The sequence below is a fragment of the Anabrus simplex genome, chromosome 12 (assembly GCF_040414725.1).
Source record: "Anabrus simplex isolate iqAnaSimp1 chromosome 12, ASM4041472v1, whole genome shotgun sequence".
Lineage (NCBI taxonomy): Eukaryota > Metazoa > Arthropoda > Insecta > Orthoptera > Tettigoniidae > Anabrus > Anabrus simplex.
Genome location: NC_090276.1, coordinates 75909815 through 76197500, shown reverse-complemented (window position 1 = coordinate 76197500; position 287686 = coordinate 75909815). Strand labels below are relative to the sequence as shown.

General features: G+C 38.7%; 4 protein-coding genes and 1 long non-coding RNA gene across 8 annotated transcripts in view; 4 read left to right on the top strand and 1 right to left on the bottom strand.

Annotated features, from left to right (window-relative positions):
* LOC136884483 (uncharacterized) overlaps positions 1–23393 on the top strand; it is a 41402-nt gene extending 18009 nt beyond the window's left edge. The window contains exon 3 of the mRNA XM_067156683.2: positions 20213–23393. Coding sequence (XP_067012784.2) covers positions 20213–21406 — 1194 coding nt within the window. The 3' untranslated portion in view covers positions 21407–23393. The remainder of the gene's footprint in view (positions 1–20212) is intronic.
* A 13204-nt stretch (positions 23394–36597) lies between these two features.
* LOC136884048 (uncharacterized) lies at positions 36598–38349 on the top strand. Its single transcript, XR_010861296.2, has 3 exons — positions 36598–36993; positions 37148–37290; positions 37383–38349. It is a non-coding gene; the product is annotated as an uncharacterized lncRNA (long non-coding RNA).
* A 46182-nt stretch (positions 38350–84531) lies between these two features.
* Positions 84532–208784, top strand: LOC136884534 (uncharacterized). Of its 4 annotated transcripts, XM_067156780.2 has the most exons (11): positions 84532–84606; positions 98372–99343; positions 110005–110697; positions 128024–128104; positions 138740–138855; positions 141254–141341; positions 149372–149550; positions 154558–154668; positions 183289–183438; positions 201520–201876; positions 208702–208784. In XM_067156780.2, exons 2-11 carry the CDS (start codon positions 98393–98395, stop codon positions 208745–208747), a joined length of 2772 nt encoding a protein of 923 aa, XP_067012881.2. In that variant the 5' UTR covers positions 84532–84606; positions 98372–98392; the 3' UTR covers positions 208748–208784. The 4 variants fall into 4 exon arrangements, with proteins under 4 accessions (XP_067012881.2, XP_067012877.2, XP_067012878.2 ...); XM_067156776.2 differs by lacking the exon at positions 208702–208784 and having other exon boundaries at positions 201520–204827; XM_067156777.2 differs by lacking the exons at positions 84532–84606; positions 208702–208784 and adding an exon at positions 84630–84689 and having other exon boundaries at positions 201520–204827.
* A 43983-nt stretch (positions 208785–252767) lies between these two features.
* LOC136884083 (uncharacterized) lies at positions 252768–259119 on the top strand. The gene is made up of 2 exons (XM_067156106.2): positions 252768–253131; positions 256557–259119. Exons 1-2 carry the CDS (start codon positions 253024–253026, stop codon positions 257574–257576), a joined length of 1128 nt encoding a protein of 375 aa, XP_067012207.2. The 5' UTR covers positions 252768–253023; the 3' UTR covers positions 257577–259119.
* Positions 259120–282876: 23757 nt separating this feature from the next.
* Positions 282877–283565, bottom strand: blp (mitochondrial import inner membrane translocase subunit Tim16). Its single transcript, XM_067156096.2, has one exon. It carries the CDS (start codon positions 283427–283429, stop codon positions 283064–283066), a length of 366 nt encoding a protein of 121 aa, XP_067012197.2. The 5' UTR covers positions 283430–283565; the 3' UTR covers positions 282877–283063.
* Positions 283566–287686: the final 4121 nt, after the last annotated feature.

Here is a 287686-nt window from a genome sequence, read left to right as displayed (position 1 = left end):
ACTTGAAACACTAGGCAGATTTTTGTTACAGCAAGTTTGAGAGAACGTGTGAGATCCTTACATCAAATGTTCCACCTTTACAATACTATAAATTTTAAGTGATAAGACTGCATTAAATATATTAATGAGACATGTTTTGTACTGCTTTCAAGACATCTTCAGTCACAAACCAAAACCATTAAAAATATAGTCAGAACACAATAAAACCATTACATAAAAAGTCAATGCATCTTGTTGCAATGCAAAGTGTTGGCGTCCTGTTAAATAAAATCCTGGTAATATGTTGAATGAGTCTTAAAACTGACATGAACATGAATATTACGTGAATCCCAACTTTCAACATCACTGTGTCCGTGGAATGCACAGATTTAATGTAACATTATTGGCTTTATAAAATGAACTGATTGTGCTGATAACACAACATTGTACAAATATTGCACACATTATTGATTGTAAACATAGACTGTGCAAGATTAATGCCACATTTAAATTAGCTTCATGCAGTGAATCAAAGAAAGACTTATGTTGAAGTTGATCATAGCTGACGTTGTTGACAACATGGGCTTAGAAAAAGAAAAAAGGAAATGAATGAAATCTATATATATATAAAATAAGAGTTTTGTCTGTACATTGCTCAAAAATGGAAAAGAATGGCATTTCTGTATCGGTCATGTCCACAGTAACAAGAAAATGCATTTTTTACTTTTCTGTAATTTCTGTCTGTCTGTCTGTCTGTCTGTACACGCATCACGTGAAAACGGCTGAGGAGAATTTAATGAAAATTGGAATGTAAAGTCGGGTGATGAACCGCTAAAATCTAGGCTATAAATTATTTTAATCACGCTGAGTGAAAAAGTAGTTTAGGGGAAGGCCTGAAATTTAATTCTCAAACATTTATGGTATTAGTTGTCGTGTCTTAATGAAAATCGGTAGACAAAGATGGAAAACAAGTCGCTACAATATAGGTTATACACGCCAAGAAAAATGGTAGTTTAGGGGAAGGCCTAAAATGTAATTGTGAAATATTTATTATATTAGTGGTCGTATCTTCACGAAAATTGGTATGCAAAGTCGGGGAATAAGTCGCTATAATCTAGGCTATCAATAATGTTATTCACACTGAATGAAATGGTAGTTTAGGGGATGGCCTAACATTATTTTTCAAATATTTATATTATTAGTGGTCATATCGATAAATACTACATAACTAAAGTTATATAGAATTAAATTTCCGATCATTTACGTCTTATGTATTTTTACTGTACAGGCTATGATAACACAGTTATTCATGAATTTGGATTTTTGTTGCTAAGTTTTTTTTACATACATACATTTTTATTCACAATCAGTATCTTACATATACATACAAAGGTAGTATAAGATACAATGTGAATCCCACATAAGGTAAACTTGTGTGTGGGCTTCAAAAATACAATAGCTAGATTATGTACATCATGGCATCTAGTGAATATCATTTACTCCATTAACATTTTTGGTGATATTTAATTAGAGTAATTTTATGAACTGTTTTTCTGTATTTGGTGTAATAGGCCTAAACAAGAAGCTGGAAAGGAGGGGCATGGGTTAAGGAGAAGGTTGGTTTCTTAGTAGAGAGGAATAGTGTGCTCGTTGATTTAAATATTATAATGGAAATTTATAAGTTGATCTACTTTGTAATAATTGTTAATGAGCCATGTGAATAGCCTTTTCTTCAATGTATTCTGATTGCCACTGATCACGTCCACAGGTAATGCATTGTATATCCGTGGTCCTAGACAACTTAGATTTCTTTGTCCAAGTAAAGTGTTCCGGCGTGGTATACTTACTCCAGTTCTGTCTTGCAGCCTAGTGCAAATTTTTGGCTTGTGTTCTTTGCAGAAGAGCTTTAAATTTTTATGCATGTATAGGGTCACTGACTGAACAAATAGCTGCCGTATGTTAAGTACCATGCTTTGCTGGAACAGTTCGTATGTTGGAAACATCACTGGCTTTTTGTACATGACTTTCAGTATGTAGTTCTGGCATGTATTTACCTGAGCCAAGTGTGAATCAAGTATTCCACCCCAACTGTTAATTCCATATTGCAGTTGTGACTGAACTAAGGCAAAGTATACGGACTTCAAGGCTTTTGTTGAAATAACATTTCTAATTCTGTAAAATATATAAATAAGTTTCTGAAGTTTAATGATCAAATTTGATGCATGAAAATTCCATTTCAGATAACTATTATAATTATCCCTAGGTATGAAACATGTATTGATTTCTGTAAAGTATAACAGTTGCAGCTTTCAGTATTTTTGCAAGTTGGTATGTGGAGTTTCAGTGTTAGATTGTCTGAGGGTTGCCTTGTTTTATTATGCGAGAAGCAGAGGAATTTTGTTTTATTTTCATTTAAAGTAAGTAGGTGGTTGTTTAGCCATTTCTGAACTATGACTAGGGTTTCTTGAGCTCTGTTGAAGGTGTCCTCCCAAGTTTCACCCGTGACTGTGACTACCGTGTCATCAGCATATGAGTTAATTTTTGCATTACAGTTTAGCTCACACAGATCATTGATATATAACAGAAAAAGAATTGGTCCTAATACTGTTCCTTGGGGTACTCCGATTTTTACTTGAGCACTTTTACTTAGAGTATCCTTGATTCTTACCTTTTGTATTCTGTTAGCAAGAAAGCTTTTAATTAGATTTTGAGGAATTCCACGAATGCCTACTTTTTCAAGTTTTCTAAGGAGTATATTGTGATCTACGGTATCAAATGCCTTTGTTAAATCCAAAAATATAGAAATAGTCCTTTTGGAGTTATCAATGGTTTTATACAAATAATCAGTTAAGGAGAATATTGCATCTTGAGCACTAATTTTTGGTCTAAAACCAAACTGATTTGGAGACAATATGTTATACTTATTCAGGTAATTAAGTAATCTGGTTTTAATGCATTTCTCTGTCTCTAGTATGTTTGTGAAGAAGTTAGTAAGCCATTTAGCAGCAGCTGGTCCAAGATGAAGAAGGAACTCTGGATATATACCATCAGCGCCTGCCGCTTTGCCAGGTTTTAGACTTTCTAAGGCCTGCTTAGTTTCTTGTAGTTGAAATGGGGCAGAGAATTCAGAGGATCGTTGAGCCGAATGTTTCTTTTCCTTCAGGAGGTGCTTTACGTGCCTTCTATGATGCTTTTCAACTGAGACCTTTGAGGTACAGATCATATGCTTGGCTGATATATAACAGGATTTTTGCGACAATAAACCAGCATATTCCAGTCGAGCAAGCTGGATTTAGACCTGGACGAGGATGTGAAGAACAGGTTTTAGCACTAGTTACCCATATTGAAAATGGATTTGAGAACAAAATGGTAAGCACGGCCGTCTTCTTAGATCTGACAGCTGCATATGACACCGTGTGGCAAGATAAGCTCCTTCTCAAATTTATCAGCATCATCCCTTGTCTGAAACTCTCCACATTACTCAGTAACATGCTGAGTAATAGGTACTTCCAGATTTTTTCCGAAGACTCCAGAAGTAAAGTACATAAGATAAATGGCGGACTCCCTCAGGGCTCTGTATTGGCCCCTCTTCTATTCAACCTGTACACACATGACCTTCCTGTAACTAAATCCAGAAAATTCATCTACGCAGATGACATCGCATTGGTTGCCCAACATCAACGCTTCGATGAGTCTGAGTCGACGCTTACATCAGACTTAAAGATTCTAGACAGTTACTTTTATCACAACAACCTTAGACCAAACCCCAAGAAAACTGTTGTGTCTACCTTCCATTTGCGGAATAGAAGTGCTGGGTACAAACCAACCATACCATTCAAAGGAGAGAATCTACAGTATTGTAGTAACCCAAAATACCTGGGAGTCACCCTGGACAGGTCCTTGACCTACAAGAATCACCTCTATAATGTGTCAGCCAAGATCAAGACCAGAAATAACATCCTCCAAAAGCTGGCAGGTACATCCTGGGGTGCTAATGCCCAAGTCCTGAGATCCACTGCTCTTGCACTCTCTTATTCCGTCGCTGAATATTGCTGCTCTACCTGGCTTAACAGTGCTCACACTGGATTAGTAGACACCCAGCTGAACCAAGCAATGCGTATCATTACAGGATGCATCCGACCAACTAACACACACTGGCTTCCCACCCTAAGCCACATACCACCTCCATCCCTAAGAAGATCACAGTCACTGCTTAACTTGTGGAAGAAAATTGAAAACAATCCTCACCTTCCTATTCATTCTGACATAGCAGCTTCCCCAGCTAAACGACTGAAATCCAGACACCCTTCTTGGCGTACTGCAATGAATTTACAGGACACCTCCTTTAATGTATCGGACGCCTGGAAAGAACAATGGCAACAGCAATCCGCATTACCACATCACCACATCATTGAGAACCCATGCAAGTGACCAGATGGTTTTTCTCTTCCCAGACGGCAGTGGAGGATGCTAAATCGAATTAGGATCGGCCAAGGTAGATGTGGAGCCACTCTCTTCAAATGGGGATGGAAGACATCACCGCAATGTGACTGCGGACAAGGGGAACAGACAGTGGAACACCTTGCATTTGAGTGTCCTTTGCGTAGTTACAGAGGCTCTATTGAGGACTTAAACTGTGTCTCAAACGAAGCTCTTCTCTGGCTATTAAATTTTGACATGGAACTTTAGTTACGAGCTTGAGATGGTAGTTGTATATATTGTAAATAATATTGTATTCATCATACGCTAAATAAATAATGCATTTCTCTAGTAATTTTGAAATGTGGGTTGTGAGAGAGATTGGGCGATAATTGTTTAATTCTCTCTTATCGCCTGATTTATGGATTGGGACTATGATAGCAATTTTGAATGGGTCTGGAAATTGTCCTTTCATTAGTGAAATATTAAAAATATATTGCAGAGGGTGTAGAATATGTGAACTAATTGTTTTAAGTGTTTTACTTGAGATATTGTCATAGCCATTGGCTGAGTCATCTTTTAGTGCAGCTATGTAATTCATTAATTCTGTTTCTGTTATGGGAAGAAAAAACATTGATTGTGGTTGAGGTATTGCATGAATATTATATGTACATGTGTCATTAGGTTCTTCGCTGCTATTCATTATTTTGTCAGCAAGTTCTAAACCTATACCACTGAAATAATCTACAAATTTGTCTGCAATGATAGTTGGTTGGGTTGTTTCTTGTGAGTCTGTAAGATTTATGCTGTCTATATCTGAATTTCTTTTCTCCTTTCTACATGTTATATCATTTATGTTTTTCCATAGGATTTTAGTATTGTTTGAGCTTGACATAATTTTATTAGAATAGTACTTCTGTTTTGCTACTTTAATGAGCCTGTTTATCCAGTTTCGGTATGTTTTATGTTTCTTAATAGTGTTTGTGATCTCGACATTATTAGAGGACCTCATCTTTTGCTTTACAATTGTCTGGTGTAATTTGTCCCTTATTCTAATGGAAGTTAGGATTCCAGTTGTGATCCATGGTGTTATCTTTCTGAATTTTGATCTTACATGTCTTGTGTTAGTAGAGTGTTCAGAGATATGTTGAGTTAATAGCTGCATAAAACTACTGGTCGCTTTGTTGACATCATGTTCATTCAGGACAGATTCCCAATTTTCCTTTTTTAAGGCTTTATTTAAAGCTTCATAATCTATTCTGGCATTGTTCATTATTTTTCCTTCCTTTTGTGGTATTTGATGTTTCTGGGTTTGTTTATGTATCAGAAAAATAGGACTGTGATCTGTGATACTAGTATGTAGAACATATGACTCAACATTGTTATTTCTATGCAATTTAACATATATATGTGATCTATACATGTTCTAGATTTTGGGGTTATCCTTGTTGCAGAGTTGATATATGAAATGAAACCATTAGCACTTAAGGTGTTTATGTATTCATTTTTAATTTTTTGAGCATACTGACCAGTTGGGTTTAAAATGTCTATGTTAATATCTCCTATTATTATATAATGTGTGGCTGCAGGTAGCTGCTGAAGTGTATTTCCTAGTTCTTCTATGAATATCTTTGGGCTTGTGGAGGGTGATCTGTATATAGCAAGTATCAAATAGCTTTCTTTATTATATTGTAAGTTGAGTAGGCTACCATTGGCTGCTTTTAGGGTTTTCACTGCAGATATTGCAACATTTTGTATGGTTACATGTGTGTATATTTTTAGACTGTCATGTGTAGAATTTTGTGTGGGTATAAAGTACTCATTATATATCCATATCAACGCCGAGCACCGAGAAAATGGGTACACAGAATTTAATGAAAATCGGTATATAGAGCCAGGGAATAAGAAACTACATTTTAAACTATAAACAATGTTATTCACCTTGGTTGAAATGGTAGATTAGGGGAGGGCACCTAAAATTTAATTTTTAAATACCTATGTTCTTGGTCCTGTGGAAACGTACTATATAACAAAAGTTATAGGGAATACAATTTCCGATCATTTATGTTTTATTCAGTTTTACCGTACCGACTATGATTAGAGTGGTATTTCAGGACCGGAAGACAATTAATAATGTGAAGGCCTACAATATCGAAAGCGCGTAACATCGATCAACAATAACATTACACTGACCGCTGTTTGTTGCAATGTTCTTTGTCTCTTATGCTGACATTCAACGCCAATAGATGGGATTACTGCTGGACACCGAGTATAACAGCCTAACTGAATATTGGCGGGAAATAGCCGAGGAGTTAGATAACTTTCTTCTTTAGCATGCCATTCCTTTGGTTCATACATTTTCTGATACTGCTGGTACGAAACACACTGGTTCATCATAATATTCCAGCTATTCGATACCTACTGTGACGCGCTGTTTTGATGAGAAGTGTGCGCCCTTGAGTCAGACGCTCAGTTAGTAGTAGTAGTAATAGTAGCAGTAGTAGGAGTAGTAGTATAAACTGGTCTAGAATTACAATTTAGACTATTCCAAATTATAGTACCACAATTCAATAAATAACTCAAAAATAAACCCCGAAAAGAGCCATTTTTAAGAAAAGCTTCTTCCTCTTCACTTTTATTAAATCTACATTCATTTTATTCCAAATTAGCAGCGGAGATGTGGTTTCTTCTCTGGCTTGGAAGAAAAATTGCCTCCACGTCAGATAGTTCTTTCCCCCGCCAGTGTAGTGAATTGAGATTTTCCGACTCATCGGGTACTCCCAGGAAACAGATAAGTAAACGGGCGTAGTTTTTGCCCTGAGACTATCAACTATTCGACTCCCCCCTACCCCCCAATGAAAAAAAGGATGAAGATTGTTCACGGATCATGGATGTCTGCGACTTGGTTATTCCAGCTCTATAGCTTTGGACTGTTAGTTCGGCAGCGTAGTACTGTTCGTTAAAAGTGAGAAAATGTGTGGTTTTTCATTTGATCGAGTATTTCATATGAAAGCATTGCTTTTAATCGCGCCATTCCCACTGAAGACATTGTAATGACCTATGTTCATTTCAGGCAGGCGGAGAGTGAGTGTCTGCCATTATAATGAAAACTCCCAACCTGATTGTGACTGACGGTAGGCAAGCTGGCCTACCATTACAATGAAAATTCCCTAACCCAGTCTTCATATGAGAACAGACGTTGGTGACTTCACCGTCGTGTTTCTAGGGCAACGTTAAGAGCTATGCAACTTAATACAATCTTGCTCACAACGTTTACACTACCTAACCTAGAATTCTGTATACAATTTAGAATTCCGTAGCGAAGCACGGGTACATCAGCTAGTGAATAAATAAAATGTGAAGCATTAAGTGTGTGCTCCTCACATTGAGTGTTGAAGCTAACTGAGGGCTATACTAGAAAGTCATTGAGAATTGACTTGGAGGGGAGGTGCGGGGTTGTAATGTTTTACTTTGGCCCTTTGTACATAGTAAAGAATTTATTCGTTATCTCTTCCTCCGAGATTTCATTCAGATTAAGGGCCGGGTTACATTTTTGATCAATATTTATAAAAATATATTCCAAAATATTCCGTAAATTTCTTTTGTTGGAGAATTCGAAGGTCCTGTTTTATATGTGTAAATGTATGATTACTATCTACCATATGAGCTTCCATAGCCATGAATCTGCTGTATTTCGACACATTAACATGTTGCAAGTGATAAAAATCATTGTTGTCCGTATTGAAGATACTGAATGTAGGATGCTAAATGGTTTATTTTGTCACATATTCAATACATATAAATTTTACATTTAAATTTATTAGCAATTCCGCTTGAGACATGTTTCGCCCTTCATTGAGGGCATCATCAGTCAAATTACCTCCTCAAGGCAAAAATCAGGTACCTGATTAGTATTTAACATGCACAAATTAATACACATTACAATGGGAAAATTAACTGCGAGAAACTCTTGTACAATGGTGATGGTTGAACAATAAAAGTTTAAAGAATAAGGAGTCGGCACCAATGCTTAAAATTACTGGGTAATTATAGCAGAGTTCGGCATTGGTGCTCTGAAAAATAATTGATGCACTCACAGGAAATTATAAAGTTTATAAAATTATTTACAGTATAACAGTCGGGGGGAAAGGGTATAGTGCTCAGCGTCAATGTTTTTAACAAAAATTACTGCCAATGGTTGGTAACTATACAGTAAATTTACATTAACCAATTGAACAGTTGAGAATTCACAGTTTATATACATATTTACAAGTGAGCAGCTTGGTGAGCAAGGATATAAAAAAGTATATTACCAAGTGCGTCCCGTTGCTTTAATCGTTGGAAGATGATTGTAGCATTGCCATATCAGAAATATGCAGACTGGTTTAATCTTAGTTAATAATCACAAGGGGCAGGGAAAATATTCCATAGCCAAATGAGGTTCTATAGGCATCAACCAGAAAGATGTCTGTTTGAAGCACCGGGTTCGGTACGGTGAACTGGTCGGCGTGGACGGAGACTCAATGGGTGTCATTGGGTAAACAGTGCATTTGAATGGCAACAATAATGGCAGTTATTTGTAGGTAAATGTATTACTGGGAATATGTTGCAGGTTGAATTCTTCGCTTTTTCTTAGTTGACTTCTTGTAGCTTGGAATGATGTGTGAAAACATCGGTGTGAGATGCCGGTGAGACTTAAATTGATATTATTTCGTGAATGAATGTATGAAGGACCTCGGGACGAAGTAACAGTTTTTTGTTGCTGGTCTAGTGAAATAGAATGGAGTTGCGTATGCTCTGAACTGCAGTGGAGAGATTAGAATGTATACGGTAACTATAGAGTCAGAGCGATGAAGCTGGGATGAGGCATCTCTTCATTTTGTCTGCGAAGAGGAGCCGTAGTGGCTCGCCATATTCATGCCGATGTGCGCTGGAATACTAGCGTGTTGTTGGAGGTTGTGTTGTATGAAGTGGAAGTTATCTGTAATCGAGATGTTAATAGTATTAGTTGGCGTGTAAGAAAAGATCATGGTAAGTAATGAAGAGTAAATATTGTGTTACTACCTGATGTGTCGTTGAGAGGCGATTTGTTGATGGATGTTGGTTGACTATGAAGGCGGTACAGTCGGTAATACGCACATGTGGTTGGCAATGGCGGCGGGAGGGGGTGGGGAGCTTTTGCAGGGAGGAGCATGGGCGGAGTTCATGCGCAGAGCTGAGCTGTCGGAATGGAGGAAGGTAGAGTGGAGGGGTGAGCTTGTTATGTGTTGGAATGCTGGTTGATGAAGTGTTGGTTTGTAAAAAGAGGGAGGGGGTGTACGGACTCGAAAAATTACATGGATAGTATTGATGTCTTTTTATTAATGCGGTTGAATGTTATTCGCTTGTGTTGGGTGTTGTAGTGTTTTTGTTGGTCTAGTGGCTTTTATTTTTCGTGTTGTATCTATGGGGTCATAGTGGAGGGGGAAGTGCTTGGGTGGGAGGAGGTATGGGCTTGCTGTCATTGCATGTGCGGGGATTGGTGGGGGGGAGGGGTGTAACTGTCGACGTGCTGGGTGAGTTAGTTAATGTGGTATTAAAGATTTTAGATAAGTTGTTGCCTTGAAAATTCATTTTTTGTAGTAAGGTGGGAATTTGTTCATGAAAGGGTTTTTTATATCTATTATCTCGTTGAGGTTTTTGTCTTTATTGAAGTGTTGGTCTAGAAATATGTATAGGTTCTCAAACTCAGTCATTAATTTACCTTTCTCAACTCTTTTTAGGATTTTTAGGTCTTGTTCTATTGTGGTGAAGTGGTGGCCAGTGTCCCTCATGTGGGTGCTCATTGTGGAAAATTTATTATGTTTTTGGGCATTGTAGTGTTCTAAATAAAGGGTTTGGAAGCTTCGGCCAGTTTGTCCGATGTACGAGACATTGCATTGTGAACATGTGAGTCTGTAAATACCTGAGCCCGCGTAGTGATATTTCTTTGGTTGACAGAGTTCTGGTTGTAAAATATGTTCTGGTTCGTGTTCTGCGTTTTGAAAGCAATGTTCACTTCGTGCTTTTTTAGGGGGTTGGCTATCTGGTGGATGACTGGATTAGTGTATGTGAAAGTTGCGTATTTGGGTTTATTGGGTTTTATTGGGGAAAGTCGTGTTGTTAATTTTAATTTTACTTTGTTTTTGGTCTTGTTGATCATGTTGGTGTTGAAGCCGTTGAACTTGGCAATTATGTAATCAAGTTCTTTTTTAGATTGGTAGGTGCAAGGGGAATTTTTAAAGCTCTATATATTAAACTGTAGTATGAGGCTTGTTTATGAGAGTTGGGGTGTAAAGAATTATTGTTTATTGTTAGCGGAGTGAAGGAGGGTTTTCTGTGTATCCGAAATTCAAAAGCATTGTCCATTCATGTGATGTTGATGTCTAAGAAATTGATAGAGCCGTTGTTCTCATCCTCCTTTGTTGTCCTGTGTTGTTGTCTAAAGTGTTTAGGAATGTGAGGATGTTGTCGCTGCTATTGCACTGTTTATCGATGATGACTAATGTGTCGTCGACATAGCGGAGCCAAAGATGAATACCATTGATGAAATAGGGTCTCCCATAGCTAAGCCCTTTTGGTGGTATATCTTGTCGTTGAACGTGAAGATATTATTATTTAATACAAGGTTAATACTTTAATAAACTCTTCAATTTCTATTTTGCTTAGTCCACTGTGTTTGGAGAGGTTGTTTCTTATGGTGCTGATGGTTTCGAGAACTGGGATGTTCGGATACATGTTAGTGATGTCAAAGGAACATAGAATGTGGTTTGGTAGCAGTGTAAATTTATTTAAGGTTTGACATAGGTCAATTGAGTTCTTAATGGGGTTTTTGTTGTTGAATTTGTAATGTTTTTTGAGAAAGTAGTGTAGAAATCTTGAAGTTTTGTATGTTGGACGCCCTCTACTGTTGATAATTGGTCGGATGGGGATGTCCTTTTTGTGGGTTTTGGGTAAGTACTTGACTGTGGGTAAAGTTGCATTCATGTTGACTAGTTGAAAGATTTCTTGGTCATTTAGGAGAAAGTTGAATTTTTGAGAAGGGTTTTCAAATTGCGTTGTACTTTTGTTGTAGGATCCTTGTTGATGATGGTGTAGGTTGTGCCGGAAAATAATTCTTCAGTTTTATTGACGTAGTCCTGTTTGTTCATGAGTACAGTTGTGTTACCTTTGTCGGCTTTTGTTACTATAACCTTATTGGTGTTTATTTTGGTCTTTAAAGCATGGATTTGTTTTGAAAGGGTAGTGTTTTTGCTGGTTTTTAACTCATTAACTAGGGAGGGCAGTTTCTTTTTTTATTTCGTGTCTGACGTCATTTTGTTTTTCTGTGGTGATCTGTTTACTAATGTTGGATTCTACTTATGAAATAGTGGTGGTTAGGTCATCTATAGTACTGGGATTAGGCCAATTGTGTTTTAAGCCTCTGTTTAGGAGGTTCATTTCATTGTCAGAGAAGGTGGTATCAGAGAAATTAATGGTGGCAGGGGTGTTGTTTGAAATAATGGATGTAGTGTTGCTGTTCTTATTGTGGTGTGATGTGCTTGGTTTAATTCCCTTCAGATGGGCTAGTTTGAGGTTTAATGTTTCTTTTCTAGTACACTACTCTGCTATAATTACCCAGTAATTTTAAGCATTGGTGCCGACTTCTTATTCTTTAATCTTATATGGCTAATTGCAGAAACGATGACTAGTTTTAAGCCTTAGACATCGTCTACTTAATCAACGTCTAAATCATTCACGATCTTCCATTGCATAAACAATGTTCAGTCGATGTTTAACTAGACATCCCTTAAACTTTCAATTCTGGTTTAAAAGTGGAGACAGAAGTATCTTTGATGTAACTCTCTGCTTGTCGCAACCAATGAAATTCGTCGGTGCGCGCGCCGAACGCCAGTCAGCTGTTTGTCGTCCTACACATTACTCAAATATGGCTGAGCATGACTTGCCCACAGATAAGAGTATCGCTTTCGGTGGAAATTAAATCTCATAATATTATCGACAATAAAGTGACAAGCCACCGTATGGAGAAGTGTAGCTTTCCTTATAGCGTTGTTACAGTGAGTGTAATCTACTCATAAATTACGGTAACTTCAACGAAGGGAAGATGAAGGAATAGTAATTTGTAACCGAAAATGTGCTGTACGGGCCGTATAGATGTAGCTTGCATTCTGGAGATCGTAGGTTCGAAACGCATCATCGGCAGCCGTGAAGATTGTTTTCAGTAGTTTCCCTATTGTTACACCAGGCAAATACTAGGGATGTTATTATGGCCACAGATTTTCTTCCCCAGTCCTCTTTAAACGATAATCACCACCACTTGTCTTTTCCTATCTGACAGTTGCCGAAAACTTATACGATTATATATATATAAGTCCCATACAATCTACTTTTTAGTTTTCACTACTATGTGTATTTACTTGGCCGTAAATATAAGTGAATCCCTCCCGGTTGATGTATGTGACAGCCCTCAGACGATCGGGACACATAATTTTGATATGTCTGTAGTCGAAGTGACCTATAATTCCATGGAAATTACCCCATGAATATAATGAAATATATCGGTTGCCAAGAATTGTATTCAAGTTGACAGTTGCCGGACTGTCACTTTGTCAGTCTCAAGAAACAAGTCCCTCGTAAAGTGAAGCCTTATTTTATGATTATCTCCCCGTGCATGTCAAACGAATTGCTGCGATTTAGTAGCGGGCGACCCACAGAAAGGCCGTCGCACTAACCTTTCTTCCCGGAATCGTCTCAACATGTTAATACAAATTACATATTTCATGGTACATAACTTCCGATTGTGCTTCACTCCTCTCATTTGAGGTTAAACTGTGCTCTCGGCAGTGTTTAAACATGACCAGTTGAACATCGGTTTTAGACAGTGTCTAAGTGATAAATAACGTCTCTGCAATGCGGCAGCCATACTTAGGCATTGTTTAGCCGTAGACATCGACTAAATACCGTTTTTGCAATCGGCCCTATTGTTCAACCATCACCATTGAACAAGAGTTTCTCGTACTTAATTTTCCCATTGTAATGTGTATTAATTTGTGCATGTTAAATACTAATCAGGTACCTAATTTTTGCCTTGAGAGGGTAATTTGACTGATGATGCCCTCAATGAAGAGCGAAACATGTCTCAAGCGGAATTAATATTAAATTTCTAAATGTAAAATTTATATGTATTGAATAGGTGACAAAATATACCATTTAGTATCCTGCATTAACATGTTCCGTATATCTTATATCTGATGGAATATGAAATTTATCACGTGTAATTTGAGAGAATGGTTGAACCGATTGACATTGTAAAGCATTCTGGATGAAGCCTCTTGGCCTGTACATTTTCAGTGTGTCTTTAAAAACATAAAAAAATATTTCTGTATATTTTTAAATTTTTAAAGAAAAATATAGCAATCTGATTGGCCAAAATGCTCGCCAGTACTTCAAACCCACCTCGACTGTCGGAGTGCTGCGGTGAGATGCCTGATGCGATGCGAGAGGGGAGGGGGAAGGGGGAAGCACGCATGCGAAATCAGATGTTATCCTGGTCAGCTGTTGCTGTCTGTGTTGTGTTGCAGAAAGTCACTTAGTCGAGAAGAAGCTGTTCAGTGCAATGTGACTGTCTCTTTGTAGCTATCTCTACATTTGCTAGCTTGAAGTGATTCTGGAAAAATTTAAAGGTCCTTTTCTCCATATTGTAATTTTAACACTAAGGCTGTAAACTTCTTTCACCCCGGTAGTTCCTTCGCATCATAATTTACTGTCATGGAAACCGGAAGGATTGTACGTTTACTACGAACGAACTGCTAATGTGCCAATTTTCAATTATGTTTTGGCTGACACAGTGCTCGTGACAAACCATGAGCAACTTTCAGTTATATTAATAAAATCCTTGATGTGCCCCAACAGAAGAACACAAATTCAGGAATGCATTTTTGATTGACGGTCCTGTGCACACTGGTAAAACATAGATATACTGATGATTAATACAAAAGTGGTTAAATTTATTGCTTTGTGTTATATTAGTATCGTGGACAGGAATAGCCACCATTTTGCTTCCCAATGGTAGCTCAGTGCACTGTACCTTCAGAATAGGCAGAGAGCTATAATCTCTTGAGATGATTTAACTCCATCATATAAAACACTTCCATTTTCTCCTAAGTGGCACCAATTCGCTTTCCATTTTGTATTACTATCAATAAAACTCAAAGGGAACGTGCAGCTTTCAGTTTACTTCACCCATGGCATATGCAAACATGTGACGTCCTTAAATTTGCAATACTGCCAAAAATTATTTGTACAAAGAATGTCGTATATAAGGAAATCCTTTACTAAATATTTTTCATCACGGTGCTCGCCTGCCTTTATATTTGTCCTCTTCTTTTTTCTCTCGATATTGATTTTTTTTAAATATTAATTCATTCATTTATTTCAATTAATTCCAACGAGCCTGCAGGCTCATACATAGGAATTGTACAGGACATTACATACTGGCGGGCACTTACATATCAAAATATAGTTTGTGTATATAAGATAATTAGTAAATGGTTGAACATATAAACACATACAATATATAAAATACGTACATCATCAATATGAGGATTACAGAGAATTATTTCTGACTGTATTTACATTTACGTAACATGAAAGTTGCAAAAGTACAAGAATGGATTATGGAATATTTTCATTTACATAAGAGTTGCTGAAGTACAAGAATAGATTTCAGATTATTTACAATTACATAACACAAAAGTTGCAGACGTACAGGAATTGATTACAGAGTATTTATAGTATATATACATAACACAGAGTTGCAGAGGTACAAGAACAGATTACAGAGTATTTACATTTACATAACATAAAAGTTGTAGAGGTACAAGAATAGTTCCGGACAGTTTGCAAGATTGTTTGGGAGAATGCCTTAAATGACATCTGATATTTTGATTTAAACAGCACTGTACCTTTCCCAAAAATAATGCTTGACTCTTTGTTTGAATTTTGCCAAAGTTGGTGCTGTTTTTATCTCCACAGGGATGTTATTAAATAACTGGATCGCAGAGAACTTCAAGCTGTTTATACCATATTTATAAGAGCAAACATTGTATAAGGCAAAGTCATTTGCATGCCTAGTACTATATGGATGGTTGTCAGAATTCAGAGTATATGTAGTGTTGTGTTGTATAAATTTATGTTTTATTTTATACATGATACAGCTGTATTGAATTCTGCACTCATGCTTAGGGGTGGTATTTTAGCACTTAGGTATAGATATTTTATTGGTGTTAAGTAGGGAAGATTAAGTATATTTCTAACAGCTCTATTTTGTACTACCATTAGCTCATTCAAGTCGGACTTCTTACAGCGCATCCAGATTATATTCAAATATTGTAGGTGACTATGAATTAAAGAGTAGTAGATGTGTTTTAGAAGATGTTGTGGGACAAGATAACTAAGTTTCTTTAAAATTCCTGCAACAGGTGTGATCTTTTTAGTAATGTATTCAACATGGTCTGTCCAGTTCAAGTTCCTATCAATCACCAACCCAAGATATTTGACAGTTCTAACTAGTTTTATTTCAGTATTCTGCATATATATTTTACTGTGTGGGATTTCATTCTGACCTTGTTTTGTCATTATCATATAATTAGTCTTTTGCACATTAATAGTTAATTTATTTGCTTGAAACCAAAAGCACAGTTTATTGAGGTCTTCCTGCATATCCTTAACAATGGAGTCTATATTACTACCAGTATAGAACAAGTTGGTGTCGTCGGCATACAGTGTGATACGTCCTTTCAAGCGGCAAGTTGCAATATCATTGATGTAGACTAGGAAGAGAATCGGCCCTAATACTGACCCCTGTGGAACGCCATGGGTTACCCTAATTGCTGAGCTCCTACAGTTATTCAGCACTACATACTGTTTTCTATCGGACAGATAATTATCAAACCACTTCAATGCAACACCACGAACTCCTGCTCTCTCTAATTTAGCTAACAGTCTTTCATGGTCTACTGTATCAAAGGCCTTCTTTAGATCTATAAACAACCCACCAGCAAAACTATTAAAATCTATTGACTCTTGCAGCATATTTATGAGATCTACGGTTGCTATTTCAGTGTTAGAGTTCTCACGAAAGCCATATTGTGCATTGTAAAAGAAATTATTTTTCTTTAAAAAGTGAGAAGTCTCTTTTTAACAATAGTTTCTAATATTTTGGAGATTATGGAAAGAATACAGATAGGCCTGTAGTTACTAGGATTCCTCCCGTCCCCACCCTTGAAGACAGGAACTACTTTAGCTACTTTTAGCTCACTAGATAATGTACCAGATGCCAAGGATTCGTTAATGATATCTGTTAGCATCCCACTTAAAGAATCCTGGAATTCTTTTAGAAAGTTGGCAGTTATACCATCCTGCCCACAGCTACTCTTGCTTTTTAGATTTGATATTATAGATCTTACTTCTGTTTCATCAGTTGGATATAGGTAAAATGAGTTCAAGTAACTAGGAACTGCAAGTGTTTCAGTGCTCTGGGGAGGGATTGCTGTAGCCAGGGTTTTAGCAATATTTGTAAAATATAAATTTAATGATTCACATATTTCCTGACTGTCTGTAATTATTTTGTTATCTATTTCTAGAGATGTACAATTATCGCCTTTTGTTGTTTTTCTGTTATGTATGATTTCATTGATTATTTTCCACGTTTCCTTTGGGTTCTTGTTATGAATTCTAAATTTTTCAGAGTAATAGTTGTTTTTAAGCTCCTTTTTAGATTTGTCACATTATTTCTACACCTGCGATATTCTTGATTGAGATTGATGTTATTCTTTAGGGTGGGATTTTTAAGTTTTGCATGTAAAATGTCACGTCGCTTAATAAGGCTGAGAAGTTCAGAAGATATCCATGGCAAGCTACCAGTTCTTTGTGTTTGATGACTTTGTGCTTTCTGTTTTTGTGTACCAAGCAGTAGCTGGTCAATAAAGGAATTATACATTATGTCAATTCTACTAGTAGTGTTGTTTATGACTTTTGTGTTATGTTCAGTGATATTACTACTTTCAGGTCTATCATTATTTTGGTCTACATTAGTTGCTTTCAGCCTTTTCAGTTCAAGCGATTGTGATGGAGATTTAGAATTTGGCAAAAGAATATCAAATATTAATATATTATGGTCACTTATATAGCTACCAACATTTGATAAATAATAATATATTCCAGAATTATTTATAGACACATGATCTATTAAAGTGCTTGTGGTATCACATATTCGTGTTGGATATACATTATTGCATTGCTTGAAATCATAGCAAGAAAGCAGGTTCATGTATTTTCTTTTTAGTTGGTCACTAGTTAAGATATCAATATTCGTGTCACCCAAAAATAGGCATAAATTGTTTGTTGTTTTACTTAGAAAATTTTCGAGGGATGCTAGAAATGGTATGGCATTATTCCTATTTGGGTTATATCCTGCAATTAAATCAATACTTTTATATTTACTACTACTAAATTTATCCCTATAAATTTCAACCCATATCAAGCTATGATCAAGTTCACAATTCATTTTCACATTTGCTTTCCAACAGTGCGAAATGTAAATACTTAAGCCACCTCCAGCTTTGCCGTCTCTGTGTGAAAAGATGCTTCTATAATTTGGTATATTATAGTATTTCGCCTCCTCACTTTTTACCCAAGTTTCTGTCACAACCAATATATCTACCTGGCCTAAAATGTGCAACAGAATTTCTATTTCCTCAAGTTTGTTTCGGATACTCCTGCTGTTTAGGTACAAGCACCTAACCGCACTGTAAGATTTTGACGGGCCAGTAGAGCAGTTTCCGTCCAGGTGAGAAGCAACTGTATATGAACTGATGTTCTGTAAAACAAAATTATTTATGGAATCGTATTGTATTTCATAACAGCCTAATGGAAAAATGGAATATTTGTTGTAACACTTAGGTACTGCCATTAACGAGTGTTGGTATGATATCTTGGCTGTGCCGTTACACTTGTGTCTTCGCTCTGCAACTTTTTAATATCATCAATGCTCCTAATTCGCACTGATCGATGGTTTTCAGTCCTTCTTACGTAGATTTTGCAGTCCCTTGTCCAAATATATTTATATCCATGTTGCCGTAGATCCCTGGCCATCTTGTGGAGATATTTATTCCCCGATGTCAGATGTTCGTTGATGTATACAGCTCGGTTAGCTGCTTGGATACCTAAATCTTTTGAGCTTAGTGTTGATTTATTCTTCCTTGCTGCGAGCAGCTGATCCTTTTTTAACCGGCTGCAAAATTTTACAAGGAGAGGAGGAGGGAGTTCCTGCTTCTTTTGGGGTAGACGATGACACGCATCAATATCACTGTCGGTCACTTCGACACCGAGCGCATTGCCAAGTGCTTTCACAACTGCGACTGGATTCTCGTCACCAAGCTGAGGCAGTCCATGAATTTCTACGTTGTTCCTCCGGACGTACTGTTGGAGGTCTTGATTTTCCTCTCTAAGCTTAGAGACTTCTTCGTCTGCTATTGTCTATTCCCTTTCGAGGACAGCAACCTTAGACTTCAATGCCGCTGCTTCTGCCATAGCGTTTTTAAAGTCATCAGTTATTTTGTGCAGCTGACGCTTAATATCGTCAAAACTCTCAGCACATAAGGTCACCGACTTTCTAATTTCCGCTTGTTCAGCTTCGATTCCTTCTAGTTTACACAACCTTTTGTGGATGTCCCTAACTACAGATTCCATATCCCCAAGCTTATGGTCACTCGGCCCTACAGCCAGATCACCATTCACACTATCACACTTGCCGCAGTACCACTTCTTTGATTTGTCCTCAATTAGTGTCTTGAATTCCCGTTTATTTAATTTAACACACGCTCTGTGATGTTTTCTATGACACTTACCGTCACAGATGATGTAGTCGTCCTCGGCAGTAATTGATTTTATGCACGAACCACACACAGCTAGTTGCTTATTGCCCACTCAAGCCCACCAAAAATTGGCCGTCACAGAATATGACTTTCTTGTTTGAACGTACTGCACAGGTTTACCAACATCCTCACATTTCTTTGGTGACCGATTTTAATTTTGAAAACATTTCTTCGCAGACAAAGTAGGGGTTGCCACACTACGAAAAAGTAGAATTAAGCAATTTCCTCAATTGTGCCGAAAGTTGAACGGCTAAAGAGCCCAGAAAGATTTTAAATCGTGCGTCTTGGACAGCCTATGAAACTAAAGAGACAAATTTTGAAAATCACTTCTGGCCTAAGTGCAATTCCGAAAAAACAGCCTAAAATTGCTTGTTTCTCTACTCATTTTCTTTTTTATTTAAATCCTAGCCAAATTAACTTATTTACATAATTCTTTCTGTAATGTGTTCCTTGGTTCAATACCCTCAGGCTTTTTTTTATTTTTTGAAAAGTGTCCACACCGAATGTAGTGAAACTCTGTTCTGACTCACATCAGCGCTCGTAGTGGTAGAAAAATGCAAACTGCTAATTTAATCGACCGGATAATGACGATTAAGAAAAGAATTGTAAATTTTAGGAATAAATAAAGAATATATTCTCATACTTTATTATATTTTATTTACCTCAGATTCATAGCTCAATCCCTAGGATGTTTTCAACATTGAGAACTAGAACTTTGGATTTTTGTGTGGTTGAGTGTACTTACTCTGGCTCCATACCTCGGGCTTGTCCTTCCAACAGCAATTCCTTCATTTTATAACTGAAAATATGTTTTTAGATTCTTTTGTTTTTAAAAATGGTTTTTTGTTTAATTTCAATAGGACCGTACTCACCATGCACCTCGCCGTACGCATTCTTTCGACTCGTACGACAACCTGGACCGGCTGGAACAACTACGTCGACGACGGAACGAGTTCTTGGCCAACCGAACGAAGTTCGATCCACAACCGCTCGTGACCGCCGGTGCCCCTCCCGTTCCGTTACGATCATCGTCGCGACCTGTCTCCCCGACCAGCAGCCTTATACAAGGATTTACCGACAAGCTGAAGGAGATTTCCTCTGCTACAGACTCTTCAGCTCTGCCCAAGAGAGGTACATTTCAGGTTCTCAGTCTAGAAAGTCCTAGGAAAGTCACCTACAAGACAACTTGTCACGTATTCCCAACTTTCAAAGCCCCAACTGCTGATGTAGAAAATCCTAAAGACTTGACTAATGAAAGTACTGAAGAAGGCACCCCCTTGAAAAGAGGATATTCTGCACAAAGGCAGAGAAGCTTTAATTCTATTGACGATTTACTATCACGTTTGGCATCGAGACGAAACTCCTTCACTGCAGGAAACCACTCCAGCAATTCAGTGATAAAACAGACGCGCATTCAGTCGGAAATGGCGAAACCCTTCCGCGTGCCGACTTATGAGAAACGGACAGATAACATTTCAAGAGCTCCTGAGAACAAGCCACAGAGAGTGCCCGTCGAGGAAGCCCCTTGTGTGAAGCAACATGTAAGGCACGATGGCTACTACAGCTACGCTACTCCCTTCCAAGACACAGTTCTTGTTACCGACCTCAGCCCAGAAAGACAGCAGTTTGAAAAATTCAGTCTAGAAAACTCAGAATCTATTCGAGAAAGTCCCATCCCATTTCCTCGAGCAAGGAACCAGGTAACTCCAGTAATTACATCCTCCGTACCTCAGTCTTATCCTTCCTACAAGAGGCAGCAGTCGAACAAGGGGTGGAGGCCAGTGGATGCTCCTTTTGTTCGGACGTCGCCAGCGTACAGTTCTCTACCGACACGCGAAAGGCAGGCGGATCGCTCCAGATACCTGGAATCGACGTTGCATCAAGCAGATTTGTCACCGCTGTCTCCTTCAGACAGATCAAACCTCTCACCTATCGAGACAACAGCTCGTATCGCTAGACGAGTAAGTGCTGGATCAGCAACAGAACTGAAAATGAGATCAAAAACTTCCCATATACCAGTAAAAGATTTGATTCAGAAATTTTCAAAGGAATGAACAGTAATTATAAAATCTCCCTATATCAGCGAGCATTGACATGTAAACGGATGCTATAAACAGAGTACAGTCAAATGTTGCTGTAAGCAGATATTTAAGACATTTTTGTTTTGTTGGTTAATTAATGATTTTACCTACAGAGAGCAAAAAATGTCACGTTCCCCTCCCATGGTACTACAGCCCTGATGAAGCAAATACTGCTCAGCTCGAAGACTAATCCTCTGGGCCGTTTTTCTTGACTTTCTATCCAGGCCGTAATATCGCCATCAAATACCTGCTCAGTTGTTGAGTGAACCTTGAATAAGCCCTGATATCCAGGTAAAAATACCTCACCTCAACAGAATCGAACCGATGGCTTCTGATTAAGAAGCAGGCTTGCTATCCTTAGACTGCGGGAAAATGGCACAGTCCTACCTAATTCACGAACAGCGTATTACGTATAGGGAATACTCGTGGAAAAGCAGAATCCATTTCTAAATGAGATATTAAAACAAGAGCAATGAATTATAATTTTAAAAACATATTTATAGCCGTACAATTAGACAGTAAGAGCACAATCTCGTTCTGTTAGTGGACCATGCACTTAACATACCTTTCACAGAAGGTGTATCTTTCACTCTGAGAAAAAAATGTGGATTAAGAAAAAGTGAACATCCTACAGTGATTCTTCTAGATAATTTCTTAAATCACTTCCACCTTCTGTACAAGGAATTCTAGTCGACAAAAGACATTTTAGGAGGAAAGTTGAGAAAAAAGGTGCCGTCTACAATGTGATGAGTAGGGCTCGGAAGTTGAAGACCTATAATTGCTTGAAAAGACCTAAAAACTGGCAAAAAAGGAAGCAAAAATGCCATCCCAATTCTTTCATAATTTTTGTTTTTATTACATATTTAATGAAGGAATACGCTGTTTTAAAATACAAAATTCTGGTGGTATGCAAAATACAGTACAAAAATATATGAGTTAAATACTTCAGATGTTATATATTTTTATATTAACACAATTTAAAGAAAGGAATTCTGTGTTTGTTACAAAAAAGTACTTGAAGAATTTACAATAAAATGTTTTTCCTACCTAGAATGTATTCAGCAATCCTGCATGGACATCCTGGAGAAGGAAACTGAAATCAGTATGACTGGAATCATATTAGTATTACAGAAATTAGAATTTGGTAACCTTACTTCAGAGCCATCCCCGTGTAAAGGATCGTCAGACAGCACTCCGCGAAACATCGAGAAACTTCTCTCCACGGGGTCATACTTGAAGCAAGTGAGATCTTCCTCTTCAAAAACACTCACATCAAAATTGTCTCCTTTCAATATTTCACATATCTTACTCATAATTTAATATCCCTGGTTTTATCAAGAACTACTCATTTTCTCTTTTTTCAGATGTGTGTATTTATTAGAGTAAAGAGGTGATGGATGAACTAATGAAGTCGAAAATAAGTGACGTTGCCGTTAAAGACCTAAAAAAGGCCAGTACGCCAAAAATTTCTGGAAAAGGCAACAAAGGACAAATATACCCACAATTTTCTGTTCTAAATGACCCATATATTTTGTTGGGCCTCGCCTTTGGATATTTGAAAAAAAAAAAGCATTTTTCCTCAGCCTCCGAGCCCTAGTGATGAGAAAACCACTCAGTGAAAAAAGACCAACTTACTGGGGTAGAGAAAGGACACAAAATTGATTTTCATAAACGGGAGATTCTTTATCCTTGTTGTAGTGAGCTTCTTGTAATACTGTCATTCGTTCAATTTAAATAATTTAATGGACAGTCTTATGCAGGAAAGGGAGGGAAATGCAATGATTATTGTTCAAGTGAAATGTTTATTAAAGTGGTTTTTGTTAAAACAATATTTAATAACAGCTTTATTCACAATTCCAAGGGAGTTCTCCTTCTAAGTGTGCACGCATTCTTAGATTATAGTACATTCAGTATTCAGTGTACAACCTTCTGTAAATAAATGAAGTGCTTCCATACTACTTCTCTAGCACTGTGTTCTCTGTCTGCTATACACCCAGCCTACCAGTTTTCCTTTCTTCATTAGAACGCGGGATCATCTCATGAGGTATCGTAGCCTTTAACTGTTTTCAGTGAGCTCTTGAGAAAAGCTGCCCATTTTCAGTAAAATTCTGTTTTGATTTACTGTTTTTGTCTACCACTACACTGAACTATTCATGTATATAGTAAAATTGTAATTGTTGCATTGATAATACTCGTATATATATTGTTGCGAGGCAATGAAAACCTCGTAATTCTACTCGCGAGAAAACCACATTTCTCCATCTGTCTTGCTGCATTCCCGGAGAAGGGAAAAGAAGACTCCACTGGTCGAATAACTGGGCTATGAAATTGCCAGGAACAGTTCTCCGCTCAGTGCTTGGCTTCTTCTGTAAACATTACTTTGAAAGAATCATGAGGTTTACCCTGTTCAGTGATGATAGGTAGGCTATATACAATCCATTATTGTTATTATTAAGGAATAGAGCTTAGCTGCTCGACTGTCATCCCGGCGACCATGGTTTGATACCTGGTGATGTTGGGGTGGGATTTTCGATTGAACATCCCGAGATGTCGGGAAGGGAAAATGACCTTGTATCCCCGGCCACAACTCTTTCCTGCCCCAATGCGTGTAGGCACCCTGAGCAAGCGGGTTAAACTGTCGAAGATGATCGTGATGATCGCAACCAACAACAATCATTTGTTATTTCTGGTATAATCTTAATATACTCGTTCTTTGGGCGTACGAAGGTAAAACAATCGGATTTTAGGGGGTCTATCTTCTGACTACACTCCCCAGGGCTCAGCGCTTGTTCTTTTCTTGGCCTAATAGTAGGCTATCAAGTTTTCTTAGGTCTGGAAGATCTTTTGTTTCTACAGCTGCTACCGACACCAGTGCAGTGCCACAAGGTTCAACAGCCAACTAGTGATGAGAAGACTTCTTGTTCAACATTCTCAAGACCAGCAGATAAAATCTCGAGTCTCACCAATTGTGTTGCACTCTTTGTGAATAGAAATGTGCCGTAAAAATTTCATTCTCAAAGTACGGGATTCAAGCTGGTCTAAAAGATTATCAATTACCAATTTATTTTAATTAAATTGATGTTTGAATTGTAAGGTGGGACTTCCGTGAACTTCCTTATAAGCTTTACAGTGACAATACAGAAACATTATGAAGTTTATAATACATTTTAAAGGATCACAGTTAGGTTATACTGTCGTAACACAAAGACAACATCTGATTATAAATTCTTGTCTTCAGACCACCATAATATTGGTTTTTCATTGTTAATATTAACATACTGTACTGGTATGTAAGCCTGTCTTGAACACTAAACATTAGTCTGTATAATGTAATTTGAAATGAATTTGCTAATATATCTTAGGAACAAAAGTTACACTTCCCATATTGGTACGTACATGTCAACTGTTTAGAATCGTAACAGGAATTATGAAATTTCCTCGTGAACCATGTTGAGTGCAGTTGTAGATAGGATCTGCCTATAGTTAGTTATCCACGGGTATACGCTGGAGTGGAGAGATTCATTCCACATGCATGCACTGTTGCCTGTGACAGAGAAGGCTAAATTTAGAGAAAATTGCCTCCGCTTAAGAATCAACGGTACCGGTATGTCAACGTTTCCAAATCTATCCTTGGCATAACACACATTCTTCCTGAAGCTGAGTCCGTCACAATTACTGCATGAAAAATATTTTTATCTAGCTTTACCACAGTCAAACTGTGTTTGCCATTTAGACGAACGTTTCCAATTTCTTCTCTAATCCATACTTTCATTTTTGTTGAAACTCTTTTCAACATTTCAATAAACTCAAATAATTATACTGAATCCTTGTATTTACTTTAAGTAAATAACAGTCAATAACAGACAGCAACCGGTCTGTATTGTAGGCCAAACTCGTGTACGTTGGCTTCAATTCAGGCTGTACATTGGTGAGGTGCTCTAACGAAGCGGCCTTAACAGGACGGCTGCAATTGACGCAACAACTTTTCTTTCTTTCTTTCTTTCTTTCTTTCTTTCTTTCTTTCTTTCTTTCTTTCTTTCTTTCTTGAGGAGATTGGTTGGGATTGAATGTTCTGTCTCCCAGTCACAAGCCGTTATTAATACATACATACATACATACATTATCATTATAGACTGTTATGCCTTTCAGCGTTCAGTCTGCAAGCCTCTGAGAATTTACTAAACGTCACCACAATCCTCGATTTGCAACTAGTGTTGTTGCCTCATTTAGTTCTATACCTCTTATCTTTAAATCGTTAGAAACCGAGTCTAACAATCGTCGTCTTGGTCTCCCTCTACTTCTCTTACCCTCCATAACAGAGTCCATTATTCTCCTAGGTAACCTATCCTCCTCCATTCGCCTCATATGACCCCACCACCGAAGCCGGTTTATGCGTACAGCTTCATCCATCGAGTTCATTCCTAAATTAGCCTTTATGTCCTCATTCCGAGTACCCTCCTGCCATTGTTCCCACCTGTTTGTACCAACAATCATTCTTGCTTCTTTCATGTCTGTTACTTCTAACTTATGAATAAGATATCCTGAGTCCACCCAGCTTTCACTCCCGTAAAGCAAAGTTGGTCTGAAAACAGACTTATATAAAGATAGTTTCGTCTGAGAGGTGACTTCCTTCTTACAGAATACTGCTGATCGCAATTGTGAGCTCACTGCATTAGCTTTACTATACCTTGATTCAATCTCACTTACTATATTACCATCCTGGGAGAACACACAACCTAAATACTTGAAATTATCGACCTGTTCTAGCTTTGTATCACCAATCTGACATTCAATTCTGTTGAATTTCTTACCTACTGACATCAATTTAGTCTTCGAGAGGCTAATTTTCATACCATACTCATTGCATCTATTTTCAAGTTCCAAGATATTAGACTGCAGGCTTTCAGCACAGTCTGCCATTAAGACCAAGTTGTTAGCATAGGCCAAACTGCTTACTACATTTCCACCTAACTGAATCCCTCCCTGCCATTTTATACCTTTCAGCAGATGATCCATGTAAACTACGAACAGCAAAGGTGAAAGATTACAGCCTTGTCTAACTCCTGTAAGTACCCTGAACAAAGAACTAATTCTACCATCAATTCTCACTGAAGCCCAATTGTCAACATAAATGCCTTTGATTGATTTTAATAATCTACATTTAATTCCATAGTCCCCCAGTATGGCGAACATCTTTTCCCTCGGTACCCTATCATATGCTTTCTCCAGATCTACGAAACATAAACACAACTGCCTATTCCTCTCATAGCATTTTTCAATTACCTGGCGCATACTGAAAATCTGATCCTGGCAGCCTCTCTGTGGTCTGAAACCACACTGGTATTCATCCAACTTCCTCTCAATGACTGATCGCACCCTCCCTTCCAAGATGCCAGTGAATACTTTGCCTGGTATACTAATCAATGAGATACCTCGATAGTTGTTGCAATCCTCTCTGTTCCCTTGCTTATAGATAGGTGCAATTACTGCTTTTGTCCAATCTGAAGGTACCTTACCAACACTCCACGCTAATTTTACTACTCTATGAAGCCATTTCATCCCTGCCTTCCCACTATACTTCACAATTTCAGGCCTAATTTAATCTATTCCTGCTGCCTTATGACAATGGAGTTTATTTACTATCCTTTCCACTTCCTCAAGCATAATTTCACCAACATCATTTTCCTCCTCCCCATGAGCTTGGCTGTTCACAACACCACCAGGATGATTCCCTTTTACATTGAGATGATGTTCAAAATATTCCCTCCACCTCTCCAGTGATTCCCTGGGATCTATTATGCGTTCACCTGAATTACTCAAAACACTGTTCATTTCCTTTTTCCCTCCCTTCCTAAGATTCTTTATTACTGTCCAGAAAGGTTTCCCTGCTGCTTGACCTAGCCTTTCCAGGTTATTACCAAAATCTTCCCATGACTTCTTTTTGGATTCAACAACTATTTGTTTCGCTCTGTTTCTTTCATCTAGTACCAATCCCTGTCTGCCTCGGTCCTTGTTTGGAGCCATTTCTGATAAGCCTTCTTTTTACGTTTACAAGCTGCTCTCACTTTATCATTCCACCAAGATGTTCGCCTTTTCCCATCTTTACACACAGTTGTTCCTAGGCATTCCCTTGCTGTTTCTACTACAGCATCCCTGTATGCCACCCATTCACTTTCTATATCCTGAACCTGCTTACTGTCTACTGTTCGAAACTTCTCACTAATCATATCCATGTACTTCTAATTTCCTCGTCCTGGAAATTTTCTACCCTTATTCGTTTGCAGACAGATTTCACTTTCTCTACCCTAGGCCTAGAGATACTTAGTTCACTACAGATCAGATAGTGGTCTGTATCATCGAAAAATCCGCGAAAAACTTGCACATTCCTAACAGATTTCCTGAATTCAAAGTCTGTTAAGATATAGTCTATTATGGATCTGGTACCCCTAGCCTCCCATGTGTAGCAGTGAATAGCCTTATGCTTGACGAATGTATTCGTAACAGATAAACCCATACTAGCACAGAAGTCCAGCAAACGCTTTCCATTCCCATTAGCTTGCATGTCTTCTCCACATTTACCAATCATCCTTTCGTATCCTTCAGTTCTATTCCCAACTCTCGCATTGAAATCGCCCATTAGCACTATTCTATCCTTGCTGTTGACCCTGACCACGATGTCACTCAATGCTTCATAAAACTTCTCAACTTCATCCTCATCTGCTCCCTCACATGGTGAATACACGGACACAATTCTTGTCCTAATTCCTCCCACTGACAAATCTACCCACATCATTCGCTCATTTACGTGCCTAACAGAAACTATGTTGCGTGCAATGGTATTCCTGATAAAGAGCCCTACCCCAGACTCTGCCCTTCCCTTTCTAACACCCGTCAAGTACACTTTATAATCTCCCACCTCTTCCTCATTATCTCCTCTTACCCGAATATCACTTACTCCTAGCACATCCAGATGCATCCTCTTTGCTGACTCAGCCAGTTCTACCTTCTTTCTTCCATAAGCCCCATTAATATTGATAGCTCCCCATCGAATTCCATTTCGTTCGCCAAGTTGTTTCCATGGAGTCCCTCGCCTGTTAAATGGGAGTGGGACTCCATTACTCCCATAGGTCCGAGGCTTGCTTAAAGTGTTCTGAGCTCGGTAAATTCATAAGCAGGATGCTGCCCTACTTGCGCATAGTCCAAGTGAGGATCTCTTCTCTAACGGGTTATGGACCACCGGTGAATTTTATAGTCCTAGCCGCCTGAGCACAAGGAGGGCCACGACTCAGAATATGTCCGAGATGCCCACTCTCATTCCATAGCAACTGGTATCCCGACTCTCAGGACCACTTACTAGGCCACTCAGCCGTTGCCCATGGTTCACGAACTAGGACGTGACTACAGTAACCCACAAACATGAACCATGCCGTTATTAATATTGCACTTAATTCAATTTTAGGTTACATACGCATCACTAATAGTATTTAGAACCACTAAATTATGTAATAGCATGTAATAGAAGAAAACGCCATATGACCTACAAAAAGGGGATGTGACATGTGAGGAATGCACTGGCAACTTATAGATGTGTCACTTCCAGGTAGTCGTGAAACAACTGAATGATTATAGCGTAATTACAACCTTATTTGAGTGGAATCAAGATAATCGTTAAGAATACTGATGATTTGTGGTGAAGTTTGGAATAACAAGACTGAAACTCGCGTGGGCAAAGGTACGTAAAATCTGATTAATTTCCTCATTAACAGTATCTGTTGAGGCGCATATTGGGGACACTGAAAAATTAAATGATCACTGTCTCCATTATTATATCCACAAGAACGAGATGGGCTATTGGCTATGTTAAACCGATGTTGATAAACAGGGGTGAGCGATTGATTAAAGCGTAATCTTATAATATTAATAATATGGCGTCGCGTGTGCGTACCATTCACAAACCATGGTTGTTTCGGAATTGTGGGCTGCAGTTTATAATAGTGTTGTCCCTTCGTACCGGCAGAAAGTCTCCATAGTGTATTCCATGCTTGATGAGCATCCCTTTTAATACGTGAGAAGAAATGGGATACCGGAATTTGAATTTGCAATAAATGTACGATATCAGTACTTGCCTCTTTGGCTGCTAAATCGGCTGTATCATTACCTACGTGGTTACTATGTCCTTTTATCCAAAGTAACGTAATAGAAAAACCAGACTTCTCGAGTTGAAAAAGAAGGTATTTAACCTCGTATACATACATATTGTAACTTTGTGAAAAAGATTCTAGAGCCTGAAGCACACTTTGGGAATCGCTAAAATATTTATTTTTCGGGAATTCAATTGTTGAACATATAAAAGTGCTTGGTATATGTCATAGAGTTGCGCTGTAAATATATTTAGGCTATTCGGCAACGGATATTTAAAACTTGTGTGGGTTTGGGGATTAAAGAATGCTGCCCCTACGCCAGTAGACGACTTTGCTCCATCGGTAAATATATGATAATCTTGGGAATGTAATAAACCTTTAAATCTCTTATGAGGAAAATTTTGAGAGTTAATTTCACGTGAAGATTGGGTAGGTGGACAAGAAGAATCTATAATTATGGATGGGCGGAATATGATAATGTCATAAATGTATGTATACATGATGAAACGCGGTGTTCGCACAATGGAATCGTGAATATTTTGCATTTCAACGTATGCCGTATATATTGCAGGGTATCAGTGATTCTTTGGAGGACGCTGTTGGTAGTATTCATATAGTAATTTCAATTTAGGAAATATAATAGAGTTCGATCTACTGATGTGCTTGAGCAGAATTTGTTTCGCAATTTTTAACCGGCGAATATGAAGAGGCTCTTCTGTGGCTTCAACTAACAAAGCGTTAGTCGGTGTTGTTTTGAGAGCACCAACACTTATACGTAAAGCGGAAAATTGTATCCGATCTAATGTTAAAAGATTTTGTTGGGAAGCTAAATCTATTATGTGTGCACTGTAATCTAAAGTAGAGCGAACGGTAGCACGGTATAACTGTAACGCTGACAAGGGATCAGCACCCCACGTACGTTTCGTTAGTGTAAACGCGACATCTTGATTGCGTTCACAAAATACTACTCCGAGTAGAGTTAGAGAATCGCGGAGTAACTAGTAAGGTTAACTCTGAGTAACGGTATATCGTGAACGCTTTGGAGTGAATACAGAGTAACAGAATATGGCTGATCAATTCAATGCCCTACACCGTTGGCTGCGCAGTAGCGTGTGACTGGGGAAGAGCTGTCCATGCGCGTATCGCCATGTTGCGGGCACCTCACAGCTCGCCGAGGAGATCGTAGTTTGGAATTCATGCATTAACTTCATTTACGCACGAATGAAAACACCCAACGACAGGTTATTTTTATTCCTGCGATACAGGATGACACGGTAATAAAATATGTTCATGAGATACATCCAAAATAAAATGTTAAAAAGGTGCCGGTTTAGAAAACAGAAGATCCGTACGGAAATGTTGCATTCCAAGCATCAGGGAAACTTAGTAATTCCCAGGTCCTAATTCATTAATAATATATGGCACAGCCTACACCGACTAACGTGAATATACGCAATAAATATACAAGAATCAAGACGGTAATAACACGGAAATGATACTTATGCATACAAACTGAACACATTTGCACTGTTTTTGAACAAATCTCCACAAATCCTTTGGATAGCTGACCTATAAGTATAACAGACGTATAAAACAATAGTAAACTGGATAAGAAGACTTCAAAATACACTAGGAATGATAGTAAATATATACCTACGTAGATAAACACATGTCTTAAATTTAGAGAACAATCTCCAAAAACAGAAAAACTTTGTATACCAGTACATTAAATTAATAATCTTCAAGAAATAATATGTAGCTCACATTAGGCCTACTATAATGACCATTTTTAACTGTTTTGTTTGCATATTCGGAATAGACACATGCAATTAAATCCTATATTCGGCAGTTAAGCTATCATGAAAATACCAAGACATTTTCAAATCACACCAGTTTACAACTTCAGAATGATTTACAGATCATGAGGAGAAAAACAGTCTTTTACATGTGACTTAGGAGACTGGAAAACACCAATAATCCATCAATTCTTTCAATATTTACAGTATTTACAAACAGTTGTATCAAAAGCAAGAATACGTTATATTGGCAAAAACAAAACTTGTGAAATAGAATGTTTTCTATGAAAGTTACATGGTAGATCTTTTCTTTCTGATGAGTAATCACAGCAGGTATTATTCATTACTATGAACTGATTGTTGAAAAGGTACATGACTGCAGAAATCTGTAAAAAGTAAATAAAGCTATGCCCAGTGTTCACCAAAAGTAGCTTTCCTAATTCACATCTGAATGAAATTTTTATTTTTTATTATTCCAGTATATGAAATAGTATATCAGGATGAGTATACCTTCAATTATGATTTCTATATGGTTTGGAAAATAGCTATTTAAATCTACTGAGATATACTGAGATTTTTATATGTTTTGTGGGGCTTTCTGCACTAAAATAATTGTGCTCGGATGGAATGAACTGTGTAACAGCACTGACTGAATTGTTACATGGACTGGCATCTATGGTGTTATTCTGTTGATTTTTCCCTCCAAAATCTAAATTACTTTTTAAAATGCTACGAGGAGCCTTGTCAGTCTGGAAAAATAAAAATATATAGGCCTATTGGGTGTACTATAAGCAAAGCCCTATCATTAATAAAAAATAAAAATAAAGTAATACAATATCTAATCCAAATTACTTGACCTACAAGTATCTTTTTTAGATGATTTGGAAATTCAGTCTTGGCACTGCATCATCTTTCAGATTTTTGTTGCCTTCAGATTGCCAAAAACTTGCTTCTGTGAAGTGAATTGAACACAGTCTATGGGAATAAGTTGGAACAAACTTGTCTCTTTTAACAGCAACAAGCCACTTCGACAGAAGTTCAGGCTTATTCAATGGAATATTGTAGTCAGTATTGTACCGAATACGACCTGTACATAAGTATTTATTGAGCATAAGTTACGTTTCTTTACCACGCGTAATGTTCCGAGCGCGCCTGGTTTGTTTACCAGCAGTGAGGACCAGCTAGCGAGTTTATGACGACTGTGAGCTGTGACGTAGCCACAGGGGCTAGCTAGACCGCCCGCTCGTCTCAACAGGTGTTACCAGCCTTGACTGGTATTTTCTGGATTCCACGTCACTTGTTCTAGAGAGTTCGATGGAGAAAATTTTGAAATTTCTATAATGATGATGCTAGCGAATCGAGCGATATGTCATCTTGTTTGGGATCACCTAAACGTCCCAATGCTCGAGTTTCAAGCAAATCCATCGAGGGATTCGGGAGATATTAAATCAAACCGTATTATGACGTAGACATGTCGGATTGAATAAAAGGAGGACCTACTGTAGCCTATTCACACAGTCTCAGCTGAGTAGTCAGCGGGGACACTCTTGCTGCTACTATCATCGTGGAACTCTGTCATTGTACAAGTGTGGGAAGACGATTCTTCCAAGTACTATAAAGTGGACTCATAAGACTTCGAGTGTTGTAGAATATTTTCTAAGTCTTCATAATTGAACTTAGAATATTTACAAGTGTTAACTAAATGGACTTGTATTATTTACGTGTCTTCGAAGCTGGAATTTTTCTAAGTGTTCGTGAAATGGACTTGTATTATTTACATGGGTTCGAGACCAGAATTCTTCTAAGTGTTAATTAAATGGATTTGTATTATTTACGTGCCTTCGAGACTGAAACTTTTCTAAGTGTTCACTAAATGGACTTGTATTATTTACGCGTCTTCGAAGCTGGAATTTTTCTAAGTGTTCACTGAATGGACTTGTATTATTTTCATGTGTTCGAGACCAGAACTTTTCTACGTGATCATTGAATGGACTTGTATTATTTACGAGTATTCGAGATTGGAATTTTTCTAAGTGTTCGTGAACTGGACTTGTATTATGTACGTGGAATATTTGCGACTGTTGAGGAACTCATCCTTCTAATAGACAGTGATTGATTAACATTGCTAGTGGTGAAGTTTAACTTTCCAACGGCTTTAAACAAAGTTAGGATGTCACTTACATTTACTCAAAGACTTGTACATTTGCCAGTGTTGGTTTAAAAGACTTACAAATTTCGTCAGTGAATTTATTTATGTGGAAGGACTTGTGTTTTCGTCAATGGTCACTCAAAGACTTTATGAATTTCACCAGTGATTAAATATATTCAAACTTCCAAGTGAATGGACTTGTGTTTTCATTCGAGTTTAGGCAAAGACTTGCACCTTCGCCAGTAATGAACTTTGAGTTTAACTTCACAAGCAGGGACTTGTATTTTTCATTGCCAAAAGTTATTCAGGGACGAGGATTTTCCTAGTGATGAACTCTAAATTATTAATACCACTCATATCGTTTTAGGAGTGTTGGAAGTCTTGATGTACAATTATCAAGAACTCTGCTTATAAGTTGATCATCCAAGGTTTTCATGGACTAAGTGCTACTAGTGACCTTGGGAACATCAATCCTCTCAGTCTCATTGGGCTGAGGTTGTACATGACTATCTACAACATCGCCTGGATCACCGGGGTTCAACCCGGGCCTCAGAGTTCGAGACATCTCTACTTGCCGTCAATCCAGACAGTCCAGATGCCTCTGTCTGGAGTATCTGGAGTCCCTGGAATCCCTGGAGTCTTCTGGAACGTGCTTCAACCAGCTTGGTTTGGTGAGCTGGAGAACCTGAGCCATACTATTGGAATACGAGGAAGACAATCCATTTCTACTTAGAGGTGATGTGAAAATTCATGACTTATTTGAATAAACTCTTGTGCAATCAGAGTCAAAGTTTTTCTGTAGATAGGACCCTACCTCCTGTACCGAGCTCTAGCTACAATTAATCCAGTTTTTCGCCCTGAGAACTATAGTCATGCTACTTTAAAATTTAATCTGAGAGTCGGGCTCTTTTACTGGTACAGTATGTCTAAAAATATTAGCCATCTATTCGAAATAAAAAATGTATATATTTCTGTTTTCTCCTTTTTTCTCAACCATTCATGGTACAATGACAGAACATTCTCCCATTGCAATAGAACCAGCTTTTGGGTGGTTAGGCCGTGTGCATTATGCAGAGTTTCGTCCGGACGTGCCATTTGGACTCATCAGCTGGAATGGCACGCCCCTCCAGGACTCTGCTTAGCAGTGGCAGACCAAACTGTTTGGTCTGCCACTGCTAAGCAGAGTCCTGGAGGGGCGTGCCATTCCAGCTGATGAGTCCAAATGGCACGTCCGGACGAAACTCTGCATAATGCACACGGCCTAACCACCCAAAAGCTGGTTCTATTGCTGTGATTATAAGATCTGCGGCCGTGAAAGCCTTTTTTGAAATTCTCCCATTGATTTATCACAAAATATTCTTCTGCTTCATAAATAGAACCTCGTGTGATATATTAGAGAACAGAGTGGTGGAGCCAGCAATCATTTACATTTCACTAAATTATTTTGCATTTTAAAAATATTTTTCCTGTAAAAACTCATTACACTAGTGCTACTCTACCTTATAATTGTAAATGTTTCTAACAATGAAAAGAATACATAACTTAGTTTAAGTTTCTCTGAATTATATATATTTTTACCAGTTTGTTAAATTTAAGAGAGGAAAAATATATCATTTAGGATGCAAAATTCCCTCTCATACTATTCTCATCTTGAATACCAATATTAGCCCTACTGATTTTATCGACTCGAACTGAAAGGAGATTTTCTGAGCACAAATAAAAATTGTAAATGTGTTCTAACTTTTCTATTACAGGAACATTATGATTCACATAAGGAAGAAGATAAAGGAGCTTGAATATTAAGCACATATGAATATAACAGTTAAACAGGTAGATTTATTAGTATTTTCTAGTGCAAAGTGGGAGTCAGCCTAGTCAATCTTCTCTGGAACAGCATATTTAACAACTCTTTTAGTATAAAGGAGATTTGAAAACATGGATAATGGTATGAATAAATAATTTTTCTGATAATTGTTAATAATCTGAAGTCATAATTTGACCTAAAATAGATGGCTTTACCAAGCTTCTGGTACCGACCGTGCAATTGAAAGCTGCACAAAGGTCACCATCGTGATTAGTTCTCCACTCCGCACTTACGGCTTAACTTAGGCCTAAACTCCTTTAATATCGCCGATCAATGTAAGCTCGCACTTATCACAAAATAGTTGTCAATACTATAAATTATCACTCTATTACATAACACAACCACAGATCCGGTAACCGATATGAATCACTATGAAAAACACACAAGAATCTGTAAACATCACCACGTGTTAACCATGGATTCAAAACTAAAGTTTCCGCAACATGGCGATGCGCGAAGATATTCAATTTTCCGCATAGCACCAGTGCGCTCTGTGAGTCTAAATAAGTAATATTAAAGTCTTTGGATCAATTAAGGAACGTTATTTGTTTTACCATAACCTCGTTTGCGAGGAATTAATGAATAATTTTCAGGTGTGTTTATTAACAGCAGTGTGCTGTACGAGTTGTTACTACTTTCCTCACCGAAAAGTGGCCTAAAACAGTATCCGTTATTCTTTATCATGCAGGAAGAATCTAATGATAATGACGACGAATACCAATATATCTGCTCTACATTAGTGAACGATAAGCCAATTAGATTAACTGGATATGTAGAATATGTTGTCAACAGCTACGATGAAATCGAATTTAAACAACATTTTCGATTGCCGAGATCAGCATTCGAACATCTTCTGAGGGCCGATTGTATAAACATCACTGACTGGAGATCAGTTTTGATCTAAGGTCGGAAAATGATCTATGATCAGACCGGTGTCGTGTTGTATAACACAGACCTAAGATCAACTAGTCGAAGTTCAATTCTGATCCCAGTTCATATGTGATCGCTTGGCAACATCGCAGAAACAGCTGAAAATCGCTGGTCGCCGCGCGCATTTTGACACTGTTTTCCTTCTTATTCACGTGTGCTGTGGTGAAAAGAAGAAAGTTATGTCTGAAATTAAGCAGAAAAAGGACCGTTCGCCTAATTTTTCCAAGGAGGATAAGGCTTTCCTAGTAGAAATTGTATTGGATAAATATAAAGACATTATAGAGTCGAAAATGACGGATGCGATAACAACCGCGCAAAAACGGGATGCATGGAAAAATGTTGCTACAGATTTCAATTCTCGTAACATACATCGGCCTAATCGGCCTTGGCAAACATTAAAGTTGTGTTACGAGAATATAAAAAAGAGAACGAAGAAAGCGTTTGCCCATGATAAGGTAAGTTATAAAATATATTATGGAAATGTTATTTTGTTATCAAAAACAACTCTGATATTAACCTAATGCATTTTTTAAGATTCAACTGAACAGGAGGTGGTTATTTTAATAAATCAACCGTGGATGAGACGGGACAAAAATTGATTGCTGCCCTGCAGGCGCAATTTTTTCCTCTTGCCAATCCATATGATGACGATGCCAGTTTTCGTCCTGAGGTTATGTCAGGTGAGTTGCATTTTACTGTGTAGGATGCTATCTTATAGAGACCTAAATATTTGTATCGCCTGCCTTTTAAACCGAAATAATTTTGCTGTTACTTTTCAAAGAAATTTCCTGTTGATGAAGTGTGTCTATATAGTCCTTTGCTGTTTTGTTTCAGAGTTGCACGGCGGTAATGAGTTTATTTCCGTCACTACCTGAGATGAGTCGCAAGCTATTGCAGCGCAGGAGATGGAACATATCATACTGTTGGAAGATATACCAGCCCATACTGAGGTTGTAGAAAGTACCTGTATTGAAGAAGTAAGTGAAGAAAACTTACATTGGTCCATTTAACAGATGTTAAATTTGTTGGCAAGCAATAGGCCTACACATCTTTGTTTCTTCTATTTCAGGTTTCTGATCCCAAATCAATAGGCCTACAAGATGATCTTCACACTGCTCTTGCTTCCACCTCAAAACACCTACTGAAGTCACAAAGTCAAGGTCGCCAAAAAGAAAGAAGGATGGGGACAGTGTACTTGACATGAAGAAAGTGTTTTATGAAAGAAGACTGGAATGTTTAGAAAGTGAGCATAGGATGAAAATGGAATGTATACAAGCTGAACATAGGGTAAAAATGGAGACCTTAAACCCCGATAAAGAATTGAAACAATTAGAAATTTTAGAGATAAAAATAAAATTAGGCCTGGACAAGGAAGACTGAGTTTAAATAGTACACTGACATTAATAGGGCAAGTATTGTAAAATACATATTTTTTAAGCTTTTTATTTAAATTTACTTTTTTGTTATTGTAGATAAAGTATTGCAATTATTAGGATAGTCATACAACTTATTTTATGCACTTTTCACAATAGCTCAACTTTATACTTTCATAAATATTACATTATTAATAATCGCTATCCTCATAGCATTGTTCTCTCTTTCATGAGCGTTGTTTGCAGCATGTACTGGACTTTCTTCATATGCTTTTCTTGCAGCGAACGAAAGGGAAGGAAAATGGATATCCGACTTCCCTCTTCTTCTTCTTTTCTTCATGGGGCCTCTAAATATTAGTTCATAATTAGCGTCGACCTCTTAAGATCTTTTGCTACCATGTTTTTCCTTCATTCCCGCCTAGATATACCTGCTCCCTTCACAAAGCTGCAGGCTGTTCTTATAGGGTTTCTTGGATTCTTTCTCTCTCTTCACCTGGTAGTCCTAGGTGGACAGTCTGATTCTACCCAGCGCCTCATGTTCGAAAAGTATGTGTTCAGCTGATCTGACTACCTCAGCCAGCCAGCCAGCCTTTTTTTTTGCTCTCAGTTTTTTGTTGGAAGTTTGGATAGCTAGCTTCTCCGATTCCCAGGATGGAAAGATGGTTTGACGTAGCTGAGAACAAAATAGCTTTAGCAGTTATATTCATACATCTTGGAGGCAGTGGCGTATCCTGGAATCTCCACTGAGGCATGCAACTAGTAACCATGCAGTTAACACAATGTATTAAGTAAATTTCAATTCTACTCACCCTAATTACATGTAGGTGAACTCGAGCCAAACAGTTTTACTGTAAGTTTCTGGATTGAACGTGCGTACACAATTCTTGTTTTCTCTTTTTAAATTTACGAGGGTCCGCCTCTGTGGTGTAGTAGTTAATGTAATTAGCTGCCACCCCCGGAGACCCGGGTTCGCTTCCCGGCTCTGCCACGAAATTTGAAAAGTGGTACGAGGGCTGGAACGGGGTCCGCTCAGCCTCGGGAGGTCAACTGAGTAGAGGTGGGTTCGATTCCCACCTCAGCCATCCTCGAAGTGGTTTTCCGTGGTTTCCCACTTCTCCTCCAGGCAAATGCCGGGATGGTACCTAACTTCAGGTCACGGCCGCTTCCTTCCCTCTTCCTTGTCTATCCCTTCCAATCTTCCCATCCCCTGCAAGGCCCCTGTTCAGCATAGCAGGTGAGGCAGCCTGGGCGAGGTACTGGTCATCCTCCCCAGTTTTATCCCCCGACCCAGAGTCTGAAGCTCCAGGACACTGCCCTTGAGGCGGTAGAGGATGGATCCCTCGCTGAGTCCGAGGGAAAAGCCAACCCTGGAGGGTAAGCAGATTAAGAAGAAGAAGAAGAAGAAGAAATTTACGAGGGAGGGTAGAGGTCTCGCGGCTTTAACTATTTGCATCTTTTCATCAAACGAACGGCCAGTAAATGGCTTTTCAAACTGATTTACAATTATATCCGTTTTAGACTCATCCATCGTTAATACCACATTACGCAAAATATAATAAAACGACGAATAGCACAGGAACAGCACACACAGAATGAACTCACTAATCAGCAAAACACACAATGAATTAACTCACTAGTTAGCCACAACTTAAGCACTGGAGGTAAGTCACCCCAGTGGCATTGGTCAGTTTCGTCACGTTGGGTTCTCGCTAGGGGGTAATCTGTGTGTCCCGTTCGCTGTAAACATGTCGACTTTCTCCAAGTTGCTAACAGATGGCAGAGGGTAGCACGGGTATGGGGTGACAAATTCTGACCAAGTTTCAATTGCAGCGACATCGTTCGGAGGGTTTCAGAACTACGTCTGCCACTGAATGGAATTTTAAGATTGAATGCCTTACGTCGTTAACTCCTGCATTTGCTGTCTCTTTCTTCCGAGAGTGGAGTAGACGGCGAGACTACACCAGCACCACACGTAATCAAGCAACGGAACTAGTACAGTTGCGCGGACCTTTTGAACTTCTGAGAGATGAAATCGTTAATATTTGACCTGAAACAACCTAAAATCGTAAATCAGACAGTTCTTTGTGTTATCATAACGCATGCAATGAATGCCTTGCATTCAAGGAGAATACGCCCCTGCTTGGAGGTAACTTCCTGGTTGTGTTTCACTTCGGTTTCTTTAATAATCTATATTTAAGGCTGTGCGAGTTATTAGCCCGCAACAACACGAGTTTGGTGGTGGGGCTGCCACCTGAGCCTCCAAGCTTGCTGTTTTCTGTAGTTGTTGTCTCCCTTAGCCGCTGAAGATCCCTTTTCACCACAAGGCAGAGTTTCCCCTTGTTTCTTTAAACACCACGGAATGAGGGCTGCCTCATCTTCCAGCCTTGCCATTCCAAAGGTGTCCTTTTCCGCCGCATCTGCCATTGAGGACTTCACCAGAGCCCTGTTAGCCTTCACTTTTCAGAGTTCCTGTAGGGCCTTCACAGCCACCATAGTGGTCATGGGGCGCACACAGATCCCGCTGTACATCACCCCTACAGGCAATCCCCTACTTCATGCCATCTCCCACCTCCTACAATGTGAATGAGGGGCTGGGCTTAAGAGAGACAGTAATTTCATTAGGTTGGAGCAAACAAAAATAAATGTCCTTGTAATACACATCAGTGGAAGGATAATGAAAGAAAGAGCAGTTAGCAGTATATGAGACAAAACAAGCCTGTCTGAGAAAGTAAGTTACATTCCGTAAATAACTAATTTGATTTTATTTTTAACCACTGTGTAAATGACTGAATACGTAGTAGTATACACATGAGTACTATATTTTAATAATTATTGACCTTATCGCATGTAAGTGCATATTTTATATATGAGAAGCACTGATTCTCCTATAAACATTACTTTTTGTGGCGTAGTTGAAGTCCTTCACAGCTCAGTATCAAACTGTACTGGAACAATTAGGAATGGTTTGTTAACATGTGCATATGTAGAAACAGAGTTTTATGTCACTAGTTTTAACAGGTGCTGTCATCAATGTACAAAACCTGAACAGTTGTACAGAATATATTAGAGATAATATGTAAATAACCCTCAATCCTGCATCTTCCATGTTTCTAACTAAAAGTAAAAATTAGTATTGCCCTCATAGCATGAGAATGTGGTTGACACACCTTAAATCTTGCACCCTCGACAAGTACAAAGTATCTACTATGTCTATGATCTGCTGGACAACCTGTTTTATGTATTAAGAAATACTAATATAACGTAGATATTATGTGCTAGTTACATAACATTAATACATTTTGGAGTCATTTGCACTCCAAATTAAAATGTAAATACTGTAAACCTGTTTATTTAAATGATAAATCATCATTATTGTCAGCATAATTACATTTGGATTAGTGTGGAATCACATGCGAACACACTATTCCACATGACATCACAAACCTGCACGTTACTCCACAGCAATTGAGTGGTACGCTCCGGAGTTAAATGGTTATGAACGAGCAGTAGAACATGAAGTTCAAAATACCTCGCACCGACACAGATAGGTTTATGGAGACGATGGGATAGGAAAGGGCTAGGAATGGGAAGGAAGCGTCCATGGACTTAATTAAGGTACAGCCCCAGCATTTTGCTGGTGTGAAAATGGGAAACTGCAGAAAACCATCTTCAGGGCTGCCGACAGTGGTGTTTGAACCCACTATCTCCCAAATACTGGATACTGGCCGCATTTAAGCGACTGCAGCTATCATGTTTTGAAATGTAATATGCTTATAAAATTTGTTTAATTGCACTAATCTACAGTATTACAAATTATTTCATTGTGAAAATATTATACAAGAGTGCAATGCGAACATACCAACAAATTTGTCATTTCATAGCATTCATTATTATTACTTGATAATAATTCATTACCTTAGTCCTGTCATTCCCTTCTGCCACTTCTCGCTGGATGTGAGGAGAGAAATTAGGTGTCATTCTCAGTCCTGTATTGCTCAAAGGGTCTGCTTTAGTCAGTACCCAACCCTTGTTATACTAAGGAATGACAATACATTTCTAACATGACTTGTGTGCAAAACCCCTTTGTCCTGGTGCTGTCATAGCTAGATGAGTGGTGTATAGTAATTTTCTATGTATCATATAGATGCTGTATGTTATGATGGCAATGTTCACCGACGAAGAATATTTTTTGAACTGTTAAAAACATGAAAAGAAGATTTAGGTACTATAAGATAACTATAACAACTAAAACTCTAGCAAGCTTCCATAAGATGTAGGGAGTGTAGTATTCTTTTTACCAGATACTGTCACGATGTTTAATGAAGCAAACACATAATCTGTAAATATTTGAAGTTAAATTATTTAGGGAGGAAAACATTGCTATACTCGATTGGGGTGGGGAATAGTCAAAAGACTGATCTACAAAAAACAATTTATGTTGTAGTCCTTCATTCAAAATCTCTGTCCCACAAGTTATTTCCTAATGAATGTGCTGATTCAAACAATCCTTCCTCCACGACTCAGATTCTAAATATTACAATCAGTGAAAAAACAGTGTTTGCTTCATCAAACGAAAGCTCTGTTTGTTTCTTGCTGACATAAAAAACATGGATGCAATGTGTGTTCTGTGTGCAATAGTCTAACTGTTCATGTTGTGCGCTCTAGATGATTGGTTTACGTGAATGTAATAAGTTTATATTTTGATGCTGAGTTGTTTTGTAACAAAGTGTAATGTACCCACATATTAAGTATAAATATATCTGCAGCAATTATTTCATACTTCTTTTGACCTTGTACCTGCCTGGTGAATCAAATTATATTTTGTAATGAACTGCTAGAATGAACAAGCAACAAATCAAAATATGTACAGGAGGTCAGAAACAACGTGAAACGCTAACTTCACTCTTATGTCGATATCTCGTGCCATTGTCATTTTATCTGCTGCTCAAGTTAGACAATCAGATCGCTAAGCAGACAAATTCAAATGGGCTATACGAGGCGGTGTTGCTAAATCTGTACCTGGCTTGGTTGGGCTTGAGAGCCATGCTGAAAAATGAGCATCAAACCTTATCACACCGTGGGTTTTAGCCAATGCCACCGTAGTACCGTAGCGTGCTTACTATGGGCCGAGTGGTGGCGATTATTGTTTTAAAGAGGAGGTACAACTAGGCAACCATCCTCTATATAACACTAACCAAAGAGAGAAAAAATGGGAGGGATGCGGCACTTCAAAAAAATGAAGATGTCAGCCAAAGAAAAAAAAGGCCACGAAGGGCGTGAAATGAAAGACTCCCTAGGATTCGCAACCCTAATATCGTTGGGGTTGGAAAAGTACAAGGGTTGACCAAAGGAGGTCGCATGGAATAGATGAAATTGATGAGCCTGACAAAAGTGGAAGCAATGCCAGTACTCAGCTAAGGATCCCGTGTCGTCCACCCACGTTCCCTAAGTTTAGAGCCCCTGGGGCCCCTTTTTACTCACCTCTTGTGACAGGCAGAGGATACCGCGGGTGTTATTCTACCGCCCCCACTCACAGGGGAGAGCCGAGTCTATCAGCAGGGAGGTCTTTGTTCAAGTCCCTCCCCTGGAAAAATGTAATTTCTTCTATTGGTGCTCGCAAGCCGCTCATAAGCCAAGTCCAGATTTAGCATCACTGGCTCGCAAAGCCCATCTGAAACCCACTTGAACATTTAACGAAAACCACTCATGACGATTCCTACAAACTTCTGCGTTATCACCCCCAGGAGATATCATAGGTATGCGGCTAGAAATTAAAAAATGGATATTTTAATGAAAAGGAGAAAGTTCGGCCTGGACAATAAGTAAAACTGGGCTTAATTGCATAGTACAGTGGCGTTATTAGACGCATATAGTTATAAAGTACATTATGTTTTTGGCTATTTTTGTTGCAGATAAATTGTTCGTATAATTTAGTTTGAACCACTTTTCGTAATAGCCAACTGTAAATTTTTTGTAAATATTGTTACCTAAATACATTATTAATAATTGCTGCCCTTATAGCAGTGTTTTCTCTTCCATGAACGTCATTTGCAGCAGGTACTGGAATTTCTTCGAATGCTCTTCTTGCAGCGAACACAGCTTCATCTCTCTCAGGGACCTCATCTACTACATTTACAACGATATTGTGCAAGACGAATGCTGCAACTATGATTACTGGAACACGAGCTAACTTCACTCTTAGCCCCATACTGAGACAAGGGAACCGTCTTTTTACAACCCCAAATGTTCTTTCTATTGCTGACTTGGTTGCTTTATGGGCTCGATTATAAGCTCGCTCTGCAGCTGTTTGGGCATGAAGTACTGGAGTCAGCAGGTAACGACAACACTGATAGCCATTGTCTCCCAGGAGTATGCCTTCTGGAAAGTCGCCTGTTTCGAACTGAGCATGCACTCGTGAATTAATGAAAATATTGCTATCGTGAGCAGATCCTGGCCATCTTGCTACGATATTTAAGGACCTGAGCCTAGCATCACAAATAACTTGAACATTTAATGAAAACAACCCATGACGATACCTATAAACTTCTGCGTTATCGCCCCCAGGAGATATTATAGGTATGTGGGTACAATCTATAGCGCCTATAACACCAGGGAAGTGTTTTGCATCAAAAAAATCACGCATGGTTTTCCTCACGTCAATTTGTTCGGAAGGCATTTTGATGAACTCTTGTTTCAGTGCAGCTATAAGATTAGATACGCGATGAATGGCTCTGCAGACTGTCGCTGCATCTACATGCAGTAAATCACCAACGACTAACCGAAAACTTCCCGTGGCAAAGAATCTCAAAGTTAGTAACAACATGTGCATTGGAGACAAAGGTTTGTTTCTCTTGGTAGGTTTAACTAGATTATCACGCAACCTGAGTTCTAGCTGTTCCACGGTATCTTTTCCGAAGCGATACCGCAGTTTAAATTTCTTGTCACTTAATTCTTCCATTGGATTTCCTCTTTCACAGAAGACACGGGGAGCCCGACGAAATTCATCTTTTTCATCATCGGAAGATATATCTGAGAAATCAGAGTAATCAGACATCTGTAAAATACGAACGAGATAAGATAATAACGTAACCAATTTATCGAGGATATGTTACAAAATTATTACAGTACACTGCAGTAATAAAAGAAGCTTAATATTGGCTATATACGGACAACTATATCTAGCAATGTATGAGGTTAGACTTAGGTGTTTTTTTAATATTTATCTAAAACACAGGTAATATTTTATTAACAATCAGCTGTTCTTGTATCGAGATTATGTTACAGAATTATTACATTACACTGTAATAATAAAAGAAGCGTAAAATTGCCTATATACGGACAACTATAGCTAGCAATGTATGAGGGTAGACTTCAGTGTATTTTTTACCATTTATCGTAAAAAACACAGGTAATATTTTATTAACGATCAGCTGTTCTTGTATCTCAAGCAGAAAACAACTCCATGAACTTCGATCAAAGAATTTGATCGCAGAAATTTCTCCAGCCAAAGTTGATCGTAGTTCAGTGCAATTTGATCTCAGAATAACGTTTATACAATACAAATGTACGAGTTTTGCCTGAACTGGGATCAATTTCTTCTCTGATCTAGGATCAAAAGGTTTATGCAATCGGCCCTGAGAGTCATTGGTCCTAAACTTTCGAAATCCAAAACCGGGGAACGAGGAAGACCATTTCAAGCTCCACGAAAGCAACTTCTGGCTGTAATTTGGATCTTAGCAACGCCTGATTCGTACAGATCTGTTGGGGAAAAGTGTGACATGGCCGTACCCCGTGTTTCAAAGCCACGTTTTGCAACACATTCAACTGACTTCAACCGCCCTTCCTGATATAGTCGCTGTTTTCCCGCTTGCAAAATCCTTACAGCTAGGCCATATTTACAGACTCTTACCCAAACGGAAATTTATACAAAATATAATGATGCACATATGCAATATTCCCTAACTACACATTCTTCTTATAATATGATGATTTTACATTATAAATAAACAAAATTACATGATTTTCATGACTTTAACATTACAAATTATTTTACGAAATTCTTTAACCTAAAATTTGGGGATCGTACTTTCCTTAATTATTCCAACAAAATTGGTCTAAATTATGCACCGTAATAAAATTTTATAAAAATCATGATCAGAACACTTGATTGTACAAAATATATTGTTTATACATTCTTTGTAACTATTTCAGTGAATGTTATTAATCACTGTCCATCTAGATTAATTGTCTGGCTCCATGGCTAAATGGCTGGCTGGCCGCAGGATCCAGGGTACGATTCCCGGCCGGGTCGGGATTTTAACATTCATTGGTTAAATCCGATGGTTTGGGCCGTCTTGAGCATTAGAATTCATGATAGGTAAGGCCCCAGACACGCTGGTCGCCTAACAGGCGACAAATCGAAAGACCTGCACCAGGCCACACGCCATTTATTTAAATGTTTTTTTTCAATGAATTGTATTATCAAGTACTGTACATCTATCTTACATGGACGTAAGCTACATTGTTCTTATTTTAATATATGTTGTTTAATACTATACATAGAGCCTACATCAACGTTTTTCTGTACTGTATGCCGATTTCAACTAATGTTATTAAATACTCTATCGATACAAATAAAGTAACATTAATTGTATCCCACTTATCCTAATCTCCTTCCCAAATAAAATATGTGCACTGATTAAAAAGAATGTATAAACAATATATTTTGTACAATTAAGTGTTCCAAACACATTTTTTATAAAATTTTATTACGGCACATTATTTAGACAAATTTTGTTGTATGAATTAATAAAATATGTGATTGCACGTCTTTCCACGTGAGTTTTATAAATACACGCTAGAAACACCCGTTCAAAGACACGCCCCTTTCTGCCATTACACAGCAGAAGACAAGAAAAGTTCACCGCAAGATGTCGCGTCGCTCGCAGCTATCCTATCCACATCGCTTCGTATTTGCTCTATCGTATCTTATTCTATGCTCTTTGGCAGGGACTCACGATGTTGCTAATATGGCGACGGGTACAAATCTTAGCCTCGTAGAGCGAATGCATGATGTATGAGCCACCTTATTCTGTGTTCATTGGTTATCATCTGCAGCAAAGCTTCAGACACTTAATTTTCTTTAAAAAAGTACCAATTCCTTGTTTTTGGACTTTTATTGTATTTTTCTTGTAAAGGAGAGGCAATAACATATATCTGGTGCAAATTTCAGCTGTTGAAACCGTCTTGTTTTTTAATAATCGCTATGAAAGACAGACAGAATATGTGAATATGTCGTTGATGAATGTGCTCCGCAACATTACAGTCAAGTCTCAGATATCAGGAAAACCGTACGTCTATAAATATATCTTTGCTTGGAAGTGAGTAAGTTCCTCACATTACCCAGATACCGCTTACTTTTCACACACCGTAAATAATTTACGTAAGTCACATATTCGTATTGATAGTCGATAGAAATTCACGGCTACTAAGATCGTAGGATAGGGTACCGCCCTATAAAACACGGGCAACACCGTCTTCTAATTCTGCCATGACCAGGGCGCAAATAAACTGCGGCAAATGCACGAAGATGCTATGAAGGAGAATTGGTTCCATAAGGAATGTCCTGCACTCTCTGTAGGTCCAAGATTCAGACTACGAAAGGTGGATGAAATGTCAGCAATCAGAAGAGAGATGCAGGAATCAAAGATGCAAATCAAGAACCAGCTTGAGGCATTCCAGGAATTGTTGTTAAACAATGTAGAGACTCTATTAAACTCGAAAAGAATGGCATACTTCCGAGCCCGATAGTCATGCGAGACCAGTCACAAAGAAATCTACGGGAACATCCTCAGCCCCCACATCCAATTGTCGAAAGAAGAAACAGAACTTTGCAATAGAATAACTCAATACACTGATTTATAAAACAAGAAAGAAGATAGTGTCATAGAGCCAGAGGTATGGTATACACAAGAACGCAGACAATAGTAGGTAAAAGACAAGAAGAAAATGGGGAATTGAGAACGGCAGAAGGTAAAGACTGGATTTACATAGGAAGACTGCTAAATAGTAGCGCAACAGCTGAAATCATCGTGGAGAAACGGTATTAAAGGAGAGATTGAATGTGAGGAGCTCCAATTGCAAGGAAACAATAAAGCCTTTAGGTTAGGATTGCCGTTCAAATACCACGAGTTTGCCAACCATGAAGAGTTCTGGCCACAGGGACTGAAAATACGACGGAATGTTTTTCGGAGGACTAGGGTTAAACCCAAGGTTGTCGACCTCCGTGACTATTAATCAGACCAAGAAAAATAGTCAGGACCGTTGCTTAAAGCTGCTATTATGGAACATCAAAGGCCTGAAGAACGCTCTCACTTTATTACCTGGAAATATGTTAAACTCCTTTGATATAGTAATTTTAACCGAAATATTCTTAATGATGAACTGGAATGTAGATGGATTCCTAATGACGTTACAGTATTCCTAGCGGGAGATCCAAACTGTTGTATCGACATTGCAGACCACAAATCAGCCACAGTTTTGGACTATTTACAAAATGAGTGATTGTCATTAATTAACGATAGCAAAATGAAGACATACGTTAAGCAATAACGATACCAGATCCATCAATATAGTTTTTACAAATGTCAGGAATATAATACCAACTTCCACGCAAACAATAAGGAATATTGCTAGGAAACACCTACCAGTTGTAACCAACGTTTTTATACGCAGCGTGGAAATCAGATCATTGGATAGAAAAGCAGCAATCTCTAGAAAAATTATTCCAGCGCTGCTAACGATGGATGATCAAATCACAGTAAGGAAAGCCCTAGATGAAAAGAAAATTAACGACGCAGCATCCGCACTAGAAACATTAATAAAAAGCGTTACAGCTACGGTACCCATCGTTCCAAGAAAATCTAAACCATGGTTTAATGGGACACGCTACACAGCTCGGAAAGAAGCGTTAATACATCTGCACCTAGACTTAGCTGCTCCTTCAGATTCAAACCTACAGGAATATGCTAGGACGAGAAGGACAATGCCAAAAGGATCCACCAAGCAAAGGAGGAAATGAAATTAGCGGATGAAGTGGAGAAGAACCCATTCAAGGCATTAAACCCAAGGAAACCGAGATTTTGTAGACACATTTCGATGAACAAATGGGAGAGACATTTCTCAGAAATATTGCAGGCGAGGAATATCTGCCCTGCTGTCATTCCTTGATGGATACAGTACTTTTGCATACATCTCTTGGCACAGGCCAGAGTAAAGTGTAGCTTCCACCGAAGTCCCAGTCAACATCCATGGCTGTGACAATATGGAAGTTGCTGGGGTATGGGTAGTGCTGAGTAATGATATTCAGAACATGACTAGTGCATCTGAGTGTTATGAAAGGTGCTGCTCATAGGGTTAGTCATGCTGCAATAGTACTTTCTGACCCAGTGAGGAAAGCAATGGCAAACTACCTCACGCCTCATCTTGCTTTGTACGCCTCATTTTGGTGCTGCCATTGGATTTGAGGTTTCCTTATAACCGCATAACCTTTGGTGGTGGTATTTGAGGATCCAACCAGCCTCTGGGCTGATGAGCTAACAGACAGACAGAAGGAATTCCTACACAACCTATGACTTGCTTGAACCGGAGGAACTTTTCTTGGAAGAAGAAGTATGGACTGCCACATATAACTGCAAAAATAATAAAGCATGTGGCCCTGACAAGATTTTCAACGAGCATATAAAAGCATTAGCCCCAGTGATAGTGGGATTATTAACAGACCTTTTCAACAAATGCCTGGAAACAGGACACATTCCAAAAATTGGAGAAAATCTACTGTGAAGATGCTCTATAAAGGTAAAAGAGGTGTCGGGGACCCCAACAATTATAGAGGAATCACCCTAGAATGTTCACTTTTTAAAATACTGACTGGACTCATCTTCAGTGGATGATTTTCTTCCAGAAGAACAATTTGGCTTCAGATGGTATAGGTCCACTCTTCAGGCTATTCAGTGTCTTCAGGAAGATATAGAGACAACCCTATCAAGGCCCAAGGGAAAACTACATGCTATCTTCATTGATTTCACAAAAGCATTCAATACTATAAATAGCAATATAATCGTAGAGAAAATGGAAACTTTGGTCGGTGATCAGAATTTTCTATGAAGGAACATTAGTTATATTGTAAATGACAACTTTATTGAAATCAATGACGGTCTTTTTCACTCGAAACCTATAAGACAGATTATTGGAGTCCTGCAAGGTGACCCTTTGAGTACCCTTTTATTCATAATGGCCACAGCGGATGTTATTCAGTCCGTGTTGACGGTTACTCAAGAAAGAACTAAAAACCTTAAGCGCAGCCAGGTCAAAATTTAGCAGTTCGATTTTCTTTATCATAGTCTGAATGTCTATAGTGCCAAAGGCGCTTCTGAAGTCAAGAAGTATAATTATAGTGAGCAGTCGTTTGTCCATAGCGTTTCTAATGTCTTGAGTAACCTTCAAAAGTGCTGCCGCTGTACTGTGACCCTTCTTTTATCCATATCTCAAAGGGTCCAAAAGAGCATTTTGATTTAGGTATTCCAGAACTTGCTCGTATAATAAACGTTCAAAGGCTTTAGAAAGCGCAGGGAGTATAGACATAGGACGATAGTCAGAGGGTGATCGTGGGTTTAAAATCTTAGGTACTGGTATAATATTGGCTGTTTTCCAGACAGTAGGGAAATTTCCGTTTAGTAAACAGTAGTTCAATATGTGCGTCATTAGTATAGGTACCCATAATATTATGTATAAAAGTAAGAGGAATATCATCTACACCTGTAGCCTTTCATTTAATGGAATGCAAAGCCTTTTCAACCTGATTTTTCTGTGACACTGTGAAATGTGAATAGTGGATTGGCTGGAGGGGAGGGCGGGGAGTCGGAGCCGTTAATTGGGGTAGGTTGAATATTTATTCTACTAAAGTAATCGGTCAATTCGTCAAGTGGAATTTCAGAAGTCGCCTGTCTCTATTGACGTTTTCCTATTCCCAGAGCTCTAAGTTGGTTCCATGCGCAATTAGAATTTAAGTTCTTAGCTAAATTCCGAAAATATGTACATTTCTTATTTTTGATTAGCTGCTTTGTGCGATGTTTTAAGATGCGGTAAGTTTCGAAGTCTGTGACATCTAGGGTTTGTTTATAATTTCGAAATAACGAGTTACGGTGGGCCATCATTCTCTTGGCTTCATCATCTAGCCATGGACAAGAAGGGCGAGAAAACTGTATTCGACGTGTGTGGGTGTGGGTGTGTGTGTATTTCTTTACCGCATTATTTGTATAAAATGTCACTTCTTTATTGCTTATCACATGACCATAACATTACCGTATTTATACTAAACCACAATATTGCATGTTTACTCACACTGTTTATTGTGGCATTCATTTCACTTGTACTCGGATATGAAATTCTACAGTTATGTTGGGAGGGGTGTTACAGAGGTAGCCGGTGGGGAGGAAGTTGTCGTCCAATGAGTTCACACACTCCAAGAGTTTTAACGAATCTACTTTTATTTAGCATTTTATATATAACGTATATTAATATTAGCTTCCGGTGTCCGACTCATTGGCTGAATAATCAGTGTTAAGGCCTTCGGTTCAGAGGGTCCCGGGTTCGATTCCGGGCCTGGTCGCGTCTGATTAATTCTTCTGGCTCGGGGACTAGGCGTTTGTCCCAACACGTTCCTCTTTATATTCAGACAACGTACTACACTACAACTACCAAAGAAACACACAACAGTGATTACATCTCTCCATATATGGTTGGCGTGGGGAAGGACTTCCGGCCGTAAAACAGGGCCAAATCCACATGTGCGGCACAGTTCGCACCCGCGACCCCACAGATGAGGAAAAAGAGGGGGATGGAAGAAAAAGAAGATTACTATTAGCTTCCGGAATCCGCACGAATCCACCACTTTTACTTGGATCCAAGGACACTAATTTCCTTTTTAGGAATTCTACACCACCTAAACTCTGGAAGTTTGGACATCTATCAAAATAAAATTCTGGATGATTCCCCCGCAAACTGAAATCCTGGCTACGCTACTATTAACACGTAAGGTTGCCGAACGGTTACTAACAATGGGACTACGGGCACGCACACCTCTAGCCCATCTTCCACTCACGCCAAATCATCGAATTGCACGGATCGATTGGATCACTTGAAAGGTGGAATAGCGGGCCGTAGTCTGTAGCGATGGAAGAAGATTCTGCCTGTACGCAAGTGATGGTCGTTTGCGCGTACGACGTAGACCTGTCGAGCGCTGTCTCTTGGATTGCACTCGACCAAGACATACTGGCCCCAGCCAAGATCTTATGGTTTGGGGTGCGATAAGCTACAACTCTCGTTCACCTTTGGTGTTTGTGGAGTGAACGCTGACCAGCGCTCGGACGTGCAGAATGTTGTAAGTCCCGTTCTTTGGCATTCCTTCAATGGATGGTGTGGTGTTGTCCGAAGAGGATAATGTCGCCCACACCCTGCGCGTGAATCTCAACGTGCTCTGCAAGACGTGCAGCAACTTCCCTCGCCAGCACGATCTCCGAACTTGTCTCTCATCGAGCACGTGTGGGATATGATGGGACGACGACTAACACGTGCGATTCGTTAACCCATAACTGTTGATGAACTACGTAAAGAGGTTGAACAGGCGTGGAATAATGTATCCCAAGGTTTTATTTGCCATCTGTATGGCCAATTGGATGCCAGAATCAGTGCATGCATTGCTGCCCGTGGAGGATACACCACGTACTAGTGTGAGTTTTTCAACATGGATCGACATCTGGTACCTCAGTACCCCTCCAGCTATTGATCTGTAAAAGTGACGCCTAGGCTATTTATGACAGCTGTTGGCGGAGCTGCAGAGGATCAAACCAGCCTTCAGGCTGAATACCCAACATACATGAACGGTAATCATTTCAGGTACTCCATGTGTACTATTTCAACAGTAAATCTTGAGTGAATTGGAAATTTCTAAGAGGGTGTACTAATTTTTTCCAGCAGTGTATTTGTTGAAAAACCTTCGCTGGAGAACAATAATATTGACAAAGGTCTAAAATTTTTCAGCTTTCCACTATCATCAGAACTGAAGATAGGGCATACTCTCTAATCTTCCATAAATTCGGATATATTTGTGTACATATAATTAAATTGCATATTTTACATAAAGGCCTCATAAGTGTTTCAGAACATCCTTTTAATGCAAAAATAGGTATACTAGCAGGTCCACTTGACTTACTCGACTTAATATTTGCAATTGCCTCCCTATACTCACACTCGTTGATACCATATATTGGCAGTTTGTGAGATACTTGCAATTTATCTGTCTCAGTAATGACGTAACATTCTTGCTCTGAATAAGCCTTTTTTTCAAAACTGAGCAAATTTGTCTGCATTCTCCTTACTATTATTTAGTGATGATCCATTGAATATCATTGAACCTGGAAGCATACTGGTCTTCGTTTGAATTTAATTAAGTTCTAAAATGCTTCAGGACCAGTTCTAATGTTTCTCTCAGTTTCGCCAATATATGCTCTATATGCATATTTGATCAGAGATTTACATTCTGTTCTGATCTCATTGTATTTCTTAAAATAGTACTCCAAAAATTAAAATCATTTTCTGTGATATTCCTTCAGCATTAATACAGAAATAATATCATTGGTATACGAACATGGATAAGTTCTCACTTATAAAACCTTTTCTTTGGCCCAGCGTCCTCCTTCGAATAATTCATTATTCTATAGAAACATGTAAGTGTCCAATTCCTTCCACAATTCCTCTCTTAGTTGAACATACAGTTTATAAAAATTGTAACTCTCAAACGCTTGAGGTTTAATGGAATGTAAGCGTAAATAGGATGGTAAGCGTCTTCAGGTATTAAAGGAAGAGCTTCTATGGTTACATTTGAGATACTGGCCAAACTTATTAAAATTAAGTCTAGAGTTTTGTTGTATGAAATCTGGCCGGAATTCACAGATATTATTTTATGTAATTGTAAGAAATTTGAAAGGAGTTATCAAAAATAAGTTTCCTGAAAGGAAACCATAATTCAATTTCATCGATTGCAAAGTTAAAAACATCTAAGATTTTAGCCTTTTTCAACCGTGAAAACACCAGCATTTTGCCCCAGTGTAGCAGTGGGCTCATATGTTGGAATGCTACACCTTTCCAAGACGCTGGGGTCTAGTTCGCCGTTGTGACACCATTGCAAGCCTCTTATGTAGGACGACGCCAGCGTATTGCATAGGTGTAGCTATCCAACTGATAAGCCCACTGCTCCACTGGTGTGAAACGCTGGTACCGGTATAATTTTCCGATCTGAAAATGGCGGATCGGCTAGTAATGTTGTTTTCCTTGCGGCAAAAGGTAAGGAATTGTGAGGAATTCCTTTATTGTGAAGGGGATTTGGACGTAATTTTCACAAGGAATGCACACGAATGTCAAAGAAGTCTTACGAGGTGGTAAGAAGTGATCCGGAAAAGGTGTGGAAATGTAAACGTGAAGATTGTCACTGTCACCTAACCTAAGCGAATGTGACGTAGTTAAGGAGGTTATGGAGAAGATACAATTATCTATTACAGAACAGAAACCTTTATTCATGGTTGAACTCAATGTTATTCTGTCGCTTCCTTAATGAGTTTTCAGTTCAGTCTGCCATCCATAGGTGGGGCGTTGGAAGAATTGTGGTGAAATTCACTAACAGATGGAAGAAAGACGAAATACCTGTAGTGAAAGCGAGAATACAGAAAAGAGTGCTGAACACCCCGGATATTGGACCGAACTCCCCGTCAGGCGAGGTATACAATAATGATCACCTTTCACCCAGGAATGGGAACATTGCGAGAAGCTGCAGGCTACTGAAGCAGAATGGCAAAATATTTACCATGTGGACAAGGAATTGCAAGATCTACGTCCGCGAAGGTAGGGATGGACCAAGCATGCTCATCAGCAATGAGGCAAAGATCGCACACCTCGAGAAAGTAAATTACACTAAGCTAAATTATTTTTCACAAAAATACGTGTTATAAATCTATCTACTGACGTGAACGAACCATACGACCGGCTCTTTGTTTTATTAGTGAGGGACTTAGAGTAGGTAGTTCAAATATTTGGCAATAACCACCACGAAAAGATAGGCCTATACATAAAACATGGGTAACACAAAAATTCCTAGAAGTGGCAAAAATAAATAAATATCCTATACTCAAAACCTAAAGCTAAAAACCCTCCAACTAAAACAATCGAAGAATACACAAGATGTTGCAAGGACGTAATTAAAATGAAAATATTGCTAGATTGCTAAAAAGGTCATATTATAATCATGTAATTAGAAAAGGTAAGGTAAGTGTTGTTCTGTCCGAAGGCAGGTCCGAACATGCGCAGAGGTGTTCCTAAGCCGTGAGAGTGACCAGTTCCTTTCCGCTCCTCCATTCCCTTACCTCCACCAACAGCGCGTAGCAACCCATCCAACTGCAGACCACGCCCAATGTTGCTTAACTTTTGAGATTTCACGGGATCCGGTGTTTCAACACGGCTACGGCCGTTGGCATTAGAAAAGGGGATACTATTAAAGAAATGTGGGAGGCGGTAAACCAGGTATTTGGTAGAACGAATAGTAAACCAAAAGTTATAGAACTTGTGTATGAACATGTTCAACACACTTATGGTCAAGATATTCGTAAAGCTTTTAACATATTTTTCGTTAATATAGTTGAAAACTGGGTTTAAAATCTTGGTCCATGTAACTTATCTCTGCTATCTAATCACACGGTCTGCAACTCTTTGAGCCCCATTCACAATGCATACGTAACGTAAACTTAAAATTAACGTTAACTTAGAAATTACCGGCCAGCTTATCTAATGGAACCATTCACAATGCGCCGACGTAACCTTAACTGCGAGTCCGTAAAAAAAGTGATTGCAAACTCCAAGCTCTTACGGTTAATTTTACGTTAACTTTAAGAACCAGCCAATCAAAGCAGAGGTAAACAGTGTGTGTTGTTCACGATATAATGACTTCTTTCGACGAAACACTTGTACTTCTCTTTCAAAATAATCTTTGTGTGTATGTATGATAGAAGGAAAAAGAATTACAAATAAGCTGTACCGAAAAATATTAGGCGGAAATAAATATATTGTAGCAATGAAATCTGACGGTAAATGGGGGAGACAAGCTCGCAGCGCTGGCGAACGGACGAGACAATCCCTGTCATAAATAAAACAGTGTCCCTGTATATTTCTTAACATTGTGACGGACTACTAGTTTACGAAACATCTCATTGGGGTGTGATAGATAGGATCATAGATGTCGGCAAGGGAGACCTTAAATTTCTTTTTATTAGAAAAGGGGAAGCGAATCGTAAGAAAGGCAAACAGTTCAGGTTTCATCCGCATGTCCAAAACGAACTGATGAGGGTCATTTCTTACAGTAGATTAGCGAAATCGCCCTGAGATAACCTTCTTTGATTCAAGGGATGAACCCATTTTCTGCACCGTTGTTTAGATCGCCTTTTCAGGTACCATAGGTCTACACAGCTCCCAGGAGCAAAGCAATAGATGTTTGAAGTAATATGAATTCCGCTACCACGTTGTTTGATTCCATCAAGGTATTTGAAATATAAAACTGAGAGATAGCCCAAAACCCGACTTCCGTGCTAAATAACATGACAGTGTTTTGATTGGCTGCTGTGTATTCTACGTTAATGTTACGTTCCTCCATTGTGAATACCACAAAGTTTACGTTAATTTTACGGTTATGTTACGTCGTTTGCATTCAGAATGAGGCTATATTTTAGGCCAACAAATGTTAAGGAAGTTACAGAAATCATAGATGCACCAGCCAACAAGAATAACTACACAGATGTCAGAATAAATAACATACACCTCAAGAGGTGTGTAAATCATCTGGCCCCTTGTTCACTGAGATAATTAATTTGTCATTGCAAACAGGAGTAATGCCAGATAAATGTAAAATTGCGAGAGAGGTACCCGTTCTGAAGAAGGCAACACAGTCTGACCCTAGAAATTACAGGCTACTATGTATAGTATCTTCACTTGCAAAAGTACTTGAAGTAGTAATAAAAATACAAGTCCTGAATTTCCTAATAAAGACACATTTCTTCATCCAATTCCAGTATGGGTTCCTACCCGAACATAGTACACTTCCAGTTGCTTTTGACATAGTGTCCCTTATACAGAATGCATTAGATAATAATAAAATAGCAGCTGGACTTTTCATAGATCTTGCAAAGGCATTCGACACAGTTAACCATATCATTCTACTTAATAAACTAGCAAATGCCGGAATTAGAGGAATAGCCTTTGAATGTAAAATGACTTAAGTGACAGGAAGCAATATGTTAATATCAGTGAAACTTAACACTGTTAAGCATGGTGTCCTTCAAGGGTCAGTGCTGGGAGTTTACTGGCAAAATATTACTGTTTGCAGATGATATATTTATATTTAATGACAGCAATTGAGAACAAAATATTATGGATAATATGCAAATGATCTGGACATACTAACATTTTGGCTGAACATATATAATCTAGTAATAAGCACCTCAAAAACAAAATACATGATATTCCATAAACCAACACAAATGATCAATATCTGTAATGTAGTAAAAATTGGCTATGAGCCCATGAAAGAGTAAAGCAGTTTTAATACTTAGGCATGGGTTTAGATAACTTAAGTTGGAATGAGCATATATCAAATGTAAAGAAATAATTATTAGTGTAATTGGAGTACTAAAAAGATAGGACTACGGAATAAAAAAACAAGACTGAAAAAACATAATATATACCTCCCTCGTACACCTTATGTGCATGAATATATTGTGGATAAATTGTACACAGGAAGCTTTAAAGGAACTAGAAATACTCCAAAAGAGAGCTTTAAAAATTATGTATGGATGTGATTTTCTAAAACCATCTGCGGAAGTTTTCAGGAAACAAACATATTACCAGTACAATGCCAGATCAAGTGCTCTAAAGCTGTATTTATGTTCAGGTATAAAAGGAATATGATTTCTGTTAATACATAACTATGACACAGCAAAGATATTCATACTCATAACAAAAGATCAGCAAACCGATTTTACAAAGATTCCACTAACACTCCCAAATATGGTGTTTCTTTCTTTATTCGAATCAGAAGTACAATTGAATAATACTACATTTAAAGGCCGGTCTCCACTGATTAACATTTAACAACAACATGTTAAATTTTAAAAGTGTTAAATGTTAACTGGTGACACCATCAACATGTTAAATGTTAAATGTTGAATACTGTTTCATTTAACATTGTGTCCACACTTAATAAACATGTTAAACTTAACTTTCTTTGTATATGTAGGTAGTTCATCATATCAGTTTGCGGTAATAAATTTAGGTGGTGTCTAGTATTTTCAAACAAGGACAATGGACTCAGATGAAAAAGATTTGGCCTTTGTTATTGCCACTGTTGCTTCTTGTTATGATTTACAAATGCAGTTTTATTAGACACAATTCCTCCCCTCATCCTGCTCATTGCTTCGAAAGCAAAACACTATGAAGTATAAACTTCGTCCGTTCCCGCCCCCCCCCCCCCCCCCGACTTCAGACTTTTTCTGATTTTTTGCAATACTCGACTGTACTGGGAGCGGAGGTACGCTAGGTATTTTTCGATGCACTCGCGGGAATAATTATATAGAGTTCGTGGAAACTGTCGGCTTTCTTCGCTTTATCTCTGTATTCCTTTGATGAGACATCCCACAAACAAGGCCTTCATATTATATCATTAATTAAGTCCAAAGGAATCTTGCTCCACTACATTTCTGACCATAAATTTTACTATAGTGTAGACAGAACGACACGCGTACGCGTACCGGTACTGGTACTGTATTTGTAGCTTATAACAAAGAGAATGAGTGTTGCGGAGTGTTGAAACTATAATCCTACTTCACTAGAAGCACGTCGTTTGCGTCGTTTGGCTATCTGTTGACATGGAAACGGCAAGGAAGTTGCCGAAGCTGTGCCAACATCTCACGAACAACGAATTGACTTGACCTGTTTTCCACTTGGCGCGGAAAACACGCTAACATGTTAAAAGTGTTAACCTCAACATTCTGAGTTAACATGCGAAGTCAATTGGAAGACAGAAACACAATATACATGTCAATTGTAACATGTTAAATTTAACATGTTGGTGTTAAATGTTAATCAGTGGAGACCGGCCTTAAGAGAAACAAACTATATACACAAATATATAGAAGTAAAAGGTCTACAACAATATATGTCATACAGATTCGGCCCAAAATTTGGCCACTTCTAGGGCATTTGGATTAGCAAGCACCAACTCTTCCATTGTGCAGTTTGATGGACACAAGGGACAACATAGCAGGTATTCAGTTGTTTGAAGTTCACCACAGTCACAAGAGGCCGTATCGATGGGGAATTTCCATTTCTGTAGAGTCGCTCTGGTTCTACCCACTCCAGATCTAAGTCTGTATAAGGACCTCCATGTCAACCAGTCCTCGATGTGAACGGGAGGCAACACTTCCCGTGGTTCCATCCATTTCAAAAGGCCAGGGGTCTTTTGTTTGGTGTTCTGAAGATGTTAAAAATGCTTTCCTGGACTTCAATCTTCGTTGGACAGGTTGGTATCCAAAGAGTGGATGTGACGGCATTAAATTTGTTTTAAGCCTTTCGTTGTTAGCAGCAACCTCTCTCCTGACGTCACAAGGAGCAATACCGGCAAGGTAATTGATTTTCTCGAGAGGAGTTGCCTTCAGGACACCAGTAATTATTCTACAGCTTTCATTGAGTGCCACATCAATCTGTTTTGCGTGGGCAGATTTGTACCACGTTGGATAGGCATATTTTTTTTTTCCATTTTAACGGATACATGATGCTTATGCACGTTTTTTTTAAAATAATCATTTATTTCTCACAAATAACAAGATACAGTATCAACATACAAAAGTAACACATCAAGCAAAGCACTGAATCTCTTATTACAGTATAATGTGCACTAGTCACAAGTCCTTCTGTCCTGATTGTTCTAGAGAGTAGTCATTTCAACTGAGAGGAAAAAAAAAACCATTGGCACAAAACACATTGCGTAAAAAGAACACTGCACTATCCACTACACGACCATTCGACTGTTATAATGAAACACTCTCGAGTTCCTGAACATGATGTTTCTCTCTCGATGGCACACGTTTCAGTAATGTTCGTTTGGCATCTTTTAGAAGACGAATGAACGTGTTAAGGGAGCACTGTTCGTTTGTCTGGACAAAATAAAGATACCCCATGACAAGCCAGGTTTGCGCAAATTTCAAGTGCTGCGTACCGAAATCGAGCTCTAAGGCTGCTCTGTAAGCTGCATTAGGATTTGTCGATCCTGTCATCTGTCTTAGCACAGAACAAAACCATTTCCAGATAACTTTGACATTTCCACAGGTAGTAAGGTTATGCCTCTGTGTGTCCACCTCCAGACATTTTTTACAAAGTGGGGATTGGGTGATGTTGTGACGGAATTTTTTATCTTCTGTGGGAATAATTTCGTTTATAGCTTTATATGCGGCTACTTTCCAGTCAGTTGGTATAAGAGGATCTTTGAAATTTCTCCAGATTTCATTCCATTTCCGATTTGGGTACTTCTCCGTGATCTGGGGTTGTGTGTCGTTCTTCTGTAATAGATGATTGTATATTACTCGTGTAGGAGGAACGTTGTTTCCTGTCACTCGTACCGTATCTATCGCTTGCAGCGCTCTTCTAAAATATCGAGTCGGCACTAAATACTTCAGGTTTTGCTGATGTATATTCCAAAAGTAAGTATTATGAGCAGCTCCTACTCCCGTCTTCGCAATCATTATCTCTCGCATTAAAAGCGCTTGGCATTTTTCGCCGACTGCTATGAGACCCAGTCCTCCTTGCGCTACGGGTTTTCTCACTTGTGACCTTGCTACACGAAACATATATCCGCGCCACAAATAATAACTAATACAGAGTTCAACTCGCTGGCTTATTTTTACCGGCATGGGTAGAATTTGTGCCACATACCACAATTTAGACAAGGCATACAAGTTTATATGCCACACCTTTTGGATGATGTTCAGGTTTCGACTCAAACTGATTGACAATGTGGCGCGTACCCTCGAAACTATGGTTGACCAGTTTATGTCAATATTTTGGGACATATTAGGGGTAAACACTAATCCCAAAATCTTAATTCTATCTTTCATTGGTATGGACGCAATTGTCATCTCTTGTGACCAGCTACCAAGCGGTAGTATCTCGGAATTTTGATAACTGACTTGGGCATTAGAGGCTTTCTCGTAAGTTGTTATTATACTCTTCAACTGTGGGGCAACGGTTGGTGTCTGCAGTAATATGGTGACGTCGTCAGCATAGGCTGCAACCGTGAACAGGCTCTGGGGGTTGGGAATCGTGCACAGTACAAAGTGGACTGCCCGAATAAAGGGCTCAATACTTAAAGCAAAAAGAGTCATTGAGAGGGGACATCCTTGTCGTACCGATGTCTTAATGGGAATTGGTCTGGAAAAGAGTCCATTAAGAAGGATTCGAGAATGCGCCGAACTATACAGGTTTCGAATAAGATTGCATATTGCGGTTGGGAGACCCAAGCGTTGCAGCACTGCTAACAAGTACCCATGATGCACTCTGTCGAAAGCTTTTCGGAAGTCCAGGTTTAGAATCGCGCCCATTTCAGTTGGTTCTGCTTCAAAGTGTAACACTGCATTCCTTACTGCCTGTAGGATGTGGGTAATTTTCCTTTCGGGTATAGCACATGTTTGCCCTTCTTTGATGATGTTATTAAGGTAGGGACGTATTCTTTTCGCCAGTATTTTCATGAAGATTTTGTAATCGGTGTTGAGGAGTGTTATCGGGCGGAAATCCGATACAGTTCGTGGTGCGGCGACTTTGGGTATAAGGATTATAATGCCTTCATTAACGCCTGTGCAATCTTGTAGATTGGCGAACAATAGTTGCATTAGTGTTAAAAGGGGTGTTTTCAGGATGTTCCAGTACTTTTTGTAGAAAAGGTAAGTCAGACCATCAGGGCCGGGAGCTGATCTCTTACTGGCCGATCGTAGGGCCTCGAATAGTTCACTTTCTTCAATTGGACGGAGGAGCTGTTGCCTATCATTATCATTGAGTTGTTGATCGACGAAAGACAGAATGTTCGTTTGATCTAGCGGGGAATTATCACAGTCCCGGAACGTTTCACGGAAGTATTTCTCAGTTTCATTTAGACAGTCTTTAGTAGATAAGAGCCGTCTGTTGTCGTCTGTATGAAGAGTAGAAATTACTTTGCTCTTCCCGTTCCTTTTTTCATGGGCTACATGATAAAGCTGAGCTTTTTCTTCTGCTAAGGGTGAATTAGAACACGAACGAACTAAGGAACCCTGTAGGATGTTCTCCTGAAGAGCTGTTATTCTTCGTTTAACTGCGGCTATGTGACTGTTTACGTTGTAGCCTGCCTGTTGACGCTCCAGAAGGTCAGTTAGTATAGTGTAGTAAGAGTGCAGAGTTTTCCGTCTGTTACGTGCTTTTTCTGCTCCATGTTTCTTAAAGAAGGATTGAATCGCCGGTTTAACCTTATGCAACCACTTGTGTACAGTTAAAGGTCCCTGTTGGGTGAGACGACTGAGCATATTTGACCACATCTGTTGAAAGCTCTCTTTCACTTGCTCGTCATCAAGCAACGCATTATTTAGTTTCCAATATCCCTTCCCGATAACAGGTATTCTCCTAGTGGTACGAATCTTCAGTAGGACAGCGTGATGATCACTGAAGGGTAATATTTTAACACTGATGTCATGTACATGCGGTTCTAGGTCTCTGTTAACGTAAAATCTATCAATTCTCGAAGCCGCTGTTCCTCGGAAAAATGTAAATTGTACGAAATTGCCATGTTTACTTTCCCATCCATCACGAAGCTCTAAGGCCTGACATATCCTTTCAAGTGCAGGAGAAGGGTTGAATTCTCCTCTCTGGTCTTTGGCGTGTAAAACACAATTAAAATCCCCACCGAAAATTAAGTCTTTGTAGTTATGTCGTAAATAGAATGGTAAGTGTGTGGTCAGAAATTCCTCTCGCTCGTGACGACGATGTGTTCCAGAGTGCAGGTAGATGTTTATGTACAGTGTGTTATCTTCTGTTAATATCGACGTGATCCTCCCACTAGGATGTGTTTCACAAAGTTTAATGTGTAATCCAGATCGGTATATAATTGCAGTACCTCTCGAGTCTTCCCCAGGATTGGCAATATACTGGTAATTATTCCCCAGGTAAGGCAAAGTAAAGACGTTAACTTCTTGTAGAAAGAGGATATCGATGTCATAATCTCTAATAAATTCTTGTAAGAGGACCTGTTTGCTGCGACTTCTCAGGCAATTTACATTAAGTGATGCTACGGTATGAAGAAGTAGAATGCTAAAGGAAAAGAACACAGCGCCAATCATAATGATGTGTTTGAAGATGGAGACGAGTGCTTAAGTTATTTATTCGGAACATGTTTGATAATTTTAGTGACTTTCTTTTTGCCAGTGTCATCTACCGGCCGCTTTAACCTAGGATCCCGTTGGCTAACTGGAGGTAGTTTTGTTTCCGTAATTTCCATTTCTTCCACCGACGGGGGTCCCTCATGTTCGAAGGTCGGTGATATATTATGCTCTGCCCTACTTTGCATATTACTGTCTTTGACGGATGTTGGCGGTGGCAATACATCTCCGCCCTCTGTTTCCATATCCGGAATTATTGGAGGGGGTAACTGGTTATGAATTGTTTCTTGGGGTAGCTGTGCTGGCCGTACGGCATCTGACTCGAGCGTAGTTAGCCTTTCCGGTTGCGGTATTTGATGACTATTATCAGAATTGTCGTTCTCAGTTATCTGATCCCCCACCTGTTGGCCTAATAACTCTGTCTCCCTGTGCGTCACAGAAGTGGCCGGCATAGTGTTCTGGTGATCATGTTGTGTTTCCTGTGTAGCTTCATGTACGTCACTAGGTGATGAACTGTGTAAGTTGTCTTCAGGAGTCAACTGCGTAGCTTGCAGCGGACTGCGCTGTGTCGGCAGTTTCCCACTGGCCAAGGTCGCCCAGGTAGGACTAGCAGGCTGTTCGCTTAGCTGGACAGGTTGTTTACGTCGTGGGCATTGACCCCGTAAGTGTCCCACTGCATTACAAGACGAACACGTAGTAGGCTGATTTTCGTAACTGATCAGGGCTTTATGCCCACCAATATCTAAGTAAGATGGTATATGTTGCTTTAACATTAGTCGAATTGCTCGTACACCATTAAGAACCTTGTACCGGAAACCTGAGCTCCACGTTTCATCCTGAATCGAAAAAATTGTCCCATATTTACTAATTTGTTCCACAATTATTCTATGAGGTACCTCCATCGGAAGATTAAAGATTCTCACCAACTTTGTACCAAGACCCGCAGAATCAATAGTCACTTTGCTACGGAACCCATTACTGTGCAAGAAGGAGTGCTCACCTGCATAATCCTGTAGCAGTTTTTCAGTTGTTTCCTGCTTCTTGCATTTTATGTACACTTGCCGCGATACACCATTAAGCTGGATCATCTCGATGTCACTTTCTTCTAGGTGCAAGGTGTCAAAAATCCAGTCATGCACTTCGTATGGGGCTGGTCGGGGCGTGTCTCTGTCGGTGAAGTTGATCACAATCGTATTCTTCCTTTCCACTATCATGATGATCTTTTAACTATGAACACATAGATATCTTGAACAACCCTATCTGTCACCACTGTCAAGAGTTTATCAGATAGTCACTTATACACAAGTAAAAACAGACTCGTTAGACCGTACACTCAGTTCGAGAGCTCACTAGCTGCCCTGACTTGCACGCACGCTGGTCCAAGCAGAACTGGATTCACCGGCGGAGAAACATAAGGCTAGTGCAGTAGTTCTAACAGTTTGTGTGTGTGTGCCCCAAGTAGATCCAACAAGTTTTCTAAGTAGTGTGTTCCTGGAAGAGAACTTTTGTTTTACATTCATACAGTGCACCTTGAAGGTGAGACTGCGATCGAGAGTGACGCCCAAGTATTTGGGATGGAAACAGTGGTCTAGCATAGCTCCATTCCATGTCACAACGAGTTTCCTGTTGGCTTGTCGATGACGTAAATGGAATGCACAAACTTGCGTTTTGCTCGGGTTTGGCACAAGTTGGTTTTGATCATAGTAGTTACCGAGTTCTTCGAGGGAAGCTTTCAGGGTGCATTCTATCTCTTCAAAACTATGTGAGTGGACAGCGAGAGCAAGGTCATCAGCATATATAAAACTCTTGGTGTCTTGAGGCTGTGGCTGATCATTTGTGTATATATTAACAAAGGCGCCAGTACACTTCCTTGAGGCAAGCCGTTCTTTTGAGTTCGCCAACAATTCGCCAACCCTGAAATTCAACCAAGAATCGGTGGTTATGAAGAAATGTAGCTACCAGTCGCGTTAAGTCAAGATCTTTAGTATGACTGTGAAATGTTTTTAACAGGAGTCTGTGGTTTACCGTGTCATACGCCGCTGTGAGATTCAACAAAAGCGACGCCTGTGACTTTTTTTTAACTCAAAGCCATCTTCAATGTGCTGAGTTAGTTGCAAAATCTGGGAGGTGCAATTTCTTTTCAGGTCTAAATCCTGCCTGCTGTGGAATAAGAAGTGGGTAAATAACTTCAGTAAGGGGATTCAAAATCATTCGTTCCATGATTTTATACAAGTGGCATAGAAGAGATATTGGTCTATTTTAACTAGATGGCAAATATGGTGTTAAAAGCATTTCTTATTCGTCAAGCATAGCCTTTAACAATCTACCTCCAAAAGTGAAACAAATCAAGTTGTACAGATTTGAAAAAGAAGTGCGCAGGTTCGTCGTTGCACAGTATGTTGGAGAATAAATCAGTAACCACTGTGTACCTATTTTTCCACCTAAATTTAGTTAATTTTGAATATCTTCTTTTTTCCATGTAAAATAATGACATTACGATGTAAATCAATAGTTGTAAAATATTCCTTGGTATTTATATATCTTATCTGTTAACTCTACCTGAAAGTTGCCAACCTGTAATTATAAAGGGCAGTCCCTCCTTGAGTCACTTGCTCTCTGGGACATTCTAAAAACAATAAATAAATAAATAAATAAATAAATAAATAAATAAATAAATAAATAAATAAATAAATAAATAAATAAATAAATAAATAAATAAATAAATAAATAAATAAATAAATAAATAAATAAATAAATAAATAAATAAATAAATAAATAAATAAATAAAATTCACGCTTGAAGGAGTCTAAAGAGCTTAAATGTTTTTAACATTTGCAATCGATTAAATTAAATTATGGTTTCCTTCCAGGAACCTTAATTTTGATAAGACCAAAGACAGGCATTTATACAAGTGGAGGCACATGCTTACCCTAATGCACCGTCACTGCATTTACATAGGAGGCTTATAGTGGTGTCCCAACGGCGCACTAGCCGCCAACGTCTTGGAAAGGTGTGTACTATCCAACTGATGAGCCCACTACTACAGTGTGGAGAAACACAGGTAATTTCAGGGTTGAAAAAGCCTAAAGAGCTTAAATATTTTTAAGATTTGCATTCGATGACGTTTATTAATTTATCAAGGTTTTTGTGACTTACTGTGATATCTTTCGAAACATCAATTGGAACACCACCTCTTCTTTTATTTTTTCGGTCCTTTCGGAAAACATTGTATCTATTGCAAATGACCTCATTACTGAAAACACCACTGTGAAGTCAAGTCTCAGTTAACACCACTATATCAAATTCACTTGCAAGGGAACTCTTATACATTTCGGTAATTTTTGTGTTTAACCCTCTAACGCCCGGCTCCATGGCTAAATGGTTAGCGTGCTGGCCTTTGGTCACAGGGGTCCCGGGTTCGATTCCCGGCAGGGTTTGGAATTTTAACCATAATTGGTTAATTTCGCTGGCACGGGGGCTGCGTGTATGTGCTGTCTTCATCATCATTTCATCCTCATCACGACGCGGAGGCCGCCTACGGGTGTCAAGTCAAAAGACTTGCATCTGGCGAGCCGTCGGACACTCCCGGCACTAAAAGCCATACGCCATTTCATTTTTACCCTCTAACGTCATGATTTTGTATGCATAAAATCTCCTTAATTTCTTTCATTAGAGCGTCTGAACTGTCAGACCCTTTACATCCCCTGCAGTCCTCAATGTGTATACGTGTCTTTCTTTACCAAAATATTCTTTATCATAATCAGAAGAAAATAATGTAATAGAACATCTATGGTCACTCTTAAAGTACAGCAGCACTCTACTAAAATCAAGAATGACTTGAAGATAGCAATTTTAGAAGAATAGTACAAGATTCCTGTGGCTTACTGTGATAAGCTTGTGAAACTAATACTCAGGAAATTGAGGGACGTTATAAACAATAAAGGTTTTCCTACAAAGTATTAATTATTCCGATTCGTATACTATTTGTCACATCTACATACCTTGGCAAAATATAATTTTTGTGTTATCGTAAGAACGTGTACGAGTTTTATTTTGAGACGAAAACTGTTCTATTTAGACAAAATATAATTTTCTGTTGCATTGTTATAAATTGTAAACCGTTCAAAATGTATTGTACGAAGCTTATACTAGTATTACCAAATATTCATTTTGTTAAAGTACTGTATGTTGTACGAGTTTCACTTTCAGAAACTGTAGGTCAATGGAGTGAAGACTAGTACCTTTCTACCTCTGTGATCTCTTTTAACTAATTTATAAACTCCAGACGTCAGGTATTGTAGTTATAACGGAAGGCCTCCTAATTTGCTTCTTGGCTTTGCGTGTGTTTTTCGTGATGTAAGAATCCCGAGCTGATTAGGTCCATTACGATAGTTCAGAAACTGATATAAATGGCCTATAGGATTATTTATTTAGTTTGATTAATGAATTCCAACGAGCCAAAGGCTCATAATCAAGAATTGTACAATAAAATTTGTTTAGCGTCTAAAATTAATATAAATCATATACATTGGCTGCAAAAAATAAAAATGTTATAATGTACGTTACTCTAAATATATCAATGTTGCATTTACGTTACAATAAATAACGTCTTCTAAAAATTTTGAAAGGTGACAGATTGGAAATAATTGATTTCAAAATCTCTTGGAAGATGGTTATGTTATTGAATGTCTGAGAACTTAAAACTACTGTTGTCATATATATATGATTGTTTTTGAAAGAGAGCTATGCCACATGTTTTTCATGTCTTGTTATGAATGTCTGAATTTAGAGTTAGTTACTATCGTGCAGGAGAAAGTTTGGTTTCATTTTGTGAATTAATATTGATGATCAAAAAGCAGTTCACATAGATAATGGGATAATTTGACTATTAGCGTATAGAACTCGAATGGAAGATTATCGGTAATCGGTATTTTTGATTGCTCTATTTTGTATTATCGTAAGTTCATGAAGGACTGTCTTTCTGCAACGAGACCAAATTACGTTTAAATACTGTGACTGTGACTGATTAATGTATTGTGGGTAGAACTTTTTTACGGACTGGTATATTTTAATCTTCTCAATAGCCCAGATAACGGAGCTATATTTTTCGCTATGTGACCAACATGCTCTACCCAGATTAAATGTTTATCTATTATTAGTCTCATTATTTAAAGTGATCGACCTCACCTATTTCTGTGTTATTAATATATATCTTGGAAGGATTAATATTTTTATACTCTGCTTAATTATTATCATATATTTAGTTTTATTGACGTTCATATTTAATACATGAAGAAAAATAGTTCCGTAGGTAAATTATTATGCAATGAACCGCGTCTGACTTCATGAACGGTTCGAGAAGTCTCCGTTCACTCGAGTAGAGTGGTTCGATGTACACTGACTGACAGTGACAATGCAACACCAAGGAGGAGTGGTTCGAAAGGGATGAAAGTTGGGGAAGAAACAGAGACGGCACGGATGAATAATTGATGTTTATTTCAAACCGATATGCAGGTTACACAATGCGCACGGCATCGACTCAGTAGGATGTAGGACCACCGCGAGCGGCGATGCACGCAGAAACACGTCGAGGTACAGAGTCAATAAGAGTGCGGATGGTGTCCTGAGGGATGGTTCTCCATTCTCTGTCAACCATTTGCCACAGTTGGTCGTCCGTACGAGGCTGGGGCAGAGTTTGCAAACGGCGTCCAATGAGATCCTACACGTGTTCGATTGGTGAGGGATCCGGAGAGTACGCTGGCCACGGAAGCATCTGTACACCTCGTAGAGCCTGTTGGGAGATGCGAGCAGTGTGTGGGCGGGCATTATCCTGCTGAAACAGAGCATTGGGCAGCCCCTGAAGGTACGGGAGTGCCACCGGCCGCAGCACATGCTGCACGTAGCGGTGGGCATTTAACGTGCCTTGAATACGCACTAGAGGTGACGTGGAATCATACGCAATAGCGCCCCAAACCATGATGCCGCGTTGTCTAGGGGTAGGGCGCTCCACAGTTACTGCCGGATTTGACCTTTCTCCACGCCGACGCCACACTCGTCTGCGGTGACTATCACTGACAGAACAGAAGCGTGACTCATCGGAGAACACGACGTTCCGCCATTCCCTCATCCAAGTCGCTCTAGCCCGGCACCATGCCAGGCGTGCACGTCTATGCTGTGGAGTCAATGGTAGTCTTCTGAGCGGACGCCGGGAGTGCAGGCCTCCTTCAACCAATCGACGGGAAATTGTTCTGGTCGATATTGGAACAGCCAGGGTGTCTTGCACATGCTGAAGAATGGCGGTTGACGTGGCGTGCGGGGCTGCCACCGCTTGGCGGCGGATGCGCCGATCCTCGCGTGCTGACGTCACTCGGGCTGCGCCTGGACCCCTCGCACGTGCCATATGTCCCTACGCCAACCATCTTCGCCACAGGCGCTGCACCGTGGACACATCCCTATGGGTATCGGCTGCGATTTGACGAAGCGACCAACCTGCCCTTCTCAGCCCGATCACCATACCCCTCGTAAAGTCGTCTGTCTGCTGGAAATGCCTCCGTTGACGGCAGCCTGGCATTCTTAGCTATACACGTGTCCTGTGGCACACGACAACACGTTCTACAATGACTGTCGGCTGAGAAATCACGGTACGAAGTGGGCCATTCGCCAACGCCGTGTCCCATTTATCGCTCGCTACGTGCGCAGCACAGCGGCGCATTTCACATCATGAGTATACCTCAGTGACGTCAGTCTACCCTGCAATTGGCATAAAGTTCTGACCACTCCTTCTTGGTGTTGCATTTGCTCTGTCAGTCAGTGTATCACTAAAAGTTACGCGTAGTTCCGTTCGAACAGTGGTAGCGTGCGGTTCTAAGCTTTGACTGAGTCGTGTGCGACAGGTTAAGTGAAAAATATTGCAAACCTTACGTTAGTAGTATGGCTCTCTTTGATAGTGGGGGGCGGCGGCACGAACCGCTCACCAGACATAGACGTTTCCCGTAACATCAATCATGAAGAAATAGCTCAGTGGGCAAATACTGGTGAAATTATCAACCCAGCTCTCAGTGCTGAACGTCATTCATCCAATATTCAACCTGTTCAGAACGCTATACAAAATGCGCTTTACTACTATCCTGGGCATCGAGGTTCGTACGTAGTCAATGTGGAGTTGGTAGATGATAAAAGTATTGGAAATATACACCCAATGGGGCTTGGTAGGATTTTCTGTGATAATCACATTTCAGGAATAACATCTATCACAAAAAGATGAGCTAAGAAGGCGGAATATTGACAACGTACTCAATAGCAATCGCGAAACCCTGCTCTGTTAGAAGTCTTCCATTTGACATGACAATATCAAAATTGTGTTCAACAAAGTCTTTCCCTTCCACATAATACAATGGCATATGTTATGCATTACAAACCTAATATTATAACGACTCATCACATTTCCTTTAATAACAGCACAATGAACCTTTTCCGATATCCCTAACCCAGCTGTTAAAATAGCAATGCGTAATCTAAACCGTAATCTCACAATATATACAGATGGATCCAAACATAATGAAGGCACATATGCCGCATGTTATATACCGCACCGTGACGTCAGTGAGCAATATATCCTTCTTAAAAATGCGATAGTATTTACTGCCGAGGCTTTCGCAATCCGGCAAGCATTGTTTTACATAAAGCATACCAAATCACAAAGGCGATAATTTTTACAGATCCCGTAAATGTCCTTCATAGCTTAATCCCACACAAATCATATACAAATTGGTACATTTTCAACATATGAAGACTATTTTTGAATTAGAACAACTTGGCGATGATATAAAGGGACATTCAAACAACACCGGTAATGATCAAGCTGATAAAATGGCAAAAAATGCTGCATATGAAACAAGTAAGTTACTGTATCAATGCTTCAATTTCCCTCGCTTTCACAGATTACACACCGATAATTAAACTTACTCTTCAACACAAATGGCAGCACAACTGGACACAATTGGCAAAAATAAAGGGAAAGTATTACTATCGAATTCAAACGAACATTCCTAGTCTCCCATGGTTTTCTAAAACAAAATATTCACGAAGACATTACCACCATTATCAGATTAAAATTTGATCACGCTCTTATCCCGTATTATAAATTCAAATTGAAACTGACGAATTCACCCATATTTTCATGTAATAGCATGGCCGACGTCAATCATTTTTTTCAACGTTCCCATTTCAGCTAACATAGAAGACTTTTACACAATCTGAAATCGCAAAAACTACAAGTTCTAACAACTGTAGCTAATGCAGTTTAAAACCCTACAACATCACTTGTCTTCGCCATTCAAGAATTTTTGGACAACTGTAAAATTATCTATTAATTGGCTTGACTCGTGAGTATTATGAACTCAATCACATCGCATTCTCCTCTACATAACTGTCAAATAAGTCGTCGTAACGTTCTCATCGCGCAAATCTAGTGTTTCTACAAATGTTGAACGCATAAAGAAATTAGAAAAACTTCTAATGGATATTCAGCAGAGCTCAAGAATTTTCTAAAATGGAAAAGAGTGCAGTGGTTCAAGAAGTTACTGGAATGTTCATAAAGAGTAGTACGGTATGTCAATGCTGACAAAGATCATGGTGTTTTGTTCTACAGTGGTTCGATAAGTTACTGTAAAGGCCGGTCTCCATTGATTAACATTTAACACCAACATGTTAAATTTAACATGTTACAATTGACATGTATATTGTGATTGTGTCTTCTATTTGACTTTGCATATTAACTCAGAATGTTGAGGTTAGCACTTTTAACATGTTGGCGGGTTTTCCACTCCAAGTGGAAAGCATATCAAGTCAATTCGTTGTTCGTGAGATGCCGGCACAACTTCGACAACTTCCATGCTGTTTCCATACCAACAGATAGCCGAAACGACGCAAACGACGTGCTTCTCGTGAAGTAGGATTATAGTTACAACACTCGTTCTCCTTGTTATAAGCTACAAATAGAGTACGCGCACATATGCCATTCTCTCTGCACTATACCGGTACTAAAATTTATAGTCAGAAATGGAGTGGAGCAAGGAGATTACTTTGGCCTTAATTAATGATATAACAGAAAAGCCTTCTTTGTGGGATGTCTCATCAAAGGAATACAGAGATAAAGCGTACAAAGCCGACAGTTTCCAGGAACTCGAAATTATCTATGATTGTTCCCGCGAGTGCATCGAAAAAATCTAGCGTCCCTCAGCCCTTAGTACATTCGGGAATTGTAATAAGTTCAGAAAAGTTGGAAGTCGGGGTCGGGAGTGGACGAAGTTTATACTTCAAAGTGGTTTGCTTTTGAAGCAATGAACAGAAGGAGGGCAGGAAATATGCCTAATTAAACTGCATTTCTAAATCGTAACAAGAAGCAACAGTGACAATAACAAAGTCAAAATCCTCTTCATGTTTTTTCTTTTTGCTAGTAGCTTTACGTCGCACCGACACAGATAGGTCTTATGGCGACGATGAGGTAGGAAAGGCCTAGGATTTAGAAGTAAGCGACTGTGGCGTTAATTAATGTACAGCCCCAGTATTTGCCTGGTGTGAAAATTGGAAAACACGGAAAACCATCTACAGGGCTACCGGTAGTGGGATTCGAACTTACTATCTCCAGGATGCAAGCTCACATCCGCGCACCCCTAACCGCACGGCCAACTCGCCCAGTATTCCTCTTCATCTGAGTCCACTGTCCTTATTTGAAAATAGTAGACACTACCTAAATGTATTACCACAAATTGATATAGACAAAGGAATTCAAGTTTAACATGTTCATTAACTGTGGACACAATATTAAATGAAACAGTATTCAACATTTAACATGTTGATGGTGTCACCAGTTAACATTTAACATGTTGTTGTTAAAATGTTAATCAGTGGAGACCGGCCCTAAGGTTCTTGAAGCGTTGTATGTTAGTGCTATGTTTTGCGCTACATTGGTTCGAGAAGTTACGGTAAAGCAAGACCAACTACAATATCTCAGACCTTAACCGACCTATCGAAACTGTCCATAATGGCGGCAGCTGGAGTGCTAGCATGCGTTTGTTTTGATCTGTGTAAGCAGTGTTGTTACCAAATATTTACGGAAATTTGAATATTATTAATCGTACATATTATTTATTTATAGTCTTAAGAAGGTTACAGATCACCTTTCAGTGCCGTAAGAAGCTATTTGTTCTCAAAGAGCTTATTTATTCCAACAATATCGGTGGTGATAAGGTTAATGTTGATTCTCGTGTTCTTCTCTGAAAGTTTTTTCTTCATTTTTAGTTACCTATGCAATATGTTTATAGTTTAATGTGCTGTGTGCCTGGATGAGTAAGAGCTTCAGTGTTCCCATTTCCAGAAGACCTAGTATTAAGACAAAATTGGGTTAAGAGCATTCATAAGGAAAACTTTGAACCGAATCATAGGACTAATAATGTAGTGTGGATTAGTCATTTTATCATTTTTGAAATCAAATGTATTGTCAGGGAAGACATTATATACCCATAGAAGTGGTGATCTAATTCGAGTGCCGCGCAAACTTCCGAAGTTTAAACTAATGATGCCTATCCGAGCATTTGCCTTATCAGCCAACGTACCTTACTACAAAGAACATTAAATCAGTCCCAGAAATCATTACTAAAATTTATGATTTAGAGACTAAATAATTCTTAAACGGTGGTGCAAGAATGATGTAAATAATTTTCAACGTTATACAATGAACATGCGTAAACTAAACCTAACCCCATTTCCGGTGGAGTGAACATGAGGATTATGTTTTATATATAAAAATACAATTATACAATCAATTCTGGTGAGTTTTAAGCTGACAAGTGTGATGTGAAAGAACATGTAATCACCTTTTATAAGGTTTTATTAAACTTAAGACGACCAACTGGAGCATAAACAAATTCAGTGTCAACAGTAACATCTGAGTAGAAAGTGTCAGAGAAAATATACAAATAAGGCAACTTTAAAACTTGATTAAGACATGTCAAAGAGATCACATAAATAAATTATATCATTCACCCCCACCTAGATAATAGTCCTTAAGGTGGGCAGGACAGCGACGGATTCTTGTGCTCCGTCTCGGTAGCTGGTCGGGAGTTTGAGAGGCGGTTGGACCCCTTTCTTCTGACCTTGATGATTCAGGAGATTCCGTCTCCCATGGAGCTGGATCTGAAGATCCAGGTGATGAGACAGGGGTGTTGCAATGTTCTGGGCTTCCATGGGAATGTTGTCCATCTATTTCTCCTCCGGCATCTTCTTCGCCCCTTTCTTCAGAAATGCCTATTGAAGAATGCAATGGTGCCAGGTCTCTAGTCGAAACAGTAGTTTCCCTTCCACCTTGGTGTTGTATATGAGCATACTCGGGATTTGCTTCAAGAAGAGTAACTTCTTCCACGAGTGGTCCGTACTTAGATTGCCTGACATGCTTCCTTAGGAGTATTGGACCTGGAGTCAGAAGCCATGAGGGGATTGAGTGTCCATAACTGGATTTTCTCTGGTGCTTAAACATCCGCTCGTGGGGAGTTTCATTGGTAGTAGTACACAGCAGTGATCTGACGGCATGGAGGGCATCATGTACAACTTCTTCCCACTGTTGGATATGCATTCCCCTTGATTTCAAAGCGAGTTCTATAGTTTTCCACACAACTCCAACATATTTTTCTGCTTGACCGTTGCCTCTTGGATTGTATGGAGTCGTCCTGCTTGTCGCCACACCAACAGCCGTGAAGAATGTCTTCAGTTCTTGGGACATGAATGCTGAGCCTCGATCAGAATGAACATATGAAGGCAATCCAAATATGGAGAAAAGTTGCTTGAGTTTAGAAATAACAGTGGACGAGGTGACATCTGGGCAAGGGAAGGCGAAGGAGAATCTGGAATATTCATCAACTAATACGAGTAGATAACGGTTTCTAGATTTGGATGGTAGAGGTCCCTTAAAGTCCATGTTGATGCGCTCAAAGGGGCGGGTAGCTTTGACGAGATTACCTTCATGCCTGATGAATCTAGGTTTCAATTCAGCACAAATTTTACAAGCTGATATGACCTTCTTTACATCTTCTAGCGAATAAGGCAAGTTCTTCGACTTAATAAAGTGATTAAGCCGTGTTATACCAGGGTGACATAAAGCTTCATGGAGGATTTTCAGTTTAGTTCCGCAACACTCAATAGCCAAACAAACTCTGGAGAAGGCATCTGCAGCTTCGTTATGTTGCCCTGGTCTGTAAACTATTTCATAATCAAAACACGAGAGTTCAAGTCTCCAGCGCAGTATCTTCTCATTCTTCACCTTACCAAGGTGTCTAGTGTCAAACATAAAGGCTACTGACTTCTGGTCAGTGATGAGTCGAAAATGTCTTCCTAGCAGGTAATGTCTCCATTTTTTCACGGATTCAATGATAGCCTGCGCTTCTTTCTCCACGGATGAATGCCGTTGTTCAGATCGGTTTAGTGTGCGAGAGAAGAACGCAATGGGGCGTCCATTTTGTGTTAGTGTTGCTCCAATGGTGTGTTCTGAAGCATCAGTCTCTACAGTGAACGGAGCTTTATCATCTATAGCTGATACTAGTGCATTTTTCACATCATCTTTCAGCACTTTAAATGCTTCAATAGCTTTGTCATTTAATGGAAAACTACCACTTGAAAGGTTATGTATTTTCTGGGAGAATCTTGGGATGAAGTTGGCAAAATGAGCGAACATGCCCATCGCTCTTCGAAGAGAAGCAGTGTCAGTTGGTAATGGGAGCTCTTGTAAAGGTGTCAATCGGTCGGGATCTGGGCGAATTTCATGATTGGAGATGATATAACCTAGTAGCTTTATTGTTTTGACCGAATAAACACTCTTCTTCTCGTTGATCGTGAATTTATACTTTTCCACGGCTTTCAGGAACTTCTTCAAATTGAAGTCATGTTCTTCCTTGTTCTTGCCACCCACAATGATATCGTCTAGGTAAGCAGTATCCCCATAAAGTCTTTCATTTTTGATGATCCTATCTATTGTTCTTTGGAAACAAGGTACTCCATTTGTGGGACCAAATGGAATCCGTTTGTACTGCCAAAGTTTACCGCAAGCTTCGAATGCTGTGTAAGGGCGATCCTCCTCACAGATAGGGATCTGGTGATAGGCGTTTTTCAAATCAATTGAATTGAACACTTCATAATTTGCTACCTTGTTGACTATATCCTCGATACGTGGGAGTGGGTAAGCATCTAGCTCGGTATACTGATTTATTGTTCGTGAATAGTCAACTACCATACGGCGCTTGTGGTTTTCTGATTGGGTAACAAGAACCTGAGCACGCCATGGAAAAAAGCTTTCTTCTATGACATCCTCATTCAAAAGTCGCTGAACTTCTTGCTCAATGAATTTGGTATCACTTGCTGTGTGGCGTCGGGACTTTATGGCGATTGGCTTGCAACCTGGAGGTATATTTCGGAAAAGTCGAACAGGTTCGACCTTCGCGACTGTTAATCCGCAGATTCTCAGAGGTTCTCTGTGACCCCCAAACTTAATCTCTACAGATGAATGACGGCCAAGTATATCATGTTCTAAAATGACGTCAGAGCAAAGGCCTGTCAAAATGTTAAGTTCAACATCTTTGTAAATGTGGCCTTCAATTGTTATATCTACAGAACAGGCTCCTTTCACTAAAGAGCTAAGCGACGTTAAAGCCATAGTAACAGTGAGGCCACTAGCAGAAATAGGTACTTTGAGCTTTTGGACCAGCTTCTCGGAAATAAAACTTGTTGAACTGCCCGTATCAACAAGAGCGTTGGTCTTCATTCCATTCAAACGGATGGGTATTATAGCTTTAGATAAACAACCCATTGGAGAAATAGAAGCTAAAAGTATGGTATGACAATGGCAAGTTTTGTTGGAGCTTGAAGATTTTGAGCTCTTACATACCTTTGCGTAGTGGCCGATTTTTGAGCAGGCACGGCAAATGGCCTCCCTTGCTGGACAAAGTTTCTGTTGTGATAATTAAGTCCACAGAAGTAGCATTTCTTTGTTGTTGCGGCGACAACCTCACCTGATATTTCACTACCCGTCGAGCTACATTCACGTCTTTTGCCGATTGAGTGAGATGAACTAGAGAAAAGATGCTCCTGGACAGTATTGACTAAAGCTGGTCCTTGGTACTGAATAGATTGTTCCAGTGCCGACTCTAAAGCCTTCGCTTTCATCGAAGCCTCCTCGAGAGTAAGATTAGGACTCTCCAATAACCTCTGACGAATGCTTGAGTCGAGAAGGCCTGCAATAAAAGCATCGCGAATACAATCGTCTCTGTTCACTTCTGCCGTCACAGCTTTAAAATTACAATCCTTGCTCAGAAGCCTCAAAGATTGTATATATATCGATACAGTTTCGCCAGATAGCTGTTTCCTAGTTGCCAATTTGTGTCGGGCAAATATCTCGTTCACGGGCTTGGAAAAAATACTAACCAAGATACTAATGGCGTCATTATAAGTTTTGGCTTCATTGATATATTCGTAAACAGTAGGTGAAACATGGTTGATCAATATGCGTAATTTGTCAGCGTCACTTACTTGATACGCCAAAATAAAGTTCTTGAACGTGCTGTACCAATGTTTCCATTCTTGTTGAGCGTTACTGGATTCCGGGTCAATGCTTAAACGTTCCGGACGAAGTAATTTTTCCATTATCTTGCTTTCTTCTTAAGTTTAATAAAACCTTATAAAAGGTGATTACATGTTCTTTCACATCAATGATATAATTTATTTATGTGATCTCTTTGACATGTCTTAATCAAGTTTTAAAGTTGCCTTATTTGTATATTTTCTCTGACACTTTCTAGTCAGATATTACTGTTGACACTGAATTTGTTTATGCTCCAGTTGGTCGTCTTAAGTTTAATAAAACCTTATAAAAGGTGATTACATGTTCTTTCACATCAATTTATAAAACTTAAGACGACCAACTGGAGCATAAACAAATTCAGTGTCAACAGTAACATCTGACTAGAAAGTGTCAGAGAAAATATACAAATAAGGCAACTTTAAAACTTGATTAAGACTTGTCAAAGAGATCACATAAATAAATTATATCAAAGTGCTTTAGACGATCAAGTGTATCATACAAATATCGCTTGTACCTACTCAACAATACAGGTGGATTTTGGAGGGTTGAAATTTTGTTGGAGAAATTTGTTTGCGTGTTTTACATAATGGGCTGTGGTTAATGGTGGTGTTACATAGTATTTCATGTAAAGGCCGGTCTCCACTGATTAACATTTAACACCAACATGTTAAATTTAACATGTTACAATTGACATGTATATTGTGTTTGTGTCTTCCAATTGACTTTGCATGTTAACTCAGAATGTTAAGGTTAACACTTTTAACATGTTGGCGTGTTTTCCGCTCCAAGTGGAAAACATGTCAAGTCAATTCGTTGTTCGTGAGATGTTGGCACAGCTTCGGCAACTTCCTTGCCGTTTCCGTGTCAACAGATAGCCAAACGACGCAAACGACGTGCTTTTCGTGAAGTAGGATTATAGTTTCAACACTCCGCAACACTCATTCTCTTTGTTATAAGCTACAAATACAGTACTAGTACCGGTACGCGTACGCGTGTCGTTCTGTCTACACTATACTAAAATTTATGGTCAGAAATGTAGTGGAGCAAGATTCCTTTGGACTTAATTAATGATATAATAGAAAGGCCTTGTTTGTGGGATATCTCATCAAAGGAATACAGATATAAAGCGAAGAAAGCCGACAGTTTCCACGAACTCTATATAATTATTCCCGCGAGTGCATCGAAAAATACCTAGCGTACCTCCGCTCCCAGTACAGTCGAGTATTGCAAAAAATCAGAAAAAGTCTGAAGTCGGGGGGCGGGAACGGACGAAGTTTATACTTCATAGTGTTTTGCTTTCGAAGCAATGAGCAGGATGAGGGGAGGAAATGTGTCTAATAAAACTGCATTTGTAAATCATAACAAGAAGCAACAGTGGCAATAACAAAGGCCAAATCTTTTTCATCCGAGTCCATTGTCTTTGTTTGAAAATACTAGACACCACCTAAATTTATTACCGCAAACTGATATGATGAACTACCTACATATAAACAAAGAAAGTTAAGTTTAACATGTTTATTAAGTGTGGACACAATGTTAAATGAAACAGTATTCAACATTTAACATTTAACATGTTGATGGTGTCACCAGTTAACATTTAACACTTTTAACATTTAACATGTTGTTGTTAAATGTTAATCAGTGGAGACCGGCCTTAAGGTTAATAATGTTCTTTGTTGACATCTATATATCGTACTTGCTGACCGGAGATTCATATGTGAAATAATTTTATACGCTGTGTCTGTTTCAACCTGACGTTGATACAATAATTCTCCCTTCGTTATTTTCCCCTCTGAAATTTCATTTAGTCTTCCAATACGCTATAACGCTACTTTTGGTCTTTAATTATTCATATTTTGAGTTAGTGAGTTGCATTTCATGACGTTCGACTTGTGATATTTTCTTTAGGTGACTCGAAATAAACATGGATAACCTTTCCCTCAACCTCTCATATCGCACACCGATGTCCGCCATGTTTATTCTGGATTACGGTCTGATGTAATTAACTGTCTGGCCATGCTTGCCATGCTACGGTAACCGAGTAGACCGTACAGCCAGACACTCGACGCCGAGTGTTGGGCGCAGAAAATAACCTGACTCCCCACAAGAGCCAACGGCTTCGGGCGGATGAGCTCTTGTGGGAGGGTAATGGGCCCTCAGCAGAGGAAATGCTGCTGAAATACCATTGAGCTGCAGCGTCTGTTCCCCAGAGGGGCGGCTGCAAAAGGCACTGAGGATGAGAAGGATGAATTTTGGAACAGTCTGGATGCCCTCCTTCGAGCAATTCCCCAGGATGAGTCCATTATTCTTGGAGGAGATTTAAATGGACATGTCGGGTCTCACAAAGAAGGATATATGCGATGCCATGGAGGACATGGGTTTGGTGTGCGAAACGATGACGGATGTCGGACACTCGATTGCGCAGAGGCTCATGATCTGATTGTTACCAACACATATTTTAAAAAGAGGCCAACACATCTGGCTACTTATACAAGCGGTGGTCATTCTACTCAGATTTATTATTGGCTAATCCGTCAACAAGATTTTAAGCTGGTAACGGACACTAAAGTAATTCCGTATGACAGCATTGCCCCTCAACACCGATTGCTTGTCCTCGATATTCGTAGCAATGTTACACAACCCAAACCTAAACCTAAGACTGGGCCTGACCGAATTAAGTGGTGGCGGATGAATGCCCAACGAAACGAGTTGATGACAGCCTTGGGAAACTTCTCCGTGAAGTCCGATCAATCGGTTCAAGACATGTGGAAAGATGCTGTGGAACAAATACATCAGGCGGCGACAAAAACGTTGGGAAAAACCATACCTGGACGAATATATATTGATAAACAAACCTGGTGGTGGACAGACGAAGTCAAGCAAGCAATCAAGGAGAAATGATAGCCTACAAGACTTGGTGGAACTCACGTCTTGATACTGATCTTCAGCAATATCGCGACCTGAAATCTGCAGCAAAAAGAGCTGTAGCTGCAGCAAAGGACCATTATTACCAGTCACTATACGACCAGCTTGATACACCATCAAGAGAAAACAATATATATGTCGTCTTGCTAAGTCCCGTCACCGTTCAACTCAGGACATTGGACACGTAATGCACATCAAGGGAGCCGACGCCAAACTACTACGAGATCAACAATTCATTCTCAAGCGTTGGGCAGATTACTTTAATAACATCAGCAACAAAGAATTTACGCATCCACCAATTTCTAGTCCTGATCCTATCGTAGGCCCTGTTCCCTCAATTACATCCGAGGAAGTAATGCTTGCCATTAGCAAAATGAAAAATGGAAAAGCAACTGGTCCAGATGACTTACCAGCGGAAATCTGAAAAATGCTCGGAAAGCCTGCTTCAGAGTTCCTTGTCTCACTCTTCAACCAAATCATCGCCGAGAAACAGCTTCCACACACATGGACATCTAGCACAACAGTTCCAATCTGGAAGGGAAAAGGAGATGTGAGTGATTGCTCGACCTATCGCCCTATACGACTCCTCTGTCATACTTTCAAGATCTTTGAACGTGTACTTGACAGTAGACTCAGATGTATTGTCTCTGTAACACCAAACCAGTGTGGATTTGTTAAGGGATGCAGTACCATCGATGCAATCCATGCCACACGCCTCTTGATGGAAAAGCACAGAGAGAGACAGAAGAGTGTACACATGGCATTTCTAGACCTAGAAAAGGCTTTTGACCGCATCCCACACGAACTTATTTGGCGAGCTCTTCGCTGTCATGGCGTCCCTGAAGAGTATGTAAGCTGGGTGCAACTTCTGTATCGCAATTCCACTAGTGTTGTCCGGAGTCCTGCTGGAATCTCTCCGCCTTTCGATATCACTGTGGGTGTTCATCAAGGTTCTGCCCTTTCACCATTGCTATTCATCCTCTGCATGGATACGGCAACAGCTGACATACAGACTTCACATCCCTGGACCCTTCTTTATGCCGATGATGTGGTACTTGCACAAGAAACCCGTCCTGAACTCCAGCATCAGGTTCAAACGTGGAAGGAGAGACTGGCTGAAAATGGACTGCACCTCAATATCCAGAAGACAGAATACCTGGAATGTGGCCCCCAAAGCAGAGGTACCATAAGTATCAGTGAAGAAGTCCTGCAGAAGACCATGCAATTTAAGTACTTGGGATCCGTCGTCACCTCAAACTGTGACACCACTCCTGATACTCGGATGAGGGTGAATGCAGCTTGGCTCAAGTGGAGACAGGTCACTGGAGTCCTCTGTGATAAAAAGATGCCTCAATATCTAAAGGCAAAAGTTTATAAGAGTGTGGTACGGCCAGCAGCGATCTATGGGACTGAATGTCGCCCCATGACGAAACAACAGGAGCAAATGTTGACAACCATGGAGATGAAGATGCTTCGATGGTCCATGGGGCTGACCCGATGTGACCACATAAGGAACACGGACGTCCGGCAAAGGTTTGGTGTCGCGCCCATCATAGACAAAGTGAGGGAAGCCCGTCTCCGCTGGTACGGCCACGTCATGAGAAAACAGGACGACTCAGTTGCCAAAACAGCGCTCCACATCAACCCAGATGGAACAAGATCACGAGGAAGACCGGCAAAGAGATGGACTGACAACATCAGGACAGACATGCACAGTGTTGGCTTAACACCAGAAGATGTCAACGACAGACAGAAATGGAGGAGATGTAGCAAAGCAGCAGACCCTGCAAGTCGGGATTAATGCTAAGAAAGAGAGAGACGGTCTGATGTAATTGTAGTTGGTCTTGGGTAAAGGTCAACGAGCCAGAATAACATAGAGGGGCTGTATACCTGACATCAGCGCTCCCTGCTTGAAGCAAGTTGATAAGGGGCAGCCATGTTAACGGTTGTCAAAACAAAGCGAATTGGCTCGAGAGCATATGTTGAGGTGACAGGGAGATCGTGCATGCCAATTTAATTCCCTAAGTTTTAGGAAGTGAAAACATAGATTCTCGCTTTCAAGAATGTCAGCCGTAAGCTCAGCGAATGGTTGTACTAATCGGAGTAATAAAACCAAGGATATATCGTACTTTAAGTAAGTATTACTGAATTATAGCCGAGATTCCTTTTTGTAATTTCTGTTTTGTAATTAAATCCATTTTATTGTTTACTTAGCGAAAGTACGGATAGCCAGGGTAATTATTTGTCGAATTTTGTTTCAGATTTCGTTTAAAGAACAAGGAATTAACCGAACAATGCGTTATGAGGGCGAAAAGAGATAAATGGTATCCCACTCAATTCAGTTGCTTATGCTCTGTACATTTCCAACCCTATTTAATTTTCATTCACATTTACAAATAAAGGAAATGGGGCGCCCACCACCAAGAAAACGTAACCACAAAAAATCACTTATTTCGTTCAAACGTACACCAAGTATGATAAATACAGCATTTTACTGCTATTTTTGAAATGTATACAGCCTTTATTGTAGATGTCTGTTGCCTTGGTTTTTAAAACTATGCCACACTTCATAATGGACAATTTTCAAGCTTACCTTTCAGCTAGTAATCCCAGTATGATATGGTAATGGGAGAAACATGATATCCCCCTATATTATGATAAATAATTACACTAAACGATTATTGTGGTAAAGTATTCATGGGCCGCCTCTGTGGTGCACTGGTTAGCGTGAGCAGCTGCCACCCCTGGAAGCCCGGGTTCGATTCCCAGCTCCGCCACGAAATTTGAAAAGGGGCACGAGGGCGGGCTGTAACGGGATTCTATCAGCCTGGGGAGGTCAACTGAGTAGAAGTGGGTTCGACTCCCACCTCAGCCATCCTCGAGTAATTTTCCGTGGTTTCCCACTTCTCCTCCAGGCAAATGCCGGGATGGTACCTAACTTAAAGCCACGGCCGCTTCCTTCTCTCCCCCACAAGGCCCCTGTTCAGCAGTTGTATCCCCCGACCCAGTGTCTCGCGCTCCAGAACACTGTCCTTGAGGTGGTAGAGGTGGGATCCGTCGCTGAGTCCGTGGGAAAAACCAACCCGGGAGGGTAAACAGATTAAGAAAGGAACACAGTACTCATGAGGATGCAGTAATTTTAAAAATATGAACAGAATGATATTGTAACCTATTGTAGGTTCCTATGATTTTAAGGTTTCCTGTTATAAATATTTATGTCCATCGTTTTTATTCTAATTTATGATTAACCACAACAGCCAAGCAGGGTAACGCTCTTGTTCCGATTTCGAGGCCTATGCGTATGTCACTGTGCGTTGATTTCGAACTACCCTACAATCAACTGATCGTGATGTTGGCCTCGTGCCGCAATATGATGAAGTGGCGGTGTTCGCTTTCATGCTTCAAGCTTTCGGCAACGGTCTTTAATTCTCCCATAGCGATTCTAAAATGCGCATTTTCTACACTTTTCGTCATTTAAAGGCCATGTCCCCTTGCTTGTGTGACCACAGGAAACATGGCGGACGTTCATTCTATTAGGTTCACCCAGACAGCGCTTCCGCCTCTCTATGTTATTCTAGCTCGTTGGTAAAGTTCATGAAGTGTAGTATGTCAGTGCTACCAAAGTTCATGATGTTTTGTCAGAGAACTTCAGCTGCAATTAATCATGCCAACGCCATCTAGGATCTTATGTATCGTTTCTATAATACCTCGTTGATGCATTCTTAACTAGATTATCATTGACGCAGTAGGACATGTGAGTTTAACCGAGATAGTTGGAGGAAGATTTGAAATTTTAATGAGGAGTACTTCATGCCTACGCCAGTGAGTACATTTTAATTCAGGTGTATAGCTGAAACAGTAATGAATTTGTGTGGCTGAAATGTTCATAGACAGTAAATCTAAAGGTGGTAATCTATATAGAATAGTTGAATGTATTGAACGATTCCTTTGACATTGGCATCGTATATGACAGCATGAAATACGATTATGTGTAAAATTGTTCATAGCTCTATTATTATTCCGTGGTCTTTATTACTTTTGACAACGGTTTCTGATTTGCTTTGCGTGTTTTTCGTGTTGCAGATATCCCGAGCTGATATAACTCCATTACGATAGTTCATAAACTGACATGAATGGCCTGTATGATTCATGAAGATAAATAGTTCCGTAGGTAAATTAATATACACAGTTTTACCATAAAATGTGTAGGAAGACGAGTTTTTATCAACTGGACTCTGAAGTGCATGTAATACGAAAAACAATATGTCAAATGTCATTTCATGCGGTTTGAGAAATGATGGAATTCTCTTTCACATTTTTGTGGGGGTCTCCCTTATGAATTTTGTAAGTAATGGTTGCTCCGTTGGTTGATTCTTGCGTGCTTGATGGATACAGTACTTTTGTATCCATCTCTTGGCACAGGCCAGAGTAAAGTGTAGCTTCCACTGAAATCCCACTCTCATCCATGGCTGTGACAATATGGAAGCTGCTGGGGTATGGGTGGTGCTGAGTAATGTCATTCAGAGCACGACTAGTGCATCTGAGTGTTATGAAAGGTGTTGCTCATACGGTCAGTCGTGCTGCAATAGCACTTTCTGACCCAGTGAGGAAAGCAGTGGCAAACTACCTCACTCCTCGTCTTGCCTAGTACGCCTCATTTTGGTGCTGCCATTGATTTTTGTGGTTTCCTTATAACCGCATAACCTTTGGTGGTGCTATTTGAGGATCCAGCCTCTGGGCTGATGACCTAACAGACAGACAGAATAGACTAACATAGCCATGAAGGTTATGTTATGAGTTCTGATGCGAGTGTGCTATGTTGTTTCAGATTGGCATTATTCTTCTGCGATAGCATACTTCAGACTTGTTTTATTCTTGTTTTCCACAAAATTTGACATCAAATGCCAACACATACAATCCTCGGTCTCATTGGAATCCCTAATTTATGTAAAATAAGACCGAGTTTGTTTATATGTAATGGATCTCAGCAACTAACGGTCCTTTTTTGAAATTTCTGCCATTTGAAAAATATTCTGGGTAAGATAGGCTATGTATCATCCCGGAATATCAAAGGTTTCCCCGTGAGGATCATGATTTAAGAAAAAAGTGACAGCAATAATAAATCTGTACCTTTTTTTTGTCGTAAAATTTACTTATGTAGCTCAAATTTGGCAATCTTTAGCAACCTTTAGTTAACACACACAGGCTACTTATTATGCTATCTGTAAGTGCGCTATGTACTGGTAGTAAAAGAAAATGTGAAACAAGACAGAAAAACTTACGCTTCGAATCCTTAAAATTGAATAAGTTCCCTAAACGTTTAGTCCTATCAAACCACGGAGCGCACAAAGTGTACTTGATATTCGATTTTAAAAAAATTGAATCACTAATAGTTTTTGAGAAAAAGTTTTGATGTATTTTGGCACATGCTTTATCCTTTGTGGTTTCTTTCACGTAAAATCTATTTGACGGACCCTGCTCGAATCTGGCAAGTATACAACTTGTAACCTTCGGTTAACATACAGGTCAATTCCTGTTGCGGGCCGATGATGCAGATGCTAGGCCCTTTTAAACAAGCAAGTACTATTACATTGTATCTTAAGGGAGTCCTGCAGGGGAATAAATGGTGAAGCAAGTTATAGGAAAATGTATGTCTGTGAGCCTTAGAAGTGAATACCATGCCTAAATGGTTAGCCTTATTAATTAAATTTATTATTCGGCTATCGCTCGTTAACTAGTATGATTGTCTTCCAAAGGTAAAGTTCAAATCACATGAGTTCTTTGATGTTTGTATAATCCAATTCTGGAACCATGGACTTCCACAATGTTAGCACACAGTGTCTTGGGTAGCCACTGGTCCTTGAGGGTTGATACTTCTGCTGTTCATACGCTCTTTCCTAGCATTGCATTTGCTGGCCAGAAATTTCCTTCGTTCTAGTTCAAAGGATAGCTGCCCTTGGTGGACGAGCCAGCACCATTCTGGATGAGTGGATGTCACAACTTCCCAATTTCAGGGTCAGTTCGACATTTCTTTAGATTCGCTTTCAGAAAAGTCTTTATAGCGTTTATGTTGCCCACCCTGTTTTCTCTCCGACCTTGAACTGACAGTACATGATTTGTTTTGGGGTGACGCGACTCAGGCATGCAAATTACATGACCTGTTCATCAAAGCTGGTGTTTTATTATGAGAACCTCAACGCTGGTTGTTTGCTTGCTTCAAAACACTTATGTTATGTTGCCATTTTATTCCTAGGATTCTCCTAATGCAGCGTTGATGGAATTTTTCCAGGCGTAGTACGTGCTTTCTGTATGTAACCAATTTTACAACTGTAGAGTATAGTTGGAACAACAGCTTGGTATACATACAGCTTGGTTAGAGTACGGTTGTTGCGGTTGTCAAACACCCTAATTCGCATACAACCATAGGCTGCGCTGGCACATTTGAGACTATATTGAATTTCAGCGTCAATATTTGAATTTGCTGAAAGGTGACTGCCCAGATATGGAAAGTGTTCAATATCTTTTAAGCTAGTTCCATTAATCATGATAGCAGGAGCAGCACATTACAGGTTGGTGCAGATTGATATAAAATTTGCGTTTTACTGGTGTTTGTCTAGACTAATGCTCCTATATGTCTCATTAAATGCATCCAGGGTATGCTGAAGATGAAATGAAATGGCGTATGGCTTTTAGTACTGGGAGTGTCCAAGGACATGTTCGGCTCGCCAGGTGCACGTCTTTTAATTTGATGCCCGTAGGCGACCTGCGCGTCATGATGAGGATGGACTGAAGACGACACATACACCCAGCCCCCGTGCCAGCAAAATTAACAACCGATGATGGTTAAAATTTCTGACCCTGCTGGGAATCAAACCCGGGACCCCTGTGGCCAAAGGCCAGCACGCTAACCATTTGTCCATGGAGCTGCTAGACATGCTGAAGATCATCTTCAGAGTTTGCCAATATAACATGGTTTGCATACTGGAGTTCAAGAATAGTAGTAGATTCCTTAGTGTTTGCTCACAGTCTGCTAAGATTGAATAGTCCTCAGTTTTTCTGTATATAATTTCAACCCCCTTTGGAATTTTATCTTTAACCAAATGAAGTATGACACCAATATATATGGAAAACATTGTGGGGGCAATCACACAGCCCTGTTTTACACCCGTTACGATCTTAAATGGTTCTCCAGCTCCACTGCTGTTAAGGACTGCACCATTCATATCGTGCAGTAATCGAAGAATCTGTATGAATTTTGGAGGGCAACCAGTTATGGATAGGATCCTCCAAAGATCATATCAGTTGTGCCTCGATTTGGGCTAAAGCCACATTGAGTTTCAGGCAACATTGTTTCGGGCTGGGCTGAGTGGCTCAGACGGTTAAGGTGCTGGCCTTCTGACCCCAACTTTACAGGTTTGATCCGCTCAGTCCGGTGGTATTTGAAGGTGCTCAAATACGACAGCCTCGTGCCGGTAGATTTACTGGCACGTAAAAGAACTCCTGCGGGACTAAATTCTGGCACCTCGGCGTCTCCGAAGACTGTAAAAGTAGTTAGCGGGACGTAAAGCAAATAACATTATTATTATTACATTGTTTCGGCCAATCGTTTCAGGCGGTTGGTCAGTATTCTGGCGAGAAGTTTGCCAGTAGCAGAAAGCAACAATATCCTTCAGTAGTTGCCACATAGTGTCCTGTCACCCTTTTTTTTTTTAAATATTGTTTGGGCCGACGACCTTAGATGTTAGGCCCGTTTAAACAACAAGCATCATAAATATTGTTACTATCAGGGCATCCCTTAGATCACTAGGAATGGTTCCAGTTTGCCATATCCTGTTACTGAGCTTGTGTATTTGGTGAACTAGTACTGTTCCCTTTCTTAAAGAGTTCAGCAGGAATTCCATCCATGCCTGGTGCCTTATTATTCTTGAGTTGGCTGATGGCAATTTTCACTTCTAATGGACTGGGAGCTTTGTCAAGGTGGTCTTCTGTAGGGCTCTGAGGAATTTGCCTAAAGATGTTGCCATCAGCAGGGCTTACAGAGCTTTTCTCTCTAAGAAATTCAGTATCTTTTGATTTTATTGGATTTATTCCATGGTGAGATGGACCGTATACAGTTTTAGTTGCATTGAAGAAAGCATGGTTGTTTGTGTGAGCCAGATGCTGCATTTCATGGGATTTAGATAGCCACCATTGATTTTTCACGACCAGAGTTTTCCTGTAGACTTTAGCTTTTGCATTTTTATACATTTGCCTTTTGGAGGTAGATTTAGGGTTATTTTGCTAGACATTAAATGCTTTCCTTTTCCTTCCTATGAGACTGAATTTCTAGGCCATTTTCATCAAACCAATCCGCATGTTTCTTTTTGGCGAAACCAGCAGATTCTTCACAGCCTGAGAGCATTGCTGACTTGAACATTTGCCAGTGGTCTTAGACATTCTCTGAATAATTCTCAGGCAGCTTTTCATGAAGGAGTTGGTGTAACTTCGATTAACGCTATCATCTTTGAGATGCTCGGTGTTCACCCTACATCTTATGTGATTTCCCTGTTTCCTGTGCTTCTGATTAACTTGCAGAGCCATAACAGACTGTATCAGTCAGTGATCAGTCCAGCAGTCATCAGCACTTATGAAAGCTTTGTGATTAATTCTTCACATTTGTCTTGGACATGCACAATCACGTAATTGATTAGATGCCGGTGTTTTGATCTGGGGTGTTGTCATGAGGTCTTAAATTTGTTCTTTTGTCGGAAGTGTATGTTCGTGATTACAAGATTATGTTCAGAACATTTGGTTAGGAGAAGAGTTGCTTTTACGGCACCTTCTTTACGAATTACACCAGACCATGCGGAATGCCTGCCAACTTGGCCATTGAAGTCTCCTAGAAGGATAATTTTATCTGACTGTGGTATATTTTTTAGAAGCTCATCAAGTTGGGAATATAAATCTTCCTTCTGGTCATCATCGGATGTGAGTCGGAGCATATGCACTGGTTATTACTGAACTTAAGGCAAAGGGTCATAAGCCATTCATTTATACCACATGGGAGCTCATAAAGATTATCAGAAATGTTATTCTTGATAGCAAAACAAATTCCATGGATATGAGGCTCATTCAAATTCTTGCCTTTCCAAAAGAAGGTATAGCCTCCACCATGTTCCTTCATTTGCAAGCCTTGTTTCACTGAGTGCAGCAATGTCAGTGTTGAACCTTTTCTGTTCACGAGCAACAGTTGCTGTTCGTTTTTGTGGTTTATTACGTGTCGCTGTACGTATGTTCCAAGTAGCAAAATTCATTCTTATTTTGGTTCGACCGCAAGTGGTGTACCCTCTGGATGCGTCTATCGAGTCGTAGCCCCCTACCCATTCAGGGTAAGCAGAGTGGATTCTAAACAGGCCTTCTTAGTCACAAATGCAGCATACAAATTGCTCTACAGCCCATCTTCGAGCAAAGCAGCGGTCATACATTCGCCGCCTACCTGTTGGCTTGTTGCGAGGAGCTCCCAGATAACACAGTCCTTCTCCTGTCACAACTCCCTGATTGCCACAGAGCTTGCAGTTGTGCATGAAGAGATGGTACAATTCTTCGGAAGACGCCAGTGCGCGACATTATTATTGTGGGAATGTTGTTGCACACCAACAGTCACACGATCCTTAAGTTACAGAGCCTTTGCCCAGTGGTATAGTAACTACGACGACTGGAGGTCCCAAAGTGCTGCAACCTTCATCCGCCTTCCCAGCAGTTGAAGCTACATTAGTTGCTCATGTGTCTGGTCTGCCATTGAGGTCTTCTTCTATGCCGTTGACCATTATTGGTTCATCCGCCTTTAGGAGTAGTTTCTCACCTCAGGGGCAATAGAGTGCCCTAAACCTTCATCTGGTCCTCTGCCTTCCAAAGAAGCCATTGACATGTTTGGGGGGGGACACTCGGTTGCCAGTTGTCTTCGTGATTATTGTTGCCTCAATGCCTTTAGCTGCGCTTTGTCGAGAACTGTGTTGGTGGAACCGCTCAAGTTTTTTGATATCACAGCGATGGTGTCCAAGTTTCACAGCCATACAGCAGCGTGGAAATGACAACAGCTTTGTACACCATGAGTTTTGATATGCAGTTTCAGGTCGTTATTCATGAAGACTCTGCATTAACCGTCCGAATGCTGCATGAGCAGCCCCAATTCTTTTATAAATGTCTTGTTTGCAGGTACATAGTTTAGACAAAATGCTTCCGAGATATGAAAAGTGATCAACCTATTTCAGTGTTGTGTCTAAGATGGAGATACTGAACTGAGGAAGAGTTAATCCTGAGGCAGGTTGTGCAAGTACCTTCGTTTCTTTCGCATTAATGGCAAGACCAAAGCGATCACATGCAGTTTTAAAGCAGTCGACTGAATGTAGTTTTGCAGGTGTTAGAGCAGGAGATGCGGTGTCATCGGCATATTGCAGTTCTGTCACCCATGTAACCAGAGTACGTCTGTGAGTGAAGTTTTGCCAGATTGAAAAGGCCTGCATCAAAACAAAATGTAATCTCCGTGCTTAAGTTTGCAGATGATTCATGCAGCATGGCAGCCATGTACAGTGCAAAGAGTGTAGGAGCAAGCATACAGCCTTCTTTCAATCCATGAGTGATTGGGAATGAATCTGATAATGAGTCACCATGAAGAACCTGTCCAGACATGCCATCGTGAAGTGCTTGAACAAATTCCATATAACATTCAGGACATCCAAAATGTCTCGATAATTTCAACATAGCAGGTCTTGTTACTGAATTAAAGGCTTTTTCCAGATCATAAAAAAATAAATACAGAGTCTGCTGTTGCTCTTTGCATTTTCCCTGGAGTTGTGTAGCACAGAAGATCATATCTGTTGTGCCTCTGGAGGTTCAGAAAACACATTGAGACTCGGGCAAAATCCTCTCTGAGATAACTCTGAGCTGGTTTAATAGAATTTTTGTGAGAATTTCACCTGCAATTGACAAGCGATATACCACGGTAGTTCCCACATACACTATGATTGCCTTTCTTGAAGATAGTGATGGTAGCATTCTTCAAGTCGTCAGGTACTTCTTGAGTTTTCCAAATGAGGAGGATGAGTGTAGTCTCCAAGGGTATACAGTACCTCCATTTTGTATCAGTTCAGAGGGATGTTATCAGGACAAGGAGCCTTTCTTTATTTTAGTTGAGTGCTTTGGTGAAGTGTGTGTATGTGTAGGTGGAACTGCCATCCATGGTTGTTGGGGCTGCTGAGGGACGTTATGGAGAAAGTCCTCGGTAGGATTGGAGACACGATTTAGAAGTGCAGAGAAATGTTCCTTTCAAAGCTATAAAATTTCTAGATTATCAGTTAAATGGTGGAGTTGTCAGCAGTCTTCAGTGACCCCGATGAAGATTGAATTGGACCATATATCTCCTTTATGCCAGCATAGAAGTTTCGCAGGTCACGGGCATCAGATAGTCTTTGCAGTTCTTAAGCTTTTTGTTGCCACCAGTTACTCTTGATTTCCTAATTTGTGCCTGACATTTTCCTTTAAGTTCCAAGAAATGATTTCTTCACATTGGAAGACAGATCTTGAAGATAGGATAGATGGGCTTCCTGTTTGGCATTGATCAGACATTTAATTTCTTCATTATTTTCATGAAACCAGTCCTGTCTTTTTTTCCCTCACAAAACCAATCCTTTCCTCAGCTGACTCAGTGATGACCTTCTGAAGCATGGCCCATTCCTGATTTGTACTATTACTGGTGACTGGATGACTAGCCAGTTTGAGATTGCATTTCTTTAATCTGTAGCAATGGATTCAATTTGAGAAGCATCAGATTTCTTTCTGGGCAGGTTGTGGATGGATCTTTCTGGTTTGCAACAGATTGAGATTCTCAACCGCCAAAAAAGGAGCTTAAGATCTGTCCAGCAGTCGACATTTCTTGCGGTCCTTGTAACAAGGACATCTTTTTTATCACATTACTTGGTGATGATATAATCAAGGATGTGCTAGTGCTTTGAGCAAGGGTGCATCCAAGTGGTCTTGTAGCCATTAGGCAGGCGGAACTGAGTATTAGTAATGCTGAGTTCATGTTCAGCACATAAACCAAGGAGCAGTAGACCATTGGTATTACAGTTGCCTAGTCCGTGTTTTCCCATCACATTGCCCCATAATGGGTGATCTTTACCAACTCTGGGATTGAAATCACCAAGTAATAAGAGTTTGTCTCTTGGTGGTACTTTGGTGATGGTAGTGCTCAGCAGGTTGTAGAATTGGTCTCTAGCTTCATCAGCATTCAAGGTAGGAGCATATGCGGAGATGTGTGTCATAGATTTGGCTCCAGAGAGTGGGATTCGGATAGTTATAATTCTTTCCCTGACAGCTGTTGGAGTTAGCTGATAATCATTCACCAATGTGGTCTTCACAGCGAATCCCACACCATGAATGTGGTGTTCTCCCTTATCTTTTCCCTTCCGAAGATTGTGTAGCCTGAGCTGAACTCCATAAGTTTACCTTCGCTAGACAGTCGGGTTTCACTTAAGGCATCAATATGAATGTTCATTTGTCCAAGCTCATGGGTGACAAGCACTGTTCTTCTTTCAGGTCTGTTATTGTCTTTCAAATCAAGTAGGGTTCGAACATTCCAGGTTCCTGTAGTCAAAGTTCTGGTAATCTTCGTTTTTCGACCGCATAAGGGGTAACCCGCTGGGTGCGGCCTCCCACCCGGCTGAGAGTAAGACTACCGATGTTTAGCCCATATTTTCTAGGGCCTTCCCCATTCAGGGTGGGCAGCAGTGATCCTAAATAGGCCTGCCCAAACACAGATGCAGGACTGAATTCCTGAGTAGTCACGGGGTCTCAAAGACGACCATCACACACCTACTGCCAACGTACAGGTCCGAACTAGAGGCTTCTAGTTTCACCCGAAAACCTGCCTCCACCATCCTTATCCCATGGCTGTTGGACTTGAGTTGAATGGGGTTACAGCAGGAAAAAGTGCCACAAGTGGGATTTTGTTTAAGGTGGATCACAGCTTGCAAGGAAGTGACCTACACACTATGATCTCGGAACTATACCCTGCGGCACAAATGAAATGCGACGTGCAGGTTCTAGTACCACGACTGCAACGGACTGCTGCAGACTCTAAATACCATTGAGTTGCGCCTTTACAACCAGTCCATCTGGCATGGCCTCATCTGCCTCCGCGACCAATGAGAACCACAAAAAGGAGGTTCCTCCGTCTGTTTTGCCGTCGGGCCAAAGACACGGATGATGGGTTCCAGTGGCATTTCCTACACTGAGGGGACCATCACTCCACCCAAAGGGGCTCATCCGCCCGAAGTCGTTGGCCCCTATGGGGGTTAGAGTTATTTACCGCATCTCGACACTCGGCGTTAGCTGTTTTTACAGCTGGTTGCCAAGCCAGCTAACCCTCCTCCTTTCCCATTCCAGACTTGGGACCGGACAATGGTGGAGTTATTTCCTTCATTTTAACAGTATTCCAGAAAAGATGCTTTTCTGTGTTTACTATCACACATAACAAGATGGCGCCAACTGCTGCTGTTGTGTGAAACGGCTCTCCAGTAAATTACATGTAATAGCTCTCATTATTGTTCCGTATTGAAGATGACGTTAGGCATAGATATCAAGGATAATTTAATAAAAAACCACCTATTCAATACTTTCCACGTTTAATGTGGTTATTATCTACATGATTTTATGTAGACTTATTTAGGTCAGGTACATGTTTCACCCATTATTTTGGGCATCTTCAGCCTGTATACAACCTTTAGGTCAAGGTTTGGGACCTTTTTAACCAATATAAACATACCAATATATACACTATATACAATATATACATTATATAAAATATATACAAACATTAATGAACCCTTAAGATGGGTAACATAAGTTAATACAGTTAAGTTTTTTGGTCCTAATCTATCTAATATGAAAAATGTCCAAAACTAAAATGGATCTTCTTATTGGTAAAGAGGATTACATATCGGGGTTTATGTGACCCCTATATCATATCATGTTCTTGACGTACCGTGTCTGTTGACAGGATGTGTCGTCAACAATAAGTGGAGATTTGAACTGATTGTTGATTGTAGGTTGGTCAAGATTGAAAATATAAATTTAAATTAAATGTGTTTTAACTTGGCAGTTCTATTCTGGTTAACTTAAAATGTTCAAAATAAAATGAAATGGATCTTCTTTTTTATTATAAGTCTTGAGAAAGGGTGATATTAAAACTGGGGCTCATTTGACCTACGATTTTCATTTTCATGTTCTTGACGTAACTAATATTTAAATGTGTTCTCATGCACAAGTGGAGATTTAAAAAACCAATTGTTGTAGGTAGACTGGTCAAGAACGTTGTGAATGAAACTGTTAGCGTCTTGACTTTGGGTCTCATGTAACGTCAAGGAATTGACAAGAGTACAATATTAAGCTGTTTCATAGTTTTAGGCTGCTGCTTAATTGAGAAGGAACATCCTAGACACTTGATACAGTCTTGTATGAATATTGTTCCCGTTGATGTGTTGCTTGGTCTTTGGGAGGGCTTAAGAATATCTGTAATGAAGTAGAAAAGTAATATTGAATTAAAAATTTAGAGCACACGTTGTGATAAAATGTATTAAATTAACACCTCTTAACTGTAAAATGACTTGCTTGTTCAATTAATACTAGATGGACCTGTCTGTTCTGGCAGCGCCTGTCTTATCAACATTTCTACTCCTGGTGTTGTACTGGTGCGGTAATGGAGGGGCGGGGCATGGAGGGAGAGTGGGGATAGGCTGGTCTATGGGCGTGTGTGCTATTGCTGTAGGGGAGTTTCTAGAAGCGATATGGGGAGGTTTAACTTTTGGCATGGTGGATGAAGCATTTGAGTGTGGAGATTTAAATAATTGAGGGATTTTGTTTTGATCTGAATTCACGATATTAATTAATCTAGGTGTTAAGAATCCTTCGTACGAATTAACACCTAATGCAACGTAAAACAGCTTATGTGTAAAAAAAAAAAAAAAAGTATATTCTCCCAGGATGGTACGACAGGAAGCGATATGAGCTCGCAGTTGTGATTAATGATATTCTATAAGAAAGAAGTAGGCTCTTGGACAATACTGTCTTTACGCACTGGGTGTAGGAAATTCCCTGTATTTGTGGCGAGGTATATATTAGCCAAACGTGCCCGACCATTGGTACTCGTATCAAGGAACAAAAGCCACACAAGTCAGCAATAGCTGAGCTCGTATCCACACGACACACTACAGGGCTAGGATTATATGGGAAATGGTGGGAATATGTAAAAATCCTAATAATTATTATAGGAACACTGGCTGTCGATTAAGCAGTGATTGTCAGCACTTAAAGATTTACGTAGGTAGTTCTCTTCCCTGTCCTTCACTATTATTTCATTTAGTTTTTTTTTTTTTCAATTTCATACTCACCTCTCCTTATCCTGATGGCTCACTCTACACTGTCATGCTTTCATATCCTGTGTACACCTGTTACTGTATTAATTCTCAGTCGTGGTGGTGGTTATTGTTTTAAGAGTAACCATTCCATCCAACGCTAATCAGAGGAGAGAAGTGAAAGAGGTTTGACATGTCAAAAAAGAAAGGTATCAGCTAAAGAGACGAAAGGCATGAAAAGGCTACTCCCTACGCCTAGACAGCTAATACTGTCGAGCTGAGGATGGTCCAGTAGTGGACCGAAATTAGTAATACTTTTAATAAAGTTCTGGTTACTAAAACTGGGAAATCAACACGGAAAATGAAAGTCATACATTATGAATACCATCTGGTGTGGAAAAGAACAAAAGTTGACCAAGCGAGGTTGGATAGCGTATAGTAGATGAAAGTGAGGAGCTTGGCTCAAGTAAATGGAAGCACTGTGATGACTCAGCCAAGGCCCCATGGTTGCCAGCCCATGCTCCCAAGTTAAGAGCCCCTTGAATCCCTTTTAGTTGGCTTCTTCGAAAGTCAAGGGATATGTGTACATTATTCTATTGCCCCCACGCACAGGAATATTCTTCATTCTTTTAACTCTGTTTCTACTACGTCCTTCTTCCCCACCTGCCCAACACACATACGCATTTGCTTATTTTCCTTTTACATGCTTTTCTTTTCATCTTCATCTCTGTTCTGTTCTATCCTTGTCAGTCTTCCATTGCACCTTATTTTTTTTCTACCACATCCCTCCCCATCTTCTTTGATTCATCTGATGACCATGCTGTCTTCCACAACTCGCATACATACTGAACAGGAAACTATTTTATTGGAGCTCAGTTGGCATCATCACTTCCCATTCGGAAGGCTAGCACACAGTGAGCCATCTGGAGACGAAGAGTTCCGCTGGTAAAGTATTCTCAGATTTAAACAGTCACTATTAGGGAAGTCTTCTTCGTGGACAAACGTATTTTATCTCCTGAGGACGTGGAGCGAAGTCTTGACATGGCAAAAGCCCAAAAGCTGCGTAATATGGACTGTAAAAGCGTCAATCAAAATATCTTTACATTGCTTTGTTTTTAGAGTGACTTCACTGTAGAGGAGTGAAAGCTAGGTGAACTAGTGATGTTGTTTGATTTATCAGTCTACAGACTGGTTTGATGCAGCCCTCTATGCCACCCTATACTGTGCTATCCTTTTCATTTCTACGTAACTACTGCATCCTACATCTGCTCGAATCTGCTTATATTCATACCTTGGTCTACCCATACCGTTCTTACCATCTACACTTTCCTCAAAAACTAACTGAACAAGTCCTGGGTGTCTTAAGATGTCTCCTATCATTGTCTCTTCTGGTCAAATTTAGCCAAATTGATCTCTCACCAATTCGATTCAGTATCTCTTCATTCATGGTTCGACCTACCCATCTCACCTTAAGCATTCTTCTGTAATGCCACATTTCAAAAGCTTCTATTCTTTTTCTTTCCAAGCTAGTTATTGTCCACGTTTCACTTCCATACAATGCCACACTCTTGACGAAAGCCTTCAAAAACGTTTTTCTAATTCCTATATAAATGTTCAAAGTGAGCAAATTTCTTTTCTAAAGAAAGCTCTTCCTTGCTTGTGCCAGTCTGAATTTTCTGTCCTTACTTCTACCATCATTAGCTATTTTACTACCCAAGTAACAATATTCATCTACTTCCTTTAAGACTTCATTTTCCAATCTAATATTTTCTGCATCACCTGCCTTCGTTCGACTGCACTCCATTACTTTTGTTTTGGACTTATTTTCATCTTGTACGCCTTACTCAAGACTTCGTCCATACCATTCAGCAATTTTTCCAGATCTTCTGCAGTCTCAGATAAAATAGCAATATCATCGGCAAATCTTAGGATTTGGATTTCCTCTCCTTGAATTGTGGTTCTCTTCCAAAATTCCTCTTTGATTTCCTTTACTGCCTGTTCTATATAAACATTGAAAATGAGGGGGGGGAGGCAGAGCACAAACCTTGCCTCACTCCTTTCTGGATTGCTGTTTCTTTTTGAAGTGAACTAGTGATATCTATCTGATATATGATGAGAATGATTGCTAGTACAAACAGGAGGGTATTCTGGATGAGGAGATAAAGGGGTGTTAATTTGTTTGGTTTGTTCCTTTACAGATAAGCTGAGAGGGCAGCATCATGACAGAACTTTTTGACGATGTCACTACAGTAGTTGATGCCCTGCATGGTGATGTAGATCCAAATTTGGTTTATTCCAAGCTAGAGACTTACCAGAATCTTGCGGATCGGGTCGCTCGTGTGATACAAGAATTGTCTGTTGGTTTTGTTCAGTCCCATCCTCCCTTCATAGACTTGACAGAAAATTCGGACGACGATGATGAAGTTAGTTCAGTGCTACCATGTAGTTCGGGGACATTGCGTGAAGAAAGTGTCTATGCTGATGCTATTGTATCCAATTCCCTTCCCGAGGTAGCTGAAGGCTGCAATGAAGCCGTGCGGGAAACTACAGAAAGAGATGAAACGTGTGTTGACACTGTGATACCACTGTCCTCGAATGAAAAATGCTGTCAAGAATCTCTCCCGTCTACTTTAGAACTCCAGACATTGTCTGCAGTGGAAGTTCAAAATGCCGCAGAACATCTTGCATCAACTTCGGATTCCATCCAGTGTTTTCTCGATCCTTCCCCATCAACCTCAAGGTCTGAAGATCCCTTCTTGAAGCCTCTGCCGTTGGCTTCAAAATCTTCAACAGGACCAAGCTGTTTTACACCTCAAACATCGACCAGCAGCTTGGAGGCAACTATAGATTCCACTACAGACGTAATGGAAGAGCCACTTGACTTAGCTTTATCTTGGATTGATGAAGTACGTGCTAAACAGGAAGCCATGAAACAGGTTTTACTCCATGAAGCTCGATCCCTTTTTGCCATCCTTCATCGACACACTCTGGGAGAGATTTATGCCTTTTTGGAGTACCACATGGATGATGAGAATCGGTTTCAGATCGTACTCGAACACTTCCAACATCAAGATGCTGTGTCAGAGGCTCCTGTACTTGTCGTGGAAGAGGAGGAGCAGCAGCCGCCGCCATTAACTGCTGAAGAGGGAATGGACACGGATAAGTGTAAGGTTAGTCTTTTAATAACATTTTATATAGCTTTCTACAGATGTCATTCCCATCAATAGTTGGTAATTTACAAGATGTGGTCTTGTACATTGACAGTATTCCTGTTCTTCCAGGCCTATCGGCATATTGTATAGATTGAACCCAGTTTTAAGGCTAGATATAATGTGATGTAAGAGCTCGGTAATTGATATCTTCTGAAGTATTGTACCAAGAAGCGTGAACTTTCTAAATGCTAAAACCACAAAAACCTCAAAAATGCAGAACCAGACTTTCTGCGCAGTGGGTCACGCATACGGTAAAACCTATTTACATGAAATTCATGCGACTGGAAAATGAAGAGTTTATGTTAAACAAGATCCCACTCTGCCTAGTTTTCTAGATTGACGTAACTAGCTGAACATATATGCAGCCACCGTGATACCTGCGAAACCTCCAACATAAATCTTTGTTCCCATTTGCACCAGGCACCATCAAAGCATGTTTGATGAAAGTTTCACAGTTCAAGTCCTTGAAACATTTACCCTCAGCATCCCATCCTTTTGCTGTCACAGATTCTGAAGTGGGACATCAACTGGTGCTCAGGTCCAGGAAAGCATCCGCATTAAAAATGAGAACTGCTCCTTTTTCCCATTTTCTTGTCTGTCTCTTCCCCCTCCCTTTCCTCACTCAACATCTACTTGCAAACATTAACTTCTAACATTGTTATTCTATCCCACAGTGACAAAGGCTTTCATTTGTACTGTATCGACGCTGTCATACTGCTCTCCATCTGTTTCTCAGAGTTAGAATATCAATCACTTAGCAGTTCAGAGCGTGACACTACATAAGCAACTGTTCAGGTACTCGCAAGTTATTTCCGGAACAAAAATTCAGGTATGTTTTGCTCTCGCTTACAGGAATGAAAGTGTCTTGTCACTTCACAGCCAACTGTATTTATAGCTTCCCTTAACTTTGGATGTGGCAGCAAAACCGTTGTAAAATATTCAAGTGGCTTAACATTTCCTGGTGGCTGTACATATCCTCTGCTACCTCAAACAAAAACAATTGTGTTCTTTCGTTAAATGTAATGTGCAAGATTATTGAAATGAGTTTGTAAGCTAAGGATACAAGCAATTTCTTGACTTGATGTTCACAATTCTTTTATCTAATTGCACCAACAACCATCAGTGTTCCACTCCAGTCGCCCGGGTGTGGTTAACAAGCCTCCTATACTCCTTTCTGTTCTTCCACTTTTCCTGCTCCATTACTTCCGCCACATCCAGTGCAGCTTCTCTAATGTCCTTCCAAATCTGATCCATCCACTTTCTTCTCAGTCTTCCAACTGGTCTCTTTCCTTTAACTTCTGTTTCCAATTCCCTTCTTGCTACCCATTCCTTTCCCATTCTTTTTACATGACCGAATCATCTGTTTTGATTTCCGTATCTTCTGTACTAATGGTTCTATATTTAGCTCTTCTCTGATTTTAATATTTTGAATTCTATCTCTGTCTTTTTAACCAATGTTCTTAAAAATTTCATTTCTACAGCTTGGATCTTACTATCTTGTCTCTTAGTTACCAGCGTTTATAGTCCGTATGTAACAATTGGTATGAAATGCTGTTTATATAATGCTAATTTCATTCTCTTGGGTACTTTGTCATCCCATGAAAGCTCTCAGACTTGATAAAATGTTGTACCTTTACTTAGTCTGTCATTAATTTCATGGTTGATTTCATTGCTTCCATTAATAATGCTGCCCAGATATGTAAACTGTTCTAGATTCTCTAACCATTCTCCGTCTATGTTCACTTGGCTTCAATTTTTCTCTTTTCCACAGTGCATGACTACAGTTTTCTTTTTACTAATTACCATTCCAAACTCCTTCAGATTTTCATTCCAAATGTCCAGTGTCCTTTGTACTTCCTTTTCTCCCTTTCCCCAAATCACCACATCTGCAAATATCAAAGCATTCACTTGATCACTACTGATACTCTGTTTTTAAGTTTTATGATTTCATCCATCAATATAATAAACAATAATGGCGACAGTGCACTTCCTTGTTTGAGACTTTTTTTTGTAGAAAATGTTTCAGTCACCATTCCTCATTTGTATACCGCTTTTACTCTCATGATACATTTTTATCTTATTAATTAATGATTTTGGTACATTCCTTTTCCGTAAGCATTCTCATACATGTTTTCTCTTTAACTCATTGCGGACCGTGGACGGCGTAAGACGTTTAAGCTTGCTCCTATGGTGTGGGCCGTGGACGGCGTAAGACGTTTAATGTTCCGCGTGAAGCAATGCTGTTTATATTCGTCATCTATGCATTCTTACACCTTAGTCAGCGTTACTGGTTGTAGCAGGAAGTTGGTTGACATTTTTAAGGTAACCCCCGCGTTGAGTGGACTCATGTTTATCTTAGCTGTTTTAGCGGGAATATCTCAGCACTTCCTCGTGTGTCAAGACGGTACTTGAAATTCCAATGGAGTGCGTGTCGTGTGTACTATATAATGGCTTATAAAAGAAAGTTTATTACCGAAGATTATTAGATATTGTTCACAATGATTATTCTGGTGATGAACAGATTCCTGAAATAGACTCAGATAGTGGAAGTGAGAGTGACGAGGAATTTCCGATTCCCGAAACCAATAGGCCTATAAAGGAAAGTGAAGTGCCTGATACATATCATCCTAGTTATTGTCCACCTGTTCCATCGTTTAGAGAAAATTCAGGTATAAACGTTCAAACAGAAAATGAGCAGGATATTTTGAGTTAGGTGAGTATTTTCATGAATGACGAATTTTATCAGTATGTGTGTGAGCAGACCAATCTATCTATAGGCGAGTCAAGTGATAGGCATGGCGCCCCGGCCTTTCACGAAGAATTCGTTCATGCAATCGTGGAAACCGATTATTCCAAAATCCTGATATAAAAATGTACTGGACGGAAGACCTTGTTTTTCATACCCCGATATTTTCTAAAACAATGTTCCGAATACGTTTCCTTCATATTCTTTCCTTTCTTCACTACAGTGACAGTAATCATTATGCCAAAAGTACAGATAGGCTGTATAAAATTAGACGTATTTTGGAACCTGTGACACCAGATATCACACCCTAAATATTTACTAGAGGTTAGCACAAAGTATCATGTTTTTAACATTTATAGTTCAGGAGTAATGGTAAATTTTATTAAGTAATGCACGTAAGGAGGGCTGGGCATGAAAATGGCTGGTCCAGGCATTCAAGTGTCTCGCTCAGAAGCAGGTACTGAACGTGTTAACTGTATCATAAGCTTTTTCCAAATCCAAAAATACGAATATGATTTCCTTGTTCCTTTCCAGATGTATTTCCATTATTGTTCGCACTGTAAATATCAATTCTGTTGTTGATCTATTCGGACTAAAGCCATATGATTTAACAAAAGTTAATTTTCAACTACATGCGTTTCTTGCATTCCTAGCAGAGTGAATAGTGTCTGTGCTTTGCATTCAGATAAAATGACACTGGTACCTGAGAAAGTTTGTAGTTCTTGGTAAATGAAATTCATGTTAACCGAGGAGACCTACGGTAATGCATGGCCATAATTTTGTTCGTTTTAAATTATCTTGGGCAAGTTCATGTTAATGAGTTTTTACTCTAATTCATGTCAAAATGAGTAGGTATGTATAGTAATTGTAAAAACGAATTAAGAATGTTTAAAATTCTGTATTCTTTCATTTTGTTCATCTTTAAAAAAAAAAAAAAAAAAATTGAGTGGTCAAATCCAGTAAGATTGTAATATTTTGTAGCACCACCTTTTGCTTTGATAACACGCTCAGTACACCTTGCTTTGTTTTCACAGTAACCTCATGATTCCTTCTAAAGATGGTCCTTCATTGTATTCCAAACTTCTCCCTCGGTTGTTCCAGGTTCTCTCTGTCTCTCCACCATTTCCCTTCAAATGCACTTTCAGCGTTGCACTTCCACTTTAGCTCCTCGACACCAATTCTTTCTTCTTGTCACTGTCTCATTTGCTTGGATCCTGATCGGTACGTCCTTTTTCCGATATGTCTTGTGCCACGCACTAGCAGAACTTGATGGCTCGTTCATTTCGCGTATTTATCTCTTTGTCCAATTTTCATCCTCCAATGTAATACTTCAGTATTTGAAGCTGTCCACTATGTCCAGAGAAAAGAGTTCACACTTTGCTTGCTTGTTGAAAACTTTGTATAGGAAAAGACGCATCAATTCAACAGGAAACTGCTGCCTTACAAATGTACCAAGGGTCTGCTAAAGGCTAAGGGAGATAACCCTAACATTAGGTCTAACAAGTCAGTTGAAGAGTACTTGCAATCGCTTTCGAAGGTTATGCAAGCCTCGAATGTAAACAGATAATTCTGTGTGGACATCGACCGCAGACCCACTGTGGGTATGACGATTTACAGCCCATTGATAGGCCACGCCTTGCAAGTGTGCAAGAAACTAGATGAAAACGCACATGGACAATTATTGTACTGGGCTTGACTGTGAAGTGTGATGAGGTAGTAGACATAATGGAGAGAAGGAAAATAAAATTTTTTTTTTTTTTTTGCTATTGGCTTTACGTCGCACCGACACAGATGTCTTATGGCGATGATAGGACAGGAAAGAAAGGGCTAGGACTGGGAAGGAAGCAGCCCCAGCATTTGCCTGGTGTGAAATAGGAAACCACGGAAAACCATCTTCAGGGCTGCCGATAGTGGGGTTCGAGCCTACTATCTCCCGAATACTGGATACTGGCCGCAGTTACGTGACTGCAGCTATCGAGCTCGGTAATATCAGTTCTAGGACTGAGTGAAACTAAATGGAAAGTAAAGGGAAGAAGTATACCCTCTACTAGAATGGTAACAACAGAGAGATGGAGTATTTAGATTTTGATCACATCTGTGTTTATTGTAAATCAGAATAATTGTATCAAATAAGATGTTAGGTTTCTCTGAAATCTCGTTAAGATAAGAGTTTGGAAGTATTGCTCTAAATGAATAAAACAATTTTCAGTGATGTTAATCTCAGCACCATTGTCAGTTACCTTAAAAATGTCAATGTCCTGTCCAGTAGATGTGAATTTATGATTAGTCAGACATCCCATGGCAGAAAATCTGTTACGTTTTATTTAATCTATATGTTCTAAATAACGTGTCGTAAAGCTTCTGCCCTTCTGACAGATGTGGCTTTGCATTTGTTACATTTAAGTTTATAAACCCCTGATTTTGAGAACTTATTTTGTTGGTTAACTGAATGTGTGTTATGAAAAGTAACAGCGTTGTCTTAATGAAAATATTGGAAATTTGGTACATCTTGTCACTATTAAATGTAAGAGGGGAAATGGTTTTAGATAAATTATCTCTAGATAGAGTTGAAGAAGGGCAGACGTCATTAAGGTAGATAATAATAATAATAATAATAATAATAATAATAATTGTATGGCCTCAGCTGCCGTGTGCAGATATTTTTAATTTGTCGCCATCTGGCTGTCTGCTTGTCAATTTTGACGTTCAGTTTTACTCTAGGCCTACTAAATGGCACACAGGGTAAACGGAATCTCTCTTGGGTGTCTGTGGCTGAGATGCAATTCATTTTGTTGGGTAAACATGAAAAGTGTCACCAGAGATGTTTTACATGCCGACATCATACGACATAGTGTCAAACGGACTCTCTTCCGCCTTTCAAAAATCAGACTACCTCTGCCGGGTTTGAGCCTGTATCTTGGGATCCAGAGGCCGACATTCTACCACTGATCCACAGAGGCAACTGACAAGGGTGCTCTGCTAAACGTCATTGAAAATTTTTATTCGTATAGAGCAATACTTAAACCTTATCTTAATGAGATTTCAGACAAACCAACATCTTACTTGATACAATAAATACAACCCTAACTTTAAATTTAGCTCTCACCACTCTTCAGTCATCTTCCCACTCCTCCACATCCGTGTGCCTTCTCCTTCCAGCCGTATGTCTCTGTTGAATGAATGTTCAATATTGCGTTTTGGACATAACACACATTCTGCAGTGCAATTAGAGGGGGTGAGTCTCAAACAGTGCTACATATAATTCAATTTCCTTTTAACGTGTTAGGTATATATATATATAATTTTTCCAGACATCATGCACGCCATGTTTTAATTATACATAAAATGAGGCAAAGTATCTGTTAAATACCAAACATGTCATATTTAACTTAATCTTTCAACTAGCTGACTTCAGAATCAACTGCATTAGAATTTTACTAGCCAAGATAATATTTTATTCCGTATATATACATAACAGTTCAGACTTTAATTTTAATGCGTTTATTTTAAATGTATGTGTGTTTATGTATGTATCACATTGTGCCATTTCCATTGTTCTAAGAGCAATTTAGTTTAGTTGAATTGCAAGCGATTACCGCTAGTGAAATTAAACATTGTGTATAAAGTGATAGAATAGTAAGGAAATATGGAGTAGCGCGAAAGAGTAATGGTCATGATCATAGAGGCAGTGCATAAGATAAATTACTGTTTGAATTGTTAACGCCAACACTAATATAAAAAATTACAAATGAATACACATCGATGAAAAGCGGACAAACTTCGGTCAAGAAAGAAGTAACTCGTTAAAGCATTGAAAATGATATAGCAGCAGAAGAAAAGGATATATTGCAATTATATGCAAGAACAACGTTTAATTACAATAGTAATATTAATAAATTCATGCTAAATATGTGAAATACTGCAAGATTCAATCAGCCAAGCGTTAAGAAGGTATAGAATAGGCCTTGGAAGAAAGAATCAACTATAAAACGCCATTTATATAAACTTAAGTAGCAATTACATTCTATATGAAGAAATAAAGCAAAAGCGGACCTATTGAAGGTCTGCATAATATTAGAGAGATAAACGTCCATTTAAACAGGTTCTCGATATCATTGTTATGTTAGAAGGCTTTGCGTATGTCAAGATGTTTCAACTAATCTTTTCTGTGAATTTGTATCTTCAAATTGCGCAAGACAATTATGTCATGGACCTGTAAGAAAAATGTGGGCCGACTGTTCATAGAAAATCCAGCCAATATGACGGGCACGGGAGAGCTGCATTCCCGAGAACATCCCAGTGACTGGTGGCAGAACATCGAGGCTGACCAAGGCTACTGAAGGGTAGCCAGAAATAATCCCAGTGGCCAAAGGAAAAGATAAGTTTCGTAGAGATATGAATTTAATCGCTAGTTTCTGTACATGGTAGATTGCTTGTATTTGATTAATAGATGGTAAATCGTATGTCTTCGAAACAAATCAAATTAAGATATTTTCTCGCGAGTGACCTAATAGTGTCGTTATAATGAAGGAAATAGGTAGTCTTCATAAAAAAATAAGACTATCTCTAGTTAGGGAAGTGACTAAATAGTATGATAGTGTAATGCGTACAATATTGAGTCATAGTGAATCATGCTGTAACATATGTGCAGTATTTGAGAGTAGAATGCTATAGGATTTTAAATGAAATGTAGGATATTATGTTAACGAATATAGGTTATATGTTGTCATAAATGAGTGAGAAGAGGTTAGATATGTATATAAAGATATGACATGTTGATGTTAAATATGAAGATTGATATGCGTCAATGTAGGTTATATACGATAAATGTTGTGAAGTATTGCAAGAGATATGAAGTGAAATATGAGATGTTATGTGAGGATGAAAATGAAAGAATTGAAATATGAATATAATGTTACGAGGATATAATGGAAATGAAAGAGAGAGAATGAAGTATTGATGCAGACGCAGATCGATAGTATTTATTAAGCAATAACAATGTTTCAGTGGTTGGAAATCCATATCGTACCGTAAGATGATAACATGGGGCATTACCTGTGAATGAGATAGGAGTTGATCATCAAAGATAAATCCTAATATGAATCATTATTCATTTAAATGAGTATTTCAGTATGATATTCCTACTGATCATCATCATCTGCAGTTTCCAGCTATTGGCCAGGTCTGCTTGGAACATAAGCCTCTCCATCTCCTCTTGTCTTCCCATCACTTCTCCCTAGTCACTCTTGCCCAGTCCTCACCTCTTCTCTGTACACACTCTTCCACTTCTTTTATCCACCTGTTTCTTGGTCTTCCGTTTGGTCGTTTACCTGTTATCTCCATTTCATGCATTCTCCTTGGTATCCTTTCCTCTGTCATTCTCTTCATGTGTCCATACCATCTAAGTCTAGATGCCTCTATCCTATTCTGTAGTGCTCTTCTTTTACTATATCTTGAACCTTCTCATTTCTCATCTTATCCCATCTTGTCACTCCTATCCTGCTTCTCAGAAATTTCACTTCACTTGCCTGTATGCTATTCATGGCTCTCTGCCTCGTTACCCAAGTCTCAGCTGCGTACATCAGAATAGGTATATAGGTACATCCTGTATATCACCCTTTTGCTTCTGAGGGACATCCTTGCTCCAAACCAGGGTTCTGACACTTTTCAGGAATGCTCCTGCTTGTCTTCCATGCTCTATTATTTCCTTATTTCTACCATACCTTCCTAAGCTGTTCCCCTCCAACTATTATCCCTCTCGTAGGTCTCTCCTTTCTAGTTGTGATCACTATCTTGCTCTTTTGGGAATTAAATTTCATTCCATATTGTTCCACCTCATCTACCCAAGTATCTAACTGTTCCTGGATATCCTCTTCCTTTTCTCCCCAGACTAACAGGTCATCTGCAAACATCATCACTTTCATTTTTCCTTCTCCAATTTCCTTGCCACTTTTGTCAATATCTCGTCCATTGTTACTATGAAGAGCAAAGGTGATAGAGCACTTCCTTGTTTTAATCCACCTTTTTGCTCAAACCAGCCTGTTCTCTCTCCTCCTATTTTCACACAACTGACACTCCCATTGTACATCTCCTTTGCTCTTTCTACGGTCTGTTCCTCGACACCTTTCCTCTGTAAGGCTTCCCATACCTTGTTTCTACACACACGGTCATAAGCTTTATGTATGAACGATTCAAGTTTGTAATGCTGAGCTAATTGATAAATTTTGAATCTTCAATCCATATTTACACATTTTGTCCATCGTATTTTCCTTTTATGAATAAATGATGGTAAGATACTTATGAGATGTCATTCATAGCTACTTAGTATAATATATAATTTTGATTTAAATATTGCATAATTTAATATGTTTGGTCTCTCGACGACTCGTTTGATGGAGATGTCCATCACTGTTTTTGTTAGTCAATGAAATATTTAGTTACTAGTCCGGGTTTTTCTTTTTTGACACACGTTAAAATACTGCGATGACTACCCTGAGATACTCACCGACCCTAGGTGGAGTTTTCTTGTACGCCATCCATCCTGGACGCAGGAACGGCGCAATATAACTTGTTAACTTGTCCGTTTTGGTTATAATGGATGCAGATGACCTTTAGCGGTCAAAACTACAGTAGTCCCATGTTTTAATGTTAATAAATTGAATAGGTGGATCTTTCCTTAATTTTATAATTGTGATGTCATCTGATGGTCTAACAGGCACCAATTTTTTTTTAGAGAAACCAAGTCTCTTGTAGTGCATTGGCACTGCCTGTGGCTCCAAGCAGCCTGTGCAGTGGCCTCCCATGAGTCTTAGTAGGTGTGCTAGTTACCAACTGATGAGCCCAAATTGGCACACTGGCCCACCTTGTAGTTAGTGGGAGCACATTTCTTTTCAAGGGGAGTTGGAGTTTTAGAGTTACTAAGTTCTGTAACCACCTGGTGTAATGTGAACATTGACCTGTCAGTGCTGCTGGTCACCTAACATATCCATGACTGTAGGTTGAGTTTTGCCCCTCTCTCTTGTTTCAAATAGTGAGAAAATGACTAAAGTACAGAGTCAGAATTTGTGGTATGTCATGTTGAAGTCCTCACCTGTTATCAGGTCTTCTGGTTGTATAATAAGCTTACCAGATTTTTTCACAATTATTAGGTAAAATCATCTTTTGTAATTTGCCTTATGTTAGTCATTCGTTTACATAGTTTCATGCTCATGTTAAATTGTGGAACTACTCATTCTGATCACATACTAAAATATTCATTCCACTTAATATTTACTTATTTCATGTTACCATCTTCATGACTCAAGGCACCGTTGTTCATGTTTATTGTCGTGCGTTGGACGGCAGAGATTTTCCAGTCTTTCCAGGCACTAAGTGTTGTTCGATATTAAAAACCTGGCAGCTGATTAATTTACAGCTCAACGATGAAAGGGAACCACTTGAATCACTTGCTGCACACTTCCGTATTTTAGACATTTTCAACCTGTGTAAAATATTCAAAGAAAATTTTATATCCTTGCATGTGTATGCTGTGCTTAAATTGCTGGTTAGTCGCCAAGCAAACCAGGCAAATGCTGGGGCTGTACCTTAATTAAGGCCACGGCCGCTTCTTTCCTACTCCTAGGCCTTTCCTATCCCATCGTCGCCATAAGACCTATCTGTGTCGGTGCGACGTAAAGCCCCTAGAAGAAAAAAAAAAATCTTAAGTAAAGCAAAGGGAAATGCTTGTGTATTTTATGAAAACGATTACTTAATGTCACAATATGTAATAATGGACACTATAAATGGTCGATTTCTAACGACAGATGATTACATTTGAGGACATCTGATAATTTTCATTTTAGGTTGTATATTAATATTTTGTTGTTCCTTCCAGGTTGGGAACAAACCTATACCAGAAAATGAGAAACAAATGCTGCTGGGGATGTTCCCAGACATGGACCCAGAATACCTGGCCGAAATACCGTACGAGGATAGAGCGGACTGGTTGAACGATACCATTAGCCACCTACTGCAGACAGACTACCGCCGCCGCACGGTGACAGTGGAAGAGGACCGGCCCATGTCGCCAGCAAGTCGCGAAACTCAATACCAGTATCTAGTAGCCATCCTCCCCAACGCCGATCCGACGTACCTTCGACAGCAGTGTGAAATGATGGGAGGCAACAGGGAGGCCATGAAAGAGTTTGTTGCCCAGGCTATGGAATATCACAATTATCCCACCTTGAAAGAATACTTGAAACGGAGAGAAATTCAAGAATTGCAGGAAAAATACACAAAGGAATTTAAGGTTGAAGAATTTTTAGAAATATTTCCTAATCCAACAAAATATTTCTTTGAAGAGAAAAAGAACAACAAAGATGTGTATCCGCTCGCCATGTCTTACCTCAAGAAACGTTACCCACGACTTAGACTTACAGACATCCAGACAGTTTACCGGAAAAGTGATTTTAGCCTGACCAGAGCATGCAAAAGTCTGGATTCATTTCCGTACAAAATGAAGACAAAAAGGACACAGATTTATGACAGCCAGGCTCCTACTGTGCCTAACATCCCGTTCATGCAAGAGGTAAGTGCTGTTAGAGTAAGACATCATTCTTGTTATGAATATTGTTGGTCAGACTTACACTGATGTTGGTTCACTGTACTGTTTATAAAAAACTAGTAACACTAATATCATCGTTTGTAACTCATCTATGGTTCAGGGGTAGTGTCGGCCTCTGGATCCCGAGATAGTGGGTTCAAACCCGGCAGAGGTAGTCAGATTTCTGGAGGGCGGAAAAATGTCTATTCAGCACTTTATATTCATTCCATTTAACTGTATTTTTAAAATACCAGTTTTACATGAACCCTGATGTCCATCAGCAAGTTTGTTTTCACTGACCAGTAAAGAGTAATATGAAGTTTTTTAGGTATTAGAACTTGGTTTTACCAAGGGCTGTAACTTTTTCTATAAAGGGTAATTTATTATATTGATTTTCTTCTTCAAACCCCATTAAATTCTGTTAAAGTTCCTCTTTCATTCTTTTCTTGTAGTATTGAACTTCATTTCATTTCTTGTTTTGTATTATGTATGAAATACTTGACCAACAAAAAAAATTAAATATTTAAGATTATTAGTATTCAAGCCTCCGTGGCTCAGGCGGCAGCGCGCTGGCCTCTCACCGCTGGCTTCCGTGGTTCAAATCCCGGTCACTCCATGTGAGATTTGTGCTGGACCAAGCGAAGGTGGGGCAGGTTTTTCTCTGGGTACTCCGGTTTTCAGTCATCTTTCATTTCATCTGTCAGTCGTTAATCATTGCCCCAGAGGAGTGTGACAGGCTTCGGCAGCCAGCACAATTCTTATCGTCACTCCTTGTGGGTGGGGTTAACTTCCAATAAGTAACCAGGGGAACCTGACCCCTACAGAGCGCGTCCCCAGGTGGTGGATAGGGGGCCCTTACAGTATGTAGGGCTGGTTGAAATAACCAATACAACCTGCGGACCAACAGGGAGCCCAATTCCTGGGGGTTTTAAAATACTGGGACACCCTCTCTCCAGGGGTCATAAATATGGAGGGCCCTTGCCCTGGGTTATGGGCGAAGACCTCAACGGCATCTACGGTGGAGAAGATGGACTTTGGTATGGTGGAGATGGCGGAAGAGGCAACCCATCCTTCTGGGGTGTACAGATGGAACCTACTGCCTTGTAGGACGAGGAAGGCATCCTCAAAGGTTAAGGGAGTAAACCCTGAAAGAAAATCCTCTTATGCATTAGGCCTAGCAAGTCAGCAGGAGAGTATAGAGTACAGTCGCTTTCAATAAGAAAAAGAGCCTCAGAAAGAAGATTATAGACCAGACTGATATGTCCTCTCAGACAATTGTAAAGTATGATGACAGTAAGGCTGACGGTATATTGTTCTGAAAGGAAACCCCAAATAAAAGAGACCCAAATATCGAATTGTAACTATGAACATTCTATCATTAACTGGAAAGGTAGAAGAACTCCTAGACATGATGGATAGAAGAAAAATATCAATATTGGGATCGAGACCAAATGGAAAGGGATTGGAAGTAAGACATTTCGTGGAGGATATAAATTATACTGGAGTGGACAGGAGAAGGTAGCGAAAAATGGTGTTGGATTCTTAATTAACGAAGGGACTGATGCTACAGCTGAAGTTATCTGCAAAAGTGATAGAATCATTAAAATGTTCATGAAACTGGAGAACACTAAGTACACAGTCATACAAGTGTATGCCCCACAGACAGGCTGCAGTGAGGAAGACAAAGAGAAATTTTGGCAAGACGTGGAAGACAGTTAATGAGTAAAATATTATTATTATTATTATTATTATTATTATTATTATTATTATTATTATTATTATTATTATTATTATTATTATTATTATTATTATTATTATTATTATTATTATTATTATTGGAGATCTAAATGCGCAAGTTGGGGTAGACAGACTTGGGTACGAGAACATCATTGGTCTACATGGATTTGGACAAAGGAACCCAGAAGGAGAACAACTGTTAGATCTGTGCAGAAGAAATGATCTTATAATCAAAAATACATTCTTCAAAAAAAAGAGACAGTCACAGAATAACAAGGTACAGTTGGGATGGCCAGTATAGAACATTGGTTGACTACGTAATCACGAATAAAGATGGTGGCAGGTACATCACAGATGTAAAGGTGATCCCTAGTGAAAGCATGAACAGTGACCACAGATTGTTGGTAGCAGACTTCAAACATAAGACTAATGAAACGCAGAAAATTATTATGAAAAAACCAAGGGTTAAAACTTGGAAGTTGCAAGAAGTCCAAATAAAGGAAGAATACAAACTAAGGATTCAACAGAGTTTGCCAAAAGGTGAAGTAACCAGCATTAATGAAGAGTGGAAGGCCTTCAAAGACACCTTTGTGGGAGAAGCCAAAAACCTATGTGGAGTTACAAGTTCAATCAAAAGAAAAAAGGAGACACCATGGTGGAATGATAGTGAAAACAGTGGTGAAAGAAAGAAACCAAATAAAGAAGGCACTGGACGAGGAAAAACAAAAACAGGGACAAAAACGAAATGAACAAGAAATACAAAGACTTCAAGGAGCATACAGGAACAAGAAACTTGCTGTAAAGAACATTGTAAGTGAAGAAAAAGAGAAGAAATGGAATGAGTTTGCAGACAAACTGGAAGAGGACAGTAGAGGAAATATGAAATTGCTATAGAGTGGTGAAAAACAAGCGAAGGGATCAAGAGACCATAAAGGCAATAGAACGTGGTGATGGAACTCTGGCACAAGAAGAGGGAGAAATTAAACAAGAACTCAAGATCTATTTCAAAAACCTGCTGAGTGGAGATGCAGGAAACATAACAACAGATAGAGGAGAGCCAAGTCGAGGAACCACAACTGAACCACCAATTACATGGCTTGAGGTTGAAAATGCGTTCAAGAGCATGAAGAAAGGAAAGGCAGTGGGCATAGACGAGCTAAGTGCAGATATGCTGAAAGCAGCAGGAATTCCAGGAATCCAGTGGCTCTACAGACTGCTCAACAAGGTATGGGAGGAAAATACTATTCCTGAGGACTGGAAGATGAGCATCATTGTACCTCTGTTCAAGAAAGGAAGCCGACGAAAATGTACTAATTACCGTGGTATCACACTACTGTCTCACGTCCTGAAAATATTGGAAAAAATAATAGAGACCAGAATCAGAGATATTGTTGAACCAATTTTGGAAGAAGAGCAGTATGGTTTCAGACCAGGAAGGTCAACTACAGACCTTATATTTGCAATTAGGATGCTAATGGAAAAATACTGGGAGAAGAACAAGCCTTTATTTCTAATATTTTTGGACATTGAGAAAGCATACGATAGTGTACCAAGGGAAAGAATTTGGCAATGCATGAAAGAACGTCAAGTGTGAGACAGCCTCATAGACAAAGTGAAAATGTTGTATAGTGGGAACAGAAGCTGTATTCAAGTAGGATGTGGTTTGTCAGACTGATTTGAAACAAAGAGAGGAGTGCAGCAGGGCAGCTCATTGTCACCACTTCTATTTATTATTGTAATGGATGTAGTAATGAAATCTATTAAAAGGAAAAAACATGGAGATATCAAAGCCTTCACATTTGCAGATGATGTTGTGATCTGGAGTGACTCAGAAGAGGAATTGGGAGAGAGAATACAAAGCTGGAATGAGGAGTTTAAGAAATATGGTTTAAACATCAGCAAGACCAAGACTGTGGTGATGAAAGTGTATGGGGAAGGAGCAGAACCAATAGTCATGTTAAATGAAGTTCAACTGGACAGCGTTCCAATTTTTAAATACTTGGGTAGCGTTATATCAAATGACAACCTAGCAAAACATGAGGTGAACAATCGAATCAATAAGGCAACACAATTTTACCACCAGGTAAGACATCTGCTGTGGGATGAGCAAATACTTATGAAAACAAAAATGCCATTGTACAAGTCTATAATACACCAATTCTTACATACAGTCTCGAAACCACAACACTGACCAATAGAGATAATTCCAAACTTCAGGCAGCTGAAATGAAATTCCTATGCACTATGATCCAGAAAACCAGGAAAGACAAGATTAGGAATGAGAAAATTAGAGAAGTAGGAATAGATGATTCTCTCCTCAATAAGATTCAGATATCAAGACTGAAGTGGTTTGGGCACATGAAGAGGATGCCAGTAAACAGAACTGCAAGGAAGGCATTTGACAGAAAAGTAGAAGGAAGATGACCCATGGGAAGGCCACAAAGGAAATGGTTAGATTTAGTTAAGAACGATGTACTGCTGAGAGGTCATGATTGGGACAAGTTGGTGGAGGAAGAATGGTACAAAAACAGGATGAGATGGAGGAGGCTCATTTACCACACTCGGGAAACTGGAGCTGGTTTAGGATGATGATGATGACTAGATGGGGGCTTCATTGATTCCATTCCTGACCCAGTCGAATGACTGGAAACAGGTTGTGGATTTTCATTATTATGACCTGTGTAGAAACCATAATTTAATCTCAAAATCTACATGTTTTAAGAGGAAACCTCAAAAACTCAAAACATGGAAACATCCTGACTACACTAAAGGAGAGTGGCAACTGGATCACATCTGCATGGAGAATACCTCCACAAAGATATCTATAACATCAAAGTCCTCCGAGGAATAGACACAGGTTCAGATCACTACGTAATTAAAATTAAACTCACTCCACAGAGGAGACAACAAAAGCAAGCCCTTAAAACTAAAAGAAGAATAGATCCTACCCAGCTAATCAACAACAAAAATCACCAGAAAGCAACTGAAAAAATATAAATCACAGATAAAGTTGAAGCCTTAGTACACAACCTTAAACAAATTGCAGAGCGTGCGGCTGTGAGCTTGTATCCGGGAGATAGTAGGTTTGAATCCCACTATCGGCAGCCCTGAAGATGGTTTTCCGTGGTTTCCATTTTTACACCAGGCAAATGCTGGGGCTGTACCTTAATTAAAGCCACGGCCGCTTCCTTCCAACTCCTAGGCCTTTTCTATCCCATCGTCAACATAAGACCTATCTGTGTCGGTGCGGCGTAAAGCCCCTAGCAAAAAAAAAAAAAAAAACAAATTGCAGAAGACCTGGCTCCAATTAAACCACGTAAAAAATACCAATGGTGGAACAGTGAATGTGATGAAACAGTGGAGAAAAGACATCAGTCCCAAAAAACAGAAATATCTTATCAAAATCTAGTAAAACAGAGAAAAGAAACTACCCAAGTCTTAAGAAGAATAAAAAGACAACATAAGGACACACTGCAATTAATTGAAGAACGATTCAATAAAACTCAATCAAGGGACTACTACAAAACCTTCAGAAAGCAGCTCCAAAAATATGAACCCCCGACCATACTGATGAAGGATGAAAATGGTAAGCTGGCTCATAACAATAACGACAATGCAGAACTTCTAGCTAAATATTTCAATAAGCTTTTAAATTGTGAGGAACCTACAGAACTCCTTCATTTGGACACCAACACCCTGATAAAAACACCACCAGAGAACATCAATCCCCCCACAATAAAGGAAGTCTACCAAGCTCTGAATAGATTAAAAAACTACAAAGCGCCAGGAGAAGATCAGACCTTTGCGGAAATCTGGAAATATGCAGGCAGATCAGCAAAAGTTGCCCTCCATCAACTTGTCTCTATCTGGATTAAAGAAGAACTACCAGAACACTGGACAACAGCCCTCATTCACCCACTGCACAAAAAGGGAGACAAAACCGACCCTAATAACTACAGGGGAATCTCGCTCCTAGACATAACATACAAAATATTTTCAATAATCATCCTTAATAGGATAAGTTTACAACTTGAGAAATAACTGGGAGAATATCAAGGTGGTTTCAGACCCTGGAGGAGCTGTCCTGATCAGATCAGGAGTCTTAAGTTGATAATGGACTATAACAGAAGAAACACATATGGCGATAATATTTGTAGATTTCAAGAAAGCTTAAGATTGCATCCATAGAGAATCTCTGCTCAAATTTTTAAGACACCTTGGACTACACCCCAAATTAATAAACATGATAAAATTGACTCTCACCAACACCAAATCAAAAGTGAGGTTTAGGGGTGGAACATCAGACATTTGAAATTAAAACTGGACTACAGCCGGGAGATGGGCTCTCACCACTATTATTTAATTGTGCTCTAGAAATGCTAATGAGGGAATGGTTTGGGAAATGTCCTCCCAAAATAAACATTGGCCGAAAAATCAAAACAAATTGCCTGGGTTTTGCTGACGATTTAGCATTACTAGCAGTGGACATAAAAGAAGCGAAAACCCAAATATCAGAACTTCAAAACATTGCAAATAAAATTGGCCTCAAAATATCATTTCAAAAAAACAGAAATTATGCCCCAAAAACCAACACAACTAAAAGAAGTTACCATAAATGGTAATAAAATCAAAATAGTAACTCAATTTCAATATCTTGGAGAAGTAATAACACATAACCTAAATGAAAAAATCTAAATCCAAACTAGAACAAATAGATTAGCTAAAGCACAGAAATTAACATGGGATATCTACGAAAAGAAATGTATCAATAAATACAAAAATAAAACACTACAACACAGAAAACCAGAAGCTACATATGCAGCAGAAACACTTTTTTACCTGAATAAACAATCAGACTGACAGACTTCAGAAAATTGAAAGGAGGATTGGAAGAACCTGCATCAACAATAAATACCAGTGGCGGTTAATACCTAACAAAGTTGTGTACAAAGAGCGAGAACCCATTACAGATACTATGCGTAAGAGGAGACTGGGATTCTTTGGACATATCATGAGGATGCAGGATTCGAGATTTCTGAAACAACTAGTACAACACAATCTCGTCTCAAAAAATATCACAACAGGATGTAAATAGATCAGAGAAGTAAGAGAGGATCTGAAGGAAATAGGCCTTACAACAGAAAACACCACAGATAAGATAAAATTGAATACAAAACTCAAGAATACAAACCTCCGCTTTACCCTTACACAAAACAAACCAACAACACGCATATTTTCAACTGAGGAAAGGGCACGAAGATCGGAGCGTCTGAAGAAGTACTGGGAGGACCGCAAAACCCGAACAATCCCTTCAAAGAGACCTGAACGACGGACTGACTTAAGTGATCCTATGTGGTCATAAAAGAAGTGTAAAACATTAGTATTATTTCTTAACAGTATTCTTATTCCCACTGCACATTGGGACAGATTACAAATCTAGTAGGACAAAAATTGTTCATGAATATACTGTAAAAAGTGTTAAACAATTTGTATATATAGGTTATTGGGATTCCTTATTATATATATATATTGTAACCATAAAAGCTTAATTTGACGACTAGCTCTACATAAGACTCAGCCCAGGTGGTGACCGGTCACTATCTGAATGGTTACAGGTGAGAGGGAAGCAAATAAGTATAATGGAGCAATAACTGTTTAAAAAAAAAAGTTTATTCATGAAAGAAAATCAGGTTTCAACATCACCTCAGCTCTTCAGTTGTGATGGATACCTCTCCCTGGGGTGGAATTGACTCTGATGCATTGTGGGTCAGAAAGTCTACTTATGGTGCCACCATCTTCCGAGCTGGTCTTGAACCTCTGGAAGGACCTGAGTGTCTCGAAGTCCAGATGGTCGAGGAGCAACTGTAGTTTTAGTGGTAATGTGGCATTGGACAGGAAGTAGACCCTAAGTAACGGGCCTGCACAGAGTAGATAATGGTTAGTAGTGGTCTGCACATTTGACTTCACGGTGAGATCCACTAATAAACACAGTTATTGCTGATGAACTGAACTCAAAATTACATCTGTAAGGTCACAACCACGGAAATAAATAAGTCACTTTATCAAACTTAAAGATGAAAATTTCGGTGGAATCGTGACGTAGGAAATACAACATTCCACATAATTCAAGTCCGAATTAGAAACAAATGAAATCAAAGAATTTATTCTGGGAGGAATTTACTCCCGCTCTCGATAAATGAAGAAACACTGTCTTTTCTAGAACCGTCCTGGGTTCGATACGAGAAATATTAACTATATCAGTTTATTTAACCACAGTCTTAAGGCTGGAAATAAATCTTAAGTTCAGTGGCATTGTTAATTTCAACTACCTGTGTCAGTAGCTTGTAAAAAAAACCGTATAGTATCACTGTCACTAAATTCAATCACCTGTACTGAATTACGTCTTACTATCGGCACAGGTTTATCAATAACTATTCTCATTTTGGTTCCGTATTGAAGTTGACGTATGTCTCAAGTATTATTACAATATTATAAGTCCACCTGTTCAATACAATACAATATGATCCACTATTTCATATGGTCAAATATTTTTTTATACATAATACATAAAAGTCAAAGGTACATGTTTCACCCTCCTTACAGGCATCATCAGCCTATATCAATCTTAAAATAATACATATACTTATAAATTATAGGTTAAAATGTTGAAAAATGATTTCGTAAAACATTATACAATAACATCTAAAGCAACGATAATGTACCAAAGTATGTTAAAAGAGAGTGAATTAACAGTTTTGAAGATTAAAACGTGATTAAACATGAAATTTTGAGAGTTTAAAACTAAAATGGATCCATATTTTTATAATATCATTAAGACTGTGATGGCCTTGAGTATAAACACAATCATCAAAGGGGAATGTTTCTTCAATTCCCAAGTTGAATCCAAGGTGGTAAAATCACTATCAGTTATTTAAAACGGAAGTGTGAATGTAATAAACAAGTTAAAATGTATATGTTTGGGATATCTGAAAGTCGAGAAGAAAATGGAACTTCTGTAGAGGCGTTGCTTACGATAAAACGTATGTCGAATGGATCTAAAAGATAGTCAAGTTGATGTTGAAAATGTTTCAACGGAATTATAACATCAACTTGACTATCTTTTAGATCCATTCGACTACCACATAATTTCCGAACTCCGCTAGCTTTGACATACGTTTTATCGTAAACAACGCCTCTACAGAAGTTCCATTTTCTTCTCGACTTTCAGATATCCCAAACATATACATTTTAACTTGTTTATTACATTCACACTTCCGTTTTAAATAACTGATAGTGATTTTACCACCTTGGATTCAACTTGGGAATTGAAGAAACATCCCCCTTTGATGATTGTGTTTATACTCAAGGCCATCACAGTCTTAATGTTATTATAAAAATATGGATCCATTTTAGTTTTAAACTCTCAAAATTTCATGTTTAATCACATTTTAATCTTCAAAACTGTTAATTCACTCTCTTTTAACATACTTTGGTACATTATCGTTGTTTTAGATGTTATTGTATAATGTTTTACGAAATCATTTTTCAACATTTTAACCTATAATTTATAAGTATATGTATTATTTTAAGATTGATATAGGCTGATGATGCCCGTAAGGAGGGTGAAACATGTACCTTTGACTTTTATGTATTATGTATAAAAAAATATTTGACCATATGAAATAGTGGATCATATTGTATTGTATTGAACAGGTGGACTTATAATATTGTAATAATACTTGAGACATACGTCAACTTCAATACGGAACCAAAATGAGAATAGTTATTGATAAACCTGTGCCGATAGTAAGACGTAATTCAGTACAGGTGATTGAATTTAGTGACAGTGATACTATACGGTTTTTTTTACAAGCTACTGACACAGGTAGTTGAAATTAACAATGCCACTGAACTTAAGATTTATTTCCAGCCTTAAGACTGTGGTTAAATAAACTGATATAGTTAATATTTCTCGTATCGAACCCAGGACGGTTCTAGAAAAGACAGTGTTTCTTCATTTATCGAGAGCGGGAGTAAATTCCTCCCAGAATAAATTCTTTGATTTCATTTGTTTCTAATTCGGACTTGAATTATGTGGAATGTTGTATTTCCTACGTCACGATTCCACCGAAATTTTCATCTTTAAGTTTGATAAAGTGACTTATTTATTTCCGTGGTTGTGACCTTACAGATGTAATTTTGAGTTCAGTTCATCAGCAATAACTGTGTTTATTAGTGGATCTCACCGTGAAGTCAAATGTGCAGACCACTACTAACCATTATCTACTCTGTGCAGGCCCGTTACTTAGGGTCTACTTCCTGTCCAATGCCACATTACCACTAAAACTACAGTTGCTCCTCGACCATCTGGACTTCGAGACACTCAGGTCCTTCCAGAGGTTCAAGACCAGCTCGGAAGATGGTGGCACCATAAGTAGACTTTCTGACCCACAATGCATCAGAGTCAATTCCACCCCAGGGAGAGGTATCCATCACAACAGGTTTATCACTCGTTAGGACCAAAGACAAAATTATGTACAGTCGAAGTTTCTCGAACGACAAGGTTCTCTCACCATTAGCAGTCAATGTGAAGTTTAAATACTGTCATTCAATTTTTATCATCACTGGTAATTTAAACTTTAAATTACATTTAAGTATTTGGTAACGTAGTATCGTACTAATTCAAATTGCACTGTTCCTGTAAAGAGTTACACGCCTAAATTGTTCGCGTCTTAACTTGTACACAACTCCTATTACCACACGCAAATCACACTGTAATTTTTCTAAGTCTTGGAGATGCGTTCGTAGAATCAAAGTCCACTCATGCGCGAACTTGAACTCCCATCGGAAAGTCGAACTGGCGACAAGCATCACAGTGACAGCAGGACCAACAGCCGATCGACCGGCCTCTGTGGCACAAGGTACACTGATCTGACGAGCAAAATGCTCGCCTATTTATCCAGTGTTCCCTGGGCGTCGTGAATACCAATATCTGTCGTATCGTTAAACGGATTTCCATAAAATTTAGGGGTTATAACTATAAAAATTAGGCTCTGCAGTGATGTTGTTCATTTTTTTAATACCATTAATCTGTCGGAAAGAAATTAATGATGGAAGGAAATGGAACATTCCACCTGACGTAACACGACTCTGGAACATGTTACTCAGTCGTGACGTTTCACTTCCCCGCTACGCGCAGCTGACATGGCCGCAGGGGAACGAGTTTGGCGGGTAGCATAACTCCGCATTCATCGGGACTTTGAACGAGAACCGTGTTACGGGTATAATATATATATTTTGTCTATTTTATTTAGAACACATCTGAAAATACACGTACAAAGGAGTTCCTGTTGTTAGCTGCATCTGGATAGGATTGGTTCTTTCGGCAGATCCAGAACCTCTCTCGGTAATTTTTCTTCAAGTTTGCATGGAAATGTGTGTGTGTGTGTGTGTGTGTGTGTGTGTGTGTGTGTGTGTGTGTGTGTGTGTGTGTGTGTGTGTGTCTGTGTGTGTGTGTCTGTGTGTGGGGGGGATATCACTGGATCGGAAGACACAAGCAGCAAATGGAAGACATCCTGTTGAATACTTCTGCATGAAAATTTCCTTCCATGAGCTTTTCTGCGTCTTTGTTCCTACACTCATGTGCTTCTTCAGATTACTGTCCAATCTGTATAATACAGGATTCAATTGTCTTCGCTCCTTTTATCGATACTGTTTGGACAGGTGCAGGCGTGTACTCCCAGTCGGTTGTTTCTTGAGTGTACTTCTCAAAAGCAGTTGTGTTAATTATGGACATGATATTCTACAAAGAATTACTGAAAACCTACTAATAAGTTCCTCATTTATACCTGTTATATTCGATGATGACGAAGTGGTGTTTTGGAAATGTGCTGTATTGCCCCATCATTAGACTTGCCTAATCCACTAGCAAGCCCATTTCATTATGAAACTTGTGAAGTATTGATTGTTTTGTCAACCATCATATTTTTTTCTTGAGTATGCGTAACTTGCCATTTAATGTCTAATCTGTATGCAATACGTAGTAGGCGTTCACAAACTCTAATCCAACAGTGAAGTGAACATCATATCCTGCTTTATATGGATTTCTTTGTCATTAAATGAAACTTCTGTTGAATTTACCTCTTTCTGTAGTTCAACTGTTATTCTCTAATTTTATAGCTCTGCAAAATCTTGTAGAAGATGGTCTTGTATTTTGCGAAGGAACTATTGTCTTCATTGACCTCAGGGCGTACTGAATACATCTGAAGAGGAACAAGTTGAGACAGCAGAGAGATCAGAATCACATTCTACGGATTCTTCTGATTGTGTAATAAATTTCTTTTTATATTGACAGCCCACCAGAACCATCACATCCTTGTTTAAATGTTACACGCACAGATTCATTTCCAGAAATTGTTTGTAACAGCACATCCTCTTGCACCTGGACAAGTCTGCAGTTTTATTGTTGCAGAAGTATGTTATGTCCTCTTTTGGCGGATAGCGTATGTCCGCTTTATAATTTGGTAAGAAGTTAAAATATTTGCGTTTTTCTGTTTAAATTGCCTCCTCAATCAATCACTACTGATCTGCATTTAGGACAGTCGCCCAGGTGGCAGATTCCCTATCTGTTGTTTTCCTAGCCTTTTCTTAAATGATTGCAAAGAAATTGGAAATTTATTGAACATCTCCCTTGGTAAGTTATTCCAATCCCTAACTTCCTGTCCTATAAACAAATATTTGCCCCAATTTGTCCTCTTGAATTCCAGCTTTATCTTCATATTATGATCTTTCCTACTTTTAAAGACACCATCCAAACTTATTCGTCTACTGATGTTCTTCCACGCCATCTCTCCACTGACAGCTCGGAACATACCAATTATCATAATCTGTTAGCTTCAAATCAGTCAACAACATAAATCAGTACAACCACTCAGGTGTCTACCGCCTGAAATGTAATGACTGCGAGGCCAGCTACACAGGGCATACCGGGAGAAACTTTCAGATACGATATAACAAACACATAAATGCAGTTAAACGTAGACATTTTTCAGCCATGGGACAACATATTAATGACCAAAAACATAGATTCACAAATATTAACAATGACATGCAAATTCTGAATACCAACCCTAAGAGCCCCTTGCTCAATATATTGGAAGAATTCTACATAAACTTAGACCAATACGTCAACCCAAATTTCAACTTAAAATGAAATCACAGAAAAAAACCAACCTTCTTTTCGATACAGTCATTCCCCTTCTAAAAAATTATTATTTGAAAAGAATTAAGAAACAACAACTCACACATACAAATGAACCACTTAGACTTCCCCTACTCTAGCCCCGCTCCCTCCACAGGTGCTCCACCCATCCCTCCAAACCTCTCCTCCGCAGCCGCGAACTACAGCCCCAGAATAACACGTAACAGATCTCGACGTGCAGCCGTGCAGCGCACACAGTGCCAACACTCAATGTAAGTACTTTAACACACAACTCACTTTTCACAGCCTATCACACGCCGTTTCTTATACAAATTATTTCTACTTACAGATATCATATTCTACAACATAAAAAAAGCCCTCACGCTATCACCAGAACAAATGTACATTGGCTAACATCGATATAATTTAAACCTTACTTCAAGATGTACGGCATATCAAATGAAATTCAGTTCATAATAGGCACTATTTAACTTAATAATGGCACACGCAATTCTTCACAACATCTGTATATCAAGATAACTTCATCACCTGCATACTAGCAGTAGTCGAGGAAAATTGGAATGAATGAAAAACAATTATAAGCCTTAACTTTAGCATATATACACCGTGTACTTACCAATTTACAAGTACAATGCAGCAATAACAAACAGTACAAATTAGAACAAAAAATTGGACCCATTTTGTTTTTACCATTTCATTCATTTTTAACTGGCCTATTACATGGGGTCTAAAACTTTTTATGTATACATATTCTTAAAGATGATAAATGCTGTAAATATGTAACAATTTTACAAACACTAGTGTAAACAAGTGTAAACTTCATTTGATGTTCAATAGATTAGGCACAATGAGGTGATATGCCTCATATAACAAGTACTTTTTAAGCCAAAGAAAAAGATCCATTTACTATTTTAAGAAGCAACTTTTTAATTGGGTCAGTTGTATGAAGGTGTAATGTCTTACATGTGATCCCCAAAGGAAACTTTCACCCGATCAACACAGTAATTAGGACTTTTCCCATTTGTGAAACTCACAACCTGACTTTTATCCCCGTTTATCATCATATCATTGCCTACTGTCCATCTCACAACATTATTGAGGTCATTTTGCAGTTGCTCACAATCTTGTAACTTATTTATTACTCTGTACAGAATAACATCATCTGCGAAAAGCCTCCTCTCTGATTCCACTTCTTTACACATCATTGATATATATAAGAAAACATAAAGATCCAATAATACTGCCTTGTGGAATTCCCCTCTTAATTTTTACAGGGACAGATAAAGCTTCACCTACTCTAATTTTCTGAGTTCTATTTTGTAGAAACAGGGCCACCCGTTCAGTCACTCTTTTGTCAAATCCAGTTGCACTCATTTTTGCCAGTAGTCTCCCATCATCTACCCTATCAAATGCCTTAGACAGGTCAATCGCAATACAGCCCAATTGACCTCCTGAATTCAGGATATCTTGCTGGAATCCTACAAGTTGGGCTTCAGTGGAATAACCTTTTGTAAAGCCAAACTGCCTTCTATCAAACCAGTTATTAATTTTGCAAACATGTCTTATATAATCAGAAAGAATGCTTTCTAAAGCTTACATACAATGCATGTCAAACTGACTGGCCTGTAATTTTCAGCTTTATGTCTATCACCCTTTTCTTTATATATGGGGGCTACTATAGCAACTCTCCATTCATTTGGTAAAGTTCCTTCATGCAAACAGTAATCAAACAAGTACTTCAGATATAGTAATATATCCCAACCCCCTCATTTGAATGTTGTTTTTTGTTAGGTCATGGATTATTGAAAATGATAATGCCTCTTCATATTTGGTGTGGGAGCTGCATAAAGTGATCTAATGGCTTTCTTAATTTTTGTGACTCTTGTTGGCAACTTTTGCTTTTATTCAAGCAATTCTGCTACCTCTCTCCTACCATATTTTCTCAAAGTAACTCAAGCATTATGTACAATTTCTCGCTATCTGTAGTCACTGACAAGAGGTTTAATTTTCCTGCTTTTAGTCCTCTTAATAATCATCATCAGTGTCCCACTCCATTCGCCTGGGTGTGGTTAACAAGCCTTCTCCACTCCTTTCTGTCCTTCCACTTTTCTGCTCCATTACTTCTGCCACATCTAATCCAGCTTCTCTAATGTCCTTCCAATCTGATCCATCCACCTTCTTCTCAGTCTTCCAACTGGTATCTTTCCCTTACCTTCTGTTTCCAATTTCCTTCTTGCTACCCGTTCCTTTCCCATTCTTTTTACATGACCGAACCATCTGTCTTGGTTTCCGTATCTTCTGTACTAATGGTTCTATATTTAGCTCTTCTCTGCTTTTAATATTTTGAATTCTATCTCTTGTCTTTTTAACCGATCTTAAAAATTTCATTTCTGCTGCTTGGATCTTGCTATCTTGTCTCTTATTAGTTACCAGCGTTTCTAGTCCGTATGTTACAATTGGTATGGTATAGTCCTGTTACTGTTGTCATCAAATAGGTAATTGCTTAAGACTTCAAATAGGGAAATAGATGGACCTGACTTACCTGTCGGAAATGTATCTAGTACACTTTATAAAAAGGGTAATTTGTTTGTCTAATCAGTCATAATACTTTACAAGAAATGTCTGTTACACTTGGGAACAATTTTTCCAAAATCACACTTAAAATGCACAATATCATTCTTTAAAGACTTCCTCAGAACAGCCTAGTTCTCTTTGCACCTAATCATACAGAGGGGTAATAATGTTAGAGTTCAACGCATCAAGTAATTGCGTATGCGCGATGTGGTCACGTGCCTCCATCTGAAAAGTAAAATTACCAAGCAATCGGCAGTTTTCAGCAAATAAATTCATTAGTGCTATAAACCGTAAGCATTACTGCATAATGCATTTTAACATAACTATGATTGTGCGGTATTGCGCCGCTTTAAAAGAATCCTATCTCAATTAACAAAATGAAAATTAAAGTTAATTTTGTATATAATTCCAGTAATTGTAATCTGGAAAGATTGTAATAATTGTAATAAGTGCTTAACTGATAGAGCAAACCTGTAGCAAGATATTCCATCTTGAAACTCTACTCACAAAAATCACTCGCTGAACCTGCGTTTGACACTGTCCAGATTTTGACTGCATGTCTCTTTATTCGTATGCAATGGTCAGGGGTGTGTGAAATAACTATCCCTTTATAACATAACAGTAATACTTTCCATTTTTGATAGTGTGAAAAATTGCTTTTGTCCTGCTATCCCACTGTGCATTGCAGGTGCGGACTACAGTCATTTCCACTTACCAGTGGTAGTCTGATCTCTGTTTACTGAGTGGTCACTGCCGTCCACTGTACTGTCCGTCATGACAGAGCGCCGTGGTGCCTCCATGGGCAGCCAGTTTCGCCTTTTCTGATTCGATGCGCGATTCTAGTGGCCCACTGAAAATCCTGGTGGAACAAGGTGGCAGTAGCAGTAGGTCTATGATGTGCTGAAAGCAACATACTGTATCCCTGAGAGTTTTTATGTGGGTGTTCCGTCCATTGGTGATCAGCGTTCATTCGTCTCTGCTCTGATGCACTCCAACACGAGCGACGGCATCCTCTTGTTGCCATCCATCCTGCAGTAATGTTACATTTTGAATACCATCAGTAGTAGTTGTACATCCGATGTTTTTCTGACAGACACAGCAGATGCTCCCTATCAGACAAATATTGAACCTGATATGGGTTTAACATTGGCCTAGAGAGTATACTGTAAAAATGTCTGAAGCACCATGACTTCGTAACGTGCAAAACTATCCCCATACTTAAATACCAAGTTTAGTTGCTTTCTTGTGATGACAAAAATAATTGAACTGAAGGAATTTTTGAATTTTGTGATCCTAATTTGCAGAGTATGAAGTGTGCAGTATACGAACTTAGAGACTGAGACTCATCAGACGTGAGCAGGTCGTGAAGTTGTGTACTGTATTCCAGTTCCTTTATCTGAACACCTTTTCCTTTAAAATTTTTGTGAAGTGCTTATATTCTGGTTGCTTTTTTTTTAAACTCCATGTCTACAAGTAAAATGCTCTGCAGTGATTGAAAGTTTTACCAGATGTCAAAACTAGTTTTTCATTTGTTTCAAGTATGTTGTTCTTCGCCATACTCTGACTTAGAACTGGTCAGTCTCCTCCTGTTTATCCGATATTTGTTATCGGTAATTTCAGTAACTCTGTCCTTGTTTAACAGTCCATTCATTTGTGTAAATTTCTCGTTCTGGAAATATGGAATCTAGTCTCCTTGAAGACTTTAGACTTTGTTCTCATGTCAACTTTATTTCCATGTATTGTGCAGTTCTTTATTCATGGTTCACATTTTATTCACAGGTAGCCTTCATTGAAAACCAATCCCGCATTCAAGAATATCTTACCGAGAAAGCAGCTGCCAAGAAAGCAGCTTTTGAGCAGGTGAGTACTTATGGCTCATTTAGCCGTTAAAATAGAGGTAACGTAAAAGCTCTTCACTCTGTCGGAAACACACTTTATTATACTACAACATGTCTGAAAAAGAACGGATAAAAATACAGACGATCTTTAAATAGATAATCATATATCACTAAAATAAAAATCTCACAAGGACTCTCCAAAAAAAAAAAATCTATGAATATAGTTCCACGAAAGCAGTAAACGTAAATTACACATACCGAGCTTGATAGCTGCAGTCTCTTAAGTGCGGCCAGTATCCAGTATTCGGGAGACAGTGGGTTCGAATCCCACTGTCGGCAGCCCTGAGGATGGTTTCCCATTTTCACACCGGCAAATGCTGGGGCTGTACCTTAATTAATTCCATGGACGCTTCCTTCCCATTCCTAGGCCTTTCCTGTCCCATCATCGCCATAAGACCTATCTGTGTCGGTGCGACGTTAAGCAAATAGCAAAAAAAAAAAAAAAAAAAGTAAATTACACAACGGAAAATTAAAATAAAACTAAAATCCATTTAAAAGCTTGTTAGACTATCCTTTAACCCATTCAAGTCACAAATGGGCACACTGTTGAATGTGGAATCAGATTTAATTTGCCCGCCCGTGCTTTGAGCGTACCCGTCGCACAAAAACACGCATAAAATACTAATGCAGATAATTCACTCAAATTTCACATTCATGCCATTGAAGGTTATGACTGACCCATTCCTCATTCCTTGAGTGACTGCTGACCATGCTACAAATGTTTCATGTGAAAATTTCAAAAAGAGCGCATCTGTGTACTCTAAAGATATAGCAGTTGCAGTTGGTGGGTGGACTATGCATTTTTCGTTAGCATATCAATTGCTCGTCTACATTACTACCAAACCGGTTCTGCTGCATCATCAATACCGATGAAAATAAACTGTTATTCAACAATTCCAGTGTCACACACAAATAGACAGCATTGTTTACCAACAATTCATGCCTCTAGTTCCCTTTTGTGTATTGTTAGAAATTATATTGCAAAGGGAATCTAATATACAAAGATAAGCGAGGCACTGCGTCATTGCGAGCCAAGCTTATCATTTGATTCTCGCGCCAAAACACTTTGGGCAACTATGGCTCGTCCTATGGGTTAATAATAAAAATTATGAATCTAGTTCTATGAAAGCTGTTCACGTAAATGTAGCCTAAATTACAAAACTAAAATTAAAGAAAAACTAACCATTAATAAGATCATTGGACTAGGACAAAATAAATAAAATAAATTTATGGTATATAAAGAAATATGAACGCCGTTCACATAAACGTAAATTACCAGCTAATTAAGAAACCCTTGCATAGTTTACATAAAAAATTGAAATACGAGAGATAACAGGAATAAAACTAATAAACAATGTATCCACGACATTTGAAGGTCAGGGGCATTACGTTACGTGGCGAAAGTAGTTCAGTTCATGCTGCAGTGGAGACAAGGGGAGGATCTTTGTTTCCACAGCAATGGAAATGAGTTTTAAAAGGAAACTTAGTATGACACATAGTATGCCTACATATTTAGAACTGATACAAACCCATGCTATTATGTATAATTAATTATTCAAAATGGCAGTGTATCACTATCGCTATTTTGCAGTTTCCCCGATAATTTCCAAACACATGAATATTTTTCTATTCTTTTTTTATGATAATTAGCAAAGTTCTAGCTACATTCTGTACTAGAATCACTGAAGTCCATAGAGTATAAAAAAATGTTTTCATGAAGTTATTTTCAAGTAGTAAATTTTTTCATTAATTTTCATTTGAAAATATGGATTTTAAATGTAACCAATGAAGTTAGTTTAATAATTCTACTATATCTTTGTCTCTATAAAATATACACGCGTGAAAAATTTCATCTTAATATCTTAAAAACTTTCAGAGGTTTCAGGGAAACGGTTCTGAAGAACCAAAGTTACAAGTAACGAGCAACAAACTTACCGATCAAGGGCTTGCTTCGTATGTTATAGACAAAAAAGTTTCCACCTTTTCAGTACAAGTTTATTTATGTAAAAATTCAATCTACAGTACCGGTTTCGACCTTTTTACATACGGTCATCTTGAGCTGTACACTATTACCTTCACATAAGTCAAGTTTTATTGATTTGCCTTGCCCATTATAAAAGTCATGATGTAGAGTATGTCTTACGTTCTAATTGGGCATACTTAAAGTTAAAACTGCTGTGGGTGAATCTTTTTAGGCCTAAAAATCGTGTAGGTGAATTATTATTAAATATACAGGTACATTATCTTTTTAAAATATGTGGTACATGTTGAATGGCATGTTAAAATATACAGTTCATATTCAAATCTGTTACAATAAATAGGAACACTTTGTTAAATTGAGTTTGGCAACTTGCATTCGTCGAATTTTCTTGTTTTTCCAGTATGAATGGAGAAGGTCCGTATTTCATTCGTGAGTTGTGTTCTTATTTTAGTCCTTCTATAAATTATGCTTATTCATTAATTTGTTTGATGGACTTCTTCAATTGTTGATAACAAGTTTGATGTAAAGCCAGAGGTAGTTATGTGCAGCTATGGTCAAATATTGCCAGAAGTATTGGATCTAGTATATTTTTTGGTAAGTGTCAAATGCAGAGTGGTGGGTCTTTTCTGGTCTAAAGTTGCTAATATGTGTCTGTAAGAAACGAAAGGTAGAATTAAGAATTTATGATCTGAAAAATGGTTGTTTGTGAGTGTTTCCAGTAGAATACTTACTATTGCTGCTGTGGTTGGGATGTGCTAGCTTTGGCTCCCTGGCGTGTACTGTATCGTGTTCTTTTGGTGCTAGTGTCCGCTCCTGCAAGGGGAATGGAGGGGTGGGTGGTGAGAGTTGTTGTTGTCGTAGGAGTAGGGGTGGAGTTGGGCGTATTAATTATCTGCACAATGGCGCATGTTGAACGTTGTTTTTTGATTATTTTAAGATAATAGTTTTTTAAGGCGGGGATGGCTTTGTTGAATATGGTGTTGGTTTTTTCTGTAATTTCGTTTATATTGTAATTAGGATTGGTATATTGATCTAGTGATATGTATAGTTCTTCTGTTATATTGAGTAAGGGGCCTTTGGGGTTTATATTAAGTATTTTCATGTCATTTTCAATGTTCGTAAAATTGTGTTTATATTCGTCAAAGTGTTGGCCTATTGCGGAGAAGTGATTATGTTTTACGGCATTGACGTGTTCATTATATCTGATTGCAAAATTCCTACCGGTACGTCCTATGTAACTTATTTCACAGTTGTTGCATTTAATACGGTATATTCCTGAGTGGTGGTATCTATTAGTATTATTGATTTGTCTTGGTATTATGTAAGATATTAGTGCTATTGTGTAATGTCTTGAAAGCTATTTTTAGGTTGTGTTTTTTGAACATATTAGTTAGTGAATATATATGCGTGTTATTGAAAGTAAATAGTGCGTTGTCTTTTTTAGGTTTGTCTATTTTCGTTAATCTAGTTTTTGGTTGAGATTTGATTTTTTGAATGATAGTGTTGATCATTTCTTTCTTGTAACCATTATTTTTAGCTATCTTGTGGATTAATCGTATTTCTTCATTGAAATCAGTTTTTGATAATGGTATGTTGAAGGCTCTTTGGATCATACTGTAATACGCTGCTTTTTTTATGACTATTGGGGGTGGATGAAGTCTATTTTTGATTGCGTTCATTGTATGTGTAGGTTTCCGGTATATTTTGAATGACAAGTGGTTTTCGTGCTTGGTTATAGTCAGATCAAGGTAATTTAATTTCCGGTTGTTTTCAGTTTCTTTTGTGAATTTTATGTTCGGGTCTATTGTGTTTAATTCTTCCAGTAAGAAGTTTTCGTTAGTATGTCTATTGTTCATGACAAATATGTCGTCGACAAATCTACACCAGAAGAATATGCCGTCTGTTTTGTTAATGAAAGTGTGTTCTAGGTAATCTATGTAGATTTTAGCTAATATACCGGAAGCAGGTGATCCCACTGGAAGGCCTTGTTGTTGGTAAATTGTGTTGTGAAATTTGAAATAGTTATTGTTAGTGGCAAATTCTAGTAATCTGATGAATTCTTCAATTTGTAAGTTGCTTAATTTACTATGATTTTTGAGATTGGATTGAATAATTTCTGTGTTTTTTTTGGTAGGAATGCTAGGGTTCATATTAGTTATGTCAAATGAGGTAATGGTATGGTATTGTTCTATTTGCATTTTTGGTTTTATTGCAAAAATCTATTTAATTTTGTACAGTTTTGTTGGCTTGGAAAAAGTAATGTTTCTTAAGGAATTTTTGGATGAATTGTGAGAGTTTGTATGTTGGGCTTGCTCTGTAATTTATTATAGGTCTCATCGGTATGTTGTCTTTGTGTATTTTCAGATAAGCTTTAGCAGTTGGTAGTTAGAGGTTCATAGTCATGAGTTTCGTGGATTACGTTTCTGTAAGTAAACAAACAAAATCAGTGACAACAACCCAAACAATAACATTGCAAACAAAGCCCATATAAATAAACTTAAAAATAAAATCACACAAAACAACCTTATCATAACGAAAGCAGATAAAGGTAATACTACAGTCATCATAGATAAAGACGAATATATAACAGAAACTAAAGACTGTTTTAAAGACAATACCTTCCGAATCATACGTAAAGACCCAACCAATAGTATACAAAGAAATCTAAAAACTCTACTTAAGAACACACAATTTTTATTTACTGAAACAGAATCTACAAAACTCACGACTATGAACCCCCGACTACCAACTGCTAAAGCTTATCCGAAAATACACAAAGACAACATAGCGATGAGACCTATAATAAATTACAGAGCAAGCCCAACATACAAACTCTCACAATTCATCCAAAAGTTCCTTAAGAAACATTACTTTTCTCAAGCCAACAAAACCGTACAAAATTCAATAGATTTTTGCAATAAAACCAAGGAAATGCAAATAGAACAATACCATACCATTGCCTCATTCGACATAACTAATATGTACCCTAGCATTCCTACCAAAAAAACCATAGAAATTATTCAATCCAATCTCATAAATCATAGTAAATTAAGCAACTTACAAATTGAAGAATTCATCAGATTACTAGAATTTGCCACTAACAATAACTATTTCAAATTTCACAACACAATTTACCAACAACAAGGCCTTCCAGTGGGATCACCTGCTTCCGGTATATTAGCTAAAATCTACATAGATTACCTAGAACACACTTTCATTAACAAAACAGACGGCATATTCTTCTGGTGTAGATTTGTCGACGACATATTTGTCATGAACAATAGACATACTAACGAAAACTTCTTACTGGAAGAATTAAACACAGTAGACCCAAACATAAAATTCACAAAAGAAACTAAAAACAACCGGAAATTAAATTACCTTGATCTGACTATAACCAAGCACGAAAACCACTTGTCATTCAAAATATACGGGAAACCTACACATACAATGAACGCAATCAAAAATAGACTTCATCCACCCCAATAGTCATAAAAAAAGCAGCATATTACAGTATGATCCACAGAGCCTTCAACATACCATTATCAAAAACTGATTTCAATGAAGAATTACGATTAATCCACAAGATAGCTAAACATAATGGTTACAAGAAAGAAATGATCAACACTATCATTCAAAAAATCAAAACTCAACCAAAGCTAGATTAACCAAAATAGACTAACCTAAAAAGACTACGCACTATTTACTTTCAATAACACGCATATATATTCACTAACTAATATGTTCAAAAAACACAACCTAAAAATAGCTTTCAAGACATCACACAATAGCACTAATATCTTACATAATACCAAGACAATCAATAATACTAATAAATACCACCACTCAGGAATATACCGTATTAAATGCAACAACTGTGAAATAAGTTACATAGGACGTACCGGTAGGAATTTTGCAATCAGATATAATGAACACGTCAATGCCGTAAAACATAATCACTTCTCCACAATAGGCCAACACTTTGACGAATATAAACACAATTTTACGAACATTGAAAATGACATGAAAATACTTAATATAAACCCCAAAGGCCCCTTACTCAATATAACAGAAGAACTATACATATCACTAGATCAATATACCAATCCTAATTACAATATAAACGAAATTACAGAAAAAACCAACACAATATTCAACAAAGCCATCCCCGCCTTAAAAAACTATTATCTTAAAATAATCAACAAACAATGTTCAACATGCGCCATTGCGCAGACAATTAATACGCCCAACTCCACCTCTACTCCTACGACAACAACTCTCCCCACCCACCCCTCCATTCCCCTTGCAGGAGCGGACACTAGCACCAAAAGAACACGATACAGTACACGCCAGGGAGCCAAAGCTAGCACATCCCAACCACAGCAGCAATAGTAAGTATTCTACTGGAAACACACTCACAAACAACCATTTTTCAGATCATAAATTCTTAATTCTACCTTTCGTTTCTTACAGACACATATTAGCAACTTTAGACCAGAAAAGACCCACCACTCTGCATTTGACACTTACCAAAAAATATACTAGATCCAATACTTCTGGCAATATTTGACCATAGCTGCACATAACTACCTCTGGCTTTACATCAAACTTGTTATCAACAATTGAAGAAGTCATCAATCAAATTAATGAATAAGCATAATTTATAGAAGGACAAAAATAAGAACACCGCTCACGAATGAAATACGGACCTTCTCCATTCATACTGGAAAAACAAGAAAATTCGACGAATGCAAGTTGCCAAACTCAATTTAACAAAGTGTTCCTATTTATTGTAACAGATTTGAATATGAACTGTATATTTTAACATGCCATTCAACATGTACCACATATTTTAAAAAGATAATGTACCTGTATATTTAATAATAATTCACCTACACAATTTTTAGGCCTAAAAAGATTCACCCACAGCAGTTTTAACTTTAAGTATGCCCAATTAGAACGTAAGACATACTCTACATCATGACTTTTATAATATAATAAAACTTGACTTATGTGAAGGTAATAGTGTACAGCTGAGGATGACCGTATGTAAAAAGGTCGAAACCGGTACTGTAGATTGAATTTTTACATATAAATTTGTATTGAAAAGGTGGAAACTTTCTTGTCTATAACATACGATAATAGGGAACATGCATGATCCGGGGTTTTAATTAAAAATATGATAATCTGATACAAAATTGCATGCAGAATTCAAAAATGTGATCAGAATGTACAAATAATAACTCCAAACATGATAAAAATCTACGAAACTGTCACGTCACGCAAGTACGCGATCTCATTGGCCTGACGTCATCGTACAGGTTGACTGAATTAGCAGACGAAATAACACGTAGTGTGCTGTGAGAAGCAGGATACACTTCGCGTATTTCTACTTTACGTTAGTGTCTAGTATGGTTAAATTCGAGGTCTATACATTGGATAATAATCTCAGTGGTATATTTTAGACTTAAAATGAATCCTGCGCAGACGGTGAGGCAGAAAACTTATAAATGGTGTAGAGTTCCGATGTGCTATTGCACATCCCAAACAAATTGTTTATAAACGTTCCAAAGACGCTAAAACTAGGGAGAAATGGATTTTGGCGAGCTGGAGAAATGCTGGTGATATATCGGAAAAGTCTACAGTTTATTCTTTTGAAGATTTTAACGTAAGATGAATTTGTTTGAATTTTCAAATCACTTTTCCATGTCAGCTGTTCTAGTGGTAAAACTTTAAATTTTAATGTATGATGCTTTATTTAAATGCTTCAATTACATCTTGGAATATGAAAGTAATAAACGGTGCATTAAATAATACTGATTATTAAAGTATTCTCCAAACCTAACCTATGTTTTGGGTGATCCATGTCAAGATAATAAATCAAAGGGGTTATGAACCATTTTGACAGCTCTAATTCTACCAATATATCTTGGCATGGGACAGTTATGTATGTCTTTATTGAAGAGCTTAATTGGTAAAGAAATTTAAGGCTATATCTAAATACCCTATAATGTAACAAAGAATAGGCGTGTACGTCATGAAACGAAACGACGTGAATTTAACAAAAGTATAACTCTACACAAAATCAATGCTTGTCTGTTGGAGTCTTATAAGTTAACAATGCTCAATTATGATAATTATCATAATATTAATGAAATAAATAACATAATTGCATACAGGTGAAAATAGTGATGTAGGTGTTTAAAATATAATCCAACTTAGCCTAAGTTTTAGGTTATACAAGCCAAGTCAATAAACCGAAGGGTAAAAATACCGCGCGAGTTGGCCGTGCGGTTAGGAGCGCGAAGCTGTGAGCTCGCATCCAGGAGATAGTGGGTTTTGAATCCCACTGCCGGCAGCCCTGAAGATGGTTTTCCGTGGTTTCCCATTTTCACACCAGGCAAATGCTGAGGCTGTACCTAAGGCCACGGCCGCTTTGTTCCCATTCCTAGGCCTTTCCTGTCCCATCGTCGCCATAAGACCTATATGTGACGTTGTGACGTAAAGCAAACAACAACAAAATAAAAAAATTAAAGTCACAGCACCCAAAGACATTCCTGTATTGAGCGACTAAAATGTCACCAGGACACTTTTCTTTCCTGATATGCTCAGCTTGTTAAAAGCCAAATGTAATTAATGTTACTGGCTTCACGCCCCGCTAACTACTTCTACGATTTTCGGAGACGCCGATGTGCAGGAATTTAGTCCTGCAGGAGTTATTTTACGTGCCAGTAAATCTACCGACACGAGGCTGACGTATTTGAGCACCTTCAACTACCACCGGACTGAACCAGGATCGAACCTGCCAAGTTGGTGTCAGAAGGCCAGCACCTCAACAGTCTGAACCACTCAGCCCGACTTGTGAAAACTAGATGAAGTCATATTTACCTTTATCATGTTTAACTTTTTCCCTCCACAAAGATATTTAATTATCTTTCATGGGCCCCGGAAGTGGGTAGGCCAGTTGTCCCAACCATAAATATATATATTTTTTGGGAATGATAGATTACAGCCCTATAGTACTATGATTTTTCTTTCTTTCTTTCCTTCTTTCTTTCTTTCTTAATCAGCTTATCCTTCAGGGTTGGTTTTCTCTCGGACTCAGCGAGGGATTTCACCTCTACCACTTCCAGGGCAGTGTCCTGGAACGTGAGACTTTGAGTATGGTGATGAAACTGGCGAGGAGGGCCATTACCTCTCCCAGGAGGCCTCACCTGTTATGCTCAACAGGGGCCTTTGGAGGATGGGAGGATCGGAAGGGATAGACAAGGAAGAGGGAAGGAAACGGCCGTGGCCTTAGGTGCCTGGAGGAGAAGTAGGAAAATACGAAAAACCACTTCGAGGATGGCTGAGGTGGGATTCGAAACCCTTCTACTCAGTTGACCTCCCGAGGCTGAGTAGACCCCGTTCCAGCCCTCGTACTATTTGTTTTCAACTTTCATGGCAGAGCCGGGAATCGAAACCGGGCCTCCGGGAGTGGCACACATTAACCACTACACCACAGAAGCGGACTAGTACTATAATGCTACCTATATGTTTATGTTAGTGCTGAAATCCGATTTCTTACTTTACTAATGCTGAAAGCCCGAAAATGTAATGTTATTCTTTAATAGGGGAATCAGTCTAGAAGGAAATGTTGAAAGTGATGTGATATCTATCCAGGTTCGTTGTTATCCTAATACTATGGGTTACAGTACATTGCACGTATATAAAAGACGCCACTTACAAACTTGCTTTTTATCCGCGAATTTCTGCGGCCACAAAAGTCACTATTTTTCAAGAATGATGACATCTACACATGATAGATTGTCTGATTGTGCTGTTTTGAACCTTTCTTCTGTCATTTTGAAGTTATTCGCGATCATGAATAATAAACAATCGGCTTTTAGCAACGGCTGATGCACAACGGCTGGTAGAGCTCCATGCGGTCCTGGATCGTGACGTCACAGCGCGCCGCTTACGTCAGAGGCCGTTTCACTCGCCTTGCGGAAAGGCACTATTAAATATTTTTTTAATGGTAGAAAACAAGGCAACATACCACAATGTAATACGTTTACATACTATTTCATTGGTGTACTTTTCAAAAAAAATATTTTTGAAAATGATGCATGTTCCCAATTGTCAATACGGAAAATTAAACTGATAAATCAAGACAAGGGCTTGCTTGCATGACAGGTCTTCACATTTTTGGCCATAAATCCAAAAGCATCGGAGATATTAACAAAAATGTTGCACTGTTATAAAGAGAAAAGTTTAGTTTTAAATGAAAAGAATACATGGGAAAATCGCAATTTTGGTTGCTCAAAGGTGTTGGTCCCCCCTTAAGATAAGTTCTAGAAGTTAAGTTCCTAAATATTAAACAGAGATAAACATAAATATTATTTCTAAATATTTGAGTGTGACGTGATAGAATCTGATGATTTTTGTTTAACAGTGTGTAAATTTTACAAGCATGATGTAGTATTGAACTTATGTGTTTGACAGACCAAGGAGCTTTTAAGTTACACTGGAAAATATGGCATAAGAGCTTTTCTTTTATTATCCTTGCTGCACTCAATCTACTGTAACATTACATTACAGTGCCCGCTGTTAAAAACTTGGGTTAATGTTTGTCAGGCTCAAGCTGCTGGTCTACTGATGGAGTGCGGCTGCTGTTTTGCTGGCGACGTTCTCGTGGAGGATATGGCTGCGTGTGAGGCGGGGCATCTCTTTTGCAAGGAGTGTGTCCTCAGGTGTGTTCCTGTTCTGGTGTGTTAAAGCTAGTACACACCTAGCGATAAAGTCGCGGGACATTGTATGGTGACAGTTGCGAGACACTGTCCTTAGACTGTTGCGATACAATGTCCCGCGTCCATATCTATAGAGCCAGTTGCACCACAGGAATGGGCGCGAAATGGCGAAATAAATTGCTTTATGTGCTTTTAATGTTGTGAATCTTTCTCTCCATCACGTGAATGGACATAGTGAACTTTTTAGCCAGAGACTCCTTTGCTTCCGTCCTTTTGTCTCTTTTTTAATACTTGGTAGACATAACATTGGAAAGACAAGGGAGGGTGTGTAAATCCTCAATGATTTTTAGAGTAGTTTCCATCGCAAAACAACAGAACACGAAACAACACCAACATGTTGGGGCTATCTGCACACTGGCATTGGCGTGTCCCGGGACTTTGTCTCGCGACACGTCCAGACTACATCATGTTGTGCAACATTTGTATCATGTATCCCATTACGAATTGGAGACCTGCGACATGCAACTTTTGTATTGCGACAGTCCCAAACACGGAAAAAATGTTGCAGGAAATCCCTGGGACTTGTCGCGATACACGTGTTTCGCAACTTTGTCGCTTGGTGTGTACTAGCCTTTACATTTAAAGGATGGCTGACATTTTGTGAGCATTGTGAATAGACAGTGGTTGGCACGAATCTGAAATAATAACGTACTCTCGAATATTTTGCATGAAGCAAGATCATGCTTGGTTTTGGAGCAGTTCTGTCCAAAAAGAAACTGAACTTTGTCAAAATTTTGTTAATTCATTATATAACTTTGACAAGACATCCCCTTCATAGCACAGTCCTCTCATATATCTTCTGTTCTTGAAATGCATTTGGAAATGCTGTTTGCGGAATGGCTCACACATCCCATAACAAATTTTCTTTCATATTTGTAATCCAAAAACCATATCTGTTCTGGATGTTTTTCAACTTAAATCTCTTCTTGGATCAGTGGATTCAAGTCAAAACAAGTTTAATTCTGTCAGCAGAGACATTGTGGCAATGAAATACTTGCCATTTTACTGTGGAGTAGTTTGAGAGAAGCTTTCTGCGGTCACCTGACTCGTTATTTGCGAGCTCTGTTATGACATTGACAGCACTCCAGCTTTCTAGTCATCTTCAATAGGTGATCTGTGTGATGCCACTTACAAGTTCTTGTCCAGCTTGTGCATTCATATTGCAACACACTGTTTCTGCGAACCTCTTGCCTTGTTTGTAACAGAACTTCACGCAAACAAGTTCCTCTCGAAGGTTCTTCATTTCCCCGCAGGCACTTTCTTAAACACTCTGCAGTGGAAATGAACCAGCAGAGAGAGAGAGAGAGAGAGAGAGAGAAGAAAAATTGACTGCAGGTTGCAGAAGCAATAGGAAGTTTTTTTTCCTAACTGAGTAGCAAGATTTAATGTGGGTTTAGGTTCCTTTCACATGATCCACTTGCTTTCCATGCCACTCCACTCCTTGGACTCTTTTTCCTTCTGTCCACTTCCGGCAACTTGTCAATAACTTCTTGTCTCCACCACATCTGTAGCGTCTCGGTATGACTTTGGACCATGGACGCAAACATTATCCTTGGGATTTATATTCTTATGAAAAGAAATTGAGAAAAAAGAGTACTAGGGTTCAATGGGCCCATCCTTTGAATTCATATCGCCTAGAACGAGGAGCTCATCGTTTTCTTCTAGATGAACGTTCCAGTGATCCAAAAATATTCTTTAATTACTTTCGTATGAGTGGGATCTCGTTTCAATTGCTGTCAATCTTTGAAGCATGTTTACAGCGTCGGGGCACCAACATGAGAAAAAATGTATTCCACCGATATTTTGAGGCCAAAACTTCGAACTTTTGACGCATACAGTGTTGACCGTCTGAACGAACTAACCTGCTTTAGTGAGCTTCTGGTCGCCAAGAGTGGAAGACACTTCAGGCCAGTTGACAGCAGCCTACTATTGACGAGAGTGGAGGGAGGTTGCGCCACACAGTCTCTTGTGTGAATGGTACCGGCCCTTTCTGCACCTCTGGTGGAGTGGAATGGCGTGGAAAGTGGTGGATCGTATGAAAGGAGCCTTATTGTTAGGTAGGAATTGATCCTGAATGGTTTCCTTCTACGTTGGGGATCCCAAGATCATGGGTTTAAACTTAGCTGAGGTAGGCACTCCTTGTCATACAGTGTTGGCAGTCTGTTTACCAGATACAGTTAACTTTAAAACTCGGCCCAAGGAGTTACGGTTTCTCTGACACTTGATAGAGTAAAACTGAACATCGAAATATATGCATAGACAGCCTAAAAAATTTGACAGAATGTCTGCAACACTGTACTGGAGGCCATGTTGTGTATGTGTACTTATTTGTTTCTTGCAGGGGTACAGAGACCCAGATCGGAGATGGCAAGACAACATTTCCGTGCTTCTCTGACTGTACCTCTGAATTTTCCTTGAAGACTCTAAAGGTGAGTAATTTTATAATACTGCTGTATCCTCTTATGTTCAAGATCGTAGGTTTGATTGTCCTCTACTTGTGGGCATGAAAAGACATTAGATGTTCATTCTAGTAGAGTCCCCTTGCTTGTCCGATATTACGTGTTGTCAGGCACTAGTACACTTCGCCTAGTGTGGAGGGTGTGGCCTGATAGTTGGCAGCTCAAGAATAGATGCAGCGAGTGTTTAGTCATTCAGTTTTGTATTGCTTGAGTTTTCGTATCCTGTGTGAGTATGGCAAGTAAGAGGAAGACTGTGGGTGTTTCCCTAGAACACAAGTTGAATGCATTTTTTGAATGCTCTATTGATTAAACTGTAAAAAGTTGCTTTTATTGTGCATGCCTGGGTGTTGGGAATCGGGTTTTATATTAAAGTTTGTGTAGTTTTTCTGAAAATATCATAAGTATCTAGTAATTCTTAGATCAATATGGTTAGTTTCTGACTTCTGATACATAGGTGAATTTGAAGCCTGTAGAGTTACTTCAGTTGTGATTTGTCAGTCCACTATGGCAAAAATATTATCTACAGTATAACATCATGAATTTATTCCATTGAGTCAGAACGGCCATCTAATATATATTATCCGCTTTGTTTGCTAATTATTTTTTGTTTTCTAAATTGTCTAAATTTCTGCTATCAGTAATATTGATGCTAGAGAACCCATTGGTAAACCTTTTTGTTGATAAATGTTATTAAACTGAAATAGTTATTGTCTGCGACAAATTTTAGAATGATTAAGAATTCTTTGTTTCACAGAGTTTGCTGTGTAGTTTTAAATTGTTACTTAGCAAATTATAGTTTGTCATGGGAATGTTGGAATACATGTTTATAATGTCATAAGAATGGATGGTGTAGTTTGCTAGTAAGTTTGTATTTTTAATGTTATTGCAAAACTCTTAGTAATATTTTAATGAAGTTTTGCAATGAATTTGAAGTAACTTTTTAAATCTGTGGATGAATTGGGAAAAGTTTGTATGTGGGACTCTTCCTAGAGTTAATTATGGGTCTGATGAGAATGTCTTATGTATTTTGGGTAAAGATTTTGCTGTGGGAAGTTTTGGGTTTGTGTCTATTAGTTTTGTAGCTTTTTGTTCACTTCGTAAGAAATTCTCTTCTTGAGGATTTGTTGTAATTTCCATTGTTACATTGGTGGGGATCTTCTTTTTATTCTATGAAAAATTGTTCAGTTTTTGTTATATAATCATTTTTCTTAATTTAAATTGTCTGCACTTTTAATTTTCAGTTGCTGCAATTTCTTTAGGCTTTTGTTTCTTGTGAATATTGTGAAGTTTTTTCCTGACTTCATATCTTGTTCCATTCTGTTTGTCTAGTGGGAGTTAAATGGTGTTTTCAGTTTCTGCTGTAGTTGTAAAAAGGAAGTTTTGGTTAGGCAAGTTGTTTCAATTATGCTTGGGTCCTTTGCTTAATGTATTGTTTTCTGTATCATAGTTTTATGTTGGATAGTTTCTCAACAGGTGGGTAAAATGTTGTGTGTTATTTGTAACATGCTCAAGAAGGTGGATTTTTCGTTATACTTTAATCTGGCAATTTTGAAATTCTCCAAGTTTTTTATTTAATATGTTTAGAAAAAAATATTTTGAAGTTTTAAGTTCACATACTGTTGAAAGGAATTCCATTCAAATGCGGTTAAATGTAATGGAGCTTTGAAATGTGCAAATGTTCTGCCACTGCCTTCTAGATTCACACTGTTCATGTGATTTAACGTATTAGCTGTACAACATTTCTCGGGAGAGAAACCTAACAGTTTTAACGTAGTGTTGATGAAACTGGGCCTGAATCTATAACTTTTGGCAGCTTCTGGTGCTATCATTTGGAACTTTTCCCTAATGTTTCTTTAAAGGATGTTATCTACTTTACTGGTCATCTTAACTATACAGATTCTAAGCTGAGGGGCATTTTTTGAACCAAGAAAAATGTTTTTAAGATGATAAATACAGTATTTGTGAATAATCCCACTTAGGACTATGCTATGTACTATTTTGTTGCAGACTTCTTTTCTACGAAAAGTTTTGAATACACCAATTGCTGTTTCATATACATTTTAATGGTTTTTTAAAATACTTTCAAACTTTTTCAGAAAATTGGATATATTGACAATCCATTATGAATTCTCATTACAATGGTTTGCTACTGTGTAAAGATGGCATTAGCAAACCAACCTATCAAGAACTAAGATATGAGCTTTTCACCTGAAAAATAAGGAAGCATCCTGAAAGTTGGACATGAGGTGGATGGGAAAACAGATAATATTGTGAGACAATCTAACATACACCAGCAGCAAGGCAATGCTTTGCTCTGAGGTGCTTGACCAGAAACTGTAACAAATTACAGCCTTAACAAATCTGCTCTTTACAAAACATGCTCACTGATCACAGCTCCCCAACACGTACCGAACGTTATATACTCCCTTACGCCTGACACTTGTCATGAAGTAGAGACCTTTCCTGTGCCTGGACATCATCCAGCATCAACTCATCTTAATTCCAGGAGTACTTTCCTCCACTCAACATTTCTAATTGCAGATCCAAAGAAAACCACAGTCAAAATCTGGAGATGCAAATTTCCAGACCACCTGGAACATGTAACTTTACTTCTGGACTATAAGGAAGCCAATAAACAAGAGTTTTTGCAACAACTGTGGTGAACAGCAGAAGACACGGCCTTCAACCCCATACCAGCGGTCGTATCTTCGTCTGGCACTAGGGAGCACCAACGCCAATGTCTCCAAATTTTGGGCTGAAGTATTTTAAATGTTTTCTTATTCAAGGTACGTTGCTACTGACAAGAATAAATAGAATTAAACCAGAATATATCTGTCAATTTGAAAATCTTTTTTACAGGAAAGCAGACATTGGAAACTCTGAGATAAGGAACTTACATAAGAAAAATTCTAGGCCCAAAACTCACAAGTAAAAATATGGACTAAGAAACCCATTCAAAATCAAACATCACCCAGAGATTCAGTGACAACACAAATAAAAAAATGAACCCTGACAGACTCACAAAATGAAAACCATGAAAGAGCCACTGTGGAAAACATCCAAAACAGTGAGACCTGTACATTCACAGAAACAGCTAGCTGACCAAGAGGAAATTGTGTGATCTACATGATAGTAATATAAGTGAATGCTCACCCGAGTGGGCATGAACACCTGTTGATTCAAATGTTATAATTAGGCATTTTTTTTACTTTGCATGCCACCTTTTTGTATGTAGATATATGAACTGCATATCCACTTTGAACAAAATCAGACAAGTTATTTAGAAGTTACAGCAATGTTTGAGACAGCTGTAGGGTAAAACTTGCCACCGGCTTGAAGGACTAATTATCTGTTCTTGATTGTTTTCAACCCTTTTAGTCTTTGCCACACTTGTCAGGGTTTTCATCCTCCTAACACGTCTAGATCATTGAAGTTTATCAGCCTCCATTCTGTCGTAAAGCTTTTCCACTCAGATGCATTTTATTCTCCTGTCTTTTTGTCATTGTCGAGGTCTCTGCTGCATATGTCACCTCTTTACATTTCAGTTGTACTTCTTGCTCTATATCAGGTTTCTCACACACTGGTAGAATGAATTTCCCTGTTGAATCTTTTTACTAAACTCCATGTCCATTTCTGCATCAATTTACTTCCCAAATACTAGAACTCTCCACAATTTAAAGGTTTTGTACCTTTAGTTTTTCAATTCCCTTCACTTTCCTTTCTTTAGTGAACACCTTTGTCTTATTAATTTCCACACTGGTTTTCATTCCATAATTTTCAAGAATATCCCTCGGTAAGTCAAGTTGTCCTTGTACTTCCTCTCTGTTTGCTCCCCACACCACAATGTAAAGTCACCTGTCCCCGTATTTTAACTTTCTCTTTCACAATATTGTCCATACCAGTGACGACAGCATCCAGTTTCATTTGTAAACCACTTAGTCCTCCACATGTCCAGATACTGCTGCAACAATGTTGTACGTTGTTTGCACATACTCTTATTTGTTTTCCAAATCCTTCTTGTTGCATTACATACCATACCTTTGCTTTAGGGGCAGTATCGTAAGTGTTTTCTAAATCAAGGAATGTCATCGCCATATCTCTTCTGTATTCCCAATATTCTTCCATACTGGCTAAATGGTTAGCGTGTTGGCCTTTGGTCACAGGGGTCCCAGGTTCAATTCCCGGCAGGGTCAGGAATTTTAACCATCATTGGTTAATTTCCCTGGCACATGGGCTGGGTGTATGTGTCATCTTCATTATCATTTCATCCTCATCACAACGCGCAGGTCGCCTACGGGAGTCAACTCAAAAGACCTGCACCTGGCGAGCCGAACATGTACTTGGACACTCCTGGCACTGAAAGCCATACGCCATTTCATTTCCATACTGAAGATGAAGTTTAGTGTTGATCTTCCATTTCTAAAGCCATATTGCCATATGCACATTTCATGTTTTGCTGTCGCAGTATGTTACATAATTTGCAACCGCATGTCTGCAGCTATGGGTTTCTCACAAGTCTTGCACCATGAACCTACTACGCTGGTGTAGCTGGTGGAGAGGTGATACTCCCACATGGAGCGTCTCAGGTGGAGGATAGGGGAATCTAAACGGCTCGCCAACGGACTTGAGGGAAATAAAATAGCTCTCACAGACCAAGCACACAACCCCCTGTGCGTGGTCGACGCAGATGAAAACACCCGCAGTATCCCCTACCTGTCGTAAGAGAAGACTAAAAGGGGCGACCAAGGGATGATCGAATTAAAACCCTGAGACTACTTGTAAGTAGTACCATCACACAGGGAACACCATGGGTCGCCTTTACTTGTGAGTAGTACCACTATGTTAGGAACACAATAGCTTTGTGATTAGTAGCAACAATGTGAATCGGTATGGGTTTTACAATACCAGTGATTAGTCCCACTATGTGCAGCACACCACGGGCTTACGTTGTTTGTGATTAGTACCATTATGTGAGAAACAGCACTGTCTTGGCATTACTTGTGATAAGTACCACTATCTGAGCAACACTGTGGGTCTGCTTTGCCTGTGAGTAGTGCCGACTATGTGAGGAACACCACGGGATAGTAAGAGACCCTGGGATTACTCCACATGTGTGGAAGACCTGTGCGACATACATACTTGTGAGTAGTACCGTAATGTGTGGAACACCGTGAGTCTACGTTACTCACGATTAGTACTGCAACATGACAAATACCATGGTTCTACTTTACTAGCGATAAATACTATTATGAGGGGCCGTTGACCTTCATTTTGGACCCCTTTAGACAACAAGCATCATCAATTCAGGATTGTGCTTTGGAAGCAGCCCCTTGGTCAGTGATACTATTGTTTTAAGTTCTTAATCATGGTTTGTCTCTCTTTTTTTTATTTTTTTTTTTTTTTATTTTTTTTTTTTTTTTTTTTTTTTAACTTCTAGTCAGTGGATTAATTTTGGAATTATTTTTAAATTTCAATATTGAGAGTTGAATCTGCTGATTATTTTAAATTCATTCATCCATTCCTTCATCACGTTTTGAATTCTGGTCAGTGGATGAGTTTTGGACTTTTAAATTGGCATTTCATTTCATACCATCAGGGGCCGATCATCTAGATGTTAGGCCCCTCACCAATCATCATCACAAATGTTTCAACATAAACGTCCCCAAATTGCTGCGGATAACTGTTCAAACTAACTCGCTTCATACTTTTGGGACACATCTTATTTGTTGAAACAAAAAGTATTTAGATTCATTATGTGAGCCTTAGTTACAACTGATTAATAATACTACGAATAGTCCAGATTTTTAAGGCAAACAGGTATAGACTATACTGCACAACTTTAGGGGTGTTGCTACATCATGGAAGAGCGGGCTGGACAACACTAACATCCAGGGTCTAGTTATGAAGCAAACAAAATGAAGTCTGCGTAGTTTGTTGAGCGGAAGACTAATATAAAATATCATATAGAAATTGTGGAATGGCAATATACACAAGAGTATGAAGGGCTGATAAAATAATTATTCCTTTACATGGAATAGTATGTATCATCCACCTGTCCATACTTAACAAGTTATAATTAAATTTTGTAGTACATGTTTAGCTCATTATTGACCTCCTTTGGCTGTGAATGTATTTTTATTTAGTAAATTGTTGTTGTCGTAGAAACACACATGAAGATTCTGGGTAGGCCAAATAATGACCGAAACAAGTACTATTATATATAATTATAAGTTTACCTTGGTTCACGCAATGTTAATGCCCTGCGTCATCGTTTGCGTCGCAAACTTCTAGGCGTTGTATGACTCGTTTAATTTCTCACAGACGATGTGTTCACACAGACTGCCAACCTGGCTACTTAGGAACTAGGGGCAGGGCTATCAGTGAAGACTTTTGGATGCAGCAAAGATAGGTTACAGCAACTAAATGACCTCTTGACGTGCGGACGGTATGCTATAGAAGAAAGTCTGTCGAAGCGAGTTCTCAGGACAGATATTAGTCTGCAGTAGTGAGAAGCTGAATTTAGTATGCCGGATAGTTACATAGCCATTGATGTGGATGTGCCGCTAATGACCAAGTACTAAATTGTTTTCAGTAGGTAGCGCCTCAAGATCTAGACAGCAGTGCATTTCATGTCACAAGTCACTAACAACTACTGTCCTTTGATTCACTACCTCTATTCTAGTGATATGGTGGGCTTTCATTCTGTGTGGGTTGGTAACGGAATGATAATGTCGGCAATGGAGTGTTCTACTCTTTATTAGGTTATTAAAAAAATGTAGTGGACACATCTCTCCTCTAAAACGAATTCCACGTAAGATTTGTATAATTTCTACTTCTTTGTAATGTTATAAAACTTGTGTTTTACCCATGTTAAGTAAAGAAATTTCGAAAATGTGTACTATTTCATTTAAAGGAATAATTAATTATTCAAATTCAGTACGAAAGCAATATACTTGCTTGTGTTATGAAGGACTCGGCCTATCTAGTTCTGAGTCGAGTATTTGCTTAGTCACCAATAGCATTGTTTTAAATTTCAGTCAAGCTTTCTTTTAGACCTGCGGTCTCAAGAAGTCTGATACTTGGAAGAACGAAAGTATCCGCAAAAGAATATCGATGGGTCTGAAGAGAACGAGAGTTGACCAAGGGACGTCAAGGTGACGAGCTTCACACAAGTGACTGCAGTCAGCAGTCCAGAGCCCCTGGTCCCCATGTTCCATGTTGTCAGCATATGAACATAATTGTTTCACAGATTGAGTTGTGGGACTAATTCTTTTGTTGTTTTGTTTTTTCTGGATAATACCTGGTGACTGATTTTTCTCTGCTCTGGCTTGTAGGAGTTTGTTCTGTTTTTCAAGTGTTTGAATGTCGCGAGTTAATTTTCCAGTGTTGTGACCAAATGCTACGCAATCTGTTGTTGTGATGTTGTCTGGCTCCATGTCTAAATGTTTAGCATACTGACCTTTGGTCCAACAGGATCTAACTTTGATTCCTGGCTGCCTCAGGGATTTTAACTTTATTTTTAATTCTTCTGGCTTGGGGGCCGGCTGTTCGTACAGTCTTCATTATTAGAGGTAGGGCTCCGTCCTCGTACGCACGGGTCAGTCTATAAGGCGTCGACTGGAAAGGCCTGCACCAAGCATCTCTGGAGGCCAAAAAAAAAAATTTTGTTATTGTTATTTTCTTGTTATCCTTGTTTCGTATAATTGCATTTCGGGTGAGTTTTGATGTTTGCACATTCTCTAACTCTGTTGTTCCTTCCTCTCCTTTGCCCAGAGGGTACCTGTCTTCCTTCTTGGTGGTTTGCCTTGGAACCACTTTTGTTTAAGCATCCTCCTAGTCTAAGTCTTTCTGTTACTCCCAGTTCCTGATAATATTTGCTTACATCAACCACGGTGACTTTGTCTTCCTCTTTTGCCACTAAACGAGAGTCTGGTTGGTCAACCTGGTTTGTTGTCCTTGTCTATTATTTTTCAGTAAATATGTGTTCTCTCTTTGTACAGGATATCCTTAAGCCATCAGTGTTCTCTCGTTTGCTGCATAGGAAGCAGATTGAGGAAGTCAAGGCAGCTGGCATACCTGGACTTGAAACGTGTCAATTTTGTGATTTTGCTACCATACCAGCTCCTGAAGACAAGGTTTTCCATTGTCTCAACCCTGAGTGTATGAAGAATACCTGCAGGTATTTTGTTTGCGATTATGGTTTTTGAATGTTGATTTGAAAAGCTGAAATGATAACTGTAGATGTATGATTAGGCTTCAGATTATGTACGTTGCATATTTGTAGTAAGTTTTCTCTTAATAGTGAGTGTTTTTAAATACATATATACAGTAAGTTGCCTGCTGCCATTTCTTGATGAATACAGTACTTTTGTATCCATCTCTTGGCACAGGCCAGAGTAAAGTAGCTTCCACCAAAGTCCCAGTCTCATCCATGGCTGTGGCAGTATGGAAGCTGCTTGGGGTATGGGTGGTGCTGAGTAATGACATTCAGAGTACGACTACTGCATCTGACTGTTATGAAAGGTGCTGCTCATAGGGTCAGTCGTGCTGCAATAGCACTTTCTGACCCAGTGAGGAAAGCAATGGCAAACTACCTCACTCCTCGTCTTGCCTAGTACGCCTCATTTTGGTGCTGCCATTGGTTTTTGTGGTTTCCTTACAACCGCATAACCTTTGGTGGTGCTATTTGTTGATCCAACCAGCCTCTGGGCTGATGACCTAACAGACACATATACAGTAAAACCTTGTTAATTCGAAGTCGTTGGGACTCAAAAATCGGACTTCGAATTACGTGATTTTGAATTAACCGCCAATTCACAATTCAGGAGTATCAACCCTTGCCGCATTACAAAATATTCTAAGGTCCGTTACTGCATGCAGTTAACATTGATTCACAGTGTATACCTTTCAAATGCCATGAAAAAAGAACTATTTCCAAAATGTATCCAAGAAGGTGCATTTACAGTATTCAAATAATGCACTTGGATATATCACTGGCAAACATAACTTCACGCAACGAAAGAAAAAAAAAAAGAAGCACGATTCAAAGACGAGGAGAAATCTATGTGCAAGTGCTTTATTCATTGGATTACTATACTGTATACATTTTAGATGCCTTCAGAAAGTACCCGATGCCCTTAAAATCAAATTTTCCTATGACTCTGCCCTTGTACGATTTCCCGCCATGGCACTTCTCTCGTACTTCAGAAATATAAACACTTGCCGCGTCACAAAGTATTCTAAGACCCATTAATACATGCAATCACCTCTATTCACAGTTTAAACGTTTCAAATGCCATGGAAAAAACTATTTCCGAAATGTATCCAACAAGGTGCATTTACAATGTTCAAATAATGCACTTGGATAAATCACTGACAAACATAACCTCACGCAACGAAAGGAAAAAACCACACAATTCGAAGACGATAAATTATGCCGGTTCTCCTGTGCAAATGCATTATTTTTTTTATTTCTGTACTGTTTGCATTTGTAGATGCTTTGTACTGGCATGGAAAGTGCCAGACGTCCTTAAAACATTGTGGCTTATCAAACGTTCCTATGACTAGGGGATAAAGTTTCTCGCTACCATGTGCATTGCAACACACTACGACCCCCATCCCCCACCCTTGTATGATTCCCCGATTGGCATTTTCTCCTTTAAAACCACAAGAACGTTTGGGCTCGCATTAAAATAAAGCAATGCAGTTTCATCGGCAATGACAATATTGTTCAGTGCCTACGAATGTATTATATGAGCCACGTTTTTTCGTCAACTGTCGGCATCGCCAGTGTTCGCGGATTCTGTTTTTCCGCACACTGCCTGTTGCGTGATATTACGGTGTTCCTTAAAAGGTTGAATACAAAAGAATTCAGATTTCATTCAACTTAGCAATCATGAAGCGCAGTGTAGACCCATCGAAGTGAGTGTAAGTGCAGAAAGCTACCCCTCCACGTTCCAGAACACGCGTTCTATTATGACGCGGATAAATTTTGAGTTGAAATTATTCTGTTTTAAAATGTAATGACATTGTATTTCGAATTACAAATTATCCGTATTTCGAATTAAACAATTTGAATAACGTGCAAAACTGTATCTCTCGTTTGCGGGACCGAGAGCTTCTTCGAATTAGGCGGAATTTTGAATTAACCGATTTCGAATTATCTAGGTTCTACTGTTTATATTTCTCGTGTTAAGGCATATTTTGCACCTTGAGTGCAGATATCGGCTACTGCAGGACAGTACTGGAAGATATGGTATGTATTTGAGGTGTTGGCCCGTGCCATATTCATATACTACCTATTGCTTTATATGGTGTTGAATGTCGACCAGCTCAAAAGCCACAAATTATGTACGCTTCATTGATCAATGAGCATTATACTCCATGTCAAATGGGCATCGCGTCAACCGCTAGAAGGCACAGGTATGGTCATGTGCTGTGTGCCGAACCTGGAACAGTCTTACTACGCAAGTCGTGCATTACATTACGTTCTAGAATCTACTTCAAGATATTTTATGGATTCGTCAGCAGATATGCTTTTAATGTCACTTTCACAAGTTGATGGACGGTCTTCAATAAGCTATCTGACCCAACTTGGAGGTTCAATTCTGGCTCAGTCTCATGGAATTGGAAGGTGCTCACATACGGCAGCCTCGTGTCTGTAGATTTACTGGCATGCAAAACTCCTGCGGGACTAAATTCTGGCACATCAGCGTCTCCCCTTGCATACCATTTATGTATTTTTTGTCACTTTAACATAAATTTGACTAATCACATACATAAGAATACACAGAGCAAAGGGAGCGTTTAGCTAGTCTATAATAACAATCAATGTTTTTGTTCGTAAGTATTACTGGTTTCAAGGGAAGCAGATAAATTAGCAAGAAATATAGAGGCATAGGCATTGGTTTCCTTAGTAACGTGATCCCAGAGCTGTGGGGTTAGAAATTCATTCCCTGCGTCCATTTCTTTCGGATTATTTCCCAACCCCCTCCTCACTATAGAGTGAATTTCAGAAACTGGTTTGCATGTTACAGAAACAGGCTTATTGTCAACAAGATCATAATTCCAAGTATCATTTTACTAGAATGTTCACCCGCTCTTGTAGCATTCTGGTTTTGTCATGTAGTTTCAGTTGGCACTATCATCGCGTAACTGAACTCAGAATCACTTTAATCACTGTCAGTTGAAGAAGAAGTATGTTCACTCTCCAGAGAATCATTTCTACTTTCAACATCACTATTTTCAAGCCAGATACGGATAACCTCATCCATGTCGCGCTTGGAGCCTGCCATGATTGTTTACAACGAGCAGCAAACTGAGGTGCTTTTTATTTTCCGTACTTCATCTCAGAGTTACTGTGTATAGCTTCAGGTATCATCTGACATCAATCGGGTAGGCTGAAAAACAAACAGAATAAATCTCTCTGACCAGCTAACCGCGATAATTAATTTATAAATGTTCCGTGCATCAGGATGGAAGTGTCCGTCAAAGTATGTTACTGCCTTATGATCGCAATGGGCGCCGTAATAATTCTTTCTCCTGACGTAAATAACAACATGTATCTTATTTTTAAGAAAAACGCATCGTTTTTAAAAAGATATGTTTATTTCATATAAAATCGAGAGTTTCGCATCTATTTCGCATAAATTGCACAATTTCGCATTTTGAACCAATTTTGCATTTTATCGCTAATTCAAAATCGCTATAAACCACTCGTACGGGTCATATAAGATGAAGGCACATACACTGACAAAGTTTTGACGTATTTCGCATTTATTGCAAATGCTAAAAATCACAAACTCTCATTATCATCTTATCATGTACATTATAAATTTGACACAGAATTAAATGACACGCCTAATGGACATGTTATCATTGAAGTTGCAAAGAAGTTTTTAAAATACTAGGCTTACCCCTACAAAATGAGAATGGGAAGAAGTGTGATAAAGCTATTCAGTCTTAAAATTCATATAACAACCTTCAAGATTGATATCAAGGTGGTGGAAAACTCCTGGACATAATTAAGTAAAATTTAATATAAGTTCAGTCTTAAAATCGAAAGTATTACCAGTAACATTCTCTGTAGCAGAGTCCCTTGGTTGTCACATAGTGTTCACGTTAATATAATTCCATGAATCATTAGCACTACATTCATCAGAATATTATTCTGAACCTCTGCTGGAAAGTTTACTTTTTCCACTGATTTCTAACTGCTCTAGTTTTGCGTTCTTTCAAATCTTGCAATACTTCTGCGCGATAAGTAGACATGAGAACTCTCTGACCAGAATACAATGTTTATAAGCTAGGTCCCTTGCGAAATTGCTGAGAGCTTGCCAAGTCATGGGAATACACCGTGTTTCACGCGACCCTTTGATATTTCTATCAATACACTTCTAATGACCACGTGTGACAAGCGCTTTAGGGCATTGAGCACGGCAGGAGAGTCGTAACACTCAACCACTAGGAATGGCATAGGGTTAAAGTGTACAGTTAATTATTATTTTTTTTTTTGAGATTTGTTTGTTTTCAGTGCATATTTCAAATAATTTTAAGTGCAAAATTTAAAGCCTGTTGATAATGTATGGATCTGGTTCATACCCTGCATTTGTGTGTGTGTGTGTGTGTGTGTGTGTGTGTGTGTGTGTGTGCGCTCTCTTCCATATTAAGAGAAACAAAACAAAAAATCATATTCCATGAAAAAAAAATTCAGATTTCTAAAATGAATGAAAATGTACTCCCATCAGATCAAAGCTGGCGGGCATTTAAATCAACTCCAGCATGTTATGTGAACATTTTTAACCATTTACATAACAACCTGTACAGTTTTCAAGATAATTATCTGGAATTTTGCATGGCTGTCCTTCCTGGTGATTTATATACAGTAGTTAGAATCTGTCTTTAACAGAATGTTTGTTATAAAATATTCAACGTTTAAAAGTTTCTCCTTCTCTTACAATACAGGGATTATTGAGGTTCAGTTGTTAATCTGATTATTAACCTTTGAACAAAATAAAAATCACTTACATTTTTCAAAATGGTCATTTTGTGTAAATTTTACTATGAGAGTTTTGAAAGTTTATCTAAAACTTAACAAAAATAAGATTATAAATATTTCTGTATATAAAAGAGGAAGGCATAAAGTGTGTAATATGGTGGAAGGTGCTGACACTACCGAACTCTACAGGCTTTGCAAGGAACCAGACCACCTTCCGCTGCGCTGTGACGAAGTGGAGCACATAGAAGAAGTACGGATGAGGACCTACATCGAGAATAGGATGACTGAAGCTCTTGTGAGGTAAGAGTTTTATTTGTTGTATATTAGGGAAGTTATAATTGTAGGTAGGTTACATATTGATACTTTTGTTCTATAGAAGTGCACAAGTTTACTAAATTGTCATAAAACAGTGTTGTAGATTTGTATAGCAATTTTCCAAATTTGTTTCATGAAATGTTTGAACTGACAGGTAAGGAAAGCTGTCAAATTTGTCAATCTTAGGCTGTCTGTATTTTTATAGAACAGATATTTGTCATTATATTTGATATATTTAAAAATTTGTAGAATTGTTATTTTAGAAGTGTCAGTGAATATAACTTGGGAGTTTTTCATGAATATTCAGTGATTTAAATCATCTTGTGCATAACAAATGCTAGTAGCAGTAGTGAGAGGAAAGAGGAGTGAGATCATGCTGATTAAATTAACCTTTAATTTCAGTAAATTTCTATTCAAACAGAAATATCACATTCGGAAGACAATTGCTGAAGTTACGATAAATTCAATGGGAGAGCATAAGACTCTGATGGCTTTTGCTTTTTGTGAAATGTCTTTCTAAACATTAACATCCATTCCTGGCCAAGCTTGGAAGAAATCTACCAAAGAACACCTCCGTGTTCTCTCAAATTAAGTTAAAATCATAGTCTTATTGAAATTACTTGGCACTCTGCCAGAGGAATAACATTATGTGGATTGAATTAGTCTTTGTTTTTGTCGGTTATTTCTCATGCAGTAACACTTCATTGTTTCCTGCCTCAAATTGGATTATTGATCTATCTAGAGTATAATACAGTAAACTGGTTTGAAATAAAAATATGAAAGAAGTTCTTTAAGTATGACAATTTAGAATAGTTTGCTTGTTATGTAAGGTAATCTTTTAACATTTATGAAAAATTGTCATAACATTTTGACAAATTTGAGAGGTCTGACATAATTGTCTAATAAATCACCTGTCTAGTTTTATGTAATGACAGACTTTTTCCCAAATCATGGTGTGCGTTACTGTAGTCACCTAGTTCGTGCACCATGGGCAATGGCTGAGTGGCCTAGTAAGTAAGTGGTCCTGAGAGTCAGGATACCAGTTGCAATGGAATGGGAGTGGGAATCTCGGACATATTCTTAGTCGTGGCCCTCCTTGTGCTCAGGCGGCTAGGACTGTACAATCCACCGGTGGTCTATAACGTGTTAGAGGAGAGATCTTCACTTGGACTATCAGTAAGTAGGGTAGCATCCTGCTTCATGTACAGAGCTCAGAACATTTTAACCAAGCCTGGGACCTATGGGAGTTACGGAGTCCCACTCCCATTTGACAGGCAAGGGACTCCTTGGAAACAACTTGGCAAACAAAATAGAATTCGATGGGGAGCTATCAGTATTAATGGGACTTATGGAAGAAAGAAAGGAAAACTGGCTGAGTCAGCTAAGAGGATGCATCTGGATGTGCTAGGAGTAAGTGATAATCGGGTACGGGGAGATGACGAGGAAGAAATAGGAGATTAGAAAGTGTACTTGCCGGGTGTTAGAAACAGAAGGGCAAAGTATGGGGTAGGGCTGTTTATCAGGAATACCACTGCACGCAACATAGTTTCTGTTAGGCACGTAAATGAGCGAATGATGTGGGTAGATTTGTCAGTTGGAGGAATTAGGAGTAGAATTGTGTCCGTGTATTCACCATGTGAGGGTGCAGATGAGGATGAAGTTGACAAGTTTTATGAAGGATTGCGTGACATCATGGTCAGGGTCAACAGCAAGGATAGAATAGTGCTAATGGGCGATTTCAATGCAAGAGTTGGAAGTAGAACTGAAGGATACGAAAGGGTGATTGGTAAATGTGGGGAAGATATGGAAGCTAATGATAGGTTATAAACTTCATGGTTCTGATCCGTATTGAATTTTAAGTACAATATAATTATTAATTTAATGTAGTAATGGTCCCCTTTCAATACTATAATATGCAATATTCTAAATGACATTAATTAATTAATTAATTAGGGACTGGTTTTGGTTGGGGCTGGCCATCTTCAGCCTTAATGTAAAACATCTAATAACTAAACAAATGTACATGCGCACAATTGACATAAAACAAATGAAACAAATATATACTGTACAAACTGACATTAAAAAACTGGGATGAAATTATGATTAAATTTGAAAATAAACTAGGTTCTAACTTTTGAGTATGCTCATCATTGAGAATATTTCAAGTATTAATTTATATACACAGAACATCTAATCATTAATAATTCAATAGTAAATGGGATCCTGTAGTTCATCACCAAATCTATTTGAGTGGTGTTAATCATTTGCAAGCCATTGGACACCACTGTAAATAACCAGTAGCTGACTGAGAACTGTTAGATATTGGTTCATCATCAATCAAGGTAATAAAATGAGATGTTCTCGTGGTGCTTGTTAAATCATGCTGAAATGTTGTTGGACATTGTCAGAACGGCACATGAAGATGTGGTTAACACAGATACATTGTGTCTGATAAAATTTGCAATTCATTGTGGTGCCCATGTTAACCTGAATAAATTTTTTTTCTTTTTTTTTGCTATTTGCTTTACGTCGCACCGACACAGATAGGTCTTATGGCGACGATGGGATAGGAAAGGCCTAGGAATGGGAAGGAAGCGGCCGTGGCCTTAATTAAGGTACAGCCCCAGCATTTGCCTGGTGTGAAAATGGGAAACCACGGAAAACCATCTTCAGGGCTGCCGACAGTGTGGCTCGAACCCACGATCTCCCGATTACTGGATACTGGCCGCACTTAAGCGACTACTACAGCTATCAAGCTCGGTTTAAATAAAATTAAATTAATGAATTGAATGAGAGAATGTGTTAGTTAGATGGGATAGGTTATATGAGACTTACCTCTCAATACAGCGTGAGGTGTGTGGCCTATTGTTGTGTGTGCTTCAGACTAATTCAAATGGAAAGGGACAAGAAAAAGTCTTTTCTTAACCATAGATTATATGAGACTCACCTTGAAACACAAGTTTACTTTCGAATGCTCACTGGAACCTATTTCAAGCCCAAGTTGACAATAGACTATCTATTGAATTATCAAAGAAACAACAAACCCTAGAGAAAAAGCTGTTAATGAACTCTAAACTCGACAACAACCATGCTAAAGAAACCATCAAAAACACTAGGCCTAACATGTCCAACCAGTTTCACCCTCTGATCAGAAATTTGTCCAAAGTACCACTGACTGAAGACAAAAGTTCCATTTTAGCCAGGGGCCCTAAACACATTTGGCCTAATTTTAACACTCTGAACACAGTCATCACTACAACAGTAGAAGCAGAATTAGCCATTAGTAAATTACCAGCAGTTAAACAAGACGAAGTGAGATTTGAAGTAAGAAGAAAATTAAACTCAGTTCTCAACCCAGAAAAGAGTAACTCCCGTAATTCACCCCTTACACATGACAAGAATAGCTACAAAGATTCTATCCTCGCACAAAAGCAGATACGTGCTCTAAAAAAGAAAATCAATGATATCATAATTACAAAAGTAGATAAAGGCAACATTACCGTCATAATGGACAAGAACAAATATGTAAGCAAAACAAATCAATTTTTTAAAGATAGCTCATTTTCTACAATAATGAAAGACTCTACTGCGAGAATCCAACATCACCTTAAGCATACCCTCAAGAATACTTCATATATTTTAACAGATCAAGAAAACACTAAATTAATATGAACCCAGATTTACACACCGCCAAATCCCTCCCCAAAATACACAAAACCGGCGTCCCCATTCGCCTGATCATTAACTATAGACAGAGTCCCTTATACAAAGCATCACAGTTCATTCAAAGATTTTTAAGAAGAAACTATAATTTCTTGTCGAACAAATCCGTCAAAAACACTAAAGAACTGCAACATAAGAATGATACTAAAGCCTCCACCTTATCAATACATTTATTTATATACTATTAATCACAATAATCACAGTACCGGTTTCGATCCCTCTAGGGTCATCCTCAGCTGTCATATACCAATACAGTTATTAAAACATCACATTGGAAGGTGTTGTACATACATGAAAATTGACCCAATTTGACAGGCCGTTTAAAATAAGTTGTATGTTAAAATGGTAAAATAAATCCTCTCTTCTTCAATTATAAAAAGAGTACGTAATGTGAGAGGTGGTGGTGGTGGTGGTGGTGGTGGTGGTGGTGGTGATTATTGTTTTAAGAGGAAGTACGTAATGTGAGAGGCATGTCACTACAATGTTCCTGTTGATTTGGTAAGCGTAAACTGAGATTTGTAATATTGTGTATACACTGATGTTCATAGTACAAATAGTACAATAGTACCTTCTAATTTCCATTTTCAGTAACGTCAAACCAACAAGTCATAATTCAGTTTTTTCATAATATTCACAGCACCTTTCCTCAGCAGCCATCCTTTTTCCCACATCCTTCCACCCCGCCTTAATTCTCCCTTCACCCCACCCAACCCCTTCCCCCACCCCCTTCCCCCACCCCCTTCCCACCACCCCACACCTCCTCTCCCTCTCATTCAGGACCTTCCCCCTCCCCTCTCCTTCCTTTTCATTTGAATCTCACAACAGTTAGTCTGAAGTACACACAACAATAGACCACACATCTCAAGCTGTGTTGAGAGGTAAGTCTCGTATAACCTATGCCATCTGACTAATACATTCTCTCATTCAATTCATTAATTTAATTTTATTTAATTTATTCAGGTTAACATGGGCACCGCAATGAATTGCAAATTTTATACCAGACACAATGTATCTGTGTTAACCACATCTTCATGTGCCGTCCTGACAATGTCCAACAACATTTCAGCATGATTTAACAAGCACCACGAGAACATCTCATTTTATTACCTTGATTGATGATGAAACAATATCTAACAGTTCTCCGTCAGCTACTGGTTATTTGCAGCGGTGTCCAATGGCTTGCATATGACTAACACCACTCAAATAGATTTGGTGATGAACTACAGGATCCCATTTACTATTGAATTATTAATGATTAGATGTTCTGTGTATATAAATTAATACTTGAAATATTCTCAATGATGAGTATACTCAAAAGTTAGATCCTAGTTTATTTTCAAATTTAATCATAATTTCATCCCAGTTTTTTAATGTCAGTTTGTACAGTATATATTTGTTTCATTTGTTTTATGTCAATTGTGTGCATGTACATTTGTTTAGTTATTAGATGTTTTACATTAAGGCTGAAAATGGCCAGCCCCAGCCGAAACTAGTCCCTAATTAATTAATGTAATTTAGAATATTATAGTATTGAAAGGTGGATCATTACTACATTAATTTAATAATTATATGGAAGCTAATGAGAATGGGAAGCGTTTGCTGGACTTCTGTGGTATTATGGGTTTAGCAGTTACAAATACATTCTTCAAGCACAAGGCTATTCACTACTACACATCGGAGGCTACAGGTACCAGATCCATAATAGACTATATCTTAACCGACTTCGAATTCAGGAAATCTGTTACTAATGTAAGAGTTTATTGGGGATTTTTCTGATGAAACGGACCACTATCTGATCTGTAGTGAACTAAATATCTCTAGCCTAGGGTAGAGAAAGTGAAATCTGTCTGCAAACGAATAAGGGTAGAAAATCTCCAGGACGAGGAAATAAGACAGAAGTACATGGATATGATTAGTATGATTAGTGAAGTTTCGAACATTAGATAGTATAAGCAGGTTCAGGTTGGCATACAGTAGTAGCAACAGCAAGGGAATGCCTCAGAACAACTGTGTGTAAAGATGGGAAAAGGCGAACATCTTGGTGGAATGATGAAGTGAGAGCAGCTTTTAAACTTTAAAAGGCTTATCAGAAATGGCTCCAAACAAGGGCCGAGGCAGACAGGGATTTGTATGTAGATGAAAGAAACAGAGCAAAACCAATAGTTGTTGAATCCAAAAAGAAGTCTTGGGAATATTTTGGTAATAACATGGAAAGGCTAGGTTAAGCAGCAGGGAAATCTTTCTGGACAGTAATAAAGAATCTTAGAAAGGGAGGAGAAAAAGGAAATGAACAGTGTTTTGAGTAATTCAGGTGAACTCATAATAGATCCCAGAGAATCACTGGAGAGGTGGAGGGAATATTTTGAACATCATCTCAGCGTAAAAGAAAATATCCTGGTGCTGTTGGTAATGGTTGGTGATGGACGTGAGTGAGTGAGGCTCCACAAGCAGTGAAAGTGACAAAAATTTGCGGAAGTGCAATATTTGTATTTACCAATCAATATACACACACGTTTTGTTGGTATTGATCTTCTTTTCTTCGAAATTCGCATTGTAAAGAAAATGGGTCGCCGAAACAACGGAGTTGGAAGCCCAGCCATTACCAGTGCTGCCAACGTAGACCGCCTCGTGAAGTGCGCGCTGGACGACTTCATTAACTCGGACAGCTTCCTTGAAAAAATTGTGCAGGCCATTTCGACCCGCATAACAGAAGTGGTCATAAAAGAACTTGAAAAAAGTTTAAAATTTAATATCGAAGCGTTGTCAGAGATAACTGAAAAACTTGATAAGAAGGAGGCGGAAATCCGCAAACTGAAGGAGGATATGGACGCTAAGTGTGATTCATTGGAGCAATATAGCAGGAGAAATAATGTAAGAATTTTCGGCATTCCTGAAAGTTCGAACGAAAACTGCGATGAACTAGTGCTCAACGTGTGCAAAGCAGTAGGTGCAGATGTGAGTCTTAATGACATCGATAGGTGTCACAGAGTAGGACCTCGATCTCCAGGAAAAACACGACCTATCCTAGTGAAATTTGTATCTTATCGCTCACGGCAGGACGTTTTCACGAAGAAAAGGAAACTGAAAGGATCATCTACAACAATCCGTGAAGATCTTACGGCTGTCAGAATGTCCATCTTGAAGACAGCAATCCAGCGTTTTGGACTTACAAACACTTGGACTGATTCAGGAGACATCATAATCAAGAAGGCGGACGGGATGAAATTAAGAGTTTGCCAGTTAAAGGAACTTCCTATGGCATAAGTTTCTGTTGCAGTGCTGCTTTATCACTTGACAATGTGAGTCTATTCCCATCCTTTACCGTAAGTCACAGCCGAGAAGCTATCTTTTTATTTAGTTTAAGAAAATATATCTATATATCTATCTATCTATCTATCTATCATCTGTCTATCTATCCATCCATTTACCGTATTAATTGATCTAAATATCGATTAGCTTATCTGTCTTCTAATCCTACCATCTGTCGATTGACTTACTCTTTAATCACTTTCCTAACTGGATCAAATTTAAATCAGGCCCCCGTATTTACGTCTACATAGATCTAACATCTACACTACGTAGAATAAGCTCCTACTCGAGTTATTCTGTACGCGTAATCTACTGTTGCACGTTATTATTATTATTATTATTATTATTATTATTATTATTATTACTATAGACAATTTAGCTATCTAAAATACGTAAATTGCTGATTATTCATTGGATGTATTCGCATGCTGTGTTCTACTTCTAGTTAGTTTTCATTTTAGCAATTGGCAATGCATACCACTAACAGCAGTAATCCCTCTGACCATTGCAATACTTTTCCTTGTCACACTTCCCCTTCCCCGCCCAGCCCTTCAACCTGTCTACCTGCTAGTCCATTGACCCGAACCCCACCCCTTGAAGCTACAACACACATTCTCCAGTCAGCTCTAAATAGACATAAAAGCGCACTTCACATATGTCACCTTAATGCCCAGAGTTTAGTTTCTCAAACTCGTATAGATGAACTAAAAGCGATTTTCATTCCACTGTCCTTTGATATCATCTTATGCAGTGAAAGTTGGTTGAAAGTCAAACATCAAGCTAAGAATCTTGAATTACCTGGCTACTGCCTTCTGAGGAATGACAGACTTGGCAAAGGGGGAGGTGGGGTCTGTGCTTTTGTCTCTTCGCGCTTGAAACCTCAAATTATCTGTCAGTCGCCTCAACAGTACGAGCGTAAACCTGAGTACATGTTCATAGAGATACAGGTCGCTGCTGTTAAATGCTTGGTAGGTGTAGTATACAAACCGCCTAAAGCTCGCCGTCTGAATGACTTAGAGACTGATATTAACAGACTGTTACCTATGTACGAACATTTTATAATGATGGGAGATTTTAATACAAATCTTCTAGATCCAGATTCTTCCGAAGCCACCCATCTATTGAATACGTTCCAGGCATGCAGCATGGCAGTCCTCCCACTTTCTCCCACTCGCCACACTAAAACTTCACACACACTACTGGACCTAATAGTAACGAACAACCCTGACCGAGTATTACATCACGGCCAGACATCTGCTCCCGGACTGTCAGCCCATGACATCATCTTTATGTCTTACGCACTGCAATGCCCTAAACATAAACCTAAGTACGTGACTTACCGAGACTATAGCCGTATTAACAACGAAAAATTATTGGAAGACGCTTTTTCGATGCCGTGGCAGGAGATAACTCATAAAACTAATATTGACGACATGGTTACCACTTTCAATAACATGATACTACAAATTTTTGACAAACATGCCCCTATACGAACAGCACGCGTCTGTAAAAGACTCTCCCCGTGGCTAAATGATGATATTAGAGCAATGATGGCTAAGCGGGATGCAGCTCATAGGAAATATAAACATTACCCGACAGAGGAAAACTTTATCTATTACAAACGACTACGTAATAAAACTACTCAGACAGTAAGAAACGCTCGACTACGGTACGCCCATGACCTTATAAAACCTGACGTAAGACCCGCTACTTTATGGAAGTCAATCCGCCATTTTGGACTAAATAAACCGGACAAGGTAGACGATTTGGAAGTTTCTCTTGATGAATTGAATAATCACTTCGTATCCTCCCATGTACAATTAAACGAAGAAGCAAAAGAAAATCTTTTGTGTGCAAATTACAACACACCACCCGTAGGCAGAGACACATTTTATTTTAGTTATGTCTCACCCCTTCAAGTGAAAGCGGCTATCATGCGAATCAAAACTAAATCCACAGGGGTGGACAATATATGTATTATAATGCTAAAGAAAATTATCGACGCTATTATTCCAGTATTGACATTCATATACAATTTCTCCCTTCAAAATAGTGTATTTCCAACTGTCTGGAAAATGGCCCTGGTGCATCCTTTACCAAAGATAAAATCTCCTAGACTAAACAGTGACTACAGACCTATAAATATACTGTCTATAGTAGCCAAGGGACTCGAACATATAGTGCATAATCAAATCACCAACTATCTCAACGACCACGACATATTAGACCCACACCAGTCAGGTTTCCGACGCAATCACAGTACATGTACTGCCTTACTAAGCGTGACTGACGATATAAGGCAGGCTATTGACGAGCAAAAACTGACTATCCTAGTATTATTAGACTTTAGCAAAGCATTTGACTCAGTAGACCATGATTTGCTCCTATCCAAACTTTATCACCTAGGGTTCTCCTACAGTACTCTGAGATGGTTGGGAGCTTATTTACACGAACGTCAACAGCGTGTCACCAATCAAGGTGCATTTTCTTCGTGGCAATATGTAAAAAGAGGTGTCCCACAAGGGTCAACCCTTGCTCCTTTGCTATTTTCTGTCTATATCAACGACCTAGCTAATCAGCTGACACATTGTAAACGTCACATCTATGCTGACGACGTACAATTGTACATCCATGCAAAACCAACAGACGTTTTGACAGCAATCGAGAAAATTAACATGGATCTAGAGGCCATAAGTAAATGGTCTTACCAGCATGGACTTATTTTGAACCCAAAAAAGTCCCAAACTATAGTAATTGCCCACCCAAGACTTATTTCCGACAATTTACGCATGTCCATCCCCGACGTACAACTTCAAAATCAAGTTTTGCCCTTTTGCAAGAGCGTAAAAAATCTCGGAGTAACCATTGACCAGCACCTCTCGTGGACGGATCAGGTAATATCTGTGAGTAGACGAGTTTTTGCTACGTTGCACACATTAAACAATTTCAAATTTACTTTTCCGTTCAGTTTAAAGAAGAAACTAGTTGAAACCCTCGTTCTTCCAATATTCGATTATTGTGACGTAGTTTACAAAGATGTGAAAACCGAGCTCCGAGATAAACTACAACGTGCACAGAATGCCTGTGTAAGATTTATATGTAATCTGAAATTTTCAGATCATGTTACCCAGTCTTACGTCGACCTCAGATGGCTACGCCTTGAAGACAGACGCAAGCTGCATACCCTGACTTCATTGCACCGAATCCTTACCTTACAATCCCCATCTTACCTGTATGAACGATTTCATAGCCTTTCTGAACACCATGATAAAAACACCAGAGCGCTGAGCTCGACACTGCTCGCTATTCCTAAGCATAAATCCTCAACCTACAACAATTCCTTCACTGTTGTGGCCAGCCGTGAATGGAACTTACTTCCGCAGGAGGTCAGAGGGATATCAAACCACGGAAGATTTAAAAGTATGTGTTCAAAATATCTCTATGAAACGAGCTCGTAGTGCGACAGTCTTCTTCTTCTTCTTCTTCTTCTTCTTCTTCTTCTTCTTCTTCTTCTACTAATGATCATTCTTCTTCTTCTTCTCCTCCTCCTCCTTCTTCTTCTTCTCCCCATGGTCCTTCTTCTTCTTCCTCTTCTTATTATCATTATTATTATTATTATTATTATTATTATTATTATTATTATTATTCATCAGTAGTGTTAGAAAGTACTCAGCTGTGGTTTTCCTGCATAGTTATCCTTATCCCTATCCCCATTTTGCAATGTTTTTCACCCACAGCAAACACATGAAAACTGAACATTCGTCAATGTGATATACTTCTGGAATTGGACAAATTAATTGTAAATATTAGTAGGTTTATCTACATTATTATTATTATTATTATTATTATTATTATTATTATTATTATTATTATTAAAATTGTAATTCGTTCTTTGTTGTATGTTAATTTCTTCGCAGGAAGCAAAATGTTAATTTATATTGTGTATTATAATAGTTATTTTTATGTACAGCAGGATAGCATAGTACCGTAGTAATTTGTTTCAGTCTCTTTTTTCATTTATTCAGTATGTTATAAATTTTTATGTTAATTATGTATTTCACTGGTTAAGTGTAAGATAGGGACACGTGTCCCTAACTTTGCCAGTTAAAATAAATCATGTCTATCTATCTATCTATCTATCTATCTAATAGCCAAGCTCATAGAAAGGAGGAAAATTATGTTGGTGAAATTACGCTCGAGGAAGTGGAAAGGATGGTAAATAAACTCCATTGTCATAAAGCAGCAGAAATAGATGAAATTAGACTTGAAATGGTGAAGTATAGTGAGAAGGCAGGGATGAAATGGCTTCATAGAGAATTAAGATTAGCATGGAGTGTTGGTAAGGTACCTTCAGATTGGACAAAAGCAGTAATTGCACCTAGCCATAAGCAAGGGAACAGGAAGGTTTGCAACAGCTATCGAGGTATCTCATTGATTAGTATATCAGGCAAATTATTCACTGGCATCTTGGAAGGGAGGGTGCGATCAGTAGTTAAAGAGGAAGTTGTATGAAAACCAGTGTGGTTTCAGACCACAGAGGGGCTGTCAGGATCAGATTTTCAGTATGCGCTAGGTAATTAAAAAATGCTACGAGATGAATAGGCAGTTGGGTTTGTTTCTTAGATCTTAGAGAAAGCATATGACAGGGTACTGAGGGAAAATATGTTCGCCATACCATACTATCAATCAAAGCAATTTATGTTGACAGTTGGGCTTCAGTGAGAATTGATGGTAGAATGCGTTCTTGGTTCAGGGTACTTAGAGGGGTTAGACAAGGCTGTAATCTTTCACCCTTGCTGTTCGTAGTTTACATGGATCATCTGCTGAAAGGTATAAAATGGCAGGGAGGGATTCAGTTAGATGAAAATGGAGTAAGCAGTCTGGCCTATGCTGACGACTTGGTCCTAATGGCAGATTGTGCCGAAAGCCTGCGGTCTAATATCTTGGAACTTGAAAATAGGTGCAAGGAGTATGGTATGAAAATTAGCCTTTCGAAGACTAAATTGATGTCAGTAGGTAAGAAATTCATCAGAATTGAATGTCAGATTGGTGATACAAAGCTAGAACAGGTAGAAATTTAATGTATTTAGGTTGTGTTCTCCCAGGATGGTAATATAGTAAGTGAGATTGAATCAAGGTGTCGTAAATCTAATGCAGTAAGCTCGCAGTTGCGATCAACAGTATTCTGTAAGAAGGAAGTTAGCTCCCAGACGAAACTATCTTTACATCGGTCTGTTTTCAGACCAACTTTGCTTTACGGGAGCGAAAGCAACAGACATGAAAGTAGGGAGAATGATTGCTGGTACAAACAGGTGGGAACAATGGCAGGAGGGTACTCGGAATGAAGAGATAAAGGCTAATTTAGGAATGAGCTCGATGGATGAAGCTGTACACACAAACCGGCTTCGGTGGTGGGGTTGTGAGGCGAATAGAGGAGGATAGGTTACCTAGGAGAATTATGGACTCTGTTATGGAGGGTAAGAGAAGTAGAGGGAGGCAAAGACGAAATGGTTAGACTCGGTTTCTAACGATTTAAAGATGAGGTGTAGAACTACATGAGGCCACGGCACTAGTTGCAAATAGAGGATTGTGGCGACGTTTAGTAAATTCAGAGGCTTGCAGACTGAACGCTGAAAGGCATAACGGTCTATAATGATAATGAATGTATGTATGTTAACAGAATAACATTGAATTTTCCCTGGTTCTGTATTACTAATTTGTAATCATTACTAACATGACTAATGAGAGAGAGAGAGAGAGAGAGTGTGTGTGTGTGTGTGTCTCCTCAGATTCGTTTAAAGTAACTGTTTATAGGACAGCTTTAATGTTCAATAGAAGCTAGTTTGCACATTTTGTTTCTTAGGGTGTCTATTATTTGAGGTGTCTGTTATCTATACAAATAAGTTTTTTTCTGTACGCTTAGGATTTGGAATTTTTAAATTCCCAGCATCTCTCGCTCTGTAATCTGGACTATAATTTTATTCACGCTGGGTATAATTATTAGGTTAGGTCTGAAAATTCTCAGATTTCTCTGTAAAAAGCACCCACACATACAAGCAGTATTCAGTTTCGGACCATATTTTAATTACCGTATAATCCTGGATACCACCCAGACTTTTTCCCCATGAAATATTTGTTCTAAATCTTGGGTGCAGGTCGTATTCAAGCTGTTCATTCTCGTAAATATTTAGTATGTTTACTTGGAGATTGAAATAATCCTCCTCTGTGAACCATGTGACCTTGCTGCGGTGGGGAGGCTTGTGTGTCCCAATGATGCAGATAGCCAAGCCGCAGGTGCAACCATATCGGATGGTTATCTGTTGAGAGACCAGACTAACGAATGGTTCATCGAAAGGGGGGTAGCAGCCTTTCGGTTGTTGCAAGGGCGGCAGTCTAGATGATTGACTGATACGGCCTTGTAATAATACTCAACATGGCTTAGCTGTGTTGATACTGCTACACGGCTGAAAGCAACGGGAAACTACAGCCGTAACCACCTCCCGAGGACAAGCAGCTCTCTCTGTATGAAAGATGTACTGATGATGGCTTCCTCCCGGGTAAAATATTCCTGAGGTAAACTAGTCCCCCATTCGGATCTCCGGGTGGGGACTACACGAGAGGGCGCGATCATCAGGAAGATGGATACCGACATTCTGCGAGTCGGAGCGTGGAATGTTAGGAGTTTGAATCGTTGTGGTAGGTTAGAGAATCTGAAAAGGGAGATGGATAGGCTAAAGTTAGATGTAGTTGGTATAAGTGAAGTACGTTGGCAGGAAGAACAGGATTTTTGGTCAGGCGACTACCGAATTATCAACACGAAATCAAACAGGGGTAATGCAGGAGTTGGTTTAATAATGAATAAGAAAATAGGGCAGCGGATAAGCTACTACGACCGGCATAGTGAAAGAATTATTGTCGCCAAGATAGACACCAAACCAATGCCCACCACAATAGTGCAGGTCTATATGCCTACTAGTTCAGCGGATGATGAAGAAATTGAAAGAATATATGAGGAGATAGAAGATTTAATACAATATGTCAAAGGTGACGAGAATCTAATTGTGATGGGAGACTGGAACGCAGTGGTAGGCCAAGGAAGAGAAGGTAGCACAGTAGGAGAATTTGGATTGGGACAAAGGAACGAAAGAGGAAGTCGGCTGGTTGAATTCTGCACTGACCATAATTTAGTCCTTGCCAATACTTGGTTCAAACACCACAAACGACGGCTGTATACGTGGACGAGACCTGGAGACACTGGAAGGTATCAAATAGACTTCATTATGATTAGGCAGAGATTCAGAAACCAGGTGTTGGATTGCAAAACTTTCCCAGGAGCAGACATGGACTCTGACCACAACTTGTTGGTCATGAAATGCCATCTGAAGTTGAAGAAATTGAAGAAAGGAAAGAATGCAAAAAGATGGGATCTAGACAAGTTGAAAGAAAAGAGTGTGATGGATCGTTTCAAGGAACATGTTGCACAAGGACTAAATGAAAAGGCCGAAAGAAACACAGTAGAGGAAGAGTGGAGAGTCATGAAAAATGAAGTCAGTAGGGCTGCTGAAGAAATGTTAGGAAGGAAGAAAAGATCAACTAAGAATCAGTGGATAACTCAGGAGATACTAGACCTGATTGATGAACGACGAAAATACAAGAATGCTAGAAATGAAGAGGGCAGAAAAGAATACAGGCGATTAAAGAATCAAGTGGATAGAAAGTGCAAGGTAGCTAAGGAAGAATGGCTGAAGGAGAAGTGCAAGGATGTCGAAGGCTGTATGGTCCTGGGAAAGGTAGATGCTGCATACAGGAAAATCAAGGAAACCTTTGGAGAAAGGAAATCTAGGTGTATGAATATTAAGAGCTCAGATGGAAAGCCACTTCTAGGGAAAGAAGACAAAGCAGAAAGATGGCAGGAGCATATCCAACAGTTGTATCAAGGTAACGATGTAGATAATTTCGTTCTGGAACATGAAGAGGCTGTTGTTGCTGATGAAATGGGAGACCCAATTTTGAGGTCAGAGTTTGACAGAGCTGTGAGTGACCTAAATAGGAACAAGGCACCTGGAATTGATGATATTCCCTCTGAATTACTGACTGCCTTAGGAGAAACCAGCATGGTAAGGTTATTTCATTTAGTGTGCAAGATGTATGAGACAGGAGAAGTCCCATCCGATTTTTGGCAGAATGTTATACCTATTCCCAAGAAAGCCGGTGCTGACAGGTGTGAAAACTACCGCACTATTAGTTTAGTATCTCATGCCTGCAAAATTTTAACACGTATTATTTACAGAAGAATGGATAAACAAGTTGAAGCTGAGTTGGGGGAAGATCAATTTGGCTTCAGAAGATATGTAGGAACACGTGAAGCAATCCTGACTTTACGTCTGATCTTAGAGGATCGAATCAAGAAGGACAAGCCCACGTACATGGCATTCGTAGATCTAGAAAAGGCATTCGATAATGTTGATTGGACCAGGCTATTTATGATTCTGAAGATGATAGGGATCAGATACCGAGAACGAAGAATTATCTACAACCTGTATAAAAATCAGTCTGCAGTGATAAGAATCGAGGGCTTTGAAAAAGAAACAGCAATCCAGAAAGGAGTGAGGCAAGGCTGCAGTTTGTCCCCTCTCCTTTTCAATGTTTACATAGAACAGGCAGTAAAGGAAATCAAAGAGAAATTTGGAAAGGGAATCACAGTCCAAGGAGAGGAAATCAAAACCTTGAGATTTGCCGATGATATTGTTATTTTATCTGAGACTGCAGAAGATCTCGAAGTTGCTGAATGGTATGGATGAAGTCTTAGGTAAGGAGTACAAGATGAAAATAAATAAGTCCAAAACAAAAGTAATGGAGTGCAGTCGAACGAAGGCAGGTGATATAGGAAATATTAGATTAGGAAACGAAGTCTTAAAGGAAGTAGATGAATATTGTTACTTGGGTAGTAAAATAACCAACGATGGCAGAAGTAAGGAGGACATAAAATGCAGACTAGCACAAGCAAGGAAGAGCTTTCTTAAGAAAAGAAATTTGCTCACTTCAAACATTGATATCGGAATTAGAAAGATGTTTTTGAAGACTTTTGTGTGGAGCGTGGCATTGTATGGAAGTGAAACATGGACGATAACTAGCTCAGAAAGAAAGAGAATAGAAGCTTTTGAAATGTGGTGTTATAGAAGAATGCTGAAGGTGAGATGGATAGATCGAATCACGAATGAAGAGATACTGAATCAAATTGGTGAGAGGAGATCGATTTGGCTAAATTTGACGAGAAGAAGAGATAGAATGATAGGACACATCTTAAGACACCCAGGACTTGTTCAGTTGGTTTTTGAAGGAAGTGTAGGTGGCAAGAACGGTAGGGGTAGACCAAGGTATGAATATGACAAACAGATTAGAGCAGATGTAGGATGCAGTAGTTACGTAGAAATGAAAAGGTTAGCACAGGATAGGGTGGCATGGAGAGCTGCATCAAACCAGTCTATGGACTGATGACTCAAACAACAACACATTGAAATAATTTGAATACGGTTACTGTACTCAGTATACCACATGTAAATGGACATTCAGGTCTTATTATGTTTTAGTTGTGTTCTAGAAAACAAGACCGATTTTTTTCCTCAATGCGGTTACAGTGGCATGTGAAAGCGAAATGTAAGGTAATGAAATACGGTAAATCAGAGAATATGGGTAAATATGCTGTAAATATGAAAGCTGCTGCTGCGGATGCTTGACCGTTCTTTGTTTCACAAGTGTTGCTGGCATGCTGGGTGCGCGACTAGCTGATCTCGCGGGATATTGTACTTTGCAAGAGTCGAGACTGTTGGTTACGGAAGTCTACCTCGCTCGCATTTGAGTTCCGTATCTGTCCCGTGAAAGTGCTGTCTCGATAGTAAGCGATGGATTCAAAACGGTGACTGCGGTCATTTACTGTGCGTGAGAAACTTAAAAGTTGTAAGCGAAGCTGAAATATACGGAAATTCTGCCGTTGGCAGAAGGTGAGATATTGATGAATCGTGTATTCGTGATAGGCGGAAGAAGGAAAAACTTCTAAAAAGTAACAGCGATCGCAGAGCGTTCTGCGGGTGGAGTGCAGTGTTTCCGGAAATTGAAAGACTCCACAAATTTGTGATGGAAAAACGTGAGTTAGCATATGGTGTTTCTAGTGAAATGTGTCAATTGAAAGCACTAGAGATCTCAAAAGAACTCAAAACACAGGGTTTTACTGCAAGTCGCGGATGGATCCGAAACTTTTATCTGTGAAAGGGATTGTGTATTTGGAGACGTGCGTCTATTTCACGTCTTTTCCCTGGGGCGTATGAAGAAAAATTAACAGCCTTTCAGTCACATTATTCATTTGAGGAAGCAAAATTCTTATTTGCTGTCGCAAATTGGGAATGCTGACCAGACACCTGTCTATTTTGAAATGCCGTTGGAAAATGCAGTGGATACGAAAGGTTCTAAAAGTGTAACCATCAGAACAGGTGGTAACGAAAAGCAACAATGCATGGTAATGTTGTGCATATTAGCGGACGAAACCAAACTCCCTCCATATGTGATTCTGAAAAGGAACACACTTCCGATAGGAAACTTGCCGTCGGGTATTATTGTCAGAACACGAGTCTGGCTGGATGGACAGTGCATTTGGCAACGTCACCCGGGAGCTTTGTTACAAAAAAGAAACATGCTTGTGTTGGACAGTTACCAGGACATTCAACCGACACTGTAAAAGATACGATGAGGAAAGGAAAAACCCGGAGGACTCGCTTCTATTCTACGGATCTTGGATGTCTGCGTGAACCAGCTTTTCAAAACTGCACTGAAACATTTGTAAACCAAATGGATGTCTGATGGTGATCCTGCGTTAACAGCAACCGGATGAGTGAAGAGGCCTAAAGTGGAACTAATATGCAGCTGGATGCAGACTGCATGGGCGCACATTCCCAACGATCTAGTGTCCAAAAGCTTTAAGAAATATGGAATTTCAAATTCAGTGGACGGTAGTGAGGACGACTATTTGTGGAAAGATACCAGTGACGAAAGTTCCTTTGGTGAAACTTCAGATGACAACGGTGAATTGTGAATGATCCGAGTATTGGACCGATTTTATTTAAGATTTTTGTGATTTTATTAATTGTAAGCTGTTTGAATTTATATTTGTAGTATATTTGAAAAAAAATTAAATAGGTTTGTAAGTTATTTGATTTTTCCGTATTTTGGCATCTAAAATTTAGGGTGCGGGTGTTATTCTTTGGCGGGTTGTATTCAGGATTATACGGGGGTGGTATTCAGGATTATACGGTACATTGTGGTAAATGGAGCCCCCGCCCAAACACCAGCACGGTATTTCTGAGAGCACAATATTATTGCTGTCGGTAAACAATCTTGGATCACTCTATGGGGGAAGAAGTTTTTCTTCCGACAGTCTCTCTTAATGAAGAGGAAGGTGAAACCTAGTAATTGCTTTGCCTGCACTATATTTGAGTAGTCTGATTCAATATGCCATATACAGTAGAACTCTGGTTTTGCGTGACCTCGATTTAGCATATACCCGCATTTAACGGAAGAAATTTCCAGTCCCAAAAATTATTCCAGAAGAGCGATGCGATTTTATATTCGATTTAACGTAATTCACAATAGGGCAAAACCTGCATTTAGCATTAAGGAAATGTTAAAATTCTCAAATATTTATTTCTATTTGTTTTGGTTATGTGACATTAAGAACCTATAAAAAAAAAAGGCAGAAGAGGAATTTAGAGTGCCGGCAATTCGGGCTAAAGTGAGATGTTGGACTCGGATACACATCTGACTGTAGCTGCTGTTGTAGAAGAGAACCCCATTTTAATGGCAATGTTATTATAACCTTTGAAAATTCCTACATTAATCTCCGCAATATCCTTCGGTTACAATGAGAACGCGTTTACTGATTTATCTGTTATTACGGGTAAATTCGAGCTTGTTAATTTTTATCAGTTATCAATATTCATACACTACTTCAGTGTTTACATGGAATACGATTGATCATCTTCCGTATCGATTCTTCACTACGCGCAAACGAATCGATCTTGAACGAGCCTGAGGTCTTCTCACAACTCCGACCTCTGACTGGTGTAAACAAACATGGGATCATATGTTTTTGCAATAAGTGTAATGCCAGCAGTTGTTAACTCCTTAGAAATGAAGGCTGATTTAAACAATTGCTTAATTTTAATACTATATGCTGAAATAAAATAAGAATGTGATACTTCTCAAGATACAGCGGTGTGCATAACTAATTTCAGAGGTTAGGCTATTTATTTCAGTGCCGGGCTGAGTGGCTCAGCCTTCTCACCCCAACTTGGCAGATGCGATACTGGCTCAGTCCGGTGGTATTTAAAGGTGCTCAAATACGTCCACCCCATGTCTGTAGATTTAGTGGCACTGCGGGACTAAATTCCAACATCTCAGCATCTCTGAAAACCGCAAAAGTAGTTAGTGGGACGTAAAGCCAATAACATTATGTACTGTAATTTTGTGTCTTGTTAAATTTCAGAATGGCTGTTCCCATGTCAATTTATAGTGAAAATGTTATTATTCTACAGGGAGCTTTAATTATGTTTTCATAAAACGTGCGCGGTAAACCTAGGTTAGGTGACACCATTTGAAATAAGAAAATGGAAATGTTTGCCAAAAGACTTGGGGTCTAGTGATGCTATTACAGTTAATAACGAAACTGAATATGCGTGTTCAGACTTTTGGAATTAGAAAATGCGTGCTTATGAGTAAGCCGCTGCTTAGAAAACATCCGCGAAAATGTTTAAACAAACCGATTGCAGTTTCATACCGATTTTAGTGTTTTTGTGATAGTTTGGTATCTCGCCCAACTTTTATGGAAAATCATGTATAACGTTATAAGAACAAGCTTAAACCAAGCGGTTTTGCATTCACAGAAAAAGAATCGGTCAGAATGAAGCACAAAGCATAACTACAGTGCAGTGTGTAGGGTAGATATTGCTGTCACTGTGTAAAGGTATGTTCATACAGGCGAAGATCTCTGGAAAAGGTGTGCTTCCTACAGAAACCTCGATTTTGAGGTTAAAATATCAGGTCCCTGTAAAAAACGTTAAATAGGGGTTCTACTGTGTGTGTAGACAAATTAATAATTGGATAGAGAGTTTTGTAAAGAAAATGTGTGTCATTGGCTATTTATATTATTGTACCAACCAACAACAATTTGCTTAATGTTGCACCAACAGAGATAAATCTTTTGGTGATGGTGGGGCTGGAAGAGACTACGATTGGGAAGGAAATGTCTGTGGCCTTAATCAAGGTACAGCCCCAGCATTTGTCTGATGCCAAAGTGGGGAAACCTCAGAAAAAATATCTTCAGGACTGCCGACAGTGGGGTATGAACCCACGTATCTGCTGTATGCAAGCTGACAGTCGCTCATTCTTCTTCTTCTTCTTCTTCTTCTTCTTCTTCTTCGTTTTGCCTCTTGACTGAGGCGTCGTGACTATCATAATATTCAGCCCTCTAGCCGATGAACCATACTCCACCATTCTTCCCTACCTAAAGCTTTCAGTGTGGTTACTCTGAGAGAAAATTGTAGGGGGCCGTTCACCATGTCAATCCATCGTGTTGGTATTCGTCCTCGTCTAGTTCGCTGGACTTTGCCCTCAACAATCAGCTTTTGAAGACTACCATCTCGACGCATTATATGTCCAAAGTAGCGTACAATCCGCTGAGAGACCTTACACGATAGACGAACTTTTATCTGAAGTTGGTTCAGGATTGATGTGTTCGTGCTATGAGCTGTCCAAAGAATCCTTAACATTTTCCTCCAGCACCACATTTCAAAGCTTTCTATCCGTTCACGATCACGTTTAAGGATGGTCCACGTCTCTGTGCCATACAAGAAGACTAGAGATTCAACGAGCTTCTTTTTTGTCTTAATGTTGATGTTATCTTTCCAGATCTTCTGCAGACTGATCATTGCTACCTTTGCTATTTCAATTCTTCACTTTATTTCATCTTTGGAACCACCAGAATTGGATAGTAAGGAGCCTAGGTATACATACTGATGTACAACTTCACACCCTCCAATCTGTTTGATATGTGGACTGTTGTTGTTCTTACGATCAGCAATCATGACTTTGGTTTTCTGTCGATTTAGGTGTAATCCAATTTCTAGGCTTGCTTCCTCTACTCTCTTGATCAGCTCTTTCAATTCCTCTTCAGATGATGCTATCAAGGTGGTGTCATCAGCAAATCTCAAGTTGTTGATCTTGCATCCCCCAATGGAAAACCCTTTGTCCCAGCCATCGAATGCAGTTCTCATTGCATATTCACCATAGATATTGAAAAGTAACGGTGACAGGATACATCTCTGGCGAACTCCAGCCCTTGTACGAAACTGCTGAGACTGTTTGTTTTGAATCTTCACAGTGGCTGTATTTTCCTTATATAAGGACTTGAGATCAATCAAATGGAGTGGCAAATCCATGTCATCCAAAATTTGGTATCAACAAATTAATCTAAAAAGCCACCTAATCGATACTTTATTTCTTTTGCCTTTGGCAAACTTAAAAATACATTAACAAACACAGTACATGTTTCGACCACTTAGTGGTCATCTTCAGCTGTATATAAAAAAAATCTTAGATGATAACATTTAAAAGCAAGCACATTGGATCTTAAAACTATATCCCATGGGAATCCAAAAACTATTGTACTAAATGCTTTAAATGAAATGGAAGATGGGGGGGGTAAGGAGACTTATGTGAATAATACTTAAATTACAATATCGTTTACAATTGTGTTTAAAAACTTAAATGATGAAAAACATATTTAAAATATTTAAAAGCGTCTATGGTAAAATTCTTTTTGATAACATTAGGTGGCGTGAATAAAAAGTTCGTGTTTGTAATAATCTTCAGGCATTTGTGAGAAAAATAATAACTCAATCAAAATTCACGTCTGTGGTGATGTTAAACACTTTGTTTTTAATAAACATACTTTAAAATATTCTAAAGTGTCTATGGTAAGGCACTTATTCAAAAACACTTGTGCTTGAATGAAAGTTTGTCATATGCACCAGTCTTCATGTATTTATTGTTTATATTTAATAACTTTCTTGAGTGATATTCTTGTGGTTAAAAGGCCGCGTCGACTGTTTAACTTCCGAGAATTGCTCTTCGGAATGTGATAAAAGAAACTGTGTTAGTCGTTTAACTTGCTAAAACTCTGTTGTGGCTTCTGTTATATAAAATGGCGATCTGATTCGGGCAGCTTGCCTCGCGATCTTATCTGGCAAATGTTTAATCCGCGTTGCCTCGTGCACGAAGGCAGTTCTCCGAGGCAACGCGGATTAAACATTTGCCAGATAAGATCGCGAGGCAAGCTGCCCGAATCAGATCGCCATTTTATATAACAGAAGCCACAACAGGGTTTTAGCAAGTTAAACGACTAACACAGATTCTTTTATCACATTCCGAAGAGCAATTCTCGGAAGTTAAACAGTCGACACGGCCTTTTAACCACAAGAATATCACTCAAGGAAGTTATTAAATATAAACAATAAATAAATGAAGACTGGTGCATATGACATAAACTTTCATTCAAGCACAAGTGTTTTTGAATAAGTGCCTTACCATAGACACTTTAGAATATTTTAAAGTATGTTTATTAAAAACAAAGTGTTTAACATCACCACAGGCGCGAATTTTGATTGAGTTATTATTTTTCTCACAAATGCCTGAAGATTATTACAAACACGAACTTTTTATTCACGCCACCTAATGTTATCAAAAAGAATTTTACCATAGACGCTTTTAAATATTTTAAATATGTTTTTCATCATTTAAGTTTTTAAACACAATTGTAAACGATATTGTAATTTAAGTATCATTCACATAAGTCTCCTTACCCCCCCCCATCTTCAATTTCATTTAAAGCATTTAGTACGATAGTTTTTGGATTCCCATGGGATATAGTTTTAAGATCCAATGTGCTTGCTTTTAAATGTTATCATCTAAGATTTTTTTTATATACAGCTGAAGATGACCACTAAGTGGTCGAAACATGTACTGTGTTTGTTAATGTATTTTTAAGTTTGCCAAAGGCAAAAGAAATAAAGTGGCTTTTTAGATTAATTTGTTGATTATACTCATCGATACGGCCATGAAGTGGACAGTTTGCAATAGGCCTTTTGGTAGTCAATAAAGCACAGATATACCGGAACATTGAATTCTCTAGTCTTTTCTATAATTTGTCTTAGGCTTAAGATCTGTTCTCGAGTACCTTTTCCTTTCATAAATCCAGTCTAGACTTCAGGAATTTGATACTCTAGAAATGCCCGGAGTCTCTTGTGCAGGATATGAAGCATAACTTTACTGGCATGTGTAATCAAAGCAATTAAGCGATAATTTCCACATTTTTTCCTCGATCCTTTCTTGTGGATTGGGACAAAGATTGACAGTTGCTCATACCCTGTGTCTATGACAACAGGTTGAGAGAGGATTTCTAAAACTCTTGAAGGATGAAAAACGATGTGATATATATTTACTTCAAAATGAATACTGACAGTTTTGGTGAAATTCTGAGATAAGTCAGAAAATATATCCTTTTTTTCTACTTCACAGAATTATAGATCCTAAAAATCTTCAATATCGACCAGCTGGTTATGAGTGGCTCCAGAATTTTGAGCTAGCATGAGCCATCCTCTCGGTAAACAGCGATGATCGTACCGAACTAAATATCACGTCTGTGTAGCTGCTACATAACAAAAGTTGTAGATCTTACGTGTAGGATGAACATTTTTTATTTTATTTCCTACACTCTACAGTTGCTAACATTCTGATCATTTTTTATCATTTGCAGTCTGTGTATTGTTGTGATGTAACTATCAGTACTTGACTCAGCAGTCGATTGGGCAAGCTCCTCTGTGCTTTGCTTCTTGCAGCATTCGACCATACGGATACCCCAGCCTTCGTCTCAGCAGAATTGTACAGCAGATAAGTCCTTATCATAAAACTCCAGCGAGGAAGTTACATATTGATAGACATTCTTGGAAAAGATGTACGACAACTCCACTTAAAGGAAAAGAAAACCTCAAATCCACAGACTTTCAAAAGAATATTACCTCAGCCCGAAGTGATGAATCTGCTAAGGAAATTGTTCATTTGGGTGAAGATGTTGAAAGAAGTCCCAGTAATTCTCATGATGGAGACTTTGCCTTGTTCAACTTACGGGCAAGAATAATGAGGATATCTGTGGTGTGGAAATAGTCTCCGAGGAAGATATCTCGAGACTTAGTACACAGTAGAATCCCTCTTATCTGGCAGTCAAATAACCGGCATGAAATAAAACACTGCCATTTGACAATTCGCTCTGTTTGCGCAAAATTTCATTAATTTCTGGCTTTAAACATGATGCTGTTTCAGAAAGCAGGTGTCATTTCATTGTATCCCCTCACAAGTTGTGCCCAAATAAGGAGCATGATTGAACTTATTAAGCAGATGAATTTGCTTTTATCTCTTCCTGGAATCTATGCATCCTCTCGCTATGATTTTTCTTTCGTCCATGGAGTGTTGGTTCTCATCTTGGGTATTCTAAATCTAGACCTGTCTCGTATACTTTTGTCTATGTTAATTTCTTGTTCTTGTTCTATTTCTGTTTTTGATTATCCAATTATTCTTGACTTTTATTGGGAAGGCATAATTAAATATCCTTTTAGTAAGTCTGTTCTTTGAATGTTCCATGTAATTGAATTGGCTTTTTGCAATTTATAAATTTTCTCCTTGCTTCATGATAAACCATCTCCTTGTCTCACCCTTGTCTCAATATCAGAAGTTTCAGAAATTTGTCTTAACCCTCGATGTGGTATCGTCTCGCTACGAGATGATTCATAAGAATTGAATTTCGCAGCGAGAATATTCCTAAAATTGATTGTTATATAGATTTTACTGCGAGATGATAGCACTTCAGCTGGGATCCGAATCGTCTCGTAGTGAGACGATAGCACTTCGAGGGTTAAGAACTTTCGAGGTGGTGTCAGTTGGTGTCTGATCAAATTTCTTGTTTTCTTTTATTTATTTATTTTTATTTTATTTTATTTTATTTTCTTATCTATCCAGTACATCAAAAAGTTTGTCTGAGGAATCATATGCTTTATTTGAAAATAATGGTTGTTATTATTATTATTATTATTATTATTATTATTATTATTATTATTATTATTATTATTATTATTATTATTATTATTATTATTATTATCCTGAAGCTGTACGCAAAAGGTTAGCAGGTAGCACTAAACCACAGAACTCCACTCTGGATCAGTGGTAGTGTTGGCCTCCAGATTCCAAGATAGCGAGTTCAGTGACAAACAGCAATTGGAGGGGTAAGTGAAGTTTCTAGAAACACTCTTAACCAGCAACACAACTTCCGATTATTTATAAGATTCCTTTTCTTATTACAGACATACAACAAGATAAACTACCCAACAACTTTTAAATACATGAGAAGTTTAACATTAAGAAAGTAAGCAAGTCAGCTTCAGAGTTTCGTGGTAAATTCAGAATCGTAAAAACAGTTGGAAAGGTATAAAACTCTTTACCAGTCTAGCACTGAAGAAATTAACCTTGTGCTATACGAGTGGTAGGGGTCTGCATTTCAGCACCAGTAGTGCTAGGAAAGGCGAGAGAATTTCATTTTTATTGTTAATCCTTAGAACTTGCACGGCGGGCCATGCCCAACAACAAAATTATCCCGCACAGATCCGGTTTTTTTAGATGTATATCTCCTTTGTCGGGTTACACACTTGTGAATCAGATACAGTAAGCTGCTGCCATTTTTTGACACCAGTATGAATCCCTGTATTGCTATAATCTTTCAACTCGGGCTTTGTGGAGGGTTGTTTGAAGACCATGCAAGTTTGCTTAGCAATATGCCATCATTCGAGGAGCAAAAATGTTGATTTGAGCGATAGTGGGAGCAGTTTTTAATTAAGAGGTAAAGTTATTGTGGAATTAGGTTGTGTCAGTGAATTCAGTGATGACCCCGATAATGATAAAATTATACAAAATGACAATGCTGTTACCACGGAGCCACACCCCCTCCCTTACCAACAATCTACGTCACCATAAAACACACACGTTGGGAGATTCGAGGCGTGGACCGCGACTAGGAAAGGCCAAAGACACAGCCCTCAACTGGAAACGACCCTCATTTCAATGCAGAACAGGAACGAAACTAGGGCTAGTAGCAATAAAATTCAAACTGAATTTAAATGAGGGTTTATTGATATAATAAAATTCAAAAAAGAAACAAGAAATGAAGCCAGCAATTAAAAGAAAGGATATGTACATGTGCAGAGTTCATCCAGTTGGAGTCCTAACATTAATGCCTGAGCACAGCTTTTCAAACACCGAGCTTAAATTATTCATACGACGGGCTAACCGTCTCAATTGCAATCTCGCTACATAATGTGATAATGTGAATACAATCCACACGGATCAACTTGGTCACTCTTTCCGCGAGATTAATAAAATTCTCTACATACGCTTCTATTTAACTTACACATCGTCTCAACAATTACCACAGATGGAGGTTCCCACGCAGCAAGAAGAAAAAAAATCCCAGAGAAGGTAAAATAAAACGTGAAAGATCACAACATAGCACAGAGAGAAACATCTCAGGACCAAAGAAACAATATTCATACCCAAAGAGAAACACAGGCATGCGCATAGCCTGAATATAAGAAAACAAACATGGCGGCCTCGTGGGCAAGCCATGACGGAGACCAAGGCGAAGTAAATATCACCGTACCGGCATCAAGCATTGAGCTGACCGATACGTCATCCTTTCTCTCCTTCCACTCACCAACACACACCCAAACATTCAGACATTGCCGGTATACAATACGAGCAGTTGCTCCAGTTAATAAGTTGAACACCAACTCGTATAGTATGACTCTCATGGTCACAAACAAAGGTCTCACATGTCAGAGATAGCATGCACGGCGCAGACAATTAGCAGGACGATAATAGGGACCCAGTGGTCGTGCACAAACCCATCAGCTTACGCACTTTGTACGACACGAATGGATCTCCGCATCGACACGCAGGGCGTACATTCATTCGATGACAAAATACTTTACAATGTAGTGCACGTAAATAAAATCAGAGGCCCAGCTATGAACATATCACAACCGCGTCAACAGACACAGCCCATTCTCGCTATAGAGCAGAAGGATGCATATCAATCGGTCACCATTAAGAGACGAATGGCAAAACAGAACCGTAGAAATAATATTAATACAAGGATTACCATACCTGTAATATCAATCAAAATAACAAGAGGGATGGTAATATGGGTCAAGTTTAAATCTATTAAAAACCCATTTATGGCATAAAAACGCCACTCCAATCTGCGTGGGATCCATGTTTATATTCCACACACATAACGTTGCAATGATGCGCTCCAAAGAGAGAGAACAACGGTCTCGCCGAAATAATAATCTTCCGTGCTCATGACCGAGGGAGCTGCCCTCTCTGGTACAATCATGGAAACACTTAACTCAATCGAGCTGAGGCCGATACAAGCCCTTTGCAATACGGGAAACATCATTTTTATGAACATGCCATTTTAGCATGGCTCACCACTATTGACAGCTGGAAGGATTGCTGTGACTCGGACTTCAACTTGGCTCAGTATCCAGGAAAACTGAACAGATCTTTGCCTTTCTCCCAGCATTTCTCCATTAACAGACACTGAAGATTTTGTTGTGGACCTGTTAGGCCTGAAGCCATACTGTTCCTCTTCTGTGACTCTTAAGATGACTCTCTCTCAATCTGGTCTCAAAGATCTTCTCGAGACTTAAACCCATGAGGAAGCAGAAAGGTAATTGCAGCATTTTCTGCGATTTCCTTTCTTAAACAGGAGAATGACACCCTTTCTCCAGTCAGGAGGTATCTTGTCATCCCGCCAGACTGCATTGATAGTACAAAATTATTAAAGCCCGATCAATAAACCAAGGCTTTCTGAGCCCAAGGTGGCACGTTCGGTCCAGTCTAGCCTCATGTCAGTATATTTACAGATATTTAAAAACTCATGCGAGACATGATTCTGGCACCTCGGTGTGTGACAACCATAAATGTACTTAGTGGAGTGTAAAATTATTAAGTTAAAGAACCGTGCTAAGTCGAATCTAAAACAGGCACTCAGTACACCCCTGCTGTGCACAACACCATTTAATGCAGGGGCTGATTTATTGGACGTAAAGTTCCCCAGCTGCCTGGAACATGATCAGCTTTAACAAGTGCGACCTATGCTTGAGGAAAACCCAGTTAGTAGAACATCCAAGAGCTACTTGAAGAAATGGTGTTTCCTGTGTGAAGGGCTTTTTTTTTTTTTGCGACTGCAGTGAACATCAGATGACAAGGCACCTGGTGAACCTGCTCCATACCATATAAATATGTAGACCTATCGTAATTTACCATGCTTTTTCCTTTTTCAATTTAAAAAAGGAATTGCTGACACAAGTGAAGAAAGAAACTGTTAACATTTGTTATATTGTTTCTCTGATGTTGCAGAACTTGCTGGAAATGCAAACAACAGTTCATTAAAGAAGATGGTTGTAACAAGATGCGCTGCACCTGTGGAGCACTCATGTGCTATATCTGTCGCCAACCAGTCTCGGACTACTCTCATTTCAATCCAATGGGCGGTACCGAGTTTGACAAGTGAGTATCACTTTTAATTTATACAATAATCAAAAGGATTATGGAATTTTTCGATGATACAGACTACGATCTTATCTGTAATGAATGTAATGAACTCGGTATCTCTAGGCCTTAAGGGCCCCATACACGTGCAGACTTGTGGAATACTTACCTGCGCAGACTTGCCTCCGGGAGGTAAGTCGGAAGTATGCAGTTGCCCACACGCGCTCAGACTAAATTATTATTTACCGAGGAAGTTGAATACGACTCGCTCAGTTGTTTTCTGTTTGAGATTCGCATGGTTGAAAAATGTATACGGATTGAAATTAATTAGTAGGTATGGAAGATGAGTTGTTATTTGGACACAATCAATCAATCAATACTGATCTGCATTTAGGGCAGTCGCCCAGGTGGCAGATTCCCTATCTGTTGCTTTCCTAGCCTTTTCCGAAATGATTTCAAAGAAATTGGAAATTTATTGAACATCTCCCTTGGTAAGTTATTCCGATCCGTAACTCCCCTTCCTATAAATGAATATTTGCCCCAGTTTGTCTTCTTGAATTCCAACTTTATCTTCATATTGTGATCTTTCCTACTTTTATAGACGCCATTCAAACCTATTCGTCTACTAATGTCAATCCACGCCGTCTCTCCGCTGACAGCTCGGAACATACCACTTACATACCCCCGCCGCTAGTACCTCTAATTCAAATACAACCAATAAACCCATAGCCACACCCACCGGAACATCGCTCCCTCCAATAGCCTTACACCGTTACAACACGCGCAGTAATACACTCTCTTCCTTCCCTCCCACCAATAGCAGCCCCCCTCCAATAGTTACGTCAACGCAAACAGATCCCCCTCCAGCACAAAACTTCAGTTATAACACACGTAGCAAGAAGTCTACTGTTGCAAATACTTCTAACTCATAATATTACAATGCTATCTTTGTCACCGTCAAATGGTAAGTGCATACGATTCTACTTCAATATTTTTCAAATATCTTTTCACACAATTAACTCTACGTTTCTTGCTTCCATTTACAGATTCCACTTGTATATGCTTTTTCAAATAGAATATCTACAAACTCACAATTTACAACATTTGAACATCACTTCAAATTTTGAGATGGTCCATAGTGATCCTATTTGAAACTGTTCTTCAACTTCTATTCACCAACTTCATATCCTCAACGTGTTCTACAACTTCACCATATGCATCTGACTTTTGTCTTTTATCTTCAAGATCATGATGAACTTCGGATCTCTCGACTAACTTTGACTTTTATTCTCTCCTCTATACTTTGATTATATATGATTTTTCGCCATCGTCTAATTATAACCGCCATGACTATCAACTTTACTTTTATGCAATCTTACTACTGGTTGTATAACAATCTGTTTTATCCATTGTACTTATTTTAGCAGCCTTCTAATGTTAATTTCGCTAATACTTCCACTATTGTATCTCATCACATTGTATTTTCAAACCATCATTGTTATTTTTAATGTTATCTTACTTCAAATCTCTTAAAGATTTTAAAATTCATTTCATCACTACATGTTATTTAGACGCTTATTTTTAATTTAAGGTTAAGACTATGGCTGATGATGCCTTCAGGGAAGGCGAAACATGTCCCACTATTAGCTAACAAATTTATGTAAATCATCCAAGACGATTTTGTATTGATTAGGTGGTCTAATAAATAACTTAATGTTATTATTTCAACATACCACTTAGTCGAGCAGCTCTTCTTCTTTCTCTCAATTCTTCCCAACCCAAACATTGCAACATTTTTGTAACGCTACTCTTTTGTCGGAAATCACCCAGAACAAAACGAGCTGCTTTTCTTTGGATTTTTTCCAGTTCTTGAATCAGGTAATCCTGGTGAGGGTCCCATACACTGGAACCATACTCTAGTTGGGGTCTTACCAGAGACTTTTATGCACTCTCCTTTACATCCTTACTACAACCACTAAACACCCTCATAACCATGTGCAGAGATCGGTACCCTTTATTTACAATCCCATTTAAGTGATTACCCCAGTGAAGATCTTTCCTTATATTAACACCTAGATACTTACAATGATCCTCAAAAGGAACTTTCACCCCATCAACGCAGTAATTAAAACTGAGAGGACTTTTCCTATTTGTGAAACTCACAACCTGACTTTTAACCCCGTTTATCAACATACCATTGCCTGCTGTCCATCTCACAATATTTTCGAGGTCACGTTGCAGTTGCTCACAATCTTGTAACTTATTTATCACTCTATAGAGAATAACATCATCCGCAAAAAGCCTTAACTCCGATTCCACTCCTTTACTCAAATCATTTATATATATAAGAAAACATAAAGGTCCGATAATACTGTCTTGAGGAATTCCCCTCTTAATTATTACAGGGTCAGGTAAAGCTTCACCTACTCTAATTTTCTGAGATCTATTTTCTAGAAATATAGCAACCCATTCAGTCACTCTTTTGTCTAGTCCAATTGCACTCATTTTTGCCAGTAGTCTCCCATGATCCACCCTATCAAATGCTTTAGACAAGTCAATCGCGATACAGTCCATTTGACCTCCAGAATCCAAGATATCTGCTATATCTTGCTGGAATCCTTCAAGTTGAGCTTCAGTGGAATAACCTTTCCTAAAACCAAACTGCCTTCTATCGAACAGTTATTAATTTCACAAACTTGTCTAATATAATCAGAAAGAATGTCTTCCCAAAGCTTACATACAATGCACGTCAAACATACTGGCCTGTAATTTTCAGCTTTATGTCTATCACTCTTTCCTTTATACACAGGGCTTCCTATAGCAACTCTCCATTCATCTGGTATAGCTCTTCTGACCAAACAATAATCAAATAAATACTTCAGATATGGTACTATATCCCAACCCATTGTCTTTAGTATATCCCCAGAAATCTGATCAATTCCAGCTGCTTTTCTAGTTTTCAACTTTTGTATCTTATTGTAAATGGCATTGTTATCATATGCAAATTTTAATATTTCTTTGACTTTAGTCTCCTCCTCTATCTGGACATCATCCTTGTAACCAACAATCTTTACATACTGCTGACTGAATACTTCTGCCTTTTGAAGTTCCTCACATACATACTCTCCTTGTTCATTAATTCTTCCTGGAATGTCCTTCTTGGAACCTGTTTCTGCCTTAAAATACCTATACATACCCTTCCATTTTTCACTAAAATTTGTATGACTGCCAATTATGCTTGCCATCATGTTATCCTTAGCTGCCTTCTTTGCTAGATTCAATTTTCTAGTAAGTTCCTTCAATTTCTCCTTACTTCCACAGCCATTTCTAACTCTATTTCTTTCCAGTCTGCACCTCCTTCTTAGTCTCTTTATTTCTCTATAATAATAAGGTGGGTCTTTACCATTCCTTACCACCCTTAAAGGTACAAACCTGTATTCGCATTCCTCAACAATTTCCTTAAACCCATCCCAGAGTCTGTTTACATTTGTATTTACCGTTTTCCACCGATCATAGTTACTTTTTAGAAACTGCCTCATACCTGCTTTATCAGCCATATGGTACTGCCTAACAGTCCTACTTTTAAGACCTTCCTTTCTATCACATTTATTTTTAACTACCACAAAAAGAGCTTCATGATCACTAATACCATCTATTACTTCAGTTTCCCTATAGAGCTCATCTGGTTTTATCAGCACCACATCCAAAAATTTTTTCCCTCTGGTTGGTTCCATCACTTTCTGAATCAGCTGTCCTTCCCATATTAACTTATTTGCCATTTGTTGGTCATGCTTCCTGTCGTTCGCATTTCCTTTCCAATTGACATCTGGCAAATTCAGATCTCCCGCTACAATCACATTTCTTTCCATGTCGTTTCCCACATAGCTGACTATCCTATCAAATAATTCCGAATCCGCATCAGTGCTACCCTTTCCCGATCTGTACACTCCAAATGTATCAAGTTGCCTATTATCTTTAGAAATGAGCCTTACACCTAGAATTTCATGTGTCTCATCTTCAACTTTTTCGTAGCTTACAAATTCTTCTTTCACCAGAATGAAAACTCCCCCTCCCACCTTTCCTATCCTATCTCTACGATACACACTCCAGTGCCGTGAGAAAATTTCTGGATCCATTATATCATTTCTCAGCCATGATTCAACTCCTATTACAATATCTGGTAAATATATATCTATTAAATTACTTAATTCTATTCCTTTCTTTACAATACTTCTACAGTTCAACACTAACAATTTTATGTCATCCCTATTTGATTTCCAGTTCCCTGTTCCCTTATCACCGCTCCCTAGGCCATCCCGTTTCCCTGAATGTACCTCCCTATTACCCTTCCAAACAAATTTCCTAACTTATACGTACCACTGCGGTTTAAATGAAGGCCATCCGAGCGCAGATCCCTATCTCCTACCCACCCATTAGGATCTAGAAATTTCACTCCCAGTTTCCCACATACCCACTCCATAGTCTCATTTAAATCCCCAATCACCCTCCAGTCAGTATCCCTCCTACACAGTATTCCACTAATAACAATCTCCGCTTTCTTAAACTTCACCCGTGCTGCATTTACCAGATCCCACACATCTCCAACTATGTTGGTACTTATATCAGCTTGCCTTATGTTGTTGGTACCAACGTGAAACACTACCACCTTCTCCTTCCCCTCCTCCCTCTCTTCTACTTTCCTCAACATCTGCCTTAATCTAATTCCTGGATAACATTCTACCCTGGTTCCCTTTCCTCCACACACTTTCCCCACGTGTCTAACGATGGAATCCCCCATGACCAGAGCCTCAACCCTACCCACCTCATTTGATCCCCTCCCCTCCTGGTCAGTCCTATCTTTCCTGATAGCTGCAGAAGCTACTTCCTCCTCCCTTTTCTCCTTCCCACGACCCTGTTCCACCTGTATTTTCCTATCCTCTACTCTACATTTCCCTTTCCTACCTTTTCCCTTCCTCCTACTTCCACGCATCTCAGCAACAGTTCCCTGTACCTCATCTTCCCTCTGTTGTTCTACCTGGAGTGACTCGTACCGATTTCGCACAGACACCTGTCCTGAATTCTGATCCTGAATAGAGCCCTTGGCCTGCAATCTCCTTCCCCTTAGAACATTAGACCACCTGTCTTCTACAACTCCTCCCTTTCCTTCCCCTCCCTCTTGTACACCTACTGTAACCTGTACATTGTTTGAGGGAGTCCTATCTTCCTTCCTGTCTTCTGTGAGAATCCTAATTATCTCCCTCAAACTTTCCAACTCCTCCCTCATACCCCTCAATGCCTCACCACACCCACAATAAGTACACTCGCGCTCCTTAGCCATTCTTTACGGGGGAAAATTTTTAAATTAAAAAAATAAAATAACTTATTTGCAAAAAAATAAATGAACGGAGGGATATATTGTCTGGGATAGTACACAACAATAAGGTAATTAATATACGATTACACTACAATACTACTTAGTCGTGCTCTATTTTTTTATCCTACAACCCCTAACAGGATAAAAACTGCTGTTAATTACTGAATATCGAAAGTAGTACACAAGAACTACACAATTCCAAACTGCAATTTAGCCTATCCTAATTTCACCAATATTTTAGTAAGAGTTTCTACGGATACCTCTACTACACCAGTACTACACAAATATTTTACAATAATAAAATAAGCACACTAAATTCTAATAGGATATTACTCGTATACTACTGTACAGTACACTACAGTAATTTTTAAACTACTTTCAGACGTATCCTAATTACGAGAACAGAAATGAAATTTGCAAGAACTACTGTACTCAAAGATTACCAACGAAGCTAAATGCTTAGACAAATTATTATTAGTATTACGGTCTAATAGATATACACGAAAGATAACACACGAATATAGCAGGCAAGATACGGCACTATCTAAATGTACTGTATCTATACTACAATGTATCTACACTACACTGCGTTTGGTTAAATGCTTAAGTATCAAAAGGATTGCCGTACACGAAGAAAAACACGAATATAACTGGCAAGATACTATCTAATATATTATACCTTATCTTCACTACAATTCTACTGAAATGTGGTTATGTGATTATTACAGCTGGTGGATTACTATTATTTTCCCTACTCCACGGGACGGAGAAAAAAAAAAAAAGTGTCCTTAATTAGGCCTACTGAAAAATACGAGGTTGTCTACAATAATTTCTCAAATATTTCTATCAAAAGTACTACTACTACTACTATTACTCCAGGGACTTGAACTGCAATTACTGGGATATATGAACTTTATTATTATTAGCTAACCGCTCGTAAATACTGAAAGATCGAGGGAGCGAAATATAAATTTCGAATACTTTAACTACTTACTCAGAAGTACAAATGAATGGAATACAAGGTCAGCTGATTTTTATTTATATTTACTTGACTACACTACACCCTTTGTTCACGACTGTAGCCAACAATGCAATATTTGAATATGAGGAGCGACAATAATCAATAACAATACGACTGTTAACTATTACCGTGTAATTTCTTTAACTTCTTTTTAAATGGCAGTTTACAGGCGTATCGTGTTTTTTAATGTAGTAAATGTAGCACTCTCCACGAAGAAGACGCGCAAAAATAATTTTCAGTTTTCATATTTGTAGGTTACCACATTTACATCTTCTGCCGCAACTCTGATATAGTGCTTTTGTCGCAAAGTCTCCGGCTGAATTCAAGCAGCGCCAGAATGTCAGAGACTTGCCTGCAGACTTTTTGTTGGCAGACTTATCGGCCTTGCACACAGAGACATGTCTGAAGAGACTGGTTTGCGCAGGCTTACCTCCGACTAAGTCTGCGCATGTATGGGGCCCTTAAGAAAGAGAGCGAAATCTGTCTGCAGAAGAAGGGTAGAGAATCTCCAGGTTGAGGAAGTTACATACGTACATGGATATGATTAGTGAAAAGTTCCAAACAGGTTCATGAATGCTGTGGTAGAAATGGTAAGGGAATGCTTAGGAACAACTGTGCATAAAGATGGGAGGTAGGAAAAAGCAAACATCGTGGTGGAATGAAGTGAGGGCAGCTTTTAAATGTACAAAAGGTGTCTGAAATGGCTCCAAACAAGGAGTGATCATGTCAGAAACATACATTATAACTTGCAATAATATCAGGACAATAACAAATCTGGTACTATAACCATTAATCATTTCTGATGATGGCAGGTAACAATGTGATTAAGCTCTACATAAATACAAAGCAGGTTTCCGCCGAGGTTTTGGAACAATCAACCACATACTCACCCTTCGTGAAGTTATCAGCAAAAGTAATGAATATCAAATGGCGCTCTGTCTAGCCTTTGTGGACTTTGAAAAGGCTTTTGACTCGGTGAGCCACGCTGCTGTTATGCAAGCCTTAGCTGAACACGGCGTCGATGCTGCCTACATAAGAGTTCTCCAGCATATCTACGAAACCTGTTCAGCCTTCGTGAACGTCAATGTGCCAACCACGGATTTTCCAATTCAAAGAGGTGTTAAGCAAGGCGACCCCATATCTCCCAAGCTGTTCTCAGCAGTATTAGAAATGGCCATGTCAAAAATCAACTGGCAAAGCACAGGAATCAAAATCAATGGGAAAAGGCTGAACAATTTAAGGTTTGCAGACGACATTACACTTTTGGCCAATGACATCGATGAACTACAAACTCTAATACAAGATCTTGTCTCAGCCTGTCAAAAAGGGGGACTATCCATGAACCTTTCTAAAACCAAAGTAATGCTCAACAAATGGGCCCCAGCAGGAAAGCTGCATGTGGGAAACACCACATTACAACAGGTCAATGAATTTGTCTATCTTGGGTAACTTGTAAACATGAAAGGGGACTTGAGACCGGAAATCTTCCGACGTATCAAACTAGGATGGCAAGCCTACGGAAGAAATTCTTCAATCTTCAAATCCAACATGCCACCCCACCTAAAGAAGATAGTCTTTGACCAGAATGTTCTCCCCGTACTGACTTACGGTTGTGAAACCTGGACATTGAGCGAGTTTGTTAAGCAAAAACTCAGAACAACCCAAAGAGCTATGGAACGGTTCATGCTAGGCTTGACGAAGAAAGATAGGAAGAGAGCAGATTACATCAGGTCAGTCACAAAGGTCAGTGACATTTTAGAAAGGGTGTTTACCCTAAAATGGCAGTGGGCAGGCCATGTTGCTCGGAGAACTGATGGTAGGTGGACAAAGCTTGTGCTGGAATGGTGTCCGAAAGATCATCTCAGACCAAGGGGAAGACCACCGGACGGATGGGATAAAGACATCCGGAAGATTACTGGGATCAATTGGCAGAACATCCCCCAAGACTGTCCCAGATGGAGAGACCTCATAAAAACCTACCTTGCTTCGGACTTAAAGAGGCCACATCGTAAAAACTATTGAATATGGCTGATAGTGATAGTGAAATACAAATTGAATTAAATGTGTTATGACCAATATGCTGCTAATTCACATGCTTCCTTGATAGCATTTAAACATAGGAATTTCATTTTGTCCGTTTTGAACTGAGAAAGGATGTTAGGAAAAACTTAAAACGGTCCACCTTTTCAATACAAAAATGTTATATTTATTTATAACATTCAAGAAGAACACTTTCGCACTGCAAGATATGTGGTTAAGGTTATTTTTAATATGTATAACTTTTGTTTTCTCAATGATTCATTTGTTTCTATATTCGTCCCTGTTTTTATCTCCTTATAAGATGTGTATTGTTTAATGTAACGCCTTGTGTAATATAAATGCCTACATCTTGCCTATTTCCCACATTTTGGCTGATGATGACGCAAACACAGCGTCGAAACTAGTTCCAAGTGCAAATACATGTTATAAATAAATATAACATTTTTGTATTGAAAAGGTGGACCGTTTTAAGTTTTTCCTAACATCCTTCCTTGATAGCGTCGATCACATTCTGGAGAGAGCAAGTAGTTGGACACAAGTCACAAACAAAAGATGGTTCATTGTCTGTTCTTCACCACATTCACATAGTGGAGTCACAGACAAAACCCTGCTTTCTTGGGTTGGTCTTTGTTCTTCCAACTCCTGAACGAAACCCGTTGAGCGTCTTTCATGTTGACCAACTTTCCTCGTGGCCTGAAGGAAGTCTTTCGGAAGGTGTCATCCATCCTGCAAGGTGACTGGATCTGGAATGCCATGAATTCACTCTGAAGTTCGATGCAGACAAGGAATTGTATGCAGATGAAAGAAACATAGTGGAAGAAATAATTGTTGAATCCAGGATGTCATGGAAAGGTTGTGGTAATAACCTGGAAAAGCTTTGGTAAAATGGCAGGGAAGCGATTCTGGACAGTAATAAAGAATTTTAGAGGGGAAAAGGAAATGAGCCATGTTTTGGGAAGATAAGGTGAACTCGGAGTAGATACCAGGGAATCTCTGGACAGGTGGAAGGAATGTTTTGAAAATCTTTTGAACATAGAAGGAAATCTTTCTGGTAATGTCACAAACAACTGAATGCATGGGGAGGACCATGTCAAAGAAATTAAGCTTGAGGAAGTGGAGAACAACTTCATTTTCATAAAGCAGCAGGAATAGATTAAATTAGACCTAAAATGGTGAAATATAATGGAAGACAGGAATGAAACGGTTTCACTGAGTAATAAGATTAGCATGGTAAGGTGCCTCTTTGGCTCAGGCAGCTTCTCACTGCAAAGCCTGGAGCCGTTCTGATTAAACAGGAAGCTAAGATTCATCTAAATGCAATTACTAGTGTCAGTATCTAATAATGCTCCGGTAGGTAAGGTTCATACACAAAGGATTAATAAAGAACTACAAATCCTCAAACAAACGGTAAAAGATTCAACAAACTTTGCAGACCCATTTACTGTAGAAGAGGTAGAAAAAGGTCTTCAACAAATACACAGGAACAAAGATGAAATTCACTCAAAATTTCTTAAGTTCTGTGGTAAGAATACAAAGCAAAGGTTGCAAAGTTTTTTTTAGTAATAATTACTGGAATTCTCCCAAAGAAATTAAAGAAAAACCAAGATTAAAAAAAAAAAAAAACCAGAATAAACCAGGTGACAAACCAGAAAGCTACCATCCAACAGTACTGGATGTAATCCCTCAAGAGCTGGGAGAAGCTATCAAGATCAAATACCACTTACATTGAACTCCATTACCAGCAGCATTCATAGACCTGACACTGTTTGGAGGAAAGGACTTGTAGTACCCTGCAGGAAAGTAGTAAAGATATAGTTTTCTGAGTAACAGATTGTTCACAGTATATCCGAACTGCAAAGCCAGCAGGCAACGGTCTGGCACAGGGATCTGTTTTTGCACCACTCCTTTTCAACATGCTGACGACTGGACCATGACCACACGACTACTGATCTGCCCATACTGGCTGACTATTTCAAAAAATGGAGACTCTACCCTATTATCTGAAGTTACTGCCATCTGAATAACAAGTTCAGATATGGTACTACCGTATATTATATAAGTAATAATAATAATAATGTAAATGTTTCCACCTTTTCAATACAATATATTCACAAAATTACAAAATTATACGGTACTAGTTTCGACCCATCCAGGGGTCATCATCAGCCGTATTGGAGCAAAGATCATTTGTGGTGAAATCCTAAGACTACCGTATATCCCAACCCACTGTCTTTAGTATATCCCCCGAAACCTTATCAATTCCAGCTGCTTTTCTAGTTTTCAACTTTTGTATCTTACTGTAAATGTCATTGCTGTCATAGGTAAATTTTAATACTTCTTTAGTATTAGTCACCTCCTCGATCTGGACATTATCCTTGTAACCAACAATCTTTACATACTGCTGACTGAATACTTCTGCCTTTTGAAGATCCTCGCATACATACTCCCCTTGTTCATTAATTATTCCTGGAATGTCCTTCTTGGAACCTGTTTCTGCCTTAAAGTACCTATACATACTCTTCCATTTTTCACTAAAATTAATGTGGCCACCAATTATGCTTGCCATCATGTTATCCTTAGCTGACTTCTTTGCTAGATTCAATTTCCTAATAAGTTCCTTCAATTTCTCCTTACTTCCACAGCCATTTCTAACTATTTCTTTCCAACCTGCACCTCCTCCTTAGTCTGTTATAATATAGTGGATCTTTACCATTCCTTACCACGTTTAAAGGTACAAACCTATTTTCACATTCTTCAGCAATTGCTTTAAACCCATCCCAGAGTCTGTTTACATTTTTTTTTACCGTTTTCCACCGATCATAGTTGCTTATTAAAAACTCCCTCATGCCTGTTTTATCAGCCATATGGTACTGCCTAACTGTCCTAATTTTAATCTCTTCCTTTCTTTCACATTTATTTTTAATCACCACAAAAACAGCTTCGTGATCACTAATACCATTTATTACTTCGGTTTCTCTATAGAGCTCATCTGGTTTTACCAGCACCACATCCAGGATATTCTTCCCTCTAGTTGGTTCAATCACTTTCTGAATCAGGTGCCCTTCCCATATTAACTTATTTGCCATTTGTTGGTCATGCTTCCTATCGTTCGCATTACCTTCCCAATTAACATTTGGTAAATTGAGATCATTACAAACCATTATTCTCGTCATTATTCCGTATTGAAAAATAGCTGATCACAAAGTTTATACAAGGAGTAATTTGTATTGAATAGGTGGTATTAAAATTACTCCTTGTATAAACTTTGTGATCAAATTGAGATCACCCGCTACGATCACGTTCCTTTCCTTATTGTTTCCCACATAGCTGATTATCTTATCAAATAATTCTGAATCAGCATCTGCGCTACCGTTTCCTGGTCTGTACACTCCAAAGACATCTAGTTGCCTATTATCTTTAGAAATGAGCCTTACCCCTAGAATTTCGTGCTTGTCATCTTTAACTTTTTCGTAGCTTACAAATTCTTCTTTCACGAGAATGAATATTCCCCCTCCTACCTATCCTATCCTATCTCTACGATACACCCTCCATTTTCGTGAGAAAATTTCTGCATCCATTATATCATTTCTCAGCCATGATTCAACTCCTATTACAATATCTGGTAAGTATATATATCTATTAAATTACTTAATTCTATTCCTTTCTTTACAATACTTCTACAGTTGAGCACTAACAGTTTTGTCATCCCTACTTGATTTCCAGTTCCCTGTTCCCTTAACACCGCTGCCTAGCGCACCGTTTCCCTGAATGTACCTCCCTATAACCCTTCTAAACAAATATCCTAACTTATATGTACTACTGCGGTTTAAGTGAAGGCCATCTGAGCGCAGATCCCTATCTCCTACCCATCCATTAGGATCTAGAAATTTCACTCCCAGTTTCCCACATACCCACTCCATAGTCTCATTTAAATCCCCAATCACCTTCCAGTCAGTATCCCTCCTACACGGAATTCCACTGATAACAATCTCCGCTTCCTTAAACTTCATCCGTGCTGCATTTACCAGATCCCACACATCCCCAACTATGTTGGTACTTATACCTGCTTGTCTTACGTTGTTAGTACCAACGTGAAACACGACCACCTTCTCCTTTCCCTCCTCCTTCTCTTCTACTTTCTTCAACATCTGCCTTAACCTAATTCCTGGATAACACTCTACCCTGGTACCCTTTCCTCCACACACTTTCCCCACGTGTCGTAACGATGGAATCCCCCATGACCAGAGCCTCAACCCTACCCACCTCATTTGATCCCCTCCCTTCCTGGTCAGTCCTATCTTTCCTGACAGCTGCAGAAGCTACTTCCTCCTCCCTTTCCTCCATCCCATGACCCTGTTCCACCTGTCTTTTCCTATCCACTACTCCACATTTCCCTTTCCTACCTCTTCCCTTTCTCCTACTTCCAAGCTTCTCGGCGACAGTTCCCTGTTCCTCATCTTCCCTCGGTTGTGACTCATACCGATTTCTCATCGACACCTGCCCTGAATTTTGATCCTGAATGGAGCCCTTAGCCTGCAATCTCCTTCCCCTTAAAACATTAGACCACCTGTCTTCCACAATTCCCCCATTTCCTTCCAATCCCTCTATTACACCTACTGTATCCTATACATTGTTTGGAGGTCTACTTTCCTTCCTGTCCTCTGAGAGTATCCTAATTATCTCCCTCAAGCTCTCCAACTCCTCCCTCATACTCCTTAATGCCTGGCCACACCCACAGTTCCTACACTCGCACTGCTTAGCCATTTTTTACTAAATAATGAAAAGAAAAGGAAAAATAAGATAACTTATTCTGTTTGCAAACAGGAAACCATCTGTTCCCTTTAATGGCGTACAGTTTCACCACAGTAAACGCCCTAAATATCTGGGTATGACACTGGACAGATCCTTGACCTACCAGACTTCAGCTACACATCCTGTGCAATCTGATGGCCACTTCATGGCGCTCAGTACTCCGGACAGTTACACTTTGCCTAGTTTACTCTGTGGCTGAATATTGTGCACCAGCTTCGCTCAACATATCCGCTAATTATACGAATCTCTACTGCAATAAATTCCCATGAAATTTAGAGTGTGCAGTGGAAATTAAATGCCATAATGATCATACCTAAGGTTGGGTTTGGACTGTGACTGGAAATGACCAGTAAACAGGTCGTGAACTGGAGATGGGCCTCCTAGGCCAAAGAAAACAAGCATAAGAGGCTAGTCTACATACAATACAAACCAAGAAATATTTAAAAGGAAGGTTTATTTTCAAAAAGGATAATGACTCGAAATAGAAAAGGGAAAACATATAAATGTGCATACAGTGGAACCTAGATTCTCCGTTTTTGGAGGGACCACGAAAATAAAACATACAGCACGGGAAAACGGAAAATCCAGGAATGAATGAAAACCAACAGTTTGGCTAAACATCACAAAAATGAAATGTGTTTAATTATAATCTTACAACAACTCCTAAACTACAACCCCAATGGGCATTTGCCTGCCAAGCGACCGCTGCTCAGCCCGTGCGAGGTGACGCATGGTCAGTGTGACAAATCCTCTTGGCCGTTATTCCTGGCCATGAGATAGCTCCTCAATTCAAGGTAATCACGTAGGCTGAGTGGACCTCGAACCAGCCCTTATATCCAGGTAAGAATGCCTGACCTGGCTGGGAATCGAACCCGAGCCCTCCAGATGAGAGGCAGGCAAGTTATACCGTGCATCCAGCATTAAACATTAACATAATTACCGGTATGCGAGTTCAAAATCTTGATACTGTATGTTCAGTTTTACAGGGGAAACTTCACAATTTTCCCATGAAAACTTTTCAGTTCAGCAACTTTGATTAGCCAAACTATTCGAAAAATATAATGGCAAGGCAAATGACAATCGACCACAAGTAGTTCTTAATTCTCTCATCTAATAAAGGACTTTAGATACAAAACCGCCCAACATGATGGCGAAATCCCTTCTTTTCTTAATCTTCCATTGGAATTTAATCTATGGTATACTGTTTGTAGTCAGTTTCTGGAAATCTTCTATCGCCTTCCAGGCCTACTTGGACATTTGAAGGTTATGTTGAACTCGAGAACATGGTTTTCAATGTATCGATTCTCGGAAGTTCTCGAATGAATTATATTCAGTTCTGTCCGTCACTAATCCAATCAAATTGGAAAGAGAAAAAGAGTCAAAAAAACTTCAGATATTATGGTTCTTCGTGACCTCGAACTCAGCCACTGCACATGTCTGTATCACGAAAACTTAAAATTTCCAGTCTTATATTAGGACCAACTGTAATAGGCAATCCCAAGACCTCCCATGGCTTTTTGTATGTAAGGTGCAACATCTGTTCTGGTCTCGATAACATAATCGTAAACTATAATATTAAAATACTAGATTTGTGTTAAAAAGGAACAGTTTCGATTCCTGCCTGAAAGCACAATGACTATACAGTGCCCTGAGGAAAGTGCCGAAAACCTGTTCGGCAGTACAATCGAAAAAAAGTAAAAATATAAACATCTGACCCTGGACATAATGTGGATGCTTTAGAAGTGCGAACATTTGACGAAACTTGTTCAGTCTTCAAGTAGAGCTGTCAAAATGCGGTGTCTCCCCTTACTGTTGTGGCCACTCTCTGCTTTATGATTTCAGAGATTCTCTAAACAGTACCACCCAAATGCGATGCTAAGATGGTCACTTATGCAAATTCACCACGATCGCTTTTCCAGTACAGAACTTGCTCTAATTATCACAATGATGGGGCGTTAACGCCAAGATCCATAAATATGCCTTAGCCGGCCTTTCATGAAATAAAGTTTATTGAAAAACGCTCGATCGAGGATTTAGCGTTGATGGGACTGAAATTTCTGGATGGTTGATCCTGGAAATCGTTTCTTCGAGGAACGGATAATGCAGAATTTTTATGTGATTTAATTACAATGCTTGCGGGCCCATGTAATTTGAACGCATAATCCAGGAAAACGTAGTTTCCGGAAACGGGTAATTGAGGTTCCATTGTATATGGCTCTTACTTGTGCCAGGCTGTTTTCTTGTCACCTTTACCAAGACCATGTTCAACTTTACTTACATAGTTGTGTGTTGCTTTCATCTCAATACAGCAGTAACCCACAACTTGGATTATAAATCCTGAAAAGGGAGTAAATCTTTCCAACAGATATTTATCACATATAAAACCCAACTCAAATGTTACCTCACATGCGCAATAATTTTTAAATAATCAATCAAGGATTAGTTAGATAACAATCATCAAAGTCAATCACGGAAATGCAATTAGTGGGTGAAGTAGTAAGCATGCGCAGAGCGCATGAAAATAAGAGAACAAGAATTAAGACAAACATCCTCGCCATCTTTTACTTCAAATATTAAAAAAAAAAAAGGGGGAGGTAGGAGAAAAAATGGTGAATCACGCCAACAATAAGGAGGAAATTAAAATAAATCTAAGGAAATCAAATAGTTGATATATGCCCCATTAAACTACTTGTTTACACACATTCCACTTGCACATATGCCAAAAGAGCCACAACCAAAGGAAAACTGATGGCCACGCACATTCACCTATGGCCTCAAACAAAAGCAATTTACAAGTCAAATGCTCAAATGAGTAGGTTCAAATGGCATACGATATGTGTAAATATCGGATCCCTTCTGAAATAGGAGTAGCAGTCGTATAAGTATCTTCAAACTTCAACCGTGTCTATCCCATGCAATGCTAGTAAAGCCTAGCACTGACATGGATTACGAATGGCAGAGAAAGGGAAAATCCGCACAAGGAACACACATGAACAATAAATGTGTGGACCATTCAGTTGTAGCATTAGACGTCGATTACATATAACCGAGAGGACATATACCAATACATACATAGAATAAAAAAGCTCATATCAAACACAATCCAATAACTCAAAAACAAATCACCCATCGTGAAGGTGATTAAGTTTGCTATCCAGAGATCAAGAAATCTAAAGATAGAAAAGTGAGGATGTCATCTGAAGTCGTGAAGCCACAGAGACCATCATTGAACAACACAGCAGGAGTCATATTCATAGAGTGAAACCATCAGTTATGGCTCACCATGTTAAGAAGATTGACGTCCAATTAAACTACATTGAGGCTGATATCTAGGACCATTAAATCCACCCCACTTTGCTATTGCTCCTCCACATCTTAGGTGAGAAAATGGCTTAATCTGAGAATATAAAAATTGTCCAACCCACAAATCAATGCTGATATTTGAGGTGCTATTTGAGGATCCAACCAGCCTCTGGGCTGATGACCTAACAGACAGAAATGATATTACATCACTGAATAGCTTCAAGAAATCCACCAATATCAGCAGGATTGATTCAGTAAGCAATTTCATGCTACAACAGAAAAGGAATGAGGAATGATCCACCAAGGCACCTCCACAATGACTAGTAAAACGGCATAATGAAAAACTCCCGGGATTCAAGCTACCCTGTCAATATGCGCCCTATCATGGACGCTGTGCTGCCTTGGCCTGCGACTATGGGAATGACAGACAATCTATCACCACATCGCCTTTGAGTTCTTATCAGGTGTTACCCAGGCGAGAGACAAGACACCTGGTGTAGTTAAATGGCTCAAGAACCTGGACTGTAATTTATAAGGGCTGCTGGGAAGTGTCCATCATGAACTTTTCTTTGTTTATTCCCCATTGCGTTGCTTTATTTAAGTCATAAGCTAAATGAATCATTTCTTTAGAGGGGTAACTGGTCAGACAAAAACATGTAGAAGACAAATGCACAAAACGTTTAAACACTTGCTAACACTAGAACAAGGAAAGTACATACATACATACATACATACATACATACATACATACATCATTATTGACTGTTATTCCTTTCAAATTTCAGTCTACAAGTCTCGGTGAATTTATTAAACTCCTCTCTTTGTAACTAGTTCTATGCATCTTATCTTTAAATCATTAGAAACCGAGTCAAACCATCACCTTCCTCTACTTCTCTTGCCCTCCATAAGTCAGTTATCCTCCATTCACCTCACATGACCCCAGCACCAAAGCCACTTTATGCGTACAACTGCATGCATGGAGTTCATTCTTTACTTGGCCTTTTATTTCCGCATTCAGAGTACCTTCCTGCCATTGTTCTCGCCTGTTTGTACCAGCTATCATTCTCGCTACTTTCACGTCTGTTACTTCAAAGATATTCTGAGTCTACCCAGCTTTCACTACCTGTTGGCCTGAAAACAGACTGGTGTAAGGATAGTTTTATCCAGGAGCTTCAGGTAACAATTTTCCACTTTGGAAAATGTAGCCACAAACCTTAATATAAGCCTAGATGTTCTCAGTTGCATTAAGAGGTGGAAATAGAATAATTTCACTGTTGCACACAGGGGGTGGCAGTTGTGGTTTATTTTCCTGCATGAACTGCAACAGTTAACCTTTCCTTATAACTATATAAAAGAAAAACAAATTGCTGATAAATTCAAAAGATTACACTGCATAATAGTTGACAGGGTTTTGAGATCGATATGAACGATGCCTTGGCATTTGTGGACATTGTTTCTGGGAAGTTCTTTAATAGTCACGTTGGTGTGAGTTTCTTAGTATGCTGCATTTTGCCCTTCAATTCATTCTGGAATGTCTTAATGTTTTTAGGTGTCCTCTCTTCTCTACCAATGAGGAGTTGCATGTTACTGCTGTAAAGGAGGAAGCCAAGAAGGCAAAAAAGGAGGTGCTGAACATGAACCCAGGGCGGAAGTTGAAGTCCGATCCCACAACGGTTCTTTCTGAACCGAGCAGGAAACAGGCCAAGTCAACTGCGCGCGATAATCTTCAAAACCTCGTCAGGGTTGCTGCAGCAGCAGCCATGCCACGCCACGGACACCACCGCCACCGTCCGATGAGGGTGCAACGTTTCCACCACATGGCCATGGGGGTCCGTCCGCTGGGCGGGCGTGTTCAGACACCCCCTCGGGCCGTTAACCCCATCGCTCTACAGAGACTTGTCTATGGGTTGGTACCCTTCAGGCCCAACGATCCTGTTAACTTACGTTTTAATGTCCCTCACCACCAGCACCACTGAAGTATTATTGCAAACTGTGATTCCTAGATACTGTAATATGGGAAGCTATTCCTCCCCCCTGCATTTCCTTAATTTTACACTATTAACTTTCTTCTAGTTCTAATATTTTTGTTTGTTTTGTACAGTTTGTGGGTACACGGCACAATTTAAAGGATTGGTTTCATTTTATCTTGTCCTTTGACAATGCTATACCAGAATAAAGAAGACGACCCCCACTTTTTCGTTAAAAAAATTAAATTGAACTTAAAAACTGTTAGTGATATCATAATCATATTTAAAACAAGTACAATACTTTAATTTTTTTATATTTTACACTATTTTTAAACACTGACAATACGGACGGAGACTCTCTTATGCATTGGCGATGTGTAGGGTTTTTTAAAACTAGAAGTTCCTTGGCTAGACCACGTGAAGGGCAATCTACACTTTCTTCATTAATGAGATGAATAAAATCTCTAATAAATTAACTTGTTGTCATACCAATTTTCCACGCCTTTCATCACCCAGAATTAATATTTAATTTAAGAGTCGTTTCAATTTATTCGTAGGTTCTCATGAAAACCTTCATGTATAAAATCAAAAGAATCTTAAATCTTTTGGTTTTTTGTGGCAATCTTTAGATTTTTCTTCGTGTGGGAAATGTTTAAGCAGTCAAGAATGTGCGAAGTTGCAAGATATTTATTGCATTATTTTACACTAAATAAGGAGGTTTTATGGGTTGTAGAGTTGCCTCAGAATGAATGCTTTCGGTGTTTGTCGCCTTTTCCTTCTGTTTGCAGTGTTTTTTCCTTTTCTCCCCTTCCATAATTAAGACCTTTTCTCCCTTAGCACATTGTGAATTTGAAGTCCTGATTCTAAGATCTATATAAAAATACCCCTCGCTGTTCAGTACAATAGCACTTAAGATGTTCTTTGTTATCCCTGATGAACGGAACGTGATTTCAGACAGATAGGAGCCCTCGCCACAGGAGACATTTGGGGAAAGTTGCACGATAACAGGAAAAGGGCCTGGAATTCCTGAACTTTGGAAAACAACCTGCTAGGCTCAGGGAAGTTCAGTTTTACTTGTTGTTTAGCAAATTGTTGAACCTGTTTGTGCTTGTATTTTGCATTTATTGTGTGTTGTACATTGAATGGTAGTGAATCTTATTTTTTCGTGTGATAGCATGCATACAGATTAAAAATATAATCTTGTGAAGCTGAGTGGCGGGGTGGTAACCAAATTATGGATCTGGAAAAGGTTGAGAAATTGCTTTCTAATGAAGATAAAATTTAAATCTTTCAGGTAGCGGAATACGCATCGGCATGTTAAACGTGTAGATGTTGGCGCGAATGTTAAATCTCGCTCCTTCGACTCTTTAATTTGTCTGAACCAGTGCTCGAGTATGGCGACCAGAATCTCTTGCGCGTGGATGAATGTGGTTGAAGAGTGAGACTAGGAAGCGATGTTTAACTCCCATTTGAACATTTAATTTCTCTTGATCTGCAAAACTTCAATGGGCCCTTTTTAATACTCTGCTCTCATCTCTTTCACAACCTAACATGCACGCATTGATAAACTTACTGCACTGGAGGGAAGGTAAAGAATCTGGCACCGGGCTCAGTGGCTTAAGACAGTTGAGGCACTGGCCTTGGCTGGTTCGTTTCTGAAGGTGCACAAATACGGCAGCCTCTTAGATTTACTGGCACTTAAAGAAACTCCTGCTGGACTAAATTCCGGCACTTCTGTGTCTCCGAAAACTGAAATAAGTAGTTAGTGCTACTTGCAGACAATAACATTAAGAATCTGCCTTGCCAATAGTCGAAACCGGTTATGACTCCTAAGGGAACACCCATTGAAGGTCATCATAGGCGATATTTGCATAATGAAATGAAAATCCACAATCTGTTTCCAGTCATTCGACCGGGTCAGGAATGGAATGAAGCCCCATCTAGCGGCGAGGACAGGAATTGTGTCGGCTGCTGAAGCTTGTCACACTCCTCTAGGGTAATGATTTACGAAAGACAGATGAAATGAAATATTGGAGAATGTTTCTGGAATGAAATAGGACAGGGAAAACTGGAGTACCCGGAGAAAAACCTGTCCCGCCTCTGCTTTGTCTAGCACAAATCTCGCATGGAGTGACCGGGATTTGAATCGCGGAACCCAGCAGTGAGAGCCATGGAGGCTCTAAAATCAGTCTTTATTTGTTGTTGCTAAACATCATATCTGTAGGTTTCAGGCTGCTCACTTACCGAATAAAGTTAAAACTACAAAGATCTTCTTCTTCCAAATCTTTGAGTTATACACCCAGTTCCTTCGCGATACTGATGTTTGTTTGCCATTTTCTGATTGACATCTTGTGTGATTTTTCTTCGATATTAAACACTTTCATTTCGTATGCACAGCGATGACTTGCCGTGACTATTTGACAGACTGATTTGAAATCTACAATCTACTGAAAACAACAGTTTGAAAATAAGCTTACATTGTCAGCAATCCCCAAATACGTAACAAACAAAATCAACATTGGACGTTATAGCAGATATATTTCTCTGAAAATGTGATCAAAATAAGTTTTTATACAATAAGTCATAATAAGCGACTTTTTAAATACACTTTTTATTTAAGATTTAGACGGGAATGTTAGATTTCATCGTTATATGCAATATAAGCTATAAATTTCATTTTTATTCCGTATTGAAGTGCAATTATAACAAATAAATTGACAATGCAATATACCGTATTTACCCGAATAATCCCCGCCGTCGAATAATGCCTGCACCCTCATTTTAGAAAGGCTCGTTTTGAAAAAAATGAAATGAACTAAAATTCCTTTCATCGGTAGAGTAACTTAGGCATAAACGAATATTTCGTATCACTCCGCGAGATCCACGTGGTCTTTACGCAAGTATCATTGCTATGAAATATATTTTCCATGAAAATGAGCAAGTAGGTCTACTTACGTGACAGGTATTTAATTAATCTGAACTTGCAATAGGCTCGATTCGCTGTAGATGGGAAGATTCATTGTCTCGTGCATCACTAGAATCCTCTCCTAAATTACTTACAAGTTCATCACACTCCACGTCTAACCCCCGTAGGCAGGTGGAATATCTAATTGAAAGATAAAATCATAGCGACGAGTAATATGATAAAGATTATGCAATTAATAAACGTCCTAGATGGATAAAAGAACGTGCAACATATTTCCAGGACTACGACGACTCTGATTTTCAGACACATTTTAGGTTATCTAAAGCTTCCGAATGTAACCTGGAATTCCCAACACATAGGTAGGCCTAAAATGAATTCTCGATTATAGCTAATATCTTGTACAGTACACGACTGGGTGACTTTTAATGAAGAATGAAGGAATACCGACTTATTTTTTGAGTGACTTACAATGTGTAGGCTATAATTCGTTTTTCTTATTCACTTTGTTAATGCTTTCTGTCACCAAGTTCAATAACAATTCACTCTCTTGGAAAGTCATATTAGGCTTCTTTCTCCGTTTCTGCTCAATAGCGGTCATAATTTATGCAAATTATTTGCAAACCCCGAATGGAATCAAAAACTTGTTTACAATTCGATAGTTGCAGCAGCACGTAGTCATTTGTTTTCTGTACGTTAGTATGAAAAAATGCGGTTCAAACTGAGATTGAAACGAAAACTTAGTTTTGGTAAACCGAGATAATAAATTCTGTGGTAAATACAGAAGTGAGCGTTATCCGAAATAATGACATAATCCGAGTTTTGAAAATCTAAGATAACAGCAAAAGTTACCGATGTTAGTGATTACGGGCCTAAAACACTTCTCACACGTGGTCTCTTTTTACTGGACAGTAACACGACCAATGGTGGATAATTCTTTTCGTGCAATTTTAACACTTGAAATAGACACACCGGCAAAATCTAATGTTAGTTTTGCGATACAGTAAAACCTCATTGATTCGAAGTCTTTGTAATACAGAAATCGGACTTCCAATTATGTGATTTCGAATTAACTGCCATCTTGTAATTCAGAAATGCCACCCCTCACCAGTTTTTGCGGATTCTGCTTTTCCGCGTACTGCCTGCTACGTGATATTGTGGCTTTCCTTAAAACACTGAATACAAAAGAATTACGATTTCACTCTATTTTCAACTGTGAAACACACCGAAGTGAGTGAAAATGCGGAAAGCTACCGCTGTACGTTCCGGAAAACGCATTCTATCATGTCGTGGAGAAATTTTGAATTTAAATTACTCTGTAAAATACGGTACTATTTAAAAAAATGTAAAGTCAGTTTTGAATTAAAAGTCTGAATTGTTTTCTGTTTAAATTTGACATATGGGGACAATTTTCTTCCATCTACGGTTGCACAAAGCAAAACTGTACACTCAGCATCGAAAATTAGGTGAGCCAGGAGCGTGTTGGCAACCTTGACGCAAATAAAACCCGCACCCCAATTTCATGCCTCGAATGTTTTTTAAAAATATGCAGGGATTATTCGTGTAAATACTGTATATGTTATATCCAATACGTCATTAAAAACAATGTCACAATGAACTATTTTGACTGTACTAATGGAAAAACTGTTTAGTATCTGAAGCGTGTAGTTTGAAAACATGGCCAAGTCCGTTGAGCTGTGTTTCTTTTTTTTTTTTTTTTTTTATCAGGAGAAGCAAAAAACTCGTTTCGGATATTAATTCATATATATTCAGACATCTTATTCTTAGCAGATGCTTCTAATTCATTACCATACAATTTTTACAGTCTAAATATATTACATGAATTGAAAAATGTGTTTAAAATTTTTACTTGGCCATCTTTGAAACTTAGATTAGAAGGTTTGGCCTAATATAATGAGAAATGTTGTTTTCAATGTAGCAATCAGCAAAAGCAGTTGAACTTTATTTTTCGTGTTTCTAGTAGCTAATAACCTGTAAGTTTTATGTTCAAAATTAACAGAATTATCATGAATATAGGTCTTACGGCAACCCAGTAGTCCTAAAATCTAATAAATATGAAACAAAACATACAGCAAAGAAACTTCATAACATACACATTTGAAATAATATTTTTACAGCACTGCAAAGAATGTAATTTCGTACACAATAACAATTATTCTTAATGTGAATCCCCTGTAAATGCTCATATGAATGGATTATCTTCTAAACCACCACCACATGATGTGTGTCCTTCCAAATCTTCATGTCCAGTGTTGTTCTCTATCACATGTTTGTACCACTGTAACTTATTCAAATGTTTCCACTCATTGCCAAAATGTATGACAATAATTTGTTCACATCATCAACTTTTTCATGTTTTACCTTAACTCCAATAGACAATTGTTTTGGGTTGACATCCTCAAATGTCCTGTGCTTCTTTGTAATAGCCCTTTGTATTCTGCTATTAAAACGATAGAACATCTCTCCTCCCACAAGAATGTTTCTAGTTTTGTCACTACGATGTGGGTAGTATCTTTTACATTGAGATATCTTGAAATGCAATGATGAAACTGCCTTCACAACACTACTGGCTTCTTCCTTCCAGTCAAAGACTTCGCAGTCATTACCCAGTACTTTCACTGAACCATGCTTTTGAAATACACTATGGTACTCGTTTGGGTCAATGATTTCTTTTTTTCTTCAGTTCCTGTTCAATACGCCCAAACACTCTTTCAGGTGGCAGATATGAATGGCCTACAACCGGAAATATTTCTATAAATTTCACATTTGCAGGTGCATGGAACAGCCATTTAGAACACATAGTAAACAAAGTGACATTCTTATTTTGCCCTGCACAACCGTCTGCCATAAGCCTTATTGTGTCAATGCCTTGCATGTTAGTATTTTGAAGCTCCCTGAACAATGCAGAAAAAATTTCATTGGAAGATTTAGGTCTGTTGTTTTCACACCAGGTGTACACTGAAACTCTGTCACTTGACATTTTAGAACATGAGGACCCCTTCAATATCGTAGAGTTACAGCAATAAAGCTGTCTACTACAATAAGCTGGGTAGTCAGGCACTTTTGGTAGAACAAGATTTTTTGTGACAATCAAGATATTATCATTCCTTCCCATTCTTTCAAAAGATTATAAAATTGGATTGTAACTTGTGTACTCTTATCTCTATCATTCATTTTTCTTTTTTTCATTCCTATGTTTTTAGTTTCTCTGATAATTCCAAATACTTTGAACATGCATCTGTAGAGGGAGCCTTAAAGCTAATGTTGAAGTTTCTGTTGAAAACATTTCTGAAATAAGACTTTAAAATCACTCTCTACTTCTTGTTCATACATTCTCAACATTTTTTAATATTCAAATCACTATTCAGATACATCCGCTCGTTTTTACCACAGCAGTAATGTGACTCAACGACTTTGAATTTCCTAATAAAGGTCTTTACTGCAGCAAATTTTTCTTCAAAAGCCTTAGGTCGTCTATCTCCACCTCTGGTTTCAACAGGAACTCGAAGACCATCCTTTTTGAACGTATTAAAAACTTCTTCAACCCTGTGCTTAGTAATCCCCAAAGTTGAGAGGAAAGTCTGTCGACACACGGGCAGGGAATTTCCTAACTGATTTGAAATACTATATTCAATGGTAATATTTTTAAGACCTTGCATAATTTCTGCTTCGCCGTCTTTTGGGTATGCTTATGCGACAGTACCTTAGAATAAAAGCATCTTGTTTAACTTTAATGGGGTGTGCATAGTATCCACTATGAAAGTCTTTTATATTTTTCATTTTCAGTAGCCTACACTTTTTTGTTCCTCTGTGATTACAGGTTGGGTACCGTGGTAAAGACGTACCTAAGGAAAAAAGAAATCTAGATTAGGCCTAGTGTGTTCATCTGGACTTTTAGAACAAATGACTAAAAATGATTTTATTGAAAAATCTTTAAAGATTATTATTTTAAACATTATGTTTGTGTAATATTACCCAAGATTGTAACCAATGTAGAGGCTAATTAACATTTAAATAGTGTATATTTTGCAAATATGGGGATTCAAATAGTTGCTTCAATGTATATTCTTCATATTATACCTATTCAATACCATCACGCCTTTGAAACACATCACCGAGCCTTGATTGAATCGCCACTAACAACACGTTATTGATTGTACGCACCTCAGCTGCTTTTCCCTCGTGCGCTTCCAGGTGGAAGGATCATGTTGCCGCTTTCTGGAATGGCGTTTATTTATTTCCTTCATTTTATTGCAAGCAAATATGAATACTATTAAAAACAACCAACTAATTATATATATTTATAAAATGTTTATACTTCCTTCAGGCTAGCAACCCGTCGGTAGGACATTTGATTGCTTTCAAGTCTTGCAAAAAGAAAAATGCCGGACCGTAATGGGACACATGGCCCAATACTTGGAAGGAAGATGATGATGATGATGATGATTGAATGTTTATAAAAATACACTCAAACAAAACCACCACATGTGACTCGAACAAACTTCAGGCAGCCATATTACCGGAAGACACCACGCGACTGGATAGCGCAGGGTTATTGGCTCGTGCGGGTTAACAGGGACTTGGCCGGTTTTAACATGAAACCTCATTCTTTGCTGTAATTTTAAATGCGACCTGGCCATATTTGAAACCTACTTTCATTCTCGTATTCATCTTGTAAAGAGGAATCCATGGAAGTCAAAACATTAGAACGTGCAAAAGATGGACTTGGTCGTGTTTGAAACTGTACGCCTCATACATGTTTTGAGAACATATCATTCTCTTCTTCAGTGAAAGTATTTCACAATTTCAGTGACTTGATTAAAATTAAAAAGATGTTCAGTTATTATAACCTAACCCCATGGCACTTCATCTCCAAAGGGCCTTGGCATACAAAGTGACCGCTGCTCAGCCTGAAGGCCTGCAGATTACGAGGTCGTGTGGTCAGCTTGACGAATCCTGTCAGCAGTTATTCTTGGCTTTCTAGACCGGGGCCGCTATCTCACCATCAGATAGCTCCCGAATTCTAATCATGTAGGCTGAGTGGACCTCAAACCAGCCCTCAGATCCAGGTAGAAAATCCCTGACCTGGCCGGGAGTTGAACCCAGCAGGGCCTCCGGGTGAGAGGTAGGCACACTACCTCTACACCACAGGCTGGCTCAGTTATAACATTACTTAAACAATTTAAATATAGCTATTACAGGTTGTAGGTTTTAATTTTATTACATGTCTATTTTTTTTTCATCTTCAGAGATCTTAAACTAATAAAATGGTCCACTCAAACAACATTAAACACTTGTTTTTCTAAGATTGCGAATGCAAATCAGCTGTGGTAACCAGTAAAAGGGATAAAGGTCATAGACTCATTTAATTTTCTTTTAACATATGAGTCTGTGAATTTAAGAGTTTTCCTCTGCCAAAATTTCATTCAAATTTAAGTCTCTATTACCTTTTTGTGACAAGTATATGAACAGTTGCTCAAAGATATTCATGTAATTTCCTTTCGGAACTGTGTACAGTAATTTCCCTTCTTTTTTATATTCGTAAAACTATGATTATGTATATTTTCGCACATAGCTAAATATCTTCTGTGCTTCATGCATTTGTGTATTTTTTATATCGAATTTCTAAACTTCCTGATTGATGTACTGTTTTTGACAGGTCAAGATATCAACACGTGATCTACATTAACTATTCATTTTGTGTAAATTAAGTAAGATTTTATTAATGTTGTTGTTGTTGTTGTTGTTTGTTCTGTAAGCTATTTCAATGTTATGTTTTTTTTTTAAATCTTAGAAAAATCATATGAGTCTTCATTTTTGTTACATTAAAGTTAATCAGGTGTGGCTTAGAAATGAAATTTCTTCATTTTAAAAAGAACCAGTTAAACTATAAATTGTATGACTTGCACCTTACTATTCAGAAGAAAATTTCCATTTTAGAATGGGATCTGGCAAGAAGCAACATAGATCATCCAATGTTCTTGATTCTAAAGGGGAAAAAAAGGCTCTTTAGAAAACATAATAAAGCTGAACACATTTTTTACCCTCCTGTTAAAAATTTAATATAACATTTAAGGAGAAGGGAATGGAAATTCTAGAAAAAGAACCTAAATATAATTGACCAAAAGTAGGTAACAAAGAAATGGTGGAATTGATGGCTGAGACCGAACAAGTTATTTCCAACATACCAGTAACTTCTTAAACTTTCTAATATAATAGTTATAATAATAAACAGTGATATCAAACAGCTTAATGAAAGATTACTGTGGCAAAGGCAGGTAAAGTAACACCATAGATTTAAGGAATAAGCAAGAGTACATTGACTAAACAAGTTAGTTCCTAGCTAATGGCAGTTTTAAATTGATCAAGAAAGATCCCACCAGTATAATACAGGATAAACTTAAGAAAATGTTTAACAGCTTAAGTTTCTTTTTACTTGATTCTAAAGATACTGTTTAATATACATGAACCCAGGTCTACCTGATTTACAAGCATTGCGAAAAATTTATAAGCAAAACTTTTCCATGAGACCTGTAGTAAGTTTCATAAATAGCCCAACATGCAGAACAGCAAAATTTATACAAAGATTTCTAAAAGAGCACTTCAAATTTCATTCTACGACAACACTTAATAATACAATTCGTTTTTGTTACAGGACCAGAGATGTTAACTATAACACAATTCATAGTTTCGATATTAAAGATATGTACTAGAGTATACTTTTTGTAGAACAATAGAAATTATAAGAGAATTTGACACAGCTAAATGATGTAAAAATAGAGGAATTTATTAAAATTTTAACCTTATCATTGGATAACAATGATTTTGTTTTTAGTAATTATAAACAAAGTAAAGGGTTGGCTGTGGTTTCACCGGCTTCTGGTATACTGGCGAAGATGTATGCGGATTCCTTAGAATCGAGAAAAATAATTAACAAGATACAGGGATTGAAAATGTGGTTGAGATATGTTGACGATATATTAGTTATTATCAATAAACTGATAAACTTTCAGTTTTATTAAATGAAGTAGATATGAATATTAAGTTCACAATGGAATCTGAACAGAAAAAAACCTCTAAATTACTTGGACATTACAATAACCGAATATCTTAACAGATTTGAATACCAAATATTTAGAAAACCTCAACAGACTAATGCTATCATTAGAAAAGATTCTAATTACCCTGGTTAACATAAGAAACTTTCTATAGTCTTGTTAATAGAGCACTTAATACCCCATTTAAAAAAGGAGAACTTTGTAGAGAAATGAAAATATTTCATGACATTGCACTGCAAAGTACTGGATATTCTAAATATTATATCAACAGAATAAATTTATGAACAGACCTAAATCTAATCTACTTAAAGATAAAGAAAATATAAATTTTGCTGTGCTTTCATATAAAAATAAACTCTTATGAATTGTCTTAAAAAAATTTTAAACATAACATTGAAGTAGTTTATACAATGAACAATAATAAAATCTTACTTAATTCACACAAAAAATCAGTATCAGATCAGGTGTTGATAGCTTGTGACCTGTCAAGTGTCAAAAACAGTACATTGGACAATCAGGAAGAAGTTTAGAAATTCAATATAAACACACAAATGCAGTGAAGCACAGATGATTTTCAGCTATGTGCAAAAATATGCATAAAAATCATAGTTTTATAAATATAGAAAAGCATATGAAATTACTGTATACAGTTCAGAAAGGGAATCACATGAATATCTTGGAAAACTGTTTATATATTTATCACAAAAAAGTAAGACACTTCAATTTGAATGAAATTTTGGCAGAAGAAAACTAGTTTGAATTAACAAACTTATATGTTAAAAAAAAATATTAGTCTCTGACGTTCATCCCTATCAAGGGTCAGAATGAACACACTTCCAGTAAGAGTTACGAAGTCACAACCCTATTACATCGGTTACCATAGCTGATTTGTATTCAGTCTCAGAACAAGTGTTTAATGTTGTCAGAGTGGACCATTTTATTAGTTTAAGATCTCTGAAGATGAAAAAATAGAAGTTATATAATAGCAATGTTTCAATTATTTGTTTAATGTTAGGATAATAACTGAACATAGTCATTGAAATTGAAATACTTTCGCTGAAGAAGAGAACATGTTCTCGAAACATGTTTAATCGACTTAAATAGCTATTTGCTTTCCTGGTCTCCATCATAGGTAATAAATTTCATATTATTCCATATTGAAGAGCAATAAAATGGTATTGAAATTGAGTATTAAATAGTTGTAAAACTTCAGGTCCTGCGGAAACTTCTTAGCTAGGTTTTCGTGGACAACATGTCTTGCCAGAATCCCTGCTCCACGTGGCTAAGAGCTGTATGCTTACATTGTTGTACAGATGGGAAACACGAGTATATACCAATGAGTTACAGAATTTTTAAAATCATATTTGATTCATGCCTGAAAGAAGAAGCTGGTTAACTAAAATCAGTCATTCAGTTCTGTGAGTAAATTGTCAATATATGTGCTTTTACAGCAGTTCTCCTTTGGCATTGTACTTCTAGGCCTCAGCACTTGAGAAGCTGTTTCTACTGGTGTTTTAAGATAACAAATAATTTTTGTAGGTGATACGAATAATTTTTGCAGGTATTACAATAACGTGTGGGTATTGCCATGGTAGACTACTGGGATTCAGACTGTCAGTACTTAATACAATACTGTATTTATTCTTATAATGGACACCACTGCATAATAGACCCATCCCAGTCTTTCCCTTAAAAAATTTAAACCAAACCAAACCCCATGGCTCAACAACCCCGAAGGACCATGGCGTACCAAGCGACCGCTGCTCAACCCGAAGATCTGGAGATTACAAGGTGTCGTGTGGTCAGCACGACAAATCCTCTCGGCCGTTATTCTTGGCTTTCTAGACCGGGACCGTCATCTTATCATCCGATCGCTCCTCAATTGTAATCACGTAGGCTGAGTGGACCTCGAACAACCCCTCAGGTCCAGGAAAAATTCCCTGACCTGGCCGGGAATCGAACCTGGGGCCTCCGGGTAAGAGGCAGGCACGCTACCCCTACACTGCGGGGCCGGCTCCCTTAAAAATTTGCTGGGGTAAAATACCTGCTTAATGCTTGAAATTCGTTTTCAACAAAAGTTTTTTAGTAATATTTAAAATCTTAAAATTGGATGCTTTGCATTATGCAATAAAGCTAGTGAATGGAGATCAATGGCTGCACCCAGTTATTTCCATAGGATATGCATAAAGGGATGACAGTACACCATGATGATGAGAAATTAAGGAAATGCCTATAACCAAATAAATATAGTATTATAGTAAGTACTTAACAGGCTCATCAGTATTAACTCCAGCAGTACATTCACATTATTGTAATACCTACAAAACTAAAGTTTTTATGCAAAAACATATATATGAAAACTCTAAATTGCAATTGGTTCTTTTTAATGTGAAAGTGAATTAGTGCTGAGGGTGATGCTGAAACTAAGAGCAAATGAGGTCAAGTGTCCGTGTTAAGTTTTAATAAAATATTAGTGTGGTGGAATTTTTTACCAACAATTAGTGCCGTACTTTATTTCCATTTTTAAGTTACGTTTCTCTGTATGCAATCTGTGTTTCATCATGTGAGTTTCTTAGTTTATCCTAGACTTGTTTGTAATGGGACCATCAGCACATTGTTTGTAATTGCTGGTTGTTTACGGCTCATTCATAGTTTTCATGTCCCTTTAGTGTTCTAGTCTAAAAATCTTGCATGTACGTATTTTTCCTCACTGTCTAAAACTGAAATGTCTAATTTAAAAATGTTCATTCTTCTTTTATTCATGGGGCCTCTAAATATTAGTTCGTATTTAGCGTCGACCTCTAAGATCTTTTGCTACCATGTTTTCCCTTCATTCCCACCTAGATATACCTGCTCCCTTCACAAAGCTGTAGGTTGTTCTTATTGGGTCGTCTTAGATTTTTTCTCTCTTCACCTGGTAGTGCCTCACATTCGAAAAGTATGTGTTCAGCTGATTCCTCTGCTTCATTGCATTTCCTACATCTGTTGTCTGTTATTACTCCAATTCCATGTAGGTGTTTTTTCAGATGGCTGTGTCCTGTCAATAGTCCTACTACCCATCTTATATTTTCTCTACTGAATTTCAGCAGTTCTTTAATATGCTTCTTGTTTGGTCCTTTTATCAGTGCCTTTGCAAGCCTGCATCCTGGAGTATTTTTCCAGTTCTGCGTTTCTTTTGTACCCATTTTGCTATGTAGTGTCGGGCTTGTCCATAGGAAATCCTGCATAAAGGTTCTGGGCCTACAAAATGTGTATCAGCCCCTTTTCTGGCCAGTTTATCTGCCTTTTCATTTCCTTCTATACCTCCATGCCCTGGTACGCTTATTATTTTGACACTTGTACTTGGAGAGCTTCAGGAGAAGCAAGTAGCAATACCAGACAATTCTGGATATTATCCGGACTACTTCTAGTGCCTTAATGGCCACTTGACTGTCCGTAAAAATGGAAATATTCTTATTCCTATAGTTCATTTTCAGATATTCTTAAAGACATGTTGTGATAGCTATCATTTCAGCTTAAAAGACTGTAGAGAGAGAGAGAGAGAGTGTGTGTGTGTGTGTGTGTGTGTGTGTGTGTGTGTGTGTGTGTGTGTGTGTGTGTGTGTGTGTGTGTGTGTGTGTGTGTGTGTGTGTGTGTGTGTGTGTGTGTGTGTGCGCGCGCCCAGGCTCATCCGTATTGATCTCTCAGGTCTTTCCCCGTTGATCCCTGCTCCTGTGCCATCCACAGTCTTTGAGTCATCAGTCCACCACACTATATCTTCTTTTTTCAGTATTCCATTTGTTGATATCCCAGTCTTCTTTTTTTATGTGGATCTCAAACGTTTTTTCATAGTTGTACTTTGGTATCATATGATCAGAGGGAATGTGTAGAGCTCCCTCCATTAATTCTACAGTGACTTAGATTGGGTCTTTGTGCATTCCAGCACTCTGATTGTGCCAGTCTATATGAACTCATTCCTGTCCTTTTATGAAATTGCATACTGATGGGAAGTCTAGTAAAGTATTCAAGGCTTCTGTCAGCGTAGTTCTCATAGCCCCAGTTATGGCTATGCATGCCATTCTCTATAGGCTATGCAATCTACTGCCGAGTTTTCCTTGATTTTCTGCCACCACATGATTGCAGCATAGGCCATCAATGGTCTAATGATCATTGTGTATATCCACATTACCATTGATGGCCTTGGGCCCCATGTCTTCCCGACGGCTCTTTTACATGCATACAGCAAGTTCTTGGCCCAGGTTATGTTCCTTTCTATATGTGGATTCCAGGTTAGATTTTCATCTAACACTACACGTAGGTGCAATGGCTGTTCTTCCATATATATCTATATCTTGCCCAAAGAGCTTCAATGATATCTTTCCCTCTAATTTTCTCCTTCTTGTAAAATGGACCAGAGTTATCTTGTTCGGGTTGACTGATAGTTCTTCCCGCTACGAGTTCTCTACAAGGTTGAGTGATCTTTGCATGAGGTCCTGGATAACATTCATCACCTTACCTCATACCACAATCACTAGGTCATCTGCGTATCCTTGTGTATAGAAACCCTGTTCGTTGAGCATAGCTATGATTTTGTCACCACGAGGTTCCACAGCAAAGGCGAAAGAACTCCTCCCTGAGCACAGCCTCGGGTGGCCCTAACCATCAGTTTCTTCAAACAGGGTTGATTTTATCTTCCTTCCGTCTAACATGGATTTAATCCATTTGACGACGGTTTTATTCACCTTACTCTTTTCCAATGCTTTGATCGTAGTCATAGGTTGTATTGCTGAAGGCTCTTTCTATATCTAGAAATGCCATCAGTGCAATTTCTTCACTTCAATTTCAAACCAACTGGTGGAGTGTTACTTCAGTGGATCTGCCAGGTTTATATGCAAACTGATTTTCATGTAACGTTGAGTTCAGTTGCACCGTTCTTCTGTATATTTATCAAGAATTTTCTCCATTGCTTTCAGCATGAAGGAGGTTAAACATAATGGTCTGTATGCCTTGGCTTGGGCATAATTTGCCGTTCCAGGCTTGGGTATGAATACTGCTTTAGCTTCAGACCATGATTTCGGCACTTACCCTAAAGCTAGACTAGCTCTGAAGAGCTCCGTCAGAGCATTGAAGAGTATCTCCTGTCCTTCCTTTATGAGTATCGGAATTATGTCATCTGGCCCCATAGCCTTTTTAGGGTCAAGCGTGTCGATTGCCCATTTTACATTGTTGTGTGTTTTATTCTGTTGGCACAGTTCCAGTCTGCTCTTTGAGCTCCGGTCTCTGTTCCAACAGTTTCTTCTTCTGTCATCTCCTCAGCCTCAGGAAAGTGACACGCCATTAGCATCTCCAGCGTGTCCCTCCCCGCATGAGTAAACGACCCATGTGGTTTCTTTAGTGTCCCCACCTGATTTATATGGGTTGCTTTAAGAACCTTCTGGAGCCTTGCTGTTTCAGTGTGTGATTCCACTTTCTCACAGAACAGTCTCCAAGTTATTTTTTGCTTTTCGTATCTCTAGGTTATACTCTCTGAGTTTCCTATGATATACGTCCCGCATACCATTTCTAGATGATATTCTGTACTACATCCTAACCTCTTTTTTTAATTTTGGCTAGTTTGTTGTTCCACCACCTTACTTTTTTGGTGTTTTTCTTTTCTTTGAGAGGACAGTTGTCATGGAATGAGTCTATAGTGGCCTCTTCTAATAGTTCCACTGCCTCATCCAATTCTTTCTCTCCTCTCATGTTAGTTGGAATTTTTTGTACAGCCTTCCCTAGAACTTCTCTGTATCCCAGTTAGTTCTTTTTGTGTCTCTGTACATCTCAATCCCACATAGTCTCGCATCTATTGCAAATTGGATGTGCTTGTGGTCTGCCAATGATGGTTCCTCCAGCACCTTCCAGTCTTTAATAAAGTTTGCGATATGCATAGTGCTTAGTGTAATGTCTATTACTTCCCTACGATTTAATATAGGCTTGTTGCCTAGGTTTAGTTATCCTCAACTCGGTTCCAATAATAAACTCTAGTAAAGACTCACCTCTTGCATTGCAGTTCGTGCTGCCCCATGCCGTCTGGTGTGAATTTGCATCTGCTCCAAGGACTAGGTGTTCGCCTTTCCTCTTTGCATTGGAAATTAGGTTCTCAACCTCTTCTGATGGGGGCAGATTAGTTGAGTCATATGAGAGGTATACAGAGCCTATGGTTATTTCTCTGGGACCTTCCCAATTTCCAAGGTTTTCTTGGCTGCCACTTAAGTCCTTTGAACTATGTTCGTGCAACAGAAGGCATTTTAGTTTTCTGCTCACAAGTAAACATGTTCTAGGCATATACGATGTAGTATCATACATTAGCATACCTCCAGATTACGCCAGTCCTGCTACTCTGCCCTTAACTTCCCATCGATCTTGTATAAGAGCCACATTGATAGCCTCGGGCTTGAACTTCCTGATGAAATTGCCAACAGCTGAATTTTTTATATTGTAGGTTGGCTTGTAGAACTTTCAGTACCATCCTTGCCAACGCTAGTTTTGTTTTTCCCTTAATTACTTGAAATTTAATCTGCCCAAGTCCAAGCTTGGCCTTAAGGCCTCTCTTCTTGAACTCTTCAAAATCTTTCATTAAGGGCCAAAACAATTGTCCTTCCTGTATCATCAGTAGTTGTTGCATTCAGCACTCTCCACTCTTTTGTCGGAAGTTTGTGTCATGCTGATGAATCCTGACAACCACATCATCAACCTCCATTTTGTCAAATGGAGGAGGAAACTTGATGACCTTTGTAGTATTCAGCACCATCTTGGCTTCTGCCACCTCCAAATTCTCCCCTTTCCAAGGGTTACAATTGGCCACTGTCTGTTTCAGCCAGCTTTTAGTTTCTGGATTTGCACAGATCAGTACCATTGCTCCACTTTCCAGCCTTGGAGACTTGAGGAAGTTAGTCTTTCCAAAAAGGACATGATCGTCTGCTCTTTCTGTTTCTTGGCAGGCGGTTTTGTAGCTGAACTTGATGTACTATCCCCCGACCTTGGCCTTTTGGGCGTTGTCGGAGGGATAGCCTCTCACCAATCCCTGTTCCTTGGCTTCTTCTCCGTCCAAGTTCCAGCCGCTATTTTGTCTTCCTTCCTCGCTCTCTTCCTTTCCTTGTAATATGCACTGTTGCGAGGTGGTCTGTCGATGTGAAATCTGTTGATTTTCGATCCAGACATCTTCAGTTCCGTCTCTACGGACGTTCCTGGTTTGCTTGTAGTAGCAGTCTGCTCTACTGGAGCTTCTGTTGCCATTTCTTGTTTTGAGTCAGCGACAGCCTGTCCAATTGGGACTTGTGTCCATTTTTCATTCTTGGGCTTGCTCCCGGATCTGCTGTACTGGAGCTTCCATGGCTTCTCTTGATGTCGAAGTTTTTGAAATTGGTTCGTTATAAGCATCCATATTTCAATCAATCATAGGGTTTTTGCTCCTTCTAGGGTCCTGAGCGTCGTTCTCACCATCCGTGGTGAGGCATACTGCCAGACATTGTTCTCCCGCAACTCATGCTCTCCGTTGCAAGTGACCACACCCCTCAGTCGTCCATCCAGCGGTCCGCCCCTGACCCGAACCTTGCCAGGTTTGTTCCCCCTTCAGTAGGCCTACTCACGTGGTCTCCAGTTTGCATTATCATGACTGAGTTCACAGCCATGACTTTTCCCCTAGGTTGGGATCGCCCCTTTCCCAACCTGCAGCTCGTCCAGGCTACGTAGAGCAAAGTGATGTGTTGGTTCCAGCACCCCGCAGGGAGCCTTCACCTCAATCACCAGCCCCACTTCACCTGAACCACCGTATCAGCCATGTGGAGGAACCATGGATGCCTCTCTAGCATGTGTGGGCGAGCCCTCCACTTCCAAGTTGTGACTTGGGCTAGTAACAATCACAATGCCTCAAGACGATTCTGGCAATACCTGTTTTTGGTCTGCGAGAGGGTATTTTATTTTCCTCAGACCCTCCAGACAAGTCTGGAGGGCCCCCCTATCCACCACCTGGGACGTGCCCGATAGGGGAACAGGTAACTTTGCTGGAACTTGGACGGAGAAGCAGCCAAGGAACAGGGATCAGCGTGAGGCTATCCCACTGACATTTTTAAAAATGATTTAATGTCAAGAGTTGTGGGAATTGTCAGCCAAATACTGGATATCTTCTGCAGAACCACAAACTCACAAACATTAACAGTAGGGGCTTATCAAAATATGGGATTGTCATTAAATATGATGCAATGTGAAGCAGCATTTTCTCCACCTGGTGGTACAGTTCTAAACCCTGTCTGTTCAATCGCTGTTTAGTTCTAGATTTGGCTCGAAAGTTTTGCCGTCACTTTTGAACTCGAACTCAGCGTGTCGTTTATAGAAAAGTCTCGGAATTGCTCAGTTTTAGTTGTTTGATTAGTTTCATAAATGAACAAGTGTTTTGATGTTATTTATCACAAATTTACTTCAGACTTTTTGATAATCATCTTTTAATTTCACTTCTACCCTACCCGCATTGATTTTTGGCCTCTCCATTTTAAGAAAAGGTGGAAATTTGTGTGTAAATTCAGTACATAGTCGATTGCAGATTATCTGTGTTGAAATGTCAGAGTAGTTTGCTTAGGATGCAGGTGTATCAGCAGGGTAAAGATATACAGGACTCAGGCGTTTCTTAAAATACGTATTCCTTAGTGATGTCTTTAAACTTCCATTTCTAAACTATTTACAAACTGCCACCAAGATTGAGAATGAATGCGGTGGAGGGAGTGATGGAGAGGAATTGCCCTGACCTCATTGAGTTTATTTTTACTTTTTTATTTTATTTATTTAGTAGTAATTGGAAATCCTGACTGGACTTCGACAGGGGGATGGTCTCTCACCAATACTGTTTAACTGTGCATTGGAAAAAGTCATCTGAGAATGGTCTAAAAAATGTCAGCCAAACATCAAGATTGGAAAAAATATCAAACTCAATTGTCTAGCATTTGCAGATGACCTTGCACTACTTGCAAGTGTGGAAGAGACTAAACTCCAAATTGAAGAATTAGAACAAATAGCAGCAAAAACTGGATTACAAATCTCCTTTGAAAAGACGGAAATGATGCCATCCTTCAAAGTGGAAACATCACCTATCACAGTGACTAATAACAAACAAATTAAGGTTGTTAATAAATTTAAATTTCTTGGAGAAATTATAACTTGGAACTTAAAAGAGTTGAAAATAGAATTACCAAATTAAAACAAGCACAACACATTACTTGGCCAACCTACAAGAAGAAATCTCTCTCGATAAATGCAAAATTTAAACACTACAACTCCGTTATTAAGCCTGAAGCAACCTATCCTAGTGAAACCTTATTCAGTTTGAATACGAATTCAACTACAGATAAATTACAGAAAATAGATAGACGAATCATTAGAACAATTCTAAACAAAAAACACCAAGTAGATGGACAATGGCGATTACTACCTAATGAAGTTGTATACCAGGAGACTGAGTCTATAATAGATACAATGCTGAAAAGGAGAGTTGCTCCTTTCTGTCACATATTACGACTACCAGAGACTAGAATACTCAAACATTTATTCAACTACTTTTGGAAAAGTAAAACTAAAAATCACTGGTTCAAAGAAGTCCAAGAAGATTTAAATGAATTAGGCTTGACAATTCAACAAATTGAAAACAGAAGAGAAGAGGATCCTGAGAAATAACAACGTGGGACTTAAACTGAAGACCTATACACGCAAACAGTACAACATAACTGACGAAGAACAGGCAGCCAGATCAGAGAGAATGAAACATTTCTGGGAACAAAAGAAGAAACATCAACCAAATTTGTAACCAATATTCATAAGACTTGACTGTATAGAGATTGATTTCAGTGCTCCAATGTGGGCGTAAAATAAATAATAATAATAATAATAATAATAATAATAATAATAATAATAATAATAATAATAATAATAATTGGATACAGGTACGAAGTACACAGTTTAACATTGACTGCAGAACAATATAAAATATTAACAATAAGAAAACAAATGAGAGAATTTAACAAAGAAGGGACTTCATATTAACAAGATCTAAATAAGATGGGAATAGAAACCTAATAATGTCCATATCAGCAGTAATGTTCTGGCCAGGTTGGCAGCGGAGAATCCAGAGCTTACTTCTTTAGTACACATTTCAGTTTGGTTTTGAAGAGACAATGGGGAACGAAGATGTTAATTTCATGCAGGGCACTTGCTGTTGTGGGAAAGTGATAGAATATGGAGAGTTAGGTGCACAGGAAGAACATTTCGGGTCCTGCATGGATGAACGTGTGGGAAGTGAGGTAACAAAGTTGTGCATTTAAGAGTAGTACCATTAACAGTTCTGTGAAGAAAGCGGAGATCGTGTACTGTAGGTCCAAGATGTTGAAATATATACTGTATCAGGTCGGGGCTACAGGCTTTCACAATGTACGTTTGTAGGGGAGCTGATGACCAGACAGTGGAGCAGAAATCGGTGATAAGTACATGATCTTAAATTATACTTCTGTAAGTCACAAATTTCAGTACATCTGAACAAAAGTCCAAGAGACATCATGACACGGGATTTAACTTGGTCTATATGAAAAGAGAACTTCAGCTTGCTATCGTAAATTATTCCAAGACCTGTGTGACAGTCTTCAGGGGAGTGTTCTTTGTAAGCTTGCATTCATTTAGGCAGATAAACAGTTTCCTTCTGGTTACCTAATTGTAGCATTTTACTCTTGACTGAAGAGTGCAAGTGTAGATCTTGTGCCTTTTTGTTTCTCGCCCTCACGTGTGTTTGTACGCTCCGTCCCCACTTAGCTTTACACTTTTCAGTACACATATTACTACCATGCTGTACATTTTCTCCTATGTTTCAATGAATCAAGATCAATGAATTGAGCTGCTGCAGTGACAGAATCAGGGACTCTTAGGTGACTTTGAAAAAAAAAAAAAAAAATTGTGCGTGTTTCTCACAAAACAACTCTAACTTAATTACACTTTTGTTGAAGATGTAACACACAGATATCCATAAGAATACCTTGCTTTGTTTTTCTCTCCCTTTTCTTTTGTTTATCAGGCTTTCTCCCACCTCGAGGCTGGCCCGCGGAATGACTGTGGACCCATCTTCTCCCCCTGAGAAAACTGTTGTCAGAGAAAGATGGGATTGATGAGCAGAGTGTCGAGTCTACAACGACTGTATTTTATTATGACGTAGTTTTCCATCACCAAGCACTTCTTTTTCAACTTCAGAATAACTAAGTCAGTGGCAACAGTTAGGCCTCCCCCCCCCACTTTGTGGAATTTTTTTTTTCATTTTAGCTGCTGGAAGCTAGGAATTATAAAAAGAAAGCAATTTGTAGAAACCCTGTTGTCTTTTCAGCTAATTCTTTCCTTTAATTAAGAAAAATGCTTAGCAGAAATACACACAAAATGTAATTCGTCGTGGCTAACTGAATTGTACAGTGCCACAGCAAGAAGTGGAGCAACGTGTAGCGTGTTCTGCAACAAGCATAAAAAACTTGCTCTTTTTATCAGTTTTGATGCCTAATCCCCTCCATATTCCTCAGATCTAGGTACTTATTGTCTATAAATGTTTGTGCCCCCTATGTCTAATTCCCAATCGCTACTATTGTATATACTTGAGGCCACAAAACGATCAGCACACTGACTTTGCTCTCATTAATTCTTCTTTCTGTACCTTCCTTTTTCAGTTGTACACCAAACGCACAATCTCTGAAATAAAGAACTTCAGTTTTCTTTGTTACTTATATTACTGCTATGCGCTCGCCGCTTCTTGTTCTTAGGGAGGCACAGTACCAGTCACTGCCCCAGTTCTAATCCTATTATGTGCCATAGTTGAGACACACGAGTTTAGCTTATTCCAGTCCGGAGTGACTGGTAATCAGCGGTATTTGATTCTTGAAATCGAGGAAACGAGCTCTCTAGATTCAAAGCAAAATGCAAGAAAAATAAGATAAATGTTGGAAGTGGGAGGGGGATTATGCGAGTAACATACGTACTGGGCTGGAGATGAGGACATGCCCTCTGTTTATCAATCCCAGGTTTTTCTAGACACGTCCATTTCTTCCCAGCCTCCGATGAATTAGTTTCTGCATCCCAACTGCATTCATTAAGGGCCAACTTGTAGAGATTGTCCTTTTGTGTTCTTGTCTGCTCGCTCTTCTTTCTCTGTGTGGTCTGTTTGTTCCCATTATTCAGTGTTAAATGTTATGATGGGTCAACGAATTGTAAACATTTCCTAATCAATCGCTCAACTCTTGAAACTGGTTGTCTGAAAATTTCTGAATGGAATGTAATGACCTTTTTTATAATATCTTCAGTTCTGTTACTTTCTTCAAAATTAACTGTTATTTGCTTCATGTGGATTTAGTTTGTTCATGACAGGATCATTTTTTTGTCATTAATTTTAATTTACCCATTTCTTGTGGTAAATATCAGGAATTTGTTAAGTTGGTACTTCCTGATGTTTTACTTACTGTTTTCCTCTATTTACCATATGTTGTAAGTAATGTTAACGTTGTTAAGTGAGTGAAGTAGCAGACTTGTCCATGGAAATCTAAGGAGGTGCCCACTACTGCGTGCTCTCCCACATCCGTCCTTCTCCTGTCATCTGGAGATGTGTCCAGTATCAGCTTGCCCTGACAAAGTCCTGTTTCTTTCTCGAGGTAATGGAGCCAGAGACCCACTAAAGCTCTTTGATGTTGCATATAAATGCATATTTTGGTCATTTTAGTGATATTAGTTCATACTGGGTTTGTTCAAGTAAAGGCACACATTATCTGTGTTGTGTTTGAAATAGTGTATTAGATGCTTTATGATCATATGCTGTTCGGACAACAGAGCAAGAACTGCACCTCAGGGCTATGATACTGCATTATTAAGTGTGTGCTGTGTTATCACTTTGACACTTTTAATGTTGGTAATACTCTAAGGTTTCGGCCACAGTGCAGGCGTTGCCGCTATCGAAAAGTTGAAGAGCAGGGAGGAGAGAGCGTCTGTGTGGTCAGTAAGCGGCGCAGCGTTTCACCTGCACGTGGTGATTAGATAATGGCACTTTCTCGTTTGTCTCTGCTTTTAATATTTTTTTTACCTAAACTGAAGAAGTCGACATAGCAATAGGTAAGAATTTCTTGATCATCCACTGCATAAATAACGTGAAATGCATTTATATGGAGAACTGGATTGATTTCCTGATAAGATTATTCAAACTTTTGACTTCATACTAAAACTTAAGGCACAACTACAGAAGCAAGTCACCAACTTCAGAGACCCATGAAAGTCAAATGTAATGCCGAGCACAAGTTTTAATCTCGGCAATATATTACAAAGGATAATAGTATTAATCAAACAGTAATAACATGTACAAGAAGACGAATATGCCTTAAAAACAATATTGTTTATGCCCATAACCGTGATTGATTTTAAACTGAAATTATCTGCTATATTTGAAATTGTTCCAATCTCTTGACAGGTTTCCCTCGTCACTATTAGGTTTTCGTAGTTCCTTAGGAAAATTCTGGTTTGAACTTCAGAAATAAGCACTTTCATCTCTTCTCTTGTTAATGCACTAACAGTCATTGCGAGCGGCGCAGCTGAAATCTCAAACAGGTGTGATTGGCTAGCAACGGGTAACCTTGTCCTTGAACCAACTTCCCCTCCAAAATGACACGCCGCTGACAGTATGGCCACAAGCATTTGGTAACGCAGGTTTGAGTTTCATCTGTGCCGCCACACAACGCTGACCGCTTGCACTGTGGCAACCTGTCCCTAAAATGTTTGTCATATTTAACTAGTTTTTAGGGCATATTTGTACTTCTTTAGGTGATAAACTTCCGAACCCTATTTAGTATCCTGTGCCTTGCATAGTTCAGTGTTGTGAGCTGCCCCCTTCCAGGAAAACTCTACTGTAGGTCCCACTGGAAACTAACTGGAAAAGTTCTGGATGTTCGGGCGCGTAGCTGTGAGCTTGCATCCGGGAGATAGTGGGTTCGATTCTCACTGTCGGCAATCCTGAAGATGATATTCCGTGGTTTCCCATTTTTACACCAGGCAAATGCTGGGGCTGTACCTAAAGGCCACGGCCTCTTCCTTCTCACTCCTAACCCTTTCCTATACCATCATTGCCATAAGACCTATCTGTGTGTCAGTGCGAAGTAAAGCCACTAGCTGTCCTATCACTTTTTTTTTCAAATTTTGCAGAATCATTCTCCCCTCAGTAACTTAATTCGGATCTCTTAATTGTGACTTGATCTCCCATCTCACCTTTAACAATCTTCTATACCACCACATTTCAAAAGGCTTCTGTTCACTTTTTCATGAACTAGTTTCTGCCCCTATTTCATTTTCATACAAAAGTCTTCAAAAGCATCCTCGAAATGAGCACCGTTCTTGCCTGCATTAATCTTCATTGCATGTTCTTCTCACTTCTGCAATCATTAATCTACTTAATATTCATCTACTTACATTTCCTAAATCGCTGTAACATTGCATTACTTTGTTTTGGATTTATTACTTTTATCTTGTACTCCTCCAAGATTTCTCCAGATCAAGTGCTGACTGAGATAAAAAAAATACTATTGGTGAACCTGAATTTTACCTTCCTCTCCTTGAACCGTGATTCCTTTTCCCAAACTCCTCTTGGTATAGAAGCAACAAAGGAGCCCAGTCTTATTGCTTTCTTGATAGTTGCTTCTCGTTTGTAGCCTTAGATTCTTCAATTTAGTAGCAAAATGTTGGAGTAATTACAAATTATTGGAGGGGTGATCAAAGTACATTTTTGAGCAACATCAGTTTAACAATCAAAGAAATATTTAGCCACCTAATCGGATTTATAAAATTGCCAAAGGCAAATAGAAGTATCGATTAGGTGGCTAAATATTTCTTAGATTGTCGTATCGATATGGACATGAAGTGGATAGTTTGTAATAAAACACCAGTTTTATGAACGTGTTGTCAGTACATGGCTTACTACTTCCAGTCTCGATGGACAAGTCAGCTCAACTCTTGTGATATATTTACATGTATTTTTATACACTGTTTTTATGATGTTTATGAACAAAGTACCTGGTGCAGAATTTTATGTAATGACAGTTTATATATTATATATATATTCTCTATTTTATAATAAACTATTTGTGCAGTATATATTTATTTTAACTGTTCCTCCATCCTTACATATATTGCTGGATGAATGTAATAATTTGTTTTACACAAGTACATAAATTAAAAAATTCTTAACTTTTTAATACCAGCTGTTACAGTTTATACAGCTGAATGTCTTCTGGCAGCTGAAGAGCAAGAGCACATCTCTGTATTATCAGGGCACTGTAGGTCACCATGTGATATTAGGGCATCTCCCTTCACAACTCCTCTCATTCTTATTTTGATCCTTATCTTCCTGCGCTGTTTTAAGCCTTACAAAAACAACCATCATCACCATTTGTCTTGTTAGCAAGCCAATTTTTAAAATAATTTGGTGGTAAATAGACTTCGCACTAGATGGCTGAGAAACAGAACAGAATGCAAAACAGAATACAGGCACTGCAAGGTGGAGTGCTCCAAGGTGGTTCAAGAAGAGAAAAAGAAATGCTGGCAAAAATTCACTGAATCTTTGCAAGAAGATACAACTGGAAGCAAGATCATCTTATTCCAGTGGGTAAAAAAGAAGAAAAACCCAGGTGAAGGTGCTAACTTCATTTAAAATGAACAGGAGGAAGTGATGACACAGAATATATTGCAGAGGTGGGGAAAATACTTTCAACAGCTTTACAACATGCAAAATACCTTGGTACAAGGAGAAATCGAAGAACCAGATATAGTGCAGATGGAAGATAAGGAAAACTAGGTGTCCATGGCAGAGATTGAGTGGGGCACTACAAGAATGAAACGAGGCAAGGCAGCTGGAACTGACGAGGTCACCATAGAAATTATAATAGCAGCAGGAGCAGTTGGTGTACACTGGTTGTATAGACTCTTCAGAGTGATAGGGAGAGAAAAGACTGTTCCAAAAAAGTGGACGAAAGGGGTAAATATACCAATTTTCAAGAAAGGAGACAGGAAGCAATGTAAAAATTAGAGGAGTGATACTGATACCTCATACAGCTAAGATCCTTGAAAGAATCTTGGATAAACGAATGAGACAGTAGAGGTAAAACTGGCAGAACACAAGTATGGATTCAGAAGAGGCAGGTCCACATTTGACCCAATATTTACATTGCATCAAATGATGGAAACGTATTGGGAATATGCAAAGGACAGGGTAGTAACATGTCTAGATATTGAAAAGGCATATATATGACAGTGTCCTAAGGAATTTGGTATGGAAAACATTGACAGAGGCACAGACTACAAATGAAACAATGCAGATGGTTATAGCATTGTATCAAAATTGCAAAAGCTGTATTAGAACGAAAGTGGGTCAAACTGAATGGTTCAGAGTTGAGACAGGCTTAAGACATCATGGATAGAATTCTACATAATATCAAGATGATGATGGGCAAGCAAGTAAAGTCTATGCTCTTTGCTGATAACATTGTAATTTGGGGAGATAATAAAGAGAAAGTACAGACACAGGTTGATTTATAGAATGAGGAGATAAGAAATTTTGGAATGAAGATTAGTACTGCAAAAAGTAAGACTTTGATCATGACTAGAGGTAACAGAAAATCCAGAGGGGTGATAAAAATAGGAAATAAACCTCTTGAAGTAGTGAAAAAATTTTAATATTTGGGCAGCATGATGTCAAGATGGAAATTTGGATGGAGAAATTGTTTTAAGGATACAGCAGTCTGCAAGTTTCTATCAGTCTGTGAGAGACATTATATGGAACAAAGATGTGCCAATGAAGTGCAAGAAGGCTTTGTACTCGTATTATAAACTTACACTGACCTATGCTTTAGCAACCTGGACGTTGACTAAGCGGAACCAAAATAAGCCAAATAAGCTACACACAGGTTCAAATTACACCAGCACTCTTTAGGCTGGTCTCCACTGATTAACATTTAACAACAACATATTAATATTAAAAGTGTTAATTGTTAACTGGTGACACTATCAACATGTTAAATGTTGAATACTGTTTCATTTAACATTGTGTCCACACTTAATAACCATGTTAAACTTGACTTTCTTTGTTTATATATAGGTAGTTCATCATATGGATTTGTGGTAATAAATTTAGGTGGTGTCTGGTATTTTCAAACAAGGACAATGGACTCAGATGAAAAGGATTTGGTCTTTGTTATTACCATTGTTGCTTGTTGTTATGACTTAGAAATGCAGTTCTATTAGACACATATCCTCCTGTCATCCTGCTCATTGCTTCAAAAGCAAACCATTTTGAAGTATAAATTTTGTCCGCTCCCGTCCCCGACTTTTCTGATTTTTTGCAATACCGGTACTCGACTGTACTGTGGGCGGAGGGACGCTAGGTTTATTTTTTTCGATGCACTCGCGGGAACAATTATTTAGAGTTCCTGGAAAATGTCTACTTTCTTCGCTTTATCCCTGCATTCCTTTGATGAGACATCCCACAAACAAGGCCTTTCTATTATATCATTAATCTTGCTCCACTCCATTTCTGACTATAAATTTTAGTATAGAGCAGAGAGAACAACACACTTGCGCATATCAGTACCAGTACTGTACTTGTAGCTTATAACAAAAAGAATGAGTGTTGTGGAGTGTTGTAACTATAAACCTACTTCATGAGAAGCACGTCGTTTGCATCGTTTGGCTATCTGTTGACATGGAAACGGAAAGGAAGTTGCTGAAGCTGTGCCAACATCTCTCGAACAATGAATTGACTTGACATGTTTTCCACTTGGAGCGGAAAACACGCTAACATGTTAAAAGTGTTAACCTCAACATTCTGAGTTAACATGCAAAGTCAACTGGAAGACACAATCAGAATATACGTGTCAATTGTAACATGTTAAATTTAACATGTTGGTGTTAAATGTTAATCAGTGGAGACCGGCCTTTAGCAATGAGCACTAGCTGCCTGTGTGGATCAGTGGTAGAGTGTCGGCCTCCGGATCCCAAGATAGCGGGTTCAAACCCGACAGAGGTAGTCGGATTTTTGAAGGGCGGAAAAAAGTCCATTCGACACTCCATGTCGTACGATGTCGGCATGTAAAAGATCTGTGGTGGCACATTTGGTGTTCACCCGACAAAATTCATTAAATCTCAGCCATAGATGCCCAAGAGAGTTTCCGTTTACTTGGTCTGCTATCTGGTGGGCCTAGAGTAGAAAGGAACGTCGAAATTGACGAGCAAACAGCCAGATGGCGTCGAATTGAAATGTCTGCACACGGCAGCTGAGGCCATACAATTATTATTATTATTATTAGCAACTAGCTGATGTACCCGTGCTTCGCTACGGAATTCTACATTGTATATAGAATTCTAGGCTAGGTAGTGTACACGTTGTGAACAAGTTTGTATAAAATTGTATAGCTCTTAACGTTACCCGAGAAACATGACGGGGAAGTCACTAAACGTCTTTTCTCATATGAAGACTGTGTTAGGGAATTTTTATTGTAATGATAGGCCCACTTGCCTACCATCAGTCACCACCAGGTTGGGGAGTTTTCATTATAATGGCCGGCACTCGCTCTCCACCAGCCATTTTACATCCTCAGAAAGACTGTCTTAGTTTTTCCAACTGAAATGAACATAGGTCATTACAATGACGTCAGTAGGAATGGCGCGATTAAAAGCAATACTTTCATATGAAATACTCCATCAAATGAAAGACCACACACTTCTCACTTTTAAAGAACAGTATTATGCTGGAATGACCAAGTCGCAGACAGTTCTGATCCGTGAACACTCTTCGTCTTTTTTTCTGCGGAGGGGGGGGGGCGCGAATAGTGGAAAGTCCCAGGGCAAAAACTATGCCTTTTGACTAATCTGTTTCCGAGGAGTACCCGATGAGTCGGAAAATCTCAATTCACTACAATGGCAACAGAAAAACCTATCTGATTTGGAGGCAATTTTTTCCTCCAAGCCAGAGGAGAAGCCCCCTCTTCACTGCTAATTTGGAATTAAATGAATGTAGAATTTAATAAAAGTGAAGAGGAAGAAGCTTTTCTTAAGAAACTTCTCTTTTCAGGGTTGACTTTAGAGTTATTTAGTGAATTGTGGTGCTATAATTTGAAATAGGCTTAAATAGTAATTCTAGACCAGGTCGTACTACTACTAAGTGAGCCTCTGCCGTAAGTGTGCATACAGCTCGTTCAAAACAGCTGGAATACTATGATGAACCAGTGTGTTACGTACCTGCAGTATCAGAAAATGTATGAACCAGAGGAAAATGAAAACCTACAACCTGTTTTCCAGTCATTGGCCGGGTCAGGGATGTAATAAATGAAGCATATATATATAGACTGTTAGTACAATGGGGTCGCCACTCCCAGTGATACATTATTGACTGATAGATGCTATGAAATGATATTGGAGAGTGTTGCTGGAATGAAAGATGACGGGGAAAACCGGAGTACCCGGAGAAAAACATGTCCCGCCTCCGATTTGTCCAGCACAAATCTCAAATAGAGTGACCGGGATTTGAATCACGGTTACCAGCGGTGAGAGGCCGACGCGCTGCCGTCTGAGCCACGGAGGCTACATGAACCAGAGGAATGGCATGCTAGAGAAGAAAGTTTTCCAACTCCCCAGCAATTTCCCGCCAATGTTCAGTCGGGCTGTTATACTCGGTACGCAGTAGTAATCCCATCTATCGGAGTTGAGCGGGACGATAAGAAACGAAGAACATCACAACAAACAATGGTCAATGTAAAGTTATTGTTGATCAGTGTTATGCGCTTTCGATATTGTAGGCCTTCTGAAATACCACTCTTATCATAGTCGGTACAGTAAAACTGAATGAAACATAAATTATCGGAAATTGTATTGTCTATAACTTTTGTTATGTAGTACTTTTCCATAGCACCAGTAACATAGGTACCGGTATTTACAAATTAAATTTTAGGCGCCTTCCCCTAAACTACCATTTCATCTCGGGCGAATAAAATTATTTACAGCCTAGACTGTAGTTTCTTATTCCCCGACTCTATATAGCGGTTTTCATTAAATTCCGTTAACCCATTTTCTCGTGGCTAGGCGTTGATATGGACTTAGCAACAAAACTACAAATTCATTAATATCTGTGTTATCAGAGCCGGTACGGTAAAAATGTATAAGACATAATTGATTGGAAATTTAATTCTATATAACTTTAGTTATATAGTATTTATCGATAGGACCGCTAATAATATAAATATTCGAGAATTAAATTTAAGGCCTTCCCCTAAACTACCATTTCACTCGGCGTGAATAAAATTTATTTATAGCATAGATCGTAGCGGCTCATCCTCCAACTTTGCATACCGATTTTCATTACATTCTCTTCAGCCGTTTTCTCGTGATACGTGTACATACTTACATACATACATGCATACATACATACAGACAGACAGAAATTACGGAAAAGTAAAAAGTACATTTTCTTGTTACTGTGGACATGACCGATACAGAAATACCATTCTTTTCAAATTCTGAGCAATGTACATACAAAACTCTTATTTTTTATACATAGATGAGCACTGAGCGTGTCTCGTCAAGCAGACTAATGCCAGCTTCTCAGCCGTGTTCGCTCGTTTGCATGTGTGACTGGGGGATTGGGAAGCCGTATTAGCGCAATCATAGTAGAAGGCGATGCTCCGACGGACCAATCGAGCAGAGAAGTGACCGTGGCTCTACGCCTCTTCATTCGGGAGACGGAGAGGGCTGGTCCCCACTGTCGGCTGTCCTGATAATAATTTTCGGTGGGTTTTCCATTCTCCTGCACTAAAGCAAATGGTGGGACAGTTACTAGGGTTCCTAGTAAGTATAGGCCACGGCCGCCGTATTCGCACACCTTCACCGTTACAAATCTCCCGGCCTGAGAGACGGCGTCACCATCGATGGAAATTCTATGACATGGAGTAAGACTTTTTATTCCTTGATCACATGTTCCTCGGAATAAACAACTTGATTTCCTCCATCTTAGTTTACTCCTAGCATTGTGAATTGTGATGAAAATGAAAGTCGTGGGCTACAAACCTAATAGTGTAGTGTCTCAGCACATTTCCTTTACTAACAGAACAATGCAACCTTCCGAAATACCTAAACTCACACTTAAAACGGCGATAAATGATCTCAACGCTACTCTCATAATATTGTAACAGGAACGCCCGTACTTCAGTTTATCGGAGAGCATGAGGAACGACAAGGCGTGTACGGCCCATGCTAAGAGAGTGAGAGAGAAGGGTAGTGAAAAAAAATGCATGATTAAGTGGATCCTTCAGTTTATTCAATAGATATGCAAAGAATTATGTCACCTTTTACAGCTGAATCGTGGAGTTATCCCTGAAGGCGTGGAGAGGACGTCGTCCTGCGGCGGCTGCGTCGTCTTGCGGTCGGCGTCGGTGTTGTCTTCCGTCGTTGGGGTTTTCTCTGTATTAGTGTTGATGACTCGAACCTGAGGCAGGAACGGGGAAATGTGGAGCTTCCACATTGGACGTCATGGGACACTGGTGTGACACTTCTCTAAGGCGAAGCACGCCGAAATAGTTCCCACAGTCAATGATGTTGAACGCACTTTAGCAGCGAGGATAAGATGGAAGGAATTATCGTATTTGGAATAATAAACAAACGAAAACAATCTAGGACCTTCCGAGGTGCAGTGATTAAGCACTTCAAAATAAAATTAAATTTACCGGGTACAGTCTCTGCACTGTACTCCATCAGCACAATACACTTGTTGAAATAAATGACAGTCCAAGTTCTATTACGTCGTAATTTTTAGAAGATTATCACTGGCACTTAAGATCATACGTGATTCTGAACAGGTTGTGATGGGAATTGGCATGGTTCCTCGGAAAGAAATCACGATACTGCATTCCACTGTCTTTAAGAGGGAATGTTGGCACAGTTTATGCGAGAACACAGTCTTTAAATGAAATCAAGGCTGGCTAGAAACACTACCGCTGTTTTCACACAGTCTTTAAATGAAATCAAGGCTGGCACAGTTTATGCGAGAACACAGTCTTTAAATGAAATCAAGGCTGGCTAGAAACACTACCGCTGTTTTCACACAGTCTTTAAATGAAATCAAGGCTGGCACAGTTTATGCGAGAACACAGTCTTTAAATGAAATCAAGGCTGGCTAGAAACACTACCGCTGTTTTCACACAGTCTTTAAATGAAATCAAGGCTGGCACAGTTTATGCGAGAACACAGTCTTTAAATGAAATCAAGGCTGGCTAGAAACACTACCGCTGTTTTCACACAGTCTTTAAATGAAATCAAGGCTGGCACAGTTTATGCGAGAACACAGTCTTTAAATGAAATCAAGGCTGGCTAGAAACACTACCGCTGTTTTCACACAGTCTTTAAATGAAATCAAGGCTGGCACAGTTTATGCGAGAACACAGTCTTTAAATGAAATCAAGGCTACGGAGAAAGCTTTTAACACGAACGTTCTGAACTCAAGTATACAGCCGGACCGAGTGACGATTATGTCGCGACGTGCTTACTTGCACACACTCACTGAACTCACGGCTTACTGCCGACTCCAGTCACTCACTGCCTACGGCACACTGCCGCTGCGTACCGCACACTCTCTTTGCCTTACCCCAGGCTGGCGACTCGCTTATATTGCCGAAGGCCGGTGGGCGTGGCTACACATGTGGGCCCCAAGAAAATTTTATATCTTGGCCATCTTCATACCGATTGACACGAAATTTCGGCTAGCAGCGTTCATTATTCCTGCCTGCAAGGTGACGTTATTGAAATATTGATATTATATTTCAATCATGCAGCAATGCTATGGAACACGAAGGAACCTTCTGCGTGACGTCACTTGTCCTTGGCCGGTGTTCTAGAACATCGCGAGCTTGTTTGCAGCTCCCACTATGCCTGTGCGCTCGGCGCAAGTTTTAAATGCTTACGGCCGGGTGTTAGCGAGCTCCACTTAATAAAAGAATGAAACGTGAATGCTCGTAGGGCGTTCCCGTTTCAATATATACAGATGGATCCAAACTAATTGTAGGCACGGGGGCCGCATATTACGTTCCGCAGTTACACGTTAGTGAACAATACACACTTCCACACCGTGCCTCAATATTTACTGCTGAGGCTTTCGCTATACGACAAGCATTGCTATACCTAAAATATAAACACGTCTCCAAAGCGATCATTATTACCGATTCTTTAAGTGTGCTTCAAAGTTTAATTGCACATAGATCCTATACAAATTGGTACATCTGCAATATTCGACGCCTTTTATAGGAACTCGATGAAAATGTTGCTGATATAACTTTGGATAAAAAGACATTCGAACAACGCTGGTAATGATAAGGTTGATAAAATGGCAAAGCAAGTTGCATCCGGAACAGGCATCAACGCTTCCATAGCCCTTCCCTACACAGATTTCACACCGATTATTAAACTTGCTATTCAACAAAAATGCCAGCACAACTGGACACATTCGGCGAAACTTAAAGGAAAATATTACTATCAGCTGCAACCACGTATTGCTAGTCATCTATGGTTTTCAACAACAAAATATTCACGAAGACATATTACTACAATTGTCAGATTGCGCTTTAATCGCGCTTTGACTCCGGCTTATAAATTCAAATTAAAGTTAGCGGATTCACCTATATATTCATGTAATAATAGTATGGCCGACGTTAATCACATTATCTTTAAATGTTCCCATTTCACCCTACATAGAAAACGTTTTTTCCACAATTTACGCTCGCAAAAAATACAAGTACCCACAACAGTCGCTCGCCTCGTTCAACAGCCTACACTTTCACTTGTTCTTGCTATTCAAGAATTTTTGGATAATTGTAACATTAAACTATAACTTCGTTTGGCAAGTTAGTCATATGCGTTTTTTCACTCGCATCCTCCTCTACATAACTGTAGCCTAATCTCTTTGCTGTAACCTATGACGACGTTATGCTTCTTCTTCTTCTTGCTGATGGGGGGTTTGGGTTTTTGGACTATTACCCAGTCATCATATTTCGGGATTAACGTCCCGTTTTTGTTGATAAAAACAGATAGTCCACACGTATCACTTATTATAGAATTGTATTCACTCGTCTACTTGTAATGTTAATATCAGTACAAATCATTATCTAGAGGTATATTCAAAGTCGAGGCACAGTGGTTAGAGGATGGGGGTTCAAAGAATGTAGGAGTGTAAGACCTGTGATAGATACTAAGCAAAAGAAAGTCAGTTGTTTACAACGTGAATTTAGTATGATCAAGAAACTGGTTAAGAGTGAAATTATATTGGGTGATGGTTCATATAATAAACAATGAACACTTGTTGCTAAAGGTATGTTCAATTTTATTAATTGCTTAAATAAAATACGTTGAAAGGATGAATATTGAGGGCATTGAAAGAGCAAGTGATTACTATCACCGTTTGTATGTCCACAAATACAGTATGGGAGGTTAGAAATGTTAAAGCGGTATTTGTACGCAGGCGTTAATGCGTAGTTAAAACGCAATCGTATAATGTTAATGATGTGTCGTCGGGTATAGGAGCCGTTTAGATACCACGGTTTCGTTGAAATGTAGGGTTTCACCTAAGAATAGAATTTCCCTTTGGTACTTGCAGTATGTTGCCATAAATTCGGCAAAGATTGCCGAGCATCATGTTTGATAATTGAAAAATAATCTGTAATGGGTATTTTTACCTGAAGAGGACCCGATAAAGAAATACTCGCTGCTTTCGAGGCTAGATCTGCTTGATCATTTCCTGAGTGTGCTGAATGTCCTTTTATCCATATTAAATTAATGTAGACTCCGGAATGTTCGAGTTGATATAGTATTTAACCTCATATAAATAATATCCATTATAGGACTGTGTGGGGGTACTAAGAGCGTGAAGAACACATTGGGAATCCGTAAAATTGTTTACCTTAGGAAAAGAATATTGTTGAACATAGTATAATGCTTGTCTAATAGCAAACAGTTAAGCCGTAAAGATAGTTATATGGTTGGTAAATGATAATCGAAGCTTGTAAATGTACTGGAATCAAGAAAGGCTGCTTCTACGCCGTGTTGAGACTTCGATCCATCTGTATATATATTTACGTCATTTTCGATTGATAAAATTTGAAGTGTCTTTGCTTTTGGCGTAATTAATGCGACGCTTTGTGAAGATTGAGATGTAATGGAAGAGGATTGAATAATAATACGAGGTATAAAGTTACGGGTTTCGTATGGAAAGGAATACATGGGTAATTGGGATGTTCGTAGTAAAGAGGAGCGAAGAACGTTCATCTCGGCATAAGCCTGATATAACGCAGGGTATCTGCCGTTTTGGGGAGGGCGTTGGTGATAATATTCATAAAGAAGTTCAATGTCTGTGTGGGTGACATAAATCACAAAATTGTCTGCGAAGGCTAACACTGTAGCAAATGGTGTTATTATTTTTTTTCTAAATTACTCATGTATAAGGCGAATAATATGCCACATAATATTGCTCCCTGAGGCAAGCCATGAGAAGTCTGTCGACTCGGAATGTGGTAGTAGGCAGATTTAATTGTTAATGTGAGATTAGAGAATAATTGATGTAGAATGGAAATAAATTTAAAAGGAAAACCTTTCATGGATAATTTTTCCCATAATAAGTGTAACAATACGGAATCATAGGCACCTTTTATGTCTAAAAATATGGCTATGGTACTCTGTTTTCTCTACCGGGCTAACAGAATATCAAGAATTAGTATATTGATTGGATCTTGGGTATTACGTCGTTTTATAAAGGCGAATTGGTACTTGGGAAACAGGTTATAGTAATCTAACACCCAAATTAATCGCCAAAGTAAAATTTTACAGAAAGTTTTGCGTATGCACAAGCTCAATACTATTCCGCGAAAATTGTAATAATAATAATTGTAAATTGTAATAATAATAATAATAATAATAATAATAATAATAATAATAATACCATTTTACATAACAATGGAGAAGAATAAACCAAACAAAACACACTAAAAAGAAAGTTCAATGGAGTATGTTGCGAACGACGAAACAACATATCGGCCGCACATAACAAAGTTCAGTTCCATAGGCGCACAAATACAATTTTGAAACAAATCAAATGGAGGACCAGACTGCCCCAAACGAGCAGACACAAACACATCACTCACAAGGTGATTCAAACATTTATTACACATGAATAAAACACTGCATATTTACACATTATGTACAACAAATTCGGATGTACACCAAAACACGTGTACTGCTGCCGGTCGCCATGTTCAGTGTCTGTGTATAAAACAAAAACGCAGCAGCACATTGCCAACTGTTACAAAATGAAATGCGGCAGACGAGTACCAACACAAAAGCCGCAACATACTCCCCCCTTTGAGGGATCTCAACACTCAAAATCAAAGTCAAGTGTTCATGTTCATCACGGACAAATTAATAAAAAAATAAACTCAGATACAACATATACAAATATACAACTATACAACATCCTTGGGCAATGGACACAATTTCACTATGGCACGGCGCAAAAGACCAGTTTTAGTCTTAACACTGACCACACGAGTAATATTGTCACAACCAGGATGGAGCTCCTGGATTATACCAGTTTTCCAAACCAGAGGAGGAAGGTTATCCTCCCTTAGAAGCACAAAATCTCCCACAGTTGGAGTCCACTTCCCTACGGAAGACCATTTACGTCTTTGTTGAAGTGATTGTATGTATTCTTTTGACCACCTCTGCCAAAAATCGTGATACAGCTGTTGCACCAAATTCCATTTAGTTAGGCAGGAGCGGGAGCTGTTGGATATGTCTGGAGAGGGGATAGAGGTCAATCGTCTCCCTACTAGAAAATGTCCAGGTGTCAAATAGCATTGATCATTGGGGTCGTCAGTCACTGAACAGAGAGGTCTCGAGTTCAACACAGACTCAATTTGATACAAAAAAGTACTCAGCTCTTCAAAATTAAGAATGCATTTTCCTAGGGTCCGCTTTAAAAGTGATTTTGTGGACTTTATTCCAGCTTCCCAAAGCCCACTGAAATGAGGACTGGAGGGTGGAATAAACTTCCAATTCACATTCAAATTAGATGAATATTCCTCTAATTCAGTAGAGCTATCCTTAATAAATCTTAATAACTCATTGTTGGCTCCAACAAAATTTGTGCCATTATCACTCAAGATGAGATTTGGAAATCCTCTACGCGCCGTGAATCTTCTAAATGCAGCGAGGAAGTCCTGAGTCGTTAGACTCTTCACCGTTTCAAGATGTATTGCCTTAGTGACAAGACAAACAAAGAGAGCAATGTACGCTTTAAACTTTATCTTACTCCTCGGGTTATGACCTTTAATGATGATTGGGCCACCATAATCAAGACCAACCTTGACAAAGGGTAACGATGGTTCAACTCTATACGAGGGTAACTGACCCATTATGTGAGTCGTGAGTGGAGGTTTGCTCCTGAAGCACTTGTAGCATGAATGGATCACACCACGAACAACTGTCTTCCCACGTGGAATCCAAAATCTGTTACGCAAGGAAAACAATACAGCCTGAGGGCCGGAATGCAATAGCATCTCATGTTCATGTTTAACAATCAGTTTAGTAACAAAGTGTTTCGGAGGAAGAATGATGGGGTGTTTTTCATTGTATTCCAACTGAGAATTCATGAATCGACCACCGACTCTCAACAACCCGTAATCATCGAGGAATGGATTCAAAGTTTTCAATGAGCTCGAAGAGGCAACTACATTATTAGACCTCAAGTCATGAAGTTCCTTTCCATACTCAATAGCTTGTATCAGACTTATTATTTTCATTTCACTAATCATCAGTTCTTCAGGGGTGAGTGGACCAATGACACGAGCATCCTTAGTGGAGCGAACATTGGTAATAAATCTCAGAACATAACTATAAACTCGCTTAAGTTCGAGAAAGGACGAAAACTTCTCTAACTCAGGTGGGTGCATATTAACTAGCAAGACTCTCAAAGAGGGTTTCGATTCTGCATTCACAGCAGATGGTGTATTACTGGCAACAAAATCAGGGTACACGGGGGACAATTCGTGCAACCAGGAGGGACCATGCCACCATACATCAAGAGAAAACATTTGTGAGGGTAAAACACCTCGAGACAAGTGGTCAGCTGGATTGCTGTGGGTCGGTACGTGTCTCCAATCTGAGACTGAAGTGAGGGATTGAATTTCAGCAACTCTATTAGCGACAAAGGTTTTCCAACGATTGGCGGGTTTCTGTAACCAACACAGAACTATCGTGCTGTCAGTCCAGCAGTATGTTGAGAAAGGAATGTGCAATTTCAGCGATTCAGTTACCTTACTCATTAGGCGAGAAAGCAATAGAGCAGCACAAAGTTCTAAACGGGCAATAGATTGCTGTTTTAATGGAGCAACTCTCGATTTAGAAGTCAACAGGATCACTGATACCTCATCATTATCAGATACTGTCCTAATATACACACAAGCACCATAGGCAGCTTCTGAAGCGTCAGAAAAGCCATGGATTTCAATAACCTTATTCTTAGCAAAGGGCATTACATTTCTTTGCACTCTGAGGTCATTAAGCAAGGGGAGCTCACTGTAGATAGCATTCCAGATTTCAATAATTTCAGATGAAGGTTCTAACACAAAATCCCAATCAATTTTCAACTGCCAAAGAGACTGCAGGATAAGTTTACACTTAACTACGGCACATCCTAACAATCCAAGGGGATCAAATATGGAAGCAATGATAGTGAGAATGCTTCTCTTAGTGACTTCCTTAGGTGCTTTCTTCAAATTTATTTGAAACGGAAACTCATCACATTTAGGATGCCACACGATACCTAATGTTTTAATAGCTTCATCCTTAGTGAGGTTACAAGGTGACAACGTTTCTCTATCCTCTACAGGGACATTGGCAAGAGCTTCTGGACAATTTGACGTCCACTTTCTAAGATGAAAATGTGCACTATCAAGCACAGAAGAGATTTCTGATTGAAGCTCCTTAGCTTCTTCAACAGAACTAGTACCTGTCAGCAGGTCGTCAACATAAAAACAAGAGCGAATGATCTCTGATGCAGTGGGGTGAGATTCCTTGTGTTCATCAGCAAGTTGAACTAGACATCTCGTAGCAAGAAAAGGGGCGGAACTTGTACCGTATGTGACAGTAGTAAGACGGTAGTCCTTGATTTCTTCATCAGTAGATTCACGCCAGACAATTTTCTGAAGATTTCTGTGGTCAGGATGAATTAGCACACATCTATACATCTTAGCAATGTCAGCCGTAAGAGCAACAAAATAGGTTCTGAACCTTAAAACAATGGACAGCAAGTCAGGCTGAATAGTAGGACCAACCATTAACATAGAATTCAATGCTATCCCATTTGATGATTCACAACTTCCGTCAAAAACAACTCTCAACTTGGTTGTAGTGCTAGAATCCTTGAGCACACAATGATGGGGCAAGTAAAAGCTTAAAGAGTTAGAGGTCTCTGGAGGTGCAATTTCCATATGACCCATTTCACTGTATTCACGCATGAAATCTACATACTTCCCTTTCAAGTCTGGAAGCTTAGCAAATTTATTTTCCATCTGTTTGAGCCTTCTAACTGCATTATGCTTAGACTCAGCCACAGGTGGCACTTCCGCACGAATAGGAAGTTTGACAACAAACCTACCAGAATCATCTCTTTGAACACTATTCACAAAGTGTTCTTCACAAGCCCTTTCTTCAGGAGTAAGAACTGGTTGATGAAGTTCTTCAAGCTCCCAGAACCTTTGGAGTTTAGAGTCAATAAAATCAAGTTTCACAAGATTGGCACGACGAGCCTTGGCATTATTCTTAATGCACGACTCAGGGAAAGTGCCTGACAGCACCCAACCAAATTCGGTATCTAATAAGGCGGGATAACCCTTCTTATGCAAAATATTAGAAGACACAATTTCATAATAGACATCAGCACCTAGCAAAATATCAATAGTAGAGGGCTGATTAAATGTCCTATCACTCAAAATAATATCATGAGGAATAACCCAATTAGAACAATCAATTTCCTGCGCCGGAAGTGGACTTGTGATTGTGTTCACTACTGCACAGTTCAACTTCAATGTATAATCTGATACATTTGAGAACAAAACAAGGTTACACGTGGAACTGACAGGAGACACATTCGAATTGCCTATACCAACAATAGGTAGACGACAAGACCTAGTACGAAAACCAAGCTTCTTGACAAGATCAGAAGTCACAAAGGATAATTGACTCGCAGAGTCTAACAAAGCTTTAACTATTATAATCTCTCCTGAGCTATTTTTTATTCCTACACACGCTGTGCTCAGCAAAACATTAGAACCTAGTCCTGCAACAACCTTCATGGCAGTGGGTGAAACAATTGCAAAACTTGTAGTATTCATATTATTATTGTTATTATTGGGACTTGTTTGTTCCTTGTGAACCAATAAGTTGTGGGGCCCATTACACTGGGAGCATTTGTTTTGCTTACAATGTTTAGAAACATGAGAAGCGGAAAAACAAAGATAACAAAGTTTATTTTCCCTCACAAACTTGCGATGGTGATCAATGTTTGCTTGTTTGAACTTTCTACAATTAGAAATGCTGTGATTATCAAGTTTGCAAAACCTACAATTCAAGGAAGTGCTATTGTTGGCAATGTGAAGGGCTTTTAAGTTGGATTTTAAGTCTCGTTTTTGCTCAATAACAGGTTTCTTGCATTCTGTTAGCTCTAGTGTTTGACATTTTCTTTCCAAGAAATCAATCAAATTATTTAGTGTGGGAATATCAGTGGAAGCAAATTTGTTTTCCCATTCACTCCTATGGTTGGACTTGATCTTACTTAGAATCAATTCCTGTAGCAAAATTTCATGTAGTGGAACCTGACCCTCTAAATTGTCAACAGCACTAAGATTAGATTTTACTTGGTTTATCAATTTGCGATATTCAACGGAAGATCCACTAGTACAATTATGGAGATTGAGCAAATGTTTTACGTGCTGTGAAACAATCAAGCGTTTTATTATTGTACCTTTCATCAATTAAATTCCAAGCAACAGTGAAATTATCAGCACATATGGATAGGTTATCTAACAAATCCCTAGGTTCGCCTTGAAGAGTCGACAATAGGTAGTGTAGTCTTTGCACATTGTCAATGCGGGTATTGTTAATAACTAAGCTTTGAAAGGTGTTCCTGAAACTCAAGTATTTTGTCAAATCTCCTTTAAAAACAGGCAATTCAATGGGAGGGAGCTTCAAGCTACAGTTGGACCGAGTAGAGTTATCAGAAATAATGGATGCATTGCTTGGACTTGTGGGTCTCTCAAATGAGCAAAGCAATTCTTGAATCCTAGCAACTATTGCATGATATCTGTTTTCAAATTCATCATGCTCTCCAAAGTGAGTTTCGCTAGATTTTGAATCTAATTCACATTCTAGATACTCCCTAACAATGCTGAATTCCTTCCAAATTTCTGGCAGCCTATTTTGCCTAGAAATTAGTTCGTGATGGTTGATGTTATCTTGCTTTAAGTAATTTTCAAGGTGAGTTAATGACCTTTTAAGTAGACCACGTTTTTGAACAGCCTTTGCTTCGGATTCAAACACCATGATGAATGGTTCAGGTAATCAATTATTGACAAGATAATAGTATAAATCAATCTTACAACAATGGTGACTATACAAACAATAAGCTCTATATTCAGTGCACTGCATTCATTTTGCATTGTTGAAATGAGTGACAGTCTTTGAATGGAACCAACAATGTAGGTAGATGAACAAAAGCATAAAATAACGTATAATAAACCACGTACGTTCTAAAATATACAAAATACACAAAGCGGCCCAACAAATTATTAGCACGAAATCGTATAATGCCCATGAGAAGTCAAGACAAATCTGTTATTCTATACACGGAAAGTGCTAGCAGTAGAGTTAGGATATCAGGCAGGATGTCTACCCTAGTCAAGATAGGAACAATAAGGACAAATGGAACAGACTTACAGTACATGGCGGTGCTGTATCATCAATCATCACTACCACTGGAAACACTCCTTGGCTGGAATCACATGCCCAAAGTGACTGGAAAGTCTAAAGGATGACGTCTGCGATGTAATGTTCACTGGAGTCCAAATTCCAAGTAGCATTTAACATCTCGAACATCAGGGTATCAGATACAAGCTGGCATAAATAGCTCACAAGAACAAATGCAATAAATAGCACGTGGTAACTTCCACAGATTGTTAACGTGCGATATCAAAGCAGTTCCAAAACAATGTAGACTTCGTTGAAATCTCAATATGACGAATTCAAACATTCGTAGTAATTAGCATTAAGCACGACATCCTGGTGCTTTTATACAATAAATGTTCACGATGCTTTTCGCGCCAAGCTCGTTGCTATGTTCAAACGGCGATTGCAGGCAGCAATTCATGACGATAACAATTTTTTGGTGACTAGCACGACTGACACAATGTTCAAGGTTCACAATGATTCTCATCGCGGCCCGGAAGGACCAAAATTTTATGTTGCGAACGACGAAACAACATATCGGCCGCACATAACAAAGTTCAGTTCCATAGGCGCACAAATACAATTTTGAAACAAATCAAATGGAGGACCAGACTGCCCCAAACGAGCAGACACAAACACATCACTCACAAGGTGATTCAAACATTTATTACACATGAATAAAACACTGCATATTTACACATTATGTACAACAAATTCGGACGTACACCAAAACACGTGTACTGCTGCCGGTCGCCATGTTCAGTGTCTGTGTATAAAACAAAAACGCAGCAGCACATTGCCAACTGTTACAAAATGAAATGCGGCAGACGAGTACCAACACAAAAGCCGCAACAGAGTATAAGTAGAAAAATATATACAGATATATCACAGGTCATATTACAAGTAAATACAGGAAAGTAATAATCAATTCTGGAGATCATGTAAGTGATTTCTAAATTTTGACAATGAGCAGTTAAATATATCAATATCCACTTTGTTTAGAGATCTTGACATCAATCAATCAATCAACCAATCAATACTGATCTGCATTTAGGGCAGTCGCCCAGGTGGCAGATTCCCTATCTGTTGCTCTCCTAGACTTTTCCTAAATGATTTCAAAGAAATTGGAAATTTATTGAACATCTCCATTGGTAAGTTATTCCAATCCCTAACTCCCCTTCCTATAAATGAATATTTGCCCCAGTTTGTCCTCTTGAATTCCAACTTTATCTTCATATTGTGATCTTTCCTACTTTTATAAACGCCATTCAAACTTATTCGTCTACTAATGTCATTCCACGCCATCTCTCCGCTGACAGCTCGGAACATACCACTTAGTCGAGCAGCTCTTCTTCTTTCTCTCAATTCTTCCCAACCCACACATTGCAACATTTTTGTAACGCTACTCTTTTGTCGGAAATCACCCAGAACAAATCGAGCTGCTTTTCTTTGGATTTTTCCAGTTCTTGAATCAGGTAATCCTGGTGAGGGTCCCATACACTGGAACCATACTCTAGTTGGGGTCTTACCAGAGACTTATATGCACTCTCCTTTACATCCTTACTACAACCCCTAAACACCCTCATAACCATGTGCAGAGATCTGTACCCTTTATTTACAATCTCATTTATGTGATTGCCCCAATGAAGATCTTTCCTTATATTAACACCTAGGTACTTACAATGATCCCCAAAAGGAACTTTCACCCCACCAACGCAGTACTTAAAACTGAGAGGACTTTTCCTATTTGTGAAACTCACAACCCGACTTTTAACCCCGTTTATCAACATACCATTGCCTGCTGTCCATCTCACAACATTTTCGAGGTCACGTTGCAGTTGCTCACAATCTTGTAACTTATTTATCACTCTATAGAGAATAACATCATCCGCAAAAAGCCTTACCTCCGATTCCACTCCTTTACTCATATCATATATATAAGAAAACATAAAGGTCCAATAATACTGCCGCGACGTAAAGCCCCTAGCAAAATAATAATAATAATAATACTGCCTTGAGGAATTCCCCTCTTAATTATTACAGGGTCAGATAAAGCTTAGCCTACTCTAATTCTCTGAGATCTATTTTCTAGAAATACAGCAACCCATTCAGTCACTATTTTGTCTAGTCCAATTGCACTCATTTTTGCCAGTAGTCTCCCATGATCCACCCCATCAAATGCTTTAGACAAGTCAATTGCGATACAGTCCATTTGACCTCCAGAATCCAAGATATCTGCTATATCTTGCTGGAATCCTACAAGTTGAGCTTCAGTGGAATAACCCTTCCTAAAACCGAATTGCCTTCTATCGAACCAGTTATTAATTTCACAAACATGTCTAATATAATCAGCAAAAATGCTTTCCCAAAGCTTACATACAATACATGTCAAACTTACTGGCCTGTAATTTTCAGCTTTATGTCTATCACCCTTTCCTTTATACACAGGGGCTACTATAGCAACTCTCCATTCATCTGGTATAGCTCCTCCGACCAAACAATAATCAAATAAGTACTTCAGATATGGTACTATATCCCAACCCATTGTCTTTAGTATATCCCCAGAATTCTGATCAATTCCAGCCGCTTTTCTACTTTTCAACTTTTGTATCTTATTGTAAATGTCATTGTTATCATACGTAAAGTTTATTACTTCTTTGGCCTTAGTCTCCTCCTCTATCTCGACATCATCCTTGTAACCAACAATCTTTACATACTGCTGACTGAATACTTCTGCCTTTTGAAGATCATCACATACACACTCCCCTTGTTCATTAATTATTCCTGGAATGTCCTTCTTGGAACCTGTTTCTGCCTTAAAATATCTATACATACCCTTCCATTTTTCACTAAAATTCGTATGACTGCCAATTATGCTTGCCATCATGTTATCCTTAGCTGCCTTCTTTGCTAGATTCAATTTTCTAGTAAGTTCCTTCAATTTCTCCTTACTTCCACAGCCATTTCTAACTCTATTTCTTTCCAGTCCGCACCTCCTTCTTAGTCTCTTTATTTCTCTATTATAATGTGGGTCTTTACCATTCCTTACCACCCTTAATGGTACAAACCTGTTTTCGCATTCCTCAACAATTTCTTTAAACCCATCCCAGAGTCTGTTTACATATTTATCTTTAAACCCATCCCAGAGTCTGTTTACATATTTATTTACCGTTTTCCACCGATCATAGCTACTTTTTAGAAACTGCCTCATGCCTGCTTTATCAGCCATATGGTACTGCCTAACAGTCCTACTTTTAAGACCTTCCTTTCTATCACATTTATTTTTAACTACCACAAAAACAGCTTCATGATCACTAATACCATCTATTACTTCAGTTTTCCTATAGAGCTCATCTGGTTTTATCAGCACGACATCCAGGATATTATTCCCTCTGGTTGGTTCCATCACTTTCTGAATCAGCTGTCTTTCCCATATTAACTTATTTGCCATTTGTTGGTCATGCTTCCTGTCGTTCGCATTTCCTTCCCAATTGACATCTGGCAAATTCAGATCTCCCGCTACAATCACATTTCTTTCCATGTCGTTTCCCACGTAGCTGACTATCCTATCAAATAATTCCGAGTCCGCGTCAGTGCTACCCTTTCCCGATCTGTACACTCAAAATATATCAAGTTGCCTATTTTCTTTAGAAATGAGCCTTACACCTAGAATTTCATGTGTCTCATCTTTAATTTTTTCGTAGCTTACAAATTCTTCTTTCACCAGAATGAATACTCCCCCTCCCACCCTCCCTATCCTATCTCTACGATACACACTTCAGTGCCGTGAGAAAATTTCTGCATCCATTATATCATTTCTCAGACATGATTCAACTCCTATTACAATATCTGGTAAATATATATCTATTAAATTACTTAATTCTATTCCTTTCCTTACAATACTTCTCCAGTTCAACACTAACAATTTTATGTCATCCTTACTTGATTTCCAGTTCCCTGTTCCCTAATCACCGCTCCCTAGGCCATCCCGTTTCCCTGAATGTACCTCCCTATTACCCTTCCAAACAAATTTCCTGACTTATACGTACCACTGCGGTTTAAATGAAGGCCATCTGAGCGCAGATCCCTATCTCCTACCCACCCATTAGGATCTGGAAATTTCACTCCCAGTTTCCCACATACCCACTCCATAGTCTCATTTAAATCCCCAGTACTGTTCCAGATGATGTAAATCTTCTTGAAGTTTTAAACAATCAAAAGGACATTCGTTCAATTGGTCCATTGAATGCGTAGTTAGTTCTATGGCAATTTGTAGACAATGTATTCTTGAACCTTGTGCGTCTGTGGACAATTCACCAATGAATGAAGGAATTGAAAAATGAAGAGAGTATCCAATAATTCACGGCGTTGTGACGGGCTATGCAGATTTAAAGACTGTTGTAGGGATATATAATCAACATTATCATATGAGAATACGGCTCTATATGAATATAGACGAAGTGATTTATGTTGTACTGAATCTAATCTATGGATAGAGGTCTGATGATAAGGGTTCCAAACAGGTGTACAGTATTCTAGTATAGGGCGTACCATAGACACATACAGCAATCGATAGGTAGCCAAGTTTGAAAATTCTCTAGAATTTCTAGTAATGCAACCCAATCTTTGAAATGCTTTCTTACAAATATTTTCAATATGTTCATTAAACGATAGGTTATAACTGAATAAAACACCAAGGTCATTAACTTGTGAAACAGGATTTAGAATATTGTTATTGCTAAATTTGTACTGAAATGTTTTTTCTTCTTGTTTTTAAAAAACGATATTATTTTACATTTCTCATGATTAAGTTTCAACCCATTTTGAATATAGTACTTTTCAAGATGATGTAAATCTTCTTGAAGTTTTAAACAATCAAAAGGACAATTAATTTGCATAAAATTTTTGCATCGTCAGCAAACAAAAGCAATTCAGTATTCTTAAGTATATTTTTAATGCCATTTATGTAGAGAGTAAAAAGTAAGGGGCGCAAGGTGAGACCCTTGAGGAACTCCACTGTTAACAATAATAGGTGCAGATAAATGATTCCTTATTTTAACAATCTGCAGCCGATTTTTAAGATACGATTCAATCCATGAGAGGAGAGGCCCATTAATTCCGTAGCCCGTTTGTTTTTGCAGCAAGATATCGTGGTCGACAGTATCAAAAGCTTTTGAGAAGTCTGTGTAAATGTAGTCGCCTTGGGAGTGGTTCTCTATTGCATCCAAGAGGAACTGATAGAATAAAAGAAGATTGCTGCAGGTTGACCGCCCTAAAAAGAATCCATGTTGCTCATCAATGATGATGTTTCTAAAGAGAGGTGTGATTTTGTCAAGAATTGAGTCAAAAATTTTGGAAATATGAGAAGAAATTATAACTGGTCTATATTGTTTTATGTCAGTTTTATCACCATTTTTGAAAACTGGACTAACAAATCCTTTCTTCCATTCCACTGGGAAAACACCTTGGTTTAATGATAAGTTGAACTTATAAAAGAGTGCTTCACATAAATTAAATGAGCAGTACTTGAGCAGGTAAGTTGAAGTTGGTCTGGAATATCGGGAAATTTATGCGGTTTTAATAGAGGTTTTAAATAAAAATCATTCCAATGAGTAGGGGTATGCACTGTGTGTAAGATATCATTATAATAATTGAGGAGAAGTTGTGCCTGAGAAGGGAGTAATTTTTGAGCATAGTGTATGTTATTGAGTCCGGGCCCGGGGATGAGCTATTTGCAGTTGATATAACAGCTTGTAGTTCATTTAATTTTATTGATTGTGTTAAGGTGGAGAAATAAGGAGTTGTATTTACTGGTGAAATAAATGAAGGTATCGTATAATCAGAGGTGAGCGAGTGAAGAAAAGAATAGAGCACGTCTAGTGGAAAGGAACACTGTGATTGGTGTTGAAAGGTTCTTGTGATCATTCGTATGGCAATCCATAAATAGGTTATAGGGATATGAGAATTTAATGATGATATAAATGTTTTCCAGGCATTTCGCTTTTTAGTATTGAAAATATGTTTTGTTTTGGCAATATGTCGCTTTAGTTTTAAATAATTGGCTTGAGTCATTGATTGACGATTGATACAAAATCTTGCGGCGGTGAATGAGCTCGTGGCATTCCTTATCCCACCATTTAATTGTTTGAGATGGTAGGGGTGAAGTTGAGATTATTGGTTTGAATGGGTATTACGTATTTAAATATTGATTCAGAATTGTAAGAAGAGTTGAAAATGTAATATTACAAACGTGTACACGTGTTAGTGCATGGCTGAGGTATTCAATATATGTATTATTAAAATTTTTGAAGGAGCGTATATTGCTAACTTGATCTGTTGTTTGATTCGTATTTTGGGGTTTACTAAGACCATAAGTAATAATTATTGGAAAATGGTCGCTCGTATGAGTATCAGCTAACGTGTGCCACGTAGTATATGGAACCATAGCTGTACGACACTAGGAGGTGAGCCAGGGGAAGAGAGACGTGTGGGAGAACCGTCATTAATTATCGTAAAGTTATATTGGTGAGATGTACATAGAAAATTTGAACCCTTTGGAGTGTCAGATATACTTCCCCATTCTGTGTGGTGGCAATTGAAGTCGCCAAATACAAAAACATTTGGAAAGGGATCAAATTGCGAAAAAAATGGGACCATTGACGTTCTGTAATATAAACATCTGGAGGATAGTATAGATTAACAAAATGAATATTGTTATAAATGAAACCTACAACATAAGTTTGAGGAATCGGATTATGAATTGGTAAAGGCATATAGGCAAAGAATTGTGGATACATATAGCTACTCCTGCGAATCCGTGACCATCTTGTCTTAGAATATTATACCCCGGTACAGTAAACTGGGAGTTAGGTGGTAAACAAAATTTCATGTATCATGATAATATGGGCCTGGGATTCTTGAATAAGCAATTGTAATTCATGCTTTTTTGGTATTGCACTACTAATATTCCATTGAAAGATGTTGATCATACACGTTTAAAATGTTAGCTATATGATCACGTAATTTGTAAATAACGTGAGTAAGTTGGGGCTCATTTCCCAAAGTATGTATTAACAATAGAATTATCCGTTGGATTTCTTTTTGAAGATGGTACTTCATACTGTGGAGCAGTGGGGCCTGTGAGGCCGACATATCTCTATTAACCCGATTTTGTAAGTTGGATGTGGAAGGTTGCGCTGTCAAGTTTACTGATGAAGTAGTAGGTTGAGAAGGAAGTCGTCCTAGAGGAGTATTTTCGTTACGAATTATGGACATATAACCCCGTTTATCATATCCTGGGGCAGGAGAAGGATTCGGAGAATGCATTGCCACCTGTGTAAATTTCATTTTTCTAGGGTTTTCAGTAGGAGATGCGGTAAGCTCATGAGATAGTGGAGGAAAATGGGTAGGGTTTTGTTCCGGGTAATATACAGGGAGTGAAACTTTGACTTTCGCTTCTGCAAATGAAATATGTTCTGTACTCATAATTTTTTTCAATTGTACTTGATATTTTTGTTCCGGACACTCTGAGGATCCTGTCAAATGTTCCCTTTTACAATATACACACTTGATGAACTGTTCTGTACATTGATTGGTGGCGTGCTGTTGGGAGCATTTACAATGTTTCTCCGTATGACCGTAACTTTGGCATTTCCGACATCTGATAGGTGTACGGCCCCACGTCTAAATACACTGTGTATAACGCTACTTGTTGTGGTAAGGTTTGTGCACGAAATATAACTTTGATTGATCCTGTAGGTAAATACTCGGTTGTGTCGTTTTGTACGACTTTTCGGTTAATTCGTTGTATTGCTTTAATAGGCACCGTTGTTTGAAGATTTCATCATCTGAGAGGTTTTTATCAACACCGCGTATGAGTCCTACACGTAGGACATTAGAAGAGGGGGTGTATGCTTTCACGTTTAGAGTCTCTAGTATAGGGTTACGTAAAAAGGCATTAGCCTGGGCTGCTGTGTGAAGGTTACTTGAATACGATTTCTGCCTTTACGTTGGAGTGATTTTACATTTAAATCCTGTTCATAGAACTTTCGTCCTAGAGCCATAGGGTCTAATTAGCCTATATTTTTTATCAGCGGTTGATTCCACGAATACTGTGTAAGGACCACAATGAAACTTATTATAATACTCAGATATAGTCGTAGAAGGAGCTACAGCACTGCGCTGAGTATTCTGTTGATCAAAAGAATGTTCCTTGTTCGATGGGGGTTTCCCTAGTTGATTACTTGCTGATTATTTGGTTTGCTTTGCAGTAGAAGATTCATTCTCCATAGGCACTTCGATTTCTTTATCCACAATTAACTGATCGCCTGTGAGGGACATGCCCCCCCATTGGAGGCAGCCATGATTCACTATACTTTCACTATATACACGAAAGAACACCAGCAAGCAACACGCTACTACACAACCGTCGTTCCGTACGGCGAGCAGGCGACTGCACTAAGTTTAGTAACTGTTCAAGAGCGAGGTGAAAACTACCAACGTTATGCTCTAGACCTGTAACCCTAGCGTTTTTACAAGTGTTGAACAACTTTATCCATCATACGTAAAACTCAGCCTGTGTTTGTCTTGAAGATTTGCGACAATAAGTATTGTGACTGGGTAATGGCTTTTCAGCAGCGCCCAAGAAAATCCTAAGAAGGAGAAGAAGAAGAAGAAAGTCGTGGGCGTGACATCAATCCGTCATGTCAGGACTCAGACTCAGTATTTTTACATCTTTAGTGGGGAAAATGTGCTAGAATTCCGTAGCTAGTATTTTATCAGTCTACCTTAGCGGTTACCTTGCGTTAACACTTTTGATATTCATATGAAGTTAGTATGATTTCTGTCATCGCACCTCTGAACAAAATAGTTGATTACACCAAATGTCAATACGCGGCATGTGTTTTTAAGCGATCAGTTTCAATGTTAATTTTCCGATATTGATTTTACACGCTCGATTTACTGTTAATCACCATAAAAAGAGATTTTCATCTCTGGAGTTTATGATGGAAACCCAAGATAAACCAGTATTTATTCCACCAAAAAAGAGAATATCTGGAAAGAAAAGTGGTGGAGCTTCTAATCATGTGGATCACATAATGGTAATTCAGGTAATTTCAAAGATATGGTATATCATATAGCATATAATCTTAGAGAGACCAAAGAAAAGTATTTAAAAGAATATTGGATTTCATTGTGATGAAGAAAATGGAAGTCAGTGAGGTCCAAATGTTTTAATATGGTACAGTATGAATTGCAACCATAGGTACACAGGCTGAATCAGTTTCAAGGAATGGTTTTTCTAATATTCAAAATATTGTCTTTAGTTTTGCCATCGGTCTCGATGAGAGGTGCGCTGTAAACCCATCCTCTTTTATTATGACATTGAAAGAACTTTCTCCCTGTCAAATTGTTCTTCAGTTACCTGATGTTCCCCATTTCATGCTGCATTATAACAATTGCTTTCATTCTACCCATTTTAATACCCATTCTCAGTATTGTTTGCATACAGTTTCAAGGAATGATTGATATGGAAAGTTTCTGTCTCTGCCATGAATATTTAGGAAGACATTTCTGCTAATTTCGAGATTATTTTAATTTTTTCATGTTACTGTAATATAGGAAAGTTTGTTGGCTTATTGAAATAACAGAGGAAGAATAGCGCGGGAAATTTGAAAGTGTCCAGCCCATCTGTGAATATCTTGCTTCAACTTTTGTTTTTACAGGTTATTTTAGCCATTAGCACCACATTCAAATTAACCTTTTTCGATCTCTAAAACAAATGTGTTTGTGTGAATAATGGAGTGATTTCTTCAGTAATAGCCTGTGACAATTTGGGAAAGGGGGGGGGGGGCGACTTTTTAGTATTTTATGTGGAGGCAGTTTTCAAACCTTTATCTTCTTATGAGCATACCTAATATCATTCTTAAGTTATCTCTTATCTGTATATTGAGGTGAAAATTTGAATTACTAGGTTACCTATCTGCTAGAATTTTAGGTTTGGTTACTAATTAATTTTGAAGGATTTCATAACTGCGAGATATTTTGTTGGTGAAGAAATTTTTTCATCCTCTTTAAATACGTCTATGACAGCCTTTAGGCAGACCTTGGTGTCAAGACAAACTGAACACTGTCTCCTGGGAATTGCTGTTATCTTCAGTATTGTCCACCACATTGAAATATAATCTTATAAATCGTATCTCATATTACATGTAAGAGAGAGAAAAGTGTACATTGCCATTGCTGAGGACCAACCCTAATGGGTATCTTTACTTTTAAAGTATGTCAAGAAATGAGCAGCCAGCCCCCGTGGTGTAGGGGTAGCGTGCCTGCCTCTCGCCCGGAGGCCCCGGGTTCGATTCCCGGCCAGGTCAGGGATTTTTCTCTCGACCTGAGGACTGGTTCATGGTCTACTCAGCCTACGTGATTAGAATTGAGGAGCTATCTGATGGTGAGATGGCGGGTCCGGTCCCGAAAGCCCAGAATAACGGCCGAGAGGATGCATCGTGCTGACCACATGTCCCCTCGTAATCTGCAGGTCTTTGGGCTGGGCAGGCCAGAGCCCTTTCAAGGGCATAAGTGCCGTGGGGTAAGAAATGAGCAGCATTCCAAAGTAGCCAGCTTCATGAACACTGCTGTTGGCTGAAATTGTGATGTCACTCCCATAATTCAGTACAGAGAGATTTCTTTACCAACAAGGGAACGATAAAAACTCATAAGCAATTAGACCAACGGTCTGACATGAAACAGACCTGTAGCCAGGATGAGTGCAGACCATTAAAGAAATAGTGCTTCAGTTGAGACTTAAGATTATTTTTTAAAATGGAAAATTAACTATGTAGTAAGCAGTTTGACCTATGCCGTCGACTTGGTCTTAATGGTAAACTGTGCTCAAAGCCTACAGTCTAATATCTTGGAGCGTGAAGTGAAGTGCAGTGAGTATGATACAAAAATTAGCATGTCCAAGACTAAATTGATGTCAATAGGGAAGAAACCTAAAAAGTGTAATCTCAGGTCAGGAAAACAAAACTGGAAGAGGTAGATCATTTCAAGTATTTAGGATGTGTAAAGTGAGTGAGATTCAATCAAGGTGCAGCAGGGCTGATGCAGTAAACTCACGGTTGCGATCAACAGAAAGAAGTGAGTTCTCTGCCAAAACTATCTTTACATCAGTCTGCTTTCAGACCGACTTTGTTGTATGGGAGTGAAAGCTGGCTGGACTCAGGATATCTTACTGAAAAGTTAGAAGTAACAGACATGAAAGTGACGAAGATGGTCACTGGTATGAACAGGTGGGAACAATGGGAGAATACTCAGAGCAAGGCGATAAAGTCTGAGTCGGAAATGAACTCAACAGGTGAAACTGTATGCATAAACAGACTTAGGTGGTGGGGTCGTGTCATGGAAATGGAGGAGCATAGGTTACCTTGTAGATGGAGACTAAGACTTGGCTTTTAATGATAAGATGTGTTGAACAAAATTAGGCCGCAGAGCTAGTTACAGCCAGAGGTAATTTACAGAGACTTGCACACTGAACATTGTATAATGAAGATGTATGGATGATGATGGCAAGTGTTGTCTGGAGAGGCCTGGTGCAGTTGTTTCAAATGTTGCCTTATAGACAACCTGCGCATTGGTGAGGATTAATTGGAATTAACCAATGAAGGTTAAACTTCCCATCCCTGAGACCCCTTAGACCAAAGGCCAGCAAGCCTTGGAGCCAGACAATATGTAGTTCGTAGAGTCGTGTAGCCTACTACGACCAGGCATGGAGTCCAATTCTGTTTTGTTTCCTGTACCTTACACACTTTCCTTAGGTAAGAGAGGGCAATGCTACCAACCTTTGAAATAAATCTTGGTTAGTCTTTGGGGAAGTAGGTTTTACTGTGCCGTAGTCTGTAATGACGTCTATGAAGGTATCTGTACTGAATTATGGGAGTGACCCCACATTGAATAATTTCAGCCAATAGGAGTGTTCCTTCACCTGGCTACTTTAAAAAAATGTTCTTTTCATAATGTTTTGCTATAGAAGTATAGATACAATTTAATGCGAGTCTCTCCTTCATGATGTAGTTTATCTCCGCAACAGTCACTAAATTTATGCTGTATGAATGGTCAGGAGCTGTCTATTAGGTCGTTTGGGTGCTCAAATAGCATTACCAAAGGTTCTGTATGTGTTTAAAGGGAAACCGTAAAAATGATGGTCGCTCCAAAATGAGGAGTGAGGTAGTTTGCCATTGCTCTCCTCGCTGGGGCAGAAAGTGCTATTGCAGCATGATTGACCCTATGAGCAACATTTTTCATAGCAATCAAACCCTCCGAATGTCATTACTCAGCACAACCATGGGTGAGACTGTGCCTGTGCCAAGAGACAGACGCTAAAGTACGGCATGATTCTATCCCTAGGGCCGATGACCTAGATGTTAGGCCCCTTTAAACAACAAGCAAGTGATTCTATCCCTCCTTATTACTGTGGTGCAGCATTGATAGAGAAGAGCTAAAGGTTTGAGGTTTTCACTCAATTTTTCTTTTCTAGGGTAAAGAGAAAAGCAGCGGTCACTCACCCTCTGGAGACAGCCTCTCGTCCCCCGATCTTGACATCAATGGACACGATGAAAGTGGCGATGGAGACGGGCTGAAATCATCGGACAGCGGAGTGAGCGACCGGATGGGGCCAGACTTATCCCCGATCCTGGAGAATGGACATACCTCGGGAACAGTGGAGTCGCTGGTGGCGAGTCAGCCGGAGCAGGCGAGCACGACGACGGACAGCCTGAGTCAGAGTGAGCAGAGTCTGGACGTGGACCTCATCAAGGAAGCGGTGGCAACCAAAAAGAAGAAGAAAGTCAACATCTGCACTGACCGCGAGGAAGAAGAAGAGAGGATTTGCGGCGTGGTGGAGACGACGGCTCTCAGGCGAGGGTCTGAGACGTCGGACTCTGTCGCGATGAGCAGCAGCACGGACGGTTGCCTGACCATGACCGGGACCATAAAACGAGGGAAGAAAGCGGGACAGAGCGTGGATGTGAGGCTGAACATCTCACGGGAAGAACTGGAGGTCCTCGAAGCAACGATCGCTGCCAAAAAGCGAGCTGTCACTCCTGGGATGTCTTCTTTCTTGTGCAACCTACGGAAAGGTCCACATATTACCATATGGACAGCTTTGTGCCTGCCTTTTGCTGTGATCATCTCTGGGATATACTCTTTCTACATGGGCACCATCACCTGGTATAATGTCTTTACCTATTACACGGAGGAGAAGCCTGTAGTGTGTCGGATTTTAGTATCCCCTTTCCTCATCTTACTTTATCCATTCCTCATTGTGATATTCACACTTGGCCTCGGCGTGTATGCCGGCCTTGCTCAGATCTCGTGGTTCTTTGACAGCTGGTATAAAGAAATAACAGATCTAGAAAAAGGATTTTACGGATGGCTGTGTGCCTTCCTGAAACATGAAGACTGTTGCCCGTATGAAGTGGTGGTTTTAACGGAAATACAGGGGCCAATTGATAGCTGCAGAGCTCTTAGATCTTCGTCAGAAGATTCTACGGCATAAGGAAATAGTTATGTACTGGACACATTCTCCCACTTAGTACAGTTGCTGCAGAACGGATGTTTTTTGCCTGGGCAGAATACCATAATTGTGTATGAAATAGACTTAGGTAGTGCCTTGGTCCGTAAGGAGAATGAGGGCACTCTAGCTCTTGGTGTTGGAGGAGAGAAGAGTTGTGCAATTAAGACTGTAGGAAAGATGGCACTGGTTAGTGGAGACCCAGGTGAATCTGAGGGCTGACATCTGTGAAGTTCCAGTTATTTGACCCAAGTCTACTCTTCTGTGGTTCTGTGCATTGTAAATGGATGTGCCTATGTTTGGGGAACAGAGTAGGCAGCTGATTCTGTGTTATCCCCCCTTCACAGTGCTCGTTCATTCTCGACTGACGTGACCTTCAGGTAGATGGGTAACAGATTTTGTTTTCATACTCAAGAGTTCATGAAGGTTATCCCTCGAATTTGAATGTCCCGTAGCCGTTGGGTCATATATCCAGTCATTCTTGAGAAAGACAAATTTTAAGGGTCTTATCATCAGCTAAGCATTAAATACGTGACTTGGTGAGTAGACTAATGCTCAAATGTGGTAATCGGAGAATCTTCATGTGTGCATGGTCTTCTTTGTCTTTCTGTTGTATGTTTCGTTCTATGTATATTCTAGCTAAGAATATTTGTAGTGGTTCAAAATGTACGAAGGCCATCCCGAAATTAAGTTTCCCTATTTTTTTTTCTTGCAAAGTAAACGTATTTAGCCAGCAAATATGAGTGTGCACGACAGATCTATGTCGTAGCAATCATATACCGGCTGAACAAGTCCTGCCTGGTGTCAGTAACGCAGCAGCAGTGGCTCGTGTTCTTTCTCCCGCCGCCTGCAAGGTTCAGTCTGTGAAAAAGTTTCTACAGAAATTGCGATGGGCCATTCAAAGCAAGAGGTGTGGTGTTGTGCTGATCCATGGCAGTGCTCGGCGCTCAGCAACTGTTCTGCAGGAGTTCGGCTGGGAGGTGTTTGACCATCCACCATACAGTTCTGATCTTGCTCCCAGTGATTTCCATCTTTTCTTGCACCTCGAGAAATTCCTGTTCTCCCGTAAGCATTTTCACGCGGGCGAAGAGCTGAAGATGAATGTTACACACTTGTTCCATTCCCAGGCGAAAGAATTCTAGGACACCGGCATACAAACTTTGATCCCACAGTATTACGAGCGTCACATTTCTGGTGGTGATTATGTTGAAAAATAGCTCTAGGTTGCTGTATCGGCTGGCAATAAAGTTTTTCATGTAACTATGCCTTTTTTTTTTTTCAATACGGAAACTTAGTTTGTGGATGGCCCTCGTATGTTGATTCCTCAGCCTGAGGCTGGTTGGAACCTTAACAGATCCACTATCATCTGTCATAAGTAGCCCAGGTGCCACTGAAGACAATAATAATAATTAAATAAATGTATGGTCCGCCTTTTTCCAATACTATATTATGCAATATTATTGAATTTCATTACTAAACTAGGGACTAGTTTCGGCGTTGGCTGGCCATCTTCAGCCTCAATGTAATACATCTAATAACTAAACAAATGTAAAAACACACAATTGACATGAAAACTAATGTACAAACATACAATTAACATTAAAATCTGGGATGAACTAAGTGTAAAATCTGAAAAATAAATTAGGCTCTAAATTCTTAACATCTCATCATCCAGACTCTTTCTTGTATTGATATTCATAGAATTGTTAGTTCCATCACTGCTAATCGTTACAATTTAAATTGCAAAACGGGAACTGGTAAATGTTGATTGCCGGGCTGAGTGGCTCAGATGGTCAAGGCGCTGGCCTTCTAACCCCAACTTGGCAGGTTCGATCCTGGCTCAGTCCGGTGGTATTTGAAGGTGCTCAAATACGACTGCCTCATGTCGGTAGATTTACTGGCACGTAAAAGAATTCCTGCGGGACTAAATTCTGGCACCTCAGTGTCTCCAAAGACCGTAAAAAGTAGTTAGTGGGATGTAAAGCAAATAACATTAAAAATGTTGATTCTGTAGTCAGATCGTCAGTCACCAAATCTACTTGAGTGGTGTTAGCAGTATGCAGGCCACTGGATGCCACTGTAACCGTTAGTATGAGGCACACAACAATAGGCCACGCACCACATGCCGCAACGAGAAGTCTCGTGTAACCTATGCCATTTAACTAACACGCTCTCTCCTTTATTCATTAATTTTATCTAAATTTATCATTTATTCATGTTAATTTAATGGACACCGCAATGAGTTGCGAATTTAGCCTGTACCGGCCACAAATTAAGAATGTGTCGGTTTTAACCATATCTTCATGTGCCGTCCTGACAATGTCCAACAGCATTTCAGCATGATCTTAACAAGCAGTACAGGAACATTTTATTTACGTTGGTCAATGTGGAAACACCACCTAGCAGTTCTGAGTCAGCTGGTGGTTATTTACAGTGGCATCCAGTGGCTTGCATACTGCTAACACCACTCAAGTAGATTTGGTGATTGATGATCTGACTACAGAATCAACATTGACCAGTTCCCATTTTGCAATTTAAATTGTAATGATTAGCAGTGATGGAACTAACCATTCTATGAATATCAATACAAGAAAGAGTCTGGATGATGACCATACTCCAGATGCTAAGAATTGAGAGCCTAATCTATTTTTCAGATTTTACACATAGTTTATCCCAGATTTTAATGTTAATTGTGTTGTTTGTACATTAGTTTAGTTATTAGATGTATTACATTAAGGCTGAAGATGGCCAGCCAAGGCTGAAACTAGTCCCTAGTTTAGTAATGTAATTCAATAATATTGCATAATATAGTACTGGTATTAATAATAATAATAATAATAATAATAATAATAATAATAATAATAATCGTATGGCCTCAGCTACCGTTTGCAGACATTTCGATTTGACGCCATTTGGCTGTCTGCTCGTCAATTTCGACGTTCCGGTTTACTCTGTCTGCCATCTAGCGGACCTAGAGTAAACCGGATCTCTCTTGGGCGTCTATGGCTGAGATTTTAATTAATTTTGTCGGGTAAATACCAAACGTATCACCAGAGTTCTTTTACATGCCGACATCGTACGACATGGAGTGTCGAATGGACTTTTTTCCGCCCATCAAAAATCCGACTACCTCTGCCGGGTTTGAACCCGCTATCTGGTATTGAAAAAGGTGGACCATACAACATTAATTTAATTATTATTGTTGTGATCACAATTCAATACGGATCAAAGCCATGAAGTTTATATCCTATGTCACTGAAGAGGAGTTGAGGTAGTTTCCGAACCAGAAGGTGCTATTACATATCAGACTGCCAAGCGCACTACGGACCGTATAAGTAACACGTTCGCAACATTTATTGCAAGGACTAACGGCATTTCCAGCATCGCTCATACGTCACTCGCTTTCACATCGTCAAAGCCAAGAATGAGACTGGGACGACAAACTTGATCTAGCCCATAGCACTCACAAGAGATGGGTCAAAATATGGATACAAAAATGAAATCCATGAACTAGGAAATAGAATATGTTTATATTTTTCCATGTGAAAGCAAAACTTAAATGCTAATATATCATACCATTAACGTGAATTTTTTTTTCTTAATTCCCAACAGAATACTGGTATATGTAGAACAAAACTTAAGAAAGAAGGAAAGAAATTCAGTGTGACTTGAAACAATTATCCGTCGATTACTAGATTTGGGTGCTACCCACTGAGCCACACGCTCGCTTGTCACTTTGTTAACGTTTACTTGAAATGAGACACTTGGACTTTGCCAAAGCCGATTTTATTGAGAATGCATGGATGTCTCAGCCAGTATTTGAGAAATCGCCTTCACGTATTGAGTATGAAGAAAATCTGTGACTCTTCTGCTTGAAGGTCCGCTTGTGAGATTAATCTCCGGTTATCTTTCCTTTTATTTACTGTGATTGTGATGGAAGTTTCTGCCTGTAGAAAATAGTTCAGCGATGTACAGTAAAATGAACTATATGCACCGCAGCATAATTTTTAGTATAAATCTTGTCTCGTATTACTTGTAGGAGAGTGATATACAGTATTCATTGCCAAGGCCAGGGATCCATCAAGATGTTATAAAACACCACCACTGTGGCCAATGATGCACCCCTGCCAGGCCTGGCTGTGCTCTTGCCTCGTTCGCTGAGAGCAGAGAAAGATTGGCAGTTGCCTTGCGAGCCTCTTGTGTTTTCAATGACTTTTCAATAACTTGAAGTAGTCATCACTGACCTCCTTACTGACATTGTTCCCCATCACTTCCAGCTTGAGGTCATAGATCTCCTATCCAACACCCGCCTGCCTCAAGGATATTTCTGTTATCAATTTTATAAAATACTTCCTCAACAGCAATTACACAGGAAAGCTGCTAAACTTGCTTCAATGTTCCATTCCTGCTGTGTATGCAAACTTTTAAATTTCTGTTATGAGACTGACCAATTCCCAGCAATGTGCTGTTGACTGTTGTTCCAAACACAACACACGGTCCCATCTGAGGTCACAGTATGAGCATATATGTGAAGTGTTGGTGTTATATTCAGCTATGAAGGCTGTGAGTGCATCAGTTTGATTGTAGCATACATCCATGTCTCTTGCACAGTTTTACTGCCAGGGGATAGTAAGAGGGTGCAAGTCTTGGCCCATGGATTCATCAACAATTGGTAGCATGGCTGACTAACGTGTATACATTAGCAACGAAAGAGCATCTGCGGTGCATGTAGTACAAATGTGGTGTTCTGGTTATCAAACATGAACTCTGTATGAATGTGTCCAGGGCGAAATGAAACTTTGTAAACCTTCTCTGTCCTGCTGGATGTACTGGTTAGCTGTCCTCGTTCTGTGATTTTAGTAGAAAATTTTTAATCTTTTTTATTCTCTGTGTATTTTGTAAAATTTGTACTATGTCATCTGTAGAACACTGACATTTCATGGTGGTTTAAAGAAAGAGTTGATAATGAATTAAATGTACTTGATAGAGAATTTCTCACTTGGGACACAGCGATACTGAGCTACCACCCGACTCAAAGAAGGGTCAGAAATGTCAGTGTTCTTCAGTGTTAGATGAAAGGTTTCTGTGAAATCTTGCAATTTTTCACCCATCTCTTGCTATAAGTGTATTTAAATATGTTTTTATAATGTTTTTGTGGGTATTTTCCCTCTTTTTTTACAATGTCAGTAACAATTGTTTTCGTGTGTATCATGGCGGAACACTCTGGGAACGGTTTTTATCTGTGATATAAAGTGATTTGGATGATTTTGTTTGTAAGGAAATTTGTTTTGTAATTATTTCCATGCAAGTGACTTTAGAGAATTATGTTTGTAAGGAAATCTGTTTTGTAATTATTTCCAAGAAAATGACTTATTTGAGGTAAGTCCTCATTAATAAAGATGTTTGTAGTTCAGAACTTGCTAGGAAGACTAGTTTGTATACTTACACAGTAACTGCTAGTGATGTAATGAGTTGTTTCTGTACTGTATTTACCCTGAATCTAAGACAAGACTTCCTGATAATGTTCTATTGGTATGTCCGGCCTTTGGACTAAACGGTCCTGGTTTTGAATTAATCTTTATTGGTTTATTCCTCTGGCTTGAGGATTGGGCATGTGTGCCATCCTCGCAGACATGCAGGTCTCCCCTGGCACCAGGCCTCTTAAGATGCCATACACACATCAGCACTGTCTTCATTTGTGCTGCGTCTTTCTTTGCGTTGACCATCACAGTGGAAGGCAGGTATCTCTTCAGCATTAGCAATATGGTTGAGCAAAGCATCACACTATTTTCTCTATGGAACTGAAATGCAGTGTTTTTCAGCATAATCTGCATGACATATGTTGTCCTCTTCATCATTCCCACGCACTGGTCCATACTTGCTTTGAATGTCGCACCGCTTGCGTATTAAAGGTGCCACTTCAGCTCAAGCTCCTCTCTTGGATCATGGGGAGGTTTTAATTTCATTTTTCTCGCTCACAGTGAACACCTTTCCTTCTTAGGTTCGCATACTTTAATTTGTCTTTCATTTCACCACTTAATATCATAAGTTATGAATTTCATTATGGTCCGTAATGATCATATTGGTATATAGGACACTATACAAGCCAATGGAATTGAATACGTGGGCCCTTTTCTACGCTTTAATAGTCACCACTTAATAATCGCTTCCAAGACATCCACAAGTTTCCCTTGACCTCTGATTTAGTTATGACTGTTAATCTAATGTTTGCACCATAATGTCTACAAGAACCTGTTCAGAACTGCAAACTCGAGCTGCGTATTTCAACAGGAACACAGTTTGTAGTAGTTTGTAGTAAATGTGTAGAAAATTCTCTAGATTTATGAACTTTCATATGCTTTGCCCTCGTGAAAACCAATTAAACTTGTTAGCATACAGTATATAAATGGCTTTAATCCTGAAATAATAATATTTATTTAATAAATAAAATTCTCTTGCCGGGCTGAGCAGTTCAGACGGTTGAGGCACTGGCCTTCGGACCCCAACTTGGCTGGTTCGATCCTGGCTCAGTCCGGTGGTATTTGAAGGTACTCAAATACGTCAGCCTCGTGTCGGTAGATTTACTGGCACATCAAAGAACTTCTGTGGGACTAAATTCTGGCACCTTGGTTTCTCTGAAAACTGTAGAAATAGTCAGTGGGACGTAGAGCAAATAACATTATTTTTAATAAAATTCTCGACACTTTACTGATCTACTTATGACATGAAAGTAACTTGTGATTGCATTCAGATACTAGCTATTGTTGGGTTACATTTTATTGTATTCCTGTTGGCTCGCTATCTGCGTATGTGGCTGTTGTTATGTTAGCAATCTTTTGCTCTGCAGGTGACTGTATACTGTGCAATGTGAGAAAATTCACTCATATCAGGTGTAAAAATATTCCTTAATTTACAATTTTAAGGTTACCTACCTCAAATGTTTTGTATTTGAGAATTTGGAAGAAAAGCTTTTGTTCACTTAAAGGTAGACTTTTAACATGTCATTGCTGTTTCTGAATTGATTGCAATCAAAATTACTCAATCTAGTTCTTGGGTCAATGAAGTCAGAATTTAAGGAAGTGTCTGGAGTGTAGCAGTTAGTAACAGCAAACTCTACAAAGGCTTCTGTTCAGAAACTCATTTTAAATAAATTTGGTGTTGGGTGAACTCAACAACATTTCACTTACCTATAAAAAAAAATAAAAAATCCTCAGCCTGTTTCCAGTCATTCGACCGGGTCAGGAATGGAATGAATGAAGCTCCCATCCAGCGGTGAGCATAGGAATTGTGCCGGCTGCTGCACTCTTCACGATTGATTGATGAGTGACAAACGAAATTATATTGGAGAGTGTTGCTGGAATGAAAGATGACAGGGAAAATCTAAGTACCTGGAGGAAAACCTGTCCAACACAAATCTTGCATGGAGTGACTGGCATTTGAACCATGGAACCCAGCGCTGCTGTCTGAGCCATGGAGATTTTTAAAAAAATGCTATTTATTCAGGGCGTCGACCTAAGATCTTTTGCCCCTACTTTGCACCATATGTTGTGAACCTGCGTCTATTTGGACATGGCGGAAGTGTAAAGTGTTGAATGTGAGGAAAGGAACATTAATGATGATACAAACACCCAGTCCCCAGGCCAGGGATATTAATCATTTACAATATTAAAAACCCCTGACCTGGCTGGGAATCGAACCCGGGGCTGCTGGGTGACAGGTAGACGCATTGCCCCCTACATCATGGGGCCAGACGAGCCATGGAGATACTGGTTCACCTACCTAATTTGCTCTTTTATTATGATTATTATTTCTCAGGGTTTTAGTCTAAAACTGAAGAATGAAGCAAATGGAAATCTGACAATAGCGAAGGAGGACGACAGACGTTCTGTTTGGAGCTCACTTAATTACTAGGCTGAAGAATGTGCAGCGTCGGCCACCGTGGCTGAGTCGAGCAGTGTCATAATATTCAGAGCGCATAAAACTCTAATTTGTAAACTGGAACTAAGTCATTGATGTTTTGACTTAAAGGACAATTATCAAGGATGATTGCATAAACAGTGCAAAGTTCAAGTAGCTGAGGCCATAGATTATTATTATTATTATTATTATTATTACAGCATTAATTTAATTATGATGGTTTAAAAATCAAATGGGATGACTTAGCTGATGTTGCTAGCTTCCTGTTTACACTGCTTAATAATGTTCCCTATGATTTGCGTAGCTTCACTTCTAATTATTTTTGACTTCTTTGCCAGAAAATGTATCCACAGAGTCCTAGAATTCTATGCACCCTCAAAGAAAGCGCTGTGTAAAAATCCCACAAGATTGAGCAATAGTAACAATTTAATAAGAGCGCAGGTACAAACTGACAACACCAAGAAAGCCGCTCGGACAATGTCTGGTAGCAAGGAGGTTGCTAGTCCGTGTGGAGAGAGAAAGGAATACGCATTGGGGAAAGTTCCTGTCTTTGGCAGCCGTGGAAGTATTCCAAAGACATTTCTGCATGTTATGTGCGATTTCAAAGAAATTAAGCCCAGAAATGGCTGTTCTCACACTGAAAACTTGAGTACAAATTCTGCGAAATTGTGTTAATTATTATTAGCTAGGAGTAGATGTAGGTTTATCAAGCGGTTTGATGCTTGTTGTTTAAAGGGGCCCAACATCGAAGGTCATCGGCCCCTATCAAGTGGTTTAACATATAAATTATAATATCTTTTTTCGTTGAAAATGGTATTATTTCTCATATGGCAGTATGCAGTCGCAGAAAAAAATTTAAATAAATATATGCATCGGAAACTTGGACAATACCAAAAGTTGAGGCATTTGAAATGTGGTGCCGTTGCTGATGCATGTCGTGGTGCAACACCACTTGTTGTAGCAGTGGGCTACGTTCACTGTAACAGTAACAGAGCAGTTTTAGGAATGAATACAAGAAGAATGGGGTGGATTATGAATTAAGCTGGGAACATTGAAAGGAACTCCTCATAATGACAGGTCAGTGTGGGAAACGGGAGAAATGGAAGTGCATATAAAAGTACAAAAACAGTTTCCATTTCTGCATATAGTGCAATCTTCAAATAGATTAGCTCTCTTCTTATCCATTGCAGTACAGCATGTGGATCTATTTGTGAAGAAGTGGAGATTGTCCTTTCTAACTTCCCTCTTCTCACACTGATTCGTGTTCCTATCTTTTTATCATCAATTCCCCTTTTCCAACTGACACTGGGTGCAGGCAAATATGGTTCCTGTCTACTTCATCCTATCTCTCCACCATTCCTCATTCAACACTGTGTTCCACTCCAGGTTCTGTTGTCTTACATACTCGGTTCAAAAAGTTTCCGGACTTTAACATAGAACAGTTTACTTACAAACACTACTGCACAACATCCCCTTCAAAACAGTTCCCTTCTGCAACATATGTAAAGTTTCTGGAAGCCATTTTTAGTGCTCTTGTTGCGTTGACAGTAACCTCATCAGCATCCACAAATCTCCATCCCTTCAGATAATATTTCAGGCGTGGAAACAGAAAGTAATCAGGTGGTGAGACATCAGGGAAATATGGTAGCTGCTCTAAAGCAGTGTCTGGCAAAGAAATCTTTTATGATAATTACTCAACGTGCATGCAAAAGGAACCAGTTGTTTTGTTCCCATTTTTCAGGACGTTTCCTTTTCACTGTGTCCCTGGTGATGAAGGATATCTACGTACAGTTCTTTTGTTACAGAAAGACCATTTGGAATAAACTCATAATGGGCGAGAACCTGAGAGTGAAAGAAAACTTGCAACACGACTTTGCCTTTGCAAGTATCCCTAGGAAAGCTTTGTTTCCGAGATGGTGATTTCGATTTCCACTCATATGACTGTCGTTTAGGCACCGGGTCGTACAAGTAACACCAAGTTTCATCAGCAGCAATATTTTTGTTCAAGAAATCATCTTCTTCATCAGACATAGTGATCAAATCCCAGCAAGAGTCATTCTTGTTTCTCTGTGTTCAGACGACAACATTTTTGAACCAACTTCTGAGAAACGTGATGTGTAGATGTTTGTGAAGAATTTCATGGACACTTCCTTATGAAATTCCGCCCTCTACTACTGTCTGCTGTACACTTTTCCTTCTGTCGTTCCTCACACGCTGAACGATTTCTTCATTTGTTGCATTTGACAGACGGTCACTGCGTCTCTGACGCTAGCGTGCCCATCAGAAAAAGTTTGTGGCACAAGTAAACCCGAGTCTTTTCCATTGCTTTTTCTCCATAAGCTTCTTCAAGCAATCTTAATGTCATTACATGAGATTTGTGTAACAGAACACAAAACTTGATATTTGAGCTTTGTTCTGCAGCCACCACTATTAAATGCAACGAACAACCATGCACAAAGAACACATGGCTATAGTGCTATGACTGTGGGAACTTAATGCCAACAAAAATATTCTTTGATATATGTTCATAGAGTCCATCATATTCTTGGCCTTCCTCATCCTCTCTTCCCTGTCAGCTGCGTCATCTCTCAGAGTCATCGTATCATTTTATGTACAATACAAATATTTGCTGAAGTTTCCACCTGTGAGCGTTTCAAGAATGTGCAGTCCCTTGGTCAGTAATACTATTGTCTGGGAAGGTGGGGCATTGTGGGTCGTGACAGACAGGATTAGAGCTTGTAGGGGAATGTCAGATTGGTAGGAAGGTAGTTTGGATCGTTCCCGAGCGGTGAGAACGTATAGGTTGGGAAGTTTCAACTAAGGTACAGAGGAGGAGGAGGAGGATAGTCGATGAAGTGGATTCCCACGATGACATTATATTCTCAACTGTAGTATCAATTACAAGTATGTACACTATGTACAATTATTACAAGACTTTTCGCTGGCAAATCTTGAGAGAGAAGTGTCTATCAGCCTTCTTATTCAAAAAGTCAAGTTATGAGAAGACCTATTTGTACTATTACTGATTGCATAATCACCCTGTCGACCAACAAGGGTTTTGACTGCAACTCGTCCACGAATAAATGGTAGAAGCCCCGAACAACGGCTTCTCTGCCTTTATATAGCCTCAGCGGCCACACCCAGTGTTCTCAAACCTTGCAGATCATCTGTCTACGTGACTGTCAAACTTTCCGTAGTTCTGACCAATCAGAGGCCTGAATTTTCCGTACAATTCCGGTGGTCTTAACATTGTTTCATGGCTTGACCTATGCCCTGGTCAACATGACTCACGTCTTCGTGCCTGTGATTCTAAGCGTATGACAAACTTCTCTGTTACTCAAGATTTCTCAACGAGTTAAAATATGACTTCTACACTTAAATTCTTAACTTCATGAATATGAATTATTTTATAAATCTTCTTATCAGGTGTGCCTATACCCGACTTCTAGACCTTATCACTGGCTTATTCTAATACATATATCAGGTACAGCAATTCCTCCTAAGTTCCCTTCGGTTTGATCCTCAGAGAGAATAGCTGTCCTGTGTTTGTGTCTCCGGGAGGACGCGACAAATTCATATTCATCCATGCATTCTTCATCTGAATTCTGGTCAGTGGATGATTTTGGACTTTTAAGTTGTCATTACATTTCATCTCATTTTGTTCCATTAGGGGCTGATTACCTAGATGTTAGGTTCCTTTAAACAACAAGCATCATCATCATCCAACTGTGAACAGGATTTCAGACGTACAACTAATATCGTAAGATGTTCTCTCTTGGGCTAGCAATGTTAACGCCTTGCTTGCAGCACGAGTTGTGGTACGGACAAGGGCAGTGAGGATAACCTACATGGGTACAAAGTGGTTAATATTTCTGTCTGTCAAAACTAATACCACTAGAAAATAGCAAGAAAAGGTAACATTAACAGAATCTGTTCAAAAATGCCTGTAAATGTTTTCTTTTACAAGTATTTTTCTAGTGTTTTCTTAACCGTACATTAGTTTTGGAAATTCTCTGGAATGGACTTCAATTTTTAAGATTTTAGTGCTTCAGCTTTTAAAGTATATTTGTTTCTTCTTTGACCTCAAGAGTAAACAACAAACATACAGAGCAATGTTGAATGGAGCACACAATTCTTGAATAAAATGTAAATGCCTATAAAAATCTAGTGGGAAGTTTTGCACGAAAATCAATGTATTCTCAGATGTTCATGGTAAACAATTTTGTTGCTATGGAGGAACTCGCTTGCATGGAAATGATTAGTAATTTGTTCCCTTAGTCGAATGGCGAAGAGATGACCCGTTCTACAGTCACTGTCAGGAAAGGTTTAAGCAGTTGGATCAGTCGTTGACCTGTGGACCTAAATATCGGGGATTCAGGCCCGGTGCTATGTGTGTACGATGATATCTGGTGATACATTTGGTATTTAAAACTCAGCCATAGATCTATTTTTCTGCCATCTGATAGGCTGAAAGTTCAAACTGAGATCTTGTGGTAGCAAGTATCTATGGCTTCTTAAGAGTTAGAAGGAACTTTTGTCCGTAATGTTGATTTTTTATTTGTTTGATGGTTTACCATGTTTGTTCAGTTCTGCTTTATTTTGGATTAGTTCTTAGTTCCACCCCTGATGTGGATTACCTTCTCTGTGTGGTACAGCAACTCATGGCTAGAATAAGCACGAACATGTAAACCATCCTCTCCGTGAAAGTGACTGTGTAATGGTGTCTCATGATCTGTGGTAAACACAAATGTGTCTTTTTGAAATATTTATGGAATTGGTATTGTGAAGTGAATTGTTGAAATTTGTATCTCCTTTTGTATTTCTGTAGAGTGACTTTGTTTAAGGGAAAATTATTGTAGTTGTTTAGTACGTAGCAACACGAACGATCTTACACGCTTGGGATGTTTGCAGTACTCTTTACGACATACCCGTAACTTCATTAATGCATTTAAGCGCACTTTAACAAAAAATTGGTTTCTCAGTTTAAAAATTTGTGACTTTTGTCATTAAGATGGAGCCCAGGAAACAATACTACATGCCTAAAAAGAATTATTTCTATGTTTCTTTTGTTCCTTTCAATAGGGAAATCTCAATTAAAAGTTGACCTGTACCTGTGAGTTAAGAAACACTTTTGTCTGTGTACTGTACAATTTTTTACTTATGCTCAGTTCAGGGCCTACATGGTGTGGTAAAAAACTAAGTACCGGTACTGGTAATTGTTTTACTTGCATTGGGAAAGGTAGAAATCGAGTTGTATTTTCCACATGAGAATTCAACATAGTAGGGAATACAATTACAAGTTTTATAGTTTATCAAACTGTAATATACATTTTTACTCATTTCCAGAAAATTATAGTTGGAGATCTTATGATTTCAGTGTAATGTAAGCTGTGTTAATAGGCTCCATTTCAACCATAAGAATCAATTTTATTAAAAAAATATACACTTTGACTAATATTTGATTTCTACAACTCTATGCAGTAAGAGGCAACTTTACTCCAAAAACGTGAAAGAGAAACTGAAGAAGTTTCGTCACATGTTACAAAAATTACACCGCATATTGATAATCTATCATCACTTTCCACTCCAGAATCGCAAACATTTCTGAGGTTTTATTCCCTGTGGGTGCAATAACATTGGCACCAGTACTTAGGGTTAAAAAATGGCTCGTGGAGTGGCCTTTAAGATCTTTTATCTCTAAAATTGTTCGACGTGTTTCTTAGTTATTTAATGTTAAAAACTTCATAATTGGTCCGTATTGAAAAAAGATTTTCAATTAAGAGATGAAAGTAGCTGGTATGTGGTGCATGAGGTCCGTTTTGAAACAAGATCTCTAGAATTGCATTTCACCACCTGATGACATAGTGCTTTGTGAACTCCTACTCGTAAACTCAGCCACTCAAATGTTCTTTGTACTTCTGAGATTTAGAAACTTAAAACCATCTGGCAACCTGACAACTAAGCTACCGCTATTTCAAGCAAGATTATTTGATTTTTAAAGCCGCTCAATTTAACTTGGCTTACCGCCTATATTCTAATGAGGAACTATTTTAACAAACATTAAATAACGAACAGCTATTCTCTTTTACAATGTAACAATACTGGACACTGTTACTAATTTTATTTACATGAGTATTTTTACGTGATAGAACGTCTTAAATTTTGATACTATAGGAATGTCAATACCCCAAAATTTTTATTAGGTATATAAGCTGTTCAACAGAAATGTTTTAAAAAACATCTTTTGTTATTTAACACACAATTGTAACACAAAACATCGCTAGGTAACAGATATCACAGAATTGTAAATAGATCCTTTTACCTTTATTGTAAATTTTATAAGAGGTATAATTGAGAGTTTTTATACATTCAAAATTGTGTATGTATCAATGCTATTATGAATTGCCAATATGTTAGAAAGTTTATTTGTGTATTGACATGTGTAATTTACTTGTGTCCTTGTGTATCTAACTTTAGGCTGATGATGGCATAGACATGCCGAAACCGGTCCCTAATATTTATGAATAAAATGTGACATTTCATTGTATATCACATTTGAATTTGTATTGAACAGGTGGAAAATCATATACTTTCATCTCTTAATTGTGTTTCTTAGCTCATAACAACTCAAAGCCAGTGTATGCGCTAAATTTTCAAGAATCGAGCAGCTCATCTCTGTCGGGGAAGTGACAATGCGACATCCGAGATGTAAGATCATGTCAATTTCTTAGTCCCTCTCGTTAGTTGAAACATTCCATACTTTTATAGACTGAGTTATAGCAGGGTAAATAAGTCCTAGAGGTTCATATCAAGACTTTGTACATTGCCATTGAGTGCCATTTACCAATGGAGAGAAATCTGTGCTCCATTGCGCTTGTTAGTATTTCACAGCTGTAGTAACACACAATTGCAAGGTAAGTTTCCAGACCAATTCACGTATTATCCACCATATTACTCATAATCCCTGATATGATAGGAATGAGAAAATAGTTTTCCCACAGGTTTTCATCCACACCTCATACTGGAACCTCGATTTTCCGGACTATTGATAATCCGGATTATTTTATGTTGAGAAACCATTTATACAGTCAATAGTATCATGTGCGTACTTTTTGCTTCTTAGTTCCTTTTTGTGCTGTATGTGAAAGACATTTCATATTCCATGCTGATATGTTTATTATATAGTATTTTTTTTATAAACTGTTAAGCAGTGATTGTGAGTTGTGTATCGAAAAATGAAGTGACAACCCTATAATTAGGGAAGTTGTAAGATAAAATGAAATAACTGAGCCTCTTCACACAGTCTAAGGTTACCGTACTGCAGATAATGAAGTACCAAAATAACACATACAGTACTGAAATTGAATCTCTTAAACAGGTTATTTACATAGTTTCAGAAATAAAGTACTGTCATTTATGTTAAATTATTTGTTCTACATAACAAATTAATAACAATTTTTGCATAAAATAAAATTTATTAACGTTTTTGCTGAATTACATTCGGTCTTAAGGAGGCTGAAGAAACACTGTTTGAAGTTGGCAGTTATGTATCTGAAGCATTATCACTTGTCACCTGTAGGATGGTTTCCTGCTCAGTCCCCTCCCCATGCAAGTTCTAACACATTTGAATATTTTTGCTACCTCACATTTGGAAATATGAAATGTTATTCTTGTACTTCACTTAGAAGTTTTGTCCTGGTCTAACTGTATGCTAGTCTTTTTACCAATTTTGTGTCTTCCCTTCTCCTGTGTTGTTTTGCTTTCCTCTTATGCTACATCAAGACAGCCCCCTCGGTGAATGTTCATGAAGGTGGGAGGCAGAGAAGAGCTGGACGAAGCTGATGGTGAAGTTTGTTCTCGTCTCCTCGTTCCACTCTGACGTGTCCTTGCATTTGTGTTCCTAGGCTTGATTTATCCTCAAGTACAGATACTTCATCTCCACTTAAGTCAACCAAAAACACAGGCATCTGGTCCATGAATGCTGAATTGGTCTGGAAACTTACCCCGATTTTCAACAGTACTTGTGTAGTTCTTGTTACTTTGTGTTCTGTGAACAGTATGCCGTTGTTGCACCTGCAAAAAAAAGTTATATGACGATGTTGGAGAAATACCGACCTCTGCACTTGAATTCATTATGAACAAGAATTCTTTGGTATAAATTCCACAATATTGAACAGTAAATGGCAGAGCCTTAGTGGCCAAAGTTCTGAGCTGAAATATTTCACACAGCAGTTTTTGCAAGTGCAACAACAATGTGTACTGCCAACTAAATGAAGGTGCAGATACAAGTTGTCTGGTGATCCAGCACTTATAAACAGTGAATTATAAATGTGATATTTGTTTCCTGTGAAGAACTCCAAAGATATTATACTTAAAATGGTAACTTGTTTATTTCCAGCTCATGGTAACTTTTCTTTTTATAAACTTGTCTGTAAATAAGGCAGTAAAGTAGAAAACTTGATTGTATAATATGGTAATATACATTTTCATTTTGCAAAGAAGGCAAGCTTTTTGGATCTCATTTCACCGTGTAATAAAGAATTGTAAACATTTGTAAGGTACCTGTTGGTATATTTCTTGATGGGAAACGTCAAAACTCCAAAGCTGATGTTTATGTGAAGGTTATTTTAGATTTAGCTAGAGTAATCGTGCTCTTAACGAGGTGCACACTCCTAACATTCAAATACCTAAACGAATACACTGAAACTAACAGCAGCATCAGGTTTGGCTCTTTTCTAAACCCATAATGGTGCTGAGAGAGGTCAGGTTGGGATGATTGCTCCTGTCAAAACCACATGGTACTAGTTTTAGGTGCTGATGTTGTTTTAACCCTCATCACATTTAGATATGCATGTGAAGTTGTGTTGTGAGGCAGCCATTATCAATACCACTAAACTCTTAAATATCTGGGTAAACAGCATTTGCCAATACTATGGAGAAACCAGCCATTTGAAATATCATCGGGAAGTGGGGTGAGAAATTCAGTCCTGGCATTGTGTGTGTTTGCTGCACCAATATGGGGTTCCCCAGCACACGGGAAACAGGTTGTCATTGTGGTCGAAACCACAAGGATTGTGTCTGCATGCCTGATACCAACTAATATACAGAAACTATATTCACTAATTGGAATAGCACCACATCACATCCAGAGAGGAGAAAGCAGACTAATCGCTGTCAACCACTTTATGGACACCAATCTGCAGCTCAGTTATCTAGGAAGAGCTTCCTATCTACAACGTGGGTTTTATTTTAGCAATCAATACCATGAGAACATTCATCATCTTCTTTAACAGCAGACAACTAACCTAATTTTGTAATAGAATGCAAAAAACAACTGTAAATGACTTAACATTATTTAGGTCGTTCATTATCAAGCATTAAATCATTACAGGTTGTTCTGCCTTTCACCTCCATATCTCTGTCATCCTTTTTTTACCTCTGCATATTCCCCTCCTTCCCTTTTCCAATAGCTGGTATCTCCTCCTCCCCCTTCCTTGTCTTCTTTTTACCATCCCTTCCATACTCATAATGAGGAATCATGTTGTAGATTGTCGAAATTCAAACTATTCGTATTTTTTCTCTTACATGGTGGAGTGCCAACATAATACTTGAACAACAGTTTTCATTGAATGCTACTAGTAAAATAATTTAATAACAGTCTGAAAAATATATCACGAGAGTATTGCTGCACACTGAGGTAACAGATGAAATATTTCACTCATCATTCTCACACAGTTTTTCACGAAGAATACATCTATCTTTTTGTTCCAGTGCTGGGTCCTTTGTTAGAAGTCTCTCTCTCTCTCTCCCAAAAACTGTATACTGGACTACCGTATTTTCAATAATAACAAAAGATAGCAAAAATACAATAGCTGAGTTGGAAATTGAAAGTTCCAAAAAGTCTATCCAAACAGCTATCAGGATCAGATAACGCAACAGTGAGCGAAGTGTGTATCCGTAATTTTGTTGTGAAGAGGGAACATTCAATAAAATGAGTACAACACAGGATCACAATGCGATAACACATGCCATCAGGTGTTGTTCATTTTGTCTATGCGACCAAGTGAGTTGGCCCTGTGGTTAGGGGCATGCAGCTGTGAGCTTGCATTCGGGAGATAGTGGGTTCAAACCCCACGGTCGGCAGCCCTGAAGATTGTTTTCCATGGTTTCCCATTCTCACATCAAGAAAATGCTGAGTCTGTATCTTAAGGCCACAGTCACTTCCTTCACGCTCCTAGCACTCTCCTACCCCATCATCGCCATAAAGAATCAGTCGAAAGCAATTGAACGAGCACACAATATCTGAGGCTGAATGTAAGACAGCCTCATACAAAGTAAGAAAGCCAAGGAGACCAAAGCACCGCAAGTCCCCACCGAGTACGTCTCCTGCTCCTGTCTATGATATAGACTTCTTATGCTTGAAAATTACAGTTGAAAATAAAGACCAGTTTCTGTTTCATGCAACAGGGTGGGACTAGTTTCAGCCACTTAGTGGCCATCTTCAGCCAACAGATTATGTGATAACTAATGGGGTCTGGCCTCCGGAAGGGCTTGGTGCAGGTCTTTTGATTTGACAAACATGAACTAAACATATGTATACAAGACAATGTTGCAGGAATAATTATAACATTAATTACATATAAAACAAAAATTATGGTTGTGATCTTCTTGTCATATTATGATGTCTTTAATTTGAGTTAGGACCTCAGGCAAGGAACTAAATCTGGAAATGATAGCCAGAATTAGGAAAGAATAAACATAGAAAAAAAACATTATTTGAGACTCGCCTCTGTAGTGAAATGTACAATCATTGTCATCATTTCCCCTTATTCATCTCCTGCCGGGTCGGGGTATTTATGGCACTTCTCTATCTTCCTCTTTCCTTCCACCATTCTTCGTCCATGACCTTGTCCCAGTCTAAATTTCTTCTTTTTTATGCCGCTCTTCAGTGATTCGATCCACCTTGTTCTAGGTCTTCCTCTCGCTCTCTTGCCCTCGCACTTTGCCTCCAGCATCTGTCTTGGAATTCTATTCTCCTCCATCCTCTTTACACGTCCAAACCACCTCAGTTTATTCTTTTCAACTCTCTCATTTAGCTTTCCTGTCCCAACTTCCTTCCTAACATCTTTATTTCTCATTCTGTCTTTCCTATCATACTTAGGAATTTCATCTCGCTGGTTTGAATTCTACTCTCTTGCCTGCTAGTGAAAGTGCAAGTCTCAGCTGCATAACGCAGCAGTATGGGTACGTAGTACATTTTGTTTATTATCTCTTTACTTTTCCTTGGTACTTTGCTCTAAAAAAGTTTTCTTACACTTTGGTAGAATGCATTACTCTGCTGTACCCTCCTGTTAATCTTCATGTGAAATGTGCAGTACTGGTATATATATATTATATTTTAATTTCTTTTTTGTATATTTATTCATTCCTAATTCTGGCTATCATTTCCAGATTTACTTCTTTGCCTGAGGTTCTAACTCAACTTAAAGACATGATGATCACAACCATAATTTTTGTGATTACATATATTTAATGGTATAATTATTCCTGCATTGTCTTTGTCTTGTATACATATGTTTTAGTTATCACATGATCTGGTTGAAGATGGCCACTAAGTGGTTGAAACTAGTCCCAAGACTGATGTAATATTATTTACTTGACATATTGCATTGCCATTTTATTTCTTAAAATTGCACTTCAATACAGAACAAAAATGAAATTTATAGCTTATAATGGAAGAGGTGTAATCGAATCAAAGAATGGAAATCTGAGATTTGACAATATTCGCAAAAAAAGTGCCCAGTAACAAATAAGCCTGAGTTATGCATATTCACAATGCTCTGCTCCATCGCTAAATGGCCTTTGTTCCAAGGGGTCACTCGTTCGATTCCCGGCCAGGTAGGGGACGTCAACTTTCATTAGTTAATTCTGCTAGCTTGGGTGTTGAGTGTCTGTGCCATCTTCAGCATTAGAATTCATCTTAACAGACACTCGTGTCGCCAACTCTCTAAAGACCCATATCTAGCCCCTCTGGGGGCCACATGCCATCACCCATGCGATATATTTTACCCCCTGAAGACCTGTGATCATGGCTCTGATACAATCCTTACCCATTTGTTTATTTTCATCAGTTAGCTCAAAATAAGACACACAATTTCCATGCATTGTAGAATATATTCCAGATCTATATTTTGAAATATTTCTCAACTTATCTTTCACTGATATCCATTCAAACGTTCATAAACTTCCCAACATCAAAACCCACCGAGTGTCTTGGCTTCCTGAAAGGCACGAGCTTTTTGATTTAATAGATCTCGGTGATGAAAACAGAAATGCAGAGGGCAAAAAATTATTGGACGATAAGTGTATAAAGGATATTGGTTCATGCCTCGTCAGTCTGTAAATAGGTGTATATTTATAGTTATGCAAGTTTACAAATGGGGTCTAAATAAATTGTTGGAAAAACAAAGGTTTGATCATCCAAAATGCCAAGAGCACACGAGGGCGAAACGCTGGCAACCAAGAATGAGCTAGCTGGAAAATTTATAATGTCCAATAACGGACCATTTATATTGGTATTATAAATTTGCTCATTCAGGACAAATATTTCAGATTCCCTATGGGAATCAACATCTATATCATCTGATGGCCAAGCAGGCATCAATTTTTAATGATGAGACAAAGTCTCTTAGTGCATTGGCACTGCCGGTGGCTCCAGTTAGTCTACGCAGTGGCCTCCACGGTATGCACTAGCCAGCGTATTGGTAGGTGTGCTAGGTACCAACTGATGAGCCCACCCTAGCACACGAGGGCGAAACGCTGGCAACCAAGAATGAGCTAGCTGGAAAATTTATAATGTCCAATAACGGACCATTTATATTGGTATTACACATTAAACACACAAATACCTTTTAAATATACCAAACAACTGCATGTGGAATGCCTTAGATCCATAATAAGATGTGCACAGAAGCTAGCTTCCATGAACCTTGTGCAAAATTTTTATGTAAACTTAAAAAAAAAAAAAAAAAAAAAAAAAAAAAAAAAAAAAAAAAAAAAAAACTATAATGGAAAAATTATTACACTGGCCACTTTTCAATACAATGTTAAAACCATTACAGTATAATTACAATAATATAATAATTTTCTCGTAAGAGTCAATTTTTTGAGATTTGTAAGTCAGTCCAGAACCAATCGTGAGTAACATATCAAGAGTCTAATGTTGGCTCCGTATTGTCACTTAACATATACAAATGTAGAAGATCCACCAATTCAATACTCTATTCATTCAGAGAAAAGTTATTACCTGACAGCAAATACTAATATATGTTTCATCCACTTAGTGAACATCTTCACCTAAATACCATCAGTACTAAATCATTTACACTGAATTATTAAAAGAGAACAATGGAATTAAAATCTAGAGGGAAATAGTACATGTCTCATTAAAATCTACCAAATTAAAATAGAAAGTGCATCTATCAAGTCATAGAATATCACACATATTACTGCAAGCTAATCACTGAAGTCTTTGATGTGTTGATACAGTGAGAACAATATTACATGTCACATACAACAAAACGCTTAAATTACGAGAAACATCCTCCTGTAGTGTGGACCAGTCTGGTGGTGAACTTCAATAGGGAACCATGGAACCTTTTTAATATGGAGATCTTGCATGCAACAAAGATATATCCATATTAGAATAAAGAGAAAAGAACTTAAACAGGAATGTGGAAGTGGGAGCGCTCAATTAATACACAGAGAACCAGTCGCATTCTAACAACGCTGCAGACCAGCCTGAGAATTTCCAATGGTGCCAGCAAAAAGCAAGGTGGCAGATTCCCTATCTTTTGTTAAGCTAGTTTTTTCCTTAAAAAAGTGCAAAGAATTTGTAAATTTATTGAATATTACCCTTGGTAAGTTATTCCAATCCCTGACTCTCCTTCCTATAAATGAATATTTGCCCCATTTTTTCCTCTTGAATTCCAGCATTATCTTCATATTGTGATCTTTCCTACTTTTAAAGGCACCACTTGAACTTATTTGTCTACTAATGTCGCTCCACGCCATCTCTCCACTGACAGCTCGGAACATACCGCTTAGTACAATTTATGAACTTCATCGTATAGATCCGTACTTATACAGTTAGAACTAAGAAACAATGTTAGGCTTTGTTCCACCCAATCAATATACAAGTGGACTATTTAATTTAAAAACATATTAAATATATTTAGGGACATGTTTAATCTCTATTTGAGACTTCATCAGCCAGAAAATCACGTGGTAGATTACAAAACTCAAAATTTAGAAACTGAAAAAATGGAAGGAATGTGTAAAGTGATGTGTATTGATTGGGTGGACCAAAACCTAATATCGTTTCTTAGTACATACCGCTTAGTCGAGCAGCTCATCTCCTTTCTCCAAAGTCTTCCCAGCCCAAACTTTGCAAGATTTTTGTAACGCTACTCATTTGTTGGAAATCACCCAGAAGAAATCGAGCTGCTTTTCTTTGGATTTTTCCAGTTCTTGAACCAAGTAATCTGGTGAGGGTCCCATACGCTGAAACCATACTCTACTTGGGGTCTTACCAGAGACTTATATGCCCTCTTCTTTAACAGTCTAACATTATTTACAAGATGTATTTGGATCCACAATTAATCGTTCGTAATATGCTACACTGTAGATCAAGAAATGCATATATGCTATGGAATTACTACTATTAAAAAATGTAATGTAACTTCAGCTAAATAAAAATTTATCTCACGAAACAATAACATTTTCATGTGGCTATTGCTAGCTGTCACAGCCCTTGTAAGGCAGGATGGGCAGTGTCTGCTGAGTATAGAAAACTGTGCATTAGTGTGGTGGGGGCCAGTGTCCCGTGCGGTGCGCGAGTTGCAAGTTACAGCACAACCAATCTGAGAAAGAATGTTATGATTTTCCTAGCTTTTTAAACATAAATGTTATTTTATCATATTCCAGCAATGACAACTAAATTGTTGCCTGTTAGCTGCCTGGTATCCTCTAACATTCTTTAAATCAATCAGTCAATCACCACCGACCTCCATTTAGTGCCCAGGTGGCAGATCCCCATAAATTGTCTAACCATTTCAAATTATTTTTTAAAAAGTTTAAAATTTTCAAACATCCCCGTTGGTAAATTATTCCAATATCTAATTCCTATAAACGAATATTCCCCCCAATTTGTCCTCTTGAATTCCACCTTTATCTTCATACTTTCCGACTTTTAAAAACTCTACTCCAGCTTATTTGTCTACTAACGTCATTTCACACCATCTCTCCACTGACAGCTCATCTCCAAACCCCCACGTTTTCCTAGTCCAAACTTTTCAAGATTTTTGCAACACATATCTTTTGTTGGAAATCACCCAGAACAAACAGCGTTGCTTTTCTTTGTATCCCCTCCAGCTCTCGAATCGAGTGGTCCTGGTGAGGGTCCCATATGTTAGTCTAATTACCAGAGACTTGCATGCCCTCTTCTTAACATCCTTATTACAAATTATAACAATGAAGACAAGCTATACCTGTGACGTACTTCCACCCTATCAACACAGTAGATAAGACTGAGACGACTTTACCTCTTGGTGAAATTTACAACCTGACTTTTCACCCACCATTACCATCATACCATTTCACAACTCTGTCAGCCATGAACTATCATGTAACTTCAGTGCCAGGAGTCCAAGTATGTACTGAGCCTTATCTGCGATTCCAGTTCTTTACTTGTCATTCATAGATATGAGGAAACATGAAGGTTGTCTAATACTGCCTCATGGAACTCACTACAGCATCAGATAAATGCTTCACCTACTCTAACTGCCCGAGGTCTGTCTTAACCCACTCAATCGCTTTCTGTCTAATCCAACAGCCCTCATTTCCATCGGTAGTCTCCCATGTTATACCCTATCAAAGCCTTCGAAAAATCAATAGCAATGCTGTCCATTTGACCTCCTGAATCTAAAACACTTGCCTTTTTTTTTTTTTTTTAAGTTGTATTACGTCACACTGACACAGATAGGTCTCATTGCAACGATGGAATAGGAAGGGGCTAGGAGTGGGAAGGAAGCGTCCGTGGCCTTAATTGAGGTACAGCCCCAGCATTTGCCTGGTGTGGAAATGGGAAAACACGGAAAACCATCTTCAGTGCTGCCGACACTAGGATTCAAACGCAGTATCTCCTGATTAGAGGATACTGGCTTCACTTAAGCGACTGCAGCTATCGAGCTCAGTAAAACATCTGCTTTATCTTGCTGGAATCCTGCAACTTGAGCCTCACTGGAATAACCTTTCCTAACTTGAACTGCCTTCTTCACACCAGTTTTTCCGTCACATTACATTAAAAAAAAAAAAAAAGAAAATTAATTAAATTTTTTTGATATTATGGCGCGGAATAACCCCCTCTGTTTCGCTATACATGCATTTATAAATGTGGTTGACTTTTAGCACAGGAAGTATTGAAGGAAAAAAAAAAAAAAAAAAGACAAATCAGGGACCTACGTTAGTAGTTGTCACAGGTCAAAAGATTGTTGCTGTGATTACCAGCTTAATCTTGAATGAAGAACATTTAGGCTAGATAAAATCTAAATGTTAGAGTAACTGATGCAATGATAAGGCGGGAATGGACACAGGCTAATTTTATTATTGCTCCACGCGGCTTCAATTTCAAAGTTTTGAAGTGCAAGAACTTTTCATGACCCCAAAATCCAATGTGTATGTGAACGATTTAATCGAGAGTGTGTTAGGTACCATGTGTTAAAATACCCCAGTAGTAAAAAAATCTTTGTTTGTTTAGAACTATAAGAACTCTGTGACTGAAAGATGTAAAGCTAGATCTATTCCATTTATTTTCTGTAATGGCTGCTTGACTGCATTAAAATTATTATTTAAAAAGCTAGAGTAATGATGTGAAACATAACCTAAAAAAAACCCCATACTTATCCCAAGCTCCCATGCATACCCACAACTAGCAGTTAGGATCAAGAATAAATGCATAATCTATACATTCAATGTATCAGATAAGGGCACAATTTTTGAATGTTTGAAGGGAATATGGTCCATGTCTAATAAAATAGCCTAGAAAACAAACAGGCCTAGCTGCTTCATCCATATTTCTATATTAACTCCAAATGCATTTAAGACATTTGCACTCGTAGAATGTAATTACCACTGAATTTTATCCATTTAAACTCATCGATAACATCATTACTGAGAAGTATGCATGAACACACAGAACACAGCAATGCCACTTTCCACACACATTTAATAGAACTTTTCACATTCAGCATGCAAGACACATAAGGAAGAGGAACTCGTAAAATATTCCCAAAAAATAACAGCTAACACATTTTCTGGTGAAATTATATAATCATATTAATATGTGTATATAGCAGATAAAATAATATATACAAATTTCATACATGTAACATTCGATATTTCATCTTGAGCATCAACCCCACTAAAGCGATGTCTACAATGTGCAATTTTAATGCACCAACGAACTGTTCTAATGCAAATCCTAGACACTCCAGTTGTCAGTCAGGACGTTTATCCGACTTTTGTAATTCTATTTCTTTATCTAGTCTTTCCTTAGCCCGAACAATCTTAGATTGGATATAAAATGAACCACCTTTACTCTTGTCATTTGCATTAAACAAGTGTTCGAAACTTTTGTTAATTTGTTCTGGATCGAGTTTGTCAACATTTAGAATCTGTTGGGCTTCTTCCAAAGTAATGCCTGATCTTGCATTTGCAGCGGCACGACTGGCTCCTTGCTGGCCTCCTCCAGCGCGACGAGCAGCTTCTTGGCTTGCAGCGAATTCTTGTCGTAGTGCTCTTGCAAAAGCACGTCCTACCACTTGAGTCCCAAGTATTACAATCTGGGCAATGTACTTTGCCATTATGTTAGATCATTAAACGCAAACAAAACTGCTATGTAGTCGATCATTTCGCATATAACCTGCAAATTTACAACACATCATGCATTACTGCACTCCGCCATGATGGACTTAAATTATCCTTGACCAGAGATTGATATGGAAGATATTCCACACCACACTGGGGGCTGAAAGCGCTCAAGGGTTCTCGTTTGATCTTAGCATAAAGCATAACATAAAAGTTGCAGACGAACAAGAATGGATTACAGAGTATTTACAGTACATATACGTAACACAGAGTTGCAGAGGTACAAGAACAGATTACAGAGTATTTACATTTATATAGCATAAAAGTTCCAGACAATTTGCAAGATTGTTTGGGAGAATGACTTAAATGACAACTGATATTTTGATTTAAATAGCACTGTACCTTTCCCAAAATTAATGCTTGACTCTTTGTTTGAATTTTGCCAAAGTCGGTGCTGTTTTTACCTCCACAGGGATGTTATTAAATAACTGGATCGCAGAGAACTTCAAGCTGTTTATACCATATTTATAAGAGCGAACATAGTATAAGGCAAAGCCATTTGCAAGCCTAGTACTATATGGATGGTAGTCAGAATTCAGAGTATATGTAGTGTCGTGGTGTATCACTTTATGTTTTATTTTATACATGAGTACAGAATTCAATACAGCTTAGGGGTGGTATTTTAGCACTTAGGTATAGATATTTTATTGGCGTTAAGTAGAGAAGATTAAGTATATTTCTAACAGCTCTATTTTGTACTACCATTATTTCAAGTCAGACTTCTTACAGCGCATCCAGATTACATTCAAATAGTGTAGGTGACTATGAATTAAAGAGTAGTAGATCTGTTTTAGAAGATGTTGTGGGATAAGATAACTAAGTTTCTTTAAAATTCCTGCAACAGGTGTGATCTTTTTAGTAATGTATTCAACATGGTCTGTCCAGTTCAAGTTCCTATCAATAACCAAACCAAGATATTAGATAGTACTAACTAGTTTTATTGCAGTATTCTGCATATATATTTTACTGTGTGGGATTTCATTCTGACCCTGTTTTGTCATTATCATATAATTAGTCTTTTGCACATTAATTGTTAATTTATTTGCTTGAAAACAAAAGCACAGAGTATTGAAGTCTTCCTGAATATCTTTAACAATGGAGTCTATATTGCAACCAGTATAGAACAAGTTTGTATCGTCGGCATATAGTGTGATACGTCCTTTCAAATGACAAGTTGCAATGTCGTTGATGTAGACTAGAAAGAGTATTGGCCCTAATACCGACCGCTGTGGAACGCCATAGGTTACCCTAATTGCTGAGCTCCTACAATTATTCAGCACTACATACTGTTTTCTATCAGACAGATAATTATCAAACCACTTCAAAGTAACACCACGAACTCCTGCTCTCTCTAATTTAGCTAATAGTCTTTCATGGTCCACTGTATCAAAGGCCTTCTTTAGATCTATAAACAACCCACCAGCAAAATTATCAGAATCTATTGACTCTTGCAGCAGATTTATGAGATCTACGGTTGCTATTTCAGTGTTAGAGTTCTCACGAAAGCCATAGTGTGCATTGTAAAAGAAATTATTTTTGTTTAAAAAATTGAGAAGTCTCTTTTTAACAATAGTTTCTAATATTTTGGAGATTACGGAGAGAATGCAGATAGGCCTATAGTTACTAGGATTCCTCCTATCCCCACCCTTGAAGACAGGAACTACCTTAGCTACTTTTAGTTCACTAGGTAATGTACCAGATGCCAAGGATTCGTTAATGATCTCTGTTAGCATCCCACTTAAAGAATCCTGGAATTCTTTTAGAAAGTTGGCAGTTATACCATCCTGCCCACCGCTAATCTTGTTTTTTTTTTTACATTTGATATTATAGATCTTACTTCTGTTTCATCAGTTGAATATAGGAAAATGAGTTCAAGTAACTAGGAACCCCAAGTGTTTCAGTGCTCTGGGGAGGGATTGCTGAAGCCAAGGTTTTAGCAATATTTGAAAAATATAAATTTAATGATTCACATATTTCCTGAATGTCAGTAATTATCTTGTTATCTATTTCTAGAGATGTACAATTATCGCCTTTTGTTGTTTTTCTGTTATGTACGATTTCATTGATTATTTTCCATGTTTCCTTTGGGTTCTTGTTATGAATTCTAAATTTTTCAGAGTAATATTTGTTTTAAGCTCATTTTTAGATTTGTTACATTGTTTCTACACCTGCGATATTCCTGATTGAGATTGATAAGTTTCGCATGTAAAAAATCACGTCGCTTAATAAGGCTGAGAAGTTCAGAAGATATCCATGGCAAGCTACCAGTTCTTTGTGTTCGATGACTTTGTACTTTCTGTCTTTGTGTACTAAGCGGTAGTTGGTCAATAAAGGAATTATATATTATATCAATCCCACTAGTAGTGTTGTTTATGACTTTTGTGTTATGTTCAGTGATATTACTATTTACAGGTCTATCATCTTTTCGGTCTACATTAGTTGCTTTCAGCCTTTTCAGTTCAAGCGATTGTGATGGAGATTTAGAATATGGCAAAAGAATATCAAATATTAATATATTATATTCACTTATATAGCTACCAACATTTGATAAATAATAATATATTCCAGAATTATTTATAGACACATGATCTATTAAAGTGCTTGTGGTATCACACATTCGTGTTGGATATACATTATTGCATTGCTTGAAATCATAGCAAGAAAGCAGGTTCATGTATTTTCTCTTTAGTTGGTCACTGGTTAAGATATCAATATTCGTGTCAGCCAAAAAGAGGGATAAATTGTTAGTTGTTTTACTTAGAAAATTTTCTAGGGATGCTAGAAATGGTGTGGCATTATTCCTATTTGGGTTATATCCTGCAATTAAATCAATACTTTTATATTTACTACTACTAAATTTATCCCTATAAATTTCAACACATATCAAGCTATGATCAAGTTCACAATTCATTTTCACATTTACTTTCCAACAGTGCGAAATGTAAATACCTAAGCCACCTCCAGCTTTGCCATCTCTGTGTGAAAAGATGCTTCTATAATTTGGTATTGTACCGGTAAAAGAGCCCGACTCTCAGATTATATTTTAAAGTAAGCAAGTATATAGTTCTCAGGGCAAAAACTGGGTGACTAGTAGCTAGGGCTCGGTACAGGAGGTAGGGTCCTATCTACAAGAAAACTTTGACTTTGACTGAACATGAGTTTATTCATATACGGTAAGACATGAAATTGCACATCACCTCCAGGTAGATATAAGTTGTCTTCCACATAGTTCTATAATATGGCTCGGATTCTCCAGTTCACCAAGCCGAGCAGGTTGGAACACGTTCCAGAAGATTCCAGGGACTCCGTACAGAAGCGCCTGGACTGTCTGGGCTGGTAGAAGGTAGAGATGCCTCGAACTTTCGAGGCCCAGGTTGAACCCCGATGATCCTGGTGATGTTGCAGATAATCATTTGCTACCTCAGTCCAATGTGACTGAGAGGGTTGATGTCTCCAAGGTCACTCGCAGTACTGATAAATCTGAGTTCATAAAAACCTTGGGTGATTAACCTATTAGCGAAGTCACTGGTTATTATTCGTCAAGACTTTCAAAATTTAACACTCGTAAAATGATATGTCTCTGTATACGAGGAATATGAGTACTTTCAAAGTTCACCACTAGCAAAGTCCTCATCTCGGAATAAATACTGGCAAAAAAACACAAGTCCCTCCTCATGAAACTATAACCAAATTTAAAGTTCACCACTGGCGAAGGTACAAGTCTTTGAATGAACACGGACGAAAAACATAAGTCCATCCACATGAAAATCTGAATAGATTTAAAGTTCATCACTGGCGAAATTTATAAAGTTTTGAATCAACACTGGCGAATGTACAAGTCTTTGAGTGAACATGTACGAAAAACACATGTCCATCCACATGAATAAATTTACAGCCTATCACTGGCAAGGTATCCCAGTCTTTGAATAAACACAGGTGAAATCCTAAAGTTATGTTTTAAAGACGTTGAATGAAGTTAGAGTTCATCACCGGCAAAGTATAAATCACTGTTTATTAGAGGAATGAGTCTCTTAACACTCGCAAATATTGTAGGTTCAATTTATGAAGAATTCGTTCTTTAACATACGTAAATAACACAAGTCCAATTATGAGTTTAACACACGTAAATAATACAAGTCCATTTCATGAATAATTGGAAAAATTCCAGTCTCGAACACCCGTAAATATGAATT

What these genes read in the sequence shown, in the direction of transcription:
- LOC136884534 (XM_067156776.2), top strand. Translation starts at nt 98,393, where the DNA reads ATGACAGAACTTTTTGACGATGTCACTACAGTAGTTGATGCCCTGCAT. An exon ending in TGGACACGGATAAGTGTAAG is followed by an intron (nt 99,344 to 110,004) that starts GTTAGTCTTTTA and finishes TGTTCCTTCCAG; the next exon opens with GTTGGGAACAAACCTATACC. An exon ending in TGCAAGGAGTGTGTCCTCAG is followed by an intron (nt 138,856 to 141,253) that starts GTGTGTTCCTGT and finishes TGTTTCTTGCAG; the next exon opens with GGGTACAGAGACCCAGATCG.
- LOC136884083 (XM_067156106.2), top strand. Translation starts at nt 253,024, where the DNA reads ATGATGGAAACCCAAGATAAACCAGTATTTATTCCACCAAAAAAGAGA. An exon ending in ATCACATAATGGTAATTCAG is followed by an intron (nt 253,132 to 256,556) that starts GTAATTTCAAAG and finishes TTTCTTTTCTAG; the next exon opens with GGTAAAGAGAAAAGCAGCGG.
- blp (XM_067156096.2), bottom strand. Translation starts at nt 283,429, where the DNA reads ATGGCAAAGTACATTGCCCAGATTGTAATACTTGGGACTCAAGTGGTA.